We start from the raw sequence: 218,269 nt of genomic DNA on the forward strand, positions 1-218,269 counted from the left end.
CAGGGCCTGTTGGACGACACTCATCTCTGCTTTTAACTGTACGATGGTGTGCGGTTGGTCGGTTGGGGCCCGGTCGAAGAAGGTGCTGCCACCGGTCTAGGCGGTTAGCTCCGTCGGTAGGTCAGCAATGTCTACAACCGAAAGCGAGTGCGAATGGGAAACAGAACAGGCGAGCCCTTCGGCTTGCCCTTCGGCTTGCCCATGCCCATGCCCATGCTCATGCTCATGCGCAGTAGCAAACACAACTGCTTTGGTCTTTGCCATCTCTTTTCAGCCCTGACTGGGCCTTTCTAGCGATCAACAACCCCATCCTGCAGTTGAGTTATGGTTGGTGCTCTTCTCCCAGCTGCTGAGAAAGCGCCTTTCAGCAGCTAGTGCGTTCACGATCCTTGATGTGGGACGCTATGCTCTATGGCGTGTGTTTGGCATATGCAGGCACTCAAAGAGAAGAGGAAACAATCGCTTCTATGTGTGCCAGCCAGGTCGTGAGTGGCTGCGAGGAGAGGGGGTTTACAGCTGAACTCCTGCATCCTCATGGCAGGAGCAGCTTAGCTTCATCGGCCTTGCTTACTTACTCCAGTAAAAACAAAGCAGCCCCGTTCCCAAAACCCCTCCTTATCTGTGTCCAAAGGATTGGGCTGTCCCGATCTCCGACTTCATCCCAGGTATCCTGTGCTATATCAGTGTGGCCTCCTGCTTCCAGAAGACAGACCTTGCTTGACAGCTGGGAGAAGTCTCATGTCTGAGGCTATCCGAGACATCTCTCCCCGGACTTGCTTCCACACGTTCCACAGTGCACCATCCTCCATATTGCCTGCAATTTAACGGACCCTTACATTGCTCGCCAAGCACATTTCAGCTCTTGTACAGTACCGTACTAGGGACTCGAGAAAATGGCAGCCCCAGCTGCAGACGGCAATGAGCCCAACCCGGGCCCTCGACAGCCAGATGCCGATCACTTGTTCCGAGAGTCAAACATCCCGCCCTGGCGATTTGCATTCCTCTGTGTCGGGTCCGCTGCACCCCATACAAGTTTCTTAATTACTTCTCTTGCTGACATATTGCATAGCCTCTGCCTCGGCCTGTGTCTCTCCATGATCGACGCCTCCATTGTCGCAACCAGTTTGTACACCATCGGTGTGGAATTCAACGACGTGCAACAGATCAATTGGGTCGCCCTGGCTTACACGCTGACCTTTTCTCGGGTCTGCCGTCTTCTTCTCGAGGCTGGCAGACGTAGTCGGCAGACGGAACGCCTTCGTCGCCGCTTTTGTCATCTTCTTCTCCTTCTCACTCGGTTGCGGCTTTTCGCAGAACATGAACACCCTCATTGCGTGTCGAGCACTTCAGGGTATCGGCGGGTCTGGCTTGTTCTCAGTGACCATGATCATCTTCCCTGAGATGACCCCACCAAAATCCAGGAACTACATAGCCCCTCTGATCGGAGCTGTGGTTTCAACATCTGGCGTGCTTGGTCCTGTTCTCGGTGGTCTGTTCACTGCTTACACCACATGGCGGTGGGTGTTCTGGATCAAGTGAGTTGCTCATTCATGCTTCACGTAATCCCCAAGCTTCCAATCCTGACCTGATTTGTAGTGGTCCCATCGGATTCTTCTCCATGATTCTTTTCTACATCTCATGGCCAGACGCTGAGTACCTGCCTACCATACATAAGCGATCATGGAAAGACTTGGACTTTCCGGGGTCGCTGCTGGTTGTGACAGCCGCCGTCCTTGTCGTCTTTGCCTTTCAGGACGCTGGGTATAGCCATTCGGAGAACCCATGGGCCAGGGCAACCTTCATCGGCCCCCTGGTGGCTGGCCTCATCTGTTGGATTAGCCTCTTTGTATGGGAGGGTGTCTTTGAGCATTTTTGGAGCAAGAAGATGGCGGCCTTGCCTCTCGTCCTGATGCGTAACCGTGTGTTTACAGCAGTCATCTTGAACACCATATTCCTCGGGTTTGCTTACCTCGCCACACTTTACGCTGTACCGCTTCGCCTTCAGGTCGTCAATGACAAGAGCCCAGTCATTGCTGGTGTCATGATGCTTCCTATGTTGGGTGGCACAGGCATCGGCAGCGTCATCACGGGTGCCCTGAGCAAGAGGCGAAACCGGCTGTCTGAGACGATGACGGTCGCTTCTGCTTTGGTGACACTGGGCCTGGCCCTCGAGACAACGGTATCAGACTCTGCCGAGCTCGAGCCAAAGTTCTTGGGCTTCCTGGTGTTCATCGGTCTAGGCTATGGGATGGTTACATCTTCTGCAACCATGTTCACAGCCATGGAGGCCCCTATCACTGAACATGGTAAGTTCTCACAGCCCCCTCCCGATATAGGGACACAGTGACGACTCACAATTCGTTCTTCCAGCTCCAGCACAAGGCATAATTTCCCAGTCTCGGATGCTTGGAGGAAGTATTGGTATCGCCATGTCAACAGCAGTACTAGCGGTGGAGCAAAGGAAGCAGCTCGGCGAGATGGTCCCAACAGAGAGCCTTCCCGCCTTGGTTTCCACTTCGCAAGCCGATATTCGCAAGGCATACAACGATGCATTCAAACAGACGATGCAGGTGTGCGCCATAATTGCGGGAGTTGGTGTGCTGCTTACCATGGGCACATACCGCCGCAACCGTGGCTCTCTGGAGGAGCAGAGGGGTGAGCAGGTCCGCGTTGAGAACGAGCGGCGGGAAGCCGAGAAAAGCGCGGCGGCAGAGACCGCGGGATCTCAGTCATCTGCCTAAGCACTAAACCAGCGTGCGGTGTCTTCCTATTGTTGCTTCGCATTTCAGGCGTCTAAAATCGTGACGAACAGGATATCCGCATCGATGAGTACGGAGTTTAGGATACCCCTGGTGCTTTTTGTATTCAAGACGGTGGAGGTCAGCTGTGTGACTGAAGGGTTTGGTCCAAATCCAGAGATTTCATAAAGTCGAATGAGACATGTCCCAACTTGCCTATCGGTGCTCCTCTTATGTGAATACGCTGCCCATATCATGGTGTAGAGTTCGCATGAGTTGAGGATGTAGGTGCAAGCATTTGGCACACCGCCGTGAAAAGTTCATTTCCGTACGGGTAACAGGAAAGGAAACATTTCAAATAGTAAACTAATTGTAGAGAAAATTGTATCTAATAGTAACTTAGCCAGCTTGTAGCCAAGGAGGCTTGACATATACATGTTTTCTTGGGCGAGTGTCACTGCTCCCACCTTGTGGTCCGTTCTACAAATGTCACGGCTTCGCCTTGTAGTTCCCTTATTTTCCTTTCTTTCTGTGACGACAATTCATCACTAAGGCTCCACGGCAGCATCGTGACAGTGAGATCAACAACGTAGAGGAACTTTCCTATGCGTGCAGTTGAGTGCCACTAGGCTCTTGTGGCTGAGATCGGACGTCACTGTGTATGAGATCTGACTTGTTAATTTCATGCTAATTGTCGTGATTATCAGTTCCTGAGACTTCTTTGGGTGTATATGTGGCAAGGTCGACTTGCTCTGGCAAACTGTGCGATGTCTGTATTCAAGGAGAGCTTGTAGCTACAATTCTAACTACAGGAGGGGCCAAGAAGGCACCCTTCTTGTAGGTATGCGGTATCTATACATATAGCTTTTACTGTATACTCTATAAGAGGTCTGAAGTTCTAGATATTGACAAATACTAGAGTCGATGTCAGGGTGCACATCATCTAAGGATAATGTGGCCTTAGCCAGTCTCTGGAAGCAGATTATTAAATTGACTCAAAATCTAGACGAGCTCATAGGAATCAACTCGCGGGGGAGTTTTTGCCCCAGGTCCACGAGTTGTAGAATTGCCTCCTAGATATCCTCCATCCCATTCAGGACCCTCGTCACTGATTGACATGTGCTCGCATACGAGTGCCATGCTTTCATCCGAACCAGGGAAAATGGAGTTCCACCGCGTCTCGGGGTCTTCCAGCCTAAAGTCAGCTTCGATATTCTCGTCAATTATTGGGAATCTAGCCGTGATCGGATAGTGTCTTCATGTAGGCTTCGGTCACTTGGCGTCTTTGACAGGCACAATGTCGAAATGTCACACCATCAACACTACGAGCGCTATGTTCTCGTTGCTCGCAAAGTGACTCCCGGAGCACAGTACGTGACCGCCGCCAAACCAGCAAAATGCTACCCTATTGAACGAGGGATCTTACTGGTCTGCTTCTGTCGAGTGAGACACGCCAGTGATACATTTTATGCCATGCGTGGTAAGTGTTCTGAACTTGCAGACCGCGAGTTTTACTGGGAGGAATCGATGCGAGGCCGGACGAGGAGTTTGAGCCGACTTTCGGAGTACACATATCTGGACGGATTGGCACAATGGGGAAGATCATTCCACTTCTCGCGAAAGACTAAGGGGGGTATATATGGCCTGCTCTTGCTTGGGTAAGTCTGATGATGATGCGTCTTTGAATTTCCTCCATCCCGACAGTCTCATATCTACTGAATAAAAAGTGCTAATGAAACGTTCAAAACTTTATTCAAACGCAACCATTTCCTGTACATGGATTATAATAAAGCTCATCCAGGACTCTGACTCTGAATCATTCCACGCCATTGAAACAGAAGTTAGCATGGCGGCACGAACCGCCCAGGACGCAAGAGCGGAAGGAGAAGCACTTGACCCACAGAAGATATTGTCCTTGACTCTTTTGCAATCTGTCTTTGCAGAGACTATGCGTCTTCACATCAGCGTTTGTACCACGAGAACGTATATTGAAGACGTCAACCTCACAGGGTATATCGTCCCTCGGGTATCAATGACGCAAACACCCACCGAGGCCTCTTACCTGGATGAGAATGTTTGCGAGTTTACCTCTCAGCACCTTATTTTACTATGTCTTGATTCAAAACCCCGTAGATAATCGCACCGACCGCTGAATCGTCGTGATAGGGGGCACTCCTGAACACCCGACTCCAGAGTTCTGGGCAGCTTGACACGTTCAGTTGAGACCATAGGCGAGAACTGCATATCCTCAAAACATCTCGAGTTCTCCATCGCAGGCAAGACCGGGTCTTTCCTTCCATATGGCGGTGGTATCAGTATGTGTGCAGGCCGCAACTTCACCAGGTCGGTGGTCCTACTTGTTCTAGCCATAATGGTCTCGAGATTAAGAGTTGGAATTGGGTAGTTCAGCGTGGCTAAAGCAAGATGGGTCTCTGTCCATCCAACCCGCTCCAGACCTTGACTCTGACACACAATCGGTGGCGGCTCCTCCAGACTGCGATTGAGGGTCAAAGTGAGAGCTTTGTAGCTGGGCCAACATTATACCAGTGTTAATATATTCTACCTCACACTAGTCAACCGTCTGGGCCTTCACATGCGTGCCTTTATTAGAAACTCACAATGATGACAATACTTGAGGGCGGGGCGAGATATCATAAGTAGCCACGCGTTAATGGGCTCTATGTGCAGGTCTGCGCCTAGAGGACAGATAGCATCCTCTAGCACATCTGGATGATAGAAATTCACCGTGCCCCCTTTTCACTGCCACAATATGTGGTGATGATGTATTATGCCGCATGCTATACAAGACAGTATTCCTAGTGTCTCCTTTTGATAGTGAAGCCTTAACTTGCTCTTCAAGGGCGTAACAGCAACCGCAAAAGTCCTCTAGAATTGTATAGCTCTGTTGTTAGGACAAGGGCAAACTCGTTCGAAAGCATATGTGACAATGTTCCAAGCGCCAGCATTCGAGACTTGAGTTCTGGTGGAGATATTGTTTTGTTAGCATCACGTCAGTTTGTACAAGTAATCAAATCTCGCACCTTCAAGGTACTAGTTACTACTTGCGTGACTGACTAATTATGCTTCTATTAACTCAAGAGGCTTGCCGATGTGCATGATATCTTGTTGCTACTGCCGATTGAATTTCAGGCTTTGATGGCTGCAATTTCGCGACCTCGCTCTTTGAAATCCTGGACTGTTCCCTCTTACCCAGCTACATTGGCTACACAGCTCGGAAATTTGTTAAGATGACTGTAACGCTTGGATCCATGCAGTCGGACTAGAGGTTTGACAAGGAATTGTGCCACTACACAAGACTATGTAAGCTAGTAGTGAGTTGATTAATCCCCGAAATTCTGATGCTCCAACGACGCAGAGGGTGGTCTGCCTCGACCAAGACTGGCTCTGACGGTGTTGTCTGCCTGACAATGCCTACAGAGCTCCACGAAGCTACTGAATACCTGTTGCCAAGTCCGTAGACTCTCCTGACAGCTCAAAGAATCAGGGGCGCCCCCGCGAGGAATGTCGCCAGTTGGTACAACACCCAAGTATACTTCTATCGTACGTGGCTCATCGGAGAGATTCGGAAGCTACGGCTTTGACCATGCCTACGCGACCGGGCCCTTGATAGTCCCCGAGCGAGGCCATGCTTTTTCTACATGATACGCCCCCAATGAAGTTATTTTCAAAAATCTCCGGCGAGGCCTGAGCTCTTCAAATGAGGTTCCCGCGGATGGTGAGCAAGCCGCGCAGCTAGTGCGGCTCCCAAGGACCCCGGCCCCTCGAGCTTGCATAGGCCCCCCACCCCTGACAGGAAAAGAAGGCTGCTCAGGGGGAGAGTTCAAGCCCAACCAAGGTCCACGGGTAACCGGCCTGTCGGGGACTGCATGCGGCTTCTCGACCAACCTGTGTCAGATTGATTTGGTCCTCCACGCTTTGGTCTGGTGGAACAAATTCATGCCGGATGCAAGCCACATGCCAACAATATGCAGGTTGCACGCGTGGCTGCGACAGCTCGCTTGAGGTGAGCGGTTTTCCTGGGTCGGGAGAGGGGGTGGGAAGGAACAAGCACCAGATGCAATGCTTTCTTTTTTTTTTTTCTTTTCTTTCCTTTTGTTTGGGCCGGGTTGGGCTGTATGTGCAGTAGCCCGCTGGGTAAACAGCATTTGCACCATTGCCTGGCGTGCGATCCCTCCCCGCCAGACGAGGGCATCTCTCCCGTACTCTGGCTAATGGGCCGCCCTTGGCCGAAAGAAGCAGCTATCCACGCCGCCGCCCCGCGCCTTTCGACCAATGCCGCACCACTGCCATTGGCGATGCCGAGGGTGACGGTGACGATGGCCCTTGCAGCCTCTTGATGGGCCCAGAACTCTATGCGAGGGCGGCAGCCACCCACGAAGCTTTTGGCCAAGTGCAGCAGGATTCGGGCGTGCGAGGACAAAGTGGAAAGCAGCGCCGGCCTAGTATAAAGGGGTGGCCCCTGTCGGGTTCCGCCGAGAACCCTAACTGCGAGGATGTCGAGTGCCGGCATGGCTAGGTACGGTATGAATCAGGATGGAGCAGGATGCAAGAAGGACGCCATAAGCTTCACCGGTCAGGAAGAACCGACAGCAGCGGCTCTCGAGTGCCGGCATGACAGGCGACCTACTGATCCAGATTAGACACGAGAATGTCCAGATCGGACTGGTGCCCGCCCGGGGGCAAGAGGGAGTCAACGGAGACGGCCGCTGCTGTGCGGCGGTCAGTACAGTAGCATTGTGCTCTCCTTGTAAGTGGAGCTGTGCTGTGATGGAATATCAACGGTGGATCAGGCTGTACTGTACGTACCCGCCGGCTGGAGGAGGTTGGTGCCGGCGATGTCAAGATGCTGTGCCCTGCACATACATAGGTACGGTATACGCGGGCGAGTAAGAAGGTGTTGGATGGAGTGAAAAGGTAGCAGTCGATAAGTGGGCTGGGCTGCAGCGGATGGGAGCGACTCGCCCGAGGTCCGTGGCCCGTGGCCCGTGGCCCGTGGCCCGTGGGCCGCGATCGCTTGTCAGGTGAGTTCGCTCGTGCGGTTGCCGTGCTCTGTTGGTTCGGCCTTGCCTGAGGGCTGGATGGCTGGATGGCTGGGTGGTTGGTTGGGCTGGATGGCTTAATGGCAGCCAGCATATGACAATAGGACGGGTCTGTTATAGGTGACACAGTTGGGCTCGCAGCCTCGAAGCAGGGCCGAAGTTCCTTGGGGTCTCAGCGGCGCGGGTATGATTTTGCGGTCATGCGGGCGCCTGCACACAGCCTGGAGACCCGTCCGAACATTTGCTGCGTGCCGGCACACATCCTCGGTTCACTCGCACTTGTGGCCAGCCCTGCCTTCCGTATGCCCGTCAGCTGTGGATCATCACAGTTTTTCTCTGTGCAGTGCCGTTGCCGGTTAGGCCAGAAAAGCAAGTCACGATGGCACCAGCCTAGACGGGCAGTCCAGCCGGGGCGCGTTGTCTGTTCTCGAAGCCGCTTCCTGGCTCCTCGATGCTACCCCTTTTCGCCCCACAGCGTGCATGGGACGGCACCACCCCTGCAGCGCGAGGGTGGGCCCAGCGTCGAGGTGGGGCAGGTGGATCAGATGTTCTGAGAACGTCGCATCGTTGCAGCTGCACACCAGACTCTAGGTAGAGACGACCTCCCATCGACGTCTCGCGACGGGCCGCAACTCCAGATTGCTCCAGGAGTTCATCTGGCCCTGCTCCCTGTCGATCGCCCAAGGGCTGGGAGAACCTTCCCCAAATGCATCGCCGTGCAGGCCGTGGCCCCCAATCGCAAAGCTTCCACGGGCGTCCCCACTCGCCCTTCTCCAACCCTACCCCAACAGACAGCCTTCTTCCTTCCCCCAGGACCTGCATTCGCCCTTGCACATAATGGTGCCAGGTATTGGGGTATCGTGGTATCGAGCAGGAACTTCGGGAACCCAGCCATCTGCCAAGTTGACTCAGGGACCAGGAGGAGGGCCCTGGTGGAGGGACCCTCGGTGCTCTAGCCAGGCCTTACCTCACACCCTCACCAGAGAGGCTCACACCCAGACACCCAGACACCCAGACACCCTCGCACAGTCGCACCGGGCCCCGCAAAGGCCCATCCATTCCTGGCCAAGCTCTTGCTGTGATCAGCACGCGCATGCTACCTTTAAGCCTCCTTCCATGCCGATCGACCTGTCTGACCTGTCTGACCTGCCATGCCCATGCCACGCCCTGCCCATGCCAATCGAAAAACCGTTAAGATTCCCATGCCACTCGGGAAAAATGCCCATCGTGTGCGCGCACAACCCGCTTCACTTGGCGGCACGCACAGCAGAGGCCAACGGCGCCTGAGAGGACGCAGGGAGGGGGGCGCCAAATGTGTCACCTGCCCCCCATCTCGACGCCCTTGACGTGCCATCATACCCAACGGCACTGACTAGGCGCCTGCGCGCGCTGGACCCCCGGGCAGAGTCATGGTCTCGAACAGGAAACACGCTCATGTCTACCGTCCGAAGGTGTGCCCGGGTCCCATCAGACCGGCGCCGAGCACCCTGTCCACCGTCATCCAGCCGGGGCCAGAGTGTCAGCCGGGCAGTCAGCCAGTTCACCTCTTGCCGGCCGGTTGAAGTTGAACCCTCCAGCCAGAACCACAACAGGGAATCTGTGGGCAGGATCGATAGACTTCTCTCCACGACTCCAGGGCAGATCAGCGCCCAGCCCGTCGAAGAAGGCTGTGATCTCCACCACCACCTGGCCCATCTGCCCATCTAGGCGCCCCCCCTTACATGGTACAGGTGGCCTACATGCTTGCTACCCGCGGTGCTGGATTACTAGGAGGCGAGCCCACGTCCCCGACCGTGAACGCCACATGGAGTCGACGTGGAAGCTGATCTTGCCAGACGGGGTTGACCCCATGAGGAGAGCCCCCAGCAGGTGATCTCCCGCGCAGAGAGAGTGAAGGAGGCCATACCATGCCTGTGGCCTATAAGCACCGCACCGCACCGCACCGCGGACGCACTGCGGGAAAGCAGACTTTTTGCCACTAATTAGATGAAAGGGGCATCAGGCAAGCCTCGTCGTCCAACAAGACAGGCTCGCCTCCCTCGCGTGTGCCATCATCGAGCGCACCGCTGTAGTCCCCCCTCGGGCGATGACAAAATGCTGACGAGACAGACAGGGCAGTACAGGGAACTACACGCCGGGCCAGGGGTCCCAGCATGTCAAGTATTTCCTTCTTCTGTGCACGTCCCTCCAGTAAGCGGGCCCCACGAAAGACAAACAAGCCCATCCTCTAACCGCACCGCAATCTCGCTACCACATGGCGTCTGGCTGTACTTTAATTTTTTGCGACCTTTCTTTTCCTGTCTGCGTGTCTCTGATGTGATGGGTGGGGGGCCGGCGGGACGGCACAGCAGAGATCCCGCCCCGATATGAACATGCACCGTTTCCCCATGGGGAGCGGCAGCGGGGCACCACCATCTTGCTTCCTGTTTACTATGGTATGGTGGCGTCGCGGGGCCCGCATGGGGCTTACCGTCAAAAATAGCCAGCCCGTGCGCGTGCGCGCCCACCACTCGTTCCCCCACACTCGCACAGCAGGTGTCGGACCTGCATCCTGTGGTTCAACATACAGGCTGGAAAGAGGTAGTAGCAGTAGCTATAGCAGTCGTTGTAGCAGGGCAGTACATGATCGATCACCCTCGCCTTCACGCGGCCTTGCCTCGCAATATCCGGCGGGGAGGGTGTGAGTGACGTGGTCCGGAAAAATACGTTCACGACCTCACATGGAGGCTCACTGCGTTCCATCACTTGCGAGATCCTTGCTTGGTCTTGAGAGGGATGTTTTTGGTCTTGCTTTGTGCGACCTGAGGACGTGATAGTATTCGAGGGCCTGACTATTCATCAAACTGCTTCCTATCGATTTCCAGACATTGCCCCATTGCGCCCCGCCCTCCCCCCCCCCCCCCGTGTGAAGTAACTGTACTACTGTACTGCCTGTGGCCGGCTCACTGCATCTCGGCCGTGGCTTTCCTCCCATCCCAGTCCCATCCCGGTAACCCATACAGTCGTAGCCAATCCAAAGGCATCTCTCAGCCATGTCTCTCGGACTTGTGTCTCCCCTTGGTGTATTGAAAGACACAATTCGCCTCCATGACCAGTTTTTTTTTTGGTGATAAGTCGTCATCAACATCGTAAGGAAAATTTGCATGCAAGCAAGCAAATAAGCAAGCAAGCCCGCTCGGAAAACAGGGAAGAAGAAGACAAGATTGAGAAAAAGAAGGTATGTACAAAACATGGTGAGGCCGAGCTCAACGGAGGAAAAGTGAAGAATCAAGAAGGAGCAGAAGTTGGATGTGACCCGCGACCCCCGCTAGCGCGTGGCAGAGTATCAGCCGGGAAACGGAAAATGTGACCATGGTAGGGGCTGTACCGGCGATACTACCCCGGCCGTGCCGTGGGGAAAACCAAGGCTCAGTGGACGAAGGGATAGCCGCCGTCCAGCGAGCCGGGGTGGTGGTGGCCACCAGGCCCCGTCAGCATGCTGTAGTCGATGGGCTGCTGCTGCTGTTGTGGGGCGCCCAGGCCCATGCCGCCGTCGTGGACGCCCGAGTACTGGTCGAGGCTCATGTCGTCCGCCTGGCCCCAGTACATGCCCTCGTGGTCCATGAGCAGGCCGTGCTGGTCCAGCATGTCCATGATGGGGATGCCGTCCGGCCCCAGCCCGATGGGCGACATGTGCAGCTCGGAGCCGGGGGACCCGGCCAGCAGCGCGCTCATGTCGGTGCTGATGGCCAGGCTGTGCAGCGAGCCCGGCGTCAGGGGTGCTGCTGCTGCTGCTTCGGACCGCGTGTGCGCAATGGTGCGGCTGGCCTCATACATGCGCCAGACGACCTCGCGGCTGCGTCGCGCCGCCAGCGACCAGTCCTCCATGGCGTCGAGTAGCTCGATCACCGTCTCGATCTGCTTGTTCCACTCGGGCACGCGCGGGCTGTTCCACTGCCAGAACACAGACACAAGCGGTACCATGGCCGCCTGGTAGAGGAACCATGCCGCGTTCCACCCCTGCATCTGGTTGCGCGTCCACTCCCGCGCGATGTCGTCGATGGTGTGCTTGGCCAGCTCCCGGCATGTCTCAACCGCGCGATGTCAACGTCGGTCGCCTCCTGCGCATTGGCGCTGGCGAGGCTCAGGAGCACTGGGCGGTGGAGAAGCATGCGTAGGTTCTGGTACCGCCACTTCATGATGCAGCGTGCAATGTAGAGCGGCTCCGCACAGGGGTCCGTGGTCCGTAGAAGCCACGGGAGGCTGCTGTACCAGTTGACGAGCTGGCCGTCCAGGCTGTGGCGGTCCTCGGTTGAGACCAGGGGTGCTACAGCCAGCGTGTCCTGGATGGCGGTGGCAATCTTGCAGAACTTGATGTTCTCAATCAGCGGCAGGATGCCTGCGTGCTGTGACGAGTCTCGAGAAGAGTTGATGCCAAACTCAGGAGCTCGGATGTTGATTGCAGATCCCCAGCGTCCGAATGAAGGTCGGCCCATGGTTGTGGTCGCCCAGGTGTCCAAGCAGAACAGGCTCCACCATGTGCGTCTCCGCGTCTCCGCAGCGGACACGTCGCTGGTGCTCTGGGCAAGGCTCTCTCTGTGAAGGCCAAGGGCGCTTGCCATCCGGATGGTGCCTCCAAGAACAGCGTTTGCCATGTTTGGTCTGTTGATGTAGTGTAGGTAGTAGCCGCCAATCAGGGCCAGTGCTTGTACGGTCTCGATGTGACTGCTGCCGAAAGCGTCCAGAGGCAGGAACTCCATTGCTCTGTTGTAGTAGTTGACGTGGTTGTAGTCATCTGACTTCATCGCCACGATGCTTCCCATGGCGAAAACCATGTTGACAAGTGCCAACCAGGGAACGTCAAATCGCTGTCCCTCCAGGTAGTCGGCACGGAAGGACGTCTCGTCAAGCATCGGGATGAACACGTGGATTCTCTTGAAATAGGCGTCGATCAGGGTTTGGCCTTTCCACGACCACGGGATCCTTTGCGGGTCCTTTTGCGTCGATGACTTGGTTCGAGCCGCGGGGAAGCTGTGTGGGATTTCGGAGGTGTTGAGCGGTGCGGCTAGAGCATTTCGGAGTTGAGGCTGGACCTTGAGCATGACCATCAACGCAGCCTTGATGGAGGAAGCCCCCAGGTACGAGGTCTGCCGGTCAACAGAGAGGGAGAGAGCGTTGACATCGTCCGCTTCCACGGGGATTGGTTCCCTGCCTCTGCGCTCCTCGTCCCACTCGGTGTCCCGGCCAGGAAGCTGCTCGAGCGTAGACAGGCTCTCTCCGGAGGTGGAACATATTGGTGAATCAAGCTCGCCGTTAAGAGTTGGCGATGTGAGAGGTGGTGATGGAAGCCCGTGGAGGGATGTGTCAATAAATGGGCGGTCGAGAAGATCCAAGAGCTCGTGCCGGGAGAGTGGCAGAAGAGACTGAACATCATGGGTGGGATATAGCCGGTTCAGGATCGACCGGCACTCTTCCAGGGACTGAGACAAGGCCTCAAGGGTTCTGCGCGAGTTAGGACCTGTCTTGCTACGGCGGCCAGCAAGTACTTACTTGCGTGATGGAATCACGCGTTGACGATGCTTGTCGTAGAAGCAACGCTTAGGAGCACGGCTGGAGAGACACTGGCCACAAGGTTGTTGGCCGTCACATCGACTGGTAGAGAAGGGTCAGTTGGGGGCCGACACATCACGTCCCGAGTGTCCGGCAACTAACATCTTGCGGCGTTTGCACTCAGCACACGCATGAGGCGTTGTGATTCTCTTTGCCGCGGCGGCACTGCTGGATTTGGGGTTTTCTTGTTGCTGCTCTGAAGCTGGTTTCCTGGGAGTGACGCCCTGGAAGGTATGAAACATGCCACCTTGGGCGGATGTCGTAGTAGCCGGTGCCATGGTGGATCAGTGAGAGGTGGAGATGGGTGGTGTGCGATGTTGTTTGGTCCTGGCGTTATATCGTAAAAGCACGTACAGTCATAGACAGGACAAAATGATATATACAAAGAGCAAATGGAAAGATGAAGCTGATCTAAAGCTTGGCCATCACAGAGTCAGTACCGTCGAAGGCTTCATCTGCTCCCAGATAGCCCAGCCCGAGGAGAAGCAGGATGGGGGCAAATAGTTATATATTGACATTGCGCGCCAGTGTTGGTGGGCAAGGGTGAACAAATTAGACTGTGGGGATGGGACCTTGAGTGACGGATCGCCAGGGATGTGCAGGACTGCGGAGTAGCTTGGGGACCCAGGTCGACAGGGGAAGGGTCAACAATTTAGTTGTCCACAGCGTGGTGCTGTACCGAGAGCCATGAGAGGTGGAACTTGGCAAGGGACCTTGTGTGGGATAGGTACTATGCAGCACAAACCCTAGTCTCCGTCCACAGGGTGGAGGGGGGGCGGCGTACTGTTGTTCCTCATGTGGTTCGAAAGGGGGGAAGGGGACGAGGAGGAGGATGGAGGGCGAAGGGGACTGGTCAATGCCGAGTTCCCCATGCTCGGTCGAGGCCACGCCAGAGGAAGAGACAAAAAAGGAAGACCATGGCCCTTCACTGGCCAGAAAACGTCTGGAATATACAAGTTCCCGAGCCAGACCGCTTAAATGGGGCATCGGTCCCAAAGTAAAACCCAGCTGGCATATGGCCAGCCCCCGGCGGCCAATTTTGGGTGAAGGTGAGGGAAATGCAAGTGGAATCCTGAAGGTGGAGGAAAACAGGCGAGTGAGCCCTGACTGCTAGGTACTGTAATGAAAGTACTGTAATAATAATGAGCAGAGAGGCAGGGCAGCCCGTTGACAGCTGCACGGCTTCCCTTCAGCCCAAGCACCTGCGACTCGGGAGACAGCTTGTACCCGTGGTCGTATTGTCAATGCCATAGTGACCTGGCCTGCGCCCGGCCGTAGGCCCAGACAAGACGTTGCGATATACCTTCGGCTACATGATGCTAGCCCGTCAGTATCGTGGGTGGCACGCAGGTCGGCTGACTGCTGGAAGAGCATGGGTCGGCTTCGGCAGGAAATCAGTGAGGGGGAAGCGGAAAGGAACAAGCTCGTAGCAGACAGACGATGGACGGACAAGAGTACCGCAAATCAGGAACAGGCAAGGATCGTGGGTATGTGGCGCGACAAGGACCAGGGCGTGGGCATGGGTGGACGATGCATAGCAGGGAATCAAGCTTAACAAACTCTAATCAACGTGTGAACATGGGTACCTGTGGTGAACTGGCTTCGACTGGAACCTACTTCTTTGCAGCGCCACTCACACAACTGCACTGCGGTTGCGGTGTGGGCCGGCAGGACGCCGTCCCTGAGTCACAGGACACGGCCGTGTTCCCGACAGCCTGACAGGTTGGACAGCACAAGCTCAGGTGCAATGAACGGCAAGTCGAAAGGAGGACGGACAGGCTCATGACGGAGGATCGCCATCTCCATCGATCTCTGTTGGACGCCAACGCGTGCTGTGTAACTCAGACAGGCTGGACGTTGGATCCAACCTTGTGGGGAAAGCCGCATGTGCTGCGGTAGCCGCTTGCCGTGGATATGATGGGGAATAATGGATGATCGAATGTTCTGGGCCAATCAGTGGGACCTTTGCCCGCGGGAATCTGGAGACGCGGCCTTTACACGGCGCCACCACCCTGCGCTTCTGGTTTGACCACAGGACCATCGCATACATGACCACTGCACCACTGCACCACTGCAGTGGCAGTGGCACTCCCTCGTTCGTGGCCAGCATCGGTTAATTGACAGCTCGATATTGACTGGCACGCCCTCTGCCCCTGGCAACACGCCCATCACTGCCTGAAGTGGCGCCCACACATTGCCGTTCTCTGGGACCTAGTCGCTAGCACCTCGAGCCACCGCGCCGCTTCCAAGCGGCTCGACTGGGCCATGAGTGAGTAGCTCACCATGACGGCCTCCTCAGCCCTGACACAGGAATCTCGGCCCTGCGCGTCTTGTCCCATGATGTGAGGATTCATCGACATGTTCGACATTAGCGCCAGCAACCTCGAGTCAGCGTGATGGGTCCCGCGAGATGGCGCCTGAACCACGATGCTCTCACAATACAATGGGTGTGGTTCGGCTCAATCCCGAAGCGCTTCAAACCCGACTTGAGGTCGCCTCTCGCGCCCGTCCCCTTTCTTGGGATAGCGTCTGGCTGAGATTTGCCTTTTCGGGGCCGCACTGGGGGATTTCATTGAAGTAGCTGCTTGGGCGCAGTCGGTGTGGATGAGCGGCTCTCCTCGAGGTGGCCCACTCATCATGCGTGCCCCGAGCACTTGCAGGTGAAGCGAAAGCTCTGCAGGAGAAAGTTTTCCATTACCGCCGGTGTAGTGCTTGTGGGCTTCTCTCTCTCAAGGACCGGCTCAGTGGCCAGGCACGCCGGACGCGGTGGTCTGCGAGGGACATGCCATCGAGCAATGGGTTGGTCCTGATGTCGTCCACTCGTCGTCCCAGGGGTGGCGTCGCAATCGCCCGCTCACCCCGCAAAAGACCCCGGGAATGGAAACACCTGGTGACGCGCATCAAGTGCTGACAGACTCTAAAATTCGTTCGGCTAGGTGTGTACCCCGGACTGAACGAAGCATTGCCATGCCACGGGTGCGTGTGGTGTTCTTCGGCGTTAAAGGAAGGATTTCCGCCTGCCGCTGCTCGCGTCCTTCCCGTTCCCTTCCGGCGCCTCGGTCCCCACATCCCATCATGGTACAACTTGGTCTCACGAGGTCAACTGCGTGCATGAGACGATGGCGGTTGAAGGGCGGTAGCGGCTTGGCGTCCCGGTACTGATGAGTAAGGGGGGCGGGCTATGGGAGCTTCTACATATGGCCGAAGCGACCGGATGTGCGATCCTGCCAGTGACCCCTTGGTGCCTTGGTGGGCTGGTGGGGTGCAACATGTTGTGGCTCTTGTCAGTGAACTGTGATGTGTCCGTAGAACTTTTCGGCGAGACTTGACGGAGGAGTCGAGCCGACCAGCCAGTCACCGTCGCAGCTGGGCTTCCCCACATGTTGCACACATTAAGTACATAGTACTGGGTACTATTTATGTAGGGTGATTTGGGCCAGCATGCAGGTGCTATGGACTTTTAGGCAAGCGAGCCCGTTTGCATATGATCATCAAAGATGTGCAGGTCAGATGTTAAGACATCGGATGAGCAGGGTTGTCTCTTTGCCGATTTTGTCCACCCAATCATTCGCCAGGGTAATTGCTGGAAATTCGAGTGTCCTGGCGATCTGAAACACCCTGGGCATCTGCCCCTGCCTGAGCTTTTGCTGCCCGTTTCTGGGTCCCGGTGTTGTACCGAGCAAAATATGCGCGACTCGACTCATCTTCATAATAACTGACATCTTCCTGCAGTCGATGCCGCGCACTCCGGTTCCTCGCGATATGGAGACATGCGGGTATTCACGCTGTGGGACACTGAAAGACCCAGACGGGATTTCCCAATCAGGATAATCCTCACCCCTGATAATGCAGAAAAGCGTTCCGCACAAGAGACAGGGCGGCGCCCGGGCAAGCCAATGGGCATCGACGGCCGCTGATCATATACCTCGCCTGCTTTTGGGGATGTCGTGCAGGTGTGCCGAATCAGAGGCATGGTAACGGCATCGAGGCCCGGCCTGGTGTCCCAAATGCAGTATTGCTGTCCCAATTAGATGTCCACATGACAGGTAGCCGGTTTGTTTTCTCGCCAGTCTGCTGTCCCTCTCAAATAAGCGAGGCTCGACATCATCAACTGTAGTGAAACGCGATGGAATGTCGCATCCAGCAATTTCTGATGACGCCCTCTTCCCAGCCGACCGTCGTCATACGAGGCGGTTGCCAGCGCTATCACAATACATTTGCAGCAGTCGCTTCATAGCCTGGAGCTTGCCGGCTGCCGGAAGCTGTCAGATTTGGCGTTGAAGCCCAAGCGAGCTGCGGCACGGGAAGTCCATGTTGGTGGGAAGACAGCTGTCAGGCTCTTGTGAGCTATGCTTGTGGCCGGGGCTGTGCTGTTGTCACCCAATAAGAGCATTAAGAACACCGTCTCGAAACCGACCGCAATCTCGACCTTCATGCTCCCATGAGAACAGCTCAGATATGCCTAGGATGCTTGTATATTCCAACCATGTTTCTCTGAAGTTCTCGGCAGCCTAGGTCCACTCACACCTGTCAGCAATGTGCGTTTCGCGGACATGGTCCCGCTCGTTCTGGCTGGGCAAGGGACGATCCAGGCACAACTCCCCAAGCTTCTGAGTCCCACGGACTCGAAGTCATTGAACGGCAGCATTGTGGGCCAACAAAGCGGAGAAGGCCTAGATGAGATGCTCGGTGCCACAGCTCACTTTGGCACTCGTAGCGGTGTGTCCCTGAATCGAAAGAGTTCGACGACGTTAGTTGTCACGCAATTCCATTCCAACAAGAGACACAGCGGCTGCTTGCGTTATCTCCTGCAAGCACCCTTGAACCTGCTTCACCATCGGTAGCGAGCAAGGCATTCTGATCTGATAGCAACTGCTTTGATTCTCTGATTTCCAGGCACACACAGTCACAGTTTGCCGCAATGACGCCCTCCCCGGACTAGGAGTCATTCCAGGGTTGCAGTGGCTCTGCTAGCAATCTAGGACTTGCGGCCCGACAAGTTCGTCATCTATTTTGTATAGACCTGCCCTGGTTTGGAGGACGCGGTCCGGATGACGCGAGATTGAACCAACCTCTTTGGCCAAGTGATCCATTCCGGTTTTGGATTCTTCGAGCCCGCTGGTGTCTGAACAGGGCCGCGTCAGGTCCCATGCAACCATTTCCAAGCGCCCGTCAGCTGTTCCCAACTCTCATTGGCAAAGCCATAAGTCCTCCAGCCCCGGAGATACAAGGCCGGAAAATACGTTGGCCGTACTCCCATTGAAGGTTGGCACATTCCTGGAAGGCTGTTCGTGGAAGCCGATGCAAACCATCATCGCCTTCGTCTATTCAGAGACGAAGTACCTGGCATCTGCTGCTAATTCCGTCAAAAATACAGGTATTGTCGACTGGTATGTATTGCTTCGTAATGATTTTGATGACCTCTTGGGCCACCATTCCCCCTGTGAGAGCGGATGTGTTGTGAAGCTCTCCGCCGCCAGCGCGAGCCACTTCTTTGGATATCTTGACAAGTCGTTCGTTTTGACCGGCGTCTGGGATAGTGTCTCCAATATTCTTCAAAATCTCTTCTGATGACGCTTGAGCATTGTGTGACGTCGCACGGAGTGCCAGATATATCGGTATCAAGGACAAAGGCATCATCATGGCCTCCATGTTCACGTCGTTGTCCAGTTCCTCCTCTGCAAACGCTGATCAGCACACGTGCACCCCCCTTTCACCCGGCGTGGGGCCATCGGTTAGTCTATGAAATGACAGGGCTTACTGGCGACTTTGGCGAGACGATCAGCGCCAGTGGCTCCGGAATTGACGAGCTTGACAAAGGCTGCATTCTTGCAGAAAAGCTCAACCTCTCCAGGATCAACGTCTTCGCCACCTGGACTCTGTCTAACCGTGCCCAGGACCTCAGCCACGTCTTGCCGAGCCTTGGCCTTGTAGATGCTCTGAAGTTGGATGTAGACCTTGGACTGCGCCTTCATGTCCGGTACATTCCCCGGCAGTGGCAAACAGTTGTGCTTCTTGTAGAACTGACTCACCGCGTCGGCGATGATCCAGAAGCTCGACCTTTGCTCGATCTGAACCATCCCACATTAGCGTCTCTGGCTATCGACTATGTGGATTTTCCAATGAAACATACTGGTTGAGTGTGGATGTAATCGAACACCTCCTTCAGGCTCGACGGGAGACTAGAGGGCACTATTGTCTTCACGACGGCCGCCACCGCCTCGTCGAAGTTTTCCTCGCCACCTTCCGGGTTGTCCCTCCTGGCTCCATCCGCTACCGTCTTCCGGAATTCGGTCTTTTCGGCGTAATTCTTTGGGTATTCGCCGTGGGCGTCCTTCCACTGTTCGAGATAGTGCAGTAGGATGACCACATACGGTATGTGGCCGTGCTCATGGTTGTCCATGGCGTCCAAATCCTTCGTCATCTGGGCAGCGAATTCACGCAACTCAGTCCACGGGGAGAGCAGTCGTAGGTCAGTAGTGGATGCCTCGTCCGGATGAGTATCGACGATAGGGAATGTGCCTGGGAGGCTCGCGCGAAAGTAGGAGTATAATCCTGTCGAATGAATGGCAACCAACGGCGTGAGATGTTTGCTTCCGTAGCTTTGAAGCACCGTCAAGTGCTCTGGGCTGATTGGCAAAGTATACATGATCATGGTGAAAGTAGGCGATGCTGCGAGGATCTTGTCCAGTTCCAACGGCTCCTGTTGCAACAATTCATCAGCCGAGTCTCTCAAAATAGAGTTTCGCTTTCTCGAGGGGACCATTTGCCCACATACTTGGTTCTTTGGGAACCATTCCCCATGGACCTCTGGGTTCAGCTCGAGAAGGAGCTCTGTACAAGACTGTGCCCTTGACCTGCCCAGAGAATTCTCATCAAGGAAGAAGTTGACACCTAGGTCAGCCTCTTGCACCGTGGCATCGTCAATAATTGCAAACCGGCCGATTCCTGGAGTGGAAGCAGATGGGTCAGCGAGGATTCAGAAGGCGGCTTTTCAGCGAACGACTTTACCCGGCAGCACTAGATTCTTGAGGGCCTCCACGCCGACAGTCCCGGAGCCTGTGTTGAAAAGCAGGATGTTTGCCGACTCCAGAGCAGCTTGACCGCTTGCCGCCCATAGACGGAGTTGGCGGTCATACTTCTTCTCCTTCTCTGAAAGCACATGTCCCGCAAGGACCGGTGGTGTCTGGATAACCACAGGTTCCGTCATCTTGTGAACAATTGTCATTAGCGTTCCCCTGCACGAGTGTATTATTCGAAACGGGAGGGGAACGAGAAATACCGACTTTCGAATCTTCTCTCGGCCTGTTTGCTTGCCTCAAAAAATCACAGCGCGCCTACTTCAAAGACTTGACCTGCCTCAGACTGTCTTGGAGTGAAGTCAACATAAGCTTGGGTGAGGTAAGCTAAGCTAAGCTTCAGCCACAGGTGGGGAAGTTGCCAGGCAGAGGGGAGGGGCAGGGAGGTACCCACACCTCCAGAATTACGTGCAAAGGGACAAGGGACTACACCAACGGTGCTGAACTACAGCAGCTGCAGTACATCCCTGCAGCAACGTCCTTGTTGTGCCAAAATGGAAGTCACGAAGCTCTCAGGTTGGATGAGAACAATCAACTGCAACTTTTGGGCTTTGGTCTCAGAAACAGCAGGTACTAATCCCTCTTTCCGTTTCGAACATGACAGCCCACAACCAAACACCCTCGAGGTGTTACAAAGATCGAGGCGCCTTCAGATGACCACTACGGGCTGGTTTTGACTTCAGTAAGAACCTTGGAAGCATGGAGCATGCCCTGAGGTGCAACGACATCAAGTGTCGTGTGGAGCTGCGTGAGCGGGCCTTGGTGACAACCTGCAGGTATTCGTCCTTCCTCGCGCCCAAGTGCACAGGTCATTGTTGCTGAGCCAAGAAAATCCAACAGTCATATCTTCTGCGTTGACTGCGCCAGCCGCTCCGGTTTCAACGGGAGTGCCCCTGAACACCGAAGATGTCCAGCATGTCAGACACAGCTACCGAGACCTGACGATGCCATGATCACCAACCTCAACCCCAGTGAGGACTACAAGACCAGTGTTCTTAGTGGCCTGAGCCCAGAGGCTATCATGGAATGTGCGGGACGTGCATTGAGCTTCTGGTCTTATCAGATGACACAGGACCTGTTCGTCCCCCTGCCGCACGCACCGAGACATATGACGCCTGGCAGCTCCTAATGAGACTGTGTGCAAAGGACCTGGGAGAGCCATCGTTGTAAAGTCCTCACCAGCCGCTATACTGAGTTGAGCGTTTCCCTCGACAACATCATCGGTGATGCAAACGCCCAGCTCACAGCCCTTCAGAATAAGGTGGCAAGTAAGTCTCGGCCAGACGAATGTCTCAGTCCGAACGCAGCTAACATTCATGAGGCATGAATCTTGACCACGACAGCCTCCGGAGGAAGAATGAGGAATTGACGCAGGCTTACAAGGAGAAGAATCGGAAGCTGCTTCAGACGCAGGAACTATACGATAAGCTCAAACGCAAGGCCATGCTCGGCCACATACAGGATGCCGCCTCTGACGCGGTGGACACAACTCTTCAAGGGACTTCCTCTTATGCAGCCCAGCAGCAGGCAGATCGTGGAATCTACGAACACCAGATTGGAACACCACTTCGTCCAGCGCAGTATGCCGAGAGACCTAATCGTCCTGGAGCCGTGCCCGCGCAGCCCCAAATGATGGCGCCCGATCCTCGCGCTGGAACTTGGGCCGGTCCAGCATTCCCACAAGGCAAGTTACCCGCTGAAATCCAAAGCTTTTAACATCTAACATTTCAGCAGTGGATGCACCAGTGACACCAGTGGCACATCGACAACGGCCGGTTGCAGATGGTCTCGGCTTGTCAACAGTGCCCGGACTGGTGTCAGGTACTCCGGTGCCCCTTCATGGATCGGGACGGACGCGGCAACCGTTGCGTGAGATGCAGCACAACCCACGGGCAAACGCAGAGAGCTTCCCAGGAGTAGGGCTAAGCTCTCATCTGAAAACAAGCCAGGGCCTGATGGGATCACTTGCTCCCCCAGTTCGGCCACGAGGTCAGATGTTGCCTATCCAATTGTGCTCTTGAAAACTGACGATTCTCCCAGTTGCCCAACGGCCTGGGGTACCAGCTTTCGGGGCCACGGCACGTCAAAGCAGCGGATCTGATTATCATCATGCTATCTGAATAGAACGGATGCTGACATTGCCTGCCGATTCGTGGAATTGCTGACCTTTGTCACCCATACAATGCCATTTTTAACGATTTTCTTTTGTCTGTGTCTTTGCAAATCAAAGAAGGTAAAGGCATCGACTGGCTCTTTGTGCCTTTTGAGTGGGTCGAAAGGCTGGAGGCCACTCGAGCCGCTATTGTGTTACAATTAATTGTTCACTTGCCAACAACATACTTCATCTTTGACGAGATAACCCTTTGAAGGCCTTCGATATGATGTATGCTTCCTTATGACCCACTGGCTTAACTTTTAAACCTTCCACAGCCCACTTTCTGGTAACCGGCTCGACAACGCATCAGTCAACCATCGAATACCGCAACTGAGGAGATGATGCCCTTCAAGGACCACCTACAGCAGCACACTGGAAACGCCGTTGGAAAGCTGGATTCAACGGTAGTCAAGAGGTCTGCTGTAAGCATGCGTTCCTACAACACTAGCCTTCCAATCGTGCTCGCGCGTGTGTACCACTTGCTCAGCCCTCTCTCACCCAAGTTGAGGAGGAAGCGTGCAGTCTCAAACCTGCGGTCGTGCATATCTCAGCATCGTGCTCGGCCAAAAAGTATTTCTGCACCTGCAGCAGTAAGTGATGCTCAGGGCCCATCTCCCGACCTGGTATTAATAACTCCAGCCAATATTGGCAGGCGAGGGCCTTTCCCGGCTGGAATGCCTGACCCTCTCCGCTGCCAACCTCCAATCCCTGCACGAAAGCCTCGGAAATCCAGATCCCAAAAAAGACGCGGAGCTGTCTTCACCCGGGAGGAGAAGGCGTTGCTAGAGAAGGCAATGCCTGCAATCACGGAGGAAGCAGATGATAGCCATGGCCGAAAGGCTAACGGCATTTATGAACTGGAAGCGTCAAGCCAGGTCAGTCTATATAGCGGTCCGATATACGAGTTGGAGGCGACGAGCCGAGACAACTTGAGTGAGTTGTCTAGCGGTTCCGTTTACGAACTTGAGGGGACGACGTGTCGAGACAGTCTGAGTGAGGTCAGCCTGTCTAGCGGGTCTGTCTACGAACTCGAGGCGATGACAAGTCAAGGCAACTCAAGTGAGGTCAGTCTGCCCTCTGTCGTTGTCTCGGATTACGAGCCCATCCTCGCATCTAACCGTCAACTCAGGGAGGAGAACCAGCAAATGAGTGCATTTCTCCAGGAAATTGTCACAAAGGAAATCATTACTAACGAACAGCTAACGCGCGTCAGAAGTGAATGCAAGGCCGCAGAGGCGGCCTTGAGTTTACTGTGGGAAGTAATGAGGAAAGATTTCAGTGGGAGTGAAAGGGTGGCTACACCGGCCCAGATTGTACAGTTCTTATCAACTAGAGAACTCCTCGACATCCCCCGGCAAATAAACGGCGACAAGAAGGCCTAGGATATTACAATGGAGCACATGAGATAGGTGTGTTAAAGCGACGAGATTCGGCACAAAGACGCGGGTGAAAACCCCGTGGGACGAACGGCGTTGAAGTAACTTGCCGTACATACGTAACACCAACATTTCGGATGTGGATTTCAGTAGGTAGGTGGGAAGTGGCACTTGATCCTCAGTCCGGTAATAGGACGAGGACATGCACTTTGGTTTGTATGTTTTATGATCTGTTAGCAAGGCGTTTTGGTTGATATTTTTCTTCGGAAAAAAAAGGGGACTCAAGGTTGCTGGTCAACCGAGAGGGATTGGGTGGCTTGGTGGTTTATGACATTATGCACAGTAGACAGGGGATTATTTTTCAATTTTACGGTACCACAAGTGGTCAATTGAATATGTGAACTCGCACCTTGTAATGAGTGCAGCTACTTTGGTCGAAGCAGCTCGATGTCTTGAACGGTGACCTGGTTCCACTGATGACGAAAATCATGGTCCGGATTGGCGGCTGTGAGGGAAGCTCCATGATATAGAGCTTCGCCGGGCGGCAGTGTCCGTACATGACCGCTAACACCACTAGAACCCCTAAACTCCAACCACACCTGCCACCTGCAGTTTACACCGCGGCCACAGCGAGCTTGGTTTAATCCCTCAGTATCGTTTGCTCGGAATTGTCTCAGAAACACATGAGTATCGACCTGGTGACTCAAAACCCTTCCAAGTTGGTATATGGCTAAGTAAAACCACATAATGAGGTGGGCGGCCGCCGCACGCTCCGTCTGGAAGCCGCCAGCTGCGCGTTTTCAACAAGCACGCTCTCTCCACCTGGCACCTCCTTTCCTGCTCGACGATTACGTCCCTCAAGTATGAATGTCCACCTTCCTGGGCTTGAACATCGAGGCTGGAGCTAATAGCGATCAATTCCGTATAGTACATGACCTTGTCATCGCGGGATGCCGCTCTGAAACGGTCGAGGGCTTACGCCCACCTGCGCAACTGCAACCTGTGCCCGAGGCTCTGCGGCGTGAACCGCTATGAGAAGACCGGCGTCTGTCAGGTCGGGACCGATGTCGTAGTCAACGTCATCGCGCCGCATTTCGGCGAGGAGCCATGCGTCCAGGGGCACAATGGCTCCGGCTCGGTGTTTTTCTCCATGTGCAACCTGCGCTGCTCCTTCTGCCAGAACCATGACATCGCGCATCAGAAGAACGGGTTCAGCCTCTCGCCCGAGCAGCTGGGCGAGTGGTTCGTCAAGCTGCAGGAGGTCGGGTCGACTCACAACATTAATCTCATCACCCCCGAGCACGTTGTGCCCCAGGTTGCCCTTGCAATCATGCACGCGCGGGAGCTGGGTCTCACGATCCCGATCATATACAACACGTCTTCCTACGACTCACTCGCCTCCATCGAGCTGCTGGACGGGCTGGTTGATATATATCTTCCGGACTTCAAGGTGTGGGAGCCAAGCACCTCCAAACGCCTGCTCAAAGCCCCGGATTACGCCGCCGCAGCGAGGGAGAGCATCAAGGCAATGCATGCCCAAGTCGGCGATCTATGCTTCACGGGCGATGGTATCGCCAAGAAAGGCGTGTTGGTGAGGCATCTCGTCATGCCGGGCCTCGAGGCGGAGAGCCAGAAGATCATGGAGTTCCTGGCGAAGGAAGTTTCGACAGATTGCTTCGTGAATATCATGGAACAGTATCACCCGGATGCCCATGTTGGTAAATCACGGCGCAAGACGAGTGGTGGGAAAGACCAGGAGACAGAAGGGCCCGGCGGCAGCAATGACGATGTGCGATATTCTGACATCAACCGCGCCGTCACGAATGATGAGATCTCGTCGGTCAGGAGGGCCGCTGAAGCAGCCGGGCTTTGGCGGTTCTGTGATCCTCCAGGTAATTTCACATTTCGATCTCGCTTCACCGTACCTCCAAGATCGCTAACCTCGCTACATTATCAGGGCACGATGGCTTCAACATATGAGAAGCACATCCCTAGGAAACAAATACCAGTGTGTTTCTATGCACTTTCGCCCTAGATACACACCAATTGAAGAAATCTGACCGCTTTTGGTATCTTTCTCGCCTTAACTTCCTGAGATTCCACCTATCACAGGAGACCAGGACATATGAGACTCCAGTCGGGTTTAAGCAAGCCTTGATAATTGGGCTGGAGTTCTCAGATCTCTTGACGTCAATGTGGACCAGACATGTGAGCCTGGATTTGTCTGAGCTCTCCGGGGGCACAAAGACTCTGCGGCAGCTTAACTTTAGCCCGGTTGAGCATCAAGATAGACTCAGGCCACACTAGTCTAGAAACATTCGTTTGTCTTTGTCTCACCTCGCCCGGCCATTTGCCTCCCCATGAAAAGCCTATGATTACAAAAAAGGACTGTACTTGTAGGACCTGATTATGGCTTGATTGGCCGGTACTTGTGTAGAGTTCAAGAACTCGGCTCCTGCCCACGTCTGACAACAAATCATATCCAACATACAACGACCATGTCCGTTCGAAAACCTTCAGCTGACCAATATGGAGGGCCGATGTACAATTCAAATTTGGGCAGCCTGGTGCAGCAGATGGATGGTCTCAGCCTCCAGCCAGTCAGGAACAACTACATTATCAATCAACCCAACTCGAACCTTTGCCCGGGACCCATACGCAATTTTCGCAGCATGAGCTTCGACAGCCAACCCATGATCGGAATGTCCAATGAGCGCTCTTATCTTGTCGAGAACCTTCGTAGACAACACGAAAGGGGCGAAAGGCTCTCTCATGCCCTCCATAATGTGGAAGCACGACTCGGTTCTGCGCAGAGCAAGGGCGAGGCCAGGAAGCTCCGAAAAGAAGCCGGCCTGCTAAGGAGCAAGATCGCCGAGTCCCGCAAGCAGGAGGAGCTCATCACGATGAGATTGAACGACCTGCAGAACGAAGACCTCAAATACTTCTACCAGACCCAGCAGACAAGCCTGTTCCCGTATTCCTACCCGCCGCCACAGCCCTGGGGCCAGATCCCAATGCCTCCCATGACGCCCTTGACGCCCATATCGCCCCTCACGCCGTTGCCTGCGGGCCTCTATCATCCAACGCCGGTGCCGCCGAGTTCACTGGATTCTCCCTTCCTTTTCAGCCCGACGTTTCCAACAGTGAATCCTATCGTGCAGTATGAGCAGGACTCGTATCTCGCAGGCATCGACCAGGCCGTGTCTGTGGTAGAGCAAAGCGACAGTGGCACCCCGGTCAAGATGGAAGATGTCAAGCGGTATAGCCTGGTGGCGGAGCCCGTCCGGAGGTGGTCGCTTGCTGATACGTTTTCCCCTTCGCCAAAAGACAAGAGGATGAGCATGCCGGGATTGAAAACCATTTGGCATTTTTCAATATCGGCTGAAGATGTAGGTTTGGCAGGTATACCAGACATCAACGGGTGAAGTTCCATGTCGAGTATAATGTAGTTAACTTCAATTCCGATCTCTTTCAAGGATGATCGAATCCTCGCACCCAGCTCCCACCGACGCGGATGTCTCTTACGCCTTGATGAGTGATTTTCTCACAGATGAGGTAGTGTCTTTGAGTGAATCGTCCCTAGACCCATCTTCAATTCAGCCCTATGGCTAGGCCTGGCCTTCGACTGTGAAACACGTCCACCCCGCTTCAGGCGAATTCGCCAAACTGGCCGTCGTCGAATCCCAAGTCTTTGGCTGTCTTCTGGTCTTGTTTGACCTCCTGGGCACTCGGCGGAGGGGCAAGGGAGAAGCCACCGCGTGAGCTAGATCCAGACGGAGGAGGCGGCAAGGAGAAAGACGAGAGGCCCGCGCTGGTGCCGGCGGGCTCGGACTCCTGCTGCGGCCGCCGCCGCCCAAACTTACCGCCGAGGTTCACCGTGATTGTCTCGCCCTCCTTCAAGGAGAGATCACGCTTCTCTTCAGCGCTCTCCTTCTGCTTCTGCTGCTCGGATGGAGCAGAAGGGCCGCCGTCCAGCCCCAGCCCCTTCCTCGCGTCCTGCAGCGCAACACCAAAGTCAAAGGCTTCGCTCCGCTCCTCGAAGCCAATGCCCAGGGTAGCCTTCCGCCCGCTGGGGTCCTGAACCCGCACGGCAAAGAAGCGTGAGCTGTCAAGAGCGGGCTCTACGATGGCAGGTGTGGTGTAAGGGGCAGCGGCAAAGAGCTGCCCGCTTGACGGGTCCTCGAGGATGACGTCTGTCTTGACCTTGTCATCTCCGCCAGGCTGGGGCAAAGCAGTCTCGATGACCCGCAAGCGACACGTTATTATGTGCCGCTTGGGGTCCTCGGTCCACGTGGCTGCAGTGTAGCCCTTGGTCGAAGCCAGGGGCGGGATGTTGTAGACATGGACGCTTGTTGCGATGAAGAGGATGCGCTGAATTGCATCTGAGGGCAGCTGCTGACCCGTTGCAGGATCGAACGACTCCATCGTGGGCACAAGAAAAAAGAAAAAAAAAAAGAGGACTGTTTCCGCTTTTTATTGGAAAGCAGAGGAAGGTGTTGAGAGGTGGAACAGAGCACGAAACAAAGATTCAGGGGAACGGATCTGTTGTATGTATCGATAGCTGGTTATCTGGCTAGGTACCGGGGAGCTGTCCCCGTAAAGCTACCCCTCCAAGACCCGCATGCAGGGAGGCTTGAAGCAGAAGGCGGTGAAAGAGTCCCGAGTGGCAGAATATCATCACTTCCTGGTACCTCCCCAGGTTACTTTGACTCACCTCATCCCACCTAATCTGATTGATCACGACCTTTTGGAGTGCACGACAGACACACCCCCCTACACAAATTCAGACGACACCCGTGACACTCGACTACAATCACCTTCCGTATCAAGACCACCACAGCCAAATCCAAGCCTCCAAACACTCATAACGCGTACACAAGACCTGCAGCAAAAGACTCGAAATGACGACAGACCGTTTGGCGCCTGCACCAGCAGGCAAAGATCTCCCAATTCGATCTCCCACCCCAGTGACAGCGGTCAGGACCGAGAATGGCGACGTCTTCGATCTGGTCGCGACCTACGACCGCCTTCTATCCGAAGACCAGGACCTCTCCATGCCCGTCGCGGCCATAGAAGCCCTCATCGAGCTCCTCAGCCACACCACCGCATCCACCGTCTTCGAGACAATCGAGATCGTCAAGTCACAAATAGAGCTCCTCAAGACCTCCGTGGCGAACCCGATACCCCCGACCGCCGGCGCAGAGCTCTTCATGAAGACCCTCCTGCGGTCCCTTAGGCAGGAGACCGGGGACCTGGGCTCCAAGATGCGCGTCGCCAGCAACTCGGACATGAGCTTCGACGAGATGCGCCAGTACCTGGTCCGCAACAGCCGCAACTTTGCCGCGCAGGCCAAGGCAGCCCGCATCGCTATCGCCGACGTGGGCGCGCGCTACGTCACGCCGGGGAGCACCGTCATGACGAGCGGCGGGAGCCGCTGCGTGAAGCAGCTGCTGCTCCGCGCTGCCGAGAGGAGGACGGAGCTGAACGGGAGCCCGGACTTCAGGGTCATCTACGTAATGGACGGCAGCGCCGACAGCGAGCCCGCCGTTAAGGCGCTGCGGCAGCGCGGCGTGCCCGTCTCCACCGTCGACGTCGCGAGCATGGCCCACGCCATGAAGCTGGGCAGGGTTGACAGGGTCTTTGTCGGCGCCGAGGCCGTCTGCCAGCGCGGCGGGGTCCTCAGCCGCATGGGAACCTATCAGCTCGCGATGGTCGCCAAGAACCTCAAGAAGGACTTCTACGTCGTGACAGAGACACATAAGTTCGCCATGATTCTCCCGGTGGACCAGACCGACGTCGCCGGGCAGCTCGGCATTAAGCAGACTATTCTTGATTTCACAAAGGGCGGCGACTCGGACGCCCCGATACTCGAGTCGCCATCGCAGTGGCGGGCAGACTACACGGTGAGCTCAGTTCCTTTTGCAACCACGAGAGAACGCACTGACAATCTGTTAGCCACCGGAGATGGTCAAGGCATTCATCACAGAGCAGGGTGTGAAGACTCCTGCTTCCATTCTTGACTTTGTTCTCAGCATTTACGCTGCTTGAGCTCAACCCGGCGCCTGAAGCCGTTAGGCGAAGCCGCAGCGCACGCCAACGGCGCAATAGCGGAATTAAGCCACATGGGCACTTCAAGAGTTTGAGTCCCCGCGAGCGATTAGTCGTTTAGCGATCGGCGGATGGGACAACTGAGAGGTCCCCTGTTGCACGGTCCGTTGGTGCACATTCATTGATGATTAAGTATGCCCCAGTAAGTCATTTACAGCCGAAGCTCCAACCCGCACAGCAAATTGACTGAGATTCAGGCCGGAAAGGAAGAATACTTAGACAGATGTTGGGCTCTCCAAGAGAATGGAAGTGTCGTCAATACAAATAAATCCATGCAAAGCCCAAGAGACATGTTATTTTTCCGGAGCCTTATGAAACACAACACGCCGAACCGAGATGCAAGTGACGGAGAGGCCTCTTGTTTCTTGTCCTAGATTTCGTCGATCATTTCCATCATGCAATAATGATATGCGTACAGGGCGTATTTTGTTGAGCCAAGTTGAGTGGCAAAACAGTCCGCGAATAAGTCTGTGCCCGTGTTGAAGCAGGCTTCCGGGTGGCCAAGACAGGAACTGGTGACAGCTATTTACTGAACGTCTCGCACGAGCCTGGCTCCCACCCACGGGAACAAGTAGTTGCGTTGGTACCAGTTAACGCTGGGCCAAAAAGTCAGCACGCCAAAGATTGGGTTATTCTGCAGCAGCTAAATAGTGACACTCACAATGACTTTCTCCCGGCAATTCGCGGGTGCGTGGCCCATGATCCACCCAGGACGATATTATGCTTCTCATCAAAGAAGTCGGCTGCCGGGTCACACGCAGTCAGTCAAGTATTCTTCGGCGCCGGCGTAGGCCCGGTCTGTGATCTCGTGCACTCACCAGTGTAGAGAGGATACAGGGCCATCGGCTTGAACTCGGGCCACTTGCGGAGTGGCGAGCTGGTCCATTCCCACAGGCCGCCCATCTCGCCTTGGCCGGCCAAACGGTTGCCGCCAGCTGTTACCGGCACGGGGTGCCAGTGTTGGAAGCCGACGTTAGTGCCGTCGAGGTCGATGAAGAGATCTTTCTGGTCTCCATCGTCCCCTGGCCTTCCCGCAGCTCGTGATGGTGGAGTCTCTTGGACGCCGTTGTTGCTGAGGTGACTACGGGACAGCGATTTAGCCCATGCTCCGCGCTAGAGAGAGGGGCACCGGCACAAGCTGGTGAAGGGAGGGGTTTCTTACCCGTTCACGGCAGGGACCGTCTTCCCGAGCTTCCTCTCGGCCTCCTTTCTCTTCAGGATGTCGACGTGGTCATAGATGCTGCGTGCCTCCTCGAATGTGGGAATCCGCCCGCCCAACCATGACGCGCAGCCGGATAGCTCGTCGTATGAGGCGGAAATAGGCCAGTCAAGGGCATATTCCAGTGGCACGAGGCCATAGACGGTCCGCACTGCTTTGCTTGAGAGGAAAGAGCTTGGCAGCGATGGATGGCCGTGAGCGTGACCATTTGTGTGGGGATACCCGTTTGTTTGAGCTGGGCCCGCGGACCCGGTCGCGAAGGCATCGCCGTTGAGCACCTCGTCTGGGTTGACCTCTACCCAGGATGCTGGTAACTGAGACGTGTTTGTTGCGTGCATATATTGCGCATACTGTCAAAGATTCAGCATTTTCTCCATGATATGACGGCAGCTGTATCTTACTTCTTCATTTGTAATGGCCCTCCCTTGGGCCTGGAAGGCATGCACTTTAACTGTCCTCTTTGGTTTCTCATTGTCCCTGCTCCACACGTTAGTTACTGTATGGTCCCGAAAGCATCCGTTGGCTTGATTGTTCAAGTACCATCCATAGTGACATTGAGAGTTGGTTCCGTCTTCCGGATCGTCCAAGCCAATGTTGATCTCCTTCGCTGGCACGTCAAACCAGTCGTTCGGGACTCTGGCAGCCTTTGCCTTCTCAGCCAGCTCCTTGAAATCCGGATGCGCAGTATTGGGCGGTGGTAGCGTTTTCTCGCTCTGTAAAAGCATGTATAACAGCGTCTCTAAGTGCATGATCTCATGCTCAAAGCTGCACCAGATGGCCCTCCCTACATCACGCGGGATCTTCTCGGCCCCGCCGTCGTACAAGCTCCGCAGCCGTTTGCGAACATTGTTCTGGTAAGTCACAATCTCCTGGACCGGGGGCCACTCTGTTGGTGTTTCTGAGTGACTGTGACACCTCTCGGGATTATCGACATCCGGATCAATGCCACGTTCAAAGATTGCAGCATACCCTTTGGATTCGGTGGGGGCAGTCTTGGTTGTCTTGTTGAGTTGGATATCCAGGAAGGTCGGTATGTGACCAATATAAAAGATGCACGCGTTTCGGAGCCGAATCGGCCTATCCAGAAGCTCCTCATGGGGGAGCATGTCCCTGGTGACGGTATCCCATGCTGTCCAGATGCCCTCCCAGTCGCTCAGGGTGGGCAGGGCGGACGAGGCGTAAGCGGACGGAATTAGGCTGAACGGCATCCTGGGCTTGACTAGCATGTGGAGACCTGCAGAGACAATCAATCAGATGAGATCCAGGCAGTTGGGTCAGAAAATTCGGGGGCCAGTAGTCCCGAGCCTCTAAATAAGCAAGCCTCAAACCCAAGCCTCGCAAGTCCGCCGAGCCCCGCAGCCGTGAGCATCAGCAGACACACGCATAGGCGGGGGATTACATGCGTGAAGCAAGTTAGGGGGTCATTCCGTGAGAATAAACGGGCCATGACTGGTCGTATTGTTCCAGAAGCGTGGGGGAACGTCATCCTCTCTGACCACAGCTGCTTTTAGAGGAAAAAAAGCAGCCGCCCGAGGAGTGGGCCGGGGGTCGGACAATGATATAATTCGGAGGTAGTTGTGAACTCACCGTATTCCTGACCAAGGGTCCACCGATCCGCCGTGGTCATACCAGCCAAGCTCCATAGTCTTGTAGCGGCAGCTTGGGAGTACTTCAGGCTCTGTTCAACCTGAATGCGCTCGTTGGCTTTAATTGTCTCCCCGAGGACTACCACGTCCCTTATTGGCGAGTAGAAAGCTTGGTGTCGACCTCCTTCATCATCATATACATACTCCCCAATAACCCGCCAGTCTTGCATATTGAAAGCTTCCTCGCCAAGGATTTGATTGGCGTTGACCAGCCCGTTGAGTATAAAGCTGTGAGTGTCTTAGCCGACATGTCAGTGTAGGAAAGAGTTGTGGTGCGTCTTACTCGTGAGTGACACCGTCTCGATCTAACCGTGTCCCTCGGTAATCAGTATGCCTCCAATAGAACAATGCTTGCGGAACTAACCGTTGTACGCGTGACTATAGACAGGCAGGTCAGCGCTGTGCAGTATTCTTAGTGTGCATGTGAGCCTCGACTTACTAGACCTTGGCCGGATCCATACATGAGTCCAGGCCAACCAGCATTGTGTCACCTGGACTCAATACATCTGCAAATCCCCTCAGGAAATCCGACGCCTCGTCGCGGAGAAAGTTTCCTGCACCATTCTCAGCCGTTGCAGTCCAGGGAGGCAAAACCAGCACCTAGACATAACTAACCAATGCTTGACCCAAGGGATACGACGCATTTCTGGCGGCGGATGTTAGCTGGCCGCTTTAGCCATTCTCTCCCGTCATCGTAGGTGCCCCAAAGCCCGTGGCTCTTGACATGCTTGTAGACGGGGAGCTGGGCAAGGGTCCTCTCAAGCTCTTGCCGGGACAAATCCAAAGCATAGTAGTCAATTTCCTTCCCGGCGCGTTCGAAGGCCTCGAGCAGCAGGTTCACCTTACGCAGGTTACTACGAAATCAGCATCAGGGACCATGCCAGATGGGGGCGGGCTTTTCCGAGACATACCCACTCCCGAGCTCAATGAACATGGACTTGTCGGGAATGCTCTCCGCAACCTTGGAGGCCGATTCCCTGAGGACTTGAATCTCATCATTCGTGAGGTAGTACTCGTCTAGGTACGTGATCTAGCACGTATTCAGCATAGGTTGCGATCGGAGGCGAACGGTAGAGGGAGGAGCCGTACCGCCTCGAATAGCTGAAGACCTCGCTCGTCATATAGAAGGAGGGTAGGAAGCCTCCTTGGACCATCCTGAGCCTTGAAGAGGGAATTTATTTCTTCCTTGATGTTGATCTCAACGGCGGCACAGCGAATATCAATGATATTCAAGTTAGGCGAGGGGGCTGGAGGCGGTGTCTCCGTCCTGCCGGCCTTGTCGACAGGAGCAACTCCGTTCGAAACAACGGTAGTCTCTGTGGCCACAGTCATGATTGCGTGGATTGTACGGTAACGTGAATATTAAGACCAACAGCACGGAAGGAGGGAGACTCAAAAGGGGGCAGGTGTAGAGCGCAGTCCTTTATATAAATTGAGGGACTTGACAGTGACACGACGTCTTGCCGAGCAGCGATCCGAATTTGGGGAGGCAAAGGGGTACCGATGAGGTATGCTGTCTGGCCTGTGTAAGAGCTAAACGGCCGACTATATGGCGACGCTCCGTAGTGGAGTGGGTGTACTTGGAGGACCAAGGCGGCCCGAGGTCTTTGGCCTCGAGCTTCCCCCTGGCTCCGCCATAGACGGCAGCTCTGTTCATCCGTGTCATGGCATCTCCATGTCATGGAATCCCAGCCCAGGCAGCGCATCGTGAAGTTGGGTCCCTCCAGAGAGAGTTGGCCGTCGGGCGGTTGCCTCCACGGTGGCCGAGCGAGTGGGACATGGCAGTCGAGGGAGGCTGAGGGGTAGAGCGACCTGAGCGGTACATGGCTCTGGCACCCAGCACCGCGCGGCAGGGATGTAGGTGCTAGTCCGCGCTGTAGGTAGGTCGTTGCGAGACCAGAGAGCTCTGAGAGCCCACCTGTTCCTGTGCTCGGTCTTGGGCTGGTCCCCGGACACAGCAGAGTGGCCAAATACTGTTTTGTAATGGGATGCAGGCAACGATGGGGTTCAAGGTCACTAAGGCTCACAAGCTTGGAGGCCCGGCGTGGGAGGTGAGGTCGGCCCAGCCAGTCAGCTCGCCTCCCCACGCCCTTTGCAGGACTAGCGTACCCAGGCCCCTGCCTGGTGGCCCAAGCTCGCCGCTCAGGAACGTCAGCTCTCGCTTCTGTGCCTGCCTCTGCACCTGGTCTTTCCCTTGTACCGTGTACACGGAGCCCCTCTGCTCTCTCTCTCTCTCTCTCTGTGTGCGCCTGCCCACTCCCTCTTTCCTTCTCTGTCTCTTCTCCAGTCTTCTCCAGCCATTGCCGACATCATCATCATGGATGCATCATCATCGTGCGCCCTCTTCTCCTCATCTAAAGTGGGCATCCCGTGTCATTGAGCTCGAAGATGCCACGAACCGCAGGGGTTCATCCTTGTGTCACTCGGGCCAATTTGTATCAGCCTCTGCTGTGCTACCACGGCCAATTATGCTGCTATGCCGCGCAGTGCTGCACGTTTCTGACTTTCTAATTCCAGCTCTACCTGCGCCAGCATCGTGACGTCCTCGTGCTTGGTTGGGCTGCCCTGCGCCGGCAACTCTACCCCTCACTACCCGTGAGCTTGACCATCTCGGGCGGGCCTACGGAGCCGCCTGCTGTTCCGGCCGTCACATGGACGAGCACGACGTATGCACCGGAGTTGCAATGCCCACATGCGGCATATTGCTCGGTTGACCACGGTTCGAGAACAAGACAACGAAGCAATGTTCATGGGCAGATACGATGAGCCCTGAGGGATCGTCTCACCAAATATCGCATGTACCTCCCAAAGAGTGGAACAAGTGTGTACTCCGCATCCCGAGCCTCCCGTTCGTCGCGGTAGTCTCCATCACAGCGCAGCAGGTACACAAACAGGCTCCGCCGCCATGTCAACATGCTTGCAACCATCTCGTTGTGGGTCTACTTCCTGATCTGCTTACACAGTAAACTACATAGACTCAGAGAGGCTTCCGACACTCCGGGACCAGTTGGTCAACATGCCGTGTCCGATGAATCCTGGATGACAGAAAGGCCCGACAGGTGGTGGTGATCTTCTCAGACTAAAATCCACAGCAGCCAAAGATCTCCAGCAGACTTAGTCTAGTTCCTGGCGGTTTCAAGGGCGAAAGACCAATATAGATCTATGCCGCCCCTGGCATCCAAAGTGGTGTGTCTTGCGATGCTACCTCATGACTTGGGTGGCTGCAGAAGCCATCTGCTGGTGCAGGCACAATGAAGGGACAGATGCATCTCATTGCGGGGGCGAACCAAAGTACCATACTCCACGATGCTGTTCCCTTCAACAAGACTCTCTGTCTCAAGGCGCGAATCGAGATCGTCATGTACCAGCTGAGGTGCTCCGTCCGGCCGTGGCGCAACCTCGAGTGAGCGAGGTCATCGACGGGAATCGATCTGTCCACGAGCTAACCCCGTGGGCCACGTTGAGAGCTGGTTGGCAAGTACACCCGAACGGCATGCATGCCGACGGGGCGCTTGCTGGGACGGCCGATGCAGACGCAGGCCACGACCCCTCAAGTGGTTGCAGCACACAGATGACAAGGAATGGAAGGCAGTCGGGAGATATATGCCATCTAATATACAGCGGGCACAAGACTCCTGCTGGTGATCGGAGGTCCTGATCCACAAATCCCGGCCCCACCAGTCTGCCACCTCCGTCTCCGGCGCCGGTGCCCTCCAGTCCACATGCATCTCGCCGACTATACTGGTCACAGATATTAACTTGCTTCCTTCGCGCCATCAGTTTGTTTGTCACAGGTTGCACCAGCACGTGTTCTCGGGCCTTCCAACACCACGGCTGATACACAACTTGCTTGCCCACTTGCCCAAAATACAGGCAGACAGGAGCGGGAGTGGTTTGTCACGTCCACCACGACAGGCCTAATGCATCTGCAAGGACTGAGGGGGGGGCTGAATCACCTGACAGCGCGCAGTAGCCTATGCTACAACTATCCGTCTCATTTTCACATCAGGCACCCAGGGACTCGGTGAATTGGTTGCCCGTATCCGCCTTACGGCCACATTCCAGTTAGTAACAATTGCTCAGCACATCCCAGGGTCTTGGATCCTGGCAGGTGCCTTGTTGTACCGAGTTTGTGATACACCAGTGCCAAACACCGGGGCGCGTCTCGGCTGCCCGCGACAGTGGACGGTACCGATCTGCTTATGTCTGCCGTGTGCGCCACAGACGGCGGGGACGACAGACTAGCGAACCAGCTGCTTATCTCGTAACACATGCGTGTCAGCTGTTCGCCCTCTTAAAGAGGGCGGCGCGCCTTTAACCGTGTCGTCGCTCCTGTAATTCGTTTGCGATTGTGCAGTGACATTCCACAGCTTTTTTTCCTTAGACACAGCTGCTCTCACCTCCTCGCCAGATTCAACAACCACAATGTCCTCTGAAGGTAACCTGAAGACGTATAGAGGCAACTGCCACTGCGGGGCCTTCATCTACGAGGCCAGGCTGCCCGAGATCACGTCGTACACCGAGTGCAACTGCAGCATCTGCCGCAAGAAGGGCTACGCGTACCTGGTCCCGGAAGGGGGCCAGGTCGATGTCGTCAAGGGCAGCATCGACGAGCTGACATCGTACGCCTTCAACACGGGCGGTTTCGTCCACCGCTTCTGCCCCAACTGCGGCACTGCCGTCCTGGCGCAAACCAAGACGAAGACGATCATCAACGTGAGCAAACAAGCCGAAATCAGTAAGGATGTGCGGGGCCGACTGAACTTACACGTCTGCAGGCACGAGCCCTCCAGAATGTTGACTTTTGGTCCTTGGAAGCCAAGCCGTAGGTTGTGCCTGAATGTCTGCTGACTATGGTTGTTGTTGACTGACCGGCTTGAAGGTTTGACGGCAAGGCGATTGGGCCTGCCTACGAGCCCGTCGCTTACAAGGGCCCCGAGCCTGCTGTCGACGAAGGCGGCAAAATATGTGCGCGCAACATTAAACCTGTGCCTCTGCGTGTTAGTACCGAGAACTAACTCAATACCAGATCATGGCTCATGCCACTGCGGTGCCGTGACGCTGGCTGTCAAAGTCGACAAGCCCTTGGAGGCCCGGGATATCACGGTGGATGAAGAGAGAATCGTCGAGTGCAACTGCAGCATCTGCATGAGGGTGAGCTCGCCTTCTCTCGCTTGCCAATGTGCGTGGCTGACACCTACACAGGGTGCGTACGTCTGGATCTATCCGCATATAGAGGACACGGTCATCGAGGGCAGAGAGCACCTCGCCTATCGCTCGTTCAACAAGAACGTCGTCCGCAAGGCCTTCTGCAAACACTGCGGGACGCACGTCTGCAACGAGCCGAAGCCACTTACAGGTGAGTAGTCAACACGGCCGCACGTCCTTCCTCGCTTTCATCCCCTCAATGTTTCCTGTGTGGGCCTTTCATTGACCCGAGACCGTCCACTAGATGCGGAAATAGAAGCTCTGAATGACGCTGCGAAGGCGTGGCGCGACAGATCCTTGATCATACGGACTATCACGCTGAGGGTTCTAGATGACTTCGATTTCAAGACTGTGAAGACCAACAAGCTTGATGGTTGGGATATCGTGAAGCCCTTGTACGTGAATCCCTAACGAAGGAAAGCTCCTAAGTGTGGTAGAATAGTTACCAAAGGAAAGATGTCTTGCCTCTCTACTTCTGTAGAACCGAGATTTCTTGATGATACATTGTTGGAAGGTACTTTACCCAACATCAGCCTTGAAATAGGCCCCAAGTATGTGTTGTGCCAAACATGACTCGCGTAGGACGAATGAATCCCAAGGACGTAGAGGAGGAATGACTAGATATTGGAGCTCACTCAGCGCCCAAATCCGAAGCATCATAGACACTTGGCGGCTCGAGTCCTCCAAAGCTAATATCAGCATGGAGCTAAACTTGACGCGAAAATGTGTTTTAACGCAGCGTGCGCCAGTTTTCAGCTCCCTAGAAGAGTGCTCGTGTATCTGGAGACAGGGCATGAGGCATCAAGCGGCAATAAGTGCCGGCGGTAACTTGAGAATTCTAAAGGATTGTAATTGATCTAGCAAATATCCAATACCTAACGCCTATCATCGTACCCTCTACTCTCTAACTCAACCCCTTCATCCTCGAGCTGCTCAGTCCCATCCATGATGAAGCCATCCCCTTCGTCAGCACTGCTGCTCAACCGTATCCGCCCTCCAGAGGCACTGTTCACCTTGGTCGATACCCAGCCCGCCACCTGCTGGAACACGCCCCACAGCTTCTCCTGCGACTGCAAGAGGTGTTGGTCATCGCGGGGGTTCTCGGAAGCCTCCGCCTTGAACTGGTATTTGAGACAGTCTTTGACCGTCAACAGGCCTTTCAGTTGACCGTGGTGCTCAGCCAGGATGACTCGCGGTCCGATCTTGCGGAATAGCTCCATAACCGTCTCCAGTGGCAGGCGAGGATGAACTGTCACGGGGGTCAAGTCCACGAAACGGGTGAAGTCGATGGAAGTTGAGGACATTGGATCAGCGAGAACTGTGATAGATGGTGTTGCGGTTGGTGTTGTGGGCGCCACAGTGTTAGAGGACGCAAAGTTGCACTTCGCCTGTGGGTTCAAAGAACGATCTTTCTTGAGCCGGTCGATGGCATATTGCAGCTCGGTGCGACCGATGTATCCCACAATAATTTTGTTGTGCTCGTTTTCGATGACGGGGAAGCCTTGGTACTTTCCGTTGGCGAGCAATTGCTTAACCTGCTGGAGTGTCAACCCGGACATTGGTATCGAGACCACATCCGTCGTCATGGCGTGCGAGACAGGCACTCCAAAGTTGTGCTCTTCCTTGCCGTCCAGGAATGGCATCCCGCTAAACCATATCATACGATCTGCGATTCCTCCGCCTCCGATGAGGTCGCTGACAGCCTTTGTGACGCCAACGACAATCATCGTAGGTAAGATGTAGACAAGTGCGCCGGTGAGCTCGAACATGATGACCACGACCGACACCGTGATATGCATGATGCCACTTAGTGCTGCCGCTGCACCGAGGAAAGCGTAGGTACCTGGCGTGATGCACGGGACGTCAGGTTCGCAGGCCGAAAAGAAAACGCTGTTAGGGTTTGCGTCGTGGATGGCTTGCACGATAATGCCAACTGCACGGCCAAACGAAGCCCCGATGGCCATCGACGGTACGAAAATACCCGCGGGTACCTTGCAACCGTACGAGATGATCACAAAGAAGATCCGGATTATCGTCGCCGAAAATAAAGAGGCGATGTTCCAGAGGCGGTTGGGAGCATCACAGAGCCCATGATAGTCCTCCGTCCCTTCGCATTCAAGGAAGAGAATCTCCATGCTTTCTGTCATGTCGATTCTCAGGAAGACATTGTAGTAACAGACGATGGCAGTCGCCGTCGCCAGGAGAGTTGCCTCGAGAACAGGGTATTTTGCCAGATACTTCTTACGAAACGCCTGGTAACGTAGATTCCACTTAATGACAAAGGCACCGTAGAGACCACCCATGGCACCTATGAGGATGTAAAATGGTGTTTCGAAGAAGTGCCACGACCGATCATAGGTGACCTGAAACATGACAAGCTGGCCCGTCCTGAAGGGGTTCATGAAGGCCAACACGACTGTCGCGACAAGCGCACAGAAATAGCTCCGCCACATGGTCTTGAGTGGGAAGTAGCTGCTCATCTCTTCCAGGGAGAACAGAACACCGCCAATGGGGCTTCCGAAGGCCACGGCCACGCCTGCAGCCGCGCACGCGCTGAGGACCTCGCGGGTCTTGGAGCGACTGCGCCTATACTTGTCGAACAGACGCGAGATGACGTTGCCGGTGCAGACGGCATAGTGGACACTGGGCCCCTCCTTGCCAACGGACAGGCCTGAGGCAATGGCCAAGGGGAGACAGATGGACTTGATCAGAAGCGTCCAAAACCCCAGGAAGCCCTTCATGACGAACCCAGCGATAATGCACTTGATTTCGGAGATGCCCGACCCAGCCGCATAAGGTGCATAGCACTTGACAAGAGTGGCGGAGACAAAGGCAAACATGGTCTGCTGCTGTCAGCAGAGGAAGAATGGCAGATGCTCTGGGCTACACATACCCCGAAGATTATGTAGACGAGGTAGTTGACAGGCTCGAATCCGGTCCAACGATGCCACTCGGGGCAGCCGTTGTCCTCGCCCCAGCAGCAGAAGTTCTCGTTGAGATAGAATGCAGTGGTGCAGTATCCCATCTTGATGTCAGCCAGCCATTCCGTGATGATGTTCAGGAAGGCTGCGTTGAGGCCGATGGCAGCTCCGATGATGGTGATGACGATCCAGCCCTGCGCGGCCTCGTACAGGACAAAGAGCCTGTGTCTCCAGTCGACCTGGCCGCTGTCGTAGAGGCCGGCGGTGCGCTTCCTGCGCGCTTTCCGGCGCTGTCGTTCCTGAGCAGCATCCTGGACCCAATCTGTGTAGCGGCGTGAGTATGCGGGACGTGGGAGCGGCGGCTGGGCCTATGGGTGCGTACCAATGGTTGTGAAGTCCTGGGCGCATCATTAGCGAGGTTCAGCACGAGACTGGGGCCAGCCAAGGGGGGAGGGAGGGACGGTACCTCGTATCTCTTGATCTCGGCGATTTCCTCTTCGATCTGCTGGTCGGCTGCAACAGCGGGCAGGTCTACAGACTCGCCACGCTCAGCATTGCTAACGGCAAAGGAGAGGCGCGAGGTCACCGAGGGCCGGCTCCGTAAATCCATGATCGCATAGTCGCAATGCAATCGTCGAGGTTGAGGATGAGGCCCATTGACGCCTGCCTACGTATTGCACGCCCGTCCGAGACAGTGGGACAGCCGCGGCAGGCAGGCGGGCAGGTCCCCTACCTAGGTTTTCAACGACATATTCAGCGCTGATGCTGCTGGGGTCTGGGACCCTAGTCCCTGCCCGCCTTACCTACCCAGAGCGACCCGCTAGCCCTGGACCCAGGTGCAGTCGCGTTGCTCCCAATGACAAGAACCGCGTCTCAATTAACCACGCCGGGGTCAGACTGGATCTCGTACTGTATCTACTCATTCAGCCCTTCACCCTCAGAAGTAGTCTAGCAGTCCGTGAAGCCCATAAGCATAACACTCGCAAAGCCTCGCATACTCACGCCCAAGCTCCGCATTTTCAAATTCGTACAATATTCGACAAGCATAACTTCGTTCATTCTGCGGGAGACCTAAAATTGAGACGTCAAGATGCCTTACAACACGACTCCCATCAGGCCTCGCAAGGAGGTGACAGGCACAGTCCAGCTCCCATGTGAGTGTTCTCATTCTCTGTGCCTCTCTATCCCTGACGAAACGTAGTACTGACACATCACACAGTATCAAGAGTCAAGAAGATCATCGCAGTGGACCCAGACATCAACGTCTGCTCAAATAATGCGGCATTCGCTATAACGTTGGCTACTGTAAGGCCGCCTGACTGACTTGACCCCGTTTTCGTCTTTCTCCTTCAATAGTAGGCACTGACAGTGGTGTACAGGAAATGTTCATCCAGTACCTCGCAGAGCAGGGTCATAACATGGCCAAGCTCGACAGGAAGCCACGGAGGAACGTACAGTACAAGGACCTGTGTAAGAGAAGACTCACCCACTCACTCACTCGCACGAAGCCCCCACCTGGTCCTCTTGCTAACCGGACCCCAGCCGCCGCGGTCATCGCTAAGGACAACCTAGAGTTCCTCGACGATACCATCCCCAAGACGCAGCCCTACAAGGAGATCAAGCACAAGGCCGCCGAGACGCGCGCCAAGCTCCAGGGCGGCAAGCCGGCCGGCGACCGCGCCGACGAGGCGGGCCAGCCCAACGGCAAGAAGCAGAAGAGCATCAACGGCTTCGGCGTCCACGACGTCGTCAAGAGGCCAGAGGACGAGGAGCAGGCGCCGACGAATCCGGGCGACGGCGATGTGCACATGACCGGGTAGATGCCGAAATGTCTGAAATGGGAAGACGACCCGTTGGTCTGAGCTGCTGCCACTCTGCCCAGATGCCCTGCCCATGAGGCTCGGTGTCAACTGGTGAGGATCTCTCCGGCCAGGCCTCCGTGCTGGCATCCGACGCGATGGGAGAACAGCACGGCAGACTCGCCAAGATGGCTACTTGACTTCGAGGGCTTGCCGAGGGATGCCCATGTCAGGAAGTTGGATAAATATTGGCGAGGATGTCGCAAAGTCTCAGGCTGCCCGACAAGATGCCGCCAGCTGGCTAATAACATGTTGAAAAGCCGCTTAAGTGTACCGGTCAGGAAGTTGCTGGATTGGTGGTATCCGTACATTAATTCCGGTGCTATTTGCCTTTTCAGCATAGTATGTAACCCATCCAAATACAAGCCCTCTCTGGCCTGTCTGATAGCTTTTGTCCATGCATAATAAAAGGCGACACGGCCGCCCTATCAAAGAGCTCGACAGGCTGGTGGAGGATTTCCCAGACTCTGGAGCCCACTGCGCCGACACTGCCTGCCTCGGGCGCCAATGCCGACTGTCCTCGGCCTGGTCTCGCCACCTGCTTGACATATCCTTTACCCAAACGAAGGTGTACCCTGGGCTACTCCTCCATGGCATCGTCGGCCAAGATGCCAGCGGGCAACCGACCCTCCTCCAGCTCCTTCTCCAACCGTATGATCTCCTCCAAGCTGCTGGCCTTCTTGATCCTCTCCTGTAGCCTCTGCTTCTCCTTATCCGTGAGCTTCAGGCGCTTCATCTTCGATGCGGCCGTAGCCTCGCCGTTGCTCGTAGAGACATTGAATGTCTGAGACTTGATGCCCTTGATCTGTTGGGCACCCTCGCTTAGCACACGTATTGTAAAAAGGGATCCATCAGACGGTGTCCCTACCTTTGAAGCCAGCTCTGTGGGCTCCTCTGCCGTGCCAAACAGCTCAGTAGCCTTCTCCCGCTCTGCCTGCTTGACCTTCTGGTAGTCGAGGAACCGCACCGTGGGACATCGCCAAACCACCCAATACCGGTAGTGCTGCAGACACAGTCAGCGTTCCGCACTCACTTCGAAACTTGGCCTATGTTGGGGAACCTACCTCCTTCTTCGTGACAGGGTTGTCGGCCAACACCAGTTGCGTCAGGCGTGCAAACTTGCCCAGCACATCCAGATCCGACAGCTCGACCATCTGATTCGAGGCCAGCACCAGGTTCTTCAGGTTGGGAATCGCGTTCGGCAGGTTGGGCTGGATCGTGGAGATGCGGTTGCGCGCCAGCAGGAGCGTCTGTATCCGCGGGGACAGCGGGAAGTTGCCGAGGATTTGGATGTCATTGTCGGTGAAGTCGATCGCGTCTTGTGGCTGTACAGGTCTCATGAGTTAGCGATCCAGGCGCGCGTGGAGGAAGTCCGAAGCGAGGAAGGATACTTGGAGGGGGGGGGAGGTTCGTTACGTACGCCCGCGACACCAAGGTTCTCAATGGTCGGTATCCTGTGACCTATTTGCCAACAAGACAAAACATTTGATATCAACTCTAGCTCTCAAGCAAAGATCATGTGTGTAGCATCTGTTCCTTTCTAAACGCACCTCGGAGGTCAAGCTCCCTCTCGTTGAGCGGGTTGAGGTACGAGAGGGAGCTTTGGATCAGGTCCGCCGTGAGCCTCACCATCTTGGCGACAGGCGGGTTTTACCTCTGCTTTGGGTTCGTTCCTGGGTTCAATCGGGTGGAAGGAGCACGGTATTACTTTGTGAGAAAAAGGCTCGTACGCAAGGGGTTTTTTTGTTTTTTTTTTTGGGTCGCAAAAGGGTGGCTTCCCTGAGAGCAGCTCCAGATACTTGGCTCGCCGCGGTCGCGTGTGTTGGCTTGACTTTTTCAGCAAAGGGGTCCTGCTTGCCTGGGGCAGCACCAGGCTGGGCAGTGACGTCCAACCCGCCTTCGCGAAGGACCAGGGTTAGAAACCCTGCTGTCTGTCCCAAACGAAACGCAGCCCCCCCCCTGTCTCTTTGGTTAGCTGTCCCCCCTCGCACTAAAAGTTTGCTGTAAATATGGAATACATACCAAGATTATTAAGAATAACCTCCTCGCTATTACTACGCACTTAATTTAGCAAAAAAAAGGCCGTAATAATGCAGCTAACCTTTATATAATTATAAATATTGCAGTTTTATTTACGCTTAAACTTATTATTATTAAATAAGTAGCTGCAAGCTAAGTTTAATTGCAATAAATTAATAATTTAGCAGTATTAAAGGAGGGTTAAAATAATAAACATTATAATGCTAAGCGTACTTTTATTATTATTATTAAATGCTATTAAATTAAAGCAATAAGCTTTAAAGGTATATAATGTTTTTTAATATAATAAGCTTTTTAAATATTATTAATACTTAATTATTATTATATAAAAGCTTAAAAATCTTTTCCTTAATAAGTTAAATATATATATTAATTAAATGCAATACTTTTTTATTAAGAAGTATTAAATTAATTACTTAATAAAGATTATCTTAAGGGCCCTTAAGAAATATAATTAAATTAATAAATAAATATATATATTAACTTAGCAGCATAATAAGGATCTTTAAAGCTATTACCTTTTTAAGATTTTAAAGCTATAATATATTGTTAAAATATTTATCTTTTGCAATAAATTAAGATTTAATAAATATAATAGCGTAAAAAGAACGGGCTAAGCATTATTAAGATATATTCCTTAAGTTAAAAGTTTTTTTAAGCAAAGTAATTGCTTTTATATATTATTAATAATTATAATTAGCGGTTTTTTTAATATTAAGGTATATAAAAAGTATATAATAAAGAAGTTTTTCTTAATATAGCTTTTTAAAAAGATTCTTTCTTAAATAAATATTTATTTAAGCCCTTAATTAATCCTTATAATAAATAATACTTTATAACATTATAATTAAGCTATTTATAAAGTTATTTAAGTAAAGGGCGTTAAATTAATATATTTACCGCTATATTTCCTTAATTTTAATTTAATTAAAGCATATTTTAAGGATTTAAAGAAATATATTTATTATTAATATTAATATAAAATAAATAATTATAATAATAATAATAAATTTATAAAGTTTTTATATTTAAGCATTAAAAAAGTTAATTAATATATAAAGGTATTATGGGCTAGCCTTAAGTTGTTTGCCGTAAAGTATTTAAATAGGGTTTATATTTAAAGTATAAAAGAAAAGGTTTATTTTCTATTTATACTTATATTAAAGCCTATTTTTATAAGGCTAAAGCCTATTAATTAATTATAATAAATAAAGCCCAAATTATAATATATCCTTTTTCTTTAAATCCTTATAATAAGCTTTAAAAGGTAGCTATATAATAAAAAATAAAGAATATTATAATTTAATTATAAATTAAATATTATTCTTTATTTAATTATTTAATTATACTTTAGCGCCTTTTAATTGCATTAAAGGCTTAATTTATTATTTATAATTAATATATCTTAACCTTTATAATTTAATATATTAATTAAAGTAAGCTAATAAAAAATAATTATTTAAGTATAAGTTAGCAGTTAAATTAATAGCATTTTTATAATTCTTTAATATAAACCTTTTATATAAGCTTTTTTACTTAAAATCTTAAAATTATAAATTTATTATATAATTTATAATTAATTAATGCTTAATTATAAGTAATTTATTTTATTAATGGAAATTTTTTAAATTTTAAGTGTTTTTATAAGGTTAAATTAGCTAGCATATAGCTAATTTACTTTAAATTTAAGTTAATATTAAGTTAATATTACTTTTAAGCCTTACTTTATAAAAAAAATTTTATACCTTTTTAAATAAACTTCTTTTCCTTATTAGCCTTAATTAATAAAAGCTATATTTTTATTTTTTTATAATAATTAAGGTAATTATACTTATAATAATTAAGTTAATTATATATAAAATACTTAACTTTATTTATTAAAATTATTATAATATTAATATTTATTACTTTATTATTTTAAGGTTAAATATTATTCTTTCTTGCTATAATATTAAAAATACCCTTATATTATTATAAGGCAAAGTAAAAGATTTTAAATATATTTAACTATTTTTTATAATTAAGCTAAGTTTTTATTATAAAAGTTAAGCTATTAATTATTAATAATATTTTATATTTATTTAGCTAACTTTAAGTCTTTATTATATAAGCTAATTAATTAAATTAAGCAAGAAATTTTATTATCCTCTTTTTATAATGCTATTATAGCATAATTAAGCTAAGCTTAATATATCTTTGCTTAAAAAAGTTCTTAAATATAAGGCAAACCTTTTTTAAAAAGCTTTTTAGCTATTTCTTAAATATTTTTATAAAATTAATATAAAGTAAAAATTAATTATAAAAAGTTCTTAATTAATTAAATATATAAAAGAATTAAGCCTTTTTAGCATTAATTACTTTCTTATTTATTATAAACTTAGCCCTTATTTTTATTAATTAAGTTATTAAGTATTTTTAAAATAAAAGTTCCTTTAAATAAAAAAGGGCTTAATAAGCTATTATTATTCTTTTTAAGTTTTATTATATTAGGTTTTATATAATTATATTATAAGTTTATAATGCAAAAAGACTTTAAATATATATTATAAGCTAACTTTAAGTTATTTATTATAAGGTATTTAAATAAGGTTTATATTTAAAGTATAAAGGAGAAAGTTTATTCCTTATTTATATTTATGCCAAAGCTTATTCTTATAAAGCCAAAGCCCATTAACTAATTACAATAAGCAAAGCCTAAACCATAATAAAAGGCAATTAAGGGATATTTTCGCTATATATATTATGGGCTAGCCTTGGGTTGTTTACCATAAGGTATTTAAATAAGGTTTTTATTTAAAGTATAAAGAAAAAGGTTTACTTTTTATTTATATTTATATTAAAGCTTATTTTTATAAGGCTAAAGCCCATTAATTAATTATAATAAATAAAGCTTAAACTATAATATATCCTCCTTTTCTAAGTTTTTATAGCAAGCCTTAAAAGGTAGCTATATAATAAAAATAAAGGATATTATAATTTAATTATAAATTAAATATTATTCTTTACTTAGCTATTTAATTATACCTTAGCGCCTCTTAATTATATTAAAAGCTTAGCTTATTATTTATAATTAATATATTTTAACTCTTATAATTTAATATATTAGCTAAAGTAAGTTAATAAAAAATAATTATTTAAGCATAAGCTAGCAGTTAAATTAATAGCATTTTTATAATCCTTTAATATAAGCTTTTTATATAAGCTTTTTTATTTAAAACCTTAAAATTATAAATTTATTATATAATTTATAATTAATTAATGCTTAATTATAAGTAATTTGCTTTATTAATAAAAATTTCTTAAATTTTAAGCATTTTTATAATATTAAATTAATTAATATATAGTTAGTTTACTTTAAGCTTAAGTTAATACTAAATTAACATTACTTTTAAGCCTTACTTTATAAAAAAGATTTTATACCTTTTTAAATAAATTCCTTTTCCTTATTAATTTTAATTAATAAAAGCTATATCCTTATTCTTTTATAATAATTAAAGTAGTTATATTTATAATAGCTAAATTAATTATATATAAAATACTTAACTTTACTTATTAAAATTATTATAATATTAATATTTATTATTTTGCTATTTTAAGGTTAAGTATTATCCTTTCTTATTATAGCGCTAAAGATATCTTTATATTATTATAAGGTAAAGTAAAAAGCCTTAAATATATTTAGCTATTTCTTATAATTAAGCTAAGCTTTTATTATAAAAGTTAAGTTATTAGCTATTAATAATATTTTATATTTATTTAGCTAACTTTAAGCCTTTATTATATAAGTTAATTAATTAAATTAAATAAGAAATTTTATTATTTCTTTCTTATAATATTATTATAATATAATTAAGTTAAGCTTAATATATCTTTACTTAAAAGGGTTTTTAAGTATAAGGTAAACCTTCTTTAAGAAGTTTTTTAGCTACCCTTTAAATATCTTTATAAAATTAATATAAGGTAAATATTAATTATAAAAAGTTTTTAGCTAATTAAATATATAAAAAAATTAAGCCCTTTTAATATTAATTACCTTTTTATTTATTGCAAACTTAACCCTTATCTTTATTAATTAAGTTATTAAGTATTTTTAAGATAAGAGTTTCTTTAAATAAGGAAGGGCTTAACGGGCTATTATTATTCTTTTTAAGTTTTGCTATATTAAGTTTTATATAATTATATTATAGGTTTATAATATAAGAGGATTTTAAATATATATTATAAGCTAGCCTTGGGTTATTTATTATAAGGTATTTAAATAAAGTTTTTATTTAAAGTGCAAAGGAAAAGGTTTACTTTTTATTTATACCTACGTTAAAGCTTATTTTTATAAGGCCAAAGCTTATTAATTAATTATAATGAGTAAAGCTTAAACCGTAATAATATATATATATTAAAAAAAAAGTTTAAGGGTAGTAATTATAATAAAGATTAATAAAAATGCTATATAATTATGGGAATAATAAGTGTTGTTTATATGGAGGATTGTTTAGGACTAGGTAGCTTTAACCTATTAGGATGCCCAATAGGCAGCAGCCTTAGCGCTGCATATTAAATAGTTAATATAGTTAGGCCTTTTACCTTCCTCCTTTTCATAATTAAGAATAATTAACCATTATATTAATTAAATATTATATTGCAATATATAACCCAGCTAATATTAATTAATAATTATAAAGGTAATTATAAATTAATAAAGCTTAAAAAAATAACCTTTTAATTATGTTAATTAGCATTATTAACATTATAAATTTATATAGCGCAATTTATAACGATAACAATACCTAACGTATAAAAAAGTAATTATTACGGCAAGAAACCATGATAAACTCCCCTATCTTTAATATATATATATTTATCATACCTTAAATAACCTTAATAATAACTTTTAAATTTAATAACTATAACTAAAAGAATTAAATTAATGTTTATTCTTATTAATAATATATTTACTTATATCTTATTATATAAATAAATATAAAAAAAGGAATTAATTTGCCTTTTAATAGCTAAGTTATAAAAGTAACCTTTAACTTCTTTATTTTCCCTTAACACCATTTATTTCCCTTTCTTATTACTCCCTTTTCTAAATTAAATATATCTTTATTATTACTTTATTAAAATAATAAGAAATAATAATAATATGGTAAATATAATAAGCAATACTGCCGGCTAAAATAATTTATTAATATTAATTATAATGAATTATATTCCTATACCTAAAAATATTATTAAGACATTTAATCCTTTAATATAAATAAATTCCTTAAGATTTCTTAATAATAAATAATACTTAAATATTTATATTTAAGGCTAAATCTAAGCTATAATATATATATTAAATAATAAGGTATATAAAGCGTTTATTAAGGACTTTTATAGCTAAACTAAGCTAATATTTATATAAGTTAATAAAGACTTGCTATGTATTATTAAAAAAACTCTTTAAATTAAGGGTATTTATACTTAAGGAGCAAATACCTTAAGGAAACTAATATATATCCTTAAAGCACTAAATTATTTTAAATAATTAATAAATTAAAAGCAAAAATACCGCATTATATCTAAGATTAATTAAATTTAAAGCTATAATTTAAGTACTTATATTATTTTTAACTTTAATTATATCTTAATAAAAGCTAAGGAACTACTTAATAATAATAATTTTCCTAATTCTAAACTATTTAAATTACCTAGCTTATTTAGCAATAATAATAAAGGTAATAATAGCTTTTTAAAACCTCTTAATTTATTAAGAAAAGGCAATAACCTTCCTTTAACTAATAACTTTTATATAATATATAATTATTATATTTTTTTATTTTTAATAAAAATAAAGAACTTTTTACTTAATTTAAATATAATAGCTAACTTAAGTAAATATTATTATAAAGATAAAATATTTATTAAAAAATTATATAATATTTTTAATAATAAGATTTCCTTTTTTATAAGGCTTATAGCAACTTATAAATTTAGCTTTAATAATTTAAAGCAGCTCTTTTATATATGCTTAAAAAATTAATAAAAATGTATTATACTTAAGTTATTAATTAAAAGAATTTATTTACTTAAGTATATAAGAAACTTAAGAATTAATTTAATATAAATAATAATTATTATAATTATTTTATAAATTAAAATACTTTAACTTTCTTTATTCTTTAATAAAGAAACTTAAATAAAAGCTATATAAATATTCTTTAAATACTTATTAATAAAATGCAGCTATATTATAAAGTATTTAGGTATATTACTTATAAAAATGGCTCTTTGCAAAATATAATTTTATAAGAGGTATAAGGCATTCCTAAATTCCATTATATTATCTTAATAGCATTAATGAATATTAAGCAACTTTACTTTATTTTATAATAATATATTAAGGCATTAAAAGCTTAAAACCTTATATTGCAATATTTAATTGCAAAAGATAATTAATAAGCTTATAAATAAGGTTATATTAATAGTTATAATAATTAAAATGATAATAATTTAGTTATTATAAATATTAAAAAGCAATATTATTTTAATAAGTAGTATAATAATAATAATTAACGCTTAAGATACTCTTAACCTTTTTTTAAAAGTAATGGCTTTTAATTAAATTTCCATTTAAGCTAGCTTTATTAATTTAAAGGTGGTAGTTATAATAAAGGACTTTATAAAGGTAGTTATAATGGTGGATATTAATTTAGTAAAGATAATAATAGTAATATATAATGTAGGAAGAAGAAGTGTTTTATGTGTTATAAAAAGGGATGTTAATTAATAAATTACTTACTTAAAGATTAATAGCATATTAAAGCTATATATATTTATATATATAAGGATATTAAATAATAAATTAATAATAATGAATTTAATATATTTCTTATTAGCTTTAAAGGTCTTAACTTTAAAGTTATTATAATGCTAATAACTTTAATTGTTGGTAATGGTGAAAAGGGGTGTATTTATTATACCTTTTTAATAAATTAAGCCTTCTTTTATAACTTCTTTAATGGCATAAGCGGCTTTAATATTTGCATTAATTTTAAAGATTATTTATTAATAAAGATATTTATTATTTAAGATTAATACTTTTATTAATAATATTAAGGCATTATGCTAAATATAAATATAATAATGTTTTTAATAATTAAATATAAGTAATTCCAAGCTTTGCAATATTAAGTATTTTTTATATATTTAAACATTATATAAGTTAATAAAACATAAATATAATTTAGCTTAAGCTTATTTATTAAATTACTTAATATAATATAAGTTAATATTTTAATAAGATTATTAATATTTTATATTATAAATAAGCTTATTCCCTTTTTTTTTATATTTAAGATATAAATAAGAACTTTCTCTTTTTTTAAAATATTATTAATAAGGTAGTTTAATAAAAAGATAGGTATTTAAAGAAAACCTTCCTAGTTATTTAAAAGTAGGGATACTTATGAATTTTCTTTAACATAAAAAGTAATAATATATTAATAATGTTTTTAATAAAAATAAAGCTTTAGCAACTTTATTATAAGTTTAAATATTCTTTAATTAACTATTTTTTATGCCTTTTTATTAATATTAATTATAATAATATCAATCCTTTTATTTTAAAAGCAATTTTTAAATTTTATTATTATTATTAACTTTATTTTATAGCATTATAATATTTTAAGTTTAACTTTTAAAATAATATTAACTTTAATTATAAGATTATTATAAATATTATATATTTACTTACTTTACTTATTTTATAAGTTATTAATTTAATAACTTTTTTTTAAGCTAAATGTTTTTTAATTTCTTTTTTTATAAAGAATATATAAAAGGTTATTTAATAATGCTAGATAAATACCTATTTAAAACCTTTAAATTATATTATTTATAATGCTAAAATTAACTTTGCCTTAGTAAAATTTTAAAGTGTTGCATAAATTATGGGTATTACTTATAAGCAAGTATTAATAAAGGTATATTAATTTATTAATAAAGTTAAAAGGTATTATGCTTTGCTTTAATAAGCTTTTAATATCCTTTATATTAAACTTTTAAGGATTTATATTAAGGAAGCTATTTTATAAATGGTTATTAAGGCAATAAATAATATAGTTAGCCTTAACGATATTATTCCAATATTCCTTATCTTTAGTGTATATTTAAGACTTATAAAAAACTTTATATTAACTCCCTTAACTTTTAAAAAAGCAGCAGCTATTTAAAAAGTTATAAAAGAGTTATGCAAGGTTTATGCTAAATAATAAGTTAATATAGCTTTAAATACTTGCAATAACTTAAATATTATAAAAGTATTAAGTTTTTTATTATAAAGTAATATATAAGTATGGCGAGAAAAGCATAATTAATAAGGATTATATAAGTTGCTTAATATTAATAAATATAACCTTATATTAAATCTTTTAAATAACTTAATAAGTTTTTAATTAATATTAATTTAATTATATTATTAAGATAAGAATGGTAAAGATAATATTTAATTAGTTTTTAACTTAAATAATGCTTTTAATAAGCTTATTTAATTTAAATTAAATCTAGTTTATTACGGTTTAAGCTTTGCTCATTATAATTAATTAGTGGGCTTTAGCTTTATAAGAATAGGCTTTAGCATAAATATAAACGGGGAGTAAACCTTTTCCTTTGTACTTTAAATATAAACCCTATTTAAATACCTTACGGCAAACAACCCAAGGCTAGCCCATAATACAGTCCTAGCAATACTAAAATCGCTATAACCTTAATAATATAAATAGCTTAAGGGATTAAAGAATAAGTTAAAAGAAATATATTTTACTTAGCAAAAAGTTGAAAATTATAATCTCTTTTTAAAGCTTTAATATAATAACGTAATTAATACCTTAAGTAACTTATTTAAGAAGTTTAATTATAAGAAGATTATAAAGTTAATTAATAATAACATCTTTTACTTTAAATGTTTTAATCTTAAGATATATAAAGGTATTTAGCTTTTTAAGTTATATATTATTTATAAAATTAAGAATAAAATTAAAAAGCTATATAAGAAATTATAACTTATTATTATTAAGTATAGTAATAAGGATAAGCATAACATTTTTATATAATCTTTAATTATTTAAAGAGCTAATTAAAGGCTTTTAATTATTTTAGCCTTATTTTTTTTAACATAAGGCTTTTAATTAAAGCTTTAAAATATTATTTAAGCATATTTTTAATTAAAGTTTAAGCTTAAGCAATTTATTTTATATTACTTACCCCTTAAAATTTAAAATAAATACCCTTTTAAAATTATTATATAAGTTATTAAACCGCTATATAATATTATTAAATTTAATATATATTAATAAGTAACTTATTATAAATTCTATTATAATGATTTAAATATAGTTATCTTTATATATAACCTATATTTTTTAATTATAAATTAAGAAAAGAATATATTTATTATTATTGCTATATAAATTAATAATACATTATTCCTTAATACTTCGGCATTTTTAAAGCTAAAAGAATAAAAGATTAAGGAGGTAAATATTTAATATAAGTTAAAAAAGATATTTACCCTTAATAAGTTACTTATTTTTAATAATATAACTATAAATATTTTTAATAAAGGCACTTTATATTTTTATTAAAAGAGCTAAGGTAAAAAGATTATGCTTATTAATAATAAGGTTAATAATTATACTTAATAATATATAAAGTAATATATATAAGGAGCATACCTTGCTTTTATTTATTAACCTAAGGTAACGTTTAACTTATTAATGGCAGCTTAAATTTAAAAGCCTTTTTATAAGGATTATAATAAGCTAAATCATTAACTATAATAATAAGTTAATAACTTAAAACATAAACTTTAATATATACCCTTAAATTTATTTTAAGCTAAATTAATAATCTTTATTAATAGCTTATTTACTAATAATAAAAACCTTAGCTTATAAATTAACTTTATTATTATACTTATAAATAAAATATAAACTTAATAAGCTTTTAAGTAAAATATTAAAGGTAATATTATTTATTAATCCTTAATAAAGTATTAAAGAGTAACTTAAAGCGTTTTAGCTTTAGAAATTTATAATATAATTAATGGCTTTAATATAGCTATAATATTAACGGCTATTTTACGCTAAATTATTATATATTGAAGCATTATAATAATTCCTTTTATAATATACATTAATTTATACTTTTTATATAAGTATTTAGTTAAGCTTAGCATAATAAAAGAAAAGCGCTTTATAATTAATGTTATAATTCTTTAGTAGTTATATAAGAAGCGTAAGATTTTTAAGATTTATTAAATCGCTGGAAATTGCAACCTAGTTAACGCCTTTATAAAGAATGCCCTTAATGGCACTCTTTAGCGCTTTATAAGTATAAATAATATTATAATTAAGGTATAAGGTTATATAGATTATGGTTAAGAAGATAAGGTAATTATTTAAATATAATAAAAAGTTAAGAAAATTATAATGCATTAAGGCTTAAACTTAAATTGCTAAAGTATAATTTAATAATTTATTAATAAACCGCGTTAATATAACTTTAAATGTTATTATTATATTATATATTATAGGGTTATTATATTAATATTAACGTAATTAACTTAAATATATATATTATATAATTATAAAAATAAAAAGATTATTAAAGGTTTTTAATAAGGGATAATAAAATAACTTCTTTAATTAAAGGTAATATATAATAAAAGTGCAAAAGTTTAATTTATATTTATTAATTACTTATAAATTACCTTATAATATAATATAATTAACTAACTTTAAATTATATCTTTTTTAAGCGCAAACTTTATATTTAAGATTTTTATAATAATGCTTATATATTAAGGGTTTAAGTAATAAGGGTTATTATTATCTTATAAATACTTAAGTTATTAATTTATATTTAATAAGCATCCTTAGTTAAATTTCGTAATTTAATACTTATATATTAAAATTAAAAGTATTGCTATTTATTAACTTAATTAATAATCTTTATTTTATACTTTACTTTTTCTTTATTTAAATACCTTATTTATTAATCTTTATAACTTATTAACTTTATTTACTTAACCCTTATTTTAATAACCCATTTTTTAATCACACTTCTTAATTTCTTTATTTAATAAACAGCATTAAATATAGCAAAGCTTAAGCTAAGCTAAATTAAGAAATTTTAATTATTTAAAGATTAAATAATTATATTAACAGTTTAAGGGTTTGGTTTAGTTTTTATTTAACTTAAGCGCTATAAGTAATAAAAGCATAAGTTTATAAAATGCATTGCAAATAAAACGTTTATATAGCAATTATAACCTTTTAAGCTTTTTAATTTTATATAATTAAAATATTTTAATATATATATATACTTAATTAACTTCTTCTTATTAATTACATATTTTAATAAACTAATTAACCTTTAACCCCTTAATAACAACCCAAGCCTTTTTATATACCTGCCTTTTATAATAATATAGCGTAGTAAAATAATAGCATACTTGCAATTTAACTTATATATATAATTAATTAATTACTTCTTAATCTTAAGTTTAATTTAACTTAATACTTTTCTTTTTTTTACACTTTTTAAAAGTAGTATATACTTATAAAATAAAGATTGCTAATGTAGAAATAATAAGTATTGTTTATATAAAGGACTATTTAGAATTAAGTAGCTTTAACCCATTAAGATGCCCGATAGGTAGCAGCCTTAGCGCTGCATATTAAATAGCTAGCATAATCAGGCCTTCTGCCTTCCTCCCTTTCATAGTTAAGAATAATCAACCATTACACTAACTAAACGTCGTATTGCAATATGTGACCCAGCCAATAATAATTAAAATAAAAGCAAAAAAAGCAATATTAATAAAAAAAAAAGAGTATAGCAATAAGATTATTTATAATAAGTTTTTTAATAATAAGTAAGTTAATAAAAAAAAGTGTTATTTAAATAATTAAAAGGGATAAATAATAATTTATTATAAGAAATATACTTAATTTTCTTAATTAACTTTTTAACCGCTTAAATAAAGCCTTTTTTTTATATATAATTACTTTAATTACCTTTTTATTAATTATATTACCCTTTTTTTTATAAATAATAATAATTAAGCCTTTAAAACTTATTAAAAAACGCCTTAAACTTACTCTTTATTATTAATATATTATTAATTAATGTTAAAGGGCTTTTCGCTTATTTAAAATTATAATTATTATTTTGCGCTAGCGCTAATAATAATAGCAGCTCTTCTTCTTTATTATTGCTCTTAAAAAGCTTAAAAAAGTCTTCTTTTTCCTTTAAATATAGCTTTATAAGCCTTTTAATTAATTTAATATTATTTAAGCCCTTTTTATTAAACTAAATATCTTCCTTTAAGTATAAGTCTTAAAAATTAATGCCCTTATGCTTTATTACCTTTTATAACTTTATTAATTACTTTTTCTTTATTAATATATAAAAATGCTTTTATAAGGCCTTAAATATAAAATCTTTATTAAGGGCCTTTTAATTACTAAGTATTTATAATAATAATAATAAAAGCATAAGTAATTAATAATAATATATAAGGTTGCTTAAGTAAAAAGCTTTTATTATTAATAATGCTAGCAGCCTTTTAAAGCTTATTAATAAATATATTAATAAAGATATTAATAATAGCAATAATAATATTGCTAAGTACTTATATATAAAGCTAAGGGTATAAAGATTAATTAATGAATTAATTATTATATTAATGCTACTTTCCCTTTGCTTATTATCCTTTTTAAGCTTTTTTCGCTTATATATAAGGTTAATATTATTTTTACTAAGTTTCTTATTACTTTTATTAACTTTAATAATATTTATTTATTTAATAAAAAGCTTTTTTAAAGGCGCTTAAATAATAGCCTTATTATTAATTATTGCTTATATTTATATTATTAAATTAATATTAATAATATTTATATATATATATTATCCTTTTTAATATAACATTATTATTATAAAGAGTTCCCCTTATTATAATAATAATAATTAACCTTATAATAAGTACCCTTAAAGCATTATTATATTTATATTAACTTTTTATAAGCCTTAAAGCTAAGTAATTAATTATCATTCCTTGTTATTATTATATAAATAGTAATTAATCCTTCTTAAGGGCCTTTAAATAATAATAACCTTTTTATTAAAGGAATACTTGCTAAGCGTTTAACTATTAATAAATTATTTACTAAGCTAAGCATTAACCTTGCTAATAAAAAAGGCCTAAAAACCTTAATACTTAATTATTACCTTAGCATTATAATACTTTAAAACGTTATTTACATTATTAAAAGTATTACCTTATAAGTATATATAATTATAAAATAATAAAAACCCTTGCTTAAAGAAAGCATTCTTATAATTTAATTATTAAAAAGTTTTCCCTTTAAATGCCTTTTAATCCTTTTTATTATACTTAACTAAATTAAAAATGTTTTTATTTATAGCTAATAACTTACCTTAAATAAAACTTATAATAGCTTAATTATTATATTCTTTATATTAATAAGCTTAGCCTTAATTTAATTCTTTATCTTTAAGAGAAAATTATTTAGCAAAAGATTAATATTAAAAGCTTTATATTTATTATTAATAAACTTAAAGCTATATTGCTTTATTAATAATATAAAAATAAGTTATATATTAATAACTTTTATTTATAATATAAGAAATGCTTTCTTAAGTAACTTTCTTAGCAAGGAATAGCTTTTTAACTTCTTAATATCGCTACCTTTAACATTACTAGCTAATAATAATAGTTTAAGTATACTTAATATTTTTTAATTAGCATTATTACCCTTAGCTTTATTTAGGCTAATTAAAGCGTTATTTTCATTAAGGATAGCTTTAAAAATAACCTTTTTAGCATTTTTAATAATATATTAAGCAGTATATTAAGTAGCTATTTATTTATCTCCAAAGGTTTTTAATTAAGCTATTAGCTTTTTTTTTATAATAATAGCAGCTTTTACCTTTATTATTAGCTTTTTTATACGTAATAACGCTATTAATTAATTAATATAATGCTTATTAATAAAGTAAATAATTTAGCATTATAAATAAGTATATAATTGCAATAACTAGGCTTTTGCTTCTTAAGGGCTATTAAAATAAGTTTGCTGTTAATTTAAGTGCATTATAATTATCTTAAGCTAAGGTTAATAAAGCGTATGTTTTCTTATGTAATAAGCTTAAATTAATTGCATTACTCTTAATTATTTTAAAGATATATATAAAATAAGGTCTTAATAACCTCTCTTTTGTTAAATTAGGTATATAGTGATGGCGAGAAGGTTGTTCTTGAGAATATTGGTATGTATTCCGCGTTCATAGCAAACTTTTGATGCGGGGGGGGACAGCTGACCAAAGAGACAGGGGGGGCTGCGTTTCGTTTGGGACAGACAGTGGCACTTACATACTCTCATATGCAATCAAACGTATTAAAATGGCGCTAGTGGTCTGCATTTAACACCTCGCACCTTTTTTATACGCACTTTTTAATTTAGCTTTAATCTATTTAAAATGTATATAAGAAGAAAGCTGGAATTCCTTTCATTTTATGTCTACCCAAACGATGTCTCTTCATTTCATTCACTGTTCATGTCCAGTACTCGATAACTCTAGACCGTCGAGGCCGAACTTCACTACATCACTTTCGCGAAGAGAGCCACGGAGGGCGAACGACGAGGTTGTTTCTAATGTCTCCGAACCTGCGGTGGTGGCTCATGGTTCGGCCCGAACAGGTCTTGGCACTAAGGCGTGTAAGTCCTCACTCGATCGTAAGCCCGAATTGACTGGCTACTTTCTCACCGGCCCGATCTGGCTGTCTGGATTCTGCTGAATTATGGAAAATTGGTCTAATTTCTCAAGAATGATTTATAATGAATGGGCAGACAGGTGTAGACTCGTGACAGCCTCGAAGAACGTGCCCTAGAAAATCCACCTCTGGCGCTGCCTCTGCTCTGCATGATCCACCGTTTCCTTTTCCTTTTTGGTAACCATTAATTCGGCCAACCTTTACGAAGTCATTCATCATGGACCGCCTTGGTGCTCTTGAGCTTGCGGCCTTGACTGGAGAATCTAAGCAGCTATACGAGGACATAAAAAACTATTTCGAAGGCAATGTCAAGTATGGAATGCCCTCCCTCGGAAGAGTCACTACTGACACCCCGATAGCTACACATACAGACTATGCAATGGACAAATGGTTGGACCAGTAAGTCTTTTGTCTGGAGCTCGGGCACAGCCCAACTCTGACTCGAGTCTCCCAGTTCGGCATTGAATTACATACACCAGGGGCTGGATACGCCTGGCTCAAGATGACCAAGTCCCTGGCCGAGATCACAGAGCTTCCGCCACTGGCCCGTGAGGTCGCCATCCTTCGTAACTGGGAACCACGAAGCGGCTGCCTACGAAATCTATGCCCATTCGGCGGTGTCCAAGCTTAGTTCCGAGGACTTGAAGACTATCTCTGATGGTCGATGCCCGGACCACCTCGATGAAAAATGCCGCGCCGCGTTCGATCTCGCCACGGAGCTTTGCAAGCCCGGGCGTCTGTCTGATAAGGCGTGGGAGAAAGCTATTGGCTCACTGGGGAAAATGGCGGCAGTTGCTGTTGTGCACTATGTTGGGTTTTATAAGTATGTTGCAACCATACTAAACGGGTTTGATGCAAAGGTTCCGGAGGATCCTTGATTTGGCGTCGTAAAGTGTTCTTAGATCAACGAAAACTTTATGTTTCACAATTTGATGTTTCTCTGCACTTCTGCTATGAAGTCTTAGTAAGCATGTAATAGCAAATCTTAAAAGATAAAAGAAAACAAGCTGATCTGAGCGTTGGTGACAAGGAAATTGGTTTCTCTCTCATCAGACACGGAGGATGGGAATATGACGCGCCCGCCTCGTTCGGATCAGAAGAAGAAGAAAATTGAGCGAATGTGAACTTGAACACTTTGGGGGATTTTGTTCGGCTCGCGAAGTTGGTCATTCAGCGAACGCCAAGTTCGAATCTCTAAAGCCCACTGTCTAATGAGAACAGAAACCGGCTGATACGGGCGAATATCTCCTCTCGCGTCCGCGGGAAGATCCGTGGCATTTCGCATCGGCCCGAACGAGACAGACTAGGTCAAGCACCACCATGATTCGTTAGTTCCCGTGTGTTCGGCGCGATGCTTACTAGTCGAAGTGCCTAGGCTAAACCTTGGGAGGTTGATCGTCGACTGGATCCAACGGTCACGCACTTTGCTTCATCGGCCCGAACGCAGTATCTCGCGCTTGGTCAGCTCGAGCAGCCGAACAACACCAACCTCGCGAGTCGGACTTCGCATCAATACCATCAACGTGCTGTCAAACATTATGAAAATGGACACGCTAGGTGGATATGAGGAGCCAGAGATGGCCACCTCTCTGGAATACTCACATCATCATTCACCACAGAAAACAAAGAACAACCTCGGACAGCGCAAGCTTCTTGACTCAAGAAGACCAGCCTCATTGAGTCAACTCATAATTTTATAAATTACACCGCAGCAATCTCTAAGTCCCGTATCAGTTTGTCATCATGCCGGAGACATACGCCCCAACAACCCTGGGCCTCTTCTCCCTGTCCCAAGACCCCAACTTCCACTATGAGACTCTCCGCTCGATCGGCCTGGCCCGCTACATGGGCGGCGACATTGGCGAGCAGCTCAACCTGATCCCTAAGATTAAGCCTGGAGACCTCGAGTCCTGGTACCGCGAGTGGCGCGCCCTCGCGGGCCGGGTGCTGGCCCAGATCGACGAGGACAACCTCGATAAGCACTCTAGCGTCACCATCCGGGACGTCTACTTCCGCGCCAGCCACTCCGTCTTCGTGTCTGACTTCTTCCTGCACGGCAACGTCGAGGACCCGCGCCTCAGGGAGAACTACAGCCTTTGGAGGAAATACTACGATCTTGCCAATGCCCGCCTCGACATCCCCGGCGAGCACGTCCTGCTCGACACCCCCTCCGGCTTCAAGGTCCCGCTGATCATCTACCGCGCCGCCAGGGCCTCCGCCGATACGCCCAGGCCGACCCTGCTCGTCGGGGGCGGCTTCGACAGCAACTACGAGGAGTGCATGCACTGCTTCGGGGTTCCGGCTTTGGAGAGAGGATACAACGTGATCCTGTACGAGGGCCCGGGTCAGCCCACACTCCTCCACACCCAGAAGGTCGGCTTCATTCATGACTGGGAGAAGGTCGTCACCCCGATCATGGACTACCTCTTCGAGCACCAGAAGGATACCACCGCATTCATCGATCCCAACAAGGTCGGCCTGATCGGCTTGAGTCTCGGCGGATTCCTGAGTCTTCGCGCGGCAGCCTTCGAGCCCCGCCTCGCCGCCGTGATCGCCATCGACGGCGTGTACAGCTTCCTCGAGTGCGGCCTCGGCGCGGCGCCCGACCTCGCCGGTCCGTGGGAAAAGGGTGACGCCGAAGCCTTCAACGCCGCCTTCGAGACCCTCGGCCCTGACGTCTCCACTAACCGCCGCTGGTTCCACGACCACGTGAAGTTTTCGTTCCAGGAGAAGGACCCGTGGACGCTGTTCCAGACCGTCGCCAAGATGGACCTGGCCGGTGGCGTCGCGCAGAAGATCAAGATGCCTGCCTTCATCGGCGAGGCAGAGGGCGACCTCTTCTTCGGCGACCAGCCCCAGCGCGTGGCCAGGGAAATCGGGCCCAACGCGACACTGGTCAAGTTCGGCAACGACCAGGCGGCCTCTGCGCATGTGCAAAGTGGCGCAAATGCGTATCTCAACGCGAAGATTGGAGATTGGTTTGCGGGCATCGTTGGGTTCTGAGGGCGGGGATTGTCTTGCTCATATCGTGTTCATAATATCGCCTAGTGCTGCGTTTTGGTCGAATATATCGAGGTGCCAGTTCCAATTTGTCCAGTCTCCACTCACCGTGTTCGCGAAAACCGATGGACCCAGATTCGAGAAGTCGAAACCCTCAGCGCTGAGAAAGTCACCTCCCAGGTCATTGGGGAAACCGAAGTCTGCTGCCTGGGATGCTGCCAGCTGCGGCTGTACAGTTTCGGACGGCGGGAAGGACTGCGGAGATGGCAGGTGGCTGTGAGGAGTGTTGTCGTTCGTGCTCTGCATTATTGAGCTCTGAAGGTCCGACATCGAAGGTGACGCTCCCTCGGTGCGGACAGTCCTGCGCAGTCCGTTGAGACTATAGAGAAGTACCGAGTCTTGCAATGGCTCTGACAGGCCTCCGTCATCTCTCCTGACTGCAGAAAGATCATCAATATCGTTACGTTACTGGTATTTCCGTTGCTTGCATTAGTAGCCGCTGTTGGCGCAGAGGCTTTCATATGCCGTAATTGCGTTTGATACAGAAGGATTATTCTTGCCCACTGCATGTTGTTTAGTGAACACTTCTCTTCACATGTATATTTCAAGGCCTACCAGCTTGTCAAGGTGCTTCCAGCACAGTTTCATCTGTTCAAGGATCTTCAATACCGACACCAGACCAGACCTTGCTGTCGCCGCCAATGCTTCATCTTTCGAAGAGATGAAGGCGATCAGAATAGACGCCGACACATACATACAATACCCTGTGAACGGGGCCAGCCGGGCGGCATCGATGTTCAGAGTGCTCAGATCTGCAGCCATCTCGCTCATGAGTTTCGCGCCTTCAAGCGCTGTTCGTGCGCTAGTTCTGACGGCGGCGCGAGGGACAGCGTGCTGTGGCGGAATTCCGCTGAAATGAGGAACCATGGTCGAGTGGAGAACGATCTTGCTCTGATGATATATCGTATGCATAGCGACAAACCATGGATCCTGTTTCGGGTTACAGAATTCGTGCAAGTTTTCTCTGGTGTAAGTCATTGACGCAGGCAAGTCTGAATACCATTCTGTGAGTTGCTGATCGAGAGCGAATAGCTGTGCCATGGCTTCGTTCACGGCCAAGCTTTTCCTGGCCTCGAGGTAATCACAAACTTTGGTCCTATTGCTGGAGTTAGCTTGTGGTTGACCGAGATATTTCTGCCGTCGACTTTGCTCACCATCGAAATACTGCTCTTATGCTCTCGAGAATAAGATTGACCTGCCGAGACTGGTTTGCCCCTCCGACATCAGGGGCCAGGTCCTCGACGCCGGCCAGCGTAGCTCGTGCTCGGCGCCTGGTATCAACAGGCGCTCCCTCTGCGAGTGGCAACGGTACCTTGATCCTCCGGACGCCCAAGGATGAGCCGACGACATAATTGTCAGCATTGATACAATTGGTGATCCAACCGGCCCAGAAACATCTACATAGAGTCTCTGTCTCTGCTTGGTCGGCCGCGCCGTCCGTTGATCGAGAGGCTTCCTGCTCGTCAAGCAGAGTCCTTACAGCTCTCCACGCGATGCCTGGTCCCGCGATCAGCGATAATGGACATAGAGAATTAAAGTCATATCGAACCTGTGAACATAGAGTGCCTCTGCGCTTCTCCAACAGCAAACCAGAAGAAGCCGAGCACCTGACACACTTGGATAACCTCCAGGGTTGGCTGGTCGGCTTTTGGGAGGCTCTGATCGCCGGCTTGAAGAGCCCATTGCCGGCCTACGGATCTGGGATCGTCGCCTAATTCTTCCAGCAGTACCCCATTCTGCTGGAGCAAGGTGGAGGAAGGATGCAGAAACCTTGAACACGATCAGCAAGTCTCCTCTCCAACACGGATAGTCGAGCATACGCTGTAGCCATGGCACATGTCGCCAGCAACACCGGTTCCGAAAGTCGGTCCTCTGTCCAGTCGCGGATGACAGACGTTCGGTCAAACATAAGCGTCGAGTTGAAAGTGTAAGAGAAGTACACATCTAGCAGATCTCGCTGAACACCACGAGGAGGCAGCTGAACAGCAGATCTACGGTGTACCGCGTCCGGGCGAGGGCTGGAATGACCACCGGGTTCACGGGTGGAGTCATCGGGATGCTGCTCATGCTCCGTGGCGCGCTTACGCTTCGTCACGCGGGCGGCAGCCAGTTGCTTGCGGTCCGGCGGAGGGGGATAGCCACACTGGGCGTCGAGACGGATACATCTCGCACACCTAGGGAGCTCCCGAGAGCATCTGAGCTGTGTAGTGTCAGATGGAATTCATGATTTTGGGTGCAAAGATATGCTCACCTTCTGTTCGCGACATCGACGGCAAGCCGTCGTGGCTTCGGCGTCATCACCCATGCTCTCGTTTCTGTAGATCGCAGCGCAGAGTGAGCGTGAGAGCCCAAGCCATGTCGTGTGAAAGATGAGCGGAAGTTGAGGTTGCTCGCCGCGAGGTGAGACCAATACCCCAACTGTGTCGACGTCATTAGCTCCCTTCCAGCGTCTAAGAGAACATTTCTTACAATCATTCAAACATGAGGCTGATGTTTCTCATGCAACGTCGATCTTCCATTTGAAGGGTCTTGTAAAAGCACATGTAGAGTAGTACCAAGATCTACTCACAATCTTACAACGTGCAAACGTACGCCCGCTTGGTCATGACCATCTAAGAAGTCGGTCTTGGTGTAATTGTTTGGAATATTGTTTCTATGCGCACATTGATCCACAAATCGCCCAGACGCCTCTGCGCGTTTCCTAAACGCCATGCTCTAACCCTGTTCCCATGTTACTGAAATACATACACCACCCCCGACCGGTCAACAGACACAGTCATCGTATACGGGCTCTCCAGCAGCGCGAGGTCCAGTATGGAGTCCAGGTGCGCCTTCAGCAACTGCTGCTGCTGCACCGAGATGACGGTCGACCTCGTCGGCCTGCTGCTGGCCCCCCGGTCGGCCCCGTGGGCCCGGCGGCCCCGCCTGTCCTCGGCGTTGTTCGCAGACGCGCCGCTTCCCTGGCCACGGGGCAGCCTCTCCGTGTTGAGCGTCATGGCCGTGGTGGGGTGGCTCGCCGAGTAGGTCGGGTTGCCCTCGTCCACCTGCAGCCCGCTGAACACGGTTGAGTTCTCGATCCTCGTCAGGTCCCAGTAGCGGAGCTTCTTGTCCGAGCCGCCTGTGAGCAGGAACGCGTGCCTCACGTCGCGCTGCTCGCCGCCCTCGAGGGACCCGCTCCCCACGACCATGGCCCTCACTCCCCTGTCCGCGTTGCCCGTGGCGCTTGGCTCGATGTTCGTCGCGAAACGACCCAGCATCCCCTCCGGCCTGTCCTCGTCCACCTCCCAGGCATCGTAGCCCTTAGGCCCCTCTTTGTTCCCACCGACGCGGTAGATTTCTCGGCAGAGGGTCTTCTCCAGGTCCCAGACAGTTACTTCGCCTTGGCCAGTGCCGCCCGAGACGCATACCCACTTACCGCGACCCTTGATAGGATGTATGCTGAGGCGATAAATGGCAGATTTTCCTGGTACGCCCCAGCCCTTGAGCCGCATTTTGAAGCGGAGATCCCAAAGATCCAGAACGCCGTGTGAGGTACCGAGACAAAGCCAGTTCTTTTTCCTATCGATGCAGAAGCACGTGGGCGTGCCATGATGGACCGGGTTCTCGAGGACATATAGGAGAGACATGGTTCTCAGGTCGATTCCAAGAACGCGTGACCGGTTCGTGGCTATGACCATCACACTACTGGTCTCCTGCTTAAAATGCTCGCACCAGACAGCAAACTCGTCATCCGGCAACTGGTACTCCCTCAGAAGCCTCAACTTGCCGTATCGCGTTGCGGTACCGGCATAGGCGGTTTCGACCTTGACCACGTGGACGCTCCCGTCGCTGGCGCAGCTGATGAAGCAATGCGTGTTCTCGATAAAGCACAGGGCCAGCACCTTTGCTCCTGGCGCATGCCGATGTGTCTGCCTCGATTTGTGAGCAATGTTGCGCTCCAGTCTCGCAGTGTCCCACACCTTCACAGCACCATCGTCTCCGCCCGTGACGAAGAAGACGTGGTCAGGGGAAGCCACAACACGGTTAACGGCTCCAACATGCTCGGAAAAGGTCGCCATCATCTTGCCCGTCGGTTTCCAGCCCTCAGAAAATTGTCCGTTCGCGTTTTTGCTGACCTTTCGGCGGTTGATCGGCGTGACCAGAGGTCCGAACTCTGCAATATCGTGCGGATAATTGTCCACGTACATAGAGTCCAGCATTTTCAGAACATGAGGATCGTTGCCAGGGTAGTTGTGACTGAAATGCAGGTGGGTTCGAGAATTGTCCTCGCCATCTCCGATGGACAGCTTGGAAGGTGTGGCGGGTGAGAAAAGACCTTCCACGCGCCCGGTGGCGTTCGCGTCAGTCATGCCGGTCTCTGCTGTGGCCTTGGTGCTGTCCCTTCTGTCCTTTCTATTGAGCAGGTTGATCGCGCTTGAAGTATGCCGCAGCGTCCTTTTGGCGGCCCCTGTGGTCTCTTCAGCTCCATCGATTGGACGGAAAGAAGTAGCTCGATTTTGGTCTCTGGATGATTCGCCGTTTGGGGAGGGAGGCCCACCTTCAAGGGGCTGGCGGCCATCTGGGCCAGGAGAGAGGTTCATCTGGCTACTCAGCCTGACCCGGTGCGTATTGATGGCAGCGCGCTTTCGCTTCCCTATTGGATCATCGATGCTCATAGATGCGTCCATCAGTGCGTCGGTAATCGTCCTCGGTGCGTTCGCGTCCACGTCCACGTCGCCACCGCCCATTTGTTTCTTGGGGGCTTCCTCGTCGAACATGACAGTCTGTACAGTGACGCCTAGAGTGCGCAGGTTTATGATGTCGTTCAGCTCGGTTATCATCATGTTCGCAGACGAATCCCTTGCTTTGATCTGGCTAAGGCGCCAAATAAACTCGCGGAGGGCCAGCAGTTTGAACTCGTCATTCGGCGATAGACCCAAATTTCGAAGTCTACCAAGCCACTGTTCGTCCTCCTCGTTCTTCGCGACCTTGCTGAGGCTTTTCGGATGCAGCTCTTTGGATGCTCGATTCGAAATTGCGGCAGCTGAGGTACCGAAAGATAGCCTGCGCAAGTTGCGCATCGTCTTCCAAAAAAGACCTCTATCGGATTGCACCGCCCACAGTAGAGCTTGGTCAAACACAGACCGAGACAGAGGCTTCTTCAGCGCATCAAGCAATGCCAACTCAGTAAAATTGTTCGGCATGACCATAGTCTTCAAGAAAGGAGACACGAGTGGCTGCAGGGTGCATTTTATATCTGCTGGGGGCAGGTGTTTCGCGGCGGCAGGGATGAAGTTGGCCGCTGATTCTCGGATCCAGATATTCGGATGCATCGAAAATCGAGCGACAACATCAGTGAGCTCCCACAGCCGCGGCTTTGACAACAGCCCAAGGCCGGCAAGTTCTGCCAACGAGTGCAAAGCGCCTTGGACTACGTGTTCTTCCGTGTCGGTAAGGGCCTGGATCATGAGGGGCAAAATGAACTCCTCAAGGCTGACGCTGCCCATAAACGCAGCAATTCCAACGATTGTCTCAAAGAACGCGCATTTCAGGATCCAGTCGCGGTCGTTGAGATACGTGTTGAGGTGGGTGAGGATAATGTCGTTGGATTCCGCGGTCCCAAAAAACAGACACAGTTCAGGAACAGAGCTTAGGAATGCCCGGCGAACGTGGGGATCAGCATCCTCGATGAGGCTCTTGGTGTGCGACTCGAACAGATCGATCAGCTCTTGTTGAGCTTCATCAAATAAGCCGTCGAAATTCGCATCGGGTTGGCTTCCCGATTCAACGTCTGGATCGGCAGCTGCTATCGTCCCCGCAGCCTTGAGTGTTGACGACATCTGTAAAAATCGTTTGGCCGTTGTCGCCAGACTGCCAATGCAAGATGCATATGTCGCTCTCACCAGCGGACTGGGGAGAGTACTAGTCCCGTAGAGCGTTATCTGCATGCGCGGCAGTATGTATTCGAGGAAAACGTGTGCATTGACAGGGTTCACTGACTTCACAAGAGCCAGAAGTTGTGTGATCGTCCTTGTTGAGGTGATCGCGACGATATCGGCCTTATCAGTAAGTAGTGAGATGAGGTATGGGAGGACTCGATCGAGCTTTGCCTCGTCCGTCAGCCGCTCCGCAAATGCCAGGAGAACATCACAGGCTCGAACTTTGGACGCCGCTCGCGCTGTGTTCCGCAATGATGATACAACGAGGGTCAGGAAGATCAAGGTCCCATCGTCAGAAGCCGGTTGAACATCGCCAGAAACGGCATATTCGTTGTTCGGGATGTTGAGCCGCACGGGGAAATGTCCCAGTCCAAGTCGTGGCAACAGCTGGACCGATTCTGTTCCTCGGGAGTCGTTTTCGTATCCCAGAAAGTACGAAATCTTATCGAAATCATAGAAAACTCGATCGATGCGCTCATCTGCCTCGCCTAGGTTCCTCGTTGCGCCCGAGACGGGATACTGTCCAGAGGAAGGATCCGTAATCACCTCCATGTACTGGTGTAGGAACGTGTAGAAGTAATCAGGGAAGGCTTTCTTGCGCCAGAACTCCAGATACTGTTCGGCAGAATACCTCTGCTGCGGATCCAGCTGGATCATGGACGCCACCAGCTCACGTATGTCCTTGTCCGGAATGCGACTCAGATGTGAGATGCCGGGGTCGTATTCGCCCTTGCGGTATTTGTACAGCTGGCTGAGGCTGAATATGGGCGACTCGAGAAACAACTCTGCGATCACACACCCGGCACTGAATATGTCCATGGCCCAGGTCAAGCTGGCATTGGTGTTCGCATTTCCGCCTGGCGGCACGAATCGCTCCGGGGCGATATAGCACGTTCGCCGGCTAGATGTGTCGAAAAAGTAGGAGAAATCGGTCGGGTTGTCGTCGGGGAGCGTCACCGGCTTGAAAGAGGAGGAGAAATCGGTGAGGTACAGCCAGTTCCAAGAGGTCACCAGCGTGTTCTCGGCCTTGATGTCACCGTGGTATATGTCCCTCGCATGGCAGTCGCGCAGAGCGCAGAGAAGCTGGAAAGATATCCATTTCTTTTCTATGTCTTCGAGGAAGGGCCTCGTGCTCAAGCGATCGTACAGAGAGTTGTAGAGGTATTGGCGGACAAGATAGCCGTTGGTCTCGGTCTCGACGACTCTTTGGTATCCGAGCGCATTCGGGATGTCGGCGAGAAGCTTGCGCTCACCTGTGTGCAGGTTCGGTCTTTTAGCCAACGCTTCTTCAGGGACGAGGTCGAAGATGAGAGGGGCTTACGGATTATCTCTTGCCTGAAGCGGCTCAGCGACATGGGCGTGTAGGGCTTGATAAACACCTTGACCAGAACGACGCCGTCATGATGCCGGGCGCGGATAGTCTTCATGAACCGTGCGGACCCAAGCGTCTTCTCGTAGACAAGATCCGCCAGTTCTGGGACCTCGATTCCCGCCGCGCCGGCCGCAGGCGTTGTCACGGAGAAGCCCTGCCCCATCGTGGCAATGAACGACGCGGTGCCGCTCGAAGATGGGAGGGGTTCTTAGCAGACAAGAGCTATCGCAACTTGTAATGCGAGTAGGAGTCGTGGATTCGGGGTCATGTTGGTCGCCCTGGCTCCTGCGAGACACCATGAAACCTGACAAGCGGGCCCTATCGTTGTCTGCTGGTCAGGAATCCAGCGCGAGAGTTCAACGGCGTTGGGAAAGCTTCCAAGTTACCTAATGAGCAAGAGGTGGGCGACTTGCTGAGAAGCTACCAACCTAGCAATGGGTACCCCCGCGGTCCAAGCCCAGTACCTAGGTACCTAGGTAGCTAAGTACCGAGCTCTTGCCTGCCGCTCGGTGCATAATTGGGTACTTTGTCCACCGTTCCTGAGCCATTAACAATGGTCCGGCCAAAAGTGACAGGTACGTCACCGTGTACAAGTAATCTCAGCACTCGTAACAAAAAAAGAAAGACAGAAAAAGATGAGAAAAAAGAAATAAAAACAACCATGGAACTGCAGACACAAACAACTGAGGTAGCCAAGGCCTTACTGCTCCACTCGTCTCACGGTGTTCGGTGAGCATCATCACCTTGTCCTTGTGGTGCCGTCTGTCTTGACGCGGTCCTCATTTCCATCTCAAGTCACAGAATCACTTGTATCTCGCCAAAGATTGGCTTTGGAAGGTCTTCCATTTTGCTTGTCACGTCGGATCGCTACTATGGACACAAGGTCTGCAGCAAACAAGCTGAATTCAAGGTTTGTCACATACTTCAAGACCTGGGCATGAGAACACACCATATCAAGGCACTTGTGCAAGTTGGGTTGCCTGTAGAAATGTTGAGTGTATTGCCGATCATGGCAAGGTTTTAAGTCGTTCGACTCGATATCTCCCGTCTTACGCATAACGCATCGTATCACCGACGTCCTTCCTTAGCTCATATCGTCTCCTCTTTCCTGAATAGTAGGCAAAAATTACATGATTTTGGGCCCCCTCCCCTCGAGTCCTCCACCACCAACAAACACCTGATCGCAAACCTGGGTATATTTAGACCAAAACAATGAAATGAACGGGGAGGCCGCAGGATAAACGAAGATATTAGGTCGTCTAAGGTAAAGGGCGTTAAGCGTGTCGTAGCAATGGTGAAACTGCCTCTATGTTTCCTGGTCACCCTTCGAGAACGTCATCGGGCACAATTTGTACATGCTTGCCGCGTGACTGGCTGGGCTGTGGTCCGAGACGTCTCGAACCAAATATGCTTCATCTGGCTCCTCTGCTCGTGAAAAATGGTATCGAACGCCTGCAATGCAAGACTCTGGCTGGGCCAAGACGCGATACGGGGCAAGAAAGTCGTATAATCATGAAATTAGTTGTGACGAATGTACACATCAGCGCTGGTGAGCGCTGGACGCGGCTTCGGTCGAGGTGTCGCTGTCGATGGTCTTTCTCCAGTGCTCGGGAAGACAGACACAAACCAGCGGGAAGGCTTTGATCTCGCCGCTGGCGGGTGGTGATAGATCACGGCCACGACCGGATGTGTTCGAGACACCGCTGTCTCGTTGCTGTTGGCGCCTAGCCTCCCATTCCTCGGCTCGCTCGTCCACCATAACGCCGGTCGCCCAGCCATCATCCCAGATGCCGACAACCTTGAGCATATCACCACGTTCGAGGACGAACTCGTCGGCAGCGCGCGGCTGGTAAGCCCAAAGCACGGCCACGCGGTCGCCAGGATGAATCTCGTCTTGGGAGTAGTAGTCCTTGAAGTATGGCAACTGCTCTGATTGCTGACTGGCAACTGCTTGGGGCGAAGACATCCCATTGCTTGCAGCATCCTCGCCGGCAAGAAGCACGGAGCCGCTCGACAGTGAGCCCGTCCTCTTCAGCATCGACGCTGGTGGTGGTCGCAAGACACCTGCTCGGGGTTCCGACTGCGGACTGTCTCCGAATTCACTCGAGGAGGAGTGGTTTTCGACGCGTCTGCTTCTAACAGCGCCCACTGCCGCGGCACTTTCGGAATGGCGAGAAGGCGCATCTCCTGAGTGGCCCTCAAGAGCCGACATCCTAGCGATCCTACCGCCAGGCAAGGCTTCGTATCCGTGCGGTGTCGTGTTAGGGGGCCCAGCTTGAGACATGGGGCCTCTCCGCGCGGGCGACGGCTGATTGAATATGCTTCCATGCTGACTGCCTCGCTTGCGCCGTCTGATGAAGATGCAGCACAGGACTATCAGGCCTATTATTAGCGCAGCACCGGCGATACTCCCGATGACGATCCCCGCGATCGCACCGCCGCTGAGGCCGCTTCTGCCGGCGGATGCGGTGCTGGAGGGAGAGGGGCTGGACGTGGAGGTTGGAAGCGTTATGGTGGATGTGATGGAAGGCAGTGTCACGCCTGCACAGCGTTCCTCGGCATTTGAGTTGTAGCAACATGTGTCGGTCGAGTTAGTGCCGCCAGATGCGCAGTACGAGCAGAGACCAATGGTGCTGTTGCCGTATCCACAGTTGTCCGGCTCGTTTTCGATGCCATCGATGCAGTTATCCGAGGACAGCGAGTCTGCAGGCAGAGCGCAATTCGTAAAATCCGCCCTGATTTGTGTAGTAGCCCCACTGCTGGGATTTGAGCATAATTGGTTATCAGACACGTAGTACGCCTCGGCCTGTGCAAATTGTGCCTTGGGGATGATCAGTAAGATAAGTACACCATCAACGGGCAGAGTGGCTTACACATGTGTCGGCGCAAAGAGGTTGCGATTGTGAGGATTGCAATCCGCAGGGGTTGATCGAGTTCTGCACGATGGCATTACATATTACAGAAGTCGTGAAGCGTGCGTAGAGGTTGGAAGTGTTCGTCAGCTCGATATTACCACAGCCAAATAATGTCTGATATCTAGGTGTTTGTCAGCAGGCGATGTGGCAGGGAGATCAGAGCGCGTAGTGAACTGACTTGTCCTGCACGTATGTCGTCTGGACGTAAGACTCGAGCTGTGCATCAAAAGACGCGCGGTCCGATACGTATTGGAGGAACGAACTATGACGAGAGGTTAGACTGCAATGCTTTCTATGCACGGAGAATTCATGAAGTACGCACAAGAAGCCCACGAGCGTAGAATCTGTTGATATGGACGCGGACTGAAACGATGGACATGCCGTTGAGCCCTGGAGGGAGATGCATTGTTCGGCCATGGCGCCGGCGGTCAAAAGGGACACGCCGTTTGGGTCGTGACCTCACCCTCGCCTATTTCCTGACACCGAAACGGCACTCGAGGTCCTTTTTCTGGGGTCGACAGCTGCCGTCTGGGTGAAGGGCCCGGGTCTGCTTGCGACGAAGCGAGAGATACGGGGTCTTGGTGGATTTTTGTATCACGCCAGAAAATAATTCATCGTCGTACGAAAGCTCAACATGCGATCCAAGTAGAGTAGTCGTGAGTGACGAGACGCTCAAGCGGGAGGGCTTGAGAAACTGGCCGGTCTCAATCGAAGTTCCTGGCGGTGCTGTGTGTCGCTCGATGGGGCGACGCTGCCGTGCTGAGACCAAGCCTCTCTCGACGAGATTGAGGGTACGCGCGAGGTTGGCCGGAGCCAGTCAGGTCGCGCAGCCGTGGAGCTTGTCGCTTGGGAGGTGGGTCGGTGGTAGTAATTGTGTTTTTTCCGGGTTGAGAAGCTGTGCCAGCTGCGGGCAGGAAAAGGAAGCGTCTTTAGGGAAATGAACGACAGCAGCTGGACGCAGAGACACAGAGGCTGCACACGCGGGTGAGGAAGGTACGAGGAGCCCCGGGACTAGGGACCGAAGGAGGAGCTTCGGACGCGGTTGTTCTTGCCGTGATAGGTTGGGCCAATGCAGGGACGGGAGGAACGATGTGGTGTTTATCATGCGCCTGCTGCAGAAGCGCCAACAAGCTGAGGTGGGGGGGGGGGGATCCGTGGTGAGTGCTGTCGGTCTAATGCAAGGCAACACTGAGAGGGACGGGTGTGGTGGCAGCAATGCCGTGAGCAGGACGACCGCAGGGCCGGAGGAGGAGGAAGGGTGGTGGTGTGGTGAGGTGTGGAGAGCGAGGCGGAAGGGGAGAATTATTAATTAGTGAGGGCTGTGTGTATGTACGTATGAACGAACGAGTGTATGTAGGGACCATGTGCTGCGACAGCAGGTCAAACAGAAACAAAAGAGGGCGCGGTAGTTGGGATCTGGACGCAATTGGGCAAATGAGTGGCAGTCAAGAGACCTGAGACGGCAGCAGCACGAAGCAGAACCAATCTCTGCTCTCCGACAAGAGTGTTGTGATTGCAGTCGACGTCTGCCGTGTCCGGTGTGCTGTGTGTGCTGTGTGAGAGACTTACAACGCCGGGACCCGGGCTATTGCACCTCGTTCCCCCTCAACGGCCAGTCGAAGTATGTACGTACGCACTCACTCGACAGCAGGCAGGACTTTATCAGGAGTGTGCTGCGGGAGGGGGAGATCCACGACGACGGCAGATTGTGGTGGTGAGGAGGAACAAAAACAGCAAAGCCCGCACGCAAACACCAGCAACAGGCGAGGCAAGGCGAGGCAGGCCCGTCCGAATGAGTGATTGCGAAAGGGGAGCACCCTCCACCGCAGACGAGAGCTTCGTCCCAATTTGGGGATGTAGCCGAGATGGGCTAGCCGATCAGGAACAGGGTCCGGGGCTGAGCAGGCGGGCAGGGGAGGGGGATGGCATCGTTTTGCCTTTTTTTGCGCGCGAGAGAGCAGGGCCTGAAATGAGAAGGCCTCTGACATGCCCACCATTGGATCACGACGCTGTGGTATCCGTGCTACTGCGTCGCACTGCTTAGGCGTCGCACCCGCCAGAATTGCTATTGATAGGGCACCCCCAGGGCCCTCGCATGACGGCGACGCCCTCCGCGCCTGTTCACCTTCATGCTGGCCCTACAAGAGCTCTCAGCTGTTTGATTGCGATGAACAGGGCGCGGGTCCTGCCTTGCCTCCTGTCTCCTGCCTGTCATACGCATTGACAGCTGCAACCGGAAGCCTGGCGGTCTCGCCAACAAGGCCGTGGAGGACACGGACAGTTCGGCCCAGCATAATTTCACAGCTCGTACATGGTCAGTGCCAGTCGACGCGGGAGGATCACTTGGTGATTTATGCTAGCAAGATGAGGGACGGGGATCCCAAGCCATCTGGGAAATTCCCCGCCGGCCGCCCAGACACTTTCACAGCTGTCGTCCCTGTCCAGTCGCGGGCCGACTACCTCCCACCCTCCCACTGGGTGCAGCTTACAGGGATCCCAAGGGTTTGCCAGATTAGGTGCTCGAAAATACCATCAGGAAAAAGGGACAGGAAAGATGGGTGGGTGGATGGGTGTTTATTACGTGCCCAATCGTACATAGCCGGTCGGCAAGCAATATGACGGGGCAGTTGCACGAGAGAGGTCACTGGTCAAGTTACACGCGGGCGTCTGGGGGACTCAGCAGCAGGCACACCAGAAACAAGAGTCGAGGAGCACGAGTGTCCGACGTCCCGTGGGCTCGAGTCAAGTCGAGGAATGGAAAGACGACGAGCCGCTGTTCTAGGGCATTGCGGAGGAGCTAGTGCCTGGGTGGACGCGCGGGAAAAAGCCACTTGGGTTGTTTGAGACAAGTTCTGAGACTGGCCGTACCGGACTGGCCTCGAGCCTCGTCAGTGTTGCAGTCGAATCAGTCAGCCAGCAGTCAAGCCGTCCGAGGAGATTGGAAGGGACGAAGATTCAGAGTCGGATTGAATCGAATAGCTAGTCCTCGCCCGTGTTGGTGTCGCTGTTGCAGTTGCATTTGCAGCTGCAGTTGCAGTCGGCTGGCTTGGGATGGCCACCTCCGCCCTACCGCTGGCTTTCTTTTCTTTCTTGTTTCCCCTGGTCCCAACAAGCGCGTCTTCGTATCGCTAGAGTAAACAAAAAAGCAGAGACTGAGAGAGTGCGCATGCTTGTGCCTCGATGGATTGACTCCTGGTGACTGGACGACTGCACCAGTCAGCTCACAACCAGCGAGCAAGGACCAGAGGCCAAGAAGCTCTTGAAAGATTGAAGCCTGTTTAGGCAGTCGATTCGAAGAGGCCGGTCACCTCTGGCCCTGGCATGAGATCAGTATTGCCGTTCTGGGACGGATACACGTCCTCGATCACCATCCTGCCAGGTGGTTATTCCAAGGAAGTTGCTGCTCCATGCCTGCGCCCGCGGGGTTTCGTGAGCAAGCGAGAGATCATACCCGGGGCCTGTGACGCTCAGCCCCCATGGATCCAAGGGGCGGGCGAGCTCGAGAGTTGAGACGACATCTTCAGATGAAATCTTGTCGTGAGGGCGGCAGAGGCCCCTTCCCCGCACCGCGTGCGCACATGTTGATCTGGCAGGCCTCTTGACACACGTATGCCTGGGTTGTCTGGAGCCCGCTCGCTCTCTCTCTCTCTCTCCCTCCCTCTCGGTCCCTCAACGGTGCTGTCGCCGATGCACGCGTGATCACATCCGCTTCTGGAGTGGTTCGCCCGGTTTGATCTCATTGAATGGCGAGGACGTGATTGCTGCACGCACGCGGGGTTCGTCCTTTCCACCACTTCGAGCAACAATACCGGCGAGAGGTTATATGCCACCCCCGCCTCGCTGAGCCGCGCTGAAGGGCTGAAAGGCAGCCAAGGCCAATCTACCCGCAACATCGCGATCATCTGGCGGTCTAGTGACTATTCAGGCATACCCATGAGACATACCTGTTAACTCTCCGGCCTGAGGGGAGTCCCGTGGGCGGACTGCCGAGGTGGTAGACGAGGCCGCCTTGCGCAATCCATGCAGCCCATCCCGCCAGTCCGATGACCAGGCCATTGGTGTCGTGGCAAGGTTGCCCGGCGGCAGCTACGGCGGTCGTCCTCTCAAGGCTTGCCGGTCAGTCGGCCGATTGGCAGTGCTGATCTTGAGGCTCCGCCGCTCCATGTCGTGAGCCATGGTTGAGCGAGGAAAGCGGCCGATGCAGCCGGTCGGCATAATGTACTAGTCGCCTGTGGGGTGACCACACCGGGCTGGCCCAGCCTCGTTGGGAGACGCGAGGCTGATCACCACCGCATTCATTCCTCCGATCCCTGGCCACATGCAGCCACAATTGCAGGGAAACAAAGCTTCGACCTCACATGATCAGCCTAATATCCAGCGACGTGGACAGTTCACATCGATATGCCGACATGTGTTGCTGAGGTCGCCGGCGCAGTACGCTTCTATTTGCGGCAAGACGCGTTCCAAGCTAGCTCACGCTTTGATGTCAAGCACAGAGTCAAGGCACAGACTACTGTGGCATTCTAGAGGTCTCTCGAAAGGCCAGTCAAGGCTAGCATAGCGGTAGGATGGGTCGCACTCCCACGGCAGCAGAGATCGTCAAAGACCCCAAGTGGTTGCAATCGGATGTAGCCGAAGCTGCTGCGAGTTGGTGCAAGATTGGCTTCCGCACAGACTGGGACAATCGCCAGTCCCTCGGGGCTGGCCTCCTTTGTTTTGTGGTCCCCCGCCGCATCACACGAGACATGAGACGGTTCGTTTGGAAACAGTAATCAAGTCCAGCCAGAAGTTGCAACGCTGACAAAAGGACGGCCAGGTCGGCGTTGATGCTGCAATTGTTTGGTGCCAGGAACTGAGTGCCTCGCTCTCTCAGGTGGGCGGAGGACGGAGGACGGAGGTTCGCGCTCCAGTTTTCCAGACCTCGACCCGAGCATTCGGCCACCACACGCCCGGCCTGCTGACATCATTCCACGGCGCGCCAGTCTGACCCCGCCGACATCCAGAGCGACTCGCCCATTCGCTTTCACCGATCATGTCGCATTCCCTCGCTAGCCATTATAGCTGGGCCGCCACACTCCAGAGGGCGACACCAATCAACCAAGCGGGTGTCTGGTGATCCGGCGAGCCGGTAGGTTGCCGAGAGTAATGATGGATACGTAGGTCGGTCCTTTCTCCGTCATGAGTCAAATGTCTGTATATAAGAGCCGTGGGGACCGGGCTCAGATCGCATGTCCTTGGTTTCACGAGGCCTCGTGTTGTCTTACACCAGATTCGTGCCACAAGAAATCCCCAAGTTCGGACGAACCCTGTGGTTCATCTTTGTTCGAAGCTATCCCCGAGGCAACTACCGCGAACGGCCCTTGGCCGCCCTAGCGCCCCATTGGGACGTCATCAACCCGCCAACAGCCATCAATATTAATACAGCCACCCCGACAACAATTCTCGTCACTTCCGAGATATTCACAAGGCCACCTGTCTGTCGCGTTTATTGTACCATAATTTAGGTGCCATAAACTGGCAACACCAGCCCCCACAATGGCATCAACGGGCGGACAAGGTCCCCAGGCGATGGTGGGCAGCATACCCTCTCCCTTCATGTCCCACACTCATTACTGACCCAGATTCTGACCTAGGCACCACAATCTGGGCCTCCCTATGCTCCCACAACAGCCCTCCTGGGCGGACACCCCACCGTCTCCCTCGATGATCCCATCTGCGCGTGCCTGCTACTCCTGTTCATCGCAGGCGCAGTCACGCACCTGACCATATTCAGGATCAACCACAAGCGGGACCACAAGTTTGTCTTCTCAGCCCTGCTGTTCGGCTTCTGCATGGCTCGAATAACGACACTCGTCTTGCGCATCGTCTGGGCCTCCAGGCCACGCAGTGTGAACATCGCCATTGCGGCAAACATCTTCGTCCAGGCGGGTGTGCTACTCCTCTTCATCGTCAACCTCATCTTCGCACAGCGAATCGTCAGGTCGTATCACCCGCGCCTCGGGTGGTCGCGCGGGCTGAGCTTGGCCTTCAAGTTCCTGTACTTCTGCGTCGCCGCGAACCTCATAATGGTCATCACCGCCACGGTCGACTCCTTCTTCACCCTGAACCAGCAAACTCGCCGCATCGATCGAGACATCCAGCTCTTCGCGGGGACCTTCCTCGCTCTCCTCGCCTTCCTCCCTATCCCCATCACGCTTATCGCCGTCGCCGCTCCCCGCGCCAACCACCGCCCGGAGAAGTTCGGCCAGGGCCGCCAGCGCACCAAGATCTGGCTGCTCCTCTTCACGTCCACCATCCTCGCCCTCGGCGCCGGCTTCCGCATCGGCGTCAGCTACACCACGCCCCGGCCCGCCGCCGACCCGGCCTGGTACCACTCCAAGGCGTGCTTCTACTGCTTCAACTTCGTCATCGAGCTGGTGGTCGTCTACGCCTACGCCGTCGCGCGCTTCGACAGGCGCTACCACGTCCCCGACGGCAGCAGCCGGCCCGGCCACTACTCGGGCGAGAGGGTGGGCGACAGCAGCAGGCTGGGGACGGCGAACGTTGCGACGAGCAGCCTGACGGTCAACCGGGAGAGCGACGTGTTCGGGGACGAGACCATGCTCGACAGCCCGGCCGAGCAGAGCAGGAGGCAGAGCGAGTGGGAGGCCAAGGCACGGGAGGAGCTGGAGAAGGAGGCTATCAGCGATTCTGCGTAAACTTTCGGCACCGGCGTCGTCTGTTGTACATCCCCCAATCCTTGGGCGGCTTTGAGGCAGCGGGAGGTCAATACCCCCCACTTGATCATCAGTAAATGCCTAGATAGAACTGATGGTGTGTTGTGATGCATTCATAGAGATAGATAGCTTTAGCAAGTGTAATAGTAATCCGAATAACAAGCATTAGAGTTTCTCAGAAAAATCTATGTATCATTGCGGCGGAGCAGTCGGAAGACACATCTAACTTTATGCGTTCACGTGCATGCAATAAGTTCTTGCAAATCCGTGCAAAGCACGTTGAATGTAAGCATGAAATATCCAACATCCAGGAAGACGGTCGCCTGGAGATCGCGGTGCATGCAGTCATGCACAGTATTAGCCGAGATGTTCAGCAGCAGCAACTATGAATCCATGACTGGGAAGAACTTCACCATAAATGGACCCCAATGAGCCGATCAGGTTGTGTAAGGTATCATCGCAGCACTCGGCAGTGGGACCATGCCACTCGGCTCCTTGCCGGGGCGCGTTGAGATTCCCTTTTGGTGTCTGTGATGCGCTTTTGGATGGTCAAGTTCTCAGTGACGCTACAATGCATACATACCCTCCCGAATTGGGCTCATGTGCCTACTCAGTGAATCATATGAACCGGACTGTTCGAGTCTGAGGCGAGGCCGTGCTCCTGTCACTGTTTGGGCCAGTCGAGCTCGCAAACCTGCAAAACGACGTCTAATATTGTCCCTCTTGTCTAAACTTTCCCAAGCGGGCGGCAAGACCCAGCTGGAGGAACAGTTGATTAATGGTACACAAGTCAGGGATGCACCACTCCTGGCCATATATGTTGCTAGTGGTGCTAATCTACCTCAACGCTCTTTGCTTCTAAGCCTCTTCTTTGCACAGCATGCCCAATTCGCAAGGCCAGGCATCGAGTTTAGAGGAAGTAGTCTGGTGTCCTTCTTGAAACCATCGGCTCACCAGCACGCGGGCAAGGGTCGAATTGGAGGCTGAGTGTATTCGTCAGCAATCGCACTCTCGGTCTTCTTTCCAGAGCTTGAAATAACTTACAAGGTGTACTTCAGGTGCTCGTCGATCTCCATTATTGCGGCTTGGTTGCCGCATCTGTAACAGTAGTTGGGAGCTTCCAAGACGTCAGTTGTTGCGACTTGATATGAGTGGCTTTGATGCGTAGACCTACCTGAGAATATGGTCACGACGTTCCGGTCCTGGGACCAATTGTAGCCCTCCATGACCAGCTGATGAGCCCGAGCGATCAGGGTCAATCCGTTGTTATGATTGAACGCCTCCGATATGTCCTGACCGAACGTGTAACCCGCACCACGAGGCGAGATTCCCCACCCGCATCGATCATCAGGGTCGGACCACAGAAGGTCACACATAGGGCCCTCATGAGGAACCTCCTGGATTCTGTCTAGGGCCCGAATGTTGTCGAGGGTGTCGATGCTGGGGGACAGACCTCCGTGGAGACAGAAGATCTGGTTGTCAATTAGGGCGGTGAGGGGGAGGTAGTCGAAGAGGTCGGTGAAGTATTTCCAGACGTTCGCGTTACCGTACTTGCGGAGGCACTCGTCGTAGAATCCGTACACCTGGGTGATCTGGCGCGACTCGTGATTGCCGCGGAGGATGGTGATTCGCTGAGGGTATCGAATCTTCAGAGCGACGAGCAGGGTCACTGTCTCGACGGAGTAGTAACCACGGTCAACGTAGTCACCTGTGGATTCTGTTTAGCATCCAGGCCTCGTAACGTTCGCGATGGGAAGTACTAACCCATGAAGAGGTAGTTGGTGTCTGGGTTTGGACCACCAATCTTGAACAGCTCCATCAGGTCATGGAACTGGCCGTGGATGTCACCGCACACGGTCACTGGGCATTTCTATTGCACATGTGTGAGCACTTTGGCAGCAAAGGGCCGGAGCTTCGAGCACATACGACTGGTTGGACGTTGGATTCATCCTGAAGAACTTCCCGCGCCTGTGATTCCAAGTCAGCTTGGGGCCCCCGACAGCTGGCACGCGAGCAAGCAACAACGGCCAGAGTCCTCGACGGCGTTTTGGGTTGTCGAGGAACAGGGTCGCCGTCGCGGCTCAATCATCTCGGTAGGGCTGCTAACCTTCTCGCAAAGCCTCTGAACATCTGTCTCTGCGAGCTGTTTGCAGCTCATCAGACCCTCGATCCATCCGTCCAGCGTGGGGATGGTGGTGGGCTCCAAGGGAGGTGCGGCGGGCAGGTCGGCGGGCACGCGCCCGACATCCTCCATGTTAGTGTCCATGATGACCTCTGGGGTCTTCTCGACCGGTAGATAAGGTGTTATCTTGCTAGGGACGAGATTCGCCGTGGCAAGGTCGTCGACGGGGTTCGATCGCGGCGGCAGGACACAATGACGTTTTGGGCCCGCGGTGGGAAGCAGTCGGTGATTTTCGCACGAGGGCAGTTGCAGCTCGGGGTCGTCGTCGCAGCAGGATTGTCAAAGGGCCTGGAGCTCACTCGCAGAAATGCGATGTGCTCCTGTGGAGTGCGGAAAGGATGCGGAACGGGGGGTATCAAAGCTGTGATGGGATTGTCTGGAGGTCGATGGTGGGATGCGTGCTTAGTAGGTCGGAGCCGTCCCAAGGTTGCCCTCTCTCGAAGCCAGTGAGGGAATGTGGAGCCAGCCCGGACAGAGTAGCGCCAGCCGCCATTTGCACCTCAAACGCCACCTACACCCACCTAACGCCCCTTGCGCCCCGCAGGCAGTTAGCTGCTAGTGAAAAGGGGGCCGTCCGTCAAAGAAGCTCCATCAGTCAGCTACCACACGAAAATACTGTCAAAGCAGGGTACAGAACAAGGATTCCGGTCAACAATGGCGACCGTTTTTTTTTTTAATTCGCCTGCGAGTATTATTGACATAACGGCATGATAAATATGTGCAAGATCGGCAAAGGCAAGCTACTGCCACAGCGTACCCGTGCATCGCGCCATGCCTCAAGGTCTTGCAGCAAGGAAAATCGCCTATGCGGACAGCGATGTCTTCTAGCGAGAGTCCATCCTCAGCCAAATTCCAACCAACTCACGACAAGCCCAGTCCAACCGGCTCATTGGGCACATTGCCATTGACTGCCGGTGGCTCCTGTCCAACAAGATTTCGGAAGTCCAGTCCAACGTCAGAAAGCATCTGCGCATGCTCCTTAGCCCGCTCCATACACTTCGTCCACGCCTCGCTCCCGTGTTCGGTGCTGCTGAGCTGTCTTGCTAGGATGACATTGAATGCCTCGACCTCCTCCTTGGCCCATTTGACACAGGCACTCATCGTGGGCGGCGGGAAACATCCCTGGAAGCAGCCTACAGTGTTTTTGATGACGGTGAAGTACACGAAGGAGATTTGCCAGATGTAGAGATGCAGGTCTCCCTGGAAGACACATTGGCTGCGAGGGAAGTTAGCAAGCGTCCGCGGGAATAATTCTCACAAGTTGACTCACCGGGAGCGTTTCTGGATGATGCTGCTCCTCGCCTCAAGATATGCCTCCCTTGCGCGGTCCTCGTAGCCAAGCCGACTAAGCCAGCTGACGTGCAGCTTGGTCTTGCTCACTTCGCTGTGTGTGCTGCTCAGCTCGCGTGTGATCAGCCCAGCCAAGCGGGAGCATCTTTCCTCAACCTTGAATTCAATGAAGTCTTGTGCGACAGCATTGTTCTTGAGGCTCCGCGAGAGGCTCTTCAGCTTCTCCACTCGGACCACAGCCGGCTCAATTCGCTGCAAGGCGATGTCAATGTCAAGCTCGTCCATCTGGCTCTCGACCCATCGAAGATTCTGCTGTTTCCCATCCACCTCGATGAGCATGTCCTTGATGTCGGATAGGGTCTCGAGGAGCTCTGTCTTTTGCAGAAGACCCGGATCCCTCGACGCGAAGTAGTTGATGGTCTCTTTGGCTTTGTTGTTGGCTTCTCTCTCGGACTGTATGTTCCTCCGGAGGTCTTCCACCACTTTGCGGATGTTGAGCATAAGGGAGCGCTTCTCAGGATCGTCCGGTTTCTCTGTACGATAAATAACGGAATCCTGTCCCACACCACGGACCATGATGGCGTCTGTAAGCTTAGTCCTGCTGCTGGACGATTCGTGCGTCCCTGCCATATCCACGACTTCGATGTCAAGGACAGGCCAGCAGCGGTCGGCGACCAGCTTGACAGCTGGGCCTCGCGCTTCGGGGTTGTCCGTCTTCCTCTTTTTACGAGATGCAATAAGTAGATGGTCGTTCAACAAGACAATCTGAATGGAGCGTCTCGACTTGTATGTCGCGTTGTCCAGCTCGATCCAGGACCCAGCATCCTGGATGATATGGCGGCCAACTGAGTTTGGCAAGAACTTCTGTGAACCTTCAATCATCTTGTAAAGTGCCTGTCCGCCATGGTTAGCCATGATGAGCCTGTTTCAGGTCACATTACATATACTGACCTGCATCTGCGAGTTCCACAGAGCGGCTCTGTCCACGACGGAGCTCCGCTTGTCTCTTTTGCTCATTCCGGAAGAGAAAGAGTCCCCGTTAGTCCCGGGGGACTCTTCGTTCCGGGAGGAAGCAGACCGGAGCACTGTCGTATTCGTCTTCAGTTCCGACATGAGGTTCTTCAGATTCCGCATTTCTTCCTTGAGCTTCTCTGCCTCTTTGCTGATCTTTATGAACTGAGTTCTATTCTGGTACACATTCTGCTGCAGGTCATTCGAAGCCCGGCTCTTCAGCTTCTGTAGCTGATCCTCGAAGTCTGGTATCTCGTCCTCTGTAGCGTTGGCCAGCGCGCTGGTGACGTATGCATCAGGGTTGAGTCTTGGATCTCTCAGAGACTTGACATCGACGGCTGGCGTGCCGCCGACCGGACCTCCCCTTGATCTCGGGGGTTCCGCTGCTGCTGGCTTCCGGTATGGCTCGTACTTGTCAAGGGTGGGCATGGTTGGCATCGGGGGTGCGGCCGTGACATCGAAGTTGTCCGGAATGTTGTACCGTGTAGAGTATCGACGCTTCACATAGTCCGATGTCTTCCCGCCAGCCTGAGGAGGTGGTCTCGGGCGAGGGGTCACCTCAGCAGCCATGGGCCTCGCGCCCCCCGAGCTTCTTGGGACGGGGACGCCATCGTTGGCGATGGGCTCCGAGATCTGACGGGGCGCGCTGATCTTGGGCCGCGGGTTCCTTTTGCCTCCCTTCCGGAGGGAGATCCCCCTCCTCTCTTCCGACATTGTCGATTTCGATGGCGGATTTGTCGTGTGCGAGAGGGACTGGGGCGGAGACGAGAAGGGAGGAGGAAAGTGGGTGGAAGCTCTGAGCCTCTCCCGCAGATGTGTTTCGTACAGTAGGCACCTTAGGCATTTAGGTACCTAGGTAGCTAGACACGACCGGGGTGTGCTTATCACTGCTAGGACCCCAGGTACCTACGCACCCCCGGCGTAAAAATTGGCCATGAGCTCCAGCAATTCGAGCTCCCGACCTCAAAGAACCGGATAGCGGTCGCAACCTCAGAAACCTACTACTCTGTAACGCAGGACCATTCATCCTCCACGCGAATTCTACAACCCCTTTGTTCTGCACGACTCTGGTCCCTCCTCGCGACTGTCCTGCTTGCTCAATAAGGAATTCCGAAGAACTCACACAGACGCACAATGGCATCATCGCAAACCACAGTCATTGCGACTGCAACGGCTGCTGCAGTGGCGACCGGCCTCCTCGGTACAGATGCACCTGCAAAAGACGACCAGTGATGCGCTGTTAAGCTGACCATTCCCGTTTGCCAGCCTACGCCGTCTACTTCGACCACGCACGAAGAAACAAGCCCGAGTTTAGGAGAAACCTGCGGCGCAACGAGCGCAAGCAGGTACGACAGGCAAAGGAGCACGCCGAGGTCGAGAGCCAGAACAGGCGTCACGAGGTCAAGGCCGCCGTGGACGAGGCCAGGGAAGAAGGCTTCCCCACGAGCGTGGAGGAGAAGGAAGCCTACTTCCTGGACCAAGTGACGATGGGAGAACAGTTGGGCGCAGACCGTGAGTGTGGCACAAGAAGAGGGGGCGTGGCTCTGTCAGGGCCAGAGCCTTGTGTGGATTCCGTGGCTGACTGGACACGATGATACAGCATCTCGCGCTCTCGAAGCAGCGCTGGCATTTTATAAGGGCCTTAAGGTGTACCCAACACCTGGAGACCTTATTAACATCTACGACAAAACGGTACCGAAGGTGAGTTCTCCCCTGGTGACGTAGTGTGTTGGAAAAGTGTTTTGCTTACCAAATCTCACAAACAGCCCATCCTCGACCTGCTGGCAGAGATGATCGCATACGACCCCAGTTTGAGGCTGGAAGGCATGGCTAGCGCTGGCGGTGTGCCAGGAATGCCTAACCTTGCCAACCTCGCCGACATGCCCAACGTCGGCCTCGACTAAACAAACTGAACTGAAGAACCACGGGCGAGCTTCGAGGCAGATGCCTGCATGATCGCACCGAATCTACCCAGCCTCCACTCTGAACGGCGCAAAGCCTACTATCACAAACCAACTCAGGGATTCGCATGTCGTGGAAGGAGTCAGACGGGCGATGTTTACCATATTCCTAGCACAAGGCCGCGGCGGTGACGTTTGTACGATTCAAATCTGTACATATAGCAGGAAAGCGGCGGGACGGGACAAGGGGCGCGGAATGGCAGTGATAATGACCTTTAGAACACCTTCGAAAAATGCATTGATGATCATTCAAATATGGCTGCGGTTTTGATGGTCTCCAGGGATTTTGCATGGATGTGGCAGAGCAGGGTAGTGAGAGCAAAGCATCGGAGGGGATGATGACGATCTGATGAGATGCGCCCTAACATGACAATCGTGTTGCAGGACATCTTCTAGGAGAGGCACATCCGGTCCCCTGTTTTAGCTTCACAGTGTTGGCTGGCTTTCAAAATATTTAAACATGTCCTCGAGTGCTGGCGTCGTCGGGTGACTGATCAGTTAAGTGCTCGACCCAATGCAGTCGGCCGGTCATTCAAATTTAACATCAACTACATAAGATTCGGCGCACGCCGACTTGTTCTCAAGCCTCAATCAGCCTGCCCTTCCTGTCAACCCTCTGATCCCTGGGGTCGAAACCACCATTTCCCCAAGTGGCCCACTCCGGCGTCTCCTTGCCCATGTACTCCTCTGGACTGAATTCTCCGTCCGCCCCTCTCTCCTCCAGCAACTCAAAGTACCGATCGTAATCAATCAGAGTGTGCCACTTGCCGTCCACCCTGAAACGCTCGCTTCCAAGCAAGATACAACAACTATGAGCATGCTCTGCGGCGATGCCATACTGAAGGCCGCGTCGGTTGAGTTCTTGATCAAGTGCTGTCACAAACTCGCACACCTCGGCGTAGAATGGTACGTTTGCCATCGAAAGACCTGCACTTGAGGAAGTCGATGTGCCGCAATACGTCACGCCCTTGACTTCCACGAAACAGGGCAGAGCCTTCTCCACAAGGTCCGCATATCCCCTCACTTCGTCGTCGATGTTGAATCCCTTGACCAAGGTCAGTCTGAAAACTGTCCGCTGCTTGAACCTCTTCTCCCGCAGGATTTCCAAGCATCGCTGGAATCGCTCCCAGAAGTCCCTGTGTAGGGGTCTATCGATCTTCCGCAACGATTCCTTGTTGCTCGCGTCTATGCTGACGTAAAGCTGCGTGACGTGCTTCAAAGCAGCGAGCTGGTCAGGATGTTGCGCATTGCAGACGAGGAAGCTGCTTATGCGTTCTCCGTGCAGCATTTCTAAGAATTCGTTGATGTGAGGGTAGAAAATGGGTTCTCCGACCAAGGACAAGGCGCAGTGGCGGATCCTCATCGCTTCTGAGAAACGCTCCGCCCTAACTCCGGGCACACCGCGCATCATTTTGATCTTCTTGTAGTGACCCTCCTTGACTCCGTTGAAGATCAAATCTGGAGGATCGACTACCCATCGCCAGGTTGTCCCAACGGGATTGGTCCCATGCCGCCAGCAAAAGACGCACTTGTTAGAGCACGACAAAGATGGCGTGGTCTCCATACACTGGTGGGAGTTGATGCCGTAGAAAGAAAATTTGTAGCAGGAGCCTCGGCCGCGGAGGGCAGATTTCGTCCAACGGCAGATTTTGACCCCGGAGTGTGAGCCTACTATCGAGTAGCCCTGCTTTGTGAGGGATTTGAAAGTCGGCGATTCTTTTGGGACCATCTCTTTTACGGTCTGGACCGGTGTCTTCCGCTTCGATTCGGTCGTAAAGTCAATGGCCAGAGGTGCAGCGGATTTCGTGTTGCCTTCGTCCTTCGCGTTCTGCAACACCCGGCCGAGATCCTCCAAGTCATCCAGTGTTGCAGAAGACTTCGGTTTCCGTGGCTTCGCCTGTTCCTGTTCTTCGAAAACAACCTCTCCGTCATCTTCGGCCTCGTCGGCCTCATCATCGCTTTCCACGGGGTCCCCGGAGCCGGTAACACCTTCGCCCAGGGTTCCATCCCGAGCCAGTTGGCCAAAGATATCGGTGAGTCCGTTCGTCCACTCGCCCAGTCTTTCCCTGCCGTCGCGCTTGACATCACCCATCCCAAGCGGGTACGCCCGCTTGCGACCCGTCAACTTGGCCAGCCATTTGTCAACCTCTTTCGCCTGAACACAGTAGCCTTCTTCCTCTGTGGGCCAATTCTCCTTGTCGCCGAACCCAAAAACGGAATAGCCAAGCAGGGTTGAGAGAGGTGCTGTATCGATCCTGAAATCGTGATGTGTCTCCTTTAGGTGCTCCAGGAATGTGTCGTTGATCGTGTCGATGTTGTAACTCGGCACCAAAAAAAGGTAGAAGAATTCCGTAGCAACATCTCCGTCGGCCCCCAGCTTCGGTGGTGCAATGAAGTATTCATCGAGGTCCACTTCTGCTAAGTCAAGGGCTTCCGCAACCGAGAATATACAGTTGGGACCGCTTGCTACTGTTTGTAACAGTCCGGAGAAGTCTGCGACAAACTGTTTTGCAATCTTGTCGGTGTTGCCTGTCACCGACGAGTAAAAAACCAAAGTCTTGATCTGCCTTAAACTCGACGCCTGTGCGTCCCTCCGTTTGTTCACCTCTCCCTTTATTCTGCGCGGCCCTGTAGGCTTGACTTGCTTCGTGTCGTCGAGCGTGTCGTCGAGCCGGGTTGAAATTGCAACATTTTGGACCGTCTTCTCGTTATAGATCTTCGGGAAGACATGAAGAGGCTCGTTTCCCTCGGTAAGATGCAAGTAGATGCGCAGAATCACGAGAACAGTGAAGGTGGACAGGATGATGGCGGTGCGGTTTGCGTGCCAGAACTCGATGGCGGCTGCGAATAATTGAATTGTTAATTGTGCACCTTGTACGACAATATAGGTGCAGTGTCCTGGACAACTTACAGTCTGGAGGCGCCAGCCAAGGACGCGTAGGCAGAATGAACTCCATACCCACTGACGACAAAACCTCGGTGGTGGCACGAAGGTTTTGAGCGACGTGGGATTTCTCAACCACAGCAGGAGAGAAAGAATTCATACCCCGCCAATCCAGAAGCTCGGGTTTGATTCCCAGGTATTTTCAACAGGCGTCGTCTGCCGCTCACTGGTGGGCCCCGGTCCGGGGCTCTGCAGGGCCAAGGGTCTGGGGCCTTGGTTGGTGTAGGTGCTACTGCAGAAGATACCTAGGTACATCTGCACCAGCAGTTCGCTAGTCATCAAGCGGATCGAGTAGTCTAGATGCATGCAATTCACGGAGATTCCAAGTATTTACCCTTGGATTTGGCCATATAGCCTGCCGTGGGGCAATCGCCTGCAACTGAAATCAGAACAAAGTGAATCAAACTATACAGTAACGCCCTCACGAAGTTAGGTCACAGTGGAAGGTTTTACCAGGCAGGGTGTCGACCAAGAGACGCAGGGAGCCGACATTGGCCTGCACGTGTATTCGTGTCTCGCGTTCGAAGCATCTAATAAACTTTACCGACCAGACTGATATCTCTCTGGTCGACCCCGTGGGTCGCGATACGATCAATTTCTATCCGTAGACAGTTTTCATTGCCATTCAGGATATCTGCGACATACTGCAGCATATCTATCAATCCACGGCACAACCTGCTCCATCTGATCCAAGCAAGTATTCGATGCAACTCATCCCTTCACCGACACTTTGCTCACCACGCGACGCGTCGCCAGCGACAACCCGCGACCACAAGAACCCACCATGCCGCCTCAGAAGCGCCCCCGCGAGGTCATCGATCTGACTGATGATGATCCCGATGTGGGAAAGTCAGCCAAACCCCGTGTTTCTGCACCATCAAGCCAGTCTTCTCTGTACAGTGCCCGACCATCACAGCGTGGACATGGCCTCTCTTCTTCTTATGCCTCATCTTCCCAGCCGTTCTCCTCAAATGGCTCTAGCAGCCAGCGTTCTGGGTTGGGATATTCTCAGGGCTCTCTTGCCGATGAGGATCCTGAGGCCATAGACCTCACCCAGGCCGATGATGGCCCAGCTCTTCAGCTCTATGGGACCATCGACAACAAGATCGTTGGCTGCAGATATTACGACGGAATTGTTAGCCCAGGCGAGCTCGTTGTGTTGCGAAGAGAACCTTCCAACCCGTCAGTGTTCCATTACAGCCTCCCCTTGGCCCCTTGAAATCTTTGTTTACTAACCTCTATACCCTAAACCGCAGATACGACTCCAATGCCGTCAGAGTCGACAATGTCCTGGGATCTCAGGTTGGTCATCTGCCTCGCAAGCTGGTTGAGAAACTCGCGCCCCATAGTAAGCAGTTCCTGGACACACGTTTGAATTTTTCATGTCCTCTGCCATCTGTGGTCCGGCTTACCACTTGCCTCAGACCTGCTTGACAGGCTGCAGCTTGTGAGACAGGCTGTGCGCACATAGTGTTCTATCCCCGCCTCATTGTGTGTATTTTATGTCTTCCTCAGAGCTTTGATAGCTGACTCTAAATTCTGCAGTGGACTCTGGGGACGTATTGGTCGAGGCTTCCATCCTCGGAGAGAAAGGCTACTTCGATTGCCCGGTGAAACTGAGCCTCTATGGCACGGCAGACCCGATCGCAAGGGCTTCTCTGGAGGATCGTTTGAAATCGGACAGGCTGCTGAGAGCCACCCAGCTGAAACAAACCAGGCCCAAACCACCGGGGCCGCCCCAAAAGAATGTCATGGGCCTTAAGAGCAGCCAGTCGAGGGCCGGTCTCCCTGCCGAGCCGGAAATATCTCTCGACCAGCTTGCTCAGCTCAGCCAGGCCGTGCAGTTCAGAAGCGGTGACGACAATCTCAAGACACTTGCGATGGACGAGGAGGTCCTGTCCAAGTTACCCCAGGCGAAGCAGCCACAAGAGCTGCGGTCGACTCTTCTTCCGTACCAGCTGCAGGGCCTCGAATGGTTGCGGTCGAAGGAGAACCCGCAGCACGCCTCTCCGGGGTCTTCACAGGTCACGCAACTCTGGAAACAGGATTCTCGGGGCCGCTTCACCAATATTGCTGCCAACTTCACCACGGCACGCACTCCAGATCTGGCCAAGGGAGGAATCCTCGCTGACGATATGGGCCTGGGTAAGACTCTTCAAATGCTGAGTCTAATTCTGACAGGCGGGAAGGGGGCGACTCTCATCGTGGCCCCTGTATCTGTTATGAGTAACTGGGAACAACAGGCTCGTCAGCACGTGAAGAGCGAGCATACACCCAAGGTCCTCATCTACCACAGGACTCGGAAGGCAACAGCTCAAGAGATGATGAGAAACAACATTGTTATAACAAGTTACGGAACCTTGACATCGGATCACAACAGCAAAGGACCTCTGTCATCTGCCTCATGGCGGCGCGTCATCTTAGACGAGGGACACACGATCCGCAACGCCAAGACCAAGGCTGCTGAGGCAGCCTGTGGGCTCAAGGCAGAGTCGCGATGGGTTCTCACAGGCACCCCAATCGTCAACAATATCAAGGATCTCCACTCACTAGTCAAATTCCTCCGGCTCACAGGAGGCATCGCTGACCCCGTGGTTTTCAACACCGTCATTGCCAGACCTCTGGGTTTCGGAGATTCCCGGGCTGAAGCCTTGCTCCAGTCCCTGATGCAGGACCTGTGCCTTCGGCGGAAGAAAGAAATGGCCTTTGTGGACTTACGACTTCCGCCGAAATCAGAATACGTTCACCGCATCGCGTTCAAGCCGGACGAGAAGAAGAAGTACGACGCTCTGCTGTCCGAGGCAAAGGGTGTCCTCGAGAAGTTCCGATCGAAACAGAAACAGGGGCAGAAGGGCGGCACATTCCAGCATGTCTTGGAGCAGCTCCTGCGCCTCCGTCAAACGTGCAACAGCTGGACGCTTTGTAAGGAGCGCATCGTGGACCTGCTCAAGACCCTGGAGGACCAAGACGTGGTGGTTCTCAACGACAAAAACCGCAAAATCTTGCAGAAGGCCCTCCGCCTTTACATCGAGAGCCAGGATGAATGCCCCATTTGCTTAGACACCCTATCATCGCCGATGATCACCCACTGCAAGCACGTCTTCTGCGGGGACTGCATCCGCAAGGTCGTCCAGACCCAAGCACGGTGTCCCATGTGCCGCAGCCCCCTGGCCGAGGACCAGCTGCTCGAGCCCGCCCCGGAGACGACCGGGGAGGAGGAGCTTGACGAGCCTCAGGCGGAAGGGCAGAGCTCGAAGACGGAGGCCCTGCTGAAGATCCTGCAGGCGACACTGAAGGACAAGGGCTCCAAGGTGATCGTCTTCTCCCAGTGGACGTCATTCCTGACCATCATCGAGCACCAGCTCAAGGAGGCGGGGTACGGGTACACCAGAATTGATGGGTCCATGACGCCCGCAGCACGGGACAGCGCGATGCGTGCCCTTCAGGAGGACCCAAACAAGCGGATCATGCTCGCGTCGCTTGCCGTCTGCAGCGTGGGGCTGAATCTCGTCGCCGCAGACACGGTGGTGTTGACAGACTCTTGGTGGGCGCCGGCAATTGAGGATCAGGCCGTAGACCGGGTGCACCGGCTGGGCCAGACGCGGCCTACTACGGTCTGGCGCTTGGTGATGGAGGGCAGTATCGAGGAGCGTGTGCTGGACATCCAGGCCGAGAAGAAGCAGCTGGTCGGCAAGGCGTTCCAGGAGAAGGTGCAGGGCAAGAAGGCCAAGGAGACGAGGATGGCTGACATTATGAAGCTTCTCACCTGAGGTGGGACTCACCGATGTGATTAGGTGGTGACCGTAGTGCTCGGGAGGGGAGATCCTTTTGGGTGTTGACTTGCTTCTACTATCATATTCTGGTCGTCAAATCAGGAGCTGTCTCTGTACTAAGAACGCGATGGGCTCGGGTCAGCTTCTGCCCAATCCCCTGGTGATCTTCATGCTGAAAGACTTCGTCATTATGGCTTGGCCTTGTGGAGTGAGGAGACTAGCTCGACCTCCAGCGTTGCACAAATGTGTGTGTGTGTCACAGGTGACTACATTACAAAGAGCCAAAATCCTCCGAAGATGGCAACAAACATTAGGGAGATTGGTAAATAGATGGTTGGAGAGCCTGGAGAAGTTGGTAATACCAGCCGGGAATCACCGGTGGGGGTAAAGAAAGCCACGATTTGAAGCAGCTAATATCCTCGCAGGTTGAAGTTTGTTGAAGCCAGACTAGGTTCGGACGGGGTGTCTGAGGACGGAGCTACGTGGTGGTGGATGATGCCGAGAATTTTCAAGGAATAGAAGCTACCTAGGTAGATTCCTGAGAGGCGACGGAGTCTCCAGGATGATCTGTTGCATCTCTTGGGATAACCTCCCCTGGGATAACCTCGTACCTCCTGTGGGATAATCTTCTACCTCTCTGGGATATCCACCTGTGGGATAACCTACCTGGAAGCCTCGTTGTTGGACCCTCCACGCAGCATTAACCAAACATGTCCCTCGTGGCAATACCGTAGTGGATTAATGCTTTAATACCGTATCTCCTTCGCACTGCTGTCCGTGATATTGTTACATACCATCACCCTTCCCCACACCCGTTAGGTGGTCACCGATGTGCCTGGGTACGTTGATCCGATATGTTGAGAGGCACATCCAGAAACGATCAGTGATTGACGCTGCAATGTCGGTTGTGGCTGTATCAATGTGCATGCGAGACCCGCCCCGTTCCGTGATGGGCCGGGCTATAATCAGCGCAGAGATGGCATGAATGGCACCGGTCAACCGCCCGGTGCGTAGGCAGGGCGACATCGTGCCATGCGGCTGGACGAATGCAGCCCTCACATGCACGCCGATCGATGGCAGTGGCATCATGTTTGAGGACGGGGACGGCTGCACGCGGGATAGTCGAGCCTTGCCTCCTGGTCCACACACGAGCAATCCAGGGGCTGGAATATAATGACGTGAAGCAGATGGACCGCTGTTCTTATCAGGTTTGCCTGGAGGTTTGAATCAATCTCGAGTGGCTAAATCTGCAGCGAAGAAAAGAAATCACATCACTGGTGCAAAGGCACTTTAGATCGCTGCTGGGCGCAGAATAATTCGCAAATGCGAGAAAATCGCCCACAATACCCAGTTGGCGCAGTCTATCAAATTGGATCGTTCGTGTTGTCAGTCCAGCCAAACGACCATTTCTCTGTCTTCTGATAAGGAAATAAAAATAGACCGTAGAATTTGCGCCGTGGGGAAAAACTGCTCTCTGGTCTAGTTGCCCGAGTCAGCATGGTCTCAAACCCCTAGTCTGGTTGCGCGTCGGCAGTCACACATAAAGTCAGTCAGTCCATCAGCACGTAGAAGCCCCGTTGCCGATCTCTGATCTGATAAAGAGCATGGTGTGGTACAAAGACGTATGGGGCAAAAAAAGCAGGTTTTCTGATTTGAAGGGCTGGATTGAGGAGCGGTCACGGCTGCATCTGTCCAGCAGGTGGTCCGTGGTGCTGCCGAGCCTGACGGGTCTCGACGGCTGAGCCCCTCTTTGCCGCCCCGGGGTCACCCGTTGGGACCTGCGCCAGTCGCAGCCTCGATGCTGACCAGCACCGGTGAGCACGCAATGCGTATGATGGATTGCGAACACCGAACCACGTCTCGAATGGTGGCCCTGGCAGAGAAACCGCCGTCATATCGATATCAAAACATCTGGTGATGATTGTCCATGTCCCTTTTTGGCCGCGTACGCTGCTCCTTTTTTTTTTCTTCCCCCCACGGGGACATGGTGGTTCTTCGACGGGAGACCCTCTCAGGAGCGACCATGAACGACCCCGACTCGAGGGCGGTCCGCGGGACCCTCCGAAACTGGCCGACACAACCCATTTCGGGCGTTGGTGTGCCCGACATCGCTGATAACAGGCTCGACCAACATGGCTGCCATGACTGCACCACGACTGCATGCCACTGGACAGCTGTAGTCGAAGTCAAGGGCCTGACAGTCAATGGCAGCAGCCATCAACCCTCCGCTAAACCTGCTCATCCCGTCCCCATCCCCCCGGATGTTGCTTCCCCGTGACCTGACCCATAAAACGTCGCCGCTCACTCTCAGACGCCCCCTTTTCTCTAGACAGTCCAACTGTCCACGCGTACCCCTCAATCCCATCTCCACCCGAGCATCGCCATCTCCAGCCTTCAATTGCCTCAATAGCATCAGCCATCAGACACTTGTCTTGGCCACCACCATTCCAACACTTGTCCCTTCAACGTCCTCTTTATTGTCGCCATCATCGTTATCGTGTTCTCGCCGTAGAGGTTTGCATCGTTGTTGCCCCGCTAGCCTGCAGATTCTTCAAGCTTCACCGTAGCCATCGTTTGTCGTTTGTCGTGTTGTTATCATCGTCGTCATCATGGCCGTCGGTCTCTCGTACCAGCCCCAGGTTCCCATCACTGCTCGCCCCCAGTACGAGAGTCACCACTTTGATGACCTCGTGCTGGCCCTCAAGGACGTCCTCGGTCCCTCGTCGGGCCTTGACTCCAAGGATGTCGACCTCAACTCCATCATGAGCCTCATGGAGAAGTACGACGCAGCAGAAGAAGGGTGGGTGCCGTTCGCAATGGCGGACCCTGAGATTCCCTATACTAGAAACCTTGTCGACGAAGGAAATGGGAAGAGCAACCTGGTGAGCTTGATCCTTCCTGACCAGCACCGCATCGCTTGATTTGGTCCCTTGACGCATGCCTTCCATGTCGCTGGCCACTGACACCGTTCCTCTACGGCAGCTGGTCCTCGTATGGACACCCGGCAAGGGCAGCCCCATACACGACCATGGCAACGCCCACTGCGTCATGAAGATTCTCCGCGGCAGCCTGACGGAAACGAGATATGAATTCCCCGACTCGGACCGGGCACAGCCGATGCGCATGCTGTCTGAACGAACATCGAAAGAGAATGATGTGGCATACATGGCCGACGAGCTGGGCTTGCACAAGGTAGAGAATAGGGGTGAAGACTATGCCATCTCCCTACACTGTAGGTTACCATAGCCCCTGAATCCAGCCTTGCCTCTGGCACCTGGTCAGCCTTGCGGCAAGGCTGTGTTCGACCCCGAGGCTGACCCCCGGTATCAGTGTACACCCCGCCCAACGTTGCCAGATCAGGTTGCAACACTTTCAACCCGATCACAGGCAAGAAGAGCCATGTGCCCAAGTGTGGATATTACTCCAAGTACAAGCAGCGCGTGGAGAAGGTGTAGAGTTGTCTTCCCATCGTGAGCTTGGGTCGACCACTTGGTAGGACCAGGCTAGGCCAGCCCCGTGTGCTGGCACATGAGTTTGAGCACTTGCCCATGCGCCAGAAGGCGCTTTGTTTCGAACGAAGGAATATTGAGCGTGCAACTGCCGCACGGCCTACAGGCCAGATTGAATTTTGGGCATCTTTGTATCGGCGTTTGGGATCATCAAGACTGATGAAGTACCGTCCTTTTCGTTGAAATCGGACCTTGAGTACAGCCATGTTTGAGAACTTTAGGATAGTGACGGTGGAGTGTTCCTTGATGGGTTGGTAGTAAAAGAATAGCGCAGTCAACACTGAAACAAAGCGAAATGTTGTGTACAAACCACATAGAAGTGAACAGTATCAAAGTGACAATGGCGACATCAACGTCGATGACTGAGACGACTTGCATTGAGTTCTGCAGAGTACTGTCCCCCCGAGGGGCCTCTTGGGTCTTATTGCGCCAGATGCCCCCAGACAATGTGCCTCTCGCCATGCCCAAAAACGGCATGGTGCGATTGAATCATCGAGCACGCCATCAACTCCAGGCGCGATTGGCTCTCTGGCGCCGTGAATCAGGAGCGCTGGCCGAGTGCCATGGCGCCGCCTGATCACGTCTTACCGAGCCGTTGCGCGACCCGCGAGCAGCCGTCCGACAGCCGTGCTCTGTCGGCCTTGTTAGCCTGCCTGCCAGCCCGCCTACCAGCCCGCCTACCAGCTTACATACACAAATGGCTGCTTCTCGACTACATGGCTTCAAGTCTGGTGAAGATGATACATGGCTATACATCTGAGATAGACAATCGATGATGTTTTACGAGAATAACAGGATGGTAGCTCAGGGATGTGTGTGTGTGAACACGTAGGGTTCGATTCCCAACTACCTAGGGATTGTGGTTTGTCCAACAAGCTGAAAATGAGACGCACGAACTCCTATGTACCTACACACTTCGATGCAGTGTGCCTTCGCACCTGTTATTTCCAAAGAGCTGTAGTGTAGAGTCTTTAGGCCAGAAATTCAGAAGTGACATCGCCAGTTAATACCCATAATACGGCTTGAGGTAGGTTTATTCCGCAGCACTCGTCTACAAGACAGTATCTAACCATGACCTCCAGGCGACAAACCAAGGCTGCTAGCATGCCAGCCACGCAGTCACAACCACCCAGTCTCCACCAAGACCAGTGAGGAAGAAGTTCGTCCCGTTACAAAATGTCGGACCAGGCCCCATCCCCTCCGAGCCCGCCACCTTCGCACTGGGAACCCATCGACGACCGCCTCCTAGAGGAAATATACGCCGCGGACCAGGCAATCTACCCAGCCCCCCTCCTGACCTATGAGCGCCTGAAGAGCTGGGCCGCCGCCTGCCCGGAGTTGTGCATCTGCCTGCGCCGGCACGGCTCCGAGCCCCCGGCACAGGGCGTGGTCATCGTGCTCCCGGTGAGGGAGGAGTATTGGGGGTGTCTCGTCGCAGGCGAGCTGAGGGAGCATGATGTCAAACCCAGGCACATGTTTCCTCCTAATGTGGCTGCTGCTTCTGCTGTTGGCGCTCATGTTTATTCCGAGAAGGTGAAGGTTGGGCTACACGTGTTCCATGTCGAGCGGTATTCTCCCTCCTCCGCAGGGGATGGCAGGAGGAGGATGCCCCCGTTCACCCCGGCCGCGCTGGAGGAGATTCGGTCCCGCGTCTGTGAGAGGTTCCCCTCGTGGGAGGTTGTGGGATACTCCGGTACGTGACACTCATCACCTACACACTGTCTCAAGGTTCGCAAGGGTGGAGGACAGGCGCGAAATAAATACACATGCAGACCAGCTGACACCGCAGCAACCCATCGTACAGCCCTGACCGCCACCCCGGAGGGCAACATGGCTTTCAGGCGGCTCGGCTTTACGTCTAGATACGTCGAGGCTAAGGCTGACGGCGACGAGGCCGAGATGCTGGTGCGTGAGGGCAACGACACATTCATCCCGTTGTAGCAGCCCCTCTGCAGCGAGCCTGTCCCACAGCAGCGGTTTTCTTACCGCAGACGTCCACACTGCCAGTTGAACTTAATCAACTCACTTGCGAAAACGCTTGGACCACTGCCATCCCACTCTCCGTCACAGCTATGATCATCAGACTGGACTGAATGTACAGGCAGGCAGAACAAGCGAGAGGCTTGCCTGTCGGTAGGGCGAAGGGATGCTCATGCTGCGACTACATGGCCATGCACAAGCCGGAGTACACTATTCCCAAGTAGTAACCTCGCAGAGTCTTTGCTCATCCATTCAATCTCGTGGTACAGAGAGGAAAAGCGCTGAAAATTACAGGAGCTTTGGCCCGCGTCGAAGTGCCCGTCACCCGACACGAAATCTCTGGATGTTGTCACTGGGAGGAAAGAAGCTAGCAGATGGCTTCAGAGCGTGCTTGTGGCAGAGTGGAGATTTTTCAATTGGCCCCGGATCCTGGACTAGACAGCCAGCCTGACGCTGTCGTGCAGAGATCAGCCTCGCAAAGAGTTCTTTGCAATATCGCAATGTCCTTCTTCTTTCTATACGGACATGTGATGCCAAACCCCGCAACTGCTTCCCAACCTTTGATGTGATGCCGTGATTCGCTTTGTACAGAGCATATAGTACATTAAACGTCGTTATATGGTCGTCGACTCCGTGGGTATCGTTTCCGCCTTTTTACTCGTTGATCTTGGCCAGGATGCTGCACATAGAGGTCAGCATTCCATCCTCTGCAACAGTGCTGGAGCGCCGGAGAGGCCGGTGCAAACTTACTCGCTGTCCCTGAACAGGGTGTACTCATCCTCGCCAACCTTGACGGGGGAGCCGCCAAACTAGACACAACCACGTCAGCAACAGGATCTCCCACAGCCAACCCAGCCTGCCATCTTCGAGAACGAAGAGCATTCCATATTTCGCTTGGGGTCCCGGGGTTCTCCTTACCGTGGGGATCAGCACCCGGTCGCCAGCCTGCACGCCCACGGGCAGCCTCTTGCCCTCCTTGTCCAGGGCACCGGGGCCGACGGCGAGGACCTTGGCCTCGTTGAGCTCCTTGACGCTCGACTCGGGCAGGAAGATGCCGGATGCGGTCTTGGTCTCGGCCTTGATGCGCTGGACCAGGACGCGGTCCAGGAGGGGCACGAGCGACTTGATGGATCGGATGGAGGTGGCCTTTTCGCGGTGGGCACAGTGTCAGCAAGAACCCTCTGCTCTCTGTCTTTCCCCCGAGCGGCGGTCATAGTGGGAGCGAGGGGAGCGAGGGATCGCCCGCCGTTGAGAAGAGAACTCGGGCAGGTTCGCGCGCGGGCAGGCGGCCCTTCGAAAGCTGAGCTCCGGGGGCCGGGCCTGCGCGGCAGCTCCCCGCCGATGTCCTTCGGGGACCAGCCCAAGTAGGTTTCAGAAAGCACTTACCATTTTGAAAGAAGAGAGTGAGCAAAGGCTGAAGGGCAGGCCGAACTCAATTGGCAGCGGGAACGGTGTGTATGCGGTTGCGAAGTTGGGCAGGAGAGACGGTCGAAGGTCCAAAAGTTCGAAGCGAGAGAGAAACAGCTAGAAAAAAGTTAATGACTAATGGGAGCCGAGGCCGAGACCGGCTCCTGATTGGTGGGCGAGCTCCACCCCCGTGTAAGTGAACGACCCCGTCTCCAGATCCCGGCCTGGACCTCCTTCCTTCGAGATAATGTTGCTGTGGAACATCATGGCGAAGTGCACCGTTCCGTCTCTTGCGCAAATCAAGAAGATGCATGGCCATTTTCCATGCCATAACTTGCTGCAATTGGGTGCTCAACGTCGTGGGCTGCGCTGCCACATGACAAAAGTCGAACAACATGCCATTCTATGTTCCGTCGGCCCAATGTATCACTGGTCGGTCAATCACAACTGGTTCACGTATCGAACAACAACCTGATGCATAAAACACCAACAGCCTACACATCGAGAGAAATTTTGAACGTGTATTTAAGTCTGATATCAGATAACTCGGGAAATCAGTTCCTCACTTGTACAGAAACATAACAGTGACGCTGGCACGCGGGTCCCCAGATCCAATCTGTCTATCCGCCCCTCCACCGAAATGCAAAACAATAATGACGCTGCCGACCATCTGTGGCCTGTAACCGTATGCGATAGTCTCCAAGCACCCCGGAACGCCATTATACACAGACTTCTTTCATGCCATTCCCTCCCAGCTTCTTCCTCTGTGGCGTAGCGCTCGCGAGCCCACGGCCGTCCCTCCTGTGATAGATGGCCTTCTTCGAGGATAGTCCAAGAATCCTCCAAATTTATGAGTCTTGGGTCCAGCGCCGCAGCATCCATTTTTGCCCCCAACTGATACTCCAGGCTCGGCGCTGGATGGTGTATTGAGTGATAGCCTGAGTCTCACCACGTGTCTTTCACGCTCCTCGACATTGATCCGCGACTGTCCAGCCTTCTCCTACTTGGTGGCGTTCGAGCTAGACGGGGGCTCCAAGACGTGCGTGTGATCGTCGGCCTTTATCACCTTCCCCTGTTCCAACTGCCGACAGATCACAGTGTTGCTCACCCAATTATCCTCAAGAATATCCTCCATGTTGGCCCGCTTCTTCGGGTCTATCTCAAGCATCCGACCAATGACATGGCGGCTTTCCCTTGGCAGCAGCCTCAGGATTCTCCAAGGGCCGCGAATTACCTCCTTTTTCTCGCCTGTCGACGTCGACGTCGACGCTTCGCCGGAAGGCTTCTCTTCGCGGTGAGAAGCCTTGTCGCCATTCTGGCCGGACTTGCCCTTGTCTTCAGGGTCGTGCGGGAACATGTCTCTCTGCGGCATGTCGTGCAATGCGCTTTCTGACTTGACTGGGGGCAGGATCAGCTTCTTTGGGTCGTGCCCAGGAGTCGGGTCTGCTGCAAAGAGTTTGTAGGAGTTGTCGGTCAGGCGCGGGACCTTCCAGGGAAACCTGCGCAAACTCATGCAGCAGTAGATGATGGCCAAGGACCATATGTCAACAGCCGCTGGGTCATATTTCCGCTCCTCGTAAACCTCCGGAGCAAGATATGGATCAGAGCCGACGATTCCTATGGTCAAGGTTAGCTGTAATTCTGAACGAGTGGGTAAAACACGGTAGCTCACCTGAAGCAAGAACAAGATTGTTCTCGAAAGGATATTTGAACACATGTGCACTGCCAAAGTCGATAATCTTCATGATGCCGTGTTCATTGACCACAACATTGTCGAGTTTCAAATCCCGGTGAGCAAGGCCCATGCTGTGCAAATATGTAACGCCGCTGAGGATCTGCAAGAAGCAACATGATACCTCTTCGCGTGACATCTTGCCCGTCATGACAATGGCAAACAGATCGTACGGCGCGTACTCCATGACCTCGAACCACTTGGTCTTTTCTTGTACAATGTCCAGGGTCTCGATGATATTCCCATGGTGCAGAGAAGATCCAATACAGTACTCAGCCGTCAGTTTCTTGACATATTCCTTTTCTGTCTCGTAGGAATGCCGTGGGCGGAATTCTTTCACCGCGAAGACGGTATTATCCTCGCTCCGCTTCATCAATCTCACCGAGCCACCAGCGCCGGAGCCGAGAACCTTGCCCAGCTTTCCATACTTGGACGTCAGGCCGTGGTCGTCACCAAACGGTATTTGCGAAGTTGATCTCGAGCCCGGTGGGGTTCTGTAACCTGAGCGAATGCTGGCCGCTGGGGACGCTGCTCGCTTCGCCTTGTGATGCCCGCCCATCTTGAAGAACCGCTTCAGATCTGACATAGAACCTTGGCGACTGTGTGTTGTCCCGTGGCTGTCTGTCTGGTACATGTCGCTATTCTTGCCCAGGGCACTCAGAAGTCCGGACGACTGCCGCTTCTCAGTAGACGTTTTTGGTAGGCTCAATGTCGACGAGCTGGGCGAAATCTTCCCCTTCTTACGGGAAAAGACGAATCTTGGCTCAATCTTCGCTTGGGGCTGGCGCTTGCTGGCGGCGTATGGGTTGTCGGCATCTCCAGATGGCGTGAAAGGGCGGGAGTAGAACGCTGAGGCACGATTTGGGCTGGATTCCCTCGACACTGGTAGTGACCCTGGGCCGACAGAAAACATGCCCTTCCTGTGGTCTGACGCACCCAGATACTCAGACGTAGATCGTTTTCCTTCTTCGGACGATTGTCGATGGGGAAGCCTCCTGGTAGCAGGTTGTGGGGACGTCTCTTGGCCAGACTCTTGTGGGGTGATGACATCGCGCTTGTGAGCCACCTTTTCTGAATCTCTAGCAGGATCGAGTGGCTTTGTTTCCGACGTGCCGTCCGTGCCTGCTGGTGTCAAAGGCGGCGATTGCACCTCGGCCCCTCTTGGTCCAAGGCGAGGAGAGGGGATACTTGTCGAACTTTGCGTCTGTTGTCGGCTGGCGTCTCTGGAATCGTCATCATGGGAGACAGTCTTAAGGGTGTGAATTAGTAAATTGCTATTCTGAAGGAGCGTATGCAGCAGCGAGAGAATAAGCAGCCAGAAGCAGGTTTTGTGGGCCAAGTCTGACGCGCCCGGGTCATATCGCCTTTGAGGCAACATGGACTGAGCATAGAATTGTGACTGTGAGGTAAAGTGAAGGTCGGGGCATGTGCAGGAGCCGAGAAATATCTTAACGTACTCTGGAGGCCGGCAACGAGTACGGCTCAAAGGCGAAATTGGTCATTCTCCGTTCTTGTAGACGGTGTCCCTGGAGCGACTTGGAAAGAGACCTGATATCCTCGGGCGTCACGAATTCACTGGCATTGTCGCCGCCAGGGGCTGCTGATTCAGACAAAGGATGATGTGGGTCGATTTCTTGGACGGTAGACTTGAATCGAACAGCAGGGCCAACATTGTCCTCTGAGGAGCGGTCGACGGCCGTATCGGGCGCAATTATGGGCGTAGGCACTTTTGCGGCGGACACGGGCTCGGGCTCGGGTTCGGGCGCAGGCGCGGGCGAGGGCGCATTGTTTGATGCGTCTGCAAGAAAAGGCAATCATCAGCACGGGTCAGGGCCGGGGCGAGGTTGAAACGGCCAAACACGGTGATGGAGGGCTGGCGAAGAAGGTTTGTTGCTGGCGAGGTGGTGGGGGCCGGCAGCAAACGGGCATCCGTCGAAGCCGGGGGCTAAAAAGCAGAGGGGCATTGAATGCCCACCCGTCCACGACCCTGCGCCTTTTGCTGCTTACCTTGGTGCTGTGAGTCGGGCATCTCGCCGTGCGCCTCTTGCGAGTGCGCCTCCATGGGCCTTCAGTGGAGGCCGATAAGAAGGAGAAAGGGGGCGGTCGAAGGGGGAGCGAGGGTGCTGGTGGGCCGACTTGGTGGTGCTGACGCTTGGAGTCGCTGGCGTTGATGGAAGATGAAGGTTGATCTGACTTGGACTTGAACGGGCGGGCTACGATGGAAAGGCGCGCAGGCGTGGTGGGGTACAAGAGTGGGACCAACTCGCACACACAGGGACAGGTACTTGTACAGAGGCGGCACGCTGACCCGGGCAGACAGGATTGGGCAGACCGACCTCGCCGCGAGGTTCCGGCCTCCTGGTGCCGGTCGACAAGAAGTGCTAGCGGACAGAATATGGCATGACTGATCGTACGCATGTACCTGTACGCCCGTACTGACACAGCGCAAAAGACGAGGCCGGGAGGACGGCAGCTCCGCCCCACCCTTTCACAAGCCACAAGAGACGGAAATAGCCATTGGGCTGGCTGGGCGACGAGGGCCTTCCTTCAGTAGTAAGGCTGAGCTTCCGTCCGTCTTATCTCGTCAGATCAGACTCACTTTGATCCAAACCCAGTCCGAAGCCAAAAGTCTGTGAGAATTGTCCAGATCCTCGAACCAGTTCGCCTGTCGGAGGTGCCGTGCATCTCGTCTGTGTGCTGCCTGCCTACCAACGGCCCTTGGATGAGTCGACGTGCTCGTGCTTTGACTTTGCGACTTACATCATAGCCTGGATAGAGTTTCGAGCCCGACAGTTTGGGATCTGGGCCTGTCTGTCATCGCTTAATGGCATGGGGACTGGTAACTCATCCAGGTTCAAATCCCATGCAACCTTGCGATGGTCGGCCAGGGTCTCAGATCTTATTAGGTCTTGCCCATGTGTTGCTGTGCCAGCCGGAGCATGCAGGGCGCATGAAGATACCTGGGCACTGCTGGGCACGTACGCTTCATTTGTTTAGGCCCAGTTGGCCGTCACAAATACACAAATACCATCTAGTCTACCTCGGTAACGGTCTTTGCGCGCGGAACGGCGACTTGCGCCCTGAGAAGGCCGTACCAGAACGCCGTCATCTTTCAGCCTGTGTAACTCAGACAGTCACAGGTGCGAGAACTTAGCTTAAACTAGATAGGCTCACCGGACTCGCACATCGGCCCGACCGCCAGCACTTAACCTGCGCTTCCGACACCAATGTGCAATGGCAGACCGTCTCAGCAGGCCCCGAGGTCATGATAACACAGGACGTGCTCCTTCTTGTGATTGTTGGATCAGCAAACCATACCCGGATGTGTGGGGTCCCTTCGACAGCACATTCTATCTACCTCTGCAGCCGTCCGAATCCAAAATTGGACCCCTGGCCCGTGATTCAAAACTTTCCCCGACGCTCGCTACCTGTAACACCCGGGCCTCGGTGGCCTCGGGCCTGACCAACGATGCGAATGACATGCGGATGACATATATGTTGACGTGGGACGGGCTAGCAGTACATGCGTCTTTTCCGGATAGCCAAGATATCCCTGCCCGCGGAAGAGGGCAGTCAGCTTCGCAGCACGGCTGGCATTTTGACATGTGTCGAGGCCGGATGAAAAGGTATCCTTCCGAACTCGCACATGCCCGGCCCCTTCTTAGCGAGCTCGCGCACGAGTTAGTCCTCCTTCTGATCTGCGACCAAGGCGGGCTTACCGTGCCTGGAGCGTGCAGTAAAGAATCCGTCCAAACGGGTCATCCAGTGCAACAAGCTCACGATCCAGAACCACAGAAATCTGCAGCTGCGACTGCCAGTATTTTGTACATGCATCTCGGCTCGAGAGTAGGCGTTGCTACTGCTACCTGGCAAGACCTTTATCCGAGCATATAGAAGCTGATGATCCAGTAAGTCTCACTGTGAGAGTCTCTGTACCTTTCGGCACCAGACGGGTGGGATTTCTTCCTTAATATATCCTGCTCAAACACTCGTACGTCCCAATGGGAGGTTCCGTGTGTCCTTTTGCAGCCAGAAGGCTTTGTATGTAGTCCCACAAATGTTACAATAGTGGCATAGCGCAAAGTCTCCAGCATCAAGGGGATTTTGGTCGCCTTGCCTCCTCCCACCCCGGGATGACCCAAACCTGAACGCCAGCTCTTTTTGATAGTAATTTACAGTCTTCTCATGCCACCACGTTGATTCCTATCGACCTAGCCTGGTAGATGATAGACTTGCAGAGCCCCTCGAGGGACAGGCCGGACAGCCGCAGCTCGGACTGCTTGACCTTCGCGATCTCGTAGACGTGCTTCAGGCTGACGGTGCCAGCGACCTCGTGGCCTGGCTTCGCGGCTCCCTTCCTCCTGCCTTTCTTGCCCATCGGCGCGTCTGCGGCGTTGAGGAGCAGCCAGGATGTCTGTGGCGTCCGCACCTCGAAGTGGAATGTCCGGTCCGGTCTGACGGTGACCCGCACGGGCAGTGGCGTGCCCGGATTGATGTGTCCCGTCCTTGCGTTGAACTCCTGGTGGTTCTCGTCAGTACGGACAGCTGGATTCGAGAGGAGCGGAGCCGCCATGCCTTGCAGAAGTCCATCGACTTGATACCTTTGCTGCCGAGGGCAGGTCCGACAGGCGGACTCGGGCTCGCCTGCCCTGCTCCGACGACGAGCTTGACGATCTGGTCGACAGCCGCACCTCCTCGCGCCTTGGACATCTTGGCTCGTCTTCGACACGCACGCGTTCAATCGTGGGTGCAGGGGGAGAAAGGCTGTGGATCGAGGTATCGGGTTGTTGAAAATTCGAGGCTTCAGGGCGTCCAGGGCTGCATTGATTGACCTCATGCACCCGCACCTAGCGTGCCTGGGGACCCCCTGGCGCTCCCGAGCCTGCCGGGCTGCAAGTGGACAGCGACCGCCGAAGCTTTGCGAGCGACGAGGAGCCTTGGGCGCATCGAGTGATCATCCTTGCCCTTTGTACAACTCACACTGTCACTGACCAGATCTGCGGGAGCGATCGACTTCTTATTCTGACGTTGTTCCAACTCCTTTCCAAATCAGAGGCACCTGCAAGAGAACCAACATTTATTACTGCCTCATCTGCACAACTCCGAGTTTGGTACCCGAACCCCACCACCACTCTCCCCTCGATACCTCCCTCCCAAGACCTGCATCAACTTCAACCAAAATGTTCAAGTGGGCGCAGAAGCAGTGAGTACTCTCCTCCACACCCCGAATTCTTCTCGGAAGATTGACACGAAATTCTGCAAGACTGGCCGATGTCGCCGGCACGAAAGAGCCCATCTACGGCCCCTCAGCCATCCGCAATGTCTCCGAGCAGGCCAAGACGACCCCCTACACCGAGCTGAAAAGAGATGACATGAAGTGGTACGCAATGAACACTACGAGTGTCGAGACCTTCAGCTTCTACCTCACGTCGGACAACGGCCATGCAGCGCTCGCTCAGGTCATCTATAGTAATGTGGCGTATGACGTGACCCAAGACCCCAAGGCTCGGTAGAGCTGTGCAGGAGCCTTGCTAACATGGGAACCTGGACAGCGGCATCCGCACAACCTGCCAGTTCAACTCCAAGATCTTCTACCCCGACGAGAAGAAGGACTTCCTGTGGTGCTCGACTCAGCTCAAGGATGTTGAGTTCAGCGAGGACAAGTGCAACTTCTACGCCCAGGACTGCGCAGTCGAGCTCTCGGCCGACGGCGAACACTACACCATCAAGTCGATGACAGACCAGAGGGCTATCGTCAACCTGACCATCCGGAAGGCGGCTCCCGGCTTCGTGTCCGGCAAGGATGGCAAGACTCTGTTCGGCACAGACCTGTCAAACCCATGGGGAAGCATGCGCCACGGCTTCTGGCCGAGGTGCACCGCCGAGGGCACCATCACCACGTCTGATGGGCCCATCGACTTCAAGGGCAAGGCCCTGTTCATCCATGCGCTTCAGGGGATGAAGCCACATCACGCCGCTGCGCGGTGGAACTACGTAAACTTCCAGGGGCCCAACGTGTCCGCAATCCTGATGGAGTACACCACGCCACCGTCGTACGGGTCGACAGAGGTAAATGTGGGCGGCATCGCAAAGGATGGCGAGATCATCGCCGCCGGATGCTCGAACACGGTCACACACACACGGATCAAGAAGGACACGGAGAACTCATGGCCTGAGCCGGAAGCCATCAAGTGCGACTGGAGTGGCACGACTAAGGACGGCAAGCCGGTCGTGGGACTTCTGGAGACGGACCTCGAGCAGCGCCTCGACAAGATCGATGTCATGGCCGAAGTCCCTGGTTTCGTGAAGCAGATCGTTGCCGGGGCTGCGGGCACAAAGCCGTACATCTACCAGGTAAGACGGACAACCATCGTGCCCGATCTCTCGGCTTCTGAACCCCGCTGACCGCCTCACAGTACATGCCGAGGCAGCACAAGGTGACCCTCAAGCTGAAGATTGGGGACACCGAAACTGTCGAAGAGGGCATCCTCTTCAGCGAAGCCACATTCATCTCCGAATAGAGGGCCAGAGGCTAGGGATGATATCATCAGACATAGATGGTTTTGGGTATCACAGAGCCGAGAAGGCGCGGTCTTAGAGGGTCATTTCAGGCGTTTGGGACACAGGGAAGGGCTTGCTAGAATTATGCTATGGTCTTGTAATTATGACAGTGGTAATCAGTGGGAGTAAACTGTCGCTTCATAGAGTAAGACAACTTTCGCAGCCCACTTTCTTTATGATTGCCTAAGGGAAAGTTTTCCGAAGTTTCGAAGTTGCATCGTCTTTAATATAGCACAATGCTCATTTTGGAGGGGTAAAGCTTATCTTATCGCAACCCCTGCCCCGCTTCCTTCCTCTGCTTGCCAAACAGGGAGTTTGGGACGTTCCCCCAAACTTCTGGTCCGCCACTGCCCGCTGGGCTGCCCGTTTATTTGGGCGCCGTGTCTTGGTGGTGCCCCTGTTTTGGGAAAGCCTCAACCTCCATCCCGTTCCAACCTTCCTCCTAACCCTGCCGACCCGCCGTTCCAATCACCAGAAGTGAGTGTCTCACCTCTCAACGGCCCACGATGCCTCCGACTATTCCTCAGCGTGGCGGCCCCTCCGGCTTGAAAGGGCGTCCTGGGACGGTCTCTGGAAAGACGGTCTTTGGCGCCAAGGGTGGCAAGCGTCACAGGTGAGTGCACCGCTGGACGTTCCACAACGACGGCGCTGCTAGTGAGGCACGGTCGGACAGCACTAATCACATCCCGCTCATTAGGAAAATCATCAAGGACAACATCCGTGGAATCAGCAAGTCAATCCCGGCCGTGGGCTCATTTTGGTGGCAGTTCTGCTAACGTGTCTTCTATTGTGCAGCTCGTCCTGACATCCGGTAAGTAAATGTGTGCATTTCATCACCACGACAACCCCTACTACCGCAAATATGATTCAGCGCCAGAAACTCTTGACTATAAACCCGTCGATGTGCAGAGATATCATCGCTTGTTGTTTATATGCGCTGACCAGAAACGCTTTACAGTCGGCTGGCTCGGCGTGGCGGCGTCAAGCGAATTTCAGCGGCGATCTATAACGACGTTCGTGCTGCTCTGATGGACAGACTCAGATTGGTACGTGACCGCTCAAGCCACCGCGGGTGATTCTATCAAGGATCATACGCTGGGCTGCTTTCTCGAAAATACTAACTTCTCGTGGACGTGAAGATCCTCCGTGACTGTGTCACGTATGTTGATTATAGACGTGCGAAAACTGTCACCGTCTATGATGTACGTCTTGAGCGGTGAAGGACCTTTGACTCGAGGAAGTGATTCTAATATGTAGCACAGGTCATCCACGCCTTGAAGCGCATCGGTCGACCGGTTTATGGGTTCGGTTCGTTCTTTCCAAACTCGACCCAGTAGCAACGCGAAATCCCTCTGCTTTACGAGACATCCTCGCTAACTCGAAGGGAGTAAATTCTCACTGACAAATTATGCAGACCCTGAGACTTACAAACCCATCAAGGTCAAGGCCCGACAAGCCACGGCCAACGACGATTGAGGCCGAAGCAGGGCTTCTTCTCGACGAGCAATTCATGTCTTGTCCTTGGTGGCTGCCCCGTGCTCTCCCATAGCCGGACGATGGAGCCCCGGACTTCTTGTTATTTCTTGTCTACTTACTACGATACCAAAAGGTTGCGTCTAGTCGTGCTGCATATGCCCAAGGGATTCGCGTTTTAAGGATACTTGTGGTTTGGCATGTCAGCTTTATTGGGTCTACGACGCTCGCGTCTTGTCACCACTCTGGAGGGATCAGAATATTCGTCATCTCTACTGTGGTCCATAGGGTTTGTCTTTTTTGGGAGCTTCGGTTCCATACTCAAAATCAATTCAGCGCTATTGCTCGAGGCAGAATATTACTTGACCGCGAAGATTAAAATATCTCGTATACGGGATTGTCACCCAAACGAGCAGAGGTGTCCCCACACAACGTGACAATAATATATGTTCCAGAAGACTGTGCAAAGACAGTTGCTGTCTTCAAATGATGCCCGTGACGTTTCTGGCACTGTCGATGCAGGCCTCTCTTTCCACCTCACTCTAACTCTTTCTCTCACTCATTTTCTCTTCAGTCGTGATTCCATGGGCGGAGCAAGTTAAAGAGGGTTTGATTACTCCGTTTAAGGACAAACTGATCGCTAAGCTCCGCTGCCTGCGGAAAAGACCCGCCGCGTTCAAGAAAAGAGAGGAATGGGGTATCATAAAGACTCCCTCGAGAGCCCAGTCCGGTCCTGCCATGCCCAGAGATCCAGCGAGTGCTCCGAGGCCACTCCAGTGATCTGCTAAGTCGTCGAAGCGAAAGTGGTATCATATGTGATTAAAATAAAAGGAGCGCATCGGTCAGTCCCCAAATGCCGTTCTCAACAACAGCGCCCGAGGTAAGGGGTTTTCCTTGGCACCCCCTTTCACCTCTTCCTCCTACCCCCCTCCCACTCGCCCAGGACCTTCTCCAGCGCCCCGGCTGCCTTCCTCTCGCCGTTGCGGAAGGGCTTGTTGAACATCTCGGGCAGCACCATGCGGCTGTTGGCATGCTCGGCGGCGAACCCGACCTCTGCGTCCCTGCCGCACCTCTCGCGCGTGACCCTGACCGCCTCCTGGAGCATGTCGGCGCCGACGCCCTTGCCGCGGTACCGGAGCTTTGTCGTCCACGCGCGGATGACGCCCTTGCCGCCGCGGAGGCCGTTCTGGCCGCCCCTCCTCTTCCTCGCGTGGTGGCCGCCCGCGGGCCCGCTGCCAGGCTCGAGCCGCAGGACCAGAGCGCCGACGAGCTCGGAGCCGAACCTGGTGCCGACGACGACGTCCTCGTCGCCCGTGTCGGGCGACACGAGCCAGTCCCACCCCAGGGACTCGGCGATCTGGATGTAGCCCGACGTCGCGAAGCGGATGGCCAGCAGGTAGGCCATGACCACGCCCGCGAAGAGGGTCATGGCGATGCCGACGTCCCGCTGGGGCTGGGGTTTCCTGGCCCAGGCGACCTGGTAGGTGAGCGCCAGGGACGCGACCAGGCCGGAAAGGAGAAGGGGGTGGAAGACGAGGCCCAGTGAGGCGCGCTGGCGCTGCTGGGCGATGGAGTCGGCGACGAGCTTGAGCGCCTCGACCTTGTCGTTGCGGGTGGTGAGGACGTCCAGGGACAGTGGCGGGATGTCGTCCAGGTTGGTCTGCGGTTGTGGTGATGACTCCTCGTTCGCGTGGGTGACATGCTTTGCGAGCGGCGATGAGGACGGTTGTGGTGCCAGACCTTGGTTGACGCCCACGGGCTCAAGCAATGGTGTGGAGACGTTGGACATGGCGGATGGTTGGAGAGCGAGGTTTGCTCTGAGAAATGTGAAGAAGGCTGCCAAGCAGGTTAGATATCTTGTCTGTCAAGTGATACACGACCAAACAGAGACAGGCAGCTGCAAGATGGAGAGGTGTGGTGGCTTGGTTTGATTCGCACAAAAATGTTGCAGGGCCAAGACGGCTGGCACTGGTGGTGGCCAAGCAAGCTTAAATAATTCAAAAAAAAAAAAAAAAGAACGGGACACGGGGGCAGCCAGGCACGGCGTGTAGGAATGCGTACGAAGTGGAACGTCCCGCTAGCGATGCCAAAGACGGACGAAGGTGTCCCAATCTCCTGGGAGGCATGGGTGCGAATGCACAGCTGATGGGGGCTGCTTGTCCGACTTGGGAAGGCCGCGATGCCTCGCCGACGGGGTCGCCATGCAATGCAAAGCCCACGTGCTGTAGAGCCAGTACCCTCACAGCATAGAGGCGCGCGACAGCAGGAAAAGGATGGGATAGTGGGGCAGGGGGCTTGAAGAGGAATAAGGGTCTTGCTTACCCGTGCTTGTTTTCAGGACTGGAACGACATCGTTGAGTCGGCCGGATATCGAGTTTGGGTAACAAGCGGCGCTCAGGTCGAGCTCGAAGTGGTGCAGCTGGGTGTAGGTGGCCATGTTGACCACGTTTCTTGGCCTCCAACGTGGCTCAACGGCACAAAGTCATTCGCCAATGCCGGAGACAGGCCCTCTGTCTCTGTAGACGGTAGCGTGCGGCCCAGGCCCTCGGGACCTGGATAGGTACCTAGGTAGTGCAATGGACAGAGCCTGGTCTGCCTGCAGCTCAGCTGTCAAGGAGGCCGTCCGCCAGCTGGTGGGTGTAACCCCGGAGAACAATGAGAAAATACCTAGGTAGCCTCTAGGGTGTATCGGAGAGGCTGTTGTCAGGGTCGGGCTAGTGTATATTGGCAGCCACCTGGGTCGGGAGGGCGAGGCAGCAATAAGAAGGCAGTACTGTAATGAGTCTGTCACATCCGAGTGCCTCTTCATATATGAGCCGATTGCATGAAAAAGGGCAGGCCAGACTCAGGTGCTTCCGAAACAGTCGATCTGGGGGAGGGAGGGACAGGCTTATGATGGCCGGAACAGCCGCGCGTCTGTTTCCTGATGGGTTTTCTCGGTAAGCTGGACCCACGAGTCCAGGATTTGTGGGCAGCCCCTTCGCCTTCAGTGATTGTCGAGCCGATGGAGCTTTAGGTCCCGCCTTGGATGGAGCCGAAGAGGGCTGGACAGGATTGTCGAAACAGGAGGCCGGGAGAGGGTGCTCATATGTGGGATTCCCTTTTGACCTTTGCTGGTCCGTATCAGATATCGTGCGTGCTCCAGCCCGCCAAGAATCCGACGTGCGCTGGCCCCGACCAACGGGAAGGCTGCGACGGATGAGATAAGAGAGATATGAAGATGACGACAGAATGGCTGGCCGCCAGTATCAGAATTAGCGGTGTTTTGTCGAGCTGCTGCTGCTGCCGCTGCTGTCGCACGGGTTGTCGATTGTCGTGCGTCTGCGTCTGGGCCTGCCGCTGCGTCTTGTATCCGTATCTGTATCCGTACCTGTGGGAGTGGGATGGGATGAGTGTCGGCGAGGTGCGTGTCGCTCGAGGCCATCAGCATCTGCGCAACACAACGCGTGGACCGAGGGTTGGTTGGCAGCAAAATGTGGATTGCCTGCTTCTATATAGGCCCAGGCTTGTCAGAGATCAGACACCAAACACCAGACGGCCAGGAAGCCAGGAAGCCAGGAAGCCTGTCAAGAAGGATCGATCCACACTACCCATCATCTCAAATCCATGTTGCTTGCACCGTACTATGTACATTGGCGGTCCCCAGTCTCATCAGTCCCGGTCCCAGTCGCCGGCCCAGTCCCACGCAGGGCGTGCAAAAAACTTCTTCCCAAGATGGATTCTGATAAGACGACGGGGCTTTGTGGCCTGTCAGGCTCGACCCAATGCCCGGCGGTGCTGATCAGGGGGCTTCCGTAGTTCCCCCCATCCGGTGGCACCCAGAACAGCCAGACGACGCAGCAAATTGCAAAAAAGCTGCTCGACTGGCCCGACTCGACGATGCTCGGCGAGTGGGAGCTGCGCGGCCATTCGCCTGTCCATTTTCCCACCCCGGTCCAATCCAGGCAAGCCCAGTCCAGCCATTCCGTTTTGTCGGTCATCTGAGATCGGCTCGGTGGGCCCCTGCTTGTCCCATTACAATCCGTTGTCTGGGACTGGCCCCCCAAGCAGAGCAGATCGCTGCTGCGCTGACTCCGGCCTAACCAAGCTGCTCCCTGCATCCACACCCCCTTCCCCAGACCCTACCCGGCCTTTTTGCTACCATGACAGCTGCTATTGACCCGCAAGCGTTGACGCCATGCTCAAACACGGCCATGTCTTCTTTCCTCTTGTTTATTAGCCTTCTAGGACTGGCACCAAGGAGTCAATGGCGTGGGGCTGGGCCTGCTCCAGCAAGCCGCTACTCGGGAGGTGGGCTGGCTTCCGGCGCCCGGGAGGACACCATGTGAAGGTTTTTTCGAGTGGCAGATGCGGCTGATTCTGACGCTATAGGCCTGTGGTATTGCGCCGTGCTCGGGTTAGTGTCACCCACACCACAAGAACCTGCTCAATGGCAACAGGCCCGTTGCCCAGCGGCGGGCGGTAGCGTGCTGCGTCGACGCCTCGGGGTGCCGCCTGGCTGGGCCCCGCCATGGGACATGTTGCAGCCACCAGCCGCTAGTGTCAGAGTATGCAGCAAGATATCCACTTCGGGGTCGTTTCCTGCGGCAGATTTCAGAATTGCCCTCATCGGACGAATGCCCCAACAGCTGTTCGTCAACCTCTGCTCTGCCCCACGCAGCCATGACGTTGCCCAGTGAGCCGACTACGACGCTCGCGAAAGCTTATCATGCGTTGAACGCACCCAGCGGGCTCCTCTCGTGCGCCGAACTCGAGCACGAGCATGACTGTGGGCACAATCAGAGATCGTCACGGGCTGGCACTCGGGGCGTGGAGCCTCGGCGGCCACGGACTAGGACGCTGAAAGAGTTGACAGCCGACAGCTTGCTTGCTGGATTCTCCGGCCCACACGCCGCAGACTGGGCTGGCCAAGAAGCGCGACCCGGCCAAGCCTCCAGCGGTCCAACCATGCCACCCGCGCACACTGGCGGAATGGGGTTGCATAAGGTTGAAACAACTCCTCCCGCCGCTGCTAACCCGGAACCACCCACTCAGACTTCTCGCCTGTTTCGCATAAAGCCGTTTGCAGATCCCCAGAACTCTTTCGGGCCTGGGCTGCAGATCTAGCCCAAAACCCGGGTGGACCACCGGCGGTGTAAGCTACGGGGCATCACGATACTTGCTGCCAGCTTTCTTGCTCTCGTGATGATTTGCGCACCACAATTGGGCTTGACAGTTCGCGTCGTGCCGGAGGAATGGTCGCCGTCGTCAATCACTCACGAGAGGCCCCGCTTGCTGCGATCAAGCAAGGGAAAACCCATCAACGGCAAATTCAACCCCGAAGTCAAAACATGAGTCCTCTCTCTCTCTGACTTTACGGCGGATGCCACGGGGTTACGGACTTCGGAATGCTACGTGCGACTGGGTGCCACATTCGAGCCGATGTGCCAGACTCACATGTCACTGATCGGATGTCATCATTTAAGCATCCATCACTTTAGCCGCTCATTGGCAGTGTGTATATTGCTTCCACTTGCGCCCGGTAGGCTACTGTCTGGGGTAGTGGTCGAAGGCTCTCCCTTGCAAAGCTTGATAAATCCATCCGTCATTCGGATGCCAGAGGCAGCAAATAAGAGCAAGACGGTCACGCCGGCCAGCAGGGCTGGACAAGCTCACAGATGAACTGCCGGTCATGTGCCGGCCGAGGTGCTAATATACGCAAAGTAGTCTACTGTAATGGAAACTCCAAACACAGTAGCAACTCTGGGCCATTTTGGGAAGGCGAGAGCGAGCCCCTTCCAGCCGGCCGGGCTGTCCTGGAGCGCACCGTGAGCCGTGGGCCGTCAGCAGGACAAACTCTGCCGGCGTATCTCTACGGCGATGCGGAATAGACGCGGAGACGAACAAATTGATTTATTGCCCTCGAGCTTGTGGCTCCTCAAAACGAAACGCACGAGGCCGTCTCGGGCGAGGCCTCGGTGCCCCACCCACTGCGGCTCTGCGTGGAAAGGCCGGGGTAGGAAGACCATCTCGACCGACCAGCCTATATCGCACCGAGATACTGGCAGTGATGATGCCTGCGGCCCTTGGCCAGCCTTGTGCAGAACCGGTTAGGCTGAACCCACGGCTGTCTTGTGGGTGTGGAGGTTTGTGGGGATGGACCAGAGATTTCCTTCGCCCCGGCCGCGGTCTCATGGAGCTGCTTGCCAGAAATGCCGTCGACGGAATAATTTTGGCTGGCTTGTCGATCTCGAGACCAGGACGGCGCCGTGCCAGGTAGAGGACCGGTACCACAACGCCGGCGGGAGGTTTTGTGGGCAGATGGATCACCAACGGCACCTTCACCCGCCCGCAGGCTCGATTTTGCATTAACCCGTGGCAGAACCGGTGTCATGGTGTGGCGATCATGAACGGCCTCGGTGGTCCTGTCGTGCGTGCTCGTCACAGGCTGACGAGGCGGCGAGTCTGGACGAACATTACACAGGGCAAGCTGCTGTGACGACATGCTGTTCCGAGTTGTAGGCACTACGGGACGACCTCGAGTTCGGGAACAGGGTGTGCCCTTATTGCAGTTGTCAGTGGTTCGACTCTTGGCCGAGCAATGGCGACATCTTGGACCCAAGAGAGCCACATGGATCTTTTGAGGTTTCTTGTGTCCCAGAGATTGATTACTCCTCGCCTTGGGCCAAAAAGGTGGGCAGTAAGACACCTTGCTCTGGTTCCTGGCATGCAGACAGCAGCTTACGAGAGTTGTGGTCCTCGGCTTCGCTCCCAATGTTGCTACTCTGCTGACACAGTGTGGGCTAGGAGCCGGGTTTGCAAGTCCTACCAGGAGCGTTGACCTCTCCCTCCCTGCCTCTCCCTACTCTCCCCCACCCTCGGTACGTTTAGTCCTTGGTCAACCTACCCATCAGCCCTACCGGCCAGTCAGCCATGCTGCTTCTGGTGCGGTGCAACAGGATGCAACCTATACAGTATCAAGTCAAATATCCATTCTCTGTCGACGACACTAGCAAAGGACAACGTTACCGTCTGACCTGCAGCACATCGGTCGTCCAGCCTGGTGGTCTCCGCGTACGGGGAACTGTGCTGCCCACGCCGAGCTTCCGGGCTGCAACCTTGCCCAACATTTGTCTGCACAGTAAGACCACCTTGTGCTACGCGAGGATGTAGTCTAGCTTGGCTCCAGCACTTGGGCTCTCCAGACATTGCCGCTCGAGTCTGCCTTACCGGCTGAACCCCGCCATGATCCATTGGCTGAGTGAGACCTGCATCCTGCGCAGTCCGCACTGATCCAGCACACAAGCAGACGAGGCAGCCCAGAGAGTCAGTCAGTCCCCAGCCAGACTGCCATTGCACGCCCAGTCCTGGCAGTAACAAAGCAGGCTGGTGGCGGTCTGCCCAAGAATCCTCCTGGTGGAGGTGCCTTTGCACAGAAAGGCGGGCGCACGCCCACGCACCAGGGTGCCAGCTGGGGTAGTGCCGTACTGGACCGTAGTCTCGTGTCCTACATGCTGCCCGCCCTCCGAAGTCCTACCTAGGAATTAGTAGGCTACTGTAGGACAGGACACACGCATACACCCACAGGTACACGCACCCGCACACGCACAGGAACAGGAACAGGAGCAACTCACGCTTACCTGCTCTGTCGGCGCCTCGTCTGGCCCCCGACTTCTGGAGCCTCATCGATCTGACCTTCACCCCATCTCACGAACATGGCCTAGACGTGAATTGCCTCTTTGACCCGTTCTCGCGCTCCAGGAGACTTGTTCTGCGCCGGGCCGCTGCACCAGATACCGCCACAACAGGCCCACTGCTCATCCGCCTCCAAACTCCGCCCGCGCCTTCGCACGCAAGGACAGAGAGGGAAAGAACCAACCCTCGCACCGCTCAACGTTCGACCATGGGGTCCGAAAAGAAGGACGGGCCCTTCGTAGGCCTATCCAACCCACGCTTGCCTTCGCTTGCGGCCGTGGACCGCTTGCACTGGGCCCGCTCTCCACGATCTCAGTGTTCCCCGACCTCATCCCCGGACCCGGCCTCGACGGCGAAGAGTGCATCGTCCGATATGTCCTTATCCTGTGTCACCCGCGGAAACTCCCACGATGACTGCTCCTACTCGCGATTTCTGGCATGGGCTGCCGTCCAGCGCAATGCCTCTCGCTTCATGAGCTCCAGCGACAGGCTGTCTTGCCCCCTGATAAGGTGCAGGAAACAGCTACCCGACCACGAGAGCATGTTGAAGCACCTTGCCTCGTGCCCTCAGCTGCCCACTCGTGAGTACTGGTGTTACGACCACATGCGAGTCGAGCACTTCGACGATGCGAAATGCAAGCGCTGTATCAGCCACCCCTCCAGGAGGCGGAGGATGCTCTCCATGGCCAAGGGCTTCTTTTCGACCCTGGGCCACAAGTCGAAACGCGGCCCAGAGCTCGAGTTCGATGTTGACGACGACACCGCGGCTTTGGCGCCACCGAGTTATTTCGAATCGCTTAGCTTCGATCCGCCGGCTGAGCCAGAATTGTCGTCGACAGAGATCCTGGAAATCGATTCAACCGAGGTGGTGGTCACGCAAGCCCCAGTCGATGCGGTCCCAATCGTCGACCCCCAGGACCTGATGCTCCCGGAACTGGACTCCACCATGATACCCTCACAAGCGCCACCGCAGTGGCAACCCGAGCTCTGGGACGTTCCGCAATCGAGCAACAGATTCACCGCTGCCGCTCCGACGTACGAGAGCGTACCTGCCAAACAGCCAGCTTCACAGGGGCATTCACAAGACACCCCGTTTGGCCAGCAGGGTCCCCGTCCGGTTCCAGCTGCTTCGCGAAGCAAGCACCTTTCGCCGAGCTCGTCTGTCAGGTCCACAACTAGCACGATGAGCAATGTCAGCAACATCAGTTCCGTCACAGCGGCCTCGTCCTTGTGGAGCACCCCGTCCACCGCGTGGTCGGGCTTTGAGACAAACTTAACAACGCCGTCAACAGGACTCATTAGCCCTGTGGACATCTGCCCGGAACATGACTTTCCTGATCTGGCAAAGCAATGTCCTTCTGACCCACTGGGCATGCTGCCCGAGCTGCCAGAACTTGAAGCCGACATGCCAACCATGCCTGAGCTGTCTTCTGGAGACTTCTTTTCTTTCGACACTGACCTGACCAAGTTGTCCTACCCGGACAATTTTGTGCTTGAGGAGGAGAACATCGAGCCATCAGCGTTACATTCAACTGAGGCTCAAGGCTCAGGCTCCATCCAGTCCGAGACGAAATCCCTTGTCGCTTCCGCGTGGGATGCTCTGCAAGAGCACATCGTCTCCTCCGCAGACAAAATTCAACACATCCAGAACAACCCTTTGGTTGATCAACTGAAACTGCTATCAGCCAAGACGATCGCACAAAGAGGGTTCTCGAGTCTGCGCGGCATCCTGGAGTCTCGTCCGTCAGTGTCCCCACTGGACACGCTATGCTTGGTTCATGTAATCTACAGTTTCGCTCTTGTGGTATACGGAGACGATGCGACACGCCGGTCCAGCGACTTCTATACCCAATCGTTACTTTACTCGACCTGGTTCACGCCTGACAACCAGGCATTCTATCGGGAGGTGGTGAAGGCAATCTGGCAGCCAGGCGATATGACATTTGAGCAATTGGAATCACTCAAGGCGGCCCAGGCTGGGCAGCCAGGGTGGCCTCGCAGTGTCAAGGGCAAGGAGCGTGCAACGAGACCTTCCGGCGGTATCACCAAGGGTCCGGACCCTCTTGTTACGACGGCGCTGCACTTTTTGGATGGTATGTGTTGTGAATTTCATCCATTTGCTCATTTATTTGACACGTCCAACTGGGAAGACATTGGCTAATGATTGCATTCTGTGTAGAATTAGAGATTTCTGCAGTACTAGGCCCCTCGTCTGAAGCCCTAGCTTCTGATCTTTGTGCGATGCATTCACAAGATGGGGCCGTCAATTCTCAAACTGCCACCCCAGTTGCTGAGAACATCGCTGGCCTGGTCAATGCATTGAGCATCCTCGTCAACCAGTATCACAATGTGGATGGCCTAATTGCCGAGCTGAGCAACGTGAACCAGGGAATCAGCGGTGGCCTTATACTTTCAACCCGTCGGTTCGAGTTAGAGGCTCTCCAAGCCGGACAGGTAAGTTCTTATTGTCTCCCACCTCGAGGTAAACTCGACAATATAAGATTCTAACGTCAAGACAACAGAGTTGTATTGTCCCCGTCCAATACTTCGATGACTATGTGCCACTGGTCCGCAGCCTTTGCGATCCTATCTACGAACTTGACAGCAGCCCTGAGGCTCCGCAGCGCCAACACTACTACACTCTGAGCATGGCACTTAGTGAGGCTCTTATCGTGGAGCTGGACGCCGCCCCGCTGGATGCCGGTGAAATCTCCGAGCTTGAGTCTGACGATGACGCCCTGTTCGACTGCATCATCGACTCTCTTACCCCGAGTCTGACGGATGACTTCATTATGGACATGGACATGGAAACGCAGCCATTGCTGAGTCTGGAACAAGAAGATGTTTCGAAGCCGACAGACTTGGGGAAGCCTACGCACCGATCCACACCCCCGGAAGACAGCACATCAGCTTCGAGCACGGAGAGCCCGTCTAGCACTGCCTTCCGGCCCAAGAATGTCCTCCAGACGCCGGTCTCGCCCACCTCGCCACCGCAGCAAAAGCCCGAAACGGCAGACGCGTGCTGTGAGCTATGTGGCTACCGCCCGAAAGGGGACCCCAGGTGGTTCCACGGCTCCATGGCCAAGCACAAGAAGACGCAGCACTCGACGGAGCCACCCAAGATCTACAAGTGCCCGTACCCAGAGTGCACCAGTGCCTACAAGAACCGACCGGACAACCTGAGGCAACACCAAATAGAGAAGAATCACTTCGTGGACGGCCATGATGGGGCGAGCAGGAGGCCCAGCAAGAGGAAGAAGATGGCTTAATGAGGGCGAGGCACGGTTGGTCTTGTTGGGCGATGTGCTGGTGGCGCCGGGGCTGTCTCCCTGTGTCGCCTTGCGAGCCCGAGTGTATATATATGATAGATGATGTGTTTTGATGTCTGAGATACCACTGCTGCATTTGTGTATAATCATTGGCGTTTACGGGAGAGGATTGGTCTCATAGCTGGCTGGGTTGGTGGTCCGAGTGGATTTCTCTGGCCGGGAACCACAGCTCGCTGCAGCCGAGCTACAGGTAATCAGGCCTAGCCTTTGCATTTGAACCACGGGTCATGCAGCGAACCACGCAGGCAGTTTCGATGACCAGAAGCTTTACTGTTCAGTTGACTGCACACGGCAGGTGTGAACCAGAGCAGGAGCAGGTTGCAGTCCGCCGCGCTCGTTTGCTGCCGAGCCGAGCCGCTGCGACGACATTTGCTTGGGCGGGTCCACCTATTTCGACCGTCGCTACAGTAAGAACTTAGACCATGTCGACGTGGGCTGCCATAAACTAGACTACCTAGTAGTCGTTTTTCAAATTCCCAAGCACGACCACGCTTTGTTCAACAACCTCCAAATTTGTACCCGGCATACTCTTGAGCGGGCATTGGACATCTACAAACCACCGTCACACCACGTCAACCCGAGCCAAGTGGCCACTCTGTGGAGGAACAAAACACGCCATCTCCCTGCTCCCAACTCTCCCCAGCCGGACACAGCAATGTCGCGAACCATGGCAGCCAGCAGCTCAGAGCTCCCGCGCATCTGCGTCCTGGGCTCGCTCAACATAGACCTGGTGTCCTATGTTCCTCATCACCCCGCCCCGGGCGAGACCCTTACGTCAAACTCCTTCACCGTGTCCCCAGGCGGAAAGGTTAGTGTCCGTTTGTGGAACCCCCCCCCCCCCCTTCCACTCCTTCCTCCTCCAGCATGCCATCCCGTTCTCTCTCGCCCGACCGATCTCCCAGCATCTGACAAAGCCCACAGGGTGCCAACCAAGCCGTGGCATGCGCTAAGCTCTCGCGCCCGCGTCCCGCACCCGGTGCCCCTGCGCACGACGACGCCTCAGCAGCGGCGCGCGTCTCGATGGTCGGAGCGGTCGGAGCAGACACCTACGGGCAGATCCTCCTGGACAGCCTGAGCTCGCACGGCGTGGACGTGAGCGGCGTGGCGGCGCCCCAGGCGCTCAAGACGGGCATCGCCATCATCATCGTCGACGAGCCGACGGGCCAGAACCGCATCGTGCTGAGCACTGAGGCCAACCACCAGGGCATGGCGGCCGCCGACTTCGAGTCCGCCATCGCGCCACGCGTCGGGACGCCGGACCTGCTCATCATGCAGCTCGAGGTCCCGCTGCCCACGGTCCTGCTGGCGCTCGAGCGGGCCCGCGAGCAGGGCGTGCCCGTGCTCCTCAACCCGGCGCCCGCGGTCGAGCTCCCCGCCGAGGTGTACCGGGGACTGGCACACCTGGTCGTCAACGAGACGGAGGCGTCGATCCTGTCCGGGCTGCCCGCGGAGAAGCTGGACACGGCCGCGGGGTGCGCCGAGGTGGCGGCGTGGTTCCTCGCGCGCGGGGTGCAGACAACCATCATCACGCTCGGCGGCAGGGGCGTCTACTACAAGTCTAAGGCGGCCGAGGGCCTGCTCCCCGCGGAGAAGGTGGCTGAGGTCGTCGATACGACCGCTGCTGGGGACACGTTCGTTGGGCAGTACGCACTCGAGGTGGTGGGCTCAAGGGGCGGGGCCTTTGACCTGGAGGCTGCGGTGCGCAAGTCCAACAAGGCGGGCGCCATTACGGTGCAGAGGAAGGGCGCGGCGGCTAGTATACCCTGGAGGGACGAGGTGGTATAATAGTGATAGAGACATGCCAATTTCACGGGCATCGCAAGATCCTCAAGTTGAACTACAGCCCATGCGTTGTTTTCATGGGCTCCCAGCACGGTGAGCATTCTGCAGGAATTAACGGTGTAATTCACTTGATGCCGCTATAGCATATATCTAAATCTCACCACGTGGTTATCGCTCTTGTCCCCCGCAAACAACCGCTCCTCCTCTTCCAAGCTCCCTCCCGCGCCATCCCCGTCTCCGCGCCTGTTCGCCCTCGCCAGGTACGCCCTCAACCCCAGAGCCAAGCCCGCGACGCCAAACATGGCCGCAGCACAGATGCCCATCCCACTGGTGAACCACGGCCCGTCCCCCTTCGGGTACAGCCTCGTCCCGATGAGCGGGCCCGTCTGCCCGATCACCTGCATGAGCGCGAACCCGGCGCCCTTGTGGTCCCGCCCCCGGGAGTTGTTCACGTTCCACGCGATGGTCAGGACGACAACGCAGAAAAAGCCTGCCGCCGCTGGGTAGATCGCTAGGTACCTCGCCATATTGAGCCATCCCTTCCCACTGCTGCCCTGCGAGCCGGGCCCGGCGAGCATGTTGCTCAGGCGGTGGCTCAGCGCGAGGAAGGCGTAGCCCAGCGCCGAGGACAGCGCGCACGCGGCGATGAGATAGGCGCGTGACTGCAGGGCGTCCGAAGCCTTTGCTACGGCGAGCACGGCGACGAAGGAGATTAGGTAAGGGGGCACGGAGAGAGCCTGTGAGGCCACAGGGGTATGGCCCATCTGTGTCAAGATCGAGGGCAGGAACACTGGGAGGGAAGAGTACGCTATGTTCGTGAGCAGGAAGATGGCCGCTGTCGTCCAAGGAACTGGGTCGCGGAGCACCGTCCAGAAATCACTGCCACATCGCCGCCGTCGCCCTCCTGAGGCCGAGGACGGGTCCTCTCTGCGTTTCTCTTCCCCTGTGCACCCGTCCGAGAGGCGCAACCTCGCGATCTTCTTCTCGCGCCTGGTGAGGTACGTCGCCTTCTCAGGCGAGTCCGGGATGATCCTCCATGCCATAGTCGAGACTAGCACCGCCGGAAAGCCCTCGACGAGGAACAGTAGCCTCCACGGCGCGATGGGCCCGTTCTCGGCGAACTTGGTGATCAGCCATGCCAAGGACGAGGCAAATGTGGTAGCAAGCGGCGCAGCTGGATTTGATTTGATACGACGGTCAGCACTCGCTCAGGCTTGACCAACCATCCTTCCCCCATCTACCAGCAGCAAAAAGGGGGTCACGCCTTACCGGAGATGAAGACCGCAGTCCTCAGCGCCAGCTCCTCCCTCCGGAAGAAGAAACTCAAGTAGATAGGAATCCCGGTAAAGCCCGCCTCGCCGACGCCCAGGAGGAAGCGCAGGACGATCAGCACGGGGTACGACGTGGCGACGGCCTGCAGCGAGGCCACGGCGCCCCACGAGAGCACGATGCCGGCCACGTAGGCGTGCGCGGGGACGCGGCTCCAGAGGAGGCTCATCCACTCGAACAAGATGTAGGCGATATAAAAAGACGCCAACGCCCACTCGTAGTAGGCCTTCCCGCCGGCCCCACCACCATCCTCCGCGGCCCCGGCAGCCGTGCGCCGGGTGAGGTCGTCATCCATGCCTGCGACATAGGCGTTCCCGATGTCTATTCTTAGGTCGTTAGCTTCTGTGTCTGCTGGTTCTAGATCGTCCCAAGTCCTTGGGGACTAGACTTTGCGCCCCCACAGGACATCGGATGAGGAGGGGGACATGGTTTGGGGGCCGGCAACGCAGGAACCAGGAACGAGATTTAGGAATAAGCCACACTCGGCCAGAAAGGGCGTAGGGAAGTGATCAGCAAGGTGGGAGAGGAAGGTAAGACGGACTCGACCGGTCAAGGAAGCTCAGCATGTACAGGAACGCTACGAAGAGGACCAGGCGGCGATCGAACTTGTCGACGACCGCACGCTCTTCCTCAGCAGCATAGCTGAAGCCATTCCTTGGACGGCTGTAGTCGCGGCCGGTCTCTCGTGAGCCCCGTTCATCCAGCTCGTAGATTTCGTCGTCGCCGCTGCTGTCGTTGTTGCTGAGGAGAGGGCCCATCATCATGCCCTGCTCCTCCCGTCCCAAGTCTCCATTACTGCTGTTACCGCTGCTCTCAGGGGTGAGACGGTCGAGCCCAGGCGACGGGGACGAAGAGTCCCCGGGCGTGAGTGCCTCTGGCCCCTGAGACGAAGACAAAGCGGCTGCAGAGCCCGGCCTCTCCTCCATCTCATGGAAAGACATCTGACAGAAAAACCGGAAAACCAAGAGTAGAAACGAGCTTGATTTTGATAAGGCCGTGGTGACGCCGCCACGGCAAGGTCCACGTCGGACTGCCAGACGATGTGTGACGGTCGACGGTCGACTGTCAAGGAGAAAGGGCCCCGGGCTGGGGGTCCGAAATGAGAAAGATCCACGCCTCCACCCCGATCAGCGGTTCCCGGTTTGGGAGGGAAGACGTCCCGGCTGCCCGGTGTGGCTTGCTGTTGCACTAAGACAACACAGCTTAGCCAGATCCGACTGAACGCCATCAGGTGACACCCGTTTCGACTGGACTGTTGTTGGTTGTTGTTCTCTCTTCCTGTCATGCAGTCATCTTGGAACAAGACTCCATTTTGGACATGTCCCGACAACGCTTAAAACCATGTGTTGTAGCTGCACTGATTTGTTGCCAGCCTACAACTTGTCTACGTGTGGAATTTGTGGGATTTGCGCGTGGCGAGACACATCGGGAGCCCAGTAGCAAGGAAACATGTCTTGTCTTGGGCCAGAGCCCATTTTCATCGTCTAAATTGTCTTTTCGAGGTGGTATGTAACAGCGATACAAAGAGAAAGGGAAATTCCCGTAGACCAGGCATATATGTCCCTGTCCATTCGGACTGAAGTTCCCACTTTACTGTGCATCCATCCTTGTCCTCGATTCCAGTGTACAAGTGACGAATGGGATATAGGAGCTCCCCAGCTCCAATGCCTCCTCCGTGCTTCCCCTTTTTCATCCCCACATCCCCACGCGTGACGGTCGTCATTCCCTTTTGCTTCGTCTTCGTGCACGCTCGTCACCTCCAGTAAGAATAATGCATTAAAAAAAGGAAGTACCCCGTGGCCAGATCAGGGCCTAAAAAAATGGCCTGGTCCTCTAAAGCGACGAGGGGATATCAAAGTTAACGGCGGGCTCTGGGTTGTCCAGGGCCCGCCGGAATGAAGGCTAATAAGACATGGAACGACACACGTGTAGCCGACCACGCATCACAGCGTGGTCTCTGCTTCGCCGGCTCAAGAAGTCCCCACCCAAGGTGGTAAATGCACGAAGCGGACCAGAAGGGTATCGTAATTGTGAATCAGAAACAAAAGGCTGTACGAGATGCAGAAAAAGGAGATGTCGGGTAGATGTCCAAGTCAGATCTGTGCCCAGAACATCGACTTCAGTTCCAGCCCAACGAGTTCGCTGCCGCGACGGGTGGTGAGATGTAGGCTGTCCGTGCCGAGTTGCTCATGCCGCTTCGGCCGGTCCTGCCACTGCCGTGGCTATCACGGCCGCCTGCTGCACCGTAGCTGGACATGTCACGGCTCAGCAGAGCACCGCCCATCAGGGCAGGGCTACCGGTCTGGCGCATCGGGGAGCCTTGGGAGACGGAACTAGTGCGGGCGTGGGCCTGCTTCCTTCGCTTGTACCGCCGAGCAATGATGAACATGGCAGTACCGTAAGCCGCCGAGACAACAACGGCACCCACGGCAATACCAGCTGTCTGTCCTCTCTGGCTTGCGGAAGAGTCGCCGGATCCCGAGTTCCCAAATACGTCACCGCCATTCCCGCTTGGAGAGGAGGGGCTGGATGAGCCACCTCCACTGTCAGTCCCGGTGGAGCCAGATCCATCGGCGCCGCCACCAATGATGATGCTAATGGTGGAGTCAATCTGCTGCGTGATGTTTCTCACCAGCGTGTCATCCTGTTGATACAGCGCAGACGCCGGTTGCTTGACCTGTAGGCTGAGCGTGCTCACCAGGTCCGCCGGGTATGTTGCAACAGCGATGGTCGGCGTGTAGCCCTTCTTCTGGTCAAATCCTTGGAGCGGCTGGAGCCTTCTCATCTGAACGAGCCCATCGTTGTTGATGCCACCCGCGTGGCGCAGTGCCTTGGGGATCCCTGACAGGACCTGAGCAGCCGCCTTAGGATGGCTGGCAATGAACGCGTAGTTCAACGGGAACTTGAAGCCAAGCTGGATTTCGACAGTGCCCTCGGGGATGGGCAACGTGCCAGTATCAGGTGTAATGGCTTTGGGCAGATTGGTTGGCAAAGAAGTGGCAGACGTAGCAGTATCACCGCCAGTCACAGTGCTGGTCGATGGCGCAACGATGATGGTAGTGGGCAACCAAGACTCAGAGGAGTCAGTGATCGTAGAAATGGGGACTAAGCTGCTACCCAGGCTCTCGGAGGACACGGTCGTGATGCTGGGAAGGGTATCTGAAGAGGTGGTGGTCGCCTCCTCTGTGGTTGTAAGCTGAGAAGTAGTCTCCGTCTCTGTAGCAGGAACCGTGGCGTTGGGCGGAAGTGTGACGGTAGTCGGCAATTCTGACGTGGTCGTGCCGGGTTCAGCCGAGGTAGAATTCTGGGATACAGTCGCATCTGTAGTTGTCGGCAGCAAGGTCGAAGTGCTCAGAGCCGATGTCGGCAGGTCGGAGATGGTAGTGTTGGCAGTGATTGGTATCTCGGTGCTGGAATCAGCGTCGGTGCCGGTGACCGTAGTTCCGTTACCGATCTCCGTTGCGCTCGGCAGAGGCGTGGCGGAGGTAGTAATGCCAGTTCCCGGTCCAGTTGCAGAGGGGTCTACAGTTTCGACAGACGACGTTGGCGTAGCTGAGGTGAGGGTAATGCCCGTCCCAGGTCCAGTGGCCGACGCATCGATCGTAGACACAGTAGTAGGCGAGGTAGTGGGGCCTGTGCCTGGACCCGTGACCGAGGCGTCGATTGTAGATTCAGCAGACGTGGCAGAGGTGACTCCAGTGCCCGGGCCCGTGGCAGATGGGTCGACACTTTGAGCGGTGGTCTCCGTGGCCGAGGCAATCTCGGACTCGGTTCCGTTGGTTGAAGTCGGGCCCGCGAGGCCACTCGACAGATCGGACAGGATACTGCTCAACCCGAGACCACCGGTCGAAGATGGTGTCACGATTCCAGTGGGTGCGATAACAATGCCGGAGCTGGTGGCCGAGCTGGCAGCCGAGCTAGCGCCGGTGGGGATCGGGCCAGTGGTGGTTCCGGTCTCCACGGGCTCTATTGAGGTTGCATTGGTCGAATCGGCGGCCGATGTAGGCACAGTGTCGTCGCCGGACTGGGTGGAAGCCGTCACTTGGGTTTGGCTAATGTTCGAGCTAGTGGAATCAGCCAGACTTGTGGCGGTACCTGTTGCGGTCGTGGCATCTGTGGCTTCTGATGTACGGCTCGTTGGCTGTACAATCACAGGGGGGACGGAACCCGTTGAGGCGGCATCACTGGTGGAAGCAGTGATGTCGGACACAATACTGCTCAGATCAGAAGTGAGAGGAAGACCAGTTGGCAGCAGCCCAGTCTGGCTGGCAGATCCCGTGGCAGATCCCGTGGCAGATTCGATGGTAGATCCCGTGGCAGATTCGGTGGCTTGGTCGGATGATGTCCGGCTCGTTGGCTGCACGATCACAGGGGGAACGGAACCCGTTGAGGCACCATCACTGGTGGAGGCAGTGATGTCGGACAGAATGCTGCTTAGGTCAGAGGTGAGAGGAAGACCCACACTGTCGCTGGTCGAGGCCGTCTCGATCGAGCTCGCGCTTGGGGTGGCGTCCGAGGAAACAGCCGTTGTCGTATCGAGCACTGTCGACGCAGACGGAGGCGACACTGTAGTTTCCGCTGAGCTGGGGCCAGTCGCAGAAGACGCTTCCGTCAGGATCGTGGTGCTGTCGGCAGGTAGCGGTCGGGGCATCGTCGGCAGACGTCGCAGTCGGAGCGTCATCCTCGGTAGCGGTCGTACTCGAGGCCGGGGACTCACTCGGAGAGACAACGAAGGTGTCGGACGCCGCCGAGCTGGCGCTGTTGGCATCGGACTGGACGTCAGTCGCCGTCGTAATCGGAACGGGGCCGGATGGTCCCAGGCTCGTCAGAATGTCTGATAACGAGAGGCTCTGGCTCGTCGAGGAATCGGACGTGGTAGTCTCGGCCGTTGTCGAAGGGAGTGGGGTGGCGATATCCGTGACGGTCGCATTGGTAAACTGTCTCTTGACCTCCCGAGGAAAATATATCTTCCGCTTGGCCACTGGTTCTGCGCCGGCGAACGTCGAAGCAGCCACCAGCGCAGAGACCAATAGCGACTTGGTCTGCATCCTCTCAATCTACTGGCAATTCATCCGTACCGATCGTCAAAGAGTAGGCTGCTAGGTTTCGAATACCAGGAGTCGGCGAGGGCCTGTGCAGGTGGACTCGACGACGGTCAGCACACGAGGAGCCGGCGAGAGTTGACGAGTGCTGGCGACTCACTGTCAGGAATGAGGCAATAAACGAGTGTACTTGACAATGGGTCAAGGAGTGTAATCTATATGAGTAGTCAGTGTTTGGCCCATGCACTGCCAATATATGCTGCGCGCATGAATGATCCGCCAGTGGCTGCTGTTGGGACAGGGAACCAGGGAGCGAGGGAACTGTCCCAAGCCTCAGGCTCCACCTCTTTCGGCGACGCGGGAAACAAGGCGGCAGGAGAAGAAGAGAAGTGCTACTGACTGTTTCTGGCCGGGCCAAAAAGAATGAGTGTTTTGCGTTTGGGAGGGGGCTTAAAGAGCGACTTGACGAGAGACTCGTCAGAATGAGGTGAAAGTTCACAGCAAAGCGGTGCCCGTGGTGATTTGGGAATTGTTGTGGTGGGAAGGTCGAGATTAAGCCAGGACAGACATTGGCAGTGCAATTTCGGGAAAAGGGGGCCGTGGAGTTGGGCGGGCTAATCCTGGTGGAGATCGGCCGCGGGAATGCAGGACGGGCCCTTTCTTTGTCTATCTATCGATTGCCCTCGAAACCGCTGCGAGAGGCCGCTGGGAAAAAGGACGACGTCGAGGAAAGGGATTGAATCGTCGCTTTTCGAGAAAGAAAAAAAAAAGAGAATCGGTCGGCGGAGTCGAGTAGAGAGAGGGAGGGGAGGGGAGGGGAGAATGGAAGGAAGGGTAAGGACTGGCGTGGTGGTGGTGGTGGTGGTGACAAGTAAATGAAATGTCAACCAGAGTCAGTCAGTCAGCCCAGGACGAGGATACGATATAGACGAGGACAAGGCAGGACAGGCACGCGGGCACAGACAGGGACCGGGGATCTGGGAGATTGAGGAATGGGATGGGGGTGGTGGAGGGCGAAGAGGCGGACAGGGACAGGGACACCACGCGCGGACGAGCAGAAAAGAGGAGCCCAGGCGGGCGAGGGATAATCAGGATTGGAGGAATGCAGGGAAACGGAAGGGAGAGAAACAGAAAGGGCCCCCCCCCCCATCACCATCCACCCAGGCAAAAGCTGTGCGCGCTGCAAGGAGCAGGACCGGGGGTGGCTTTGCTGCCAAAAGAACCTAGCGCGCCTTTCTTGCCTCTCGCGCCTCCCCCTCTTGCTGTCTTCTCCCGCCCACACACCCCTTCCTTCCCATGTCTGGTTGGCACGGAAGGAGGGGGCCGCCCTTATGCTCAGGTACGATGAATCTTGCAGCAAACCTTGCTGATAGTGCAGGTAGATGTGGTAGTGTCCTCGACAGGTGTCCGTCCGAAGTCTGCGCCCAACTGGGTTGCAATGATGCAGGCCCAGCGATGCATCCCAAATCCGCATCCGCATCCCAATTTGTGCACCCACCCACCCAGCGTCCCCACGGCAGAGATGGGGAGAGATCACGAGAGACAGATTGGGAAAGAGCCATCCCACACCATGGCATGCCATGACTAGGACGGTAGCAGCAGCCCGTCGTGGGTATCACCGTCGCCGCAGGGCACACACACGCACACACCGGGCCTGTGCTCGCCAGCATGCCAGCACGCCGACGAATGGCCGATGTTCTGTGTCGTGCTGTGCTGTGCTGTGTTATGTTGCAATGCAACATGGACGCAGTATGTGCATGACAGACAATAGTACACAGCCAGACACACTACATGATGGTCTAATTTGCGATGCGGTGCGCCTTGGGAGAGCCGCTCGCGGATGATGTCCCCACTGGCGCATCCATCTTGGTTCCTGAAGTGATGGTGCTTCCCAAGTTGGGATACAGTCTACGAAGGATAGAAGATCCTCCAGCCATGGCCCATCCCTGTCCATCCTTGGAGGCTTGATGTGGCCTAGAGTGGGAACTCGGAGTCAGAAGCCTCAGAAGCGATGGATGGGCACGGCGAGTGATCCTCTCGCGCGCCGCGCAAGTTGAGGACCAACAGCACCATTTGTGGACAAGCTCGACAATCAGCCGCTTTGCCGCAGCCGCGCAGAGTGGACCAGAGACTTCAAGATTGCGCTCTACAGATCCCGCACAGTCACGAACTGTTGCTCCTGCGCCGCGTGTTAGGCCGATGGATCGCTCGTGTTGTTGGTTGAACGACGGTTCGTCGACGGGCTGGCATGTAGTCGAAAGACCTGAGCTGAGACCCAGGGCTCAGGGCCTACTGTAAGGTCCAGGCACAGGGCCCCACTGTTGGTCCCGCCCCAGCGTCAAACCAGGCACCGTTTGCTCAGAGGCAAAACGACGGACTGGCTGACGGAATGACAGATCGACAGTCTACCGATAGATGGAGAGAAGATGGTTCCTGGGCAAGTCCAAGGCCCACCACGTTCTCCATTTCCATTTCCAGTTCCAGAACCAGATCCAGGGACAGGATCAGAGCCAGAAACAAAACGGCCGCGATCTCGGCCGTCTTTGTCAGGGTGGTCGCTCACCCATGCGACCAGTTGTGTCTGCACTGGCCGGATTGATTGTTGGCAGGTAAGTGGAGAGACCCAGTGCCCACTGGCCCGCCCGCGGCTCGCTTTCCCCTTCCTGTCAGGCGGCGGGCGACCTGGGGATCGTCAGGCCGGCTGATGTGTGAGTGGTCAGAGTGCCATGCTGGACCCCACCTCTGCAGGGATGCTAAAATTAATTGTTGCCGCCGTCGTGGCTTGGTCCGGCCTGCGGTAGCGTCCTACCTTATTGTGCGTGTGTGTGCGTGTCCTGCTTGTGAGCTTGGGTGTGTGTACGTATGCAGGCATCGATACGGGCACAGCAGCATGCGGCGCAGTACTGGACTGTGGTGCAGATGGGTACCACAACCGCGCGAGAGACACGGCAGATCTAGAGGGCGGTACGGTACAAAGCCACGACACTGGGACCAGAAGGCCCAAGGGATCCTCTCCCCACCTGCATGCTAATAATAAAGAAGATGAAAGATGGCCCCAAGAGGATGGCCCAAGAGGATGCCCAGGCGGTGGTGTTAAGCCACCACGCAGGTGTGCGGCACAACGTACTAACGGGGACACGGCTGCATCCTTCCCAGCGTTGGCCAGAAGCCAGGACGGCTCGCCAACAACTGCCAACAGGTGTGCAGCTGGACACTAGTCCGCCCCAACCCATGTCGTGACATTCGACAATTGCCGTGCTGCGATGTGATGTGATGCTGAGGGTGAGCGCTGGATCAAGGCTAGACGAGGGCTGAGGTGAGGTGAGGACAGGCCAGGAAAAGAAAACACACACACACACACACACACACCGCCCCCAGATTCGCCCACTTTCGACAACAGCGGGCGAGCGACCAGCACCAGATCCAGAGTTGCTCTAGCGCTGACAGGCCAGGAGCCAGCTGTCGAAGCCAACTGTCGATAGTCTCAATCTCGACCCTGCATCGTGAGATTGAAAATGGGGATCCACTGCATCCGCTGAGCAACGCCGCAATGCCAACGCCAAGCGCCAGGACCAGCACCAACCGTCGCAGCGCGTGGGCTCTGGCCGGCGAGCAGCCCGCGCACCGGGTGCATCATCTCCTCTACGGCTAGAAGCACGGGTCTCTATGCGACTATTGTCTCTTGATTAGTCGAAGATCATGTAACAGTCATGACTCCAACGCCTCAGGCGAGTTCCAAACGTCAACGACAGGACCCACATGCCGCACGCACGCGGAGAAACGGGCGCGCCTGGGTGACTTTCTCCAACGGGCCTCGAACCCTTCGGAATCTGGCCAACACGCCCATCAAGCTTGGCGGATGGGACTGAGTTTCCCTGACCTGCATTCTCCCCAGCAGGCTCGGGGTGCTGCAGCCAACAGACAGACGCCCTCGGAACGCCTCGCAGAGTCCGATCAACATTCACCGTCCGTGCCTCAGGAACATGCCGCACGCACAGAACATAGAACGGCGGGTACCTTGACCGGTTGAGCACGCAACGCAAGGCCAGGAACACCACGCTGCCTGTGCCACCGGTGTTGAGCAAAATTTGATCGGCCGAAGACGGCTAGTCAACGGCCGTCAGGGCAATGCATCCCTCCCGCACTTCGTTTCGCCTAGCCCGCGTCCTAGCGATATCACACTAATGCCTCACCATCGCCGACCGGGCTGCGAGCTAGGCACCACGTTCGGGCCATTATTACGTGCTCCGTGCGGACTGCCGGGCAGGAGAGAAAGGCTACGGAATCTTCTGCAATTCCACAGCAGGTCGAATAATTAGTCACGACATGATAGCCTACCCAGCTGGTCGCCCCTCGGTCAATCTCATTCAGGTGTAGGTGTAGGATGCTCAAACACCCAGGCGGTGTTAGTCGATCGCCCAAGCTGCGTGCTCACTCCTAATAAGGGGGCTCGTAAAAATCCCCAACACGAGCGCAGCAGCATTGACAGCCCGCCCAGGCAATCTCAATGTTTGCTCATGCAGGGCAGCGAACTACCTAGCTCCGTGAAAAGCTTCGAGAATGCACCGGGGAATAATTGACTTTGGACGTCTGAACGCCCGAAAGTGTCGATGTGACAGGGCAGAGAACATGAGATGAACCGTAAGCGGCGGCAGATTCGACGCAGCGCAGAGTCAGAAGCATGCCTGGTAGGGCAGGGCAGGCTCGTGTTTGTGTGTCGAAACCACCCCAAGAATCCTCCGAGACAAGACGTGACAGCCACCATTCCACACGACCTGTTCGCGCGAAGGGAAACGCGGGAGCTCCCATCATGGCAGGCGTTTCACCGGTGCGCACATGGAATGAAGAAAAAAGCGCCGGGGGCCGCCTTGTTACGTCGGCGCGCTCGCCGCACCTTGCTGCTGCTGCTGCTTGCCACACCCGCGTTCTCCGTCACGTATGGTCGCACACTCGACTCGCATGCCCATCACGTTTGAAAGTCCTTTGTTGAGATCTACCTCCTGATCGTCGTCCCGTTTTCGACACCTGACCTGCCAGCCACTTCTGCAGGAGTGCCGCCCTAAACACAGAAATTCCTGGGTGGGATAGGACTGATGGAACCTCGTATTTCGATGTTTTTCTTTCTCTCGAGGGGGGGTGGTAGAAACTAGAATTGTGCCTCCCCTGAAACACGGCCTCGCTAATACCCTTAGGGGGGAGGGGAATGCCCTCGCCCTCCGCCTCGTTTGACCTCGACAGTTCCAGCCTAGCGCGGGCCCTCGACTTGGCAGCACCTCTCTTTCTCTCTCTCCCCTGGGGTCCCACGCCGTCGCAGGTGTGCCCGTATTGCCCCCCTGCGGCGACGATGTCGTCTTTTGCGAATGCGCGCCGCCCTCACAAGGCGACGAGGACCCGGTATTAAGGCTCAGCCGTGGGCTCAGCCGTGAGAGATGCGCGACCGGCCCGTATTCATGCCTGCCTTTGCTGATGGTGAGACAATCAGAGCGACGGAGTCTCTGGCTTCAGTCGAGTTCCAGAGCCGAGTCATAGTCGTGGGTCCTCGGGGCCAGTCTCGTTAGATCCGGCGTGCGGGCGGTCCTGCGGCGTTGCCAAGCCCGGGCTGCCGCGGTCTAGAGGACTACCTCCCGGCCGGACTAGACCTGCGATGTCCGATTTGGACCCGGTCTTCGAGGGATTCGAAGTGACCCAGTGAGTTACTTGGATAAAGCTTTCAGTGACTTCTTCTCTCGAGATCCTGGGCTGCCCGCTCTTTCAATCAACGTGCCCTGTAATAGTCACTGACCAGCGGGTCTCGAAGGGTCCCCAGAAGACAAAAGTCCTCCTGGACCGGAAAAACATCCTCTGTCTGATGTTTTATCTCTGCCCCTTTTCTTGATATCGACTGTCTGTGATGACGCCTCTCACTTATTTATGATGTGCGGTTGGCCCGGAGTGTACAGATATTGGGAAACTATGCCCTCAGTATGACCGTCGTTGATCGCAACACTGGTTCCAGACTCACATAGTAGCTGTGCTGTCCTGAGTGGTATCAGATGCTTTGCTCTTGAATTATTTACATATACAGTACATGCCCAAGTAAGATACTTAATTTACCGTCCCGATCTACAGCGTTGAGCTATAATGAATACCGCTTTTGGGCGAGGCCGTCCACTGGATGGCAGCACGAATACAGCAGACACAATAGCTACCCGAGAACTTTTAGACTGCCAAGACCCGGTCTACTGTTGCAATATTGTATTCAAGAGCTCTTGCTATCTATCATTGTTTGGTCTAGAAGCTATTGAGTTGCGGGTAACATCAAAACATAGATATGTTTATGGTACTCCCAGATATGCCTTGATTCCGGAGGACATTTAGCATTGTAAATGACCAAGTGCTGCTCAAATCACCAACATGTCTGACAGTACACGACACCGTCTGCTCCCAACGCTCTGCTTGAGACAGCGCTCTGCGACCGCTGCGGTATAGCCACAGACACCAAGAGGTCAGAATTGACCAGAGCGCCTCTGGAAGACCGGTTGCAGTCTTATCAAGCTGTGCCGTCACAGTTTTAGCCCTGACCAGAGACTGTCTGCTTGTGAATACTTTAGTGGGGTGAGGATAACGGACGTGATGCCTCGAGCGAGAGCTGAGAACACCAGAAAGGTACCGCTCTGTATGGACGACTACAGAGGCGGTGTGGGAGTAAGCCACCCAGGGTTCGGAAGTCAGTCATACGGAACGATGATATCTGGGGCTGTCTAGAGGCATTCGGGACGCACGTCGTGTTTGGGCAGACGGAGACTCACCTTGGCACCGCATGGCACCGCAGGCTTGCCCGAACCATTTCACCACCCCGGGCAGCGCTGGGATCTCCTGAAGCCTCCTCCGGTTTTGTATATGCTTGCGAATTATAGTGCTGACAAAAGCGCCTCTTCCATGCGGTTGCATTAGCGGCCGTCAGTTGTCTCTGCTTAAATATAAGCCAGAGTAATCAAAGACTGCTCCTGTCACATATGACAGCAGGTCGGTCGATCACCACGGGTGAGCTCATCATGAGTGTCACATGGCTGCCATCCCTCTCGATGGCGAATGGCTGGTCCACATAGCTTGATCGCTGGAATGCATAGGCGAGTCGCCTATCTGGGTTCCCTCATGGGCGAGATCAGACTGCATCGAGTGAGATCACGGTACAGCTGAAGGGCACGACTTGCATCATGCCTGGCTGCTGTCGCTAGATTCAACACCATTCGGATGCTGTCCGTGCGAATTGGGCGGACCGAGAGCTCTCAGATTCGAGGCTACCTGCGTCAGTTAGTCCCAGATGCGAGAACGATCCAAGGCAGGTGCGTACCGAAGCAGAACAGCTATCCCGCAGCCAGGGCCCGTCTGCATCTCATGTAGGTGACCAGTCATTTGGGCGGACCACGTAGCACGCCAGATACGCAACATCGTCCTTGCTATTTTCCTGTCCCATCAGTTGGGGCAGGGATGGTGGAGTCAACGGTATCTTCTTGTTTCTGGGCACAAGCTGGTGGTGATTTACCTCGCCAGGAATGACTGAACGGTAAAGAACTCGTCCTGGATGGGACTGGTGGAACGTAGAGCATTCGTATATACCACTCGTAGGAAGAATAATGCCTCTGTGGCGTTGAAGGAAGGGTTGGACTGAGTCGTTTGTCCTACCGGTATGAAGCAGCTGATTCCTGCAACGCAGGTCACTTTGATTGACTCCGGTCCGGCAGGATGAGCAGAGATATCGTTGTCACCTCAGGTCAGGACGCGAGCGCCACAATAATCAGCTCCTCATGTGCAATGACGACAGCAAGTGCCATCACGCACGTTGGTGTGCGTCTGATCCACAACCCCAGAGGTTATTCCGGAAGGGCTTCCGTACGGCTTCGCAGCTCTTGGGAAAATGGGTGGTAATGTGAGGAGGATCGATCCACCCACGATACCGTCCTGAACGTGCAAGAACAGGCGAGGGCAGCCTCATGCGCGGCGCCCCCCGGCCGGGGGGTCGAAGTGCCCAGCTGGACAGGAATCAAAGTAGTGGTGTCGAGGTTCTGCCAATACATTCCTTGCTTTTCTTCAGGCATGCCGTCCAACGCCGCAAGTGGTGTCAAGATACGGAACGGAAGAAGCAAAGATGGCTCGTTTCATCTCTGCGTGGGGTGGATATTGTTCCCTATCCTGCTTGTTCGCCGGGGCAGAATTAAGCCTGCCGTCTCTGATACCTCGGCCTCCCACCACGGCCGGCACTGACGTAAACGCGTATTCAGGCGCGTTTATGGGAAAGAGTTCATTTGCGGTCCGATCCCTGGGAGGCATCAGTGCGCTGTAGGTGCGCCTGGGCCGCAAGTCATCGCCACGGACCCTGAAGCTGCAAGAAGCCACAGGGAAGCCATCCAACCTGAAGCAGCGCTCCGCCAGAGCGCATTGGAGAGACCAGACCCTGCTGAAGAGCGATGATCGTTGACAGGTCAGACCGACAGACCGAGCAAGAGCCGCTGACTATCGCAACACCTCTCGCCGGGCTGAGGCGGGCCGGGCAGAATACCAAGTTGATCAGTGGCTGGAGCTGCATCGTGGAGGGCATCACATCACGTAGCCTATCATGTGCTTTCACCGGCGAGCTCTTGTGCAGTCGCTACCGCAGAAAGAGGCATGTGTCCCGGGCTCAGGTTTGCGCCCAAGAGGGCCCGGGTCAATGAGCAACTCGTCCACATGCTGAGGATCGGAGCGGTGGGAGAGCAATGCTCGTCCGTCCGTCCACGCACGCATTGAATCCTTCCATGTCCATCAGGATAGGGGGACGGTGAGAGGAGGGTGCCCCGCGGCCAACCCCGCCTCACGATCTGCTGGAGGGGTCGTCTGGATCGGAGGGGCAGGGAACAAGCTGTTCCTAGCCTGTTGTGACAGCACCCTGGCAACAAGTGTCCTTGGCATCTAGCCCCTTCCGCTGCCAGTTTCCCGTGAGCTGCCAGAAGGTTTCCGGGGTTGGGGAGAGAGAGAGACGAGCTGTGCTACTAGACTACTTGGTCGCAGCATTGCAGGAGCCGCGCATGTAGACGTTGCTGTGCGTAAGTGGGCACGGAGCAGGTGAGACGGGGACGAGACTGACAGGCAAGTGCACGCCAGACTGCTTCTTCGCGCGAGAAGCCCCTCTGCTGGTAGCCATGCTGTGATGCGACTCGTCCTTGTTGGGCGGAACTGTGGATGCGCTGCAAGGTATCCAGATCCCAGCATCGCCGGCGTCATCGGCACCTGACGAGGGGCAGGAGCGAGCCAGCCCAGCCAGCCAGGCCAGCAGCAGCAAATGTGCTACCCGGCCTACGGAGTACCTGGGCAAGTACATGCCCAAAGGCTTGGTAATAAAGGGGTGAGGACGAAACAGGTACCTGAGTACCTGGAGCCCCTGCAGGCTCATGTGAGGTTCAAAGTAGCTGCACCTGCAGCTAAGGTCATCCATAGATCGAGGCTCAACTTTACCGAGTCAATCCTCACTCGTCCCACCGGGCATTGGAGTGCGGAAGGCGGTACTTGCACTCACATCACATCATCTTGGCTCCAGCTTGCTGAGATCGGGTGCCATTCCATTCCAACTGCCCTTGCCCTGCCGCGTGCGAACTCACTCTGGGCCGGAACCCCTCGCGATATAAAAAGCCCTCCACACGACCCACAACCCATCCCCTCCGCCTTCCGGTCCTCCACAGCAGATTGTCAGGCTCTTCAAACCCCTCGTACAAATACTGTAGGTAGCCCGGTCCGGCAAGCTCAGCTTCGACTTACTCGTCACTAGCCGACACGTACACGACACCTATCGACGTCATCGCAACTGCCAATACAACAACCAAGGTCAGCAACTTAATCCCGTCTCTCCTTGCTTTGCAACCCAAAGCAACCTTGTTTACTAAACTGCCCAGCTTCCTGAGAGAAAGAAAATAACAGCCAAAATGGGTGTCACCGTTCAACATCACGTGGAGGGCACTGGCGCACAGCCCAGGCCAGAGCAGTATGTGACCATACAGTACACCGGATTCCTCAAGGACGAAAAAGCGGACGAGAACAAGGGCAAGAAGTAAGTCCCCTCCTCCCAAATAACACCTCGATCAGAGGCACGTCCAATTGGTACTCATCCGTCTCCGTCTCTCAAGGTTCGACAGCTCTATCGGCCGTGGGGACTTCATCACCCAGATCGGCGTTGGCCAGGTCATCAAGGGTAAGTGGCCACCTGTCTGAACCACGCTGGCAAGCGGAATGAACCCCTCTTAACAACCTCATAGGATGGGACGAGGGTGTCGTCCAGATGAAGGTCGGCGGCAAGGCCACTCTTGACATCACCAGGTAAAGCCCCTCCCACCTTCCCTCTGCACCATTGTCTAAGAACGCTAACTGACATTGGCACAGTGACTATGGCTACGGTGCCGCGTAAGAACCCCTGCTACTCAGCCAAAAAGGGCTCGAGAAGCAAGGCGCACACCTCGCCAATCTATGCTCCGAACTCATCAGTCTTACTTTTGTGGATACCGCCATGCTGACATCTTCTCTAGCGGTTTCACCGGACATATCCCCGCGAACGCGGACCTCATCTTGTAAGTTGTCCCGGGGTAAACACCTGAGAATAACGTATGGGAACTGACACCTTCGCATAGCGACGTCGAACTGAAGGACGTCTCGGACGACGACCCCCGCCGCCGCCGGTAGAGGTGGAAAGGCACCGGCCCTTCGTGACACATAGGAAGTGTTCAGACGGGGCAGATGGAAAATGGACTTCTAGTTTAGACACTCGCTTGATCCTCAGTGAAAAGGCCAAGAATAAATACTCCTCCATGGGAACTTGACGCCCATCCGGGTGTTCCTATCACATCTATGCGAAGTGCCCCTTGCGTGCTCTCCTTCGCGGACCCTCCTTTACGCGAGCGCCGAAGGTTTCACACGGCACGGTGACCACAGCTATTTGGTGAGACAGCAAGAAGGCTCTGTCGAAAGCAGGATAAGCCACACAATTGTGAATATGCATGTCTCTGATGTTGCGGAGAACCAGTCTTCCTCATAGCTTGTCAAAGAGCAGCCTGCCCCTCGCCCAGGCAATCCACCCCACCCAGGCATAAGGCCGAACAAGGGACTGTCCAAAAGCCATCTCTGGCCTCTCGATGATGTCTCTCGAAGCGGCGTGCATGATCTTGCCTGACGACCAAGCGGCTAGCGACCGAGGGACAACTGAGATCGCGAAACCTCTGGCACAGCTCGTCTCGCCACAGGCTGTCGCACATCCAGGAACACGCCGCCCGGGATTTGCTAGGTCCGCCAGGCCCAGGGCCGGCTGTGGTGAGATCCAACTGGGCCGGTGGAATACGTGCGAGGCCAGAAGCTCTTGGTGGCACCTTTCATAGGAGTTCTCTGGGAGTTTGAGGAGAGGGCTGCAACGTCCCAGGTGCGGGACAAGCGATCTTTGAGATACCGTCCCATCGACTCACCCGGTGGAACGTGATGGAACGGAGCAGATGGGTAAATGGCCGGGCTCTCCGGGCTGGAACCGCTTGGGCAGGTGACTGAGTCACCGGTGCGAGGTCTTCGAGGTGGGTGTTACTTGTCTCTCCCAGAACACATCGTCACAAGCCTCCAAGGCTACACCCATGCAGCAGTTTGAGCAGACTCGCACGACTGTAGTTAATACAATTTCCCGAGCTATTCCTGCCCTTGGGTAAGCACTCAAGGACGAGTATGGTGCTTGCAAGCATATCAGCTTGGAGCGGTGTCTGGGTGTCCCGGTAGTCGGACCTGTCTCATGTGTTGGATCAACTGGATATACGTGTATGTGACCTTGGAATTCTAGAGTAAAATGGATGAGCCAAGCATTCTTTGGGGGATCTCTCTCTAAGACAGGTATTTAATAAATCAGTAAACCAAATAGGAGGATGCTGATGCTGACAGAGACAGCGGTAGCTCCCCACCTGTTATAAATCAGATTTCATCGGTTTCGCCTCCCATGAACCACAGCCCTCCGGTGAGGCAGAAACGGCCCTTGGCCATCTGGGTACATTCATAGATTTTCATTCATCACGTTTCAAAAATAAAGTCAGCGCCCCAGTATTAAATCCCCTACCTTTTGTAAAGCCCACGACTTGACACAAGCTCGACTGTTGACAGAACCGCTGCCTACTCCCGCGCCCTACCTGCCTACATAACCTTGGGAGCTACTGGGTACCTAGGTAAGCTACCCACCTGTGGCTCTGGTGGGGTCGATGTTGCCCCCCCCCCATTCCCGCCCGTCCCCCGTCCAACTCGCAACTTGTCTCACACCTCCCAAGCAACATCCAACAGCAATCATCACTAGAAACAACTTCCAACCTGCATCCGACCTCTTCTCCTCAACGAAAGATAGCTACTTCCGCTTGTAAAGAGTCCGGCAAACTGGGGAAGCGCAAACTTTCCTGCGACGGGGACTCGCTGCCTCTCCAGAACAAAAAGACAATGACAGTGAGTATCCCCAGGCCGTCTGCCCCAGCCCACCCCCTCGTTTGCTCCAGGCCCATGCCGCCGCGGCGCCGCACCCGAAGCTCCTGCGAGTAGCTCTCAAAAGCTGCAGCAAGTGTCTTGGGAACACCTACTGACCGGTTGCCCGTGTTTGCAGGACCAGAGGCTCCCCGAGGTCGACCTGGTCACCAGGATGCAGGTCGACGAGTCCGTCGTTGGGAACAACGACATCGACGAGTCTCTCTACAGCCGACAGCTCTATGTCTTGGGCCACGAGGCCATGAAGCGCATGGGCGCGTCCAACGTGCTCATCGTTGGACTCAAGGGCCTTGGTGTCGAGATAGCCAAGAACGTCGCCCTTGCCGGCGTCAAGAGCCTGACCCTCCACGATCCTGCCCCTGTCGCCATCGCAGACCTGTCCTCCCAGTTCTTCCTACGACCTGGCGACGTCGGCAAGCCCCGTGATGCGGTCACCGCCCCTCGGGTGGCCGAGCTGAACGCATACACCCCAGTCAGCGTGCACAAGTCTTCCGGGTACGCTTTGCCTTTCCCTACCCTTTTGAACTTGGCTGTGGATTAGTCACTGACGTCAGACTCTGTTCTAGGCTCGCCGATAACCTCACAGAGCTCGACAAGTTTCAAGTCGTTGTCCTGACTGGCGCCCCCCTGAAAGAACAGCTTGCGATCGGCGACTACTGTCACTCGAAGGGCATCTACTTTATTACCGCGGACACGTTCGGCTTGTTTGGCAACATCTTCTGTGATTTCGGCGAGAAGTTCTCGGTTATCGATGCGACCGGGGAGAACCCACAGAGCGGGATCATCGCCGGTGTTGACGATGAGGGTGTCGTGTCCGCCCTCGACGAGACCCGCCACGGCCTTGAAGATGGAGACTACGTGACATTCTCCGAAATCGAGGGCATGGAGGGCCTGAACAGCTCCGAGCCACGAAAAGTCACGGTGAAAGGCCCGTACACTTTCTCCATTGGGGACGTCTCAGGTCTGGGCCAGTACAAGCGAGGAGGTCTGTTCCAGCAGGTCAAGATGCCCAAGATCTTGGACTTCAAGAGCATCACACAGTCGTTGCCGGAACCTGAATTTCTCGTGTCTGACTACGCCAAGTTTGACCGCCCACAGCAACTCCACATTGGATTCCAAGCTCTGCATGCGTTTGTCCAAACACAAGGCCATCTACCAAGACCCATGAATAAGGACGATGCTGCTGTGGTGGTCAAGTCGGCCGAGACCTTCGCAAGTAAGATGGGCGTCGAGGTCGAGATCGACGAGAAACTGTTGACCGAGCTGAGCTACCAAGCGACCGGGGACCTGAACCCCATGGCGGCTTTCTTCGGTGGACTTGCGGCCCAAGAGGTTCTCAAAGCAGTCTCGGGCAAATTTCACCCAGTGCAGCAGTGGATGTATTTCGACTCCTTGGAATCGATTCCTCAAGACTCAAAGAGGTCCGAGGCATTGTGTGCACCCGTTGGTAGCCGCTACGATGGCCAGATAGCGGTCTTCGGCAAGGAGTACCAGGAGAAGATTTCAAACATCAAGCAATTCCTGGTTGGCGCAGGTGCCATCGGTTGTGAGATGCTGAAGAACTGGGCTATGATCGGTCTAGGTACTGGACCCAACGGCCAGATCACTATCACTGATATGGACTCTATCGAGAAGAGTAACCTGAACCGACAATTCCTGTTCCGACCCAAGGACGTGGGCAAGATGAAGAGCGACTGTGCAGCTGAGGCCGTCCAACTTATGAACCCAGACCTGAAGGGACACACTGTTTGTTTGAAAGACCGTGTCAGCCCAGAAACTGAGGAAATCTTTAACGAGGACTTCTGGAACAGCTTGGATGGCGTCACCAATGCACTGGACAACGTGGAGGCAAGAACATATGTCGACCGGCGTTGCGTGTTCTTCAAGAAGCCTCTGCTTGAGAGTGGCACACTGGGCACAAAGGGAAACACACAAGTCGTTTTGCCCGGCATCACGGAGTCATACTCATCTTCAGTAGACCCGCCTGAGCAGTCGTTCCCGATGTGCACACTCCGAAGTTTCCCAAACAAGATCGAGCACACGATCGCTTGGGCACGTGAACTTTTTGAGACGAACTTCGTAAAACCGGCTGAGACGGCAAACCTCTACCTCACGAAGCCGGATTACCTGAAGACCACGCTGGCGCAAGGTGGCGATCAGAAGACGACGCTGACGGTGCTTCGCGACTACCTGAAGAACGAGCGCGCGCTCACCTTTGAGGACTGCGTGAGCTGGGCTCGCATGGTGTTTGAAAAGCAGTACAACAATGCGATCCAACAACTGCTTTACAATTTCCCGAAGGACTCTACGTCCTCCAGTGGACAGCCTTTCTGGTCTGGCCCCAAGCGAGCACCGGATGCGTTGAAGTTTGACATCAACGACCCCACCCACTACCAATTCCTCGTTGCGGCAACTAACCTGCACGCCTTCAACTACAACATCAATGTGCGGGATAAGGACCGCGCTGCGTATGAGGCTGCATTGGAGTCTATGATTGTCCCAGACTTCACTCCCGACCCTGGTGTCAAGATCCAGGCGGACGACAAGGAGCCAGTAAGTGAAAGCGATGATATTCTTCGCCCCATAGCTCATGATCTGACTGTTTACAGGACCCCAACAAGGAGGCATCAGGGAACTTTGGGGATGACACGGAGTTAGAGAAGATCGCTGCCGACATCCCCGACCCCAAGTCGCTGGCAGGGTTCAAGCTCACACCGGTCGAGTTTGAGAAGGACGATGATACCAACTTCCACATCGACTTCATCACGGCAGCGAGCAACCTTCGAGCCTTGAATTACAAGATCGAGACAGCAGATCGCCACAAGACCAAGTTCATCGCTGGCAAGATCATTCCGGCCATCGCAACCACGACCGCGTTGGTCACGGGCCTGGTTGTCTTGGAGCTGTACAAGATCATTGATGGAAAGACGGACGTGGAGCAGTACAAGAACGGATTTGCCAACCTGGCCCTTCCCTTCTTCGGCTTCAGCGAGCCGATAGCCAGCCCCAAGGTCACCTGGAAAGGACCCAATGGCGAGAAGCAGACAATGGACAAGATCTGGGACCGGTTCGAGGTGAACAACATCACATTGAAGGAGCTGACTGATTACTTCGAGTCGCGTGGCCTCGAGGTATCCATGGTTAGCTCCGGTGTGAGCCTGCTCTATGCGATATTCTTCCCCCCTGCGAAGAAGGCTGAGCGGCACGGGATGAAGCTCATTGACCTCGTCGAGTTCGTGTCCAAGAAGCCTGTCCCAGCGCACCAGAAGTATGTTATCTTCGAGGTAGTCGTTGAGGACGCGGACGGGGAGGACGTTGAGGTGCCCTACGTGAGAGTATCGCGGGATTAAGTGGGCATGTGCCGCCGGTATGGCTGGATGTAGCAGGTTCCCGTTGAGAGAACATGCAATTACCAGAGCATAACACGATAGACTGGCTTCGTTAGTTCTTTGACGCGGGGTCTAACCGGCTGTGTGTGTTGATTATTCGACAGAGAAATCATGTAGATCAACCAGAACGTTTTCCTTGAGAAACACTGAGGCCGACTTTGGTTTTCTTCCGTCTGTGTGGCATACCAGACCACAACGCTTGAGGTCTTGGTATCAACTCATTCGCTTCTTCGCGTCCAGATTACTAAAGTCTGCCTACCTAGTTGTGCTAGGAACTAGGTGGTATCGGATGCCCCGCACTGAACATTAGAGACCCGGCACCAGCGCTTTGTGGACCCTTTCAGCGTCCACGTCATGATTAGACGAGCATTACTGTACGACCCGTTCTGTACCGTGTCCAGGGCTGGGTGCTTAGCATGCGCTGAATCAGTGTAAGCCGTTGGAAATCATGGCATCGCCTGGGCGAGGCAGAGTGTGTGAAATCTTGAGATGTTAGACTAGCCCTGCCGATGGTCAATGTAATTGCTTGGTGATAGATCTCAGTCGTCACCAGTCTAGCGCCATTTACAAGGCTTGCCCTGCCGTTCTTTTACAACCACCGCCAAGAGTTGTTCATGATAAATCGCTGACAAGAGTCACCTGTGATCTCTCGGGTTCATGTCACTCAATCCTCTGCCCAAGCTAGCAAAGCACAGGATCACAAGCGTTCTTGTCCAGCAGAGCTCCCGCGGCCTGTCTTCACAGCGACCCCTCAATTTTGGGTACCCGGCAGACAGAACGACCGTTGCGTGTAAACAGCAGCATCCTCCAAGACTCCAGTCATCATCGCTCTCTCACCACAAACCCATCTACCTGACGCAGACGAGAATGGTGAGTGGCGACAATTCCCCACGCTGTGTACGCCCTGGGAGAATACGAGACGAGTAGTCATTAACAGTGAGCGCGCAGTCGACCACGGGCAAGGTCACGGACTGGGTGGACCCGGCGGACAAGAGCGGCGAGTTCAAGAGGCAGGTCAGCTCGTTCCGCGACTGCATCTCCAGCGAGCCGGGGGCCAAGTTCCCGGCCGAGAAGGGAAGGTACCACCTGTACATCAGCTATGCCTGTCCTTGGGTGAGTTTCTCCCGGTCCAGATGGCGCATTGAATTCCCGCGAACACTTGACTGACGGAGCACGTGCCAACCCCAGGCGACCCGGGCGATCATCGCGAGGAAGCTCAAGGGGCTGGAGGACTTCCTCACTGTGTCCTCGGTGCACTGGCACCTCGGGGAGAATGGTAGGCGGGCCCTATTTGCCGAGATAGACTGAGGAACCTGCTGAGACCGTGAGAACAGGATGGCGCTTCGCGACCGCCGACGACAAGGACGCCGAGGGCGAGAACGTGGTCCCGGACCCGCTGCACGAGGACTTCACCCACCTGCGGCAGATCTACTTCGAGTCGGACTCGGACTACTCGGGCCGTTTCACGGTGCCCGTCCTCTACGACAAGGTGCAGAAACGCATCGTGAACAACGAGAGCAGCGAGATCTTGCGCATGTTCGGCACCGTCGTGAGTTCCTGAAACCAAGCTTGCTTCCTTTCGTTCCCCTCCAAAGCATGTGATCATCCACTGCCCCCTCCTGACACTTCTCCCCAGTTCGACGATCATCTCGATGAGCAGCACCGCGGCGTGGTGCTGTACCCAGCGGCCTTGCAGAAGCAGATCGACGAGGCCAACGAGTGGCACTACGACCTGATCAACAACGGCGTGTACAAGTCCGGGTTCGCCACCACCCAGGAGGCCTACGAGCGCAACGTCCACGCCCTGTTCGGCGCCCTCGACAAAGCTGAGGCGCACCTTGCCGCGGGCGAAGGGCCTTACTACTTCGGCAAGGAGCTGACTGAGACCGATGTCAGGCTGTGAGTATACCACAGACTTCTCGAACGGCACAGATGGAGGGCTAACCAAAGGAATGATCAGATTTGTCACTATTATTAGGTTCGATGTAAGTTAGACCTGATGATCCTCTCGCACCAATTCCCGTAGCTTAATTCATATCCCGTCGCCCTTTTCTTCTGCAGTAGTCAAACGCCCTCTAACCCGCATTCTGTACTTAGCCCGTCTACGTGCAACACTTCAAGTGCAACATCAAGGACATCCGGTCGGGCTACCCGCACCTGCATTCGTGGATGCGCAACCTGTACTGGAACCATCCGGCCTTCAAGGACACGACCAACTTCCTGCACATCAAGAACCACTACACCCGCTCGCACAAGCAGATCAACCCCTTCTCCATCACCCCGGTCGGCCCCCTTCCGGATATCCTGCCGCTGGGCGAGGAGGTGCCCGCCCTCAAGCAGGCTGGGAAGTTGTGAGGACAGGGGGAAACGCCTCGCAAGGGAAGAAGGGAAGGAGTGAGATGTCGATGGTTTTGCCAATCTAAGGGTGGTGAATCCGATGCATGATCTTTGTGATTTATTTAGGTACATACAAAATTAAAACTTGTTCGAGCCTACTAGGGGGGGAAAAACAATTGGTCTGTCTAATGGATTACATCTACACAAGTAAACTTCCTGTCGGACGGGTCGTCTATATGCATTTGCTACCCGGGGTGTGCCTGGTACTGTCGTAACGCGTTAGTCTAGCGATAGACCTTCATTTGCATGTATCCACATATACATGTGTGAGTATATATGTTTGTATGTGTATGTGCACATATTAATACCTATTAGGGACAGAAGCTCAAGGATTGATTGTATTGAGACCACGACCGTAGTCCTGCCCGGCCACGTCACTAGACGAAACTGTGCACCCCTCCATTCACGGACTAGACAGGCTATTTGATGTCCAATTTAAAATCCACTTGCTTCTCGGTCCCATATACCAGAATGTAACTACGTGAGTAGATAGTAAAATCAACATCACAACTCCACGCAGCCCTTTGCAAAGCCATCCCAACACCAGCCGCCGTCATTATAATGCGATCTTCCATCTTTTTTGGTTCGTCCCCTACAAATCCAAGATGACATGCGACAGGCAGATCCGCCGGATCCGCCCTAGATACTCTACAAACTTCCTCCCTCAGATGGTACGCATTATCAACGAGCCATTAGATAATTATGTAAATGGTATGCAGATCAAACATGAATCAAGATGATGTGGTGTATATCCAAGAAGGAAATCTACAGCTGCCCGGAAAGGCACGCCTCGGTGGCTACAGTCCAATGTTAGTCACGGTCGCGCAATAGAAGGTGAAAAAGCACGTTGTAGAACGGGAAATTGGCTTACCAGAATTGATATACGCCCTTCTGGCATCGAGCGGGACGCCGAACCTCCTCTCAAGCTCCTGCTTCACGCCCTTCTTGGTCACGGTCATGAGATCCGCAGTGCGCAGGATCTCACGAATCTCCGCGAGAAGCGCATCATCGCCGGGCATGCCGGCGAGGTTGCTCATCTCGAGGTCGTTCTGGCTGCCGCCGAAGAACTGGCTGCCACCAAACTGGCTCTGGCGGTTCGCAGGGGTGTTGCCACCCATCATCTCGCTGGCCGCAAAGCTCAGGCGGCTCTGGGAGCCAGTCAGGGGCACCTTGAGGTCACCAGAGCCGTTGTACGGCCCGTGGCCGTAGTTGACGACAGAGCCGGGGCGCGATGGTGTGTAACCACCCCATCCATACTCTGACACACCGACATTGGGACCAGCCTTGGTCGCATAGCTGTAGCCAGAGACCTCGGAGCGAACGTCGTCGCGAGCTGTCTGAGCATCCCAGAGCTCGGCTTGGTACTCCTCCCACTTCTTGCGGGGAATGGAGGCCGGGTCGAACTTGCCCTCGTCGGAGATGACGACCTTCTTGCCCTTCTCACCGGCAATGACACGAGTGTTACCCCAGTTGAAGTCGTCCATGTGCCAGAAAGCGTACAGAGGGAGAGCAAAGGAGTATACGGGGACTGCACAGATGTAGAGCAGCATCCACCCAATCATCTCCCACTTGCGACGAACAATGAAGATGATGCCCTGCAGACCGTAGATAGCACCAAGCATGATGAAAGCTGTCATGGGCACCACGGTAGCGTCTATGCTGAGGAGAACGATCAGATAGACAATGTATGCAATTGTGACAGGCTGCACGACGGTGGTCAGCAGGTCCATGAACACGATGAATCGCATGCTAAAGCAGCAGAAACCGCAGAGCTGGTTCATGGGCATGAGCTCCATCAAGTTGTGCACCGTGGAGTTGATCCAACGACGTCTCTGCGAAAGGAAAACTGTCCAGGAGTCGGGGGCGATGGTCCATGCGTGTGCCTTCATCATGTACTTGGTCTTGTACTGCTGGTGATGCCTCAGGAGTAGTGTCGTCAGGTATCGATCCTCACCCAGGTGGAGAAGGTTCTTCATGTGCAGGGTATCCACACGAATCGTCGAGTACTGCTCAACGACCTCTCGGCTGACGAAGAGTGGCTTGCCCGAATCAGCGGCGCGGATACGGTACATGGTGAAACAACCAGGCAGACAGGTGACAGAGCCAAACAGACTTTCGAAGGCCTTGACCAGATTGTGCGAGATGTAGTACTCGTAGACCTGGATCATGGTGACGAAAGAGCTCTTGGCATTGGTGAGGGCGGTCTCGCCGCAAACAGCGATGAGGCGGGTATCATCCAAGAAGGAAGAGACGAAGCGGGTAGCAGAGTCCGGAGCGACGACGGTATCTGCGTCCATCTGCAGGAGGAATTCGTAAAAGGTGGGATTGACGCCGATGATGTTCCGCACTTGATGGTACATTTCCAACTCCAATGGGCTCATAGCCAGATTGTAGTGGACACGGTTGAGGAAGCGCATGATGACCATTTGCGAGTCTCGCTTGCCACGGTTGCCCGGACGGGAGACCTCAGAAGGCTTGCCCACTTTGACCACGACCATGAAGGGAACGATGTGGCCCTGAACCTCGTACAGGCCAGAATAGACCTTGCCCATGTTGTGCTGTTTCATACCTTCACCGAGGGACTCGAAGCTGAGCGGCTCAGGGTCGACAGTCTCCGAGACTCCAAGAATATCCAGAACAATACGAGGCGTGGGCCTGTCGTTGCCTTGTCCGATAATCATGCCGTCACAAATGACAACAAGCAACTTGCGCTTATCGTCGTAACGCATACGAGCAGCTGAGTCGATGGCACGTCGTAGGGAGTCCTCGTCTTCCGTGTAAGCCGGAATCTGACACATGATGAATTTGTCCAGATTCTCTGGCACGTTGTTTCCGCCAAATTGCAAGGCGGCGAGGAACTTGACTCCAATAATGGCGCAGAGAAGAATAGACACAGCCAGGATCAGGTAGTTGGCGAACTGACATTTAACAGAGTTCCTGGTGTCGACGTCTGCGATATAGAAGAGGTTGTCCAGACACAACTTCATTCGTGATTTCGTGGCGGTGTCAATGGCCAAGGCGTCCCACAGCTTAGTGACATCTGAGCCAGCCCTTTGTTGGAAGAGGTCAACCACGAGTTGGTCCATGAAGTTGACGAGATCGCCATCCGATGGTACATCTTCCCCGATAGGGGCTTTCATGCGCCGGCCGCCGGCGACATACTTAGTCATGTCGTAAATGCGCGAGCCGATGATGCCGACAGACTTCCCTTTCTTGCCCTGTTTCTGAATGTACTCGGGCGTGTAGCCGATGTTGCCCTTCTTGTAGCCGCCTTGCTTGAGCCTGATCATTTGCTCCGCAAACCAGTCTGGACGACTGTCGTTCTGGAAGTACCGGAAGTCGTGATACTTGGCGTACAGAGAGGTAATACTGGTGGTGCTCGCAGAACCTGTGAAGTTGGTCGACGTGTAGTCCAGCATCACAGCTGGGTCAACGGTGCCATCAACGCCCTGACACAGTGCTGACACCTGGACTGGGAACAGATCGGTAACATCCTGACCGGCGAATTTCTCCATGATCGTATCGGAAATGTAAGATGGATAGTGCGTCGGCATGAAGGCGTCCAGGTCGAAGACGATACCACGAATAGCGACGTACATGCCCTTGCCGTTCTTGCCGTTGTAATCCGTGAGTTCGGCAGAGCTGTACACATTCTGCTTGGGGCAGATAATTTGGGGCAAGGCGATGGTGAAAAATATAGCGATCAAGCAGCTGAACCAGATGATCATGTTGATCGCCAACTTTTCTCGCCAGGCCATGCGCACATCCTTTCGAGGCATTTTGCCCATAATGCGGACGAGGAAGTCGGGCACCCACCAGGTTAGGAGGAAGACGAAGAAGACCCAGCGCTTTCGAGTACCGCTGTCCCTGAATTCCTCGACCTCCTCCATGGTCTTCTCGTTGCTCTTCTGTGCCATCTCCTCGCGAGTCTCGAGGTTCTTGAACATGTCGCCGCCGCCTATTGCGGACACTCCTGCATCTGAGCGGGCATCCACATCGTCGCTGCCAAAGTACCCAGACTTGGTCTTGTCGTTGTAGCCAGGTGTGTTACTTGCAGAGAGCAAGCGTTCCTTCGAAGCGGCGAATGGGTCGCCTGGAGTGCCACCAGGGGTAAGATTGTCACCTGCATCTGACGGCAGTCGATATCCTCTAGATTCAACCTCGGCAAAGTTGTTCATCTCCATCCAGCAGCGTTCGCTGAGGAAGACACCGGTTGAGCCTACTTGCACCTCATTGCTCGGCCACCGCTTCTCCTCAACAACCAGCTCGACCTTCTCCCGTTCGCTGCCAACGAGGATAGTGTCCGCGTCAGCCAGGCCGAGGAACTCAGCAAAGGGCAGAAACACGGTGAAGTCTGCCGAGCGGAGGCGTTGGCTGATCTCGGCGATGCCAAAGGTCTGCACCTGTGTCCGCACACACTTGCTATCGAACTGGTTTGCGATCCTCCTGTCGTTGGGCTTGAGACAGAAGACAAAGTACGCATTGGTACCAGGCGCAGTGATGGATTTGGTCACATTGTCCAGAGCAGACAAAAATTGGCCGGACGCGCCTTGCTCGCTGTGGCGAATGCTTCGCTTTGGCTCGCTGGACTCTTCTTCCACCTTCTCAGACTCCTCATGAGCCGCGGTGAAGGCAGTCCCAGGGCGCTTCACTGTGCCAGGGCGGTACCTGTTCTTCCTCGACATGACGCTTGGAGCACGGGTGGGCTTTGAGCTGACGGTGGCCTGCATAACAGCAGTTCGCTCCTGCGGGTGCACAACGGTTTGCAGAGCCTCCTGACCAAACAGACGTGCTACAAAGTCGCTCTTGGTCGAGTTGATCAGATTGAGCAAATCGCCAGAGATGACCTCACCGTTCTCTTCCACCAGGCCCTTGACAGGATATTCGACCTCTCCAGCAAAGTGCCTGACAGTGAATGACGCGGCAGCATTCTCGGACAGGAAGTTGCTGCCTGGAAGTCTGGCGGTGGCAGAACTGACAGAGATGGCTGGGTTCTTGCCCTCGAACCGTTTCCTCAGGCTCTCCAACAGCTGAATGTCGGCGCGGTGACGCCGAGTCTGGTCATCAAGGATGCCCAGCAAGCCATTTCCAGGTTTCAGAAGCCCTTTGGTGGCGTCTGAGTTGTCGAAATAACTTGTTGCCGCGACAGACACCTCCTCGCTCTCGAGCAGCTCCGCCTTGTTGTCAAAGAAATTCTTCAATGTCAGGTTGTACAGAGCTTCCGTGGCAGCGTTGTTGAGAAGCTGGTCAATCGTGGAGTGGGTGGAGGATTGCTGGATGAAACCGGGGAAATCCACAATGGAGACAGTGTTGGCAATGGACTCCTCGGGGGCACATATCCTCTGGTTGATGTTCTCAATGACGTACGCAACAAGCAACGAGTACAAAGTCCTGGCGAGCTCGTTGGCGTTGGATCGAGCCCCAGCAGGATCCAGCATGACAGTGACCCTCTCCTTGTGGATAATCTTGGTCTTGTAGCCCAGGGTTGTCTGTAGGTCTTGCTGGCTTACTCCCAGGAAAGCCGCCACGATGCTGAGAACATCCTTGTTCTTGACTGTGGTCGAGGTCTGACCACCCTCGTGGGAGAAGCCACCGCTATCGTCTCCCGTAACTGTTGTGCTGTTGGACGTCTCGAATTCAAGCTGGCCAATGTGCAGGATAGTTGCTAGAATCTGGCATATCTCTGCGATCTCGCCCCTTGCGAATTCGAGCTTCCTCAGGGCCGTCTTGAAGAGCTGAAAGCCCTCAACGTCGTTGATGCCGACCTTGAGCTGCGTGGGATGACCGAGGTACCTCCATCTCTTTTGACCAGCACCGCCAGGCTGGTCAAGACCAAGATGCTGCTTTTCAGCACCGCTGGTTCCAGCGAGAAGATAGTAGAGCACGTGGAAATTCCGCTCTCCGGTTGGTACTTCTGCGATCCTACTCCGTTCGAGACGGTGGTCAAGCAGCTTACCACCAATAAGCTCCGGATGCGTCGAGGAGGATGTGTCGTACTGCAGTTCGTAAAAGAGACCAGCCTTGGAGGCAGTTGGCGTGGTGGCGGTCTTGGTGGTCGTCAGGGTGTCGAAAACGTACGCAGCCAAGGAGACCTTGTTGGAGAGAGGCGTGGAGGTTTTGTTCAGGAGGGCGGTAAGGATGTGTGATCGCACGGTGGTCTTGCCAGAGCCAGATTCACCACTGATTTCAAGTCAGCGTCGCGGGCAAAGGGAGCATGGCATGAACACAAAAGAGCAGGCTTACAGAAACAGGATGGCTTGGTTCTCAGAGCGGTGGCCCAGCCTGATGAAGGCTCTGTGGGCCATGTCCTCGGCCCCAGCCATGGCACTCCCCTCCTTGCCCCCATCGTGGCCCTTGGTGGACGACGTGTAGGTGTTGAGGGAGATGAGGGCGTGAGAGGACAGCTGTGCCGTGGGAATGTTGACATGGAATCGACTGGCGAGGTGCGCCGTGATCTGCGTGTCGGACTGAAGGTGGGCAGGCAATGAGGGCAGTGATGGTTGCGTATGAGCACCACCGCTGCCACCGCCGCCGTGGACGTTAGACGCCATGGTGGACGTTGAGGTTCTTCCGAGACAGCCAGAAACGGCGTCTGGGGAATTTTGAGCCCAAGCGTCCCCTCTCCCAGTGACCGTTGTGGTTCAGGACTGGGCTAAGAATCGTTCGGGATCGAGCACTGCAACGCTCTTGCGCCGGGACTCAGGGGCGGCTGTGAGGATATTTGGTCGTGGCTCCCAGCGTAGGAGATGTCTTGTTGAGCTCTTTTCAACCACAACAAAGACGTGTTGGTGTAGGATCCGAGACTGCGGGCAACGGGTCTCTAGATCAACGAACGGCTCAACAACCACTATAACTCGATTACAAGCGAGCGAGCATCAACCAAAACAACTGACAAAAACGAATGTCTAGGTGGGAGAATGAGGAGCAGGAGCAAAGGCAACAACAATATGCAAGCAATGGGATGCTTCGAAACGGATCACGCCCAGCCCAGGTCTAAGAGTCCGAAGGCGCGGGTGGTACAACACATCGAGCAGCAGCCAATGTGCAATCTGTACGTACAGTACAGTGCAAGCAGCATCAGGTGGCGCTCGGGTTGGAGCCGTGGCTTGTCCAGGTTTACCAATGATCTCCGGGTGAAAGGGGGCGACGGCCACGGACAGCTGGGCAGTGTAGGGGACCACTTCTGGGGCAAGTATGTCCTTGTACGGCGAGCCGATGGAGCCACTTGTGCAGGTCGACTCCTATACGAAGTCCAGGCTCCCTGCCTCGCACCCAGAAACACCCAGAACAGACCCAGAACAGCCAGACAACTCCACCCTGGGGCCACCTGGGGCCGTCATGGACCACGGCACTCCGAGACCAGCAGACCAGGAGACCCAGCCGATTGCAACGTCTTCAATTGGCCTGGCATTGTTCTGTTTTTTTCTTCTCTCTCTTTGGCATGTGGTCTACTGTGCAGCACACGGCAGCAAGAAAAGACGCCAGTCTGGTCACGTCACTCGACGATGACAAGCTTCAGGCATCCTTGTACACTATCGGCACTGCTGTAGTTACGAGCTCACCCATCCATCTCAAGGGATTTTGTCGTGTTGCCCGTGCAGGCGGGAGTGGGACCGCCGTTTAGGGCTGCGGCGGTTATGGGCAAATGTCTCACTCCTTTGTTATGCATCCCGAGGTCTCGGTCGTGTTGTTTGCTGATGATTATGTGTTTGGGCGGCGCGTGCCCTTTTGCCTGGCCAACGAGCCAAGGTTCGACCGAATGGCTTTCTTGCTTACAGGAATGTATCAAGTGTACCACGGACTGCACGCACGCAGTGTGATATTGGATGCAGGGAGAGTAGAGGCTCGCAGGTTCGTCAGCGAGCCAACTCTAATTTACGGGGTCCTGTATGATCGGCCGTCTGCCCCTTTTCCACTGGCAGGAGCTTGTGGCCAGGCTGGTGTTGCCATTACTACGGCATGCACGCAGTAAGCCAGAGCGCCCATGTTTTGGTAACATGGACTCCGCAGACGCGGTGTCCCGCAGGGTGCTTTATTATTATGATGATATTGTGCCATAGCGTGGGGACGGCAGCGAATCGAATGGGAACTTTGGCTCAAGGGTGCGCGTCATGCCGGTTCCCCGGAAACCATGCTCTGCAACCCGGCGCGGTGCAGCGTGCCCGAGCATGTGCAATAATGTCTAGCAGACGCAGAGAAGCTCAAGACCGCACTTAACTTGCAGACGGGTAGTACGTGTTGGCGCATCCGCGTAGAGTCGACCAAGAATGTGTTTCTGCGCGTGAAGTTGGAACGATGCCCTCATTGTCTCCGTATCGTGGATCCGGACGGACAGACAGACACGCCTGTTTTCTTGTCTGGCGGTGCGGCCGCTAAAAACAAGGTACGCAGATCCTCTCGAGTGCAGGACCCAGGGCAGGGCAGGGCAGGGCAGGGCAGGGCAGGGAGGCAGATCCAATGCACATCAATCGGCCGGTAGCAATGCAGATGGGTCAGATGGGGCCGAATGGATCGAGCAATGCATCAAGTGCATCGTGCTCGTCCCTGCTTTTCTCGATCTTGCGGCCTTCCAACCAAGGAAAACCGTTGATGCTCAGCCTGGTTTTGTGGTCGGCGGTGATATATCTACCTGATGATAATGTCCACGGGGCCGAAGCGGTAAAAGGGAAGACTAGCAGAACCCGGGCTAGGCTGGGCTGGTAGGGACCAGGGTCGAGGATCGTGGGCCGAGGGAGGCGGGCGGGAACGAGAGAAAAGAAATTGGATTTGAGGCGTCCGGAGATTTTTCTGCAAAACTCCTCGCTGGGGCTAGCCTGCCCTGCTGTACCTGTGTGAGGGCGTGTTTGTGTACAGTACTGCCGTGCCGGACGTATCGTGCTGGTGAGACAGGACAGTACGGAGTAGGGGAGAGAAGAGAGGACTGCATATCTCGTCCCCGAGCCACTGGAATTGATTGCCTTGTTCCATTCCGACTCGCCGGGCCAGGGGGGCACACACGCGCTACCTTGGTAAGTGGAGCGCCCGCTGTAACGGATACAGTAGCCAATCGTTGCACGTTGGTCGATTCTCCCGAGATCAAGAAAGGGCTTGCAGCTCTGTGTCGCTCACTCCTCGCACTGCACCGCACCGCACCGCACCGCACCGCACCGCGCTGCACGAGAATAGCAGCAGCAGGAACAACTGTTTCTGCATCACATCGGTCAGTTCGTCATCAGTTGGTCTGGCTGTTTGTCGATCGGCCTGTCGTGTTGCAGCCGATTCGGGTTTCTCGAACAAGAGTTTTTAGCTTCTCGTATTCCCTGCCAGGCCTCCACTCGTTTTTTGCCATCGCCTGCCCGTCGCATGCATATATTTTTAGAGTGGCAGGCGGGCAGGATACGGATGCGGATGCCCATGCCCACCACAAAGGGGCAACCCCGTACACCCCTATCAGTCTCCCCTGACCATACCGTGTCTGTCTTCGGTCACAACAGTACCATGTCGCCGGCGCCGCCGACCAGGACAGTGCCAGTCGTGACCCATCCACACGCACCACGGCACCCTTCAAGTTAGCCAGTCTCGAGCCGTGGAAGCTTCCTTCACTGCAGCTCTGGTCCTCCAGGCCCTGCTCGCCCTTCTGGGGGGGCCCACTCGCCTTGGCCCAGCCTGATGACTCTCCGCCAGAATCATGCACCCAGGCACCTTGGCCCTCATATTCTGCACCTCTGGCCCTGGCCGTCTGCCGTAGTCTCTCGCTCTGTGCCGAACAGGTGGATCTGCTGCCCAGGTGGGATCATCCTGCTCGAGGCCCTGAAATCTACACCACTCGGCCGGCCAGTAGGACGTCCGCCTGTACCACCCACACCTTCTCCGTAGCGTGCCTAGGTTATCCTATACTGTTAGAGCCTCCCTCTCCAACACCCACCGACCCTTGCCTAGGTACCAAGTAGCCTCGCCGCTCGCTTTCCCAGCCGTTTGAATAGGTACTGTGCAGTCCGTCGTAGGGGCACAATTTCTCTCCATCTCTGGCTCATCGTCAACTCTATCTGCAACCCGAATCAATCAACCCCCCTCACTCGCTTTGGTGGTTGGTTTCCAGTCGTTGATACTATTCCTCATCCTGCTCGATTTGTTTTTGGTATACTTTTTGTAACCTGTGTTGCAAGTGTTTTAATTGAGCCGAGCAGAGCGAGCCGACTCGCCGTTGGACTCCCTCAGCGTTGCCCAGCGAACCAACCACTTCCCCCAACCTCACCACACTCGCTCGCTTCGTTGTTTCGACAGTACTCACAGTCCTCCTGGCCAGCAGAGCACAACCGAAAGGTGCATCCGCATCAGTGATTCAAAGCTTCGACCATCCGTGATCTGTCCTGGTGGACATCACGAAGGAAGGCGTACCTTCGCTCAACATGGCGAGCCGAATGTCCATGTACTCGGTGGCATCAGACATGCCTGGTGCCCCCCCAGGAACTGGGCAGCAGTCGGTTCAGGTCAGCACCACCACGCTGCTCTCCATTCACAACATCTACGTCGAGGGCAAGCCCTACGCTCTCGATGCAAGCTCCAGTCTCGTCGTCAACACGTGGCTCACGGCCAACCCCCCTCCACCAAACCACTCGACCGGAGGCACCATCGACACAGCTCTCGGAGCTCGGGCGTGGGAGCACGCCAGGCGAAGGGCAGAGGATGGCTGCATAATTCTCAGGTATGTTGACTGTAAACATTCCTGATCACCGGCTGCGAGGTGCTCCTCGACACGCACTGCGTCCTCCCATGTGCTGACTTCCCAAACCCTTCTAGCTCTTTACACACCTCGACGCCGTCCGTCCTCGTGCCTTTTCTTCAACATGGTCTGCCTATGCAGATGACGCCCATGCTATTCAAGGCCCTCGAAGCAATTCTCCCCTTCATCCGTTGTGTGACTCCACACAACCCATCTACTCCTCGCCAGGCCGGCCTCGCTGTGACCTTGACACTCAACCTCGCCGGCGAGCTCCACGCTGCCTCCGTGGCACTCTCTCAAGGCGGCATCGACACGAACAAGGGCCTGCTTAATATTACTTCTGAGGCTGGGAACCGTGCTTTTGATGTGTTCTACTACCTTCTTAACGCGGGTGCGACTCCGGCGGAGCGCGAGTTCCTCGGCCTCAAGAGCCCTGAAAGCTACACCCTCCTGGCACGCTCCAACACCTACCAGCCACCTTCGTACCTCATCAATGGCGATGACGGGGCGGCTGCCGATGACTTCCGCGATGCTCTGAAGCAGATCGGCATCAAGGGCTCAGCCCACAGGAACCTCATCTCAACCCTCGCCGGGCTGTTGAAGCTTGGAAACACCCTTGACTATCAGATCGACGAGGACGCCTTCGATGATATCATCGAGGATGCCAGTGGCCTGCTCGGCATCGAGCCTGAGGTGCTTGCAACTCAATGCAGCACCGAAGACAGGTCGACGTTCATCGGTGGTCTTTACGAGGCTCTCGTGGACTGGGTTATTACCAAGGCAAACGCTGCGATCGCTGCCGAGATGGGTCGCGCACCTCGCAGCGGAAGTGATATCTCTGGTAGCGACAACGGAGCGCGGACAAGCAACACCGACAACGACAACGAGGACACGGTCTGCATCACCGTTTTGGAGATCCCCGACCCAAGTCTCGGCAAGGCGATGGCTCTTCGCGGCATTTTTGACGACACCACCGGCATCAACGCCGAGATGAAGCAAGACGGCATCGACGTTCCCGCAGCTGGAAGCTCGGTTCTTCGCGAAATGCAGAATGCCGTGAATTCCGTTGCCCCGGATCTGGGGATCATGTCTGGCCCAGCCGGACGCGAGAGAGAGCACGAACTCGAGAAGCGCGAAGAAGTGCTGGAGAAGCTTGCCCTTGCTGCCGACCAAGATGGCTTCCTTAAGAAGCTGCTGTTCCCTGTCGAGGGTGAGGGCATCAACCTGGGCCGAAATGCGCGAGTGGACCTGCAGAATTTGCTGAGCAGTAGCCGCGCTTGGTACCATCTCTCCCTCCACCCGACTGATGACTCGCCAGCCAGTATCGCTGGACTGCCATCCATCACCTCTGCCTGGTCTGCAGGCTGTGTCTCGCGCCAGCTGCGCGCCTGGAGGTTGCCTGAGTGGGCCAACCGGCGGAACAAGAACTTGGATTTCACAGCAGACTTCGACCATGATGAATTCGTTCAGCGTTATTCGATCCTCGGATGCAAGGACGGAAAGGATGGCATCGAGGGCTGGCTTCTCGAGAGGGGCTGGAGCAATGGCGAGGTAGCTGTTGGCAACGAGCGTGTGTGGATGCATGAGAACGCATGGTGGGAGGCCGAGGGCATGATTGACAACAGGCAAATCACAGGAGCAGGCGTGGGAGTGGGCATCGGAATGGGCGGGTTCATGGCATCAACTGGTCTAGAAACGGGCTATTCCGCCAACACCAACGGCAGTGGGTATTTTGGCCAGTCTCCATTCGCCGACGCCCATGCGAACGAGAGCAACGATGCTCTCATCCATTCGAGAAACCGCAGCCAAGCCACCTTGCTTGGCCCAGCTGCTCTCGGATTGGGCCCTGGTGGTTCCCGGGCACCGTCCATCGCTCCTTCGCAGCAGGCCCAGAGCATGCGCGCGCCACCCAAGGGTGACTATGGCCTTGGAACGAAAGGTGACGACCATCGCCACGAAGATCAGTACTACTACAACAAAGAAGGCGAATTCGTCGGCATGATGGACCCCGAACTTGCTGAGGGCAAGAAGATCGAGGAGGAACACGTGGACAAGAGCCGGCGTATCTGGGTTGCTGTTGTCTGGGCGCTTACGTTTTGGATCCCCTCGTTCCTCCTAAGCTTCATCGGTCGGATGAAGCGCCCGGATGTGCGCATGGCCTGGCGAGAGAAATTCGTGTTGTGCTTCTTCATTGTCCTCGCCAACGCACTCATCATCTTTTGGATCATCTGGTTCGGCCTCCTGCTATGTCCCAATTTCGACAAAGCCTGGACAGTAAACGAGGTGTCTAAGCATCAGGCAGACAATGATTTCTGGGTCAGTCTGCATGGCCACGTCTACGACATCTCCAAGTTTTGGAAGACACAACACAGTGACACCAACATCAAGACCACCCAATCCAACATGGAACCGTTCGCTGGCGCAAATCTCGACGGATATTTCGTGCGGCCACTGATCATTACATGTCCTGGAGTTGTGACAGACAAGACCCTCAGATTGACTCCAAACACAACCGTCACCATCCCCACTGGATTGCACACTTCGGGATACTACCAAGCAGACCCTACAACGGCTCTGGCCAACGCAAACTGGTACTATGACACTTTCAAGCCCAAGATCAAGGAGTACTACAAGGGCGATGTCACGTGGGACACAGACAAGGTCTATTCTCAAGGCCAGGCTGGATACCACAACTGGGTCATTTACGACGGCGCCGTCTACGATCTGACTGATTATTTCCACACTCAGGACATCATGAACAACCTGGATGCCTATGCCTTCCTTGACAGCGATTTGACAGATGTTGTGTCGGACAATCTCGGCGAAGACGTCACATCTAAGTGGAACGCCCTTTTCAAAGACGCTACACACAACGCCACCAAGTCAGCCAGCCTGCAGAACAGCTTCAACTGTATCAAGGAAACCTTCTACGTTGGCATCAAGGAATTCCGGTACAGCGCTAGGTGCCAGGCCAACAACTATATTCTGCTCGCCTTTACCATCTTGCTCTGTACTGTGATCGTCGTCAAGTTCTTGGCTGCCCTGCAGTTCGGCTCCAAGCGGCGTCCCGCCCCACAGGACAAGTTCGTCATCTGCCAGGTTCCGGCTTACACCGAGGGCGAAGATTCACTCCGGAAGGCTCTGGATTCTCTCACAGCTCTCCAGTACGACAACAAGCGGAAGCTCATTTGCGTTATCTGCGATGGTGTCCTCACCGGTGCCGGCAACGACCGCCCCACGCCAAAGATCGTGCTCGATATTCTTGGAGTTGATCCTAAACTCGATCCGCCTGCCCTACCCTTCAAATCAGTCGGTACCGGAAGCGAGCAGCTTAATTACGGCAAAGTTTACTCCGGTCTCTACGAGTATGAAGGCAACGTCGTCCCTTATATTGTAGTCGTCAAGGTCGGCAAAGAGTCTGAGCAGAAGAAGTCGAAGCCAGGTAACCGGGGCAAGCGTGACTCTCAGATCCTGCTCATGAGCTTCTTGAACCGCGTGCACCATCGGGCTCCTATGAGTCCTCTTGAGCTTGAGATGTTCCACCAGGTCAACAACATCATCGGTGTTGACCCCGAGCTCTACGAGTACTTGCTTATGGTAGACGCTGATACTACCGTCCGTGAAGACTCTCTCAACAGACTGGTCGCCGCTTGTGCCAACAACGCCAAGATCGCTGGTATCTGTGGTGAAACTAGCTTGCAGAACGAGGAACGGTCGTGGTGGACGATGATCCAGGTCTACGAGTACTTTATCTCTCACAACTTGGCCAAGGCATTCGAGTCACTGTTTGGCAGTGTTACTTGTCTGCCTGGATGGTAAGCCGATATCCTAACTCGAATACTCGCTTTGGCCACAGCTAACAAAATTACTAGTTTCACCATGTATCGACTTCGGACTTCTGACCGAGGCAAGCCGCTCATCATCTCAGATGAAATCATTCGAGAGTACAGTGACTGCCGCGTGGACACCCTCCACAAGAAGAATCTGCTATCCCTCGGAGAGGATCGTTTCTTGACCACACTCATGACCAAGCACTTTCCTTACATGTCATACAAGTTCACCGGAGACGCCTACTGTCAAACGGCCGCGCCTGAGACATGGAGTGTCCTGTTGTCTCAGCGTCGACGATGGATCAACTCGACGATTCACAACCTGGCCGAGTTGATGTGGCTCAAGGACATGTGTGGGTTCTGCTGCTTCAGCATGAGATTTGTCGTCCTGATTGACCTCACTGGTACCATTATCCTCCCGGCAACTACCATATACCTCGGATACCTCATCTACAGGGTTGCCAGCCACACGGGTCAATTCCCGATGATCTCAATCATCATGATCGCAGCCGTATACGGTCTTCAGGCACTTATCTTCATCCTCAAGAGACAATGGCAACATATTGGCTGGATGATCATCTATATCATGGCCTACCCCGTCTACTCTTTCATCCTACCCATCTACTCCTTCTGGAACCAGGATAACTTCTCCTGGGGTAACACCCGTATTGTCATCGGCGAGAAGGGCCAGAAGCAGATCGTGGCTGTTGATGACGAAGGCTTTGATCCTCGCAGCGTTCCTTTGCAACGCTGGGACGATCACGCGTTGCAGAACAACTTGCCTGGTCGTCGTGGCTACACTGAGAAGGGCGGCATGCATGACATGAACAACCCTTACGACGCAGGCGGTGTTGAATATGAGCTTGACGACATGAAGTCCGTGTACTCGTCCGTACGTCAGCCTTCGGTCCTGACTGGCGCGCTCGGCCGCGGAGCTTACATGGCTCCTCCGCAATCCCCTGCGCCGTTCCAGCAGCACATGAGCCGCAACTCGACATTCACGACGCCGTATACAGATCACCCGGGCATGGCGCAGAGGCACTCCACATTCAGCGTTGGCACGGGCCTTGACCGGGGCAACTCGCCTTATCAAGACCGCGCACAGTCACACCTGGGCATGGGCGCTGCGCAGTCTCGCGCTGGCACGGCCATGAGCGGGTACATGCAGCAGAACCAGTCTACGTTGTCGGTAGACTTCACTCGCGGCCCTGGCATGGCCGGCCCCGATGACTTGGTCATCACCGAGTGTATCCAGGCCGTCCTGCGGGAGGTCGACCTCGACACCGTCACCAAGAAGCAGGTGCGCGCGCTGGTGGAGCAGAGGTTGCAGACCGAGCTTGCGGGCGAGAGGAGGACTTTCATGGACCGGCAGATCGACAACGAGCTGGCGAACATGTAAAAGACAGCCCGATAATCAATGAGGGAGGAGGCAGCGTTACCAGATCTGGAAATCAAAATTTAATACATGGAGCAAGGCGGGTTAATGATGGTAACTATTTTTGGGCATGAGGGAGAGTCACATCAGAATCTTTGGGTTTCTATCTAGCGGCGTCAGCATATGTTTTTACACGGTCTTTCAACATTTATTTATACGGAGCTGACGGGTCAGGAATCTCGGGCGCTTTAATAATTGAGTGTCTGTAGTTCGACGTGGGGAATTTCATCCCTTTACCACATGCAAGGCTTTCGCAAGGGTTGTTTTGTGATAGCTCATAAACTAATTTACTGTGTGTATGTCACTCTGCACAGGTCCTATTGAATGCTGTTTCCTCATTGTCTATACATGCATGCAATACCTTCTGTGCCCTGGTGGCCGCCGACACTTGTTTTCTAGAGCGCACGAGGCCGAAGCAAAGCCTGTTTCTCTACTCACTCTATCCGCCCGACGCCCTTGAGCCTCAGGTACACATCCGTGCCCCAGCCGTACAAGCTCTGCACGGCCACACCCCCGCCGAAGTACTCAGCGTAGGCCCGGCCCAGCGGCAGCCCGTACCCCAGCCCCGCGATGGAGCTGCCACCGTTGCTGGAGTTGGATATGACGTTCAGCGCGTCGATACTGGTGCTGCTGGTGCTTATGCTACCACTGCTATTGCTGGCGCCTCCGCCGGGCACGTCCTCGTCCTCTGACATGGTCGTGAAGGAATACGACCATATGTTGGGCAGGATCTCCGGGCCGATACCGCCGCCGCGGTCGCGGATGCGGATGGTCACGCCGGGGGCGTTGTCGTCGAGGGGCCGTATGGCGTCACTGGTAGTGGTGGAAGAGGAGTGTCTCGCCGGGGACGGCGGCGGGGCTTTTTCGTCGCCAGTGGGGGGCTGGGGCGATGGTGATGACGACGGGCTCCCTGGTCATGCCGCTCTCGACGGTGGCGCGGAAGGCGTTCTTGAGCAGCTCGGTGACGATGTACTCGAGGTGGTTGGGCACGAAGGCAAAGGTGGTGTCCGGGTCGCCGTCGATCTCCCAGCGCGGTCGGACGCCATACTTGAGCTCGCAGATGTCGGCGACGAACTCGCCGCACGAGTCGATGACGCCCGCGGGCCGCAGGTGGGTGTCGATGACGCCGATGAAGGAGGGGTGGTCGGTGCAGGGCGTCGGTGAGGCGCCCGGGTCGAAGTGCGGCTTGGACGAGAAGTGAAGCGCGATGTGCTGCTCGGCGATGAGCCTGGTGCCGATACGCGCGCGCAGGTGCTCATCCAGGAAGCGCGTGACCTCGGCAGGGCTTATATATCGCCTGCACTCTAGGAAACCCTGCGCCAGGATGGGGATGGTATCGGTGTGGGTGTGGACCAGCTCGGCCAGGACCTCAGTAAAGCGGATCTCATCCTCGAGCGTGGAGAGGGTGTGCTTGCTGTTGGGGGAATCCTCGAGCCACGGGAGTAGGGTGGACAGGGAGTGCTCATAGTTGTTGTAGATCTTGGTGATGTGGCTATTGGACACGACGATGTAGGGCAGGTTGCGCAGGGCCTGGATGCGATGGGCGAGGCGAATTGGGAGCAGCGACAGCGTGAAGCGGGCAGACGAGAGAAGGGCCTCTGCTGAGAGGGGTGGCCGGCCGTGTCTGCTCTCGTTGTTAAGCTGAGCCTTCTCGCTAATTGATTGGGACCAGGGAGGAGGAGGGGGGTCATAAGGATATTTACTTGACGAGGTCTGCCAGACTCAGCTGGTGAAGAGGCTGCTTTGCCAGGCGAGGCACCTGGTCATCGTGATGGGGGAAGCTCGCGTGCCTCCTCGGCCGAGGGGTGGACGAGAACGGTCGCGCGCATGTTGTAGATGTCCGTGAGGTACAGATGAGCTGGCTTGAGGCTCGCGATGAGTGAGAACACCTCAGTGGCCTCATGAGAAAATTCATGGCGGCATTGCAGACGACAGAAGAGGGCGGTGAGCTCTCTTGGAGTTGCTGCAGTTCTTCGGGGGAGTCATTTGAATCGCTCGGTGTGCGTGCGAGGTTAGTGACCTCATTGGGAGCTCGCAGGTGGTTGACAGCGGTGGGCAGGGGCCTGGGGGTCCTAGCGGCCAGCCGCTTGACTACCTAGGTACACTGCTTAGCGATCAAGCTTAACGGGCATGTGCACCCGGGGCGGCACGGTACCAGCCAGAGCTCAGAGCAACACATACAGCAGGCCAGTGGGTGGGCTGATCTGCAGGTAGGCGGGCTCCGACTGGACCCCTACAGACAAGATAACGGTCTGTGAGACGGTGACGGTGTCGGTGGTGGGGGTGGCATGGCGCCTTTTACCCCGCGATGACAAGAAGCGTGGGGGACGAGGAGAACGGAGCGCAGAGCACGGCAAAGTCCAAGTCTGATGGGATAATAGCCATCCAGCTGCTCAAAGAGGTCTGCGAAGCAGATTTATCGAATCATTGCTCGTTACGTTATGTCAGATGTCTGTCTGTAGAGTCATGCCCTTGTTAAGGAAGCCGGATGCTGCGCCGTTCTATGAACCAGTCGATTGATTTCTCTCCCGCTCGTCTCTACTGGGTCTTGACAACCTGGTCCTTCTCGACGGCCTTGACATGCTCGTGGTTCTCCAGCGTGCTGATCGAGTCTTCGGGGAAATCAACACTGCAAGAGAGACGTGTTGTTAGTCAAAGATGCTAGTTCGCGTACATGCAGTCGGGCGGTGCAACATACGAGAAGCCCTTGATCAGGTTGTAAGAGTGGCCGATCTTGCCGCCCTGGTCCTCGGCATGCTTCTTTGCGCTGTATATTTTATCAGTCTGGCTGTCAAATTCTGAAATACAATGGTATGTAGCGGTGTTGATCTTACGCGTCGACCTGCTCAGGGGACGCATCCTCCTTGCATGTAACCTGCGATAGGATATGTCAGACATAGCTGGTAGTCTCCAGGTACGGCCAGGTCCGATAAGGCCCAGTGTGGTTAAGACTTACAATGTATGTAGGCATAGTGGCTGGTTGATCTGTGATTTTGGTTGGAGAGATGCTAATAGGAGGTAGTGTTGATATGTAGAAGGTGTTGATGTGGTTGTGGCTGTGGCTGAGGTTGTAGAGGAGAGGACGTCGCTTATTCTTATAGGAAACCAAGGAAACCAAGAAACAGCAAGGCTTCTGGAGCAGGCGGGCACCAGCACCAGTACAAGCACCAGCACCAGTACAAGCACCAGCACGAGCACGAGCACGAGGCACCAGGTGGGCATACGTCATGCTGTCAAGGTGGGCACCCGAGCGGGCACTGCTTTGCTGTACAAACAGTCGTACGCAGTCAAGGGCGGATAGACGCGGCCAGCCCCCACTATTCGTCTTCAACTGCGGTATCGTGTAAGTCCAGTCCAGGCCACTCCCAGTCCACCTGGGCGGTGCCCATCGCTGAAGCTCTGGCCTACCAGCCAGCCATCCTGCCAAGGATTCGCATGCCTTGGCCCACTGTACAGTGCTTGCCGCTCAGCTATCCAACTTCATTATCGAAATGCGCGACCCACAACTTTCAAGGACAGCATAAGATCACATGTTCCCAAGGAAGCTTGTGCGGTTCTGTGACACTATCCGATGTACAAACGTTCCAGGCGGCACAGCAGTGTGGCTTGATTCGTCCGAGGATGGGCGTCTAGGTGGGATGAGCTCCGCTTCGCTGCATATGCGCCAATATATTGCAGCAAACGGCCACCTTCAACCTTTCCAATATAACCTTCGGGATCCCGCCAGCTCAAATCTCGTTGCCAAACACGATCTCACCGTGGTTCCAAATCGTCGGCAAGGCTGAAGCCGTACACGAGAAACGAAACCCATTGTCGACATGCAGTCACCACCTGTCACCCCAAAGCGAAAGCGTCGTGGTTCTGACGATGACCACGTTGAAGGGCCGAGATCCGTCCCGGGGTCTGCACAGAAGAAGGCGAAAGTGACTCCCCAGACACCTTCCAAAGCGGCTTTGGCCAAGGCCGAGGCCGCGAGAAAGAGGGAATGGAAGGCGGCTTGGAACGAATATGTCGAGTCTTCCTGCTGGGAGAAAGACGACACTTACCGGCAGAAGGTTAACACCTTTGAAATCCATCGGTCTGACGGTCAGTTTGTCTGCTTCGAGTGATCTATCTATTATTCGACTGACCTGCTCGCAGCAATGCAATTCTATCGGCTGAAAGCTCCCGAGATGGATACTCTCCCTTACTGGGAGTTCGAGAACAAGAACTATCCCTCTCATCCTGGGCGGTCATATTCCCACGAAGGTGTTCTCATGCTTGCCAGTCGTAAACATGCTATGCTTGCGGGGTTGCACGAGAAAGGGCTCCGCGAGCACGAGCTCCTTCGGCAAGGGAAGGCGCTGTTTGACCATGAGTATGAACAGCCTGGTGTTTATAAATCAAGATTTTTTTTAACAAGTAACAGGCAAGCACGACTCCTCCAACGAACGCCCAACAAGAATAGGCAGCCACACCTCTGGAAAATTGTCAACCGGAACAAGTATATCGATCCAACGGATTGGGAATCGACACCCAGTGGCTCTTGGGAAACACCCATATGGGAGCACGGCAGGATCATCGGACACTGGCTCAACTACCAGTTCGACCCCAATATTGGTCCTGAAGATGACTGGATGTTTTCCGCGGCCAGATTCCGTCCCGTGGGATCTTCAAAGAGAGTTGAACTCCCGTGAAGAGACCGTGTGGGCCGGTGAGTGAATCATACTTTGACCAACACTCTTGTTACTTTGAGGTATGCCGGGCCTTTCGGCCACAGTGATGGCCGCAGCTACATGTGGTTTTTTGAATTTGTTCATCATCTTGCAAAGGCAAACTTGTTCCATATTGGCTCGACCAGTAGCTTTTTCAAACAAGTCTGTTTCAACATCGACCAAGACTTCGAGCCCTCCACCCGGAAGTGCAGGCAGTATGACCTGAAGCCCGTTGATGACAACCACGCTAGGAGACCTGACCTCCTGGATACTATCGCCCAGAGCCTTACCCCAGTTTAAATCGTAGAGCTTGAAGGTGATCCAGGATCTCTGCACGCCTATTAATTGGAAAGATAACAGAGTTTGCCTTCAGGATTTCCCTCGTTTGCTTTCGTGGATCTTGGTCCATGGGAGTTACTCTTGTGTAAGTCGGTTTGGTTACAGTGTGCTAGTCTAGCTGCGCAAGGGTCCTCGACCAAACCATCCCTGCACTGGGTCCCTGCAAGGGCTTATCGATAGATGATAAGATAACCAGCACTCTCAAAATTTCCAGAGGACTTGCCATTCTGCGAGACGACATGCCGGCCTGCTTTTCCTCTACAGCTGTGAGGATTTCCAGCGCAAGATTCTGCAACCATGGAGGCGCAAAGCAACAAGCCTCACCGGAAGCCTAAGGAGAAGAAGAAGCATACCGGAGGTATGTTCCACCAACAGGGCTCAAACCAAATCAAAGCTCTACCTTTTGGGGCGCCGTCCGCCGAACGCTTGATTGACAGAATCTGCCTCCAGACAATCCCAAGGCCTTTGCGGTACACAGGCCCGGAAAACTCCAAGCACAAACTGCACGATCGCAGGATATAAAAGAAAAGCGACTCCATGTTCCTCTCGTCGACAGATTTCCTGATGAACCTCCACCTCGGCTCGTGGCCATCGTCGGCCCGCCCGGCGTGGGCAAGACGACCCTTCTCAAGAGTTTGATCCGCCGATACTCCAAGGAGACGGTCTCGAACCCTCAGGGACCAATCACAGTCGTCACCTCGAAGAAGCAACGCTTGACTTTCATCGAATGCCCCAACGAGCTCGAGGCCATGGTTGACGTCGCCAAAGTAGCAGACATTGTGTTGCTGATGATTGATGGCAACTTTGGATTCGAAATGGAGACAATGGAGTTTCTGAACGTCCTGGCTGCAACTGGTATGCCAGGTAACGTCTTTGGCATTCTTACGCATCTTGACCTGTTCAAAAAACCACACACCCTCAGGGATGCAAAGAAGAGGTTAAAGCACAGGCTATGGAGCGAGCTCTACCAAGGCGCACATTTGTTCTACCTCTCGGGCGTTATCAACGGACGTTATCCCGACCGCGAGGTACACAACCTGTCACGATTCCTCTCCATTATGAAGAACCCTCGGCCGTTAATATGGAGGAATTCACACCCGTACACGATTATCGATAGTTGGCGCGACATCACGCACCCCACCAAAATCGAGGAAAATGAAAAGTGTGACCGGTCCATAGTGCTCTCTGGATATTTGCGTGGCACAAATTTCGCATCGCAGGGCCAGAGGGTGCACATACCTGGTCTGGGTGATTACACTCTTGCAGATGTGGAAGTTCTGCCCGACCCGTGTCCAACACCTGCTATGGAGCAGGCGCTCGCCAAGATCACCGGCAAGACCGGCCGGCGACGTTTGGACGACAAGGACAAGAAGATGTACGCCCCAATGTCGGATCGGAGTGGGCTGCAAGTGGATGGAGACGCCATTTACATTTACCGGGACAAAGGGTTCACGTTCGATAAGGACGCCAAAGATGTCGAGCGGGGCGAGGGTGAGGAGTTGATAATCAACCTCCAGTCCGAGAGGCGTCTCCTGGGTCAGACCGAGGACGGGGTACAGCTATTCGCGGGTGGTGAGGAGCTCAAAGAGACCGGCGATGACGACACCGGTCGCAAGAGCCACAGGCAGGCGAGAATCGCTGACCAGGCCGAGGCTGATGCTGAGGACGATCTACGAGACGATGACGAAGACTCCGATGCAGACGAGGATGCATCGGACGTCGAGACCGAATTCAACGAGAAAAAGCTGGGCAAGATGTTTCGAAAAGACGCTGAAAAAGACGGGGACAACGATGACGTTGCTTTCGCAGACAGTGATTCGGATCTGGGCTCAATATCAGGCGAGGAAGGCACAGATGTGGACTCGAGTGATGGGGAAGACTTTGACTCTGGCGACGAGGAGGCCGCTCTAAAGTGGAAGGAAAATATGGAGGAGCGAGCAAAGCAGCGCCATGGGAAGAAGGCCCCGTTCCAGGCAGCAGACCTGGCACGAATGTTGTACAACGACTCTCTGAGCATACCTGACATTCTGAGAAGGTGGCGAGGGGATCAGGAAGACGACGAGGATGAGGAAGAGGATATCGAGGAGGATTCCGGAGACGAGACCTTCTTCAAAAAGTCCAAGAACGAGAAGGAGGATCTCGCGGACGATCGGTCGATACCAACCTTTGACTACGACAGACTGGCATCGTATTGGTCAAACGAGGAGAGCATTGAAGCTTTGAGGCAAAAGTTCACTACCGCTGCGTTGTTGGATGACGATGAGGGTGAAGATGAAGACGGAGATGATGATTTCGACGGCTTTGGCTCAGGAGATGAGCGAGGCGAGGGTGACGATGATGATGATGATGACGAAGGCGACGGCGCTTTCGAAGATCTCGAAACTGGCGAGAAGCATGGCCCGGTCGAGACAGGCCTGGAAGCGGAGCGGGAGAAGAATGCTCGTCGGAAAGAGGAGCTCAAACTGAGGTTTGAAGAAGAGGATCGTGAAGGCTTTAACAACGACAAAGCCAACGCTCGACGAGAGGGCGGAGGCGACGACGACTTCGGCGAGGACGATTGGTATGATGCCCAAAAGGCCATGATACAGAAGCAGCTGGACATCAACAAGGCCGAGTTTGAGAACCTGGACGAGAGACAACGATTACTGGTGGAGGGCCACAAGGCGGGCAAATATGCCAAACTGGTCATCGAGGGTGTGCCGGCCGAGTTTGTCAAGCAATTCAACCCGAAGATGCCAATCATCGTGGGAGGTCTCTCCGCCACCGAAGACAGATTTGGATTCGTCCAGGTGCGAATAAAACGGCATAGGTGGCACAAGAAGATCTTGAAGACTGGCGACCCGCTCATTTTCTCGCTGGGCTGGAGGAGGTTCCAGTCGATGCCCATCTACAGCATTTCTGACTCCCGAGTACGGAACAGAATGCTGAAGTACACGCCGGAGCACATGCACTGCTTCGCCACTTTCTATGGCCCCTTGATAGCACCGAACACTGGTTTCGTCAGCTTCAACAACTTTTCGAACTCCAACCCCGGCTTCAGGATAGCGGCAACGGGCACCATTCTGAGCGTGGACGAGTCCACCGAGATTGTCAAGAAGCTCAAGCTGACGGGTACTCCCTACAAGATCTTCAAGAACACGGCCTTCATCAAGGACATGTTCAACACCTCGCTCGAGATTGCCAAATTTGAAGGTGCATCCATCAAGACAGTCTCTGGCATCCGAGGTCAGATCAAGCGCGCCCTGTCCAAGCCGGAGGGCCACTTCCGCGCGACCTTTGAGGACAAGATCCTGCTCAGCGACATTGTGTTCCTGCGGGCGTGGTACCCCATCAAGCCGCACCGCTTCTACAATCCCGTGACGAACCTGGTCGGGTGGCAGCGGGCGCGGCTGACGGGCGAGATCCGCGCCGAGGAGGCGCTCCCGACGCCGCAGAACAAGGACAGCCAATACCGCAAGATCGAGCGCGCCGAGAGACACTTCAACCCGCTGCGGGTGCCCAGGAAGCTGGCGGCCGACCTGCCGTACAAGAGCCAGATCGTGCAGACCAAGGTGCAGAAGAAGCCGACATACATGCAGAAGCGGGCGGTGGTGCTCGGCGGCGAGGAGAAGAAGGCGCGGGACCTGATGCAGAAGCTGACGACGATCCGCAAGGACGTCGCGGAGAAGAGGAAGGCCAAGAAGGACGAGAACAGGGCCGAGTTCAAGAAGAAGATGGCCGAGATGGCGGAGAGGAAGGCCGCGAGGGAGAAGAGGGAGACGAAGGAGTGGTGGAGCAAGGAGGGCAAGAAGAGGAGGTCTGGAGAGGAAGGCGGTGGCGGTGGGAAGAGGAGGAAGTAGAAAGATACCTCATAGAGTCTAATCTACGATATTCGTATCACGTCCTGGAGCATCCCATGAAAGACAGTCGGAGTCCACATCGGGCTTTTTTTGCCCAGCTATTTGATTGTTTCATTTTGCTATATAGACTATTTGTGTTCTTTGAGGTTCTCTACTAAGCTGGAACGGCAATGATTGTCCTAGTGGGACAAGAGACAATGTGGGTTGTAGGCAATTACAGTCAATTTCGCTATGGATGGCTTTGGGCATTGACCATTCAATATACTTCTGCCATTATTTGCTATATATGTGATCTAACACCGGTTGAACCAGCTCTAAGCAAATATCCTGAGGCCGAAATCAGCCGGGTCGTTGAACCGCAGGCCCCTGTCCAGCGCCGAGATGGACGCGATCTCCTCCTCGGACAGGTCGAAGCCCAACGAGTCCAGGTTCTGCGCCAGTCTCTCCTTGTTGTTGCTCTTGGGGATGACGATAATGTCCCGCTGCGTGGCCCAGCGCAGCAGCACCTGCGCGGGCGTCTTGCCGTGCTTCTTGGCGGCGGCCGCGACGGCCTCGTCCTCGAACAGCGGGCCGGCGCCGAGGGCACGCTTGTTGCTGAGCTCGATGAAGCTCTGCGGGCCGAAGGAGCTGTACGCCGTCACCGCGATGCCGTTCTCCTGGCACATCTGGATCAGGCCCGGCTGCACCAGGTACGGGTGGTGCTCGACCTGGTTGACGGCGGGCTTGACCTTTGCGTAGCGCAGGACGTCGTATAGCAGCATGGCGTTGAAGTTGGCCACGCCGATGGACCGGAGGATCCCGTCCGGCTTGTCCTTGGTGATGACGAGCTCCTCCAGGGCCTGCCACGTCTCCTGGATGGGCACGGGGACCTGCTCCGTCACCTTGCTCTGGTCTGACGTAGCCCAGAAACAGGGATAGACCAGCTCTGACATGGGAATATGGCGCTGCGCGATGGGGAAGTGGATGAGGTACAGGTCGAGGTAGCCGACGCCCCAGTTCTTGTTCTCGAAGTTCGCCATCTCGTGGACGTGCTCACGGGCGTGGTAGTTGTTCCACAGCTTGGACACGATGCTGAGGCGAGGGCTCCAGTCAGTAGCCATTGGCGTCTGCGGAATTCGCGCTCGGCCGGACCACTTACAAGAGCTCTTCGCGCTTCACGATACCCTCGTCGAGCGCCTTGCGGACACCCTGGCCAGCCTCTGCCGAGTTCTGGTAGTCATGCGCGCCGTCGATATGGCGGTACCCTAACTTGATGGCGTTGTAGACGGAGTCGGCTGCGTTCTCCTTGGGAACCTTCCAGATACCGTAGCCAACCAGTGGCATGTTCTGATAGTGAGAGTATAGGTCAGTACTTGAGGTATCTCGAGCCCATTGATAGCTGTATATGTGGAATTGGGAAGCTACTCACATAGCCGGAGGACAGCTTCAGAGACTTGGACATGGTTGCTGAGGATTTCGAGAACTGTCTGATGGTGTTTCGAAGCATTGAGGCTTTACAGGTTACTTGTTTTGGGGAGAGGACAAGCGGTCGTGAGGAGGTGCTTTATAGACCAGGGACTTAAAAGATCAGTCGACTCATGGTCTTATTTTTATCATCAAGCGCTTTGTCGCATGCGCATAGTGAAATGCCAAGCATTACCGCGGGTATGTCTCTGCAACTTTCCGCCTAGGCTTATTGCAGCTATCGTGCCTCCCCTGGCCGTCTCGTGCGTCTCATGTACACCGTATACACCGTACAATAGTCTGGTACCCGCGAACACAAGTGCAATACGCGCACAGGAATGTGGTAGCTATGACGCGCTGAGTACCAAGGCTCGTAGCAGCGGCCAACTAATGGCTCGATTCGTTCCTGCCGGCATATGTTCCCCCTCGTTGGGCTCGCGTGTCAAATGCGGGGCAGCCGCGCCAACCACCTCGACCCCGTTAAGCCTCGAGCGATCATACTCGGCACAGAGCAGTCCGAGTGGGCATGCTGGTTTTCTTATGAGCCGTTTCACCGCCTCAGGACGGGACGGCCATCTTCATCTTCATGATACCGATTTCTGAGCTCTTGCGCCACTGTCCATCGGCCTGCTGCCGGAAACACAACAGCTTGCCGTCATCCCCAACACACCCCAGTATCTGTCCATCGTCGTCGAATCCGACCCTCCACATTGGAGTCCTGTGGTTTTCCAGCATGGACAGCGATTGCATTGTATGGTAGATGTGGCCGGCCTGGTTCTTCCTCCTGTCGCCTTCGGCTGTGGGATGGTGCACGCCCTGGCTGATACCCGAGGGCTGCTGTGCCTGGCTCCCACCTGATCCGTTCCCAGCAGCCCTAAAAGAGGCTTCAGGACGGGAGCCGCCCTTGACCAGGTCGCTCGACGACCACAACCTGCCGTCGTTGCTGTCGTGCGGAGTGTCGACCCGTATGACCCTCACGTAGCCGTCCATACAGGCCGATGCAATGATGTCGTAGCCCCTGATATTGCCAGGCGCCCATGCGACATCCCTGACCAGCCCTCGGTGCGCTGACACCACAGCGGCCTCGTAAAACTCCTTCTTGGTCGACGGGACGCCGTAGGAGTGGATGACGACGTCGCGGGTGCGGTAGATCTTGACCTTGTCCATGGCGGCGACCACCAGACTCAGCGTGTCGGTGGGCATGCCGGCGCGCAAGGCATTGTAGCAGGGGTCGATGTTGGGATCGAAGCGCACACGGAACGACGTCTCCTCGCCGCGGGCGGGCTTGTCACACACCGACAGCTCATCCATCTGAGTCCAGTCAGAGAGGTTCTCAGACATCTCATTCTCGTAGACGGTCAGCCGGCCGTCGGCCGCCAATAGGGCGAGGTGAGTCTGGCGCGTCTCCTCATTGCGCTTGAGGGAGAATGAGCGGTATGGCGCACGCGGAGAGCGGTGCTCGAAGGCGGCTTTGGCGTTGTCCTTTGAGCGGTTGCCAAAGCGGCGGCCCGGGGCCGCGGAAGGGTCCTCTGCCCAGAGCTTAAAGCGGCCCTCTATTCCCAGTGATGCGACGAGGTTGGGATAGACGGTTGGCGGAAGCCATTGCAGCTAGGATGAGGCTCAACAGCTGTGACGTTTGACGGACGAGCTTGGGTGTGGGATATGACACGGGGCTGCGTAAAGCCAAAGCGAGCTCACCTCGAGTATCTCCCCTCCATGAGCGGTCCAAGTATCACACAGCCTCCAGATGCTGTCTTTGTGGCGATTGAATACCCTGATCTTGCCATCAACGGACCCCGTCGCACAGCGGTCACCGTAGGCGTTGAATGCCACTGCCTGGACCAAGTCGTGATGGCCGTGCTTCATAACAAGCTCAAACTGTGCCCGTTCCTCCGTTGCCGGAGGTTCCCCCAGAGCTGGTGCCATGCTTGTTTGTCCGATATCAGGGGTGGCTGGAAGATCACATTTCGCTGTGTTGAGGCTGGGCTGGTTGAACCATCATCGTCAGGCACACAACCCACCAGGGAGGTGCTGCGAGACTCTGAGCTGTTGACGGTGGTCCGTGCGTCGTCATAGTCATGAGGCACGGCGAGGGACTCTTGTGACGGACACGCAAGACCTACCTAGGTACCTACCCACCTAGGTACCTACCCACCTAGGTGCCTAGATGTACACTATCCCACAGGAGATTGTCCCACAGCAGATTACCCCATAGCTGGTTATCCCACAGCTGGTTATCCCACAGGAGGTTATCCCACAAGGGTTTATCCCACTGTGTGTGTATTTGTTGGTCAAGTGGCAGAGGCCTGACTTCTTGGGACTCCCAGGCGACGTGATGGCCAGGGTCCATCCGCATGGCCAGAACATTGGAATTCCCGGGCTTTCAACCCCTGCATAAAGGAGCAATGATGATTTCAAGTAATTCACTTACTGAACATGACACACATCCCTCATAAGTCTCATCACTGCCACCCGAGCCACAACCCGTGTGCGTACCTGGACAACATACAGAGATTCGCACAGCGTGGTCAACGACTTACAGGAAACTGACTACCAAAAGGCTCAAGCAAAACGATCCTCCCACTGTGTATAGCTTCGAACCACACCATGCGACGCTCTGCACACCCGGTTATATCAGTCCACTGTATCAACACCACAGTCTGAATACGATACGAGGTGGCTCGGCCGTCTTGAGGCTGACGAGGCTGGTCTCACATGTCAAGACGGGACCCTGAATTCGCCCAGGACCCACTGGAGGTCGCTAAAGCGTCCTTCTTTAAGTGCTCCAATCGGCTGCCCCAACTGGCCCTTCGACCCCCAGCTGCCTCGGGACTTGGTGGGGTCCACGCCGGGAAGCTCCAACGGGCTGCGTCACCTTGGCCCTTTGGAGACGTCGCCTTTTTGGGTCCCGGCGCAGGAACAAAACTCCACATGTCGTCGCCGTCGCTCGTGTCACGTCTCTCAGATCTCACAATTTCAACACACAAGCCCGGAGGTACTCTCTCACTTACACTCTTGGCAGTGCTCTCCCTCCACTGGGCTATGGGTCGGCCCTTGAACCTCAGCTCCCTCACTTCGCAGCCATGGCGACAACTCCTCAGCTCACCCGGACCGAGACGGTCAGCCTCGCCGCCCTCTCAGCCGCATGTGGCACCATCTTGGCCAACACCTTCCGCGGCGAGGGCGAGCCCCTGATCGCATCTCTCGCCCTGAGCGGCATGGCCTACGCCGCCGCGTACGCCATGATACGCTGGCTGGGGCCGACCTTCATCAAGGCCGGGCTCAAGGGCGTTGACATGTCCAAGACCAACAGGAGGGAGATCCCCGAATGCGCCGGCGCCATTTGCGCCGTCGTCTACCTGCTCGCCATCATCGTCTTCGCACCTTTCCCCTTCTACAAGGACATCGTTGCTGCCACCAGCGGCGGCGGGAACAGGGACGTGGTCCTGCACGCCGAGCACGTCCACGAGGGCCGTTTCTTGCACAAGTTCCCTCACAGCAAGGTGAGCAAACCACCAACTCTTTGTTCCGAATCGACTCGGTCGGGCACTGACTAGAGCCCAACCAACAGCTTGCGTCCTTCCTCTCCGCGATACTCTCGCTCCAGGCCATCACCATCCTCGGCATCGGCGACGACCTCTTTGACATCCGCTGGCGGCACAAGTTCTTCATCCCCGCCTTCGCCTCGATCCCCCTCCTGATCGTCTACTTTGTCGATTTTGGTGTTACCTCCATCGTCCTCCCCATCCCACTCCAGTCCCTCGTGGGCAAGGAGCTTATCGACCTCGGGGTGTTCTACTACATCTACATGGCGGCCTGTGCCATTTTCTGCCCCAACTCGATCAACATACTGGCTGGCATCAACGGGATCGAAGTCATGCAGTCCATCGTCATCGCGCTGCTCCTGGTCCTCAACGACGCTCTCTACCTCACGACCGCGTACCCACATCCCGCAGTGGACAGCCATTTGTTCAGCTTGTACTTCCTCCTGCCCTTCCTGGGCGTGAGCCTCGCGCTCTTCGCGCACAACAAGTACCCGGCGCGCGTCTTCGTCGGGGACACGTACTGCTACTTCGCGGGCATGGTCTTCGTCGTCGTCAGCGTCCTGGGCCACTTCAGCAAGACCCTCATGCTGCTGCTGATCCCGCAGGTCGGCAACTTCCTCTACTCGGCGCCCCAGCTGTTCCACATCATCCCCTGCCCGCGCCACCGGCTGCCCAGGTTCAACTCGCGGACGGGCCTGCTCGAGCCCTCGGTCACGCCCTGGACCCCGGAGAGGCAGCCCTCGAGGCCCGTCGCCGCCGCCATCCGCCTGCTGGAGCAGCTGCGCCTGCTCAAGGTCGTCACCCGCGCCGACAAGGAGACGGGCGAGGAGCGCTTCGAGGAGACCAGCAACCTGACCATCCTGAACCTGTGGCTCGTCTGGCGCGGGCCCCTCCGTGAGGACCGCCTCGCCTGGGAGCTCACCGCCTTCCAGGTCGTCTGTGGCCTCTTCGGCCTTTTTGTTCGCCATAAGCTTGCTCTACTAGTCTTTAAAGAAGACAACTGGGGCGTTGCCGTCTGAACAACCTGGGCCTGGCACCAAGAGAAACGAAGACATTGCCAGGGCCGTCACGGCTACACATTTTTTCTTCTTGTTCTTCTTGCTTCTTGATTCAGATATCTGGTCTTCTTTTCTGGGTAGTGTACTGGCCCACAAAGACCACAGTGTACATAAGGGGATTTCGGGCGTTTTATGCATGATACCAGGTGGCTTCCTCGAGACACGCAGATACAGGGACATGTGCGCAAGGTTCGGACCAAGCTTGAGTTTCCCATTTCGTTCTGGCACCATTGAAGTATGCTGACTTGAATGGCACGAACGTCCCTTCTCGTCCTGCCTAGTCTAGTCTTCAAATAGACCAATCCATGACCAGATTTGCAGATTGTGCAACACGCCTTGGCATGCCGTATCCAAGTACCTGTTATGAGCCGTCTCGCAGCAGCCAAGTTGCGTTCGACCGCCGTATTGCTCTTGGACTTCACTGTCCCGTGGCATATAACTACAACAGCATGTCACTTTTAGGTTGCAATGCTCGTAGTTGCGTAGAGTGAAAAGCAGAAAATGCTTTTTGGAGATCGTTTTGTCTCGCCATAAGAATAGAGTTACAACAGAGCTGGTTCTCAAGTCAGATCTGATAAAGCGCCCCGGCAGCTTTGATAGTTCCTCATCAAGACTTTCCACTGCCTCCCCTCCAGCTACGCCCAGTTCGTCCAATTCATCCGTCGTCCAGAGACCATCCGGGAATAAAAGCAAGAAAATAAAACGTACAAAGGGTGTTAAAGATCGTAGAGACATCCGCGAACGCTTCTCCTGGGTTTGATCCCAACCCAAAAAAACGCCAATGTACCTTGACCCGGAGAAGTACCCGACCCCCCTCCCCCAAACCGTTTTGATCCTAATATCATCGTAATAGGGTGATACTCAGAGTGGAATCATTATAAAAGCCCAGGTCAAGCCAGACGCCTTGACTCGCATAAAGGAAAAGTGGTGTGAAGGTGTTGTGTGACTGTCGGCGGATAGCACTAGAGCAACAAGTCTCACGAAGCAGTGCTGGCCTGAGCCGCTGATACGCTACCATTTGTCTCCCCTGCCCCTGCATCAGCTGTCGGCCGGTCCAAATCACCAGTGGAATGATCGCCGTTGCCCGCAGCTTTTAGGGGGTCCGTATTAGAAGAAGCGGTCTTCAGTGGGTGGGTGTTGTCCGTTGCCGACCTCGCTGACGCAGCTGCCTTGTTGGCTTTATTCTTATATTCACTCAGGCTCATTTTCTTCTTGATAGGGCTGGGTGTGGCCGTGTTCCCGTTCGCAACGGGAGGTGCGAAAGGACTTGGCAGGTTGGTTGTCGAGAATGGTGATTGCGTGACGGACCCGTTGGTTGATATTGGAGTCGTCACAGCTGTCACAGACGTTGCAGATGTGGGACTCGTGAAGGCGGTGGGAGGGGGCATTGACACGCGCAGCTCTGGGGACTTGGCTTCTTTAGGATTGATGACAGGCCCATTCCCGTTCGTAAGAGGCGGGCTGGAGGTGACGACGTTGGCAGGCGCAGGAGGGGCATCGGGCATCGGAGCGTCAACATCGGCAGCAGAGGTGGGCGACGACAGAGGGCACGGCTTGTGTGAAGTCGACGGCGACCCGAGAGAGCTCTTGGTCGTCGTTGGTGAGTCTAGGTCCATGGCGCTGGGTGGGCGCTGCGGAAGAACATCTCTCCGTTTCTGAGCCATGAGCCTCATCGTGAGAGACATGACCCTCCTCTTTGGTCGTGGCTTTGCGCAGTGATCATGCTCCGGCTCCGTCTGCACCGCGGCGTTGCTGTAGGTTCTTGGTGCTTCGGACGAACTCTGGCGCGATCCTGGAGCAGTCGACGTTTGCGGCTTGGTAGACCTAGCCGAACGGTTCGATGTAGCGCTTGTTGGTGATACCGGCTTGCTTCCCGAAGTACCCGCATCGACGTAGCGAGGCTCGTCTCCTCCGTTAGGCTTATCAGGGACTTCACTGACACCGGTCCGACCTTTTGGCTTCGCTGTCGTAGAGTTAACAGTGGAATTGGCGGTCACATCGGTGGATGCCTTCTTCTTCTTGCGGTGGTTGCTGCTGCTCCTGTGCTGACTTCTGAAACAAAGTCTCGGCCATTTGTACTTTCCTCTTATCTCGGTTGGTCGGTTCGGTAAGTATCCCAATATTGTCAAACGAGCCGTGCCGTGCCGGTGTTCGATCTCGACTGGGCGGCTTACTCCGAGAGCCCGCCGCAATGTTGACATCGGTCTCTGCCATTTCATCAAGATGGCCCTCGCTTGCAGCCCGACTATTGGTGGCCTGTCCAGTGCTCGTTGGTGAGATGGTGTGCGTCTTGGTTTTCGCACGCTTTCTCTTTTGTGGGTTGGGGCGTGGCTGAACCTTTTCGTGGTAATTGCGATGGAACCGAACAAAGGCACAGTCATTGCCGAGGTCGCAAGCACAACCTCCGTACTCTGACAGTATGCGACGAATCCAGTCCGAGATGAACATGTAGTCAGGATGGTCGATATCGGCAGCAACGTGTCCATTCGTTTCTTCGTCGCCGAGCCCAAGCAGTTTAACAAACCGCTTTTGGGTGGTACCGGGGAACCTGAACTCCCATGGCAGAGTGATCTGCTCGTTGGCCGCTATGGGCCGATCACTCACAAGCCAGAAATGGAACACCGACCCGTCCGAAAGGTGATACGTATCGATCGAAGCGTTTGGCTTGCAAGACCGACGGACGTAGCGAGCATTTGATCCTTCTTTCCTCGTGTCGATAAAAAGCGGAAGCGATGGGGGGAAGAACACAAAAGGTAGGGGCGCACAGAGGTCAGGCCACTGGTTTTCCGGTTCTTCGCAGTAATCCTTTTGCAAACCGACTATTCCGTTGAGTTCGATCATGGGAACGTCTTTATCAATCGCGGATGATGTCGTAAGGTACTGCCAGTGCAGGACAGTGTCTCGGGTCAGCGGGACTTCTTTGCTCTCTACCCGTAGAGTGTGGTCGAGCGGAGGCGGTTTTGTTGTTTGTATCACTTCTTTGAAGTCGCACCCTGTGTCTTTGCGGAAATGTTCGTGGCCTGGTTTGAGCCAGTCTGACACCTTCGTCTGGGTCTTCAAGTTCGCATATGTGTTCGTATCTACAATCTGGACATCGGACTCGTCGCAGAGGTCAAGGAATTGCTGTGTGTAGTGGTGGATTTCAAAATCGTTGGGCAGGTCGGGTGGCGTGGTAGCAGGGCTGAGGGGATGGCTGTGGATGGCCCTTGGAGCGCTGTGGGAGGGGCTTCGCTTCGGTGCGTGTGAACTGACGGACTGGCTAGACTTGTGCGAGAGTTTGGGTTTCTTCGCTGGCGGATGGTCTTGTGGGCTGCCAGAGCCGTCCACGCCGACGGGGTGTCCATTCAGCTGGAGATCGCTGGGCTTGATTTTCTTCTTCTGGGTTTTTGCGGGGGCTTTCTTGGGCCGCTTGTCGTGCGGGCTGTCTTCGTCGGGCTGAAGGCCGAGACGTTTCCGTTGTCGCTCCATGGCCTGGTGTTTGTCCAGTATCCGGGGATTGCAGTCGGCACAACTGTGGTCGAAGTCCTCCTGCTTGACTTTTTCGGCTTCGCCAAGGGGATGGTAGTAGCAGTCAATGTGTTGCCAGGTGTTGCATTTCTCGCAAAAGACCGTGGCTCCATCATCGTGGGCAAAATTGCAGATGCACTTGATTATGCCCTCATCCTCTTGCGGCTTCGCCTTCTCAGGCTTGACGAGAGCGACCGTCAACGGCGGGAGATTTTCTGTCATAATCTATGAGCCTCGCGGAGAACGTGAGGGTCAAAGGAACTGGCTGGGCTGTTTATTTCCGCGTTCTGGATGGCATGACGGAGTGCGACTCAACAGAAGAGCCTAGGGGGAGACACTGTGGGCACGACAGACGAGGATCACGGGAGGTGACCATTCGAAGGGAGGAATCGGACGGTCGTAGTGTCGAGAAGTCGTAAGTCTCTGCGACCCAGACGGACTCGGTGGCCAACGCGACTGGAAGAAGTACCAGGCCGTTGACAAAAGGCAGGTCGAAGAAGCCAGAGAACCAGGGACGCTGGTTGCGGTACAACGGTGGTGTCGCGAAGCGAACGAGACAGACAAGACCCTGAGTGGATCAGTGTGTGTCGTCGTTTGGATTTGGATTGGCCTGGGGTTCGGATTCGATTCGATTCGATTCGGGTTTGTTGGTTTGTATTGGGGGTTGGTCAAAGTGTTGGGTTGGGCGTGTGGTGGTGGGATCACGAAGACAAATTCGAGAAGTCGACTCTAGGGCGAGGAGAGGATGCGCCTCGAGGGACAAGGAGATTTAGACGAGGCGGATAAGGGAGAGAAGACGAAACAGACCATGAATGCGGCAGATTCATGCGGACTCGGGGAACAAGAGAGGGCGGTCTCGCGTGGGAAGGGTGTGGATTGTCGAGGACGTGTAAGGAAGGTTGGGAGGAGGAAGAAAGAGAGTGAAGAGAGGGGGCGACAAGCAGAGGAAGAGACAAACCTGAGCGGCCGACCGAGTGTGAGAGTAAGAGAGTGAGAGTGAGGGTGCGCCTGCGCGTGCAGGAGAGCGGGTGCAGCAGCAGCAGCGGTGCGTGGGTGCTCGACTGCCGGACCCCAGACCAGCAGGCAGAGGGGGCAGAGGGCAGAGGGCAGAGGCAGCGTCGCGCGCCATTTGCCCACCTGCTTGTGAGGTGCGAGCAGCATGGAGGCCAGCCAGTGCCAGTGCCCCAGTGCCATTCTTGGGCCGGACGGCCAATGGGAGGCAGCTGGGCCGGCAGCGGGTGCCACTGGGCCGGGCCTGCTAGCAGCGAGGGACCAGGCGGGTGCTCTGGTGGCCTGGTGAAGGGCGTGCAGCGCAGCAGCGCAGTCGGGACAGGCCCTGCCTTGGGCAGGAGTGGCAGGACACCCCATCTCACCTACCTGCTAGGTACTAAGGAAAACGAGACCCCGTTCGCGGCGCCTGTGTACACCTGGGCATGGTAGTGAGTGCTTGGTTGGGAGCTTGGCTGAAAGTGGTTTGGGACGGGTCGAGTATCCGGTTAGCATCCAATCCCAGTCCACGCAGTGCGCGGCTGTTAGGGCTGGACTTGATGCAGGGACGCATTCGTCACCAGCACGGCATCGTCGCAACGTGGAGTGAAAGCAAAGGACCTCGACGGGGAAAGGGAAAGGGGCAAGTCGATTTCACCACACCAGACTCCAGTTCTGTCCGGGAGAAGATAAACTCGCGATGTAGGCCAGCTCTCCCGACGGACTGTTGCGTAAAAGGCTCTGTGCGCTGAATGAAAAGTGAGCGCAGGTGCCGGTGGCCTGGCCGTCGCGTGTGTGTGTGTGTGTGTGTGTGTGAGCGAGCATGACAAAATCATGGCAATACTTGTGATGGAGTTTTGGTGGGGGGTTTGCAGGGCAAGGGGAAAGGATTGCAGGATGAAGCGTTCACGGGCTGGGTATATAACGGTGAGGGATGATGAAGCGAGGGTGCTGGTGTGATGATGAGATGAAGAGATTGATGACAGGTCCAGGGGTGGGCTGATGGTGTGGGCGAGGGAAATGAAAGAATGAATGAAATGATGAACGAAGAAATGATTGAAGAGGAGCGCCGAATGAAGCCGTCAAAGTCCGGCCGGTGAAGGACCTTGGGATCCTCCAGGCCAGCGGCAGCACCAGTACAACAACAGACTGAGTGACTGGACCGGGCAGAGACGATATGGTACCCAGGAGTCAGTCACCAAGGTGCGAGCGGGAAGCGGCGTGGGAAGGTCAGGGAGAGAAACGGGCATGGAGTGGCATCAGAGGTGTTGCAGGTTGGAGGAATTCCTGGTAGGCGAGGCCGGGCTGCCGGGATGAGGTCAGTTGCGCTGTGCCACCCAGGCGCCAGGCAGCACACCCCAGGCCTCGCTTCCTTGTTGCCTGATCACCCACTGCCCAACACCGACCGCGGACGCACGCACCTGTGCAGCACCGAGTCACGAGGCCTCGCGCCATACTGTGCCATGTACCCGGATTGCGAGCGGAACCGCGATGGGGGGAGTTACGTCAGTTTAATGAACGGCACAGTGCGACAGTAGCTGTCCTACGTGAGCAGATGCGTGCTTGGGTTGTTCACAGCTGCTACAGTACGACGATAGCACATGTACCTAGGAACACAGCATTCCAGGGTCGACTGGACTTGTCTCTGTCGAACGGTACTTTGCTCGCCCATGGCGATCGTCGGATTGGGAGACATGCAGCAAGCACGTACTGCAAACCCTTGACCGTTTGCTCGCCATGCCCGTGCCGTGCACTGCAATGCAATGCAATTCTGTGAACACACCAGGAGGGAGGGGCTTGTGGACTTGGTCAGACGAGGGAGCCCTGACTTGGTCAATCGGTCTAAGGTTTTGGGCTCTGCACGGCCCTCCAATGGTAAGAGGCCGCTTGGTCCGGCCCTGTTGCGACCCTGCCACCAGAGTCGCGCAATGCCTGGCGTGGCTTGGCATGGCAAATGCAGCCGATTCCTCTCGCATGAGACCAAATTGCATTTCTGCCACTGCCAGTGGGCCTCGGACAGTGTGCTATGTGTAGCATGAGATGCACTGTCCCTCGCACAGTCCACCTCTCTACCATCCCCATCCATTTTTCTCCTTCCACTCCCTCCTTCCATATCTCGCCAGACCTGGGAAACATTCCTGATATCAACACTGCGAAGTCCACACTGTGCGGGCGCAATCACCAAACCCACTCCAGCTCCCCCAGCCAATCAGCCGTGGGCGAGCTTGGTGCCTCTCCCCTCAACTCCAACTTGCTTGACACCTTGCCTGTCACTCACCAAGCCCAAGTGCCCGCTCGGCGTTGGAGGCTGGGCTGGCTGAACAAGGTTTGCCCCGTTCACCTTCCCGAGGTCTGCTCCAAACGGAAACCCAAAACACAACCACAGCTGCCCACCACCGGTACGATGGGCCTCCTCCAGTGGCTCAACCTCCGCCGCCCAAGCAAATGGGAGGCACCCACCCTCCTTGACCACCTTCTCTCCTCTCCACTACACTTTGTCATCACATGCGTCTACCAGCTAATACTCCTTCTCCGCGGCAAGCCCTTCAGACCGCCCAGCGACAAACCACCCATCCGGGTCGTCTGTCTGTCTGATACCCATGACCAAATTGTGCACAATGTCCCGGACGGCGATCTTTTGATCCATGCTGGAGACCTGACCAACTCCGGCTCGGCCGACGACATTCAGAAGCAGATCGACTGGCTAGCCTCCCTGCCCCACCGCCACAAGGTTGTCATCGCAGGCAATCATGACAGCTGGTGCGATGTCCGGGCACGGCTGGCCCAGGACAAGAAGGAGGCAAGAAGGGTCGATTTCAGAGGCCTGCATTACCTCCAGGACGGCTCCGTCACCCTGGAGTTCCACAATGGGAGGAGATTGAAGGTGTATGGTGCCGCCGACATCCCAATGTGTGGAGGCGACGACTTTGCCTTCCAGTATCCCGCCGATAAAAGCCCATGGAGAGGTAGGGTTCCCATCGAGACAGACATCTTGGTTACCCATACGCCACCACGCTTTCATCGGGACCTGGGTCTAGGCTGCCCGGGACTGCTGAAGGAGTTGTGGAGGGTAAAGCCTAGGCTGCACGTCTTTGGTCACGTCCACTGCGGCCGTGGCCAGGAGAGCCTTTACTTTGACGAGTGTCAGAAGGCTTATGAGATGCTAATGTCACGCCGTATACGGGGGCCACTTTTTGACATGATACCCAGCAGCAGCTGGGTCGATGCTCTCAAGGTCATGTATTACGGTGTGAATGCCGTTGCGTTCAAGTATCTCATGCTTGGTCCTGGCTCGAACAACGCGAGCCTCATGGTTAACGCTGGCTGCATGCAAGGAAATACGGGCAAATTATGTAAGAGCCCGGCCCAGATCGTGGAACTATGATACAGATCTCAGCCCTGCCAGAATATCATCTTCCCTGAACGGAACAAGTGTGAGCAAACAAGTCCGGCAGAAAAGGACTGGATAGACAGCCCAGTGAAGGAATTGCCAACTTGATCAAATCAACAAGCCAGCGACAAGCACACCAACCACTACGCCAGCACTCATCCTGATGGTTCTCTCCGCACCCGCCTGCACAGGCTTCAACCCGGCCGTTGCTGTCGATCCCACCTGTTGCGTGGGCGCCGGCACCGTCGCGTTACCGACCTTCCCACCGGGCTGTGGGACAGGATTGCTGTTTCCATTTGGACCTGGCACCGGTCCTCCACCCGGGGCACCTGGAGCACCTGGAGCACCCGGGGCGACTGGGGCGATTGGGGCGACTGGAGCAACAGGAGCAACGGGCGGAGCGACAGGCGGAGCACCGGGCGTTGGAGGTTTTGGTACAGGCTGTGGGCCAGGACCGCCTCCTGGGGCCGGAGCACCGACATCAGCTGGTTTTGAACCAGGCTGCTGCCAGCCGATATTACCTCCGTTCGCCGAGCCAGATGCAACCCCAACCGGTACAGTCAGCGTGACAGTGGACTCCCCATTTGCACCGCACTTGTTGCATGCCTGTGTTATCGCAGTCATCGGGATAGTTGGTTTAGTGACCTGTCCTGCAGCGCATCGAGCGCAGTTGGGGACCTTGAGCGTGGTGCAATACTCTTGCGTCACCAGCAGGGCTGGGTTCGTGCTGCAGACCGTCGTGTACGTGACTGTGGAGGTGATGGTCTGCGTCACAATGGCGGGCCCTAAACCGCCCATCCCCGGGGCTGGCGGCGGGTTTGCAGCGGGCCTGCCCACGAGATTGATATACACAGTAAGGAGGAAACTGTTCGGTGCATCGCGTCTCGCAAGAAGATTGTTGCCACCGCAGAACTGTCCTGGGTTTCCGGGGCATGGTAAGTTGCAGCGGCTGCGGTCCGCGAGCGCAGATGTGCCGGCATCGAGGGCGTCAGCACAATAGCATGTGCTCTCGTGCACTCCTGCAAATACTCTCCCGGGACATAAGCCCACACAGACCTCGGGCGTCATCTGGCCGTTGTCACCGGATAGGACGAATGTGCTGAACCTGGTGGTCGACCCAAAGCAGCCCAGCAGAGCGAAGTTGCCGATGGTGGCCGGGTCTCGGCTAGGAACCAGGCTGTCTACTGGCGAGGGCGAGGATGACGACGGGGTGGTCGGGGAGACGCCACCAGATGGGCCACTGGAGGCGGCCGGCACCGAAGGCAGGGACTGTATCGGGGTGTTCCCAGAGAATGGTCCGGAGGGAGCAATGGATCCAGCCGGCCCAGAAGGCAGCGGACCGTTTGCTGAAGTAGGCACTGGAGCGCCATTGGAACCACCAGCCGATCCCGAGGGCGGCGGCACCGGGCTGCCTGCTGGACCAGACGCGGAGTTACCAGGGGAGCTGGGCGGTGTCGCGATAGGGGTGGGCACTGAACCGCCCCCCTGCGAGCTGGGCGCGCCCACAGAACCATCGGAGGTGGGCAAAATCGCGCCGCCGCTGCCTTGAGCACCTGTCGAGCTCGGAGCACCCGCGATGGCTGAACTGGGCGACACCGGCTGGCTCGCTGGCAGACCGGATGCAGAACTGGACGGGGAAACGGCGCCTCGACTATAAACATCGATATAGTTCACCTCCCAGAACGAGTTCGCGAATTGTGACGGGGAGTTGCCAACCCAAATCTCGCAGGACGACGCGTAGGCGTAGCATGAGCTGCTGCCCCACTGGCTGCCACCGGCGTATGTGCCGCAGAAGTCCTGGTTCGGTCAACCGTCAGCCAATGCCTGTGCCTCGGCCCACATTCGTTGAACAAGAGAAAGGTCACGGGTTTCGACTCACGATGTCCAGCACAATGCTCATGTTGTAAAAGCTGATCCCGACGTCGCACGAGTCTGGGTCGCTGCTGTCGCCGAACAGAGCCTGCGGCGTGCCCCAGGTGCTCGGGTCGGGCTTCTTGTCAACGATATTCTGGGGGATCTTGTTCCTGGGGAAATGCCAGATCCTGATGGACTCGCTGGTCCAGTCCATGGCGTATACTGCAGCAATTCAAAATCAGTTTCGAGAGCCCCAAGGAAGAAGGCATATCCAATATAAGGATTGTATCAGGAAGCTGCTTACCTCCGCCCCCGACTGCATTGAAATCATCACCATACGTCGAGGTGTCGCTCAGCGGCGGGGCGTAGTTGCAGCCCTCAACGAGCCCGATATCCTCCTGCAGGCCGCTTGGGTCAGCTTCACTTGCGAACATTGCAGAGGATGGTTCTGTTCTGTGGCCGCCTACATCGTATGTGCAGTTTGTGTACTGCTGCGTCCCGGTGTAGAGACCTGACCTGGGGAGGGTGCAGACCTCGCCACTACACGGTTGATCACGACGTTAGAGAACTTTGTCCGCCTGCCGGGAGTTCGGGGACCGGGGGATGGAGGCATACGTGTGGGCAGATATCAAGTTGCGGTATACCATGTTGGCACCCTCTATTATGTCGATTTCTCCTCCGTCGGGCCAGTTCGGGCCATACAACCAGACTGCAGCTCAGAGCATGTGTCAACCAGCAGTTGGGCAGCCACCCCCCGCCACGCCTAAGGTCTTTGCACTTACACGCAGGCCATGTCCCGCAGACTGAACCCGGCATATGGGCAAAATCTCCAATGACAAGCCCCTGGTTCACCGGCTGCTTGCTCTCGATGCGGATACTTGGGCGGCCGCCCAGGGAGCCATCGGGGTCGTATGTGTTGGTGCTGTCCACGCTGAGCCTGACCTTGTTGGTGGTCGTGTTGACGGTGGCGTAGCCGTAGGCCAGGGCGCTGGGTAGGTTCTGATAACTGGCGAGAGAGGTGACTGTTTAGTAAAAAGGCAGTCGTCACAGACGGAAGGAATCGAGTCCGCCCCGGTGCGTGAATGGCCTCAGGCGGTAGTACTCACGCTACGAAGCCGTCGGTAGGATCCGGAATGGACATGAAGTTGAAGCCATCTATCAGAGCCTGTCCGGCATAAGATATTGCCAGGGAATACGCCATGCTGGGCGTCGGCCTCGTGAGGTGGGTTCTATGCGGTAAACAAGAAACGAGCGTGAAGAAGGAAACTCAAAGAGTGACTAGAGTGAGAACAACATGCCCTGAGCAACTCAAGCGAGAGGTGGAGACAACAGAGATCCTCGGAATAGACAGTGTATGCCCGAGAGTCTGCGTATAAATATGTATTTTTCGCCTGACAGGGCTCGTGGACCGAGCATATTGTACCCTAGTGTGGAATGTAGACCACCAGAGACACGGCGCATTCCTCACGACACGCAACACGCGCGGCCACAGCCGGAGGGGCGCTGGATCACGGGAGAGGCGCGCGCCGTGTTATTTTAACCCATCTTTTCCTTGGGAATCTCAATCTCGAAGAGACAATAAATGCCTGGAATGGGCCAATGCCCGTCCTCTGGGTCGTGCCACTGGGCCAAGGCCGCCGTTGAGTTCCATTCCTCCGCCTCGTGTCCAGGCGCCCGGTTTTCCTTCTCTTTTTCCTCTCAACGGGTGTGGTCTCAGCCTATGGCGGGCCAGCACTCTGTGGGCACCGCCGTTGTCTTCTATTTCGGGCTCCCTCCCAGTGAGCGTTGAGACAACAGCCTCTCTGGTCACATCAGGCCTCCAGACAACCTCCTGGTATAATATCAATGGGATGATCTCCTGTGGCATGATATCCTTCGTACCGGCAGGGCGACTGGCCAGGATTTTTGAAATTTCTCCCCAAAACGTTTGATAGAGATATCCCGGCTCTCTTCAATGTGTGATCCGCGAGTGTGAGCGGGTGATTTAGTATCGTGACTATATGCCTGGGCGACTCCCTGAATGTTCTCAAAGCAAAACGCCGTACGCTATGCAACCACAAATTGATAAAATGTCACAGTTGTGACTGTTTGCAGCCGCCTCTTCCTTCGGACGGACTACACCATGATCCGCCTCAGCCCTTCAGTGCCCCCAAGCACCCTCCTTCCGGTCACCGCGCATCTCGACTCGCCACTCTCCCATTTGCCCTTCTTGTCGGCCATGAATGCCTCCTGCCTGGGGTGGACGCCGCTCACCCACCTATGCACGCACGTATAGCAGTAGACCACGCCCGTCTGGCACGCCGTGGGCGTCGTGATGTCGTCCCTGCAGATCGGGCACAGCCCCGAGTTCTTGGGCGCGGGGACGGTGTATATGGGTAGCAGCGAGGGCTTAGCAATGGGCGCATGCTCAGCAAGGGTCTTCTCGTCCTCCTCATCCTCATCCTCGGCACCTGCGCCGGCGCCCCCGGTCGCCGGCTTGCCGCCCGGGGTGGTGGGGCCCGCCCCGGACACGGTGGGCGGGGGTAGGTCCAGGCTCTCGGCGGCCCTGCGCGACAGCTGCTTCGCAAAGTCGGACGCGTACCACCACTCGAGGAACTTGAGGGCGAAGATGCTCGTCGGCAGGAGGACCGACAGGCTCGAGAGGACCTTGGAGCCCATGTTCCGCGGGGAGAAGAAGGAGGAGGGCCCCGGGGCTGCGCCCTCGCCCGCGGCCTTCTGGCCCAGCGCCTCGATGGCGGCGTAGTCCGCGCCGGCCATCCTGCGCATTCTCGTGCCGATCAGCCACAGGAAGGGGTTGTGGTATTTGGAGTTGTCGAAGAGGTAGGCCAGGTTGAAGGCCAGGAGGGCAAAGTAGTAGGCGGCGTTGACGCTCGGGTAGACGTTCCTCAGGAACCACCTGTAGTAGTGCAGCACCCTGTCCTTCCAGGTCGCGTTCGGCGGCAGGCTGGTGTAGGCGGTGCCCAGCAGGGCGCGCGGCGCATTCACCTCGTAGCCCTCGTCGAGCTTCCTCTTGAGGTAGGGGATGCCGACCACGACGGCGAGGTTCCGCCAGACGTCGGCGCTGCCAAGCTTGAGGGTATCCCTGACGACGGCCGGGGCGCGGGCGGAGGCGCGGGGGATCTCGTCGGCCAGGGCCTTCTCGCGCTTGAGCCCGTAGAAGTGCTCGGTGAAGGAGCCGCCGCGGGTGGTCAGGTAATGGCGCTCGACCACGAGCATCAGCAGGGCGTAGACCTCATCGAATGAGTTGAGCACCGGCAGGAGGTAGCGCGGGGAGCGGTGGGTGGCGTGGACGAGGAGGTAGCGCAGGGTGGGCGGCAGCAGGGCCGACAGCTGCTGCTCCGACAGAAGCTCGAAGAGGGAGGGCTTCTGGTCGTCAAAGGTCATGCCCCGCAGGGCGGTGATGAACTCCATTGCTGGCTGGCTATGGCAGACTGTGCTGCTGGTATTTCATCTGATGATGATCACAGATGCGGCATCACCAGCCGTAGAAGGCGGTTGGGAGAGGAGGAAAGTCCAAGGCTTGAGGTTGATGGGTGTGTGTCGTCGAGGGCGAACCTCGGAGTGGTCGAATCCCTGACCGAGCTTGGCTGATGCCGAGGTACACTGCAGTGGCACGTCTCCAAGCGCCGCTGACATCGCGTCTGATAAGGGCTTACACCCGGCATACCTCCGGCATACCTAGTTGATGTCCATCTACCGCAACCAAACCGTCAACCAGAACCAAATCCTGGTTGAAATCTCACCTCGGTCGTGATCCTTCTCGCATAAGATAACTTGGCCCCACAGCACCTCAAACCAGCTTTCTTCCCCCTGTCTGCATCTTGTGGTTGGATCCACGTCCAGCCCGTTGCGCGATGTCGAGCAGTGATGGAGGTCATGAGGCACGACTGAGATCCATGGGAAAGGAATTATATCAGGTGCAAGGTGTGGACAGGCTGAAGCTATGGCTTGAGCTCACGCATCTGCAGGATCAGGACCCAGAGCGGCAGGTAAATCAATGTGAACCCTTCTCGTGAGTCCGGGCAGTTCATGCTAACCCTTGACTGCACCAGGACTGGATGACGAGCTGTCTGCCTTTTCTGAAACTTCACTCGTGGTCCCTGGGTGATCCAAAGCACCCCAGAGTCGTATTCAACGTGAGGAACAACCTGCCCCATTCAGAGATGCGGCCGTGCCTCCTGTCGTGTCTATGCTCCTCCCCGCCTTGAGTTACACAGAGAGAGGATCAACCAGTGCACACTGCACATGTCAGCCCTCGTCGAGACACCAGGACGAACTAATCCGATGTGACGCAGTATACTATCCAGCACAATAACTGCAACAGGCTGGGCAATGCCCACGGTGGACACATTGCCAGTCTGTTCGACTTTGTCACATCGATGCCGCTGGCCCTGATCAACAAGCCTGGGTTCTGGTTCTACCTGGGAGTGAGCAGGACGTTGAACGTGACATATCTCAAGCCAATACCCCTCGGCGAGAAGATCTTGGTCGAGGCGGAAATCCTGAGCGTCGGCAGGACGCTGTGTACCATCCGGGGCGCAATGAGGAGGGAGAGCGACGGGACTCTGTTGGCCGTGTGTGAGCATGGGAAATTCAACACAGACCCAGGGGCCAGCAGCAAGATCTAGGCCCAGGTCGAGGTCACAACTCAATCGTCAGGGTTGGCGCTTTTATAGAAGGATAGTGTATTGCAGACAAATGCATGCACAGGTGTACAGTGTAACGCGCAAGGTGTAAAATGGACTGATGTGTGGTCAGGACATATCCACCACCGGCCGAACCCAATCCCTCCCAACTATGCAAGGGAATGCCGTAAGTAATGGCTTACTGTAGACTGCCCCTGATGAAACAAGACAGTGATCCATCCCGTGGCCCCCAAGATGCTCCCACACCGTGATAGTGCTGGGCCCGTGGATCGTCCCCACCCCCGCACCTTCCGCGACGCATGGTAATTGACGGCCACATCGGACTTATGCTTAATTCCTCGTCCCCCGTCGCGTGCTCGGATCTTAACACACGCCTCAAGCTTTGGGCCAAGCCTCTACAAAGCCCAGGTTACCTGCCTCTGTTGCGGTCCCCGGGAGCCCAGAGCAGCCGTTCTTGTCCGAGGCAGGTTGACTGGTATTTCGCCGACTGGCAACGTCTCGCCGTCATCCGTCCACCGGCCAGACCGACGTCCTTGTGCTTGTGCAGGCCCGGTGTATTAATTGAGTTGATTACTTTGTCTTGTCGCATCACACACAGCTCAGCTCCCCTTGACAATTCTCTGTGCGACCGAGCCACGTCAAACCGTCATACACACAATGGTCCTCCTCACACAGCTTCCCCCAGAAATCGTGAACCATGTCCTGAGCTTCGTCGACCCTGAGGACCTGCCGAGGGTCAACACAACCTGCCAGTACCTGTACCATGCCGTGAAGGACAATAAAGCGCTGTTCCGGGCCGTCTATCTCCGCCATCTCGTGAGTCCCCAAGCCACATGCGCCATGACCGTGCCACACATTCACAGGGACAGGACGATGGCTAATCAGGCTAGAGTCCTAGGATGCACCACCACCCGACGCACAACTCAGTTGGGTTCAGGAAATCCAAGATCTGGTCAAATTGAAGCGCATATGTGCCAGTGAGGGACCCGAGAGGTTGAGAGCCACTTCACTGTTCACGGACAGGTCTCAGGGGGGCATCTTGCCCGGGGGACAGAGCGATCACCTCCCTTTTGTCTACAACACTGTCACCCGTCTTCTCCAGCATGCTACATCGCAGGGCGCCCGCCCGAGGCCGAGCGTCACCTACGGGGCGAGCCAGAACGTGAGCATCCTGCGGGAGTGCTTCTCCTCCGAGTCGACCGTCCACGCCTTCCTCTGCAGGTCCTTCCTCTTCCAGCGGGCGCGCACCCCCGTAAAGAAGTTCAGCTTCCCCAAGCAGCCGCCCGAGGAGCGGCAGATGTCGGCGAAGCTGCACTGTCTGTATGGCGCCCCCGTGCTCAACTTCAGCCGCCTGAGGTCGAGCAGGACACACCCCTTCGCCATCAGCAAGGTCTACGATATCCGGGAGTACACGACCCCGGACGCGATGGGGTCCGTTTATGGACGAAGGACCGGGGCCGGTCGGCAGCGAGACCAACGAGGACGGCCAGCTGCCGGGTGATAGAGTGGATTGGGAGAAGGTCGAGGCCATAATGATCGTCCTTTGGCATAACATGAAGACCAAGGGTCTGGACCGCCTGCCAGTGTTCAATCAGTTTTGGGGCAAACCCTTTGCGGGCTGCTGGCCGAACAGCTATGTTCCCGAACCGAGGAATAGGGATATAGCGGACCTGGAGCTGGAAGATCCTTATGGTGTGACCGGGACTTGGCTGAGGGTAAGACACATGACCCCTAGCCCCTTTTCCCACACTTTGCCTCACCCAACGTAATCCATGATGAGCAGGCACTCATTTTACTCACCTAGGTCGTCTGCTTCCTTGACTACAACGACTTCTTCGCCTACAACTTCCCGCCACACGACGATCTGCCAAACCACCTCCCCCGGCACGCCCTCGACGAGGTCGAGGCAACGCGCCTGATCGTGGTCAAGATCCGCGTCACCAGGATCGAGCCGCCGGGGCCTGAGGACGGCCAGGCCCTGCCCGTGGTGCACTTCGAGGGCTTCTCCAAGTCGCTGGACTCGAGCCTCGACGAGAACGCCAACTCCGGCCTCACAGGTGAGGTTTCCGTCAAGGGTACTGGTTCTTTTCGCGGGCGTGCCCATTGCGCAGCTACCCTTCCCCCGTCCCCTTCACCGACCCTTAATCTCTCCCCGCCCGCGCGCAGATATTTGAGAAGCGTGAGAGCAAATGCCTGACTGTGGGCTTCAACAGGGAGCGTCCGCCTCACCAGGGAGGGCGAGGTGCGCTGGACAAGCCACTCCATCTTCAACGGCCAGGAGAGGTGGCGCAGCGAGAGCATCCAGGTCGGCGGGCTCAGGTCGGCCAAGGTGGTCGGGAACTGGTTCGACAAGTAAGCGAGCGAGCGCGACAAGGGTGTGTGAGACTCTTTGATGACGGATGCTGACTTGCCCTGCAGAGACTACGACCCGTCCGGCCCCGTCGGTCCAACCGCGTTCTGGAAAATTAGCGACCGGCAGCCGGGCAGCCGCGACGATCGTATGCGACCCCTCTTTGCTGCATACCTTATTTTCTCTCTCTCTCTCTCTTCTCTCTCTCTTTTGGGGTTTGATATGCTGATCAGTCAGAGCAGACATAACTGAGAATGACTACCGCGCCATCATCGACGGGCTGGAGGAGGATGTCGACCTCGGGCCCGCTGACGACGACGACGACGCCGGCCTCTTGGGCGTGTTCCAGGTAAGCAAGCATCCTAGGAGATCGCGCCTCGACTTGGGCCTCCCGCCTGGCTGACTACCTTAACGCTCCAGATAAATTACGATGACGAGGAGTACGAGTTTGGCGAGGAGGAGGAGGAGGATGATGATGATGACGGAAGCGAGGAAGACGACCTCGGTTCTGGTGACGCGGCGGGTGATATGACCGGTGGGGAGGAACAAGATGGCGATGACGATACGTTTATCTTCGCCGGGGTGACGTCTCATGGCCTAGACGAAAAGTAGGGTCGCATCAGGTCGACCTATTCGTGAAGGTGAGGGACATCAGTCGTGGCCCTTGGTCTCATCCTCACCGTGATCAGGTATACCTCCGTATGAAACGCAGCGTGACATGGCCCCCCAAATCGACCGGATCTGGACGAATACGCTTTGAATATCGATTTACGCAATGAAGCCGAATTGTGGGACAGATATTGGTTGTACACCTCAGGCATCTCGGCACGCCAAGCAAGCGATTCTGTCAGGTTTGCGGATGGGTGTTTGCCCACCATCTTCCAATTTAAGATATAGCAACGAATCAGACTAAGAGACGTACAGCCTAAGCAGCAACGCACGGGGGGTATATAAGTGTACAAAGCCTCCAATTTCAAATCATGGCCCAACCAGATAATGCACATATCCACTCTCATATTTCCGGAGACAAACTTGTCTTTCAAGTTCCAATTTCCGCAGTTGCCTGTGGCAAATGCCGCGTCTTATGGCGGTCGTCAATTTCGTCAAATCATTGTCCCAGCGTTGAGATTCACGCAATTGTTCAGCAGGGTCGCGCCCTCATGCAGCAGCTCCCACCTCGTCGTGAGGAAAGTGTCCTTCAGCACCAGCATCAGAGAGCTGTTCTTGTTTAGCCCCTTCATGGTCCTCAGGTCCTCCGGGTAGCTGGTCCCTCCGTACGACATCAGGTACTCCCTCATCTCACGGACCCGCTCCGCCTTGGAGGTCGGGACCACGGCGTCCGGGCACGGCCCCTCCAGCGCGTGCCCGTAGCTCCAGACCACGAGCGCGGCGAAGTACAGCACCCACGGGCGATTCAGGAGGACGTCTTCGCGAGCGCAGTAGGGCAGGTCTGTATCCGAGTACGAATGCGGGTGGCTGTTGTAGCCGTTCGGGCGCGGGTTTCCGCTCTGCTCCAGGAGGACCGAGCCGAGGAACTTCAGTGCATACCAAGTGGCATCCCTCGCCCGGACAGAAGGGGCCCAAATATCCTTCATGCGTCGCTGGGCGCTGCTGAGGTCTTGTGCCCCGATGGCTCTGCCCAGAAGGCGCTTGGCCCGCGCGAAAATCTGGCAGTCGACAATGTCGACATGCATGGCCAGGTGTGCGAGGTTGTGCAGGACGACACGGCTCTCAAAGACGGCATTCGCATCGTTACGGTCAGTTGGTTCAAAACTGCTGTACGGATCGGATGGATTGTCGCCCCGTTTCAGTGACTTATCAAAGTCTCCTTTCCACGAATCGAAAGCTCGCGTGAGCGTGCCGCGCCACTTATCCCGTCCGCCCAGGGCAGAGGAAACACCGCCCCCCAATGAGTTCACCTGAAGATCTCGTTGGTTCATGTGCCAGCTGACGTTCAGTAGTCCAGCCATAAGAATCATTCTTCCGAAAGAGTTCGTCTGAACTTCCTGAGAACTGAGCGTGCGCTTCAAGCCCTCAAGGAACGGTACGGGCTTGATGCCATTAGAGTAGAAGTTCGCCTCGATTCGGCCAACCTCGGCTCCACTCTGGGCCCTCCAGAGCTTCTCGTCGCAAGGCAGAGGCAAACGCATCTCGTGTGCCACCATCACCGTGGAATGCCCGAACATTGTTGCATGTATCGAGTCAATAACAAACGCCGCGAAAGCAGCACGACGGGTGGCCTCGTTGGTGATCCAGTGGTTCCACCACTCATCCGGCGTGTGGGCAACTCCAGAAGTGGATGAATGCCGGGAGCCCATCTTGTCGTCTCTTGGATTGGGAGGGGAGTCTAAAGCGGACTTCCCAATCAACGACCGGCCGCGTCGCATCAAGGTGATGGTTGTCGCGTGGTGGATATGTGCCCGCTCGTGCAGTTCCCTCGTCGAGTACATCTTCTCATACAATTCCAAGAGTATAAGCGTTTGGAACACCCACAGCTTCGCCGGGGGCCTGAAGTTCGTGTCCATGAAGGTTTCCCACCTAAGGTGCCAGGCCAAGAAATTCGACAGTTCAGCCCCAAGATCTGTGACCTTTTGACCGTGAGCCTTGTCGAGGTTTGCAGCGCCAATTGTCATCATCGAGATGAGGAGTAGGGTTGGTGTCCGGTCTGGGGAAAATGTAGGCTTGTGAAGTATAGGTATTTGGTCGCTGAAATGCAACCAGTACGAGCCAATATAGGCCTGCATCATCTTGCGGCTCAGCATATGCTCGTCGGTTCGCTCGCCTTCGATGAAGCTTTCCCTCTTGTGCTCGACTGGGGCGCGCCCGTTCTCATGGAATCGCTCTCTGATGAACTCAAAGATCTCGTTGGCTTTCTCTTCAGAAAGTACTGTCTCGGGAAGGTTTTGGTCCAGCAAGTTGTTGACTGCCATGACTTGCTGTGGCCCAGCATTTGGGAAATAGCCCATCTGATTAGGCTCTGTTCCGTAGTATGGGACACTATATTGAGAAGCAGGGTCTCCGTAACTTTTCGAAGTCAGCTTGGTCATTTGTATGGCCGCCTCATTTCCAACCACTCCGCCCGATGGCGCGTCGCAGGCGATACCTGGAAAAACTAGAGATGGTGACTTACTTGTTATAATGGGGTACCATGTGATTCATGGGATTGCCATCAGGTCCCTGGGTGTTAAATAAATAGGCCATGAAATCTTCGGGCATTCCAACATAAGGGGATTTATTAAGAACACTGTCGCTCCCAAATACAGGTATAGTCGTCTGGCTCGTCATATTCTCCAAAAGTACCATCTCACCAGCGGGTTGGGGCTGCCCCTGGGGGTACTCACTCGCACCTTGTTGTGGTGTATAGGCTTGTCCACTATCGCGGGGCACAGTAGCCGACGATACTGTCGATGCAAAATTAGACGGCGGCAGGCTGAAGGGAGGGAAGTTGGTATGCCCAGAATATGGTGTGGCGGATTGAGGAGTGTCGCTCGGGTGGTTCTGGTATCCCTGCTGAGACGCTGGGGACATGACTCCATAAGGGCCAACATTCGTCTGCACCGAAGGTCTCTGTGGACCATTCGGGGACTGATGTTGTGGCTGTGGTTGTTGGCCCGGGAGGGGGCCGTATGCAGGGCTCGATCGCATGTAGTTAGCGGTATTGTGGTGCTGTCCGTTGGGATGTGGAAACACGGGTGGCGTGTTTGTCACTGAAGCATATGGACTTGCTGCAGCATCCTGGAAATGCGGATGCGGGTGAGGTCCCATATAGCCACTTCCGGGCCTGTTGGCCTCAGGAGAGAGTGAGCCAGGGGGGAACGGATGGCGACCATCAGCCGCAGGTGAGACTTGTCCAATCATGGAATCTCTTCGATTGAGCGCTGAACCTTTTGCCGTGTGCCTGTCTCTGTGCCTGTTGCACAAGTCCAACCGGACAAACTGCCGAGTGCAGTCAGGGAAATCACATTTGTAAATTTGCTTGGGGTTGTGATTCAGTTGGTGCCGATACCTGCGGCAGATGTCAGTAGGTCGTGCAGCGGGGAGAGACACGGGAGTTGCTCACAGGTGCTCAGCCCTTGAGTAACTCTTTCCACAGCCGTCGTGAGGGCATTCAAACTTCTTGTCCAGTCCCTTGCGACTTCTGCGCCGTTTCCGCGCAGGCCCGTCTTCACCCTCGGACGAGTCCCCACCATCATCGGCGTGGTCGTCGTCTATATCATTATCATGAGCCTCCGCCTTCAGGTCACCCTGGCTTAGCGACCGGGCGCGACCATCGTCGTCCATTCTATTGTTCTCTGGCGGGGTTGGCTCCTGTGTTGGAGACATAGCCAGTTGGATATCACCAGGATGGGATGCCAGTACCGAGGTCATGGCTTCGGATTCTTGATTGGCCAATTGGCTCCTCTTTTGTGAATCCCTTTGCGGTAGCTGCTCCTTGGATGGCTTTCTTCTCAATTAGGGAACCATCGATTGCTGGGATCAGGTGGCTGACACCTGCCGACGGACACTATGCCGGTCGTCACACCGCACGAGAGGGGCTGGTACTGCGTCGGCAGGTGACCAGATACTCCTTTTTGCGGAGGACCGGTTGACCGCGGGCAAATCGGATATCGTCGACTAAAATCGGTCGCACTGCAGCTCAGCACAGCTCGAATCCAGAAGCTGTCTATCCGCGCGTCTCAATGCTTCTGCTCCCACTAGGGTGCTCTCAGACCGAATCGTGGTTCGCTCACTGCTTGACGCCAATGCGTGCGCTTGAGCTAAATTCCGCTGCTAGATAAAACTCCCGAGTAGTAGTACTGGTATTCAAGATGTCATGATCGAGGGCGCTTCGGCAACGACATGGGTGACGCCCACACAAGATGAAGTCGTTGCAAGCCTTTGATGGGCCGGAAAAGGCGGGTCGAAGGATATCGCCCCAGGTGAGGAGGCGAAACACAGCTTGATACCTCTGTTGAAAATCAGCTTGGAGTTGCGCAGAGCATCAAGAGGTATGCCGGCGTCTGGGGGCAGTCAAGACAGGTAAGCTGGGTTGCGCATGTGTGAAAAGAGAGGCGAGGAGGCCAGGACGGAGGAGTGTGGCCGGAAAGATGTGGGCAGTGGCGGGACTAAAGCGAGGCAGCGAGGTAGCGAGGGCAGGGGCACACCATCACACCCAATACATTTGCGCCGACGACTTGGACAAGCGCAGGACGGCATGAAACAGGAAGGTTGAGAAAGGGCCAGATCTGCCGCGGAGACGATCAACAGCGTGGTGGTGCAGCGAGATGTGTGCCTTCCTGCGTATGTATTTTGTGAGAGTCGACAGGGAAAATGAACCGCAAATGAAATGGATTAGGAAGCAATTCAACAGCTACCAGGGATCCGAGTCAAGAGTGGCCCTGTCGCGGGAAGGGGCATGACAGAGGAGATCCAGCCCGGCGGGCTGGAGATCCGAGGGGTGGAGGGCAGCGTGCAGCGGCATTGATCGGAGTTCACATGAGGCGAGGCAGAGGGATAGGGGGCCAAGGGATGGAGGGACGACGGATCAGAAGTCAGAAGAGCACACACACACACACACACACACACACATTTGACTGACTGACCTGGAGGGGCTGGCGGGGGATGTGGATTTCTAGAAGACAGAAGGCGGAAGCCTTGGTGGCCCACAGAGACAATGGCGGCCCTGCAGCGGGCGTGGGGTTTGCAGGAGGGCTAGGTCTAAGACTCCAGGAGTGCAACCTCTGTGTGTCGAGAATGGCCCGTCACACGAGGGCTCGCCGTTTGATTGCCGCCGTGGATGGTCGTTCAAAGGCGTCGTCGAGATTGAGGCTGCCGTTTGACAAGAAAAACCAAAGAGGGAAAAAGAGACACACGGGGCGGCTCACTACCCCGGATTTCGTGGGAGCTTGCTGGGTGAGACTGCCCACGGTTCCCGGCCTTGTCGCTGATCTAGGCTCGCACGGAAGTCCAAGATGTCAGGTCCCCTTCTGTGGGTTTGTCGTCTTTGCTGGGAACTTAGAAGTGGGATGAATGGAAGAGCGAGTACCTGGGACGGGGGACGTGTGGGGGTTTTATGAGAGCCGACGGTTGGTCCCACTGATTCCGTCCCTGCCCCAGGAAACCATGCCCTTCCTCTGGGAGGCGGGCAGGTAGGTACATGGCCTGCACCGCTACAATACTGTGTACCTAGGTAGGCGCTATGATATCCCAGCATGCAGTAGCCTGGATGGGACAGCTCGAAGGCTCTCATCAGGTGTGAGCAGGAGGAGAACGTGGACTGCCGACTGCCGACGGGGTCATCATACGGCCCCTCGACGCATGTACTGCTGCTTGCTGGTACAATATTGCGCAAGAGAGGGCCAGAGAATACGGATGCTGCACTGAATCCACCCCGTCTGGAGTAGCCCTCATTGCGACTCCCAAGGGCCCACTCGCTTCCGACCCGAGTTGTACTGTAATCACCGTCCCGGAGACGAGAGCCACCACAGCCATTGCCAAAGGGGGTGGGGTGGTTGGAGGGCGGGACGTGAAGCAGTCTTTCCAGGGCTTGCTTTTTTAACTTCGATGCGAGCTCTTGCTCCTCCACACACCCCTGCCCACCTGTGTATTCTGAGGCTTGTCCTGCTTGTCCTGTCTGCCTGTCCTGTCCCGACCTGCCTGCCCAGATGCTGGCCATCCCCATGGCGCACCCAACCCCCCCCCCCGGTCCAGAGTAAGCACCCCACAATTTGGGGCATGCGTCGGTGCCATGCCTGCCCCTCATGGGCCCCTGTCTGTGTGGAATCCTCGGCTGAAATTGGGGCATCTCGCGATCAGAGCTTCTTGATCTTTGATCCCGAGGGCCCACCACACCAAGGCACACGTCCAAATCGACATGTTGTGGCAATTGCCTCCCTCAACTCTGCCCTCATCGCTTGCTTTTTCTGATCGCCCAAGGCAGGGCTCAGATGACATTGCACTATGGCGACAATTGACTTCAGCTTGTCCTCGGGACGTAAAGGTTTTGCACGTCCCAACAGGGGGTACCCCTTGAACGCCACCCACCCCTCCACCACTGGCCCATCGGATCTGCAACACTCCCACCGAGACTCTTTTAGGACGTAGTTGGGGGACAGGGTGGTGGTAATACAGAGCAGCAGCATAGGCACATCAAATTCCTCACTAGCTTGCAGCGGCGACAATTGCACACATTCTTGCACAGATGGAGCGTTGGCAGGCGTGCACGAAGTGAGGATGTGTCACGGTTCGCGGTTGTCATATTCGAGGTATGTGGACTGCTCCAGAAAGTTGCGGATGAGTACTGTGAGATCCCATCGATACAGTTCCTCGAGCATCTGCAAGATCGATGCTTCGCAGGCCGTGTCCTGGGCACCCATTCGTCGAGGCACAGGCGAGGGTTCAGCCGGGGGGGTTGCACCATTCCAGGCTCTCATACCTGGACGTGTCGGGTTGTCGCTCAAGAAACAGCTTCGAGCGCGACGACCGCCTTGCGTGCTGGAACCCACAGCGTACTCCTCGATTGCTTACTTGTTCTCCAGCAGGTTTTGTATTTCTCCTGGTGTGGCAGCTGCTGCCGCTGCCAGGAAAAAAGAGAGAAAAAACAGTTCGGCTGTCGATGGGAGCACCGCCTGCAGGGCTACCACAGTACGTGCTTGTCATTCTGAAGCAGGGTCTTGCTTGTCTCGACCCAGGCAGACCCTGCCGGCGCGGTCACTAGCAGAGAGGCCCAAAGACTTGTTAGCTCTGTGGCTTGGCTGCTTGCTTGCCTGCCCGCTGGGCCACAGGATCAGCCTGTTGTGGTACGTCTCGGGGACTCGATCGAATTGGGCAACACGCCTCGTGAGCTGTCATGTTTGTTGCAGTACGCTCCAAGGCCTGGATTTACGGCCGCAGGTGACCATTGGCGTGTCGAGCATCCAGACCGTCACGTTGTGTTGTTGAGCAACGCAGATTGGACCCGTGTTGCCTAGGGTGCTGGCCCCCAGGACCCCAACAGCAGCGCGCCCCGTCATATTGAAGGGCTCAAGCCGTGATCGGTGATCCCTTTAGGCCAAGCTCTGACCAGACCCCGGACGGGAATGAAACTGAACCCGACCGGCTGGGGCAACGGGCTGGACTACTCTGGCCTGGTCGGAGACTGTGCGTGGGATGCTGGTTGCTAGTCGAACTAGAGACGGATAGACCATCTAAGCGCGTTTTACGAGATCTAACTGCCCAGTCCGCCAGCCAGCTGGGAACATGATTCAGCGGGCCCTCGACGGGTTGGGCGTGGGGGTGAGTTCAGCCGCGCGTGACGCTGGAGCCTCCTCGCCGGCGATCTTGGGAAGTTGTAACAACACGGAATATAGTATGGTGGTTTTAACATGTGGGTGTCTAGCCCAGGGACGCCGCCCGTCGCAGCTGTGAGCTAGCGCGCCCTGCTGCAAAAGACATCCCACTCCTCACTCAGGTATGATCCGTGCTCGTAAGGCGACGGTTCCCGTACTGTGCACAACGGAGTACTTGTAACGCCCGCCGGCTTCCCACTATTCCTTCACCTGACCCGGCTAGTGACGTGGTGAGTTTATGTGCTCCTTGACGGCACCGATGGGGGCGGCGTGAGCGTCGGAGCAGGCGCACAGCAAACTCGCGCATGATGCGGGTCGTTGGATGCACATTGCTTTGTGTAGCAATGGTGACCTGTGGCTGGCAATTTTGGGAAGCTCAGTGCGGGATCGGCGGCCGGTAGGTAGACCGCAATGCCTGAGTGCCCCTGCGTTGCAGGATGACGGCAGCTCATTACCTGCACGCTCTTCTGCAACTGAAGGCGAGGGCATGACGCTCACTGGGTAGTCCCATGTCCGACACCTCCGGCTCACATATAGCCGGCTGGGGGTTAGTGCGTCTAGAACATGCACACCATTGGCACAGGTTGGCCGGAGAAAGGAGATGCTCACCTTGGGCGGTCGCTTGGCCACAGACTGCATCTGTAGGAGGAAGCAGGAAACCGACGAGGCCCAAGTGACGCGTCGACGACCTGTCAGTATGAGATGCAAGAATCCTTCAGCGAGGATCCACGATGCGGCGAATCTGACCCACGTGATCACTCCCAGCTGCGTGAGGTGAGACTGGAGTGGGCGGGTTGGCCCAGACTTTGGGAGCAGTGGGGGACGAAGCACTCGAGGATGGAGCCGGACGTCGTGGCAGCAATACCTAGTATGGAGGTCAAAGGGTGGGTGACAGGCCAGAAATTGGACATGATTGATTGACCACAATTGTTCCCTGAGATGGTAAGTCACAACCTTGGAAGTTTTTTACTCCGGACAACAACGCATCCAAACCCAGCTGCAAACTGGATGCAGCACTTCTTTCCAATATGCCTACCTACTCAATGAAGACCACCATACCAGACAGCACAGTGATTCGAACTGCTGGAGAAATACAACTTGGGCGAGGCAGGCGGCCAGCGACTCTGTGGGCTGGCCGGTGGCCGGCTGGCTCGGTGGATAGGCTAGCCGACCTGAGAAATCCAATTAAGGGTGGGATGGCTTTTTGTACCCCTGCGCCTAAGCACACATCAGATTTGGCCTGACCCCACTTGCAACCAACCTGCGGTACTGTGTGACCAGTGCTCCAATCTGGGCAGGCACCGGTTCCGAGGGCGAACACTGATCTCACAATGAATCCCCTCGCGACTCTCCCGGCTTGGTGTTGAAGATTGACTGCTACTTGATTTACTGCTGGGCTGTTCAGAATTGCCTCCTCGACTGCGACTGTTTCAAGCACAGCAACTGTTTCCATTTCCACGACCTCCCAGCCTCGCACCTCCTGTCACCCACGATGCCTCCCAAGAAGGCCCACGACGACTCGGAACCGAAGTCGACCCATACCAAAGAAAAGAACGGTCACGGCCACACCAACGGGAAGATGCGCCGCGTAGCCAGTTCCACCGGGTCAAATTTGAAAGAGGTCACAAATGCTGCGAACATTGCATCGCCTCCCACAGAGGCAGCCGCGACAAGTGCACCCGCTGCCAACCCAAGCGTCAGTCTGCCCATACCCCAGAGTCGGGAGTCCCTTTCCTCGCCCCGTGACGCAATTGCTCACGCTGAGAGTCGCGCCCTACAGATCCAATGGACCACTTTCGACCGTGACTTTCTTCACCGATACCGCCGTGAACACCACCTCGCAACCCCCACTGCCTATGCAAGCGACTACCGCTCCTGGGTCCTGACCAAGCCCGGCAGCATTGGCCTCCACTCTCCAACACTAGCAAGGAAGCAAGCCTTCCGGCGTCAGACAAAGGGGCCAGCTAGCAAACACTGTGCGGAAGCACTTCAGCAGCCAGGCTGTCCAGGAGAACGATGCCGTCGTGGATTTCGTGCACCGGGTCAGGCGAGGCCGGCTGACCAAGACGAGCATCCTGCCCAGGACGGGGAAGAAGATGACGGAACCGGACAGGATATAGTCGCTCATCACCAGCAAATTGTATTAATGGTTCAAGGTGTACCTATCTCATGGTTGGCGTTGAGGACGGGCTAGAACGGCGCACACGGGCGCTGGTTTCTCGTGGCCCAGGCATGATTTTTTTTGTTCCCTATTCCAGGAAGGAAATGGAAGAGTTCTGGCAGAGGGCCGGACTGGCGTTGGGCATGCACGGGTAACGACTCAAGATACTCCCTATACTGGATTTCAATGATTATCAGACAGATCAATTTCAAGTTTTATTCCTACGGCGTTGGAGTGATCTCTCCCTACTCCAGCACTTCCAACTGCAGCCAGCCCCGTGCCATTTGGGGTAGGAGGCCGGGAATCGCGCGACCTCGGCGATAAGACGCGACTCCACACTTCCAAGTTTCTTATCGGTGGCCAAGCTTTAGAATGCGGATGACGCACCGGAGTGTGCCTCAGGCAGGCAGTCGGCCAGCTGCCACAGCTTGCATGGGTGACGGGTCCCAAAGGTCTGCCAAACCCGTCTGTTTTTTAGAGGACATTCTAGAAGAAGGTTTCCCGCATTTGTTCACTTGATGGAAATTTGCGCCGAAGAAGATCCAGCATATTTGAGATTTCAACAAGGATTTATGCTAGAGATCTTTCTGTTTCAATGGGAAAATGTGAACTGCTCAAGCCAAACCCAAATATCCGCGGTCGCTTGTGAGCCGTACCAATGACGGATCGCGTAATTGACGTCCTCCTGTCCAGGGGTGCAGTACAAGCTCTCAACCCACCGGCAGTGTCTGTGGGGCGGCCACCATCGGCCCTGCAACCAGCGCCGGGTTCTAGATTTTTCTAAGATGTTCTCTGCGGACAGAACAACCTCGCTCCAAACACCAACACCGCCCGCCAATTTTGGGGATTTGTCTGCTCCTTCAATGCATCTGGTGTTTCTCGTTGAAACATGCAACCAAGCATTGTAGTCCGAGCCGCGGCTCCTGCCCGTCCACTCAAGCCGGCGCAAATATGCGGGCGAAAGCTTGCCATCTCGCCCTGCTCTGCGCAAGCACGGAAGCTTCATACCGTCACTCCTAGACCAGCACAGGCGAGCCGGCAGCTGTCACGGAAATGTGGCCTGCAGTCAGTTCCAAAGAGGGCGAGTCAAAACCAGTCGAAATCTTGATTTCTACTATGGAGAGGTGCAAATGTTCCACATGCAAATTCAGTGAGCTAACCGTGAACCACCTCGGCAGGCTTTCCACGCAACGTCAATATCGCGCGCCCCGATCAAAGACCCATACAAGGCCCTAGGAGTCGGCAAGAGCGCCTCAGCGTCCGATATCAAAAAGGCCTACTACGGCCTCGCGAAGAAGTTCCACCCGGACACGAACAAAGACCCGCAAGCCAAAGACCAGTTCGCCGAAATACAGTCCGCCTACGAGATCCTCTCGGATCCCAAGAAGAAGGAGCAATACGATCAATTTGGCGCTGCCGCCTTCGACCCCAACGCTGGGCCGGGCGGCCCGGGCGGTGACCCGTTCGGAGGGGCGGGCGGTCCATTCTCGGGCTTCGGAGGCTTCGGTGGAGGCGGTGGTGGTTTCGGTGGCCAGGGCTTCAACTTTGACGACATTTTCAGCCAGGCCTTTGGAGGCGGCGCGAGGAGGGGCGGGAGGAATCCCTTCCAGCAGGAGACGGCTGTGGTCGGTGACAACATCGAGGTGCAGGCGACCATATCCTTTATTGAGGCCGCCAAGGGGACGAGCAAGACCATTACCGTCACGCCCCTGGTATCGTGCGGCACCTGCAGTGGCAGCGGTTTGAAGGAGGGTGCAAAGCGCAGTACATGCCAGAGCTGCGGTGGCAGTGGCACGCGGGTACATTTCATGTCAGGCGGTTTCCAGATGGCTTCGACGTGTGGCGCCTGCGGTGGGTCTGGATCGACGGTCCCCAAGGGCTCACAATGCAAGCCCTGCAAGGGTGACGGCGTGGTGAGAGAGCGGAAGACGCTGACGGTGGACATCCCCGGTGGCATCGAAGATGGCATGAGACTACGGGTGGACGGTCAGGGTGATGCGCCTGCCATGGGTGCTGCCGCAGCGCCCGGCGCGAGGGGTATCAAGGGCGACCTTTTTGTGTTCGTGCGTGTCGCACCAGACCAGAAGTTTAGCAGAGCCGGTTCCGATATTCTCTATACGGCCACGATACCCTTCACGACGGCACTGTTAGGTGGAGAGGTCACGGTGCCGACCCTGGATGGCCAGGTCAATGTCAAGGTTGCAACCGGCACGGCGACGGGCGACAAGATGACCTTGGCTGGTATGGGAATGAAGAAGCTGAACGGCCGTCGCGGGGGTTCAGGGGATCTGAAGGTGGAGTTCAAGGTGAACATGCCAAAGTACCTCACGGCCAACCAGCGGACGCTCATAGAAATGCTGGCGGACGAGGTGGGTGACAAGACGGCGAAAAGGGTCATGATCAAGCCCTCGGGCGGGTCAGGGACAGCAACGTAAGTCGCGAGCTCAATGATGGCATGGGAGGATAGGCAAACTGATACTTGAGCGCAGCAACAACAGTGCATCAAAAACAGCAGAGGACCACCAGAACGAAGGGTTTCTGAAGTCAATATGGCACAACCTGACCAACCACCCAGCCCACCGACAAGGCAATGAGTCCGACGGCAAGTCCGACGGCAAGACCGACGGCACGAACAAGACAAACGGAGAGAAGAAGGAATAAGTCCGCAGTTCACAGGTTGTATATCACGCGTACTCCATATTGTCTCCGGTGATGATATGTGCAAACAAAATGAGAGGTTGTACCTACTCACTATACCTAGATAGACGGATATTCTGCATGGGTGGTGTTCATGGAAGTGATCACCCTGGCGTTATTTGAGATGGGAGAGAGAGAAGAAGAAGAAGAAGCAAGCCAGGATCACGATAATGTTGTATGTCTGTACTAACAAAAATAAGACCACTCCCACCAAGAAAAGACGGCACGAAAACTGGAAGAGCTGTCCCGTTTTTGGTTCCCAGTGGTTCTTGCCTGTGATACTCGGGCTGAGGACGGCCAACAACCAACGTTCCGTGCCGGGGCTCCTCATCTCTTGTGCTCTGGGCCCAGAGGGTGTGGCACATATCGGGCCGAGTTCTCATGGCACTGCATACACAGTGGAGTCATCTGCTGCGCCCTCTCCTGCTCCCCAGGCTCTTCTGCAAGATTCGAACGAGATTTTCACCCCGGCTTCGAGTCACATCTAGAATCATATCCAGGTCTGCTGTCCCCCACCGGTAAGGATACCGTCGAGACGCACCTCGGACGGCTGCAACCCAAAAGTATCACACCCGCCTCTCCCCCCAAGACCTTGGGCCGGTTATCTTTCCATTGCGGCAAAGGAAACTACATCCTAGTCTCACCCTTGGCCTAGTACTAGGCCATGAGAGAGAAGCCCAGTACTTTTTGGTGCAACCTTTTTCCTAGGCATCGTTGCACGCGCCTGGTCAGCTGGGGACAATCGTATTGCGTCTCTTTCGAGTATCTGTCTCTCATCCTTATATGCTTCACGGTCCCCGCCATATTTGACGGAATACTCCGACAAAAGGGTGATTTGGCCGACGCTGACGTGTCTGACTGTGTCGCCACGGCAAACCTTAATCGTCGGGCGCCTTCAAACGAACGGGGCCTTTGTCACCGGATCCTGACCCGTCGGCGCATTGGCCCACGAGCTTGTGGGCACACTAATTGGCTTCGTACACCGTGTGTTTAAAGTGTTGGGAGCGCGATTGCTAGTCATCGCGGTTCGCAAGTGTCTAAAGCTCCGCAAGACGCGCAACAAACGTCTCCACAAGACTCGATTCATGCCGGGGGCCGGGGAACTGGATGGTAGTTTTGAGGTCTTATGTGGTCACGGCGGGCTTGGGAAGCTCTCTCACCGAGGTCGCCGAGGTGAGACGTCAGCCTGGTGGTATGGGCAAAATATGCAATACACCACCACCACCAACAACAAGTAGCCTTCAATCAGCACTCATCCACCCGCACACCCACAATTCCTGACCTCCTCCGGTCCCAGTCGTGGGGAAGCTCCGCGCCCGCAATCACGAAGGAGAAGAGCTGACATGGCTGCCACCTCGTCTCGATCAAACAAAAAGATGCCGAACGCCACGTTGTCCAAGGCCAATAGAAAAGGAGCGAGCAAGATTAAATGGCTTGAAGGGGGCGTTTTGGCGCCACCAACGTGGAGTCTGGTGGAGGGGTGGTGCCAAAAGCTCTCTGAAGTGCACAGTCCAAGCCCACCCAGCCGGCCGTGCTCATCATTATTAGTCCCCCGTCCCAGTCCCTCGGGTCCTGAGAAACCCACCCGAAAGAAAACCCCCACGATCGAGGTTGCGGGCCGCCCATCCTTGATCCCTGCGCTACGGCCCGCTCCCCTGCGGCGGGTTTTGGGGGAGGGTCCCTTCAGCGAGAACTTATTACCCAGGAGTGGGGGATTGAAAGTTCGCGAAAAGTTACCATCAACAGGGTTACACGTAAAATATTGACTTTAGACGCAAGATCGGGGGGCCTTTTAAATCTCCCCCCATTGTGGGGCCTTGCAAGGAAAGGAGATTCATGTCGGCAGCCATGGCCGGAGACAGGGAGGGCAGGAGCAGGTGCGGTAACTGACATCTTATGCTGGTGGCAACGAAATTCATTCTTAGCTCTGTGCAGCCATTCATGTTGGCAGTAACAGAATTTGATGAGTGGCTACTGTGGCGCTGGATGGCACATATCGGCCGTCATGTCTAGCATTAATTAGTGAAGCAGTATATCGGGGATCATCACGTCTGTGTATGTACATGATAGCAGAGGATATCAATCTGCAAGTTCAAGAACATCCCTTGTCGACAATTAGAACCTTGTACCCTTTTCCAGCTCTGCTGCCTCGTGAACAATGCCCGGCTATCCAACGAGAGCCTAGTCTATGGCGCAGACATTCCCGGCTGTGAGAAATGGGTCATACGTAGCAAAGGCTCCTCCCCATGCGGATACTGAGCTCCAATCCATGGCCCCGAAATCCATGTCGCTGGGCATGACTCCGGAGTTGAACATGTGCGGATTGATCCCCTCGAAGCCGCCGCCCGCGAACATCCCGCCGCCCATAGACCCCATCCCGCCCGCGGCAGGTGCAGACACAGACGCAATGGGTGGTGAACTCCCTGCGCTGTGCATGTTCATGTCTGGTTGCTGTTGTTGTCGCTGCTGCTGCTGCTGCTGTGATTGTTGCTGTTGTTGTTGCTGTTGTTGTTGCTGCTGCTGCTGCTGCTGAGCACCGTAACTACCCTGGCCGCTTGATGCACTGACGCTGACCCTGCTACTTGACTCTGGTCCTGAATGCTGTGAGGAAGACGAGGCATCTTTGCTGCTCGCGTTCATCGACTTCGCCCGGTCTCTGAGAATCCCGATGAGCTTCGGCTGCTGTGATATGGGCTTCCCCATCTGCTTCTTCGCTGCTTCGTAAGCATCCCATGCCTTGAGCATTATACCACCCATAGCTGTGTGCATCGGGCTTCTCAAGTTATTGACCATTCCTCTCTTCTCGTGGTCCTCGAGTATGGCCGCCCACGCTCGCTCGCACATCTCGCCGCTGGTTATGTACCTCAGCTCGCCGACCAGATACATGTAAGCTGGCAAGGGGAAGTGCATGAACGTAAACCACCTGAAGCCCTGGAGTGACTCGTGCCCCTGGATCATGATATCGTACTCGAGCACACGCACTCCCTCCTCGAACATGGATTCGCGGAGTGCGCGCTCAGGGCCTGCTGGTACGGTTTTGGGGTCTGGGTGTTGTTGTATATGCCCGCGACACAAGTAGTCGATGATGCGGAGCTTGGATAGAGATTGCCGGGTCATCAACAGGGTGAAGAGGTGTAGGGGGACCTTTGGATCGCAATGCTTCAGGTACTTTTCCTCAAAGTAGGTCACGTAGCTGTCCAAGTCTGCCATGGGAAGGTTGTGATTGGCGGCGTTCGTTACTACGTCGGACGAATTTGGAGACGCACTGTACTGGAACTTCGGTTTGCCGCCGGTCGCCCCAAGATTCGGTACCGGTCGGACGCCGTCGATGTCTGCAGCAGCTGTTAATTCGAACCTCGTGAGGCAGAACAACATCTCCGTAGGCCCACGGTACGGTGCAATTCGATCCTTGGCATGAACGTGCAGATCTGTGTCATTTATATTCAGGGGCCATTGGCAGTCCCCTTTGCTGGCGGACAAGGCGGTGATTGTCGACCCTGTGATCTCGGCGATTCTTTTGTCGAAGACCACAAGCTGCCACCAGAGCCGACGCCTGAGCTCGACCTCGAATGGGGCCAGATGGAACTGCTCAGCATCTCTGTGGAGTCCCAGCCGTTGAGCGATGCGAACTGCAATGCCTATTAAACAAAATAAAGAACGTGGGTCGGTGTATTGGCGGACGCAAAGCTGCTTCTGTTAGGCCTCTCATACCGCCAAATGTCTTCACATAAATGTGAGAAGGGGTCACATACCAAATACATCACATATGCTTGAAGGACGACAAGATCCGGGCTCCGCATGAATCCGGCGTTGATAAGAGCTTGCTGAGTACCGTGGTGATATTTGGACAACAGTCGATTCTTGTCCTCTTGGAACGTCTCTCGCACTTCGCTTTCGGTCATAGACACGACAGCGATGAAATATATGCTAAACATCAGGGCCTCGAGCGGCTTCGCGATCTTCGCAGGATTTGCAGCTGCCTCGATCAACGAGCCTTGTATGGTAGGTGTATGCGTCACTTTTAGTAACGGGTTGACGTTCTCCAGGTAGATCTGCCATAGCTGGAAGATCTGAACGCCAGAAGGGTGTAGGTTGGTGACAGACGAATCTGACCCTCCAATCACAAAAGGGAAGCCATCCTGGCCGTCAAACATCTTGTCGAAAGCATGATGGATCATTGGACCATCAGAGCCATCATCTGAAGAATCCCTGAACTGGGCATCTTGTGTTCTGAACTGCTCACAGAGATGATCAGTTACTGTTCTGTCAAGCGACGGACGAAAGCAAGGGGAAACATGGCAAGCGACCAATGTCCGGACCGGCTCACTCCACATGAGTGTGAGCCAGGAACAAGCCAAAATAGTCCACAAATTACATGATGCCATAATAGAGTGACAGGGTGCCAGGGAGAGGTGTGCATGAGCTTTGGGGGCCATGATCCATAGACAGGGGGCTGGGAAGTGGGAGTATTGCTGAGCCGAGAACAGGAGAGGAGGCATAGATAACATACATCTTTGTAGTATGGAAACCACTTGAAAGGCGGCCTTGGTGATTTCCCGTTAGCAACGGTGGCATGACGGACAGAGACGCAGCCCTTACTTGTCGCCAGAGACACCATCTTGCCCCGTCGAGGAAGGAGATGTCTTGAGGCCCTCGATGCCGTGCTCGATCTCGTCGACCTCATCAGTGGCTATGTCGGAGGACCTGAGATGCTGACCAATCGGCTCGAAGTCGACGCCGTGTTGGGAGAGCAGGGCCTCATACTTCCTGAGGCGGTCGACGAGCTCCCTCTCCTGTGGCTTTTTCTTGCGCCGGCGAGGGGGCTGAGGAGGGACGACCTTGCAATCGACGCCAGCCTTGACACAGTTGGCACAAGGCTTGTTCTTGTCGCAGCGTACTTTACGTTGTTGACAGAGAACGCATGAGTGGCCTCTGGTCAGTTTCATGACCGAGGCTTCGGGGGGTACCACGCCATGGCCGCCGGATGCAGGCAAGGGGTAGGATGGCATGTCAGGGGAAGGGCCAGCCATTGTGCGTCTCCTGTCTTGGGACGACGCAGATGGGGTGGCATGGGCATAGACTGGAGGTTCCGGTCAGCCAGAGCAGAGCCTCGGATCCGAAAGGTGAACCAGAGGGCCAAGGGCCAAGGGCCGAACAGAGATGGGGATAATATCTTACACAGCCGACCAGTGCGCGAGTGTGGCTAGGTAGGTGCCTGTACCTGCACGGTTCGGTCGGGAAAGGGCAAGGCGAGTCGAGTAGGCGCGCGGATGGCGACTATCTCATGGTGTCGATGGAGTGAGTACTCAGCGTCCGTCGACGGAGACGACTAAGCGAGCAGTCAAATGCAGGCCTAGCGTTGGGGCAGCAGGCAAGTCAGTCTTGTCTCGGGCTGTTTGCCGGCCACGAGGCGCCGTTCTTGTAGCCGATAAAGGTAGACGCCGTGGTGGCGTGCCCGTCACAGTGCAGTGTGTTCCTATATTAACCAATATGACGGCAGGATATCCTGGGTCAGCTCACGTCGATCTTCTTCGTAGTCGTGCAAGCAACAGGCCCGAGCTGCATCTGAACACAGGAACGAGCACGGACGTGGACGTGAACATGGACGTGGACGTGAACATGGGATGGGATGGGACGGCTGGGGATGGAGGCGAGTGCAGGCACGTGTCGGCGGAAATGCTCTCCGTTGTGCTGCTAGGCCCTCAGGCGACGCCTCTCCGTCTGGCTATTCTTGTCGTGGCCGTCTTCAGCCTCACTAGAGATGGGATGAGACTGGGACTGTGAAGGGCTTTGCTACCGTCGGACGGGCGGCCAGGAGTAGGAGGATTCCCCCGTTTCTCTCTTCCCCCTCTCTCTGTCTTTGGCTTGTTTGGCCGGCTGATCGGGCACCTCGGGAACGTACCGCTGAGGGCGGCTGGAGATGCGGCGAGACCCCCGACTGTCAGCGTTTTTTGGCGTTGTCAGATGTAGCTCCCTATCAGGCGGACAAATCCATCGTCCCAATTTCCCAGACATCCATCATGTACCTCGGGACCGAAACTCTGCCCGCCAGATTAGCTTCGGCGTTTTCGCAGGGACTAGTCGATCTCGACGGATCCGACATTGGGGAAACTCCAGGAGCACCAGAGCTTGGCCACCGAGCGTCAGCTTCAAAATCTGCCAGTCGCGGCCTGTTGATCTTGTCCCTCCCATCCATGACGACTGCAGTGCCAGCAGTCCTGTCCCTGAAACCGCCGAAATGCACCGACTGCATGTAGACTGGCCCGCTCGTGCAATGGGGCTCGGTCAGCGAGGGCGGCGAGGGCGACGAGGTAAGCAGAGGTAAGATGGCAGTGGATGGCTACTTAAGCATTTCACCCCTTCAAATGCCGGATGGCGCTCATATCATGCACCATTGTCTCTCTGATCGTCCTAGGGCAGCAGGCTTTGCTCGGTCCTCTGCTCCTGCTTTTTGCCAGCCAGTCTACCAGCCCGGTCTACTTGATAGGCCCTCTCCTTCTTCTTCCTAAGCCATCGTGTAACCTGTCTCTTACTTCCCCGCGCTGAACACCTGACGCCAGCCAATCCATTTGTACTGTACCTTACCAGAGGGAGGGCAGGCGAGTGGACTCGCACATAATGGACCGTTCAACCACGTCGTTGGCTAGTAGCCATACCCGTGTGGCCTCCTCCCTGAGGCCTTTCGGGGATGGTAACGAGAGCACTCTTGACATCGAGAAGCACGGGCACGACGGTCCATATCGTCCATATCCGATGGGACATCCAGCAGAAGGCTCGTCTAGCTCAGATGTCGCTCCGAAGACAATCTCTCAGGGACCTCCTGTGCCCGCAGGTCCAGGCGGCCCGGGGGCCCCAGGGGCCCCAGGGCCCAACACGTTATACAAGCCCAAGACTCTTCGGTTCTGGTTGACATTGTTGGCCAACTTCCTTGCTGTCTTCCTTGTTGCCCTGGACCGAACCATTGTCGCCACCGCAATCCCTCAAATCACGGATGAATATCACAGCTTGGGGGACATTGGCTGGTATGGCTCCGCCTACATGCTGACAACATCGGCCTCGCAACTCCTCTTTGGCCGCCTGTTCAAGTTTTATAATACGAAATGGTACGTCCTGACGGATCACCGTGGCCATTTTGCATCCGCTAACAAGCCTCGTTAGGGTGTTCTTGACTTCTGTTATCATCTTCGAGGTCGGCTCTGCCATATGCGGAGCTGCTCCTACCTCGCCGGTCTTTATCTTTGGTCGGGCCATAGCCGGCTTTGGAAGTGCCGGCATCTTCTCAGGCGCCATGATGATCATGATTCCTATGATCCCCCTGCCTAAGCGCCCAATGTTCCAGAGCATGTTCGGAATGGTATTTGGGATCTCGTCCGTGTTGGGTCCCTTGATTGGTGGTGCCTTCACCAGCACACTCACCTGGAGGTAAGCTCGGTAGCTGTTGGCAGCTGTGGGTGGACATGTGCTAAGCTTCGTCAACAGGTGGTGTTTCTATATCAACCTTCCAATCGGGGGTTTCACGCTGTAAGTTCATATGGAAGATGTTACAGTCAAGATAGGCTTTCTGACAAGGGCGGCAGGATTTTCATGATCTTCTTTTGGAACCCACCAACGCGCAAGACGGAGCCGGCTCCAGTCATGGTTCATATTAAGCGGCTCGACCCCCTGGGCACATTTTTCTTCATTCCGTGCGTGGTCTGCCTGCTTCTCGCACTGCAATGGGGCGGCGCGACGTACGCATGGGCCAACTGGCGTGTCATCCTGCTCTTTGTTCTCTTCGGCGTCCTCGGGCTGGCCTTCGCTGCTGTACAAATCCTGATGCCCGAGACTGCTTCTCTCCCACCAAGAATCATCAAGCAGCGCACCGTGCTCTTCGCAGTGTGGTTCACGTTCTTCATCGCAGGCTCCATGCTCATGTTGGTCTACTATCTTCCAATCTGGTGTAAGTGTTTTCGCCCGATTTTTTTTGGCTGTGCACAGTTTGCTGATCCAAGTCTAGTCCAAACCGTGATGCGCGTGAGTGCCCTCAACTCGGGTATCTACACATTGCCACTGGTGCTGTCCCTTGTGGCATCGAGCTTGATCAATGGAGTGGCCACTCAGAAGATAGGGTACTACGTTCCCTCCATGTTGCTGTGTCCATCCATCATGGCCATCGGCGAAGGTCTACTGAGCACTCTTACTCGTGGTGCCCCCCAGAGCCACTGGGTTGGCTACCAATTCCTGTCTGGCTTCGGTCTTGGCATGGGCATGCAGACGGGTAGCTTGGCCGTGCAGACCGTCCTGCCCATGGCCGACGTGTCTATGGGAATTGCATGCATTTTCTTCGCCCAACAACTAGGGGGTGCCATCTTCACGACCGTCGGGCAGACCATCCTCAGCAACCTGCTCGTCTCACGGCTGGCAGGTGTCCCTGGGATTGACCCAGCTCAGATCGTGGAGAGCGGCGCGACGGAGCTGGCTGACGTCGTACCCGCCGAGGACTTGAATATTGTGCTCGATGCGTACAACTACACCCTGACGAGGATTTTCTTGGCCGCCATGGGCCTTGCTTTCGCTGCACTACTTTGCGCTCTGGCCATGGAGTGGAAGAGCATCAAGAAGCCTGGAGCAGGCGCTGTTGCGGATCCACCGAAGGATGAGTCTGGCAACGTCTCAAGATCAGAAGACACCGAGTTGGGGGTGGTTGGAGAGCGAAGGGCGAGTCAGCAGGGTAGTGGCAGGGCTGCGAACAATTAGAGATACTCTGCATGGCCTCATTGTCAAGTCGGCAAATTATACTAGAGGAGGGCAGTTGAGCATGCATAGCGTTTGGGCAATTAGATATCGGGCGGAACTTGGTAGAGTTCTACATGTTTAATCAGCAAGGTGAATAGATGCCTACAACAACATCCACTCCAATAATTGAAGTCCGGACAGTTCACCGAGGCTGTGGGAGATGCCGTGCCGCGATGCTGTACTTAATTGTGTGTGAGGACCATCGTCATATCTGACGCCCCAAGGTCAGTAGGGACATACCCACATTCCACATGTATGCAACTACATCGAGTCGCCGTATTCCCACCAGAACACCGAGTGAGGGGCACAGTGGCCGACATGTGCGAGGAAATGCGGTCACTGCAGTCCTGCCTGCAATGTTTTTGCTGCGCCGCCCGCGAAGGAACGTTCTGATTAGTGCATCCAGTGGGCTGTGTGCTTCCACAAGCATGATCCGTGCAGGCACTTGTTCCTTCCGGGTCCCCTCATTGACCTGCCTAGGCGAGCTAGGTAGGCAGTACCTGGGCTTTGCGGCTGACTGCATCACGCAAACATTGAAATTGTTCATCAACGTCCTCCCGCGCTGTCGCTTCCAGGGGTGGTTGGCTTCTTCTTTCGATCTCTTGAATTTTCCCTTCACGGCACTCCTGTGTTTAGGGTGCCACTTTGGGGCTCAGTGTCCCGCCCTTGCTGATCAGGTCATCTCGCAGCGGACATCGCACAGCATCTAGGTAGCCTGCGCCGCCCGACTTGCAGCACCGGCCTCGCTCGTTCCATCTGATATTACCCCACGCCGTGCTGCACTCTCATCTCATCGTTACCTTTCATTGCAACTTCCTTCAGAATACCTATTTGATAATTCGGAGACTATGGCCGAGACTGAGGAGCGTCAATTTAATTCCCTGGCCGAGAGGATCGCGGCACTGAACCAGCAGAGAAACTTTACTGCCCCCACCGCAAAGAGGCCACCACCGCCTCCTCCGCCAAACAGGCCACCGTCAAGAGCCCCTAGCCAGGTTAACTCTCCTCCCTTGGATGGCGCTGCTCAGAACGCAACGCCCACCGTTCCTGCAAGACCCACGAAAAAGGCACCTCCCGCCCTCCCACAGAGGAGCAACACCGAGCCTCAAAATGGGTCGTCACCGACCCAAAGCCTCGCGCCCCAGCGACAGGCATCTGATCAGATATCACCTGCTCTTCCGCCTAGGAGGCCCTCAACTCAGTCACTGGGACCGCGTCGCAACTCCAATGAGTCTGTCAAGTCTCATGCGTCGAGCATATCTGCTCTATCTCTGAACCAGACTACCAGCCATAGGGGAAACGATGGCCGCAAATTGCCACCACCACTGGAGGAAGCCAATCTGCCCCCACTCCCGCCTACGAGACGTGAGAGAGAAGCAGCCGTGGCCAGAGAGAGCGAGGATTCGAGAGCGGCAAGCGCAGCAAGGATGGCGAAGCCGCCTCTGCTGCCCAAACGATCAATGCCGGCCCTGCCTCAGGCGAGCAACGCGAGACCGTCTCTGCCACCACGACTCCCCAGCAGGCCAGCTCGGTCCCCTGGGCTCAACGGAGCAGAGCCATCTCCCCTCGCCCAGCCCACCCGTCGTCTCCCCCCACCTGACAAGTTCGTCAGGACGATTCCAGAGG

The 218,269-nt window shown here is 53.6% G+C and overlaps 56 protein-coding genes across 56 annotated transcripts; 31 read left to right on the forward strand and 25 right to left on the reverse strand.

Moving 5' to 3' along the window:
* Positions 1-1,317: 1,317 nt before the first annotated feature.
* INS49_000480 (uncharacterized protein) lies at positions 1,318-2,741 on the forward strand (the record flags this gene model as incomplete). The annotated part of the gene is made up of 3 exons (XM_043161317.1): positions 1,318-1,535; positions 1,597-2,306; positions 2,371-2,741. The coding sequence occupies 3 exons, from the start codon at positions 1,318-1,320 to the stop codon at positions 2,739-2,741; spliced, it is 1,299 nt and encodes a 432-aa protein (XP_043029823.1).
* Positions 2,742-11,206: 8,465 nt separating this feature from the next.
* Positions 11,207-13,665, reverse strand: INS49_000481 (uncharacterized protein; the record flags this gene model as incomplete). Its single annotated transcript, XM_043161318.1, has 4 exons — positions 11,207-11,854; positions 11,887-13,279; positions 13,328-13,429; positions 13,490-13,665. The coding sequence occupies 4 exons, from the start codon at positions 13,663-13,665 to the stop codon at positions 11,207-11,209; spliced, it is 2,319 nt and encodes a 772-aa protein (XP_043029824.1).
* A 4,700-nt stretch (positions 13,666-18,365) lies between these two features.
* INS49_000482 (uncharacterized protein) lies at positions 18,366-20,597 on the reverse strand (the record flags this gene model as incomplete). Its single annotated transcript, XM_043161319.1, has 7 exons — positions 18,366-18,395; positions 18,460-18,512; positions 18,763-19,065; positions 19,149-19,458; positions 19,521-20,090; positions 20,166-20,335; positions 20,399-20,597. 7 exons carry the CDS (start codon positions 20,595-20,597, stop codon positions 18,366-18,368), a joined length of 1,635 nt encoding a protein of 544 aa, XP_043029825.1.
* Positions 20,598-21,415: 818 nt separating this feature from the next.
* On the forward strand, positions 21,416-22,182 carry INS49_000483 (uncharacterized protein; the record flags this gene model as incomplete). Its single annotated transcript, XM_043161320.1, has 3 exons — positions 21,416-21,543; positions 21,613-21,734; positions 21,788-22,182. The coding sequence occupies 3 exons, from the start codon at positions 21,416-21,418 to the stop codon at positions 22,180-22,182; spliced, it is 645 nt and encodes a 214-aa protein (XP_043029826.1).
* Positions 22,183-24,928: 2,746 nt separating this feature from the next.
* Positions 24,929-25,977, forward strand: INS49_000484 (uncharacterized protein; the record flags this gene model as incomplete). The annotated part of the gene is made up of 2 exons (XM_043161321.1): positions 24,929-25,889; positions 25,955-25,977. 2 exons carry the CDS (start codon positions 24,929-24,931, stop codon positions 25,975-25,977), a joined length of 984 nt encoding a protein of 327 aa, XP_043029827.1.
* Positions 25,978-26,669: 692 nt separating this feature from the next.
* On the forward strand, positions 26,670-27,422 carry INS49_000485 (uncharacterized protein; the record flags this gene model as incomplete). The annotated part of the gene is made up of 1 exon (XM_043161322.1): positions 26,670-27,422. One exon carries the CDS (start codon positions 26,670-26,672, stop codon positions 27,420-27,422), a length of 753 nt encoding a protein of 250 aa, XP_043029828.1.
* Positions 27,423-27,645: 223 nt separating this feature from the next.
* On the reverse strand, positions 27,646-28,422 carry INS49_000486 (uncharacterized protein; the record flags this gene model as incomplete). Its single annotated transcript, XM_043161323.1, has 1 exon — positions 27,646-28,422. One exon carries the CDS (start codon positions 28,420-28,422, stop codon positions 27,646-27,648), a length of 777 nt encoding a protein of 258 aa, XP_043029829.1.
* Positions 28,423-28,898: 476 nt separating this feature from the next.
* INS49_000487 (uncharacterized protein) lies at positions 28,899-30,045 on the forward strand (the record flags this gene model as incomplete). Its single annotated transcript, XM_043161324.1, has 2 exons — positions 28,899-29,900; positions 29,953-30,045. The coding sequence occupies 2 exons, from the start codon at positions 28,899-28,901 to the stop codon at positions 30,043-30,045; spliced, it is 1,095 nt and encodes a 364-aa protein (XP_043029830.1).
* Positions 30,046-30,631: 586 nt separating this feature from the next.
* INS49_000488 (uncharacterized protein) lies at positions 30,632-34,302 on the reverse strand (the record flags this gene model as incomplete). The annotated part of the gene is made up of 13 exons (XM_043161325.1): positions 30,632-30,701; positions 30,767-30,848; positions 30,924-31,186; positions 31,268-31,674; positions 31,726-31,801; positions 31,865-32,558; positions 32,912-33,198; positions 33,254-33,275; positions 33,335-33,348; positions 33,410-33,524; positions 33,586-33,824; positions 33,882-34,000; positions 34,060-34,302. The coding sequence occupies 13 exons, from the start codon at positions 34,300-34,302 to the stop codon at positions 30,632-30,634; spliced, it is 2,631 nt and encodes an 876-aa protein (XP_043029831.1).
* Positions 34,303-37,395: 3,093 nt separating this feature from the next.
* On the forward strand, positions 37,396-38,589 carry INS49_000489 (uncharacterized protein; the record flags this gene model as incomplete). The annotated part of the gene is made up of 5 exons (XM_043161326.1): positions 37,396-37,686; positions 37,866-37,938; positions 38,000-38,124; positions 38,176-38,329; positions 38,423-38,589. 5 exons carry the CDS (start codon positions 37,396-37,398, stop codon positions 38,587-38,589), a joined length of 810 nt encoding a protein of 269 aa, XP_043029832.1.
* Positions 38,590-39,053: 464 nt separating this feature from the next.
* INS49_000490 (uncharacterized protein) lies at positions 39,054-41,709 on the reverse strand (the record flags this gene model as incomplete). Its single annotated transcript, XM_043161327.1, has 4 exons — positions 39,054-41,021; positions 41,072-41,421; positions 41,482-41,497; positions 41,566-41,709. 4 exons carry the CDS (start codon positions 41,707-41,709, stop codon positions 39,054-39,056), a joined length of 2,478 nt encoding a protein of 825 aa, XP_043029833.1.
* Positions 41,710-42,189: 480 nt separating this feature from the next.
* INS49_000491 (uncharacterized protein) lies at positions 42,190-42,919 on the forward strand (the record flags this gene model as incomplete). Its single annotated transcript, XM_043161328.1, has 4 exons — positions 42,190-42,253; positions 42,319-42,404; positions 42,479-42,569; positions 42,642-42,919. The coding sequence occupies 4 exons, from the start codon at positions 42,190-42,192 to the stop codon at positions 42,917-42,919; spliced, it is 519 nt and encodes a 172-aa protein (XP_043029834.1).
* Positions 42,920-43,538: 619 nt separating this feature from the next.
* INS49_000492 (uncharacterized protein) lies at positions 43,539-44,590 on the reverse strand (the record flags this gene model as incomplete). Its single annotated transcript, XM_043161329.1, has 5 exons — positions 43,539-43,763; positions 43,827-43,961; positions 44,023-44,283; positions 44,379-44,419; positions 44,509-44,590. 5 exons carry the CDS (start codon positions 44,588-44,590, stop codon positions 43,539-43,541), a joined length of 744 nt encoding a protein of 247 aa, XP_043029835.1.
* A 15,467-nt stretch (positions 44,591-60,057) lies between these two features.
* On the forward strand, positions 60,058-60,471 carry INS49_000493 (uncharacterized protein; the record flags this gene model as incomplete). Its single annotated transcript, XM_043161330.1, has 3 exons — positions 60,058-60,152; positions 60,200-60,239; positions 60,295-60,471. The coding sequence occupies 3 exons, from the start codon at positions 60,058-60,060 to the stop codon at positions 60,469-60,471; spliced, it is 312 nt and encodes a 103-aa protein (XP_043029836.1).
* Positions 60,472-61,583: 1,112 nt separating this feature from the next.
* INS49_000494 (uncharacterized protein) lies at positions 61,584-62,843 on the forward strand (the record flags this gene model as incomplete). The annotated part of the gene is made up of 1 exon (XM_043161331.1): positions 61,584-62,843. The coding sequence occupies one exon, from the start codon at positions 61,584-61,586 to the stop codon at positions 62,841-62,843; it is 1,260 nt and encodes a 419-aa protein (XP_043029837.1).
* Positions 62,844-62,884: 41 nt separating this feature from the next.
* INS49_000495 (uncharacterized protein) lies at positions 62,885-70,353 on the reverse strand (the record flags this gene model as incomplete). The annotated part of the gene is made up of 10 exons (XM_043161332.1): positions 62,885-62,890; positions 62,949-63,277; positions 63,310-63,403; positions 63,456-63,996; positions 64,055-64,397; positions 64,450-64,670; positions 64,721-65,100; positions 65,152-65,215; positions 65,649-70,071; positions 70,140-70,353. The coding sequence occupies 10 exons, from the start codon at positions 70,351-70,353 to the stop codon at positions 62,885-62,887; spliced, it is 6,615 nt and encodes a 2,204-aa protein (XP_043029838.1).
* A 1,377-nt stretch (positions 70,354-71,730) lies between these two features.
* INS49_000496 (uncharacterized protein) lies at positions 71,731-73,522 on the reverse strand (the record flags this gene model as incomplete). Its single annotated transcript, XM_043161333.1, has 4 exons — positions 71,731-73,011; positions 73,064-73,226; positions 73,284-73,367; positions 73,428-73,522. 4 exons carry the CDS (start codon positions 73,520-73,522, stop codon positions 71,731-71,733), a joined length of 1,623 nt encoding a protein of 540 aa, XP_043029839.1.
* Positions 73,523-78,640: 5,118 nt separating this feature from the next.
* INS49_000497 (uncharacterized protein) lies at positions 78,641-79,803 on the forward strand (the record flags this gene model as incomplete). The annotated part of the gene is made up of 2 exons (XM_043161334.1): positions 78,641-78,676; positions 78,739-79,803. 2 exons carry the CDS (start codon positions 78,641-78,643, stop codon positions 79,801-79,803), a joined length of 1,101 nt encoding a protein of 366 aa, XP_043029840.1.
* Positions 79,804-80,731: 928 nt separating this feature from the next.
* INS49_000498 (uncharacterized protein) lies at positions 80,732-85,018 on the reverse strand (the record flags this gene model as incomplete). Its single annotated transcript, XM_043161335.1, has 10 exons — positions 80,732-80,804; positions 80,866-80,938; positions 80,996-81,529; positions 81,586-81,691; positions 81,748-81,789; positions 81,929-82,255; positions 82,761-82,806; positions 82,869-83,219; positions 83,274-84,187; positions 84,245-85,018. The coding sequence occupies 10 exons, from the start codon at positions 85,016-85,018 to the stop codon at positions 80,732-80,734; spliced, it is 3,240 nt and encodes a 1,079-aa protein (XP_043029841.1).
* A 420-nt stretch (positions 85,019-85,438) lies between these two features.
* On the forward strand, positions 85,439-86,208 carry INS49_000499 (uncharacterized protein; the record flags this gene model as incomplete). Its single annotated transcript, XM_043161336.1, has 4 exons — positions 85,439-85,505; positions 85,571-85,816; positions 85,905-86,005; positions 86,071-86,208. The coding sequence occupies 4 exons, from the start codon at positions 85,439-85,441 to the stop codon at positions 86,206-86,208; spliced, it is 552 nt and encodes a 183-aa protein (XP_043029842.1).
* A 637-nt stretch (positions 86,209-86,845) lies between these two features.
* INS49_000500 (uncharacterized protein) lies at positions 86,846-89,222 on the reverse strand (the record flags this gene model as incomplete). Its single annotated transcript, XM_043161337.1, has 2 exons — positions 86,846-89,106; positions 89,177-89,222. The coding sequence occupies 2 exons, from the start codon at positions 89,220-89,222 to the stop codon at positions 86,846-86,848; spliced, it is 2,307 nt and encodes a 768-aa protein (XP_043029843.1).
* A 771-nt stretch (positions 89,223-89,993) lies between these two features.
* Positions 89,994-92,979, forward strand: INS49_000501 (uncharacterized protein; the record flags this gene model as incomplete). The annotated part of the gene is made up of 4 exons (XM_043161338.1): positions 89,994-90,391; positions 90,466-90,557; positions 90,755-91,354; positions 91,391-92,979. The coding sequence occupies 4 exons, from the start codon at positions 89,994-89,996 to the stop codon at positions 92,977-92,979; spliced, it is 2,679 nt and encodes an 892-aa protein (XP_043029844.1).
* A 2,612-nt stretch (positions 92,980-95,591) lies between these two features.
* On the forward strand, positions 95,592-96,437 carry INS49_000502 (uncharacterized protein; the record flags this gene model as incomplete). Its single annotated transcript, XM_043161339.1, has 3 exons — positions 95,592-95,864; positions 95,965-96,214; positions 96,313-96,437. 3 exons carry the CDS (start codon positions 95,592-95,594, stop codon positions 96,435-96,437), a joined length of 648 nt encoding a protein of 215 aa, XP_043029845.1.
* A 1,230-nt stretch (positions 96,438-97,667) lies between these two features.
* Positions 97,668-98,432, forward strand: INS49_000503 (uncharacterized protein; the record flags this gene model as incomplete). Its single annotated transcript, XM_043161340.1, has 2 exons — positions 97,668-98,184; positions 98,296-98,432. 2 exons carry the CDS (start codon positions 97,668-97,670, stop codon positions 98,430-98,432), a joined length of 654 nt encoding a protein of 217 aa, XP_043029846.1.
* A 693-nt stretch (positions 98,433-99,125) lies between these two features.
* On the reverse strand, positions 99,126-99,860 carry INS49_000504 (uncharacterized protein; the record flags this gene model as incomplete). The annotated part of the gene is made up of 4 exons (XM_043161341.1): positions 99,126-99,150; positions 99,222-99,280; positions 99,390-99,617; positions 99,858-99,860. The coding sequence occupies 4 exons, from the start codon at positions 99,858-99,860 to the stop codon at positions 99,126-99,128; spliced, it is 315 nt and encodes a 104-aa protein (XP_043029847.1).
* Positions 99,861-100,878: 1,018 nt separating this feature from the next.
* Positions 100,879-103,672, reverse strand: INS49_000505 (uncharacterized protein; the record flags this gene model as incomplete). Its single annotated transcript, XM_043161342.1, has 4 exons — positions 100,879-101,495; positions 101,551-102,859; positions 103,068-103,408; positions 103,618-103,672. 4 exons carry the CDS (start codon positions 103,670-103,672, stop codon positions 100,879-100,881), a joined length of 2,322 nt encoding a protein of 773 aa, XP_043029848.1.
* A 2,121-nt stretch (positions 103,673-105,793) lies between these two features.
* Positions 105,794-106,320, reverse strand: INS49_000506 (uncharacterized protein; the record flags this gene model as incomplete). The annotated part of the gene is made up of 2 exons (XM_043161343.1): positions 105,794-106,129; positions 106,237-106,320. The coding sequence occupies 2 exons, from the start codon at positions 106,318-106,320 to the stop codon at positions 105,794-105,796; spliced, it is 420 nt and encodes a 139-aa protein (XP_043029849.1).
* A 470-nt stretch (positions 106,321-106,790) lies between these two features.
* Positions 106,791-108,131, forward strand: INS49_000507 (uncharacterized protein; the record flags this gene model as incomplete). The annotated part of the gene is made up of 4 exons (XM_043161344.1): positions 106,791-106,813; positions 106,874-107,089; positions 107,163-107,964; positions 108,027-108,131. The coding sequence occupies 4 exons, from the start codon at positions 106,791-106,793 to the stop codon at positions 108,129-108,131; spliced, it is 1,146 nt and encodes a 381-aa protein (XP_043029850.1).
* A 546-nt stretch (positions 108,132-108,677) lies between these two features.
* On the forward strand, positions 108,678-109,647 carry INS49_000508 (uncharacterized protein; the record flags this gene model as incomplete). Its single annotated transcript, XM_043161345.1, has 6 exons — positions 108,678-108,784; positions 108,869-108,931; positions 109,130-109,217; positions 109,311-109,373; positions 109,434-109,479; positions 109,586-109,647. The coding sequence occupies 6 exons, from the start codon at positions 108,678-108,680 to the stop codon at positions 109,645-109,647; spliced, it is 429 nt and encodes a 142-aa protein (XP_043029851.1).
* A 904-nt stretch (positions 109,648-110,551) lies between these two features.
* On the reverse strand, positions 110,552-112,081 carry INS49_000509 (uncharacterized protein; the record flags this gene model as incomplete). The annotated part of the gene is made up of 2 exons (XM_043161346.1): positions 110,552-111,480; positions 111,967-112,081. The coding sequence occupies 2 exons, from the start codon at positions 112,079-112,081 to the stop codon at positions 110,552-110,554; spliced, it is 1,044 nt and encodes a 347-aa protein (XP_043029852.1).
* A 5,445-nt stretch (positions 112,082-117,526) lies between these two features.
* On the forward strand, positions 117,527-120,587 carry INS49_000510 (uncharacterized protein; the record flags this gene model as incomplete). Its single annotated transcript, XM_043161347.1, has 4 exons — positions 117,527-119,061; positions 119,110-119,411; positions 119,606-119,772; positions 119,841-120,587. 4 exons carry the CDS (start codon positions 117,527-117,529, stop codon positions 120,585-120,587), a joined length of 2,751 nt encoding a protein of 916 aa, XP_043029853.1.
* A 727-nt stretch (positions 120,588-121,314) lies between these two features.
* Positions 121,315-122,432, forward strand: INS49_000511 (uncharacterized protein; the record flags this gene model as incomplete). The annotated part of the gene is made up of 2 exons (XM_043161348.1): positions 121,315-121,455; positions 121,569-122,432. 2 exons carry the CDS (start codon positions 121,315-121,317, stop codon positions 122,430-122,432), a joined length of 1,005 nt encoding a protein of 334 aa, XP_043029854.1.
* Positions 122,433-122,566: 134 nt separating this feature from the next.
* On the reverse strand, positions 122,567-124,699 carry INS49_000512 (uncharacterized protein; the record flags this gene model as incomplete). Its single annotated transcript, XM_043161349.1, has 3 exons — positions 122,567-123,603; positions 123,699-124,115; positions 124,300-124,699. 3 exons carry the CDS (start codon positions 124,697-124,699, stop codon positions 122,567-122,569), a joined length of 1,854 nt encoding a protein of 617 aa, XP_043029855.1.
* Positions 124,700-125,877: 1,178 nt separating this feature from the next.
* INS49_000513 (uncharacterized protein) lies at positions 125,878-128,806 on the reverse strand (the record flags this gene model as incomplete). The annotated part of the gene is made up of 2 exons (XM_043161350.1): positions 125,878-128,188; positions 128,223-128,806. The coding sequence occupies 2 exons, from the start codon at positions 128,804-128,806 to the stop codon at positions 125,878-125,880; spliced, it is 2,895 nt and encodes a 964-aa protein (XP_043029856.1).
* Positions 128,807-138,735: 9,929 nt separating this feature from the next.
* Positions 138,736-139,486, forward strand: INS49_000514 (uncharacterized protein; the record flags this gene model as incomplete). The annotated part of the gene is made up of 6 exons (XM_043161351.1): positions 138,736-138,860; positions 138,937-139,001; positions 139,066-139,126; positions 139,190-139,210; positions 139,333-139,374; positions 139,435-139,486. The coding sequence occupies 6 exons, from the start codon at positions 138,736-138,738 to the stop codon at positions 139,484-139,486; spliced, it is 366 nt and encodes a 121-aa protein (XP_043029857.1).
* A 1,770-nt stretch (positions 139,487-141,256) lies between these two features.
* Positions 141,257-144,648, forward strand: INS49_000515 (uncharacterized protein; the record flags this gene model as incomplete). The annotated part of the gene is made up of 4 exons (XM_043161352.1): positions 141,257-141,262; positions 141,417-141,793; positions 141,865-143,851; positions 143,908-144,648. 4 exons carry the CDS (start codon positions 141,257-141,259, stop codon positions 144,646-144,648), a joined length of 3,111 nt encoding a protein of 1,036 aa, XP_043029858.1.
* Positions 144,649-145,554: 906 nt separating this feature from the next.
* Positions 145,555-147,042, forward strand: INS49_000516 (uncharacterized protein; the record flags this gene model as incomplete). The annotated part of the gene is made up of 7 exons (XM_043161353.1): positions 145,555-145,557; positions 145,636-145,800; positions 145,876-145,963; positions 146,022-146,236; positions 146,324-146,586; positions 146,648-146,672; positions 146,785-147,042. 7 exons carry the CDS (start codon positions 145,555-145,557, stop codon positions 147,040-147,042), a joined length of 1,017 nt encoding a protein of 338 aa, XP_043029859.1.
* Positions 147,043-147,849: 807 nt separating this feature from the next.
* On the reverse strand, positions 147,850-153,635 carry INS49_000517 (uncharacterized protein; the record flags this gene model as incomplete). The annotated part of the gene is made up of 3 exons (XM_043161354.1): positions 147,850-147,881; positions 147,956-153,264; positions 153,328-153,635. The coding sequence occupies 3 exons, from the start codon at positions 153,633-153,635 to the stop codon at positions 147,850-147,852; spliced, it is 5,649 nt and encodes a 1,882-aa protein (XP_043029860.1).
* Positions 153,636-157,484: 3,849 nt separating this feature from the next.
* Positions 157,485-163,015, forward strand: INS49_000518 (uncharacterized protein; the record flags this gene model as incomplete). The annotated part of the gene is made up of 3 exons (XM_043161355.1): positions 157,485-157,768; positions 157,864-161,601; positions 161,659-163,015. 3 exons carry the CDS (start codon positions 157,485-157,487, stop codon positions 163,013-163,015), a joined length of 5,379 nt encoding a protein of 1,792 aa, XP_043029861.1.
* A 470-nt stretch (positions 163,016-163,485) lies between these two features.
* Positions 163,486-166,022, reverse strand: INS49_000519 (uncharacterized protein; the record flags this gene model as incomplete). Its single annotated transcript, XM_043161356.1, has 6 exons — positions 163,486-163,932; positions 163,982-164,705; positions 165,594-165,680; positions 165,750-165,818; positions 165,886-165,926; positions 166,008-166,022. 6 exons carry the CDS (start codon positions 166,020-166,022, stop codon positions 163,486-163,488), a joined length of 1,383 nt encoding a protein of 460 aa, XP_043029862.1.
* An 847-nt stretch (positions 166,023-166,869) lies between these two features.
* Positions 166,870-167,727, forward strand: INS49_000520 (uncharacterized protein; the record flags this gene model as incomplete). The annotated part of the gene is made up of 3 exons (XM_043161357.1): positions 166,870-167,137; positions 167,192-167,408; positions 167,460-167,727. 3 exons carry the CDS (start codon positions 166,870-166,872, stop codon positions 167,725-167,727), a joined length of 753 nt encoding a protein of 250 aa, XP_043029863.1.
* A 654-nt stretch (positions 167,728-168,381) lies between these two features.
* Positions 168,382-171,923, forward strand: INS49_000521 (uncharacterized protein; the record flags this gene model as incomplete). The annotated part of the gene is made up of 2 exons (XM_043161358.1): positions 168,382-168,442; positions 168,535-171,923. 2 exons carry the CDS (start codon positions 168,382-168,384, stop codon positions 171,921-171,923), a joined length of 3,450 nt encoding a protein of 1,149 aa, XP_043029864.1.
* Positions 171,924-172,237: 314 nt separating this feature from the next.
* On the reverse strand, positions 172,238-173,409 carry INS49_000522 (uncharacterized protein; the record flags this gene model as incomplete). Its single annotated transcript, XM_043161359.1, has 3 exons — positions 172,238-172,994; positions 173,062-173,249; positions 173,332-173,409. 3 exons carry the CDS (start codon positions 173,407-173,409, stop codon positions 172,238-172,240), a joined length of 1,023 nt encoding a protein of 340 aa, XP_043029865.1.
* A 515-nt stretch (positions 173,410-173,924) lies between these two features.
* Positions 173,925-175,292, reverse strand: INS49_000523 (uncharacterized protein; the record flags this gene model as incomplete). Its single annotated transcript, XM_043161360.1, has 2 exons — positions 173,925-174,974; positions 175,065-175,292. 2 exons carry the CDS (start codon positions 175,290-175,292, stop codon positions 173,925-173,927), a joined length of 1,278 nt encoding a protein of 425 aa, XP_043029866.1.
* A 1,157-nt stretch (positions 175,293-176,449) lies between these two features.
* INS49_000524 (uncharacterized protein) lies at positions 176,450-177,930 on the forward strand (the record flags this gene model as incomplete). The annotated part of the gene is made up of 2 exons (XM_043161361.1): positions 176,450-176,869; positions 176,938-177,930. The coding sequence occupies 2 exons, from the start codon at positions 176,450-176,452 to the stop codon at positions 177,928-177,930; spliced, it is 1,413 nt and encodes a 470-aa protein (XP_043029867.1).
* Positions 177,931-178,946: 1,016 nt separating this feature from the next.
* Positions 178,947-182,670, reverse strand: INS49_000525 (uncharacterized protein; the record flags this gene model as incomplete). Its single annotated transcript, XM_043161362.1, has 4 exons — positions 178,947-179,932; positions 179,967-181,691; positions 181,831-182,044; positions 182,614-182,670. 4 exons carry the CDS (start codon positions 182,668-182,670, stop codon positions 178,947-178,949), a joined length of 2,982 nt encoding a protein of 993 aa, XP_043029868.1.
* A 2,197-nt stretch (positions 182,671-184,867) lies between these two features.
* INS49_000526 (uncharacterized protein) lies at positions 184,868-185,848 on the forward strand (the record flags this gene model as incomplete). Its single annotated transcript, XM_043161363.1, has 1 exon — positions 184,868-185,848. The coding sequence occupies one exon, from the start codon at positions 184,868-184,870 to the stop codon at positions 185,846-185,848; it is 981 nt and encodes a 326-aa protein (XP_043029869.1).
* A 114-nt stretch (positions 185,849-185,962) lies between these two features.
* On the reverse strand, positions 185,963-188,909 carry INS49_000527 (uncharacterized protein; the record flags this gene model as incomplete). Its single annotated transcript, XM_043161364.1, has 7 exons — positions 185,963-187,651; positions 187,734-187,930; positions 188,013-188,106; positions 188,176-188,248; positions 188,324-188,417; positions 188,491-188,714; positions 188,815-188,909. 7 exons carry the CDS (start codon positions 188,907-188,909, stop codon positions 185,963-185,965), a joined length of 2,466 nt encoding a protein of 821 aa, XP_043029870.1.
* Positions 188,910-189,823: 914 nt separating this feature from the next.
* On the reverse strand, positions 189,824-191,119 carry INS49_000528 (uncharacterized protein; the record flags this gene model as incomplete). Its single annotated transcript, XM_043161365.1, has 1 exon — positions 189,824-191,119. The coding sequence occupies one exon, from the start codon at positions 191,117-191,119 to the stop codon at positions 189,824-189,826; it is 1,296 nt and encodes a 431-aa protein (XP_043029871.1).
* A 752-nt stretch (positions 191,120-191,871) lies between these two features.
* INS49_000529 (uncharacterized protein) lies at positions 191,872-192,336 on the forward strand (the record flags this gene model as incomplete). The annotated part of the gene is made up of 2 exons (XM_043161366.1): positions 191,872-191,879; positions 192,033-192,336. The coding sequence occupies 2 exons, from the start codon at positions 191,872-191,874 to the stop codon at positions 192,334-192,336; spliced, it is 312 nt and encodes a 103-aa protein (XP_043029872.1).
* Positions 192,337-193,011: 675 nt separating this feature from the next.
* On the forward strand, positions 193,012-195,316 carry INS49_000530 (uncharacterized protein; the record flags this gene model as incomplete). The annotated part of the gene is made up of 8 exons (XM_043161367.1): positions 193,012-193,170; positions 193,253-193,785; positions 193,988-194,069; positions 194,159-194,411; positions 194,568-194,706; positions 194,773-194,852; positions 194,947-195,053; positions 195,125-195,316. The coding sequence occupies 8 exons, from the start codon at positions 193,012-193,014 to the stop codon at positions 195,314-195,316; spliced, it is 1,545 nt and encodes a 514-aa protein (XP_043029873.1).
* A 491-nt stretch (positions 195,317-195,807) lies between these two features.
* INS49_000531 (uncharacterized protein) lies at positions 195,808-199,072 on the reverse strand (the record flags this gene model as incomplete). Its single annotated transcript, XM_043161368.1, has 3 exons — positions 195,808-197,728; positions 197,835-198,710; positions 198,765-199,072. The coding sequence occupies 3 exons, from the start codon at positions 199,070-199,072 to the stop codon at positions 195,808-195,810; spliced, it is 3,105 nt and encodes a 1,034-aa protein (XP_043029874.1).
* A 5,430-nt stretch (positions 199,073-204,502) lies between these two features.
* On the forward strand, positions 204,503-205,130 carry INS49_000532 (uncharacterized protein; the record flags this gene model as incomplete). The annotated part of the gene is made up of 2 exons (XM_043161369.1): positions 204,503-204,889; positions 204,936-205,130. The coding sequence occupies 2 exons, from the start codon at positions 204,503-204,505 to the stop codon at positions 205,128-205,130; spliced, it is 582 nt and encodes a 193-aa protein (XP_043029875.1).
* A 1,094-nt stretch (positions 205,131-206,224) lies between these two features.
* Positions 206,225-207,832, forward strand: INS49_000533 (uncharacterized protein; the record flags this gene model as incomplete). The annotated part of the gene is made up of 3 exons (XM_043161370.1): positions 206,225-206,236; positions 206,350-207,602; positions 207,661-207,832. The coding sequence occupies 3 exons, from the start codon at positions 206,225-206,227 to the stop codon at positions 207,830-207,832; spliced, it is 1,437 nt and encodes a 478-aa protein (XP_043029876.1).
* Positions 207,833-210,049: 2,217 nt separating this feature from the next.
* INS49_000534 (uncharacterized protein) lies at positions 210,050-212,898 on the reverse strand (the record flags this gene model as incomplete). Its single annotated transcript, XM_043161371.1, has 4 exons — positions 210,050-211,453; positions 211,621-212,106; positions 212,379-212,412; positions 212,468-212,898. 4 exons carry the CDS (start codon positions 212,896-212,898, stop codon positions 210,050-210,052), a joined length of 2,355 nt encoding a protein of 784 aa, XP_043029877.1.
* A 1,723-nt stretch (positions 212,899-214,621) lies between these two features.
* INS49_000535 (uncharacterized protein) lies at positions 214,622-216,604 on the forward strand (the record flags this gene model as incomplete). Its single annotated transcript, XM_043161372.1, has 5 exons — positions 214,622-214,971; positions 215,027-215,290; positions 215,348-215,389; positions 215,446-215,807; positions 215,865-216,604. 5 exons carry the CDS (start codon positions 214,622-214,624, stop codon positions 216,602-216,604), a joined length of 1,758 nt encoding a protein of 585 aa, XP_043029878.1.
* Positions 216,605-218,269: the final 1,665 nt, after the last annotated feature.

This window comes from Diaporthe citri, assembly GCF_014595645.1.
Source record: "Diaporthe citri strain NFHF-8-4 chromosome Unknown scaffold_1, whole genome shotgun sequence".
Taxonomy (NCBI): domain Eukaryota; kingdom Fungi; phylum Ascomycota; class Sordariomycetes; order Diaporthales; family Diaporthaceae; genus Diaporthe; species Diaporthe citri.